General features: G+C 37.8%; 4 protein-coding genes, 2 long non-coding RNA genes and 2 other non-coding genes across 10 annotated transcripts; 5 read left to right on the top strand and 3 right to left on the bottom strand.

Annotated features, from left to right (window-relative positions):
- Positions 1-76598: 76598 nt before the first annotated feature.
- LOC133041100 (calcium-activated chloride channel regulator 1-like) lies at positions 76599-105379 on the top strand. 3 transcript variants are annotated; one of them, XM_061121476.1, is made up of 16 exons: positions 76599-76731; positions 77428-77513; positions 78441-78621; positions 79644-79784; positions 79978-80125; positions 81071-81179; positions 84370-84550; positions 87248-87475; positions 88264-88488; positions 92064-92241; positions 93903-94003; positions 94361-94585; positions 94718-94988; positions 95584-95754; positions 96292-96534; positions 101241-105379. In XM_061121476.1, the coding sequence occupies exons 2-16, from the start codon at positions 77470-77472 to the stop codon at positions 101579-101581; spliced, it is 2787 nt and encodes a 928-aa protein (XP_060977459.1). In that variant the 5' UTR covers positions 76599-76731; positions 77428-77469; the 3' UTR covers positions 101582-105379. The 3 variants fall into 3 exon arrangements, with proteins under 3 accessions (XP_060977459.1, XP_060977461.1, XP_060977460.1); XM_061121477.1 differs by having other exon boundaries at positions 76614-76727; XM_061121478.1 differs by lacking the exon at positions 77428-77513 and having other exon boundaries at positions 76611-76731.
- Positions 105380-123114: 17735 nt separating this feature from the next.
- LOC133041820 (small nucleolar RNA SNORD116) lies at positions 123115-123206 on the top strand. The gene has a single exon (XR_009689384.1). It is a non-coding gene; the product is annotated as a small nucleolar RNA SNORD116 (small nucleolar RNA).
- Positions 123207-149181: 25975 nt separating this feature from the next.
- Positions 149182-153511, bottom strand: LOC133041098 (uncharacterized). The gene is made up of 3 exons (XR_009689137.1): positions 153343-153511; positions 150584-150649; positions 149182-150058 (listed from the first exon to the last, which is right to left on the bottom strand). It is a non-coding gene; the product is annotated as an uncharacterized LOC133041098 (long non-coding RNA).
- A 544-nt stretch (positions 153512-154055) lies between these two features.
- On the top strand, positions 154056-179523 carry LOC133041095 (calcium-activated chloride channel regulator 1-like). Its single transcript, XM_061121473.1, is given in 14 exon segments — positions 154056-154245; positions 155640-155780; positions 155977-156124; positions 156896-157004; positions 160242-160422; positions 165134-165361; positions 167233-167457; positions 169642-169819; positions 171823-171923; positions 172266-172490; positions 172620-172890; positions 173456-173626; positions 174368-174607; positions 178955-179523. Coding segments are annotated over 14 exon segments (2718 nt in total). The 5' UTR covers positions 154056-154086; the 3' UTR covers positions 179296-179523.
- A 14359-nt stretch (positions 179524-193882) lies between these two features.
- Positions 193883-193991, bottom strand: LOC133041787 (U6 spliceosomal RNA). The gene has a single exon (XR_009689359.1). It is a non-coding gene; the product is annotated as a U6 spliceosomal RNA (small nuclear RNA).
- Positions 193992-207503: 13512 nt separating this feature from the next.
- Positions 207504-211081, bottom strand: LOC133041099 (uncharacterized). The gene is made up of 2 exons (XR_009689138.1): positions 210519-211081; positions 207504-209099 (listed from the first exon to the last, which is right to left on the bottom strand). It is a non-coding gene; the product is annotated as an uncharacterized LOC133041099 (long non-coding RNA).
- Positions 211082-211357: 276 nt separating this feature from the next.
- On the top strand, positions 211358-254378 carry SH3GLB1 (SH3 domain containing GRB2 like, endophilin B1). Its single transcript, XM_061121474.1, has 9 exons — positions 211358-211644; positions 220630-220771; positions 223879-224007; positions 226397-226530; positions 228081-228173; positions 242344-242433; positions 242810-242910; positions 253274-253502; positions 253921-254378. The coding sequence occupies exons 1-9, from the start codon at positions 211573-211575 to the stop codon at positions 254026-254028; spliced, it is 1098 nt and encodes a 365-aa protein (XP_060977457.1). The 5' UTR covers positions 211358-211572; the 3' UTR covers positions 254029-254378.
- LOC133041097 (large ribosomal subunit protein eL42-like) lies at positions 242917-253265 on the top strand. The gene has a single exon (XM_061121475.1). It carries the CDS (start codon positions 245073-245075, stop codon positions 245391-245393), a length of 321 nt encoding a protein of 106 aa, XP_060977458.1. The 5' UTR covers positions 242917-245072; the 3' UTR covers positions 245394-253265.
- Positions 254379-259543: the final 5165 nt, after the last annotated feature.

The following is a 259543-nucleotide window of genomic DNA, read 5'->3' as shown; positions in this document are numbered from 1 at the left end:
GTAGAAGTTTGCTGTTTGCTGTAGAAGTCTATTGCCTCTGCTCCTCTACCACCTCTGTAAGACAGTTGCCAAGTATCTGATTGTGGGTCTGGGATCATGATAGGTCAGCAAAGCCAGCATTAAAGCAGAGGAGTTGCACATGGAGTAGGGAAAGAGTAAGGACACTAGCCAATTTCCATCTTTCTTATTGCCTCCTATCGCCCCAGCTTCATATAGTTATGGCAGCTCTTTTAGACCTTTGAACTTTCAAGCAAATGTCTCTTGTCACCAACTCTAACCCAAACCATACAGTTTCTGTGAAATGTACTTCTATTTTCTCCAAGTTGCCTCAGCAAAGCAAATTCAAACAGGGAAGTATGTAATGATGATCTGTAGCACAGCAAGGAATTTCCTTATGTGGTAGTAAGTGGACCCTGTCCTTAATGTAATAAGAAAACTGAAAGAAACAGGAAGCTCTGAGCTCCTGTGACCTGGTAGATTACTCCCTCCAAAACGGCTTCATGGACTGCAGAACTTCTGGCCCACTCCCATGAGGAACTGTGGAGGCATGTTGTACTGAGCCCACTTATCTATTTACGTCCATATTCTGTAAACCTTTTGTATTGCTTCTTTGCAAATTCAGTAATAAACCTTGTTATTCAGTAATAAACAATTAAGAAATATTATCAATTTCCAAATGACACGAATAGTTTTGATATTGAATAGAAAAGCATAAACTGCTGGGGGCGGGGGGCAGGCAGCGGGGAGAAAGAGCTTATGAATACAGTTGAGAAACTCAAGTGTGTGAGATCAAGAAAAGATAAGAATGATTCAAGAAGGAAGAAGCATTCAAGCACTTCTGATTAATGCTAAAATGTGGCCAATGAATATAACAACACAGTTATTAATGACCTTAATAAGAGAAATCTTGCTTAAGAAAAACAGGAAGTGAATAAATCCAGAAACTGTATGCACACAATCCTTTCAAGATTTTAACTTGGAAGTAGAGCAGAGAAAAGGTGTAGAAATTGGGAAAAGTAATATGTGGTCCAAAGATATTTAATCTACACTACAATTGTAAGTTTTTTTTTTTAATGTTTCAGAGCTATTTTATATTTTAAACTCTCTCGACATAATGAACTGATAAAAAATAAAACTTTAAAACAGTTCTTTGTAATTAGAGATTGATATAAAAGCAACAGAAACTATGCTTTAATTTTCTTGTCTGTAAAAATCTGTGAAAATACTAATATCCATCCTCAGAAAAGTGAAAGGGAAAGTCGCTGAGTCATGCCCAACTCTTTGCAACCCCATGGACTATAACCTGCCAGGCTCCTCTGTCCATGGAATTCTCCAGGCCAGAATACTGGAATGGGTGGCCGTTCCCTTCTCCAAGGGATCTTCCCAACCCACTGATCAAACCCAGGTCTCCCTGAAGTGTTGTATAAATCTCAAAATAATGGCAGTCCTCGGCCTCACTTCTACACATACTTAGGTTTCAATTCATAGCAGCTCTCATGCTAAGCAGGTTTGTACTGCCATACCCTAAATTCAGGTATCTCAGCACTGAGGGCAAATTGCTCGTCAGTCAGTCAGCCAGGATATTAAATTCCTATTTATCAACACTTTGCAGGTAATGTGGTGAGTAGAACGGTGAATGAAAATACTAACCTAAGTCTTCATGGAGGTTAGAGCCTCACAGAAAGACAGATATTAAACAAATCACAAGACACAAATAATTATAAGTTTTCAAAGTGGTCTGAGGCTTCATCAGTAATTGTATCTCCTATGATACTTATCAAGGCTCCAAGCAAGTAAAATCCTCACTATTGACACCACTGAGTTTCCATTCATATTCAGATTTCTAGGCGCAAAAGGTTTTGCCCACAATATGACCTTTACTATAAGAACAAGTGAGTATTTACTACACATCAGGATATCATTTCCAAAAATCAACTATGCAGACCCAAAACAGAGAACAAAATTTATCAATGTACACCAGATTACAAACTTAGAATACTGCAAGCCACATCTCCTTACAGAAAGTGAGAGGTGCTAAGTCAGCCAAACATGACAATCACCCACTAATTCTACTACTCTAAACACTGCCCAATACAAGAAGATAAGGAAAGAGAGAAAGCGGTTGTCCTTCTGGAGAATGCAGTGTTCTGAAAAGACACGCCTGAATGAAGTGTAAATCTCAGGAAGCCACATAAGTCAGGAGTGTAATCCACTAACATCAACATTGCTGAGCCTCTGGAAGGGCAGAGTTCCTGACGCTGCTGACATGGAAGAAATGAACAGGAGAGAGAAAGTGGAAGGCATCAAGTATTTTGTGCATGTTTGATACATCAAGGAGTATAGAGTTTCTTAGAGTAGAACTGTAGATTGTGACTGGGCTTAATCTACTTGGGATCTCCCATGTCAAGAGACTGTATGAAGAGAAGAGCTTTATAGGACCCCTCAAAGAAACTGCTAGGGACCGTTTGGAACACCTCCCACTGAGTGACACCTGAAACTACACAATAGTGGGACAGGCTCATGAGGAGGCCTCTCTTATTCATCCTCACCAAGATCCAAGCAGAATACCTCTAGGAAAAGGGAGAAGATATAGAGACTGAGGTATTACACTCCATCCTCCCCTACTTTAAGTCATAGCCATAAGTCTGGCTTGAATTAGAGGAAGAGAAAGAGGAAAGCTGCAATTCAAGTACAAAGTGCTAGTCACTCAGTCATGTCCGACTGTTTGTGACCCCATGGACTGTAGCCCGCCAGGCTCCTCTGTCCATGGAATTCTCCAGGCAAGAATAATGGATTGGGTTACCATTCCCTTCTCCAGGGAACCTTATTGACCCAGGGATCGAACCCGGGTATCCTGCATTGCAGGCAGATTCTTTACAGTCTGAGCTACCTGGGAAATCCAACTCAAGTGTAGGCATATCTGAATAGGATTGGGATTTAACCATCAAATGAAACATGAGAGCCAAACTTGATAATACTGGTGGAATTTGGTCTTCCCTGATATCTCAGACAGTATAGAATCTGCCTGGAATGAGGGAGACCAGGGTTCAATCAGTGGGTCAGGAAGATCCCATGGAGAAAGGAATGGCTACCTACTCCAGTATTTTTGCCTGGAGAATTTCATGGACAGAGAAGCCTGGCAGGCTATAGTCCATGAGATTGCAAAGAGTTGGATACAACAGAGCGACTAACACACACACACACACACACACACACTTGCACACACACACATGTACACATGCATACAAAGGAACTGGAGTGTCTTGTAAGTAAGTAAGAGACATTGGTACCCAATCAAATAGGAGAGCTCTGGAGCACAGTTCATTAGAGACATGGAAGAACAATATTCTTCCAGGCTTATACACCAAAGAGATATGGCTCAGATGGTAAAGAGATAATGCCACTCAATAAGTTGATTTCATAGTGATCACAGTCAACAATATTGTTGCACAAAATTATGGTGACAAAGCAATTGATATACAGACAATTTCCTGGACACCAAACTCCTACTGTCTTCCACTTCCATCCCCCCCTGTAGATAAGATTTGTGTTCTCCTCATCATCATCCATTCTTCCTTCTGCAGGCATAGGGCCAGTCATTTTCCATGCTGGATTTCCTGACAAGTCCTTGTCTTCACTTCCGGTGAGCCCTCCTAGCATTGCCCACTACTTCTGGTGCTGAGCATGGCTTCATCCCTTGGATTGGCTCCATTTCCCTCTGTTTCTGTCTTCTGTTTCCTTATAATCTCAATTCTTATCTAGGACCATCACATATATGACTCCAAAGGGATCCACTTAAATCATATACTAAGGGCATTACTGGAGTTTAGCAAAGCACAATCTCAGGGTTGTCATGTGGTGGCCTTGTTCACCACATACGACTGACACATGAAAAATATGTAGTCTTTGGGAAAGGTTGTAAATGCACCATTAAGCGGTCCTATAGCTTTAGTACTACAATAGCCCATTATACCTCAATTCAAGTAACACTTTTTGCAAAACAACTATATGAATTATGATCCCAGTGCTCTATGTTCTTTTAAAAGCTGTGTGATGACCCACACATTAATTTGTGGTATGTCTGACCTCAAGGGGAATATAAGCAAAGTGCTAAACACTATGTTTCCTGCTATCTGTCCTCACACAGTATAAGAAATAAAGGAGGGCATTTACACAAAATTGTGACAGAGGCATATGAGAAACTGAAAAGTAACAATGTTGTGATATGGAAGTAGCGCCATCACTCATCCCATAATTTGAATATTAGATTGGACTTAGAAGTAGCAATGATCAAAGTCTGGTGCTTTTCTCCAAATAAAAATTCATACACAGCAGTTTCCCACATATATTTTGACCTTTAATCAAACTTTTTTTCCTAGGAAGGAAAACAGGGCTCTCCAGATTCCAGAGAATCTAAAGTCAAGGGATAAGGCCATCAGAGGAAATCCTGCTATTGAATGCCAGTTCCATCTCCAGCTTTTGCTCCCACACCATGAACGTCACACATACACACATACTCACAAACACACATTTTAAGACAACATTTAAAATGTGGGTAGTTTAGAGAGCTTTTTGGATAAAGGTTTGTCAATTTTGATAAGGAAATGGAACAATTCCATAAAACTTAAATATTATCTTCACCCACACCTCCATCTGAACATCTTCTTCTCAGAGAAAGAAATGTCTTACCACCCAGCCATTCAAATTGGAGACCAGGAAGCCAAACCTTGACCTGCCAATTTCCTCACGTTTTGCCTCCCATCAGTTGACAAGTCCTGTCACAGACATCTCCCCATCTCATCTTTGTCTCTCCCCATCTCACCGTCGGTGATGCTGCCTCAGTTCAGCATCCATCATCATCTCCCGGGTGCAGATGCTCCCTACCTTGTCTCTGTCTTTTTCAATTTAATTTTGCACTGGACTGTCAGAGAGTGTTTACCAGGAGGATTCCTGTGTGCTGTTTCCTCTCTCTCTTGAGCCCTCTGTTCCTTAGTAGTCCCTGTCAGGGGCGAGAGGAGCAGGCAAGCTGCCCCCAGGATGCAGATCAAAGAGATGCGATGATTGCATAGGATTTCCTTCATTAGCTTTTCCATTTGGTGAAAGGGATTCTTTACGACCCTCTTTTTATATGGATCGCCTTTTGGCCTTATGGCCTCTATTGCTCCTTGCTTCCTTGGTAACTTGTAAAGTCTGGTCTCTTGATCTTTATCTGAAGAAGCTACCTTGCTTTACAGTATATATACTCTTACAGAATTCAATAAGGCACCCTTGCTCCACCAGAGACTTGGGTCCCCGTGTCCCTCTCTCTCTCTCTCTCTCCGGCTGATACCCTGGAACGTGAAGGCTGGCTGTGTAACCCAGGGAATATTAGCCTCCTTCCTTCTTTCATTTTCTCATCGTGAACTCCAGACCACCAGGTTCCAGTCCATTAAAGGACCCCAACGCTGGACCATAACTGATTTATAATATTGTGTTATTTCCAGGCATACAGAAAAATGATTCAGTTACACATTTTACATGCATCTATTCTTTTTCAATCTTTTTCCATTTAGGATATTACAGAATATTGTGCAGAATTTCCTGTGCTATAGAGTGTCCTTGTTGGTTTTCTATTTTAAATACAGTAGTGTATACATGTCAATCCCAAACTCCCAATCTATCTCTCTCCTCAACTCATCCTTACCCCCGGCAATCATAAATTCCTTTTTTGAACTCTGTGAGTCTGTTTCTGTTTTGTAAGTAATTTCATTTGTATCAGATTTTCAGATTTCACATATAAGCTATATCATATATTTATCTTTCTCTTACTTACCACATTTAGGATGATACTCTCTAGGTCCACCCATGTTGCTGTAAATGGCATTATTTCACTCTTTTTAATGCTTGAGAAATATTTCATTGTATATATGTACCACATCTTCTTTATCCATACATCTCTCAGGGGACATGTAGGTAAGGTACTTCCATGTCCTAACTATTGTAAACAGCACTACAATGAAACCTGGAGTACATGGAATCTTTTGAACCATCTTTTTCTCTGGATATATTCTAAGGAGTAGATTGCTAGATGATATGATAGTTCTATTTTTAGATTTTTAAGGAATCTCCATACTTTGGAGATTCCCCATGGTGGCTATACCAATTCACATTTCGCCAAAAGGGAACACCCTCTCCAGAATTTATTGTTTGTAGATGTTTTGATGATGGCCACTCTGATTGGTGTGAGGTAATATCTTATTGATATTTGACAATGTGTTTGATATTACATTTGACTTGCATTTCTCTAGTAATTAGCAATGTTAAGAATCTTTAGATGTGCCTCTTGGCTATCTTTATGTCTTCTTTGGAGAAATGTCTATAGGTCTTCTGTCTATTTTTAGTTGGGTTGTTTGTGTTTTTTTATATTGAGCCATGATCCATTTGTAAAGTTTACAGATTAAACCCTTGTCAGTCTCATCATTTGCAAATATTTTCTCCCCTTCTGTGGGATTTCTTTTCAATCTGTTTATGGGTCCTTCACTGGGCAAAAGTTTTTGAGTTTAATTAGGTCTCATTTCTCTATTTTTATTCCCATTACAGGAGGAGACTGCTCCTAAAATCAATTATTGCGATTTATGCCAAAGAGTGGTCTATGTTGCCTCTAAGAGATTTATAGCATCCAGTTCTACATGCAGCCCTTTAATTCATTTTGAGTTTATTTTTGTATATGGTGTTAACCAAAAACAGAAATACAGATCAATGGGACAGGAAAGAAAGCCCAGAGATAAACTCACCTACCTATGCTCAATTACCCTACAACAAAGACGGCATCTTAAAACTATCCAATTGCACACACGTAGAGAACAGAATTATGGACATGGCTGGTTGAGGGAGAAGGAGAGGTTGGGAGGCATGGAAAAGTAACATGAAAACATACTTTCCCATATATAAAATAGATAACCAACAGGAATTTGCTTTATGACTCAGGGAACTCAAACTGGGGCTTGATAACAACCTAGAGGAGTGTGGTGGGACGGATGTTCAAGTGGAAGGGGATATGGGTAAACCTATGGCTGATTAGTGTTTGGTAGTTCAGTTGAGTTTAGTTCAGTTGCTCAGCCACGTCTGACTCTTTGTGACTCCATTGACCACAGCACACCAGGCTTCCCTGTTCATCATCAAACCCTGGAGCTTGTTCAAATTCATGTCCATCGAGTCAGTGATGCCATCCAACCATCTCATCGACTGTCATCCCCTTCTCCTGCCTTCAACCTTTCCCAGCATCAGAGTCATTTCTATAACACTGATCATGAGGAAGGCTTTCGTATCTCTCCTTGCTATTCTTTGGAACTTTGTATTCAGATGGGTATATCTTTCCTTTTCTCCTTTGCCTTTTGCTTCTTTTCTTTTCACAGAGATTTGTAACACCTCCTCAGACAGCCATTTTGGTTTTTTGCATTTCTTTTTCTTGGGGATGGTCTTGATCACTGTCTCCTGCAAATTGTCACAAACCTCTGTTCATAGTTTTTCAGGCACTCTGTCTATGAGATCTGGTCCCTTGAATCTATTTGTCATTTCCACTGTATAATCATAAGGGATTTTATTTAGATCATACCTGAATGGTCTAGTGTTTTTCCCTACTTTCTTCAATTTAAGTCTGAATTTTTCAATAAGGAGTTCATGATCTGAGCCACAGTCAGCTCCCAGTCTTGTTTTTTCTGACTGTATGGAGCTTCTCCATCTTCAGCTGCAAAGAATATAATCATTCTCATTTCGGTATTGATCATCTAGTGATGTCCACGTGTAGAGTCGTCTCTTGTGTTGTAGGAAGAGGGTGTTAGCTATGACCAGTGCGTTCTCTTGGCAAAACTCTGTTAGCCTTTGCCTCCTTCATCTTGTACTCCAAGGCCAAACTTGCCTGTTACTCCAGGTGTTTCCTGAATTCCTACTTTTGCATTCCAGTCCCCTATAACGAAAAGGACATCTTTTTTGGGTGTTAGTTCTAGAAGCTCCCTTGGGTCTTCATAGAGCCGTTCAGCTTCACCTTTTTCACATTACTGGTTGGGGCATAGCCTTGGATTACTGTGATATTGAATGGTTTGCCTTGGAAACGAACAGAGATCATTCTGTCGTTTTTGAGATTGCACCCAAGTACTGCATTTTGGACTCTTGTGTTGACGATGAGGGCTACTCCATTTCTTCTAAGGGATTCTTGCCCACAGTAGTCGATATAATGGTCATCTGAATTAAATTCGCCCATTCCAGTCCATTGCAGCTCACAGTTTCCTAAAATGTTGACATTCACTCTTGCCATCTCCTGTTTGACCACTTCCAGTTTGCCTTGATTCACGGACCTAACATTTCAAGTACTTACGCAACATTGTTCTTTGCAGCATTGGATTTCACTTCCATCACCAGTCACATCCACAAGTGCGTGCAAGTAAAATCCTCACTATGGACACCACTGACCTTCCATTCATATTCAGATTTCTAGGAGCACAAGGTTTTGCCCACAATGTGACCTTTACTATAAGAACAAGGGAGTATTTACTACCCATCAGGATATCATTTCCAAAAATCAACTATGCAGGCCCCAAACAGAGAACAAAATTTACCAATGTACACAATGTACACCAGATTACAAACTTAGAATACTGCAAGCCACATCTCCTTACAGAAAGTGAGAGGTGCTAAGTCAGCCAAACATGACAATCACCCACTAATTCTACTACTCTAAACACCGCCCAATACAAGAAGATAAGGAAAGAGAGAAAGCGGTTGTCCTTCTGGAGAATGCAGTGTTCTGAAAAGACAGGCCTGAATGAAGTGTAAATCTCAGGAAGCCACATAAGTCAGGAGCGTAATCCACTAACGTCAACATTGCTGAGCCTCTGGAAGGGCAGAGTTCCTGACGCTGCTGACATGGAAGAAATGAACAGGAGAGAGAAAGTGGAAGGCATCAAGTATTTTGTGCATGTTTGATACATCAAGGAGTATAGAGTTTCTTAGAGTAGAACTGTAGATTGTGACTGGGCTTAATCTACTTGAGATCTCCCATGTCAAGAGACTGTATGAAGAGAAGAGCTTTATAGGACCCCTCAAAGAAACTGCTAGGGACCGTTTGGAACACCTGCCACTGAGTGACATCTGAAACTACACAAGAGTGGGACAGGCTCATGAGGAGGCCTCTCCTATTCATCCTCACCAAGATCCAAGCAGAATACCTCTAGGAAAAGGGAGAAGATATAGAGACTGAGGTATTACACTCCATCCTGCCCTACTTTAAGTCATAGTCATAAGTCTGGCTTGAATTAGAGGAAGAGAAAGAGGAAAGCTGCAATTCAAGTACAAAGTGCTAGTCACTCAGTCATGTCTGACTGTTGGTGACCCCATGGACTGTAGCCCGCCAGGCTCCTCTGTCCATGGAATTCTCCAGGCAAGAATAATGGATTGGGTTACCATTCCCTTCTCCAGGGAATCTTATTGACCCAGGGATCGAACCCAGGTATACTGCATTGCAGGCAGATTCTTTACAGTCTGAGCTACCTGGGAAATCCAACTCAAGTGTAGGCATATCTGAATAGGATTGGGATTTAACCATCAAATGAAACATGAGAGCCAAACTTGATAATACTAATGGAATTTGGTCTTCCCTGATATCTCAGACAGTATAGAATCTGCCTGGAATGAGGGAGACCAGGGTTCAATCAGTGGGTCAGGAAGATCCCATGGAGAAAGGAATGGCTACCTACTCCAGTATTTTTGCCTGGAGAATTTCATGGACAGAGAAGCCTGGCAGGCTATAGTCCATGAGATTGCAAAGAGTTGGATACAACAGAGCGACTAACACACACACACACACACACACACACTTGCACACACACACATGTACACATGCATACAAAGGAACTGGAGTGTCTTGTAAGTAAGTAAGAGACATTGGTACCCAATCAAATAGGAGAGCTCTGGAGCACAGTTCATTAGAGACATGGAAGAACAATATTCTTCCAGGCTTATACACCAAAGAGATATGGCTCAGATGGTAAAGAGATAATGCCACTCAATAAGTTGATTTCATAGTGATCACAGTCAACAATATTGTTGCACAAAATTATGGTGACAAAGCAATTGATATACAGACAATTTCCTGGACACCAAACTCCTACTGTCTTCCACTTCCATCCCCCCCTGTAGATAAGATTTGTGTTCTCCTCATCATCATCCATTCTTCCTTCTGCAGGCATAGGGCCAGTCATTTTCCATGCTGGATTTCCTGACAAGTCCTTGTCTTCACTTCCGGTGAGCCCTCCTAGCATTGCCCACTACTTCTGGTGCTGAGCATGGCTTCATCCCTTGGATTGGCTCCATTTCCCTCTGTTTCTGTCTTCTGTTTCCTTATAATCTCAATTCTTATCTAGGACCATCACATATATGACTCCAAAGGGATCCACTTAAATCATATACTAAGGGCATTACTGGAGTTTAGCAAAGCACAATCTCAGGGTTGTCATGTGGTGGCCTTGTTCACCACATACGACTGACACATGAAAAATATGTAGTCTTTGGGAAAGGTTGTAAATGCACCATTAAGCGGTCCTATAGCTTTAGTACTACAATAGCCCATTATACCTCAATTCAAGTAACACTTTTTGCAAAACAACTATATGAATTATGATCCCAGTGCTCTATGTTCTTTTAAAAGCTGTGTGATGACCCACACATTAATTTGTGGTATGTCTGACCTCAAGGGGAATATAAGCAAAGTGCTAAACACTATGTTTCCTGCTATCTGTCCTCACACAGTATAAGAAATAAAGGAGGGCATTTACACAAAATTGTGACAGAGGCATATGAGAAACTGAAAAGTAACAATGTTGTGATATGGAAGTAGCGCCATCACTCATCCCATAATTTGAATATTAGATTGGACTTAGAAGTAGCAATGATCAAAGTCTGGTGCTTTTCTCCAAATAAAAATTCATACACAGCAGTTTCCCACATATATTTTGACCTTTAATCAAACTTTTTTTCCTAGGAAGGAAAACAGGGCTCTCCAGATTCCAGAGAATCTAAAGTCAAGGGATAAGGCCATCAGAGGAAATCCTGCTATTGAATGCCAGTTCCATCTCCAGCTTTTGCTCCCACACCATGAACGTCACACATACACACATACTCACAAACACACATTTTAAGATAACATTTAAAATGTGGGTAGTTTAGAGAGCTTTTGGATAAAGGTTTGTCAATTTTGATAAGGAAATGGAACAATTCCATAAAACTTAAATATTATCTTCACCCACACCTCCATCTGAACTTCTTCTTCTCAGAGAAAGAAATATCTTACCACCCAGCCATTCAAATTGGAGACCAGGAAGCCAAACCTTGACCTGCCAATTTCCTCACGTTTTGCCTCCCATCAGTTGACAAGTCCTGTCACAGACATCTCCCCATCTCATCTTTGTCTCTCCCCATCTCACCGTCGGTGATGCTGCCTCAGTTCAGCATCCATCATCATCTCCCGGGTGCAGATGCTCCCTACCTTGTCTCTGTCTTTTTCAATTTAATTTTGCACTGGACTGTCAGAGAGTGTTTACCAGGAGGATTCCTGTGTGCTGTTTCCTCTCTCTCTTGAGCCCTCTGTTCCTTAGTAGTCCCTGTCAGGGGCGAGAGGAGCAGGCAAGCTGCCCCCAGGATGCAGATCAAAGAGATGCGATGATTGCATAGGATTTCCTTCATTAGCTTTTCCATTTGGTGAAAGGGATTCTTTACGACCCTCTTTTTATATGGATCGCCTTTTGGCCTTATGGCCTCTATTGCTCCTTGCTTCCTTGGTAACTTGTAAAGTCTGGTCTCTTGATCTTTATCTGAAGAAGCTACCTTGCTTTACAGTATATATACTCTTACAGAATTCAATAAGGCACCCTTGCTCCACCAGAGACTTGGGTCCCCGTGTCCCTCTCTCTGTCTCTCTCTCTGGCTGATACCCTGGAACGTGAAGGCTGGCTGTGTAACCCAGGGAATATTAGCCTCCTTCCTTCTTTCATTTTCTCATCGTGAACTCCAGACCACCAGGTTCCAGTCCATTAAAGGACCCCAACGCTGGACCATAACTGATTTATAATATTGTGTTATTTCCAAGCATACAGAAAAATGATTCAGTTACACATTTTACATGCATCTATTCTTTTTCAATCTTTTTCCATTTAGGATATTACAGAATATTGTGCAGAATTTCCTGTACTATAGAGTGTCCTTGTTGGTTTTCTATTTTAAATACAGTAGTGTATACATGTCAATCCCAAACTCCCAATCTATCTCTCTCCTCAACTCATCCTTACCCCCGACAATCATAAATTCCTTTTTTGAACTCTGTGAGTCTGTTTCTGTTTTGTAAGTAATTTCATTTGTATCAGATTTTCAGATTTCACATATAAGCTATATCACATATTTATCTTTCTCTTACTTACCACATTTAGGATGATACTCTCTAGGTCCACCCATGTTGCTGTAAATGGCATTATTTCACTCTTTTTAATGCTTGAGAAATATTTCATTGTATATATGTACCACATCTTCTTTATCCATACATCTCTCAGGGGACATGTAGGTAAGGTACTTCCATGTCCTGACTATTGTAAACAGCACTACAATGAAACCTGGAGTACATGGAATCTTTTGAACCATCTTTTTCTCTGGTTATATTCTAAGGAGTAGATTGCTAGATTATATGATAGCTCTATTTTTAGTTTTTGAAGGAATCTCCATACTTTGGAGATTCCCCATGGTGGCTATACCAATTCACATTTCGCCAAAAGGGAACACCCTCTCCAGAATTTATTGTTTGTAGATGTTTTGATGATGGCCACTCTGATTGGTGTGAGGTAATATCTTATTGATATTTGACAATGTGTTTGATATTACATTTGACTTGCATTTCTCTAGTAATTAGCAATGTTAAGAATCTTTAGATGTGCCTCTTGGCTATCTTTATGTCTTCTTTGGAGAAATGTCTATAGGTCTTCTGTCTATTTTTAGTTGGGTTGTTTGTGTTTTTTTATATTGAGCCATGATCCATTTGTAAAGTTTACAGATTAAACCCTTGTCAGTCTCATCATTTGCAAATATTTTCTCCCCTTCTGTGGGATTTCTTTTCAATCTGTTTATGGGTCCTTCACTGGGCAAAAGTTTTTGAGTTTAATTAGGTCTCATTTCTCTATTTTTATTCCCATTACAGGAGGAGACTGCTCCTAAAATCAATTATTGCGATTTATGCCAAAGAGTGGTCTATGTTGCCTCTAAGAGATTTATAGCATCCAGTTCTACATGCAGCCCTTTAATTCATTTTGAGTTTATTTTTGTATATGGTGTTAACCAAAAACAGAAATACAGATCAATGGGACAGGAAAGAAAGCCCAGAGATAAACTCACCTACCTATGCTCAATTACCCTACAACAAAGACGGCATCTTAAAACTATCCAATTGCACACACGTAGAGAACAGAATTATGGACATGGCTGGTTGAGGGAGAAGGAGAGGTTGGGAGGCATGGAAAAGTAACATGAAAACATACTTTCCCATATATAAAATAGATAACCAACAGGAATTTGCTTTATGACTCAGGGAACTCAAACTGGGGCTTGATAACAACCTAGAGGAGTGTGGTGGGACGGATGTTCAAGTGGAAGGGGATATGGGTAAACCTATGGCTGATTAGTGTTTGGTAGTTCAGTTGAGTTTAGTTCAGTTGCTCAGCCACGTCTGACTCTTTGTGACTCCATTGACCACAGCACACCAGGCTTCCCTGTTCATCATCAAACCCTGGAGCTTGTTCAAATTCATGTCCATCGAGTCAGTGATGCCATCCAACCATCTCATCGACTGTCATCCCCTTCTCCTGCCTTCAACCTTTCCCAGCATCAGAGTCATTTCTATAACACTGATCATGAGGAAGGCTTTCGTATCTCTCCTTGCTATTCTTTGGAACTTTGTATTCAGATGGGTATATCTTTCCTTTTCTCCTTTGCCTTTTGCTTCTTTTCTTTTCACAGAGATTTGTAACACCTCCTCAGACAGCCATTTTGGTTTTTTGCATTTCTTTTTCTTGGGGATGGTCTTGATCACTGTCTCCTGCAAATTGTCACAAACCTCTGTTCATAGTTTTTCAGGCACTCTGTCTATGAGATCTGGTCCCTTGAATCTATTTGTCATTTCCACTGTATAATCATAAGGGATTTTATTTAGATCATACCTGAATGGTCTAGTGTTTTTCCCTACTTTCTTCAATTTAAGTCTGAATTTTTCAATAAGGAGTTCATGATCTGAGCCACAGTCAGCTCCCAGTCTTGTTTTTTCTGACTGTATGGAGCTTCTCCATCTTCAGCTGCAAAGAATATAATCATTCTCATTTCGGTATTGATCATCTAGTGATGTCCACGTGTAGAGTCGTCTCTTGTGTTGTAGGAAGAGGGTGTTAGCTATGACCAGTGCGTTCTCTTGGCAAAACTCTGTTAGCCTTTGCCTCCTTCATCTTGTACTCCAAGGCCAAACTTGCCTGTTACTCCAGGTGTTTCCTGAATTCCTACTTTTGCATTCCAGTCCCCTATGACGAAAAGGACATCTTTTTTGGGTGTTAGTTCTAGAAGCTCCCTTGGGTCTTCATAGAGCCGTTCAGCTTCACCTTTTTCACATTACTGGTTGGGGCATAGCCTTGGATTACTGTGATATTGAATGGTTTGCCTTGGAAACGAACAGAGATCATTCTGTCGTTTTTGAGATTGCACCCAAGTACTGCATTTTGGACTCTTGTGTTGACGATGAGGGCTACTCCATTTCTTCTAAGGGATTCTTGCCCACAGTAGTCGATATAATGGTCATCTGAATTAAATTCGCCCATTCCAGTCCATTGCAGCTCACAGTTTCCTAAAATGTTGACATTCACTCTTGCCATCTCCTGTTTGACCACTTCCAGTTTGCCTTGATTCACGGACCTAACATTTCAAGTACTTACGCAACATTGTTCTTTGCAGCATTGGATTTCACTTCCATCACCAGTCACATCCACAAGTGCGTGCAAGTAAAATCCTCACTATGGACACCACTGACCTTCCATTCATATTCAGATTTCTAGGAGCACAAGGTTTTGCCCACAATGTGACCTTTACTATAAGAACAAGGGAGTATTTACTACCCATCAGGATATCATTTCCAAAAATCAACTATGCAGGCCCCAAACAGAGAACAAAATTTACCAATGTACACAATGTACACCAGATTACAAACTTAGAATACTGCAAGCCACATCTCCTTACAGAAAGTGAGAGGTGCTAAGTCAGCCAAACATGACAATCACCCACTAATTCTACTACTCTAAACACTGCCCAATACAAGAAGATAACGAAAGAGAGAAAGCGGTTGTCCTTCTGGAGAATGCAGTGTTCTGAAAAGACAGGCCTGAATGAAGTGTAAATCTCAGGAAGCCACATAAGTCAGGAGCGTAATCCACTAACGTCAACATTGCTGAGCCTCTGGAAGGGCAGAGTTCCTGACGCTGCTGACATGGAAGAAATGAACAGGAGAGAGAAAGTGGAAGGCATCAAGTATTTTGTGCATGTTTGATACATCAAGGAGTATAGAGTTTCTTAGAGTAGAACTGTAGATTGTGACTGGGCTTAATCTACTTGAGATCTCCCATGTCAAGAGACTGTATGAAGAGAAGAGCTTTATAGGACCCCTCAAAGAAACTGCTAGGGACCGTTTGGAACACCTGCCACTGAGTGACATCTGAAACTACACAAGAGTGGGACAGGCTCATGAGGAGGCCTCTCCTGTTCATCCTCACCAAGATCCAAGCAGAATACCTCTAGGAAAAGGGAGAAGATATAGAGACTGAGGTATTACACTCCATCCTGCCCTACTTTAAGTCATAGTCATAAGTCTGGCTTGAATTAGAGGAAGAGAAAGAGGAAAGCTGCAATTCAAGTACAAAGTGCTAGTCACTCAGTCATGTCTGACTGTTGGTGACCCCATGGACTGTAGCCCGCCAGGCTCCTCTGTCCATGGAATTCTCCAGGCAAGAATAATGGATTGGGTTACCATTCCCTTCTCCAGGGAATCTTATTGACCCAGGGATCGAACCCAGGTATACTGCATTGCAGGCAGATTCTTTACAGTCTGAGCTACCTGGGAAATCCAACTCAAGTGTAGGCATATCTGAGTAGGATTGGGATTTAACCATCAAATGAAACATGAGAGCCAAACTTGATAATACTAATGGAATTTGGTCTTCCCTGATATCTCAGACAGTATAGAATCTGCCTGGAATGAGGGAGACCAGGGTTCAATCAGTGGGTCAGGAAGATCCCCTGGAGAAGAGAATGGCTACCTACTCCAGTATTTTTGCCTGGAGAATTTCATGGACAGAGAAGCCTGGCAGGCTATAGTCCATGGGGATGCAAAGAGTTGGATACAACTGAGTGACTAACACACACACACACACACACACACACACACTTGAACACATGCATACAATGGAACTGGAGTGTCTTGTAAGTAAGTAAGAGACATTGGTACCCAATCAAATAGGAGAGCTCTGGAGCACAGTTCATTAGAGACATGGAAGAACAATATTCTTCCAGGCTTATACACCAAAGAGATATGGCTCAGATGGTAAAGAGATAATGCCACTCAATAAGTTGATTTCATAGTGATCACAGTCAACAATATTGTTGCACAAAATTATGGTGACAAAGTAATTGATATACAGACAATTTCCTGGACACCAAACTCCTACTGTCTTCCACTTCCATTGCCCCCTGTAGATAAGATTTGTGTTCTCCTCATCATCATCCATTCTTCCTTCTGCAGGCATAGGGCCAGTCATTTTCCATGCTGGATTTCCTGACAAGTCCTTGTCTTCACTTCCGGTGAGCCCTCCTAGCATTGCCCACTACTTCTGGTGCTGAGCATGGCTTCATCCCTTGGATTGGCTCCATTTCCCTCTGTTTCTGTCTTCTGTTTCCTTATAATCTCAATTCTTATCTAGGACCATCACATATATGACTCCAAAGGGATCCACTTAAATCATATACTAAGGGCATTACTGGAGTTTAGCAAAGCACAATCTCAGGGTTGTCATGTGGTGGCCTTGTTCACCACATACGACTGACACATGAAAAATATGTAGTCTTTGGGAAAGGTTGTAAATGCACCATTAAGCGGTCCTATAGCTTTAGTACTACAATAGCCCATTATACCTCAATTCAAGTAACACTTTTTGCAAAACAACTATATGAATTATGATCCCAGTGCTCTATGTTCTTTTAACAACTATGTGATGACCCACACATTAATTTGTGGTATGTCTGACCTCAAGGGGAATATAAGCAAAGTGCTAAACACTATGTTTCCTGCTATCTGTCCTCACACAGTATAAGAAATAAAGGAGGGCATTTACACAAAATTGTGACAGAGGCATATGAGAAACTGAAAAGTAACAATGTTGTGATATGGAAGTAGCGCCATCACTCATCCCATAATTTGAATATTAGATTGGACTTAGAAGTAGCAATGATCAAAGTCTGGTGCTTTTCTCCAAATAAAAATTCATACACAGCAGTTTCCCACATATATTTTGACCTTTAATCAAACTTTTTTTCCTAGGAAGGAAAACAGGGCTCTCCAGATTCCAGAGAATCTAAAGTCAAGGGATAAGGCCATCAGAGGAAATCCTGCTATTGAATGCCAGTTCCATCTCCAGCTTTTGCTCCCACACCATGAATGTCACACATACACACATACTCACAAACACACATTTTAAGACAACATTTAAAATGTGGGTAGTTTAGAGAGCTTTTTGGATAAAGGTTTGTCAATTTTGATAAGGAAATGAGACAATTCCATAAAACTTAAATATTATCTTCACCCACACCTCCATCTGAACTTCTTCTTCTCAGAGAAAGAAATATCTTACCACCCAGCCATTCAAATTGGAGACCAGGAAGCCAAACCTTGACCTGCCAATTTCCTCACATTTTGCCTCCCATCAGTTGACAAGTCCTGTCACAGACATCTCCCCATCTCATCTTTGTCTCTCCCCATCTCACCGTCGGTGATGCTGCCTCAGTTCAGCATCCATCATCATCTCCCGGGTGCAGATGCTCCCTACCTTGTCTCTGTCTTTTTCAATTTAATTTTGCACTGGACTGTCAGAGAGTGTTTACCAGGAGGATTCCTGTGTGCTGTTTCCTCTCTCTCTTGAGCCCTCTGTTCCTTAGTAGTCCCTGTCAGGGGCGAGAGGAGCAGGCAAGCTGCCCCCAGGATGCAGATCAAAGAGATGCGATGATTGCATAGGATTTCCTTCATTAGCTTTTCCATTTGGTGAAAGGGATTCTTTACGACCCTCTTTTTATATGGATCGCCTTTTGGCCTTATGGCCTCTATTGCTCCTTGCTTCCTTGGTAACTTGTAAAGTCTGGTCTCTTGATCTTTATCTGAAGAAGCTACCTTGCTTTACAGTATATATACTCTTACAGAATTCAATAAGGCACCCTTGCTCCACCAGAGACTTGGGTCCCCGTGTCCCTCTCTCTGTCTCTCTCTCTGGCTGATACCCTGGAACGTGAAGGCTGGCTGTGTAACCCAGGGAATATTAGCCTCCTTCCTTCTTTCATTTTCTCATCGTGAACTCCAGACCACCAGGTTCCAGTCCATTAAAGGACCCCAACGCTGGACCATAACTGATTTATAATATTGTGTTATTTCCAAGCATACAGAAAAATGATTCAGTTACACATTTTACATGCATCTATTCTTTTTCAATCTTTTTCCATTTAGGATATTACAGAATATTGTGCAGAATTTCCTGTACTATAGAGTGTCCTTGTTGGTTTTCTATTTTAAATACAGTAGTGTATACATGTCAATCCCAAACTCCCAATCTATCTCTCTCCTCAACTCATCCTTGCCCCCGGCAATCATAAATTCCTTTTTTGAACTCTGTGAGTCTGTTTCTGTTTTGTAAGTAATTTCATTTGTATCAGATTTTCGGATTTCACATATAAGCTATATCATATATTTATCTTTCTCTTACTTACCACATTTAGGATGATACTCTCTAGGTCCACCCATGTTGCTGTAAATGGCATTATTTCACTCTTTTTAATGCTTGAGAAATATTTCATTGTATATATGTACCACATCTTCTTTATCCATACATCTCTCAGGGGACATGTAGGTAAGTTACTTCCATGTCCTGACTATTGTAAACAGCACTACAATGAAACCTGGAGTACATGGAATCTTTTGAACCATCTTTTTCTCTGGATATATTCTAAGGAGTAGATTGCTAGATGATATGATAGTTCTATTTTTAGATTTTTAAGGAATCTCCATACTTTGGAGATTCCCCATGGTGGCTATACCAATTCACATTTCGCCAAAAGGGAACACCCTCTCCAGAATTTATTGTTTGTAGATGTTTTGATGATGGCCACTCTGATTGGTGTGAGGTAATATCTTATTGATATTTGACAATGTGTTTGATATTACATTTGACTTGCATTTCTCTAGTAATTAGCAATGTTAAGAATCTTTAGATGTGCCTCTTGGCTATCTTTATGTCTTCTTTGGAGAAATGTCTATAGGTCTTCTGTCTATTTTTAGTTGGGTTGTTTGTGTTTTTTTATATTGAGCCATGATCCATTTGTAAAGTTTACAGATTAAACCCTTGTCAGTCTCATCATTTGCAAATATTTTCTCCCCTTCTGTGGGATTTCTTTTCAATCTGTTTATGGGTCCTTCACTGGGCAAAAGTTTTTGAGTTTAATTAGGTCTCATTTCTCTATTTTTATTCCCATTACAGGAGGAGACTGCTCCTAAAATCAATTATTGCGATTTATGCCAAAGAGTGGTCTATGTTGCCTCTAAGAGATTTATAGCATCCAGTTCTACATGCAGCCCTTTAATTCATTTTGAGTTTATTTTTGTATATGGTGTTAACCAAAAACAGAAATACAGATCAATGGGACAGGAAAGAAAGCCCAGAGATAAACTCACCTACCTATGCTCAATTACCCTACAACAAAGACGGCATCTTAAAACTATCCAATTGCACACACGTAGAGAACAGAATTATGGACATGGCTGGTTGAGGGAGAAGGAGAGGTTGGGAGGCATGGAAAAGTAACATGAAAACATACTTTCCCATATATAAAATAGATAACCAACAGGAATTTGCTTTATGACTCAGGGAACTCAAACTGGGGCTTGATAACAACCTAGAGGAGTGTGGTGGGACGGATGTTCAAGTGGAAGGGGATATGGGTAAACCTATGGCTGATTAGTGTTTGGTAGTTCAGTTGAGTTTAGTTCAGTTGCTCAGCCACGTCTGACTCTTTGTGACTCCATTGACCACAGCACACCAGGCTTCCCTGTTCATCATCAAACCCTGGAGCTTGTTCAAATTCATGTCCATTGAGTCAGTGATGCCATCCAACCATCTCATCGACTGTCATCCCCTTCTCCTGCCTTCAACCTTTCCCAGCATCAGAGTCATTTCTATAACACTGATCATGAGGAAGGCTTTCGTATCTCTCCTTGCTATTCTTTGGAACTTTGTATTCAGATGGGTATATCTTTCCTTTTCTCCTTTGCCTTTTGCTTCTTTTCTTTTCACAGAGATTTGTAACACCTCCTCAGACAGCCATTTTGGTTTTTTGCACTTCTTTTTCTTGGGGATGGTCTTGATCACTGTCTCCTGCAAATTGTCACAAACCTCTGTTTGTAGTTTTTCAGGCACTCTGTCTATCAGATCTAGTCCCTTGAATCTGTTTGTCATTTCCACTGTATAATCATAAGGGATTTTATTTAGATCATACCTGAATGGTCTAGTGTTTTTCCCTACTTTCTTCAATTTAAGTCTGAATTTTTCAATAAGGAGTTCATGATCTGAGCCACAGTCAGCTCCCAGTCTTGTTTTTTCTGACTGTATGGAGCTTCTCCATCTTCAGCTGCAAAGAATATAATCATTCTCATTTCGGTATTGATGATCTAGTGGTGTCCACGTGTAGAGTCGTCTCTTGTGTTGTAGGAAGAGGGTGTTAGCTATGACCGGTGCGTTCTCTTGGCAAAACTCTGTTAGCCTTTGCCTCCTTCATCTTGTACTCCAAGGCCAAACTTGCCTGTTACTCCAGGTGTTTCCTGAATTCCTACTTTTGCATTCCAGTCCCCTATGACGAAAAGGACATCTTTTTTGGGTGTTAGTTCTAGAAGCTCCCTTGGGTCTTCATAGAGCCGTTCAGCTTCACCTTTTTCACATTACTGGTTGGGGCATAGCCTTGGATTACTGTGATATTGAATGGTTTGCCTTGGAAACGAACAGAGATCATTCTGTCGTTTTTGAGATTGCACCCAAGTACTGCATTTTGGACTCTTGTGTTGACTATAAGGGCTACTCCATTTCTTCTAAGGGATTCTTGCCCACAGTAGTCGATATAATGGTCATCTGAATTAAATTCGCCCATTCCAGTCCATTGCAGCTCACAGTTTCCTAAAATGTTGACATTCACTCTTGCCATCTCCTGTTTGACCACTTCCAGTTTGCCTTGATTCAAGGACCTAACATTTCAAGTACTTACGCAACATTGTTCTTTGCAGCATTGGATTTCACTTCCATCACCAGTCACATCCACAAGTGCGTGCAAGTAAAATCCTCACTATGGACACCACTGACCTTCCACTCATATTCAGATTTCTAGGAGCACAAGGTTTTGCCCACAATGTGACCTTTACTATAAGAACAAGGGAGTATTTACTGCCCATCAGGATATCATTTCCAAAAATCAACTATGCAGGCCCCAAACAGAGAACAAAATTTACCAATGTACACAATGTACACCAGATTACAAACTTAGAATACTGCAAGCCACATCTCCTTACAGAAAGTGAGAGGTGCTAAGTCAGCCAAACATGACAATCACCCACTAATTCTACTACTCTAAACACTGCCCAATACAAGAAGATAAGGAAAGAGAGAAAGCGGTTGTCCTTCTGGAGAATGCAGTGTTCTGAAAAGACACGCCTGAATGAAGTGTAAATCTCAGGAAGCCACATAAGTCAGGAGCGTAATCCACTAACGTCAACATTGCTGAGCCTCTGGAAGGGCAGAGTTCCTGACGCTGCTGACATGGAAGAAATGAACAGGAGAGAGAAAGTGGAAGGCATCAAGTATTTTGTGCATGTTTGATACATCAAGGAGTATAGAGTTTCTTAGAGTAGAACTGTAGATTGTGACTGGGCTTAATCTACTTGGGATCTCCCATGTCAAGAGACTGTATGAAGAGAAGAGCTTTATAGGACCCCTCAAAGAAACTGCTAGGGACCGTTTGGAACACCTGCCACTGAGTGACATCTGAAACTACACAAGAGTGGGACAGGCTCATGAGGAGGCCTCTCCTATTCATCCTCACCAAGATCCAAGCAGAATACCTCTAGGAAAAGGGAGAAGATATAGAGTTGTTCAGCCTCACCTTCTTCACATCACTGGTTGGGGCATAAACTTGGATTACTGTGATATTGAATGGTTTGCCTTGAAAGCGAACAGAGATCATTTTGTTGTTTTTGAGATTGCACCCAAGTACTGCATTTTGGACTCTTGCGTTGACTATGAGGGCTACTCCATTTCTTCTAAGGGAATCTTTTCCACAGTAGTGGATATAATGGTCATCTGAACTAAATTCGCCCATTCCAGTCCATTTCAGCTCACAGTTTCCTAAAATGTTGATGTTCATCTTCCCATCTCCTGTTTGACCACTTCCAATTTTCCTTGATTCAAGGACCTAACATTCCAGGTACCTATGCAATATTTTTCTTTACAGCACTGGATTTTACTTCCATCACCAGTCACATCCACAAGTGGGTGTTGTTTTTGCTTTGCCTCTGTCTTCATTCTTTCTGGAGTTTTTTTCCTCCACTCTTTTCCAGTAGCATATTGGGCACCTACCGACCTAAGGAGTTCATCTCCCAGTGTCATATCTTTTTGCCTCTTCATACCGAACATGGGGTTCTCAAGGCAAGAATATGAAGTGATTTGCCATTCCCTTCTCCAGTGAGCCACACTTTGTCAGAACTCTCCATCATGACCTGTCTGTCTTGAGTAGCCCTACACAGCATGGCTCATAGTTTCATTGAGTTAGATGGGACTTTGGTCTGTGTGATCATTTTAATTAGTTTTATGTGATTATGATTTTCATTCTGTCTGCCCTCTGACCGATAAGAATAAGAGGCTTATGGAAGCTTCCTGATGGGAGAGACTGACTATAGGGGAAACCGTGTCTTGTTCTCATGGGCGGGGCCATGTTCAGTAAAAATTTAAACCAATTTTCTGTTGAAAGGGTAGTCTACCCCTTCTCCAGGGGATCTTCCCAACCAAGGGATCAAACCCACGTCTCCGGCATTTCAGGTGGATTCTTTACTAGCTGAGCCGCAAGGGAAGCCCAATGTTTGAGAGACACCAATTCAAAACTATAAGCAATTTTCCTTCAAGTAAAAATAAGTAAACCAAAAAATAAAATAAAATGGCCAAAAGCTCTGGAAAAAAAAACAAAACAAAGCTATCCAATAGAAAAAAATACCATCTGTTCAATAAATGGTGCTGAGAAAACTAGACAGCTGCATGTAAAAAATTAAATTAGAATATTCTTTAACACCATACACAAAAATAAACTCTGTATCTGCATTCTACCCTCCCTAATATGTCTACCACATTGTGCCCAAAGTAATGCACAAAACCAAAATAGCTCTCAAGCTAATTTTAAAATAGTCTCATGCCACAAAGGCAGCGACTATATATCACTTTTGCCAGGAAGACATCTAGCACAAAAGCACCAAAATATTTATCAAATGGGTTGGTGCCAGGCCTGCCAATGGGGCTCTTGCCTCCACTTCCTTATCTCTTATTGTATCATCCCAGTGATCTCACATTTTTAATCTGTCAGACTTTCAGTCTTCCCAAAATTCCACATGATTTTATATCTCTGGGTGTTTATCAGGAACACCATAGTCCCTCATCCTTCTGCATTTCTAACCCTACCATCCTCAGGCTCCTTTTTCTGCCTTCTGATCATGTCTTTCTTTTAAAATCCCACCCTACAAACTCTCTTGGCTGCCTCACCCTCTTGCAGGAGTAGAGCACTCCTTATTTTGTGTCCAACTGGGAGAGGTCAGTTTTTATCCCAATCCCTAAGAAAGGCAAAGCCAAAGAATGTTCAAACTACCACACAATTGCACTCATCTCACACGCCAGCAAAGTAATGTTCAAAATTCTCCAAACCAGGCTTCAACAATACATGAACCATATTGTTCCAGATACTCAAGCTGGTTTTAGAAAAGGCAGAGGAACCAGGGATCAAATTGCCAACATCTTTTGGATCATCAAAAATGCAAGAGAGTTCTAGAAAAACATCTATTTCTGCTTTATTGACTATGCCAAAGCCTTTGATTGTGTAGATCACAATAAACTGTGGAAAATTCTGAAAGAGATGGGCATACCAGACCACCTGACCTGCCTCTTGAGAAACCTGTATGCAGGTCAGGAAGCAACAGTTAGAACTGGGCATGAAACAACAGACTGGTTCCAAATAGGAAAAGGACTATGTCAAGGCTATATATTGTCACCCTGCTTATTAACCTATATGCAGAGTACATCATGAGAAACGTTGGGCTGGAGGAAGCACAAGCTGGAATCAAGATTGCTGGGAGAAATATCAACCTCAGATATGCAGATGACACCACCCTTATGGCAGAAAGTGAAGAAGAACTAAAGAGCCTCTTGATGAAAGTGAAAGAGGAGTGAAAAAGTCGGCTTAAAGCTCAACGTTCAGGAAACTAAGATCATGGCATCCGCTCCCATCACTTCATGGGAAATAGATGGGGAAACAGTGGAAACAGTGACTGACTTTATTTTGGGGGGCTCCAAAATCACTGCAGATGGTGACTGAAGCCATGAAATAAAAAGACACTTCCTCCTTGGAAGAAAAGTTATGACCAACCTAGACAGTGTATTAAAAAGTAGAGACATTACAGTGCCAACAACGGTCCATCTAGTCAAGGCTGTGGTTTTTCCAGTGGTCATGTATGGATGTGAGAGTTGGATTATAAAGATAGCTGAGCACTGAAGAAATGATGCTTTTGAACTATGATGTTGGAGAAGACTCTTGCGAGTCCCTTGGGCTGCAAGGAGATCCAACCAGTCCATCCTAAAGGAAATCAGTCCTGGGGGTTCATTGGAAGGACTGATGTTGAAGCTGAAACTCCAATACTTTGGCCACCTCATGCGAAGAGTTGACTCATTTGAAAAAACCCTGATGCTGGGAAAGATTGAAGGCAGGAGAAGAAGGGGATGACAAAGGATGAGATGGTTGGATGGTATCACCAATTCAGTGGACATGAGTTTGAGTAAACTCCAGGAGTTGGTGATGGACAGGAAAGCCTGGCATTCTGCAGTCCATGGGGTCACAAATAGTTGGACATGACTGAGTGACAACTGAACTGAACTGGAAGGTTGTTGCTGAGCTATGAAACACACCAGCATTCTTGGCCTCCTGAGGAGAGGAATTCAATCTGGGGCCAGTGACAAGACTTGATTGCTCAGAGCTTCTGTGTAATAAAGTTTTATTAAAGTATAAAAGAGATAGAGAAAACTGACATAGACATCAGAAGGGGGCAGAAAGAGTGCCCCCCTGCTAGTCTTTAGCAGGGAGTTATATACCTACCAGCAGGCTGCTAATTAGAGAAAAGAAATGTCTCAGAACTCGGAGAGTGGCACCAGGCCCCACACCCACAACATGCATTTTGAGATAACAATGGCACAATAAATTGATATCAATCTTGAAGAAAGGCAGTTTTCCAAGCAGAGATACAGTCTCATAAACACAGCTTAAGAGAACATTTATATGAGTAAAACATACTGGTTTGTCAAGTTGGTTCTGAGTCTTAGGTTAAACTGACTTGAAGAAAGAGAGAATCTAGGGTAAATACATAGTTCATTAACACAGCTTAAGAAAAACATTTCCATAAGAAAAACACATTGGTTACCTCAAGGTTTGAGAAAAGTTAAGTTCAGGTGGAACCAGGTGTCATCATGGCAACACAGAATTTTAAAAGAAGTCTTCTTTTAATTTTGTATAAAGAAGGGGAAAAAATCTGACACTTGTAGTTTGTTTCCTCCTGCTGCTTAGTGGTTTAGTCTCTAAGAGAGAGAGAAAAATTGTCTGACACTTGCAGCCTGTTTCTACTGTTTGGAGACCACTAGCCTTCCTGCCTGTTACCCTCTCAGAACAACTCCTAGCAACGTCTAGGTGACAGCAGAGGACCCCAGGCCTCCGGGCTGGGGCAGGCTAAGCTCCCTGGAATGAGGTAGGAGAGAAGATGGAGACATACAAAGGGAAAAGATGGAGAACTTCTAAACGGGAGTTTGGGCCCCAAGGGAAGGAGTCGTGAAGGAGGAAGAGATTCCCGAGTACTGGGAAGCTCCCTCACAAGGGGGCCCAAGGGGGAGTTGTGGAATCTCGGGCAAGACAAAGGACCTGGAGTGCAGAAAACAGAAAGCTGTACTTCTCAGCCCATAAACAGCTCATGGATTGTGGCCCCAACCAGACGGCAGGCTCAGGGAACCAAGGGAAGTCCACAGAAGCCCCAGGTGCAGAGGGCCAGCCAGGGTGCCAAGAGACACACAGAATTCAAACGTGGAATTCAGAGCACACAAAACAGCAGGTCCAGAGAATAGAAACATGTGAACACAAGCCCAGTGACACAGAGGGCGGGCCTGGGGAGCTGAGACAAGTGCAACAAGTCCCATGATACAGAGGGCAGGCCCAGTGAGCCCAAGCAAGTGCACACACGCCCCGCGACACAGAAGGCAAGCTGAGGGGCTGAGGGAAGCTCACACAGGCCTCCATCACGCAGAGGGCAGGGCCAGGGAGCTGAGAAAAGATCCACACAAGCCCCTACCTAACAGCCTTCAGCTTGCATTGCAGGGCAGGACCAGGGGACAGGAGCCCTGGCAGAGATTCCAGGGACAAGCAGGGGAATGGTGGCAGTGAAGATATGCTTATACGGCCACTTTGACATGACGGCAGAAATAGATATGTCTAACACTGCCAATGCCAGGAGGACTGCTCAAAGACATACTGAACCCACAGACACCCCAAAACCTACTATTGGACACTGTGGTGCCCTTCAGAGAGATGAGATCCAGCTTCATCAACTGGAACATAGCCACAAGCTCCCCAACCAGGAGAACATCACAGGACCCTAATCCAACCCCATCCACAGAGGCAGACTTCACAACCAAGAAGCTCTACCGACCTTGAGAATCTTTTTTTCTTTTTTCTCTTTTAAATCACACTATTCATTCCCCCTACATATTTCTACCTTCACATTAGCCTTTAGCAGTACTGTGGAGTGTTCCTCTTTGTTTTTCTTGTTAAAAACAACGACAAAAAAGTTTTTAAGTTTTTTTTTTTTTTTTTACCCTTTTACTTGTGAATTTTCTGATTTTGTTTTTGATATATTTGACTGCTTTTCTTAAAGTTCTTTACCAGCTGGAGCTATTCTTCAATATATAAAAATCTTTTTCACATGTCTATTTATCTTTGCTTTTCTATTTTTTCATTTCTCTCTCTTTTTTTAAACTCTCTATTCCACTGCTTCCTTACCCCTTTCCTCTTACTTCTCCTCTTTTTCTTTTCTCTTTTTTTTCTCCCTTTTTTCCTTCTCTCTTTTTTCACCATGTAAGTTAAACTGTTGTGCTCTCTTTGCTATATTCCCCAGCTGGCAAAAAGCTCAGCCTCAGTTTTCCAGATTGAGCCTTAGTTAGCTTTGCTTTTCATCAATATCATTCACTGTTGGTTTCCCTTGCTCACCAAGCAAGGTGAGCAAGTATTTTTCTTTAGAATACTTTGGTTATAACTGTATGTGTGGAAGTGTGTGTATATATCCCATTATTTCTGTAATTACCTGCTTGATCTGCTTGATCTCCTCCCACTGGAACACAGATACAAGTCACCCCTAACAAGAAGTCAACACAAACCACTCCTCCAACCTTTCCTTCCAAGGACAAAAACCAAAATGAAGAAGGAATACAAACGTAAAGCCTGGGAAAAGGAGACTTCACACAGAGCAAAATAGGGGGAAAAAACAAAAAGAGAGAAATACAGCACAAATGAAAGAACCAGGTACAAACTCAGAAGACCAAAGAAACAAAGAGGAAATAAGCAATCTACCTGAAAGAGAATTCAGAATAAGATAGTAAAATGCTCCAAAGACTTGAAAACAGACGGAGAAAATGCAAGAAACAATTAACACTGTTAATACAATCACCTAGGACATAGAAGAAATAAAGAATAAGCAAACAGAGAAAACACAATTACTGAAATTAAAAATACTCTAGAAGGAACCAATAACAGAATAACTGAGTTAGAAGAACAGATAAGTGAGCTGGAAGATAGAATGGCAGAAATAACTGCTTTAGAGCAGAATAAAGGAAAAAGAATGAAAAGAATTGAGGATAGTCTCAGAGACCTTTGAGACATTATTACACGCACAAACATTTCAGTTATAGGGGTCCCAGAGGAAGGAGAAAAAAAGAAAGGCACCGAGAAAATTTCTGAAGAAATTATAGTTGAATCCGCAAATCAATCAATGTAATACACCACATTAACAAATTGAAAGATAAAAACCATATGATTATCTCAATAGATGCAGAGAAAGCCTTTGACAAAATTCAACACTCATTTATGATTAAAACTCTCCAAAAAGCAGGAATAGAAGGAACATACCTCAACATAATAAAAGCTATATATGACAAACCCACAGCAAGCATCACCCTCAATGGTGAAAAATTGAAGGCATTTCCCCTGAAATCAGGAACAAGACAAGGGTGCCCACTCTCACCACTACTATTCAACATAGTGTTGGAAGTTCTGGCCACAGCAATCAGAGCAGAAAAAGAAGTAAAAGGAATCCAGATAGGAAAAGAAGAAGTAAAACTCTCACTGTTCGCAGATGACATGATCCTCTACATAGAAAACCCTAAAGACTCTACCAGAAAATTACTAGAGCTAATCAATGAATATAGTAAAGTTGCAGGATATAAAATTAACACACAGAAATCCCTTGCATTCCTATATACTAATAATGAAAAAACAGACAGAGAAATTAAGGAAACAATACCATTCACCATTGCAACAAAAAGGATAAAATACTTAGGAGTATATCTACCTAAAGAAACAAAGGACCTATACATAGAAAACTATAAAACACTGATGAAAGAAATCAAAGAGGACACAAACAGATGGAGAAACATACCGTGTTCGTGGATTGGAAGAATTAATATTGTCAAAATGGCTATTCTACCCAAAGCAGTCTATAGATTCAATGCAATCCCTATCAAGCTACCAACGGTATTTTTCACAGAACTAGACCAAAGAATTTCACAATTTGTATGGAAATACAAAAAACCTCGAATAGCCAAAGTAATCTTGAGAAAGAAGAATGGAACTGGAGGAATCAACCTGCCTGACTTCAGACTCTACTACAAAGCCACAGTCATCAAGACAGTATGGTACTGGCACAAAGACAGAAATATAGATCAATGGAACAGAATAGAAAGCCCAGAGATAAATCCACGAACCTATGGACACCTTATCTTTGACAAAGGAGGCAAGGATATACAATGGAAAAAAGACAACCTCTTTAACAAGTGGTGCTGGGAAAACTGGTCAACCACTTGTAAAAGAATGAAACTAGAACACTTTCTAACACCATACACAAAAATAAACTCAAAATGGATTAAAGATCTAAATGTCAGACCAGAAACTATAAAACTCCTAGAGGAGAACATAGGCAAAACACTCTCCGACATAAATCACAGCAAGATCCTCTATGACCCACCTCCCAGAATATTGGAAATAAAAGCAAAACTAAACAAATGGGACCTAATGAAACTTAAAAGCTTTTGCACTACAAAGGAAACTATAAGTAAGGTGAAAAGACAGCCCTCAGATTGGGAGAAAATAATAGCAAATGAAGCAACAGACAAAGGATTAATCTCAAAAATATACAAGCAACTCCTGCAGCTCAATTCCAGAAAAATAAATGACCCAATCAAAAAATGGGCCAAAGAACTAAACAGACATTTCTCCAAAGAAGACATACAGATGGCTAACAAACACATGAAAAGATGCTCAACATCACTCATTATTAGAGAAATGCAAATCAAAACCACAATGAGGTACCATTACACGCCAGTCAGGATGGCTGCTATCCAAAAGTCTACAAGCAATAAATGCTGGAGAGGGTGTGGAGAAAAGGGAACCCTCTTACACTGTTGGTGGGAATGCAAACTAGTACAGCCGCTATGGAAAACAGTGTGGAGATTTCTTTAAAAACTGGAAATAGAACTGCCATATGACCCAGCAATCCCACTTCTGGGCATACACACTGAGGAAACCAGATCTGAAAGAGACACGTGCACCCCAATGTTCATCGCAGCACTGTTTATAATAGCCAGGACATGGAAGCAACCTAGATGCCCATCAGCAGATGAATGGATAAGGAAGCTGTGGTACATATACACCATGGAATATTACTCAGCCATGAAAAAGAATTCATTTGAACCAGTCCTAATGAGATGGATGAAGCTGGAGCCCATTATACAGAGTGAAGTAAGCCAGAAAGATAAAGAACATTACAGCATACTGACACATGTATATGGAATTTAGAAAGGTGAAAACGATAACCCTATATGCAGAACAGAAAAAGAGACACAGAAATACAGAACAGACTTTTGAACTTTGTGGGAGAATGTGAGGGTGGGATATTTCAAAAGAACAGCATGTATACTATCTATGGTGAAACAGATCACCAGCCCAGGAGGGATGCACGAGACAAGTGCTCCGGCCTGGTGCACTGGGAAGACCCAGAGGAATCGGGTGGAGCGGGAGGTGGGAGGGGGAATTGGGATTGGGAATACATGTAAATCCATGGCTGATTCATATCAATGTATGACAAAACCCACTGGAAAAAAAAAAGAAAAAAAAAAAGACTCAAGGAACATTAAAAAAATCACAATAAATAGACCATATTTGTGATCCAAAAAAAAAAAAAAAAAGAAATTATAGTTGAAAATTTCCTCAACATGGGAAAGGAAATAATCAATCCAAGAAGCACAGAGAGTCCCTTACAGGATAAACCCAAGGAGAAACACATCAAGACACATATTAAGCAAGGTAACAGAGGTTAAACACAAAGAAAGACTATTAAAAGCAGCAAGGAAAAAGCAATAAGTAACATACAAGGGAAATCCCATACAATTAACAGTGGATCTTTTACCAGAAATTCTTCAGATCAGAAAGGAGAGGCAGGATATATTTAAAGCACTGAAAGAGAAAAATCTACAACCAAGATTACTATATCTGGCAAAGATCTCATTCAAAATTGATGGGGAACTCAAAAGCCTTATAGACAAGCAAAAGTCAAGAGAATTTAGCACCAGCAAACGAGCCTTACAACAAATACTAAAGGGACATATGTAGCCAGTAAACGCAAGGGAAAAGAAAGACCTACAAAAACAAACCTAAAACAAAGTAAGAAAACACCAATAAGAACACATATCTCAATAATTACTTTAAATGTAAGCAAATTAAGTGCACTAACCAAAAGATATAGAATGACTGAATGGATACAAAACAAGACCCACATAATATGCTGCCTACAAGAGACCCACTTCAGACCTAGAGACATATACAGACTGAAAGTAAAAAGATGGAAAAAGATATTCCATGCCAATGGAAACCAAAAGAAAGCCAGAATGTCAATCCTTATTTCAGACAAAATAAACCTTAAAATAAGAATATTATAACAAAGAAGGACACTACATAATGATCAAGGGATCAATCCAAGAAGAAGACATAACAATTGTAAATATTTATGCACCCAACATAGAAGCACCTCAACACATAAGGCAAACACTAAATAGGCATAAGAGGGAAAATTGACAGTAATGCAATAATAGTAGGGGACTTTAACACCTCACTTACACCAAAGGACAGGTCATCAAAACAGAGAAACACAAACCTTAAATGAATCATTAGACCAAATGGACCTAATAGATATCTTCAGGGCTTTCTATCCAAATGCAGAAGAATACACTTTTTTCTCAAGTGCACATGGAACATTCTCCAGGATAGACCACATCTTGGACCACAAATTTCTCAGTAAATTTAAGAAAATTGAAATCATATCAAGTATCTTCTCTGACAACAGTGCTATGAGACTATAATCATCAAACTTGCTAAGAAGCTAGAATTTAATTATTTCAACCACTAAATAGAAAGAATAATTATATAACATGGTAGAGGTGCTAATTACTGCTACAATGGCAGTCAGATTACAATATATAGATTATATATAGATTAACACATATATATATTAAGCATATGCAATTTAAACTTATATATCATATATATTTATATTTTTAATGAACAAATGAATATCTTACAATTCTATTTGCCAATGATATCTCAATAAAACTAGAGGGGAGAAAAGAAACTGATCCATAGTTAAGCAATCAATCAATAAAACTACAGTAATTGAAGGAGTGTGGTATTGGCAAAAGGGCAAACACAAAGATCAGTGTAACAGAATAGAGCCCAGAAATAGACCTACACAAATATAGACAGTTGATTTTTGACCAAAAAAAAAAAAAAAGCAAAGGCAATTTAAATGAGAAAATAGCAATTCAACAAATAATGCTGAAAAGGTTGGACATTCATAGGCAAAAAAAGAAATAATATTTGTATACACATCTAAGGACTTACACAAAAATTCTCAAAACTTAATGATAGATCTAAATATAAAAAATAAAACTATAAAATTTCTAGAAGAGAAGCAATTAGAAAATCTATATGCTTTGTAGATGAGTTGTTAGATAGAAATCAAAAGTATGATGATCTAAAAAAAAGTGATAATTGACTTTATAAAAAATGGAAAACTTTTACTCTGCAAAAGACACTGCTAAAAAATGAAAAGACACCTGGGGGAAATGGTTTAAACCACATGTCCAATAAAGAATGTGTAACTCAGCATGAAAAATATAAACAACTCAAAAAAGTGAGCAAGAGGATCTGAACAGATATTAACCAAAGAAGTTATACAGGTGGTAAATAAGCATATGAAAAGATAGGCTTTGCCTGCAATAATATTTCCATGACGTTCTAATGATGATTTCTATTTCTTCATTCCTTCCATATTTATTAACAGCAATGCTTTAAGATTTTTTGTCTATTTTTAAAAATTATTTTTATTGGACTACAATTGCTTTACAATTTTGTGTTAATTTCTACTGTATAGTAAAATGAATCAGCCATACATATACATGCATCCTCTCTTTTTTAGTTTTTCTTTCCATTTAGGTCCCCACAGAGCATCTATTAGAGTTCCCAGTGATAGCATTAGGTTCTCTTTAGCTATCTATTTTATACATAGTATCAAAATTCATACATGTCAATCCCAATCTCCCAATTTCTCCCACCCTATCATTCCCCTTTGGTATCCATGCATTTGTTCTCTACACCTGTGTCTCTATTTCTGCTTTGCAAATAAGATCATCTATACAATTTTCCTAGAGTAATGCTTTAAGATTTATCATTTCTTCTTTCTCCCTATTTTTATTCATGTCATATGGACTCAAGAACACTTATTTTATTTAATTTATAATTGAACACTATAAATATATGGTATAAATTTACCAGTTTAAACATATTAAAGTGTAAACCCTTAACTATACACTGAGTTGGCAGCCATGTGGTAATACTGAGATTAGAAAAACTTTGTTGCCAGAGTTAACACCAAGTGCCCGTCTTAAAAAAGAATCTACATCTGAAGACATAGTCATTACAATTACTTTTTATAATAATGTAGAAATGTAACTAATCCAATTTAGTGTCGTTTAATATATTCATAGTGTTGTGCAATCATCATCATTATCTAACACTAGAGCATTTCATCACCCCAGAAAGAAATCCCATTCCCATTAAGCAGTCACTTCCTATTTCTTCTCATCTCCCCCAAGCTCCTGGCAATAACTAGGCTACTTTCTGTCACCATGAGTTCAGTTCAGGTCAGTTCAGTTGCTCAGTCATGTTCGGCTCTTTGCGACCCCATGAATCGCAGCACGCCAGGCCTCCCTGTCCATCACCAACTCCTGGAGTCTACCCAAACCCATGCCCATTGAGTCGGTGATGCCATCCAGCCATCTCATCCTCTGTTGTCCCCTTCTCCTCCTGCCCCCAACGCCTCCAAGCATCAGGGTCTTTTCCAATGAGTCAACTCTTCGCATGAGGTGGCCAAAGTACTGGAGTTTCAGCCTCAGCATCAGTCCTTCCAATGAACACCCAGGACTGATCTCCTTCAGGATGGACTGGTTGGATCTCCTTGCAGTCCAAGGGACTCTCAAGAGTCTTCTACAACACCATAGTTCAAAAGCATCAATTTTTCGGTGCTCAGCTTTCTTCACAGTCCAACTCTCACATCCATACATGACCACTGGAAAAACCATAGCCTTGACCAGATGGACCTTTACTGGCAAAGTAATGTCTCTGCTTTTTAATATGCTGTCTAGGTTGGTCATAACTTTCCTTCCAAGGAGTAAGCGTCTTTTAATTTCATGACTGCAGTCACCATCTGCAGTGATTTTGGAGCCCAAAAAAATAAAGTCTGACACTGTTTCCACTGTCTCCCCATCTATTTCCCATGAGGTGATGGTCCCAGATGCCATGATCTTAGTTTTCTGAATGTTAAGCTTTAAGCCAACTTTTTCACTCTCCTCTTTCACTTTTATCAAGAGGCTTTTTAGTTCCTCTTCACTTTCTGCCATAAGGGTGGTGTCATCTGCATATCTGAGGTTATTGATATTTCTCCTGGCAGTCTTGATTCCAGCTTGTGCTTCTTCCAGCCCAGCATTTCTCATGATGTACTCTGCGTATAAGTTAAATAAGCAGGGTGACAATATACAGCCTTGATGTACTCCTTTTCCTATTTGGAACCAGTCTGTTAACTTATGCTAAACATTTAATATCAATGGAATCATAAAATATATGGCCTTTGTGTCTAGTTTGGCATCGTGGTTTCAACGTTCATTTATGTTACAACATGTAACAGTAATTCATTCCTTTTTATGGCTGAATAATATTCCATTCCTGAATATATCATATTTCATTTATCTATTCACAACTTGATGGGCATTTGGGTTGTTTCCACTTCCTCGGGATAGTTTTTCCCTATATAGAATTCTTAAATTGGCAGGTTTTCTTCTTTCAGCATTTTCATTAAATCATCCTACTGCCTTCTGGCCTACATGGTTTTTGATAAGGAATCAGCTATTAATCTTACTGGAAAATCTCTTGTAAGGATCTCACCATAGATCTCTGAATTTATTTTGTTAAGATTTACTGATCTTCCTGGATATACAGATTCATGTCTTTATCAAATTTGGAAGACAAACTTCAGAAAACCCTTGAGCATTATCTAGTCTAGCTGAATATATATAAACCCAGTGACTGAGAAATTCCACTTCTAATTATATATCCCAAAATAATATGTGCACATGTGCACTAAAAGACTGGTATAAAATGTTTATTAATAATAGTCAAAAATTTTAAACAATTTTTATTACCCACTCAGAGTTTACACAAATGTTTACTGCACTTTTATTCATGATAACCAAAAAGTAGGAGGGAAAAAACAAATGCTCTTCAACTGGTAAATGGATAAGCAAATTGCAGTGTCTTTATACAGTGAAATTCAATAATCAACAGTAATGAACAACATGCCACAATATGGATGAATTTCAAAAACACACTTACAGAAAGGAACCAGACACCAAAAAACTCAAGAAACAAAAAACAAAACATGCAATTACATTATATGAAGTTTTAGTAACTATAAACTAATACACTGACAGAAATTATATTAGTGGTTGCTGGGGGCTGGATGGGAGAGAAGGGCTGCCTAAAACGGGAAACTAGGGAACTATCTGACAGAATGGAAATGTTCTATACCTTGACTGTGATTATGTTACATGGGTGTAAAAGTTTTCAAAATTTAAAGAAATGTGTGCGAAAAATGGAAACATTTTTGCATGTAAATTATACTTTAATAAAGTTGATTTTATAAATAGATCATTCTCATTACCATTTGGAAACTGGATTTGGGTCAGACAAGGGTGGAAGCAGGTATGCTGATTATGAGTTTATTGCAGAGATAAGAGTAGCTTGGATGAGTGTGGTAATCACAATGATAAAAGTTAATTTGTATGTGACATTTATTATGTGCCAGGCACTGTTCTCTGTACTTTGTGTGCACTGATTTAGTTCATCCTCCCACTCCTTATATGAAGCACTAATAAGTACTGTTATTATGTTAAAGCACAAAAAGCTTAAGTGACTTGTGTAGTAAGTATTAATAGAAAAGCTGCTAGTGTGGCTTCAATTCACACAGTTAGCCATTATGCTCTACAGGATAGATTCAGAACAAATTTTGAAGGTACAGTTGTCAAAAGTTACTGATACATAGGATGTGCTACATGTGGAAGATGATGATGCCATAATGGTATGAAGAAAATTGGGGAAGCATCATTATTGAAGGGAATAAAATGAAGAGGCCTCCATTGAGTAATTGAAAGCAAAATTAGACTCTTTTCTGTATTAAACAAAAAGGAACTTTGTTTCCAGGTGAAGCCTCTGAAGAAAACAAACCACTATTATTCAGGGTTTCCAGGAGGAAGTTCAGGAAATAGTGGAATATCACAAATGGGAACAGTTAGGGATCAATTGACCTAGAACCCAGAGTATGGTCCTTGAAGTTAGGCTGTTGCTGCTTGGCTGGCTTTTAGAGGTGTAAGCCCTAGTAGGAAGCTGTCGTTTATTCATCGGGAGGGGGATAATATTTGTTTTGCTGTTACTTTATACAGCAAAAGTAACTTACAGTGATGAAAGATCATTCTACTTCTTTATAAGAGAATAAGAATTTGTTATTGTCAAGAAATAAAAATTACTTAAACCCTATTTAGGATATGTCAGGTTTGAGATACTTATTAGCCATCCCAATAAAGATGTCTGGAATTTCCAGTACAGACACATCAAGTCTGAGAGTCATCAGCTGATAAGACTGAATGAGATCACCCTAGAGAAATAAAGAGCTAGACAGAACCCTAGATGGGAAGAAGTCTCCAAACTTCTAGAACAAGCAGAGTAGGAGGAAATAGCAGATGTGTTTGAGGATGACTGACCAGGACATCTGAAAATTTTTCTAAATATCCAATAAAGTATTTACAGAAAATATTCAAGTACTTAAAAGGATAAAACTGGAACAACTTTACCTGAAAAAATCTGAGTATTCCATTGCAAATAAGTCATAAATAAAGAAAACATGTTTATGAAAATGAAATATAATGATATCACTGAGTGCCCACTCCATGTATGGCATTATAGAGGCACAGAAAGAGTGAGGTGAGTGAGAAGGTTTCTCTTAAAATGAAGGTTTGAATTTATCTTTCCATTCATTCTACAAAAAAAACTACTTAGCAAATAAATGTCTTTTAGGTACCTGACATATGCTTGATTAACAGAAATATAGATGTGAACAAGGCAAACATACTCAAGAAGTATAAAGGAAAAGATAGTATCAGATACACTATTTTAGTGCATAGAGTGCTTTGGGTACTTAAATCAGGGAGAACTAACCTAATCTAAGGGTCATGGAAAGTCGAAGAGAGTAAAATTTCAGCTAAAACTTAAGCTGTGAGTAGAGATTCACCAAAAGGGTAAAAGCTAATGTTCAAGGCAAAGAGAACAACATGTGCAAAGAGTAAGGCAAGAGAGCCTCAGGTCGACTAGTGTGATCAGAATAGGAAATGCGGCTGAGGAATTGAGTATGTGGGTTTTAATGAGGTGGGGGCCTTGCAAGTCACACTAAGGATTTTAGACTTTATCATAAGGTAACTAGGATAAATACCATCAGAACTTGTTTTCGAAAGTTCACTACTGTAGGTGATATAATCTATATAATTAAAAGTATCTGTAGGATCACAGAAGAGGGAAAGGTCACCTGATCATGTTAGCCCCCCAGAAAAGAAACATTTGAATTGAGATTTGAAGCATGTGAGAGATTCTACCAAACAGTGAAAGAGAAAAGGCATTCCAGGAAGAGGAAACAACAAGCGCAAAGATGCCTGTATACAAAAAGAGCTGGGCAAGCTAGGGAAAAGAGGCCGCCATAAAGGACTATGGCAGAATGTGGAGAAAACACAGAGGAAAACAAAGCCAAGGGGTACATCCCTTATGTCTATGTACAAATGATACAATAGTCAGACTATTTTTTCGGGCTCCAAAATCACTGTGGATGGTGACTGCAGCCATGAAATTAAAAGATGCTTACTCCTTGGAAGGAAAGTTATGACCAACCTAGACAGCATATTAAAAAGCAGAGACATTACTTTGCCAACAAGGGTCCCTCTGGTCAAGGCTATGGTTTTTCCAGTAGTCATGTACGGATGTGAGAGCTGGGCTGTGAAGAAAGCTGAGAGCTGAAAAATTGATGCTTTTGAACTGTGGTGTTGTAGAAGACTCTTGAGAGTCCCTTGGACTGCAAGGAGATCCAACCTGTCCATCCTGAAGGAGATCAGTCCTGGGTGTTCGTTGGAAGGACTGATGCTGAAGCCAAAACTCCAGTACTTTGGCCACCTCATGCGAAGAGTTGACTCATTGGGAAAGACCCTGTTGCTGGGACGGATTGGGGCAGGAGGAGAAGGGGGCGACAGAGGATGAGATGGCTGGATGGCATTACCAACTCGATGGGCATGAGTTTGAGCAAACTTCGGGAGTTGGTGATGGGCAGGGAGGCCTGGCGTGCTGCGACTCATGGGGTCACAAAGAGTCAGACACGACTGAGCGACTGAACTGAACTGAACTGAACTGAACCACATATTTAAATGTTTAAAAGTTATAAATCCTGCCAACAAACTATGATATAAAATTTATTCTCCTCTCTATATATCTACTGGAGAAGGGAATGGCAAACCACTTCAATACTCTTTCCTTCAATACTCTTGAACCCCATGAACAGTATGAAGAGGCAAAAAGACATAATTCTGAAAGATGAACTCCCCATGTCAGTAGGTGCCCAATATGCTACGGAGACCAGTGGAGAAATAACTCCTGAGAGAATGAAGAGACAGAGCTAAAGCAAAAACAACACCCAGTTGTGGATGTGACTGGTTATAGAAGCAAGATCCGATGTTGTAAGAGCAATATTGCATAGGAACCTGGAATGTTAGGTCCCTAAATCAAATTGGAATTGGAAATTGGAATTGGAAATTCCAATCAAATTGGAAGTGGTCAAAGAGGAGATGGCAAGAGTGAACGTTGACATTTTAGGAATCAGCAAACTAAAATGGAATGGAATGGGTGAATTTAACTCAGATGACCATTATATCTACTACTGTGGGCAAGGATCCCTTAGAAGAAATAGAGTAGCCATCATAGTCAACAAAAGAGTCAGAAATGCAGTACTTGGATGCAGTCTCAAAAATGACAGAATGTTCTCTGTTCATTTCCAAGGCAACCATTTGATATCATGGTAATCCAAGCCTATGCCCCAACCAGTAATGCTGAAGAAGCTGAAGTTGAATGGTTCTATGAAGACCTACAAGACCTTTTAGAACTAACACCCAAAAAAGATGTTCTTTTCATTATCGGGGAGTGGAATGCAAAAGTCAGAAGTCAAGAAACACCTAGAGTAACAGGTAAATTTGGCCTTGGAGTACAGAATGAAGCAGAGCAAAGGCTAACAGAGTTTTGCCAAGAGATCAAACTGGTCATAGCAAACACCCTCTTCCAGCAGCACCAAAGAAGACTCTACACAAGGACATCACCAGACAGCCAACACTGAAATCAGATTGGTTATATTTTTTGCAGCTAAAAATGGAGAAGCTCTATACAGTCAGAAAAAACAAGACCAGGAGCTGACTGTGGCTCAGATCATGAACACCTTATTGCCAAATTCAGAATTAAATTGAAGAAAGTAGGGAAAACCACTAGACCGTTCAGGTATGACCTAAATCAAATCCCTTATGATTATACAGTGGAAGTGAGAAATAGATTTAAGGGACTAGATCTGATAGACAGAGTGCCTGATGAACTATGGACAGATGTTCATGACATTGTAGAGGAGACAGGGATCAAGACCATCCCCAAGAAAAAGAAATGCAAAAAAGCAAAATGGCTATCTGAGGAGGCCTTACAAATAGCTGTGAAAAGAAGGGAAGTGAAAAGCAAAAGAGAAAAGGAAAGATATACCCATCTGAATGCAAAGTTCCAAAGAATAGCAAGGAGAAATAAGAGAGCCTTCCTCAGTGATCAGTGGAAAGAAATAGAGGAAAACAACAGAATGGAAAAAACTAGAGATCTCTTCAAGAAAATTAGAGACACCAAGGGAACATTTCATGCAAAGATGGGCTCAATAAAGGACAGAAGTGGTATGGACCTAAAAGAAGCAGAAGATATTAAGAAGAGGTGGCAAGAATACAGAGAAGAACTGTACAAAAAAAGATCTTCATGACCCAGATAATCATGATGGTGTGACCACTCATCTAGAGACAGACATCCTGGAATGTGAAGTCAAGTGGGCCTTAGGAAGCATCACTATAAACTAAGCTATTGGAGGTGATGGAATTCCAGTTGAGCTATTTCAAATCCTGAAAGATGATGCTGTGAAAGTGCTGCACTCAATACGCCAGCAAATTTGGAAAACTCAGCAGTGGCCACAGGACTGGAAAACGTCAGTTTTCATTCCAATCCCTAAGAAAGGCAATCCCAAAGAATGCTCAAACTACCACACAATTGCACTCATCTCACACACTAGTAAAGTAATGTTCAAAATTCTTCAAGCCAGGCTTCAGCAATACGTGAACCATGAACTTCCAAATGTTCAAGCTGGTTTTAGAAAAGGCAGAGGAACCAGAGATCAAATTGCCAACATCTGCTGGATCATTGAAAAAGCAAGAGAGTTACAGAAAAACATCTATTTCTGCTTTATTGACTATGCCAACGCCTTTGACTGTGTGGATCACAATAAACTGTGGAAAATTCTTCAACAGATGGGAATACCTGACCACCTGGCCTACTTCTTGAGAAATCTGTATGCAGATCAGGAAGCAACAATTAAAACTGGACATGGAACAACAGACTGGTTCCAAAAAGGAAAAGGAGTACGTCAAGGCTGTATATTGTCACTCTGCTTATTTAACTTATATGCAGAGTACATCATGAGAAATGCTAGGCTGGATGAAGCACAAGCTGGAATCAAGATTGCTGGGAGAAATATCAGTAACCTCAGATATGCAGATGACACCACGCTTATGGCAGAAAGTAAAGAACTAAAGAGCCTCTTGATGAAAGTGAAAGAGGAGAGTGAAAAAGTCGACTTAAACCTCAACATTCAGAAAACTAAGATCATGGCATCTGGGACCATCACTTCATGGTAAATAGATGGGGAACTGTGGAAACAGTGGCTGACTTTATTTTTGGGGGCTCCAAAATCATGCAGATGGTGATTGCAGCCATGAAATTAAAAGACGTTTGCTCCTTGTAAGGAAAATTATGAACAATCTAGACAGCATATTAAAAAGCAGAGACATTACTTTGCCAACACAGGTCCATCTAGTCAAGGCTGTGGTTTTTTCCAGTAGTCATGTATGTATGAGACAGTTGGACTGTTAAGAAAGCTGAGCACCAAAGAACTGATGCTTTTGAACTGTGGTGTTGGAGAAGACTCTTGAGAGTCCCTTGGACTGCAAGGAGATCCAATCAGTCCATCCTAAAGGATTTCAGTCCTGGGTGTTCATTGGAAGGATTGATGTTGAAGCTGAAGCTCCAATACTTCGGCAACCTGATGTGAAGTGTCAACTCATCTGAAAAGGCCCTGATGCTGGGAAAGATGAAGGCAAGAGGAGAAGGGGATGACAGAGGATGAGATGGTTGGATGGCATCACCGACTCAATGGAAATGTGTTTGGGTAAACTCCAGGAGTTGGTGATGGACAGGGAGGCCTGATGTTCTGCAGTCCATGGGGTCGCAAAGAGTCGGACATGACTGAGCGACTGAACTACATAGCTTCATATTTAAAAATATGGTTGAGGGAGGCGGTCCTAAGATGGTGGAGAAATAAAACCGGGAGACCACTTTCTCCCCCACAAATTCATCGAAAGAACATTTGAACACCGAGCAAATTCCACAGAACAACTTCTGAATGCTGGCAGAGGACATCGGGCAGCCAGAAAGGCGGCCCATTGTCTTCGAAAGGAGGTAGGACAAAATATAAAATTAAAAAGAGCGACAAAAGAGGTAGGGACGGAGATCTGTCCCAGGAAGGGAGTCTTAAAGAGAGAGAGAGAGAGAAGTTTCCAAACACCAGGAAACGCTCTCTCCGCTGGGTCTGTGGCTAGCCTTGGAATCTCAGAGGGCAAAATAACCGGGAGGAAAAATAAATAAATAATTAAACCCCACAGATTATGTGCCTAATGGCAACTCCCAGCGGAGCAGCAGCCCAGATCTCGCATCCCCCACTAGCAATAGGGGGAGGGACAGGGAGGAGCGGACTGCATTGCTAAGGGTAAGGACCGGGGCCTGAATGCCCTGAGGGCAATATGAGGGAAATTGCTTGAGATAGCAACCCAGACTGTGGGATAGCTATCCACGAAAAGCCCTAACCTAAGACACTGCCAGGCAGGCTCACAGAACAAAGGACTGAGCAGAGCTAGCTGGCTGCGGACCGGCCCATGCCCCGCCAGAGACAGGCAGGCAGGGCAGCCAGAGCCGGAAGGGGTCAATCACGGCCCCAGAGAGGCATCCGATACCAAACTGCAAGCAGACTTCCTTGCTAACCAAGACTTCTTGAGATTCTGGATGGTCGACATCTGCCGGGAGGGTCGCAGCCAGAGGTCAGCTTCCCAGAAGAAACACACTGATTGTTGTACACCCAGAAAACCTAGTGTCTGGGACGGGGGAGGGGATAAGTCACAGCCTTCAATTGGGGGCGACTCCGTGAGCCAAGCACCTAGTCACCTGAGCTGCTTGGACCTGGGACGCACGCAAAACGCGGGCCCAACCAAGTCTGTGCCTTTGTGAATTACCCGAGAACCTGAAGCTGAGTGGCTTAGACCTGGAAAGTGCATGCAAACCAGGGCCTGCATCAGACAGTTCCCAGCAGAGCAACCTAGAATCTGAGCAGTGTAGACTGGGAAAGCATACACGCTGTGAGCGGCAGCAAACCCAGTGTGGTTCAATCACTGTGAGCACACGCCAGTGATATTTGTTCGCAGGGTTCCTCCCTCCCCAAAGCACGACTGAAAAAATGAGCCTACCCAACTCGGTCAATCTCTTTGTGTGTTCTGGGCTGTGGAGAACACTTAGGGAATGGATTACTGGCTGGATCTGTCTCTCTCCTTTTGATTTCCCCCATCCTCTTGGCCACCTCTGTCTCCTTCCTCCCTCTTCTCTTCTCTGTGCAACTCCGTGAACATCTCTGAGGGATCCAGACTGTGGAGAGAACACAGGGAAGTGATTATTGGCTAGCTTGCTCTCTCCCCTTTTGATTCCCCCTCTTCTCCTCCTGGTCACCTTTATCTCCCTCCTCCCTCTTCTCTTCTCCATGTAACTCTGTGTACCTCTCCAGGTGTCCCTCACTGTGGAGAAACTTCATCATTAACCTAGATGTTTTATCATCAGTGCTGAATAGATGGAGAAGTCTTGAGGCTACTGTGAGAATAAGACTGAAAACCAGAGGCAGGAGGCTTAAGTCCAAATCTTGAGAACACCAGAGAACTCCTGACCCCAGGGAACATTAATCAATAGGAGCTCATCAAACGCCTCCATACCTACACTGAAACCAAGGACTACCCAAGGGCCAACAAGCTCCAGAGCAAGACATACCACGCGAATTCTCCAACAACACAGGAACATAGCCCTGAGCTTCAATATACAGGCTGCCCAAAGGCAAACCAAACCCAGTGACATCTCAAAACTCATTACTGGACACTTCACTGCACTCCAGAGGGAAGAAATCCAGCTCCACCCACCAGAACACTGACACAAGCTTTCCTACCAGAAAACGTTGACAAGCCACCCTTCTAACCCCACCCACAGTGAGGAACCTCCACAATAAACAGGAACCACCAACTGCCAGAATACAGAAAAGCCACCGCAAACACAGCAACCTAAACAAGATGAAAAGGTAGAGAAATACTCAGCAGGCAAAGGAACAAGATAAATGCCCACCAAACCAAACAAAAGAGGAGGAGATAGGGAGTCTACCTGATAAAGAATTCCCAATAATGATAGTGAAAATGATCCAAAATCTTGAAAATAAACTGGAGTTACAGAAAAATAGCCTGGAGACAAGGATCGAGAAGATGCAAGAAATGTTTAACAAGGACCTAGAGGAAACAAAAGAGAGTCTATATATAACGAATAATGCAATAAATGAGATCAAAAACACTCTGGCGGGAACCAACAGTAGAATAATGGAGGCAGAAGATAGGATAAGTGAGGTAGAAGATAGAATGGTAGAAATAAATGAAACAGAGAGGAAAAAAGAAAAAAGAACTAAAAGAAATGAGGACAACCTTAGAGACCTCTGGGACAATGTTAAACACCACAACATTCGAATCATAGGAGTCCCAGAAGAAGAAGACAAAGAGAAAGGCCATGAGAAAATACTTGAGGAGATAATAGCTGAAAACTTCCCTAAAATGGGGAAGGAAATAATGAGGCAAGTCCAAGAAACCCAGAGAGTCCCAAAGAGGCTAAACCCAAGGCAAAACACCCCAAGACACATATTAATCAAATTAACAAAGATCAAACACAAAGAACAAATATTAAAAGCAGCAAGGGAAAAACAACAAATAACACACAAGGGGATTCCCATAAGGATAACAGCTGATCTTTCAATAGAAACTCTTCAGGCCAGAAGGGAATGGCAGGACATACTTAAAGTGATGAAAGAAAATAACCAACAGTTCAGATTACTGTACCCAGCAAGGATCTCATTCAAATATGAAGGAGAAATCAAAAGCTTTACAGACAATCAAAAGCTGAGAGAATTCAGCACCACCAAACCAGTTCTCCAACAAATGCTAAAGGATCTTCTCTAGACAGGAAACACAGAAAGGGTGTATAAATGTGAACCTAAAACAAAAAAGTAAATGGCAACGGGATCATACTTATCAATAATTACCTTAAATGTAAATGGGTTGAATGCCCCAACCAAAAGACAAAGACTTGCTGAAAGGATACAAAAACAAAACCCCTATATATGTTGTCTACAAGAGACCCACCTCGAAACAACGGACACATACAGACTGAATGTGAAAGGCTGGAAAAAGATATTCCATGCAAATAGAGACCAAAAGAAAGCAAGAGTATCATATACTCATATATACTCACATATACTCATACTCATATATGATAATACTCATATCAGATAAAATAGACTTTAAAACAAAGGCTGTGAAAAGAGACAAAGATGGACACTACATAATGATCAAAGTATTAATCCAAGAGGAAGATATAACAATTATAAATATGTATGCACCCAACATAGGAGCACCACAATATATAAGACAATTGCTAACAAGTATGAAAGGGGAAATTAACAATAGCACAATAATAGTGGGAGACTTTAATACCCCACTCACACCTATGGATAGATCAACTAAACAGAAAATTAACAAGGAAACACAAACTTTAAATGATAGAATAGATCAATTAGACCTAATTGGTATCTAGAGGACATTTCACCCCAAAACAATGAATTTCAACTTTTTCTCAAGCACACACGGAACCTTCTCCAGAATAGATCACATCCTGGGCCATAAATCTAGCCTTGATAAATTCAAAAAAATTGAAATCATTCCAAACATCTTTTCTGACCACAATGCAGTAAGATTACAATTAAGTCAGACCACAATTACAGTAAGATGTCAATTACAGGAGGAAAACCATTAAAAATTCCAACATATGGAGGCTGAACAACATGCTACTGAATAACCAACAAATCACAGATGAAATCAAAATATGCATAGAAATGAATGAAAATAAAAACACAACAACCCAAAACCTATGGGACACTGTAAAAGCAGTGCTAAGGGGAAGGTTCATAGAAATACAGGCTTACCTCAAGAAACAAAAAAAAGCCAAATAAATAGCCTAACTTTACAACTAAAGCAGCTTGAAAAGGAAGAAATTATGGACCCCAGGGTTAGTAGAAGGAAAGAAATCTTAAAAATTAGGGGAGAAACAAATGGAAAAGAAACAAAAGAGACCATAGCAAAAATCAACAAAACCAAAAGCTGGTTCTTTGAGAAAATATATAAAATTGACAAACCATTAGCCAGATTCATCAAGAAACAAAGGAAGAAAATTCAAATCAACAAAATTAGAAATGAAAATGGAGAGAACACAACAGACAACAAAGAAATACAAAGGATCATAAGATAAACATAAATAAACAAATGGGGCCTAATTAAAATTAAAAGCTTCTGCACACAACAAAGGAAAGTATAAGCAAGGTGAAAAGACAGCCTTCAGAATGGGAGAAAATAATAGCAAATGAAGCAATGGACAAAGAATTAATCTCAAAAATATACAAGCAACTCCTGTAGCTCAATTCCAGAAAAATAAATGACCCCATCAAAAAGTGGGCCAAAGAACTAAACAGACATTTCTCCAAAGACATACAGATGGCTAACAAACGTGAAAAGATGCTCAACATCACTCATTATCAGAGAAATGAAAATCAAAACCACAATGAGGTACTACATCATGCCAGTCAGAATAGCTGCTATCCAAAAGTCTACAAGCAATAAATGCTGGAGAGGGTATGGAGAAAAGGGAACCCTCTTACACTGTTAGCAGGAATGCAAACTAGTACAGCCACTGTGGAGAACAGTGTGGAGATTCCTTAAAAAACTGGAAATAGAACTGCCATATGACCCAGCAATCCCACTTCTGGGCATACACACTGAGGAAACTAGAATTGAAAGAGACACGTGTACCCCAGTGTTCATCGTGGCACTGTTTATAATAGCCAGGACATGGAAGCAACCTAGATGTCCATCAGCAGATGAGTGGATAAGAAAACTGTGGTACATATACACAATGGAATATTACTCAGCCATTAAAAAGAATTCATTTGAATCCGTTCTAATGAGTTGGATGAAACTGGAGCCTATTATACAGAGTGAAGCAAGCCAGAAAGGAAAACACCAGTACAGTATACTAATGCATATATACGGAATTTAGAAAGATGGTAACATTAACTCTGTATGCAAGAGAGCAAAAGAGACTTAGATGTAAAGAACAGTCTTTTGGACTCTGTGCGCGATGGCGAGAGTGGGATGATATCGGAGAATGGCATTGAAACATGTAAATTATCTTATGTGAAATGAAAATCCAGTCCAGGTTCGATGCATGAGGCAGGATGCTCAGGGCTGGTACACTGGGATAACCCAGAGGGATGGGATGGGGAGTGAGGTGGAAGGGGGGTTCAGGATGGGGAACACATGTACACCCATGGAGGATTCAAGTCAATGTATGGCAAAACCAATACAATATTGTAAAGTAAAATAATAAATAAATTTAAAAACTATATATGGTTGAGTGAGAGGTTGTTTACTGAAAGTAAATATAGTAAATTTACTCTCATTCAGACCTTTATTTACACTTAACAGTCCAAATATTGTCATATCTTTATAGGAAGTTTGCCAAGTCGTCCAGTTCTAAATCAAAGTTCAGTAACCTTAAAACTAAGAAAGTTACATAAATCTTGCCAGTTAACAGTAATTAACAGGCAACTGCTGGGTTCTAGGCCTAGATACTTCTTTTTAAAATGTTTTCAGTATTCACTGCATATCTGACAAAAGTAATCCAGTATGTATATAAAAATGAACAGTTTGTTAAACTCTTTACTAAATGTAAAAATTGTGAAGTGCTTTTGAGTGAGGTTAGCCCCACTGGAGTCTTATAGGGGCTTTCATGTCACAGAAACAAGCTCTTTACTATGTAAACACAGTTATATAATATTTTTTATACCAAAGTCTAACAATATCATAGCTTCTTTCATCATTTCTGTTGATTCTTGCAGCCCATATCTCTTTTTTGCTTTCTTTTTTCATACCTGAATGGACTTGAATGGTTTTGCTGTATTTTTTTAGTTTCTGCTTGTTTGAGAAATTCTTAGTTTCTTCTTTTATTTCTTCTTCTCTATTCTAAATAACAATCTTGATGGATATAGATTCCTAGGTTGCAGGTTTTTCCCTTTCAGGACATTGAGCATAACACTCCCTTCTGGCCTGCAAATTTTCCGCAGAGAAATCAGCTAATATCCCTACAGCAGTTCACTTATAACTGACTCTTCTCTTTTTGCTTTTAGAATCCTCTTGCTATCTTTAAGTTCTGCCATTTTAATTACAATATGTAGTGATGTGTCTGGGTTCATCTTATTTGGGATCCTCTGTGCTTCCTATGCCTGGATATGTTTCTTTCTTTAGGTTTGAGAAATTTTCAGCCATAGTTTCTTCAAATACCTTTTTGATTCCCTTTCCTTTTTCTTCCCCTTCTGAAACCCCTATTATTTACGGGTTGGCAAGCTTCATAGTGTCACAGCGGCCACCAGTGCTGGTCTCTCTCTACCCTGTTTGTCAGCAAGCCAGCACCCGTACAGTCTCTCAAGCAAAGTTCAGGCCACTCCAGCTCCCTATCTGCCCCAGTGGACCTTCCAGGCAGTGAAAGGGGTTCCCAGAAAGAGAACCTCTCCTCTTTCACAGTTTCTTCCCAGGGGAGCAGGTCCATCCTGATTCTTTTTTTTTTTTTTTTTTTCTTTTCATACTACCTGGTTACAGGGGGATCTTCCTTGAAGCTTTTTGTTGCACCAGCTTTCATCTGGTATTTTGTGATAATTGTTAATGTAGATTTATTTTTGATGTGTTTGTGTGTGGGGGGGGGGACATGAGATACACAATCATTCTACTCTGCAATCTTAATCTTTGTTCCCTTCAGTCATATCTTCCTAACTCTTTCCTGAATCCAAATTCACCTCTCTTCCTTCTTTGAACACAAATAATATATTTAGATATGCAACAAAGAGAGAGACAGACAGGCAGACCAATATACATACATTAGAATTCAGAGTTATAGATCCAAAAACATCTAAAGGAATTAAATTTCAGAGGAAAAGTTATCCATAGGAGCATTGGCACAGGATAAGGTCTATGTCAGGCAGAGGGATTCTGCTGAAGTAAGAAGCTAGTAGTGCCTTTATGAACTACACATGCTGGTGTGATAGACTGTAATCTGTATGAGTCCCAAATACAGAGGTAATTCTTCCATTCCTCTACCAGTTCTGTTCCATGGGACTTCTGTGGAGCCTGAACAGAACAAGAGGCTGGTGGCTGTGCTTAACAGCAGAAAGTCTCATGATGCTTAGACTCCCAAAATCCTTTTTAGAAGGAAACTGCTGTAATACACACAGAATAGATCTGATTCTCAAGATATTTCAAAGTACACATGAATTCTAATTACCCCAAACTACAACCCATTCCTGACTCAGGTAGACTCCTTAAAAAACAAAGGGCATGCCTTTTCTTGGAGAAAGCAATACTTAACCCTATCTCTAGGGTGCTTTCAAGCACAATGTCAAGGATATAATAAGAAAAAATGGTGAGCTGTGCAAAGAATCAGAAAAATATGAACTATGGACTTCCCTGGTGGTATGGACAGAATCTTCTTGCAAATGCAGGGAACATGGGTTCAATCTCTGATCTGGGAAGATCCCACATCCTGCAGAGCAACTGTCCATGTGCCACAACTGCTGAAGTCTGTGTGCTCTAGAGCTTATGCTCCACAACAAGAGAAGCCACAGCTATAAGAAGTCCATGCACTGCAACTAAAAGTAGTCCCCACTCAATGCAAGTAGAGAAAGCCCATATAGAGCAATGAAGATCCAGCACAACCAAACAATAAATAAATACAAATTTAAAAAAAAAAACACAAGTGTTTATATAAAAAAAGAAAAATATGAACAATAAATTTAGAGAAAAAATTAAATATGTTAAAGAAATGAATGAAAGAGTAGAATTTCAACAAATAAGTGGAATCCCTAAAACATCTCTCAAAACACAGCCTACTTTTCATAAATGGGGTTAAAAAAAGAGAGAGAAGAGGTTAAAGCTTGGTTTCAAACTATATACTCTCTGCTTACTCCAAGACTTGACAGTGTCAGGAAACAATCCTTCAGAAAGAATGCTTGCTACAGTGGTCATGATGAAGCTTGCCTCTAGTGACACTGAGAAATATCAATAACCTCAGATATACAGAAGACACAACCCTTATGGCAGAAAGCAAAGATGAACTAAAGAGGCTCTTGATGAAGGTGAAAGAGGAGAGTGAAAAGGCTACCTTAAAACACAACATTCAAAACACTAAGATCATGGCATCTGGACCCATCACTTCATGGCAAATAGATGGGGGAACAATGGAAACAGTGAAAGACTTTGTTTTCTTGGGCTCCAAAATCACTGCAGACAGTGACTGCAGCCATGAAATTAAAAGACTCTTGATCCTTGGAAAAATAGCTATGACAAACCCAGACACTGTATTAAAAAACAGATACATCACATTGTCAACATAGATCCATATAGGCAAAGCTATAGTTTTTCCAGCAGTCATGTGTGGATGTGAGAGTTGGACCATAAAGAAAGTTGAGTGCTAAAGAATTGATGCTTTTGAACTGTGGTATTGGAAACCAAAACAAAATAAGACTTTAAAATAAAGAATATTATAAGAGACAAAGAAAGACACTACATAATGATCAAGGGATCAATCCAAGAAGAAGACATAACAATTGTAAATATTTATGCACCCAACATAGGAACACATCAATACGTAAGGCAAACACTAACAGGCATAAGAGGGGGAATCAACAGTAATGCAATAATAGTAGGGGACTTTAACATCCCATTTACACCAATGGACAGATCATCAAAATAGACAATCAATAAGAAAACATAAACCTTAAATGAAACTTTAGGCCAAATGGACCTAGTAGATATCTTCCAGACTTTCCATCCAAATGTAATAGAATACATTTTCTTCTCAAGTGCACATGTAACATTCTCCAGGATAGACCACATCTTGGGCCACAAATCAAGCCTCAGTAAACTTTAAAAAGTTGAAATTATATCAAGTATCTTCTCTGACCACAACATTATGAGACTAGATATCAATTACAGGGGGAAAAAACCTGTAACAAACAAAAACTCATGGAGATTAAATAACACATTACTAAATAAGGAAGAGGTTACTGAAGAAATAAAAAGGGAAATCAAAAGATTCCTAGAAACAAATGACAACAAAAACATGGTGACCCAAAACCTATGGGATTCAGCAAAAGCAGTTCTAAGAAGGAAGTTAATAGCAATACAATGCTACCTCAAGAAGCAAGAAAAGCGTCAAATAGAAAACTGAACTCTACATCTAAAGCAGCTGAGAAAAGAACAAAAAAAAAAAACCCAAAGTCAGCAGAAGGAAATAAATCATAAAGATCAGAGAAGAAATAAATGAAAAAGAAATGAAGGAAACAATAGCAAAGATTAATAAAACTAAAAGATGGTTCTTTGAGAAGATAAACAAAATTGACAAGCCACTAGCCAGACTCAACAAGAAAAAAAGGGAGAAAAATCAAATCAACAAAATTAGAAATGAAAAAGTAGAGGTTACAATAGACAGCACAGAAATACAAAGGATCATAAGATAATATTATGAGCAACTATATGCTAATAAAATGGACAACATAGAAGAAATGGACAGATTCTTAGAAAACTTCAACCTCATGAGAGGGTAACAGGCAGAAAGGCCAGGGGTCTCCAAACGGAGGAAAGAGGCTGCAAGTGCCAGACATTTTTATCTCTCTTAAGCGGCAGGAGGAAACAAACCAGCGATATTTTTTTCTTCTCTATACAAATTTAAAAGGAGGTTTCTCTTAAAATGCTGTGTTGCCATGACACCTGGTTTCACCTGAAGCTAACTACTCTCAAACCTTGAGTTAACCAATTCGTTTCTTTTTCTTATGGAAATGTTGTCTTAAACTATGACTCTATCTTCAAGTTGGTTCCCAAATGGCCTAACCTACTTACTCTGATATTGTTCCCTAATCTATGTAAATGAAACTATTTGTTGGTAATCTGCCCTTCTACAAGATTCAAGTCAATTTTATGGCCAGGGATGAATTATCTGGTGCCATTCTAAGTTTTATGACATTCCTTTCTTTTCACTAACAGATTGTGAGTGACTATATAACAATAATGTATCTTGCCTGAGGACAATCTTTGGATTAAACTCTCTGGCTAATTCTGTTATCTTAAAACATAAATTATGGGAGTAGGTCTGGTCTTTACAAGGATGTATCTTGCCTGAGGACAATCTTTGGATTAAACCTTCTGACCAACTCTGTTATCTTAAAATGTAAATTATGGGAGTAGGTCTGGGGAGGTCTTTACAACCCCCAGACATTCTTTGGATTTATTGGAGAGTATATAACTCCATTGCTAATACTAGCAATGGGGGTACTCTTTTGCCCCCTTCTGATGCCTATGTCAGAAGCTTTCTCTATCTCCTTTATACTTTAATAAAACTTTATTACACAAAAGCTCTGAGTGATCCAGCCTCGTCTCTGGCCCCGGATTGAATTCATCCCCAGAGGCCAAGAATCCTGGTGTCTTATCGTTCAGCAGCAACCTTTCACTCACAAGATTGAACCAAGAAAAAAACCGAAATTATGAACAAGTCAATTACAAACACTGAAATCGAAACTGTGATCAAAAATCCCCCAGAAAACAAAAGCCCAGGGCCAGATGGCTTCACAGGGGAATTCTATCAAACACTTAGAGAAGAGCTAATGTCTATTTATCTGAAACTCTTCCAGAAAATTGCAGAAGATGGAACACTTCCAAACTCATTCTACGAGACCACAATCACCCTGATACCATAACCAGGCAAAGACAACACACAAAAAATAAAATTACAGGCCAATATCACTGGTGAACATCAATGCAAAAATCCTCAACAAAATTTTAGCAAACAGAACTCAACAACACATTAAAAAACTCATATACCATGATCAATTTGGGTTTATTCCAGAGATGCAAGGATTCTTCAATATACACAAATCAATGTGATACACCATATTAACAAATTGAAAGATGAAAACCATGTAATCATCTCAATAGATGAAGAAAAAGCCTTTGACCAAATTCAACATCTATTTATGATACAAATGCATTAAAAAATGGACATAGAAGGAACCTACTTCAATATAGTAAAGGCAATATATAATAAGCCCACAGCAAAATTATTCTCAATGGTGAAAAACTGAAAGCAATCCCTCTAAGATCAGGAACAAGACAAGGGTATCCATTCTCACCACTATTATTCAACATAGTTTTGGAAGTCCTAGCTATGGCAATTAGAGAAGAAAAAGAAATAAAAGGAACCCTGATGGAAAGAAGAAGTAAAACTCTATTTGTAGATGATGTGATACTATACATAGAAAACCCAAAAGAATTATCAGAAAATCACTAGACCTGATCAGTGAATTTAGCAAATTCTCAGGACAAGGTTAATACACAGAAATCACTTGTATTCCTCTATATTAAAAATGAAAAATCAGAGAGAAAAATTAAGGAATCAATCCCATTCAGAATTGCAACAACAACAACAAAAATCTAGGAATAAACCTACCTAAGGAAACAAAAGAACTGTATACAGAAAATTATAAGACACTGATGAAAGGCATCAGACTCTTGGAGGGCAAAAACCAAATCTTGTGTGCACCAGGAACCAGGAGAAAGGAGCAGTCTCCCCACAAGAGACTGAGCCAGACTTTCCTGTGCATGCCCAGGAATCTCCAGCAGAGGCGTGGGTTGACAGTGGCCTGCTGAGGGGCCAGGGGAACTGAATACAACAGTGTGTGCACAAGTCCTTTTAAAGGAGGTCACCATTACCATCATTACCCCTACAGTAATTTGGCCTCAGGTCAAACAAAAAGGAGGTAAACACAGCCCTCCTCATCAATAGAAAAATTGGATTAAGGATTTACTGAGCATGGACCCACTCATCAGAATAAGATCCAGTTTCCCTCACAGTAAGTCTCTCCCATCAGGAAGCTTCCATAAGCGTCTTATCCTTATCCATCAGAGGGCAGACAGAATAAAACCACAATCACAGAAAAGTAACCAAACTGATCACATGGACCACAGCCTTCTCTAACTCAAAGAAACGATGAGCCATGCCATGTAGGGCTACCCAAGACAGACAGGTCATAGTGGAGAGTTCTAACAAATGTGGTTCCCTGGAGAAGGGAATGGCAAACCATTTCAGTATTCTTGCCTTGAAGATCCCATTAACAGTATGAAAAGGCAAAAAGATATGACACTGAAAGATGAACTCCCCAGGTTGGTAGGTGCCTAATATGCTACTGGAGAAGAGTGGAGCAATAACTCCAGAAAGAATGAAGAGAAAGAGCCAAAGTGGAAACGACTCCCAGTTGTAGATCTGATTGTAGGTGGGAGTAAGTTCAATGTTGTAAAAAACAACATCGCATAGGAACCTGGAATGTTACATCCATGAATCAAGGTAAACTGGAAGTGGTCAAACAGGAGATGGCAAGAGTGAACATTGGCATTTTAGGAATCAGTGAACTAAAATGGACTGGAATGGGTGAATTTAATTCAGATGACCATTATATCTACTACTGTGGCAAGAATCCCTTATAAGAAATGGAGTAGCCCTCATAGTCAACACAAGAGTCCAAAATGCAGTACTTGGGTGCAATCCCAAAAATGAAAGAATGATCTCGTTCATTTCCAAGGCAAACCATTCAATATCACAGCAATCCAAGTCTATGCCCCAACCATTAATGCTGAAGAAGCTAAAGTTGAACAATTCTATGATGACCTACAGGACCGTCTAGAGTGAACACCAGAAAAAGACGCCCTCTTCATTATAGGGGACTGGAATGCAAAAATAGGAAGGCAAGAGATACCTGGAGTAACAGGCAAGTTTGGCTTTGGAATACAAAATGAAGCAGGGCAAAGACTAACAGAGTTTCACCAAGAGAACACACCAGTCATAGTAAACACCCTCTTCCAACAACAGAAGAGATGACTACACATGGACATTACCAGATGGTCAATACAAAAATCAGATTGACTATATTCTTTGCAGCCTAAATGGAAAAGCTCTATACAGTCAGCAGAAACAAGGCTGGGAGCTGACTGTGGCTCAGCTCATGAATTCCTTATTGCAAAATTCAGACTTAAATTTAATAAAGTCGGGAAAATCACTAGACCATTCAGGTATGACCTACATTGAATCCCATATGATTATACAGTGGAAGACATATAGATGGCTAAAAACTGAAAAAATGCTCAACATCGCTCATTATTAAAGAAATGCAAATCAAAACTACAATGAGATACCACCTCACCAGTCAGAATGGTCATCATCAAAAAATCTGCAAACAATAAATGCAGGAGAGGGTGCAGAGAAAAAGGAACCTTCTTGCATTTCTGGTGGGAATGTAAACTGATACAGCCACTATGGAAGACGGTATGGAGATTCCTTTAAAAACTAGGGGTAAAACTACCATATGACCCACCAATCCCACTATTAGGCATATACCCTGAGGAAGCCATAAATGAAAAAGACACATGTACTTCAGTCTTCACTGAAGCACTCTTTACAATAGCTAGAACATGGAAGCAACCCAGATGTCCATCAACAGATGAATTGATAAAGAAGCTGTGGTACATCTATACAATGGAGTATTACTCAGCCATAAAAAGGAATGCATTTGAGTTAGTTCTAATGAGGTGGACAAACCTAGAGCCTGTTATACAGAGTGAAGTAATCCAGAAAGAGAAATATAAATTGGATACTTACACATACATATGGAATCCAGAAAGATGGTACTGATGAATTTATTTGCAAGGCAGCAATGGAAAACAGACATACAGAACAGACTTATGGACACAGGGGGAGGGGAGGAGGGAGAGGGTGAGATGTATGGAAAGAGTAACATGGAAACGTACAATACCATATGTAAAATAGATAGCCATGGGCTTTTGCTGTATGACTCAGGAAACCCAAACACAGGCTCTGAAACAATCTAGAAGGGAGGGATGCAGAGGGAGATGGAGGGAGTTTCGGGAGGGAGGGGACATGGGTGCATCTATGGCTGATTCTTGTTGATGTGACAGAAAACAACAAAATTATGTAAAGCAATTATCCTTCCATTAAAAATAAATAATTTTTTTAAATATTCCAAACAAGATAGATAAAATGAAGTATACTCCAAATTACATCACAGTGAAAGGACATAATATTAAATAGAGACAAAAAACAGAATGCTTCCTAAAATAACAATTAGACTAACTGGTAACTTCTTAACCACAAAAATGGGAGGCAGAAGATAGTTAATTTTTTCATTATGCTAAGAGAAAATAATTATCAAACTAGAATACTATACACAGGGAAAATAGTTTTAGGAATGAGGGAGAAGTAAGGATATTTCAGGAAAACAAGAACTGAGGGGGAAAAAATGATAAAGGATATACTGAAGAGTAAGGAAAGTGACCCTAGATTTCTATCTAGGGTCTGAGAAATAAAAAGGAATTAAGAACAGAATTAGCCAAAATACAGGTAAATACACACAAAGGTTACTTACACAATAAAAATTAACTCTTATTTAGACATGTGGGGACTTCCCTGATGGTGGTCCATTGGTTAAGAATCTGCCTGCCAATGCAGGGGACATGGATTCAATCACTGAACCAAAGGTTCCACATGCCCTACGTGCAACGACTACTGAACCCACACACCCTAGAGCTCTGCTCTGCAACGATTGAGTCCACCACAGTGAACACCACAGTAAACAAATAGAAATAGAGCATATAACTTTCAAACTATTGGAAGAGAATAAATGGCAAGAGAATTGCCTGATGGCCATGAGCCCAGTCTGTTAGCTTAGCAAGTTAAAGCCGACCACAAGAAAAACTGCTCCTGCAGATTTTATTTGTATATAGAACAATTAGTATCACACAGAGAATATTTTGTTTTATGGTTGGAGACTATGGACCTTAAACTCAGATAAAATATCTCTTTAGCATCTGTACTACTAGAGTTGATATCAGAAAATAATGTGTTACTTTCAACATGAATGTACCAGTAATATTTTAAAACCTACTCAAATCGTATGACTTCCAAACAGGGAGTTCTCTTCATAGACCAAGGTCCAAACTTGAGTTCTTAGCTTTATTGTATGGAATACACCTGTGGTAATATTTATTATTATAATAAATGGGCACCCCATTTATTAGCCTATATAAAAATGCTTTCTATTTGAATAGAATTTTGTATATACAAACAGTACTTACATTTGCATTCAGTTTCCATGAAAAGTCTTAGAGGTAGATCTAAATTTATGTTACAAATGAGGAACTAGAGGCTTATACAAATTGACATAGTGTGTAGAAAGTAAATTAGTAGCATACATAAACCTCAAACACTGGTCTCCCAGATGCCTATTTGTTGTTGTTGTTCAGTAGCCAAGTCATGTCCAACTCTGCGACCCTATGGACTGCAGCTTGCCAGGCTTCCCTTTCCTTCACTGTCTCCTGGAGTTTGTTCAAACTCATGTCCATTGAGTCAGTGATGCCATCCAACCATCTCATCCTCTGTTGCCCCTTTCTCCTCCTGCCCTCAGTCTTTTCCAGCACCAGGGGCTTTTCCAATGAGTTGGCTCTTTGCATCAGGTAGCCAAAGTATTGAAGCTTCAGCTTCTGCATCAGTCCATACAATGCATAGTCGGGATTGATTTCCTTTAGGATTCACTGGTTTGATCTCCTTGCAGTCTAAGGGACTCTCCAGAGTCTTCTCCAGCACCACAGTTCAAAAGCATCAATTCTTCAGTGGTCAGCCTTCTTTATGGCCCAACCCTCACATCCTACATGACTATTGGGAAAACTACAGCTTTCATTGTATGGACCTTTGTCGGCAAAGTGATGTCTCTGCTTTTTAATATGCTCTCTAGCTTTGTCATAGCTTTTCTTCCAAGGAGGAAGCACCTTTTAATTTCATTTCTGCAGTCTCCATTCACAGTGATTTCAGAGCCCAAGAAAATGAAATCTCCCAGTCTTTCCACTTTCCCCCCATCTATTTGCCACAAAGTGATGGAACTGCATGCCATGATCTTTGTTTTTTAAATGCCGAATTTTAAGCCAGCTTTTTCATTCTCCTCTTTTATCCTCATCAAGAGGTTCTTTAGTTCCTCTTCATTTTCTGCCATTAGCATGGTATCATCTTCATATCTGAGGTTGTTGATATTTTTTATGGAAATCTTGATTCCAGCTTGTGATTCATCCAGCCTGGCATTTCTCATGATGCACTCTGCATAGAAGTTAAATAAGCAGAGGGCAATATACAGCCTTGACATACTCTTTTCTCAATTTTGAACTAGTCTGTTGTTCATGTCTGGTTCTAACGGTTGCTTATTGACCTACATACATTACAGATTTCTCAGGAGACATGTAAGCTGGTCTGGTATTCCCATCTCTTTAACGAATTTCCACAGTTTGTTGTGATCCAAATGGTCAAAGGCTGTAGTGTAGCCAATGATTTAGATGTTTTTATGGAATTCCTTTGTTTTTTCTATGATCCAGTGGATGTTGGCAATTTGATCTCTGGTTTCTCTGCCTTTTCTAAACCCAGGTTGTACCTCTGGAAGTTCTTGGTTCACATTATGCTGAAGCTTAACTTGAAGGATTTTAACCATTACCTTGCTAGTATGTGAAATGAGTGCAATTATCTGGTAGTTTGAACATTCTTTGGTATTGCCCTTCTTTGGGATTAGAATGAAAACTGACCTTTTCCAGTCCTGTGGCCACTGCTGAGTTTTCCAAATTTGCTGATATATTGATTGAAGCACTTTAACAGCATCATCTTTTTGGATTGAAGGATTTGAAAAGGCTCAGCTGGAATTCCATCACCTCCACTAGCTTTGTTCATAGTAACGCTTCCTAAGGCCCACTTGACATCACACTCCAGGATGTCTAGTAACCAGGATGGTGAGTAACTGCACCATCATGGTTAAACCAGTCATTAAGATCTTTTTTGTATAGTTCTGTGTGTTCTTGCCACCTCTTAATCTCTTCTGCCTCTGTTAGGTCCTTGCCATTTCTGTCTTTTTTGTTGCCTATCTTTGCATGAAATGTTCCCTTGGTACCGCTAATTTTCTTGAAGAGATCTCTAGTCTTTCCCATTCTGTTGTTTTTCTCTATTTCTTTGCATTGTTCATATTGCAATAAGAAAGAAATAGGTCTTCTTATTTCTCCTTGGTACTCTCTAGAACTCTGCATTCAGTTGGGTAATCTCAAAAATGACAGAATGATCTCAGTTCATTTCCAAGGCTAACCATTCAACATCACAGTAATTGAAGTCTATGCCCCTACTACTATGCCAAAGAAGCTTGTAGGTCTATCCACACCTACAAAACCTCCTAGAACTAACACCAAAACAAGATGTCCTCTTCATCATAGGGGATTGGAATGCAAAAGTAGGAAATCAAGAGATACCTGGAGTAACAGACAAGTTTGGCCTTGGAGTACAAAATTAAGCTGGGGAAAGGCTAAGAGTTTTGCCAAGAGAACACACTGGTCATAGCAAATACCCTTGAGGCCTATAGAATACTTTAAAAATATTTCCAAGTGCCACTTTACTAAATTTCTTTCTTCAAAAGAAGTTTAATCATAATGTATTACAAAATATTTAATTTTCAAAGTGATTTTTTTTGCTATACTATAAATTTTCTTCTCAACCCATTGTGCCAATATTTTAGTGTATATATCTGTGTGTATGTATATATGTATCAAACTACTTAAATGAATTAATTTCAGGGAAGTAGCAAATATTGATTCCTGATAGACAACTATGATTAAGTGATCTAATATGGTATCCCTCCCTTGGTTCTCCTCTTCTTTCAAGTTTTTTAAACTATTCCTCACATATTATCTGTAAGTTTAACAAATATAACATCAATTAAAAAATCTTTCTTGGTTGTTAAGGCAAGAATGGCTAAAATGCAAGCCAATTATGTCTTTTTAGAAACACTTTACTGTTTATTAATAGGGTTTCTTGAGTACTTAAATGAAAAGACACTATTAAAATCACATATTTATTAGTTGGCATTTAAATTTTACATGATACTGATTTACTGAAATAAGTGTTTTCAAACATCCACTGATTTAGAAAATATCACAAATCAAGTAAATTGATACTCTTATTATCACTTTGTATATATTATATTTTGAATGGATCTTTTACATTTGCATGATTTTTTAATATCATGCTCTGATGACTTGGAAAATACTGATGCAGTGAGTTAGGCAAGTCTTATAAATGTTGACATATTTCATTATATAATATCAAAAGCTCACATCAATTAATACCACCCACTACCAACATTATGAGAAAAGTCTTTAAGCTGGTTGCAATAACAGATAAAAGTTTTCCAAATTCTAACTTTTAAAAGCTCAAATTTTATCACTGTTAACAAATACTGTTGGTTGTATTCTTCTGCATGACATTTTGAGAAAGTATTTGCCAAATATCTGTATCTGTATAATCCCAGTTTGCCAAGTAAGAAGTAGTGTTTATGAAAACCTTGCACATTTTGTCCAAGTAGTTTTCCTAGAGTACAAACATCATACTTTGCTACACAGCAAAAGTGCTATATCATCACAAAGAATATAAAAAAGTGTATTCAAGGTTAGAAATTTAATAAAATTAACTTTTACTGCTTCATCAATTCCACTCTTAAGTGAAAGAGGCATTATTTTATACTGCATTTATTCGGTAGTGAATAATTCAATGATTATAAGTACAGTTTGGTGTCTCTACTTATATTTCTGTTAAGCTTCCAGAAGTTTTATCATCTACATCCTTTGAATTATCAAATGTTAACAAGTTTATAAAATACAAATACTATAAATTCTTAGTATCATCATCAAATAGTTTTGACCTTTTAGATCCTCTTGAAAGGGTCTTGGAGACCTTTAGGGGTCTGCAAACCACACTTGAAGACTATGGGCTTAGATCAACCTGGATTTACCCCTGAGCTTGAGATAGGCGTGACCTTTATTCCAGTCATGTGAAAATTGAAAACATCTGAACAAAACTAAAATTCTGTTAACTATGACATCTAAGAATGGTTGGACTGTAGTATAAGTGGGTGTGTGAGGTTGTGATGGTTCATAAATCTCTGAACCAGTGTACTGTACCCACGGGTGATGAAAGGTTGTTGCTGAACCACGAAAAGACACCATGATTCTTGGCCTCTGGAGGAGAAGAATTCAATCCGGGGCCAGAGATGAGGCTTGATCGCTCAGAGCTTTTGTGTAATGAAGTTTTATTAAAGTATAAAGGAGATAGAGAAATCTTCTGACATAGGCATCAGAAGGGGGCAGAAAGAGTACCCCCCCTGCTAGTCTTCAGCTGGATGATATATAGTCACTAGCAGTCTGTTAATGAAAGAAAGGAATGTCTTAAAACTCATGATGGCACCAGGCCCCTCATCCATAAGATGTATTTTGGGATAATCTTTGCACCAGACGAGTGGGCCATAAAACGACTGACTTGAATCTTGTAGAAGGGCAGATTACTATACAAATAGTTTCATTTACATAGATTAGGGGAACAATGTCTGAGTATAACATAATGGTTTGTCAAGTAGGTTCTGAGCCATTAGAGTCTAGGGTAAATGCACAGTACATTAACATAGCTTAAAGACAAACATTTCCATAAGAAGATTGCATTGGTTAACTCAAGGTTTGAGAATAGTTAACTTCAGGTGGAACCAGGTGTCATTATGGCAACACAGTATTTCAAGAGAAACCTCCTTTTTAATTTGTATAGTTTGTTTCCTTCTGCTGCTTAAGAGAGATAAAAAATGTCTGACACTTGCAGCCTATTTCCTCCATTTGGAGACCCCTGGCCTTCCTGCCTGTTACCCTCTCAGTGAATTCTGTTAACATTTCCTTCTTTATATCTCACATTACAAAGAATGACATTTGCTTTTAACTCATTTTATGTAACTCTTTGAAAGGTAGTATATATAAAAAATAATTTTCTATTACTGCAACACTTCTGTGAGGCATCCAGAAAAATATCTTTCAGGAGAAGAGACAATAGGAAAAGAATAAAGAAATAACTTTTAATAAAGATCTTTAAAAGAAACTTTATTAGAGATTAAGTTTTTGTAATTTGGTGACAATATGATTTTTTTTACCTCTTTTAACCATTACAATTTCAACTTAAGAATTGTTATTGGAAAGGTTTTCTGTCCTCAAAATAATAAAAAAAAATGAATAATTAAATTCTGAAAGACTTGTGCTTAACTTGAAGTATTCATGACAAAACAATCTTTTAAAAATTCCATCATTCAATCTAAAATTCAAACAAGATAAAAATTCTATTTATTTATAACAACTGGTCATAACAATCCACATTCACGTGGATCTTGTACTAGTTTGTAATGTAAACAAAAAGAAACTGCTTTCAATCTAATTTTCTAGGCAACACTCTCTGATTCACCTTTTTGAAAAGTAGTATATGTTACATTTACTTTAAAAACATACATTCTGAAACTGGATACATGCCTGTTCAGTCACTCAAGTCATATCCAGCTCTTTGCAAACCCACCAAATGTAGCCCACAGGGCTCCTCCGTCCATAGGATTTTCCTGGCAAGAATACTGAAGTGGGTTGTCATTTCCTCCCCCAGAGGATCTTACCAACCTAGGGATTGAACCTGTGTCTCTTGCTCCTCCTGCACTGGCAGGCAGATTCTTTACCACTGATCTGTTGCAGGAAGGGGGACCCCTTCCAGGGCCCGAAACTGGGCTCTTGTCTAACACTCGGAAATGAATTGTCCGAGGAATCACATGTGCTGACAAAGCAAGAGATTTTAGGGAAAGGGCACCCGGGTGGACAGCAGTTGGATAAGGGAACCCAGGAGAACCTCTCTGCCACGTGGCTCGCAGTCTCAGGTTTTATGGTGATGGGATTAGTTTCCAGGTGGTCTTTGGCCAATCATTCTAATTCAGAGTCTTTCCTGGTGGTGCACGCATCGCTCAGCCAAGACGGATGCTAGTGAGGGATTCCGGGAAGTGGACGGACATGCGGTGTCTCCTTTCAACCTTTCCCGAACTCTTCCGGTTGGTGGTGGCTTATTAGTTCCATATTCCTTACCTGGATCTCCTGTCATAAAACAACTCATGCGAATGGTTACTAAAGGGCCTGACCAGGGTGGGCGGTTTCAGTCAGTGTGCTTCCCGTAACAGATCCACTTGCGACTCCCATAACTGGTTGACCTGAGTTCAGATCCCAAATCTTCAAGTTCTTTAAAGGCAGTGCCTATGTTTTACTCATTTCTGTACTCTTAAAGAACAGAACACTGAGTAGCCGTTATGGAAAACAGGATGAACATTCATCAAAAATTAAAATAACAGAACTACCACATGATCGAGCAATTCCACTCCTGGGTGTTTATCCAAAGAAAAGAAAAACATGAAATAGAATAGATATATGGGGGGAGGAGATAAGATGGTGGAGGAATAGGACAGGGAGACCACTTTCTCCCCAACAAATTCATCAAAAGATCATTTGAATGCTGAGCAAACTCCACAAAACAACTTCTGATCGCTAGCAGAGGACATCAGGCACCCAGAAAAGAAGCCCATTGTCTTCGAAAGGAGGTAGGACAAAATAAAAAAGATAAAAAGAGAGACAAAAGAGTTAGGGATGGAGATCCGTCCCGGGAAGGGAGTCTTAATAGAGGAAGTTTCCAAACACCAGGAAACCCTCTCACCCACCGGTCTGGGGAAAGTTTTTGAATCTCAGAGGGAAACCTAACTGGGAGGAAAAATAAATAAAACCCCCAGATTACATGCCTAAAAGCAACTACCAGTAGAAAAGTACCCCAGACGCTCGCATGCACCAGCAGCAAGTGGGGGCTGAACGGAGAGGAGCGGGCGGCATTGCTTAGGGTAAGGACGGGGCCTGAAAGCCCTGAGGGAAATCTGAGGGAGCTAAGGAGAGATAGCAACTTAAACTGTGGGATAGCGAGAGAGAGAGAGAGAGAGAGAGAGAGAGAGAGAGAGAGAGAGAGAGAGAGTTAACCTGGGGAAAGCCCTAAACTAAGGCACTACCTGCCCATTCCCAGAACAAAGGACTGAGTGAATACCAGAGAAGAGCTAGCCAGCTGTGCACCAGCCCATCCCCCACCGGAGGCAGGAAGCAGGGGGGAGGGGAAAGGGGCAAACTCGGCCCCAGAGATGGCATCCCCTACCAAACTGCAAACAGGCTTCCAGTTTCTAACCAAAGACTTCCTGGGATTCTGGATGGTCAACATCCGCCGGGAGGGTCGCAGCCAGAGATCAGCTCCCCAGAAGAGACACAAGGCGCACCAGACCAGCCAAAATCCAAGGCTGGGACCGCGGAGGGGATAAGGCACCCTGCACCTGGGGTGAGTGCGCTCGTCAAGCTCCTGGCTGCCTGAGCTGCTCGACCAGGGAAGGCACAAAACGCAGGCGCAACCGAGTCTGTGCCTTTGTGGAGTACCCGAAAACCTGAACCTGGCTTAGGCCTGGGAAGTGCATGCAACTCAGGGCCCGCTCCCTGTAGAGCAGCCTGGAGCCTGAGCAGTGTAGACGGGGAAAGCACACACGCTGTGAGCCGGGGGGAAAACCCAGTGTGGCCAGAACACTGCAGGTGCTCCCCACACAGGCCAGTGACATTTGTCTGCAGTGCCCCTCCCTCCCCACAGCACAACTGAACAAGCGAACCTAAACAAGACACCACCTCCGCCCACTTGTGTCAGGGCAGAAATTAGACACTGTGGAGACCTGCAAACAGTAGCCAAATAAACAAAGGGAAAGCCGCTTTAGAAGTGACAGGTGCAACAGATTAAAATCCCTGTAGTTAACACTGACTACACTGGAAGAGGCCTATAGATATTGAGAAGTGTAAGCTGGAACAAGGAGCTATCTGAAACTGAACCGAACCCACACTGCCCACAACAGCTCCAGAGAAATTCCTAGATATATTTTTACTCTTATTATTTTTTTAATTAAAAATTTTTTTTCTCTTTTCTTTTTTTAAAGTCTTCTATTACTCCTCTATTGCTCCTTCATTTTTATAACCCACTATAACCTTGCAAAAAAAAAAAAAAAAAAAACCCTATTTTTAAAGCGAACTTCATATGTATTTCTTAAATTTTTTTGTTTTTGTTTTTTTTAATATTGTATTTTTAAGAGTCTAACCTCTACTCTAGATTTTTAATCTTTGTTTTTCAGCATTAGATATCAATTTTGGACATTTGAGAATCAAACCTTCAGTACCCATTTTCACTCAGGACTGTGATTACTGGTTTGCTTACTCACTCCTCCTATTGACTCTCCTTTTTCTCCCCCAGATCACCTCTATTTCCTCCCTCCCCCTTCTCATCTCAATCCAATCTCTTTGGGTGTTCTGGGCTGCGGAGAACACTTAGGGAACAGAGTACTGCCTAGATCTGTCTCTCTTCTCTTGAATCCCCCTTTTTCTCCTTCTGCTCATCTCTATCTCCTTCCTCCCTCTCCTCTTCTTCATGTAACTCTGTGAACCTCTCTGGGTGTCCCTCACTGTGGAGGATATTTTCACCATTAAACTAGAAGTTTATTATCAGTGCTGTATAGTTGGAGAAGACTTGAGAACACTGGATGAATAAAACTGAAATCCAGAGGCAGGAGATTTAAGCCCAAAACCTGAGAACACCAGAAAACTCCTGACTACAGGGAACATTAATTAATAAGAGATCACCCAAAAGCATCTATACCTACACTGAAATCAACCACCACCCAAGAGCCAATAAGTTCCAGAGCAAGACATACCACGCAAATTCTCCAGCAATGCAGGAACATAGCCCTGAGCATCAATATACAGACTGCCCGAAGTCACACGAAACCCGTAGACCCATCTCAAAACTCACTACTGGACACTCCATTACATTCCAGAGAGAAGAAATCCAGCTCCACCCACCAGAACAGTGACACAAGCTTCCCTAACCAGGAAACCTCAACAAGTCAATCATCCAACCCCACCCACTGGGAGAAACCTCCACAATAAAAAGGAACCACAGACTACCAGAATACAGAAAGGCCACCTCAAACACAGCAATCTCAATAAGATGAAAAGGCAGAGAAATACCCAGCAGGTAAAGGAACATGAAACATGCCCACCAAGCCAAAGAAAAGAGGAGGAGATAGGGAATCTACCTGAACAAGAATTTAGAATAATGATAATAAAATTGATCCAAAATCTTGAAAACAAAATAGAGTGACAGATAAATAGCCTGGAGACAAGGATTAAGAAGATGCAAGAAATGTTTAACAAGGACCTAGAAGAAATAAAAAAGAGTCAATTAAAAATGAATAATGCAATAAATGAGATCAGAAAAACTCTGGAGGGAACCAACAGTAGAATAACAGAGGCAGAAGATAGGATAAGTGAGGTAGAAGATAAAATGGTGGAAATAAATGAAGCAGAGAGAAAGAAAGAAAAAAGAATCAAAAGAAATGAGGACAACCTCAGGGACCTCTGGGACAATGTGAAACGCCCCAACATTTGAATCATAAGAGTCCCAGAAGAAGAAGACAAAAAGAAAGGCCATGAGAAAATACTCGAGGAGATAATAGCTGAAAACTTCCCAAAAATGGGGAAGGAAATAGTCACACAAGGCCAAGAAACCCAGAGGGTCCCAAACAGGATAAACCCAAGGCGAAACACCTCAAGACACATATTAATCAAATTAACAAAGATAAAAACACAAAAAAAACAAATATTAAAAGCAGCAAGGGAGAAACAACAAATAACACACAAGGGGATTCCCATAAGGATAACAGCTGATCTTTCAATAGAAATTCTTCAGTCCAGAAGGGAATGGCAGGACATACTTAAAGTAATGAAAGAGAATAAGCTACAGTCCAGATTACTGTACCCAGCAAGGATCTCATTCAGATATGAAGGAGAATTCAAAAGCTTTACAGACAATCAAAAGCTGAGAGAATTCAGCACCACCAAACCAGCTCTTCAACAAATGCTAAAGGGTCTTCTCTAGACAGGAAACACAGAAAGGTTGTACAAACGCAAACCCAAAACAACAAAGCAAATGGCAACGGGACAATTCTTATCAATAATTACCTTAAATGTAAATGGGATGAATGCCCCAACCAAAAGACAAAGACTGGCTGAATGGATACAAAAGCAAGGCCCCTATATATGCTGTCTACAAGAGACCCACCTCAAAACAAGGGACACATACAGACTGAAAGTGAAAGGCTGGAAAAAGATATTTCACGCAAATGGAGACCAAAAGAAAGCAGGAGTTGCAATACTCATATCAGATAAAATAAACTTTAAAACAAAGGCTGTGAAAAGAGACAAAGAAGGACACTACATAATGATCAAAGGATCAATCCAAGAAGAAGATATAACAATTATAAATATATATGCAACCAACATAGGAGCACTGCAATATGTAAGGCAAATGCTAACAAGAATGAAAGGGGAAATTAACAAGAGCACAATAATAGTTGGAGACTTTAATACTTCACTCACACCTATGGATAGATCAACCAAACAGAATATCAACAAGGAAACACAAACTTTAAATGGCACAATGGTCCAGCCAGATCTAATTGACATCTATAGGACAACTCACCCCAAAACAACCAATTTCACCTTTTTCTCAAGTGCACACAGAACGTTCTCCAGAATAGATCACATCCTGGGCCATAAATCTAGCCTTGGCAAATTCAAAAAAATTGAAATCATTCCAGTCATCTTTTCTGACCACAATGAAGTAACATTAGATCTCAATTACAGGGAAAAAAAACTATTAAAAATTCCAATGTATGGAGGCTAAATGACATGCTTCTGAATAATCAACAAATCATAGAAGAAATCAAAAAAGAAATCAAGCTATGCATAGAAACGAATGAAAATGAAAACACAACCCAAACCTATGGGACACTGTAAAGGCAGTGCTAAGGGGATGGTTCATAGCAATACAGGCTTACCTCAAGAAACAAGAAAAAAGTCAAATAAATAACCTAACTCTACACCTAGAGCAACTAGAGAAGGATGAAATGAAGGACCCCAGGGTGACTAAAAGGAAAGAAATCTTAAAAATTAGGGCAGAAATAAATGAAAAAGAAACTAAAGAGACCATAGCAAAAATCAACAAAGCTAAAAGCTGGTTTTTTAAAAAGGTAAATAAAATTGACAAAACGTTAGCCAGGCTCATCAAGAAACAAAGGAAGAAGAATCAAATCAACAAAATTTAAAATGAAAAAGAAGAGATCACAACAGACAACACTGAAATACAAAGGATCATAAGAGACTTCTACCAACAGCTCTATGCCAATAAAATGGACAACTTGGAAGAAATGGGCAAATTCTTAGAAAAGTATAACTTTCCAAAACTGAACCAGGAAGAAATAGAAGATCTTAACAGACCCATCACAACCACGGGTATCAAAACTGTAATCAGAAATCCTCTAGCAAACAAAAGCCCAGGACCAGATGGCTTCACAGCTGAATTCTACCAAAAATTTAGAGAAGAGCTAACACCTATCTTACTCAAACTCTTCCAGAAAATTGCAGAAGGCAAACTTCCAAACTCATTCTATGAGGCCACCATCACCCTAATTCCAAAACCAGACAAAGATGCCACAAAAAAAAGAAAACTACAGGCCAATATCAATGATGCAGATAGATGCAAAAATCCTTAACAAAATTCTAGCAAACAGAATCCAACAACATATTAAAAAGATCATACATCATGACCAAGTGGGCTTTATCCTAGGAATGCAAGAATTCTTTAATATCTGCAAATCAATCAATGTAATACACCACATTAACAAATTGAAAGATAAAAACCATATGATTATCTCAATAGATGCAGAAAAAGCCTTTGACAAAATTCAACATCCATTTATGATAAAAACTCTCCAGAAAGCAGGAATAGAAGGAACATACCTCAACATATTAAAAGCTATATATGACAAACCCACAGCAAACATTATCCTCAATGGTGAAAACCTGAAAGCATTTCCCCTAAAGTCAGGAACAAGACAAGGGTGCCCACTCTCACCACTACCATTCAAGATAGTTTTGGAAGTGCTGGCCACAGCAATCAGAGCAGAAAAAGAAATAAAAGGAATCCAGCTAGGAAAAGAAGAAGTAAAACTCTCACTGTTTGCAGACGGCATGATCCTCTACATAGAAAACCCTAAAGATTCTACCAGAAAATTATTAGAGCTAATCAATGAATATAGTAAAGTTGCAGGATATAAAATTAACACCCAGAAATCCCTTGCATTCCTACACACTAACAATGAGAAAACAGAGAAGTTAAGGAAACAATACCATTCACCATTGCAACAAAAAGGATAAAATACTTAGGAGTATATCTACCTAAAAACACAAAAGACCTATATGTAGAAAAATATAAAACACTGATGAAAGAAATCAAAGAGGACACAAATAGATAGAGAAATACACCATGTTCATGGATTGGAAGAATCAATATTGTGAAAATGAGTATACTAACCAAAGCAATCTATAGATTCAATGCAATCCCTATCAAACTACCAACGGTATTTTTCACAGAATTAGAACAAATAATTTCACAATTTGAATGGAAATACAAAAAACCTCGAATAGCCAAAGCAATCTTGAGAAAGAAGAATGAAGCTGGAGGAATCAACCTGCCTGACTTCAGACTCTACTACAAAGCCACAGTCATCAAGACAGTATGGTACTGGCACAGAGACAGAAATATAGATCAATGGAACAAAATAGAAAGCCCAGAGATAAATCCACGAACCTATGGACACCTTATCTTTGACAAAGGAGGCAAGGATATACAATGGAAAAAAGACAACCTCTTTAACAAGTGGTGCTGGGAAAACTGGTCAACCACTTGTAAAAGAATGAAACTGGAACACTTCCTAACACCATACACAAAAATAAACTCAAAATGGATTAAAGATCTAAATGTTAAGACCAGAAACTATAAAACTCCTAGAGGAGAACATAGGCAAAACACTATCTGACATAAATCACAGCAGGATCCCCTATGACCCACCTCCCAGAATATTGGAAATAAAAGCAAAAATAAACAAAAGGGACCTAATGAAACTTAAAAGCTTTTGCACAACAAAGGAAACTATAAGCAAGGTGAAAAGACAGCCTTCAGAATGGGAGAAAATAATAGCAAATGGAACAACAAAGAATTAGTCTCAAAAATATACAAGCAACTCCTGCAACTCAATTCCAGAAAAATAAATGACCCAATCAAAAAATGGGCCAAAGAACTAAACAGACATTTCTCCTAAGAAGACATACAGATGGCTAACAAACACATGAAAAGATGCTCAACATAACTCATTATTAGAGAAATGAAAATCAAAACCACAATGAGGTACCATTACATGCAAGTCAGAATGGCTGCTATCCAAAGTCTACAAGCAACAAATGCTGGAGAGGGTGTGGAGAAAAGGGAACCCTCTTACACTGTTGGTGGGAATGCAAACTAGTACAACCACTGTGGAGAACAGTGTGGAGATTCCTTTAAAAACTGGAAATAGAACTGCCATATGACCCAGCAATCCCACTCCTGGGCATACACACTGAGGAAACCAGATCTGAAAGAGATATGTGTACCCCAATGTTCATCGCAGCACTGTTTATAATAGCCAGGACATGGAAGCAACCTAGATGCCCATCAGCAGACAAATGGATAAGAAAGCTGGGTACATATACACAATGGAATATTACTCAGCCATTCAAAAGAATACATTTGAATCAGTTCCAATGAGATGGAAGAAACTGGAGCCCATCATACAGAGTGAAGTAAGCCAGAAAGATAAAGACCAATACAGTATACTAACACACATATATGGAATTTAAAAAGATGGTAATGATAACCCTATATGCAAAACAGAAAAAGAGACACAGATGTATAGAACAGACTTTTGGACTCTGTGGGAGAAGGCGAGGGTGGGATGTTCTAAGAGAATAGCACTGAAACAAGTATACTATCAAGTGTGAAACAGATCGCCAACCCAGATTGGTTGCATGAGACAAGTGCTCAGGGTTGGTGCACTGGGAAGACCCAGAGGGATGGGATTGAGAGGGAGGTGGGAGGAGGGGTTGGGATGGGGAATACATGTAAATCCATGGCTGATTCATGTCAATGTATTGCAAAAAACCACTACAATATTGTAAAGTAATTAGCCTCCAACTAATAAAAATAAATGGAAAAAAAGAAAAGAAAAGATATATGTATCCCTATGTTCACCCCTATGTTCAGCATTATTTACAAAAGCCAAGATATGGAAGCAACCTAAGTGCCCATTAATAAATGAATGGGTAAAGAAGTTGTGGTATAAATATGTAATGGACTATTACTCAGTCATAAAAGAGAATGAAATTGTGCCATTTGTGACAACATGGATAGACCTAGAGTGTATTGCGCTAAGTGAAATAAGTCAGAGAAAGACAAATGCTGCATGATTTCATTTACATATGAAATAGAAAGAATACAACAAACTAGTGAATATAACAAAGAAGAAACAGAGTCACAGATACAGAGAACTAATAATTACCAGCAGGAACAGGGAAGAAGGGTCAGACAAGATAGGGATGTGGGATTAAGAGACTATTGGGGAAATTATCACAAGTACCCTTGTTCAGGCTTCAAAGGCAAAAATAGGCCTTTGGCTGAACAGAGATCCTGAAAGGAGTTACATATTAAGCTGCTAACCAGCAGACATGGTGAAAGTAGGTCTTGGGAACCAACAGATAAGAAAAGCAATAAGTCATGAAGCTTCTTCAGCCTTGGGAATCTGGCCAGTTCCCAGGAATGAGTGAACATGCTGAGACTTTCAACTAGAGATGGCAGCATTTAACATAACAGCCAAAGTTGCATATTTGCACTTAAGCTGATGATTATCAGCTTGTGGCTTGGAGATAAAATGTGTCAATATTTAGAAGATTTGTGTAACTCAATGCTAATGCTCCAAGGAATGGAAAAATCACCTTTTACTAAAAGATTAATATTCAGTTGGTTCTGGATGAATGTTGTTCAATGAATTGTAGATTTGGTATAGTCATTCTCATTAGCAGAGTTTCAGGTTCCCCTATAGGTCTGTTATTCAAGATGTTGAAGACAGTATTCAAGTTAGTTCTCTAGTTTTTATAAAAGCCCTCATCAAGTTTAATTAATTGTTTTTTGAGCCACTCCTGAGGTCACAGGGCTTGATTTGTACTCTATAACTGAACAAAGACTTACAAAAAGAATAATTTGTGCTATATAGACTGGTATTGGCATAAAGATACCTCCTGAACACTTTGGACTAATTAAAGAATGATCTAGTTTAGCCCTTAAAGGTATTTGTGTTTAAGGGGGAGTAAGTGACCCTGATTATCAGGGAGATATTAAAATAGTTTTATGGCATGAAAGTAATGATTTATTTATTAATAAACATGTAGAGTCAATTTTTATTCTCCCCTACTTTATTGAAAAATTAAAAAAAAAAAAAGGAGAACCTCTCACTTTGTTAACTGTTCAAGGAGGTGGAGGAGTTGGATCCACAAATGAATGTAACTCAAATTTAGCTACAGTTTGTGTGAAGTAACCTAACGGTCCTCCCATACCTGCTGGTGTAATTGCTCAGGGGAAGGATAGCACCATGTAAGAAATGATCCCTGGACAAGAAAGATGTAAACATATTCCATTAAACCATTGTTATTCTTGAGTATAGATTGTTTTTGAAAGTCTAACTGTAATGTGGATCACAAACCAAGCCTCAAACCCAGTATCTATGCTATGATCAGAGGGACACAAAAATGGAAACTTTAGATGGAGAAATTCAACTTGTTATATCAGGATAACTTCGCCTGCTCTGCAAACAAAGACTGTCCCATTCTACCTGACTTTTTTTGGACAAAACCTGTTTGGTCAGGGGTGGACACTAGTTACCTGTAGGCTCAAGTTTCTGTATGCTCTACGACTTCTTTTTCTCTTATAATTTTATTAAGCCCTCAAGGCTCTGAACTGAGAACTTCCAGATATACAGTCAGTTCAGTTCAGTTGCTCAGTCAGGTCCAACTCTTCGCAATCGCATGGACTGCAGCACGCCAGGCCTCCCTGTCCATCATCAACGCCCAGAGTTTACTCAAACTCACGTCCATTGAGTTAGTGATGCCATCCAACCATCTCATCCTCTGTCGTCCCCTTCTCCTCCTGCCTTCAATCTTTCCTAGCATCAGGGACTTTTCCAATGAGTCAGTTCTTCACATCAGGTGGCCAAAATATTAGAGCTTTGTGGATTTAGAAAAGGCAAAACTGCCAACCAATTGCCAAATTGCCAATTTAGAGACCAAATTGCCAACAGCCGTTGGGTCACAGAGAAGGCAAGGGAATTCCAGGAAAACATCTACTTCTGCTTCATTGACTACACTCAAGCCTTTGACTCTGTGAATCACAGCAAACTGTAGAAATTCTTAAAGAGATGGGAATACCAGACCAACTTACCTGCCTCCTGAGAAAACTGTATGCAGGTCAAGAAGCCACAGTTAGAACCAGACATGTAACAAAGGACTGGTTCAAAAGTGGGAAAGGAGTTCGTCAAGGCTGTATGTCATCAACCTGCTTATTTAATTTACATGCAGAGTTCATCATGTGAAATGCCGGGCTGGATGAAGCAAAATTTTGGGGAGAAATATCAACAACCTCAGATATGCAGATGGTACCACCCTAATGGAATAAAATGAAGAGGAATTAAATAGCCTCTTGATAAAGGTGAAATAGGAGAATGAAAAAGCTCACTTAAAACTCAATATTCCAAAAACTAAGATCATGGCATACAGTCCCATAACTTCATGGGAAATAGATGGGGAAAAAGTGAAAACAGTGGCAGATTTTATTTTCTTGGGCTCCAAAATCATTGTGGACAATGTCAGAAGCCACGAAATTAAAAGACGCTTTCCACTTAGAAGGAAAACCTGTGTGTGTGTCAAGTCACTTCAATCGTGTCTGATTCTGCAACCATATGGACTGTAGCCCACCAGGCTCCTCTGTCCATGGGACTCTCCAGGCAAGAATACTGGAGTGGGTCACCATGCCCTCCTTCAGGAGATCTTCCTGAACCAGGGATCAAACCTGCATCTTTTACGTCTCCTGAATTGGCAGGGGGTTCTTTACCACTAGTGCCACCTGGAAGCCCATAGTATGCTGTAGTATATCAGAAATTCCTTCCAACAATACTGTTGAACAATGAGTACAAAGTATTATGTGCTGTGCTTAGTTGCTCAGTTGTGTCCAACTCTTTGCAACCCCATAGACGGTAGCCTGCCTGGCTCCTCTGTCCATGGGGATTCTCCAGGCAAGAATACTGGAGTGGGTTGCCATGCTCTCCTCCAGCGAATCTTCCCAATAAAGTATTGTAAATTACTGTAAAAACACTACTACTCTACATCTATACAATTGAAATATTACACAAAAGGTACCTTTAACACAAGTTTTCTTGTTGATATGGTTTAATAACTCACAGAGTAATGGAAGAGGCACCTCGATGGATCTTGTTACTGTCTTAGATTCTCATCCAATATTTTATTTCATTTATTTGTTAAGATTCCTCAGTCATGTACACAAGTAGGTCTTGGTACATGGTAATTAACCCAATTAATTACCAGAAATTAATGCTACATTTTAATATAACCTTTCCCATTCCACCTAAATGCAAATAAAATGAGCATGGTATGATATTCTATTAGGGACTACTGGCACTGTGATAGGCTTAGTGAATTCTATGAATGTAGAGACTTTAGCATCTAGATTATAACACACTGATAAAGATATAGCCCAAGCTTTAACTATTAATGCTAAATGGATACCTACTACTTTCAAACCATATTAGCTTAGTTAAGATTATGATAAAAGTTTCTTACAATTGTTCAATGCTTCTTTAATAGATTAGCTCAAACTGTACATATAATTTAAAAGTTTAATTGGACTATGTGTTCTAAGCAAACACTGTATTACCTTGTTCAAAAGGATAAAGCCCAAGAAATATTAATGTCTACCAATGTATATGCTTAGAGAAAAATATTTAAAGAACGAATACCTAAAGATCATTATATATTAATCCCTGAAGGAAAAGCTAGATGTGAGAATGCTTGGTGCATTGGGACTATATTGCATTATAATGTACCATTGCCTTTGGAAAAGAATATTGGTTACCCCATTTCAAAGAAAACTCTTTGGATTTCAATAACCACACCCACTTATTAACGGACTGTGAGAGAGCTGCCAAGGGACTACTTTGTGGCCAGACTTCTTGTATCTGGGAATTCTGCTTATTAGAAAACTTGATCAAATGGACTATTTTTCCTCAATCTTATTTTATAAGATTTTATACTTCTTGAAGTCGCTTTCCAATTTATTTATGTTATAATCAATGATTTAAACACAATCTCTAATTATCAGCTAGAAGTTCCATTTTCAGGATGTTTAGCACACATTTATATAAGAAAAGAACCACATACTATTGCTCTTCTGTAAAAGAACAACTGTTGTGGACTCAAATGTTAATTCCTACTTTACCTGTCCCCAATATTAGCTTACCATTAGAACCCCTACATAAAATCCTAGAAGCAGCAAAGAATTACAAATTTATAAAATGAATTTATAAATAAGCATCACTGTACTTTATTAGAACATTTTATTGTTACTATTACTGCAGCTAACAAATTAATGGATGTAGGTATTAATGTCCAAAAGCATACTTCTCATTCTTGGTGGGACATTTTCTTTTCTCAGTCTCCCACTGAGCCAAACTGTTTTCTGCATTGTTTAACCCACTGTTGATAATCTTGATTGTATTGTTCTTATCAACCATATGGAAATGTTATCTATCTTAATGCATTAGAAAAACTGCTAGAGAGATCTTTCCTTATTCTTATGCTCTTCGGTCTAAACAATGCTGGGGAAAGTAATAGAAGTAGTCTTGTTCAGACTTCAGAGGCAATGGCCTTTGAACAGAGACCCCGAAAGGAGTTACACAACAAGCTGCTAATTAGCAGAAATGGTGAAAGCAGTTCTTGGGAACAAACAGATAAGGAAGGGAATAAGTCATAAGGAATGGAATGAGTCACGAAGTTTCCTGAGCCTTGAGAATCTGGCCAGCTCCCAGGGATCAGTGAACTTTCTGAGACTTATGACTAGAGATGTCAGCATTTAGCTTATTAGTCAGAATTGTATATTTACATGATGATTATCAGCCTGTGATTTGACAATAAAAGCAGGACTCCTTTGGACGGCACCTTGAAGTCTCACATGTGGGTGTACACACTGCCTGGACCTCTCAATTGAGGACTCCAGAGTGCTATTCCAGGGTCTTCCAGCATTGCCTGAATCTGGATGTAGGTATGTCCCCAGTTTGGTGATATATATATTTGTTTTTTGCTATACTACTTGTGGATCTTCCAACTGGCACTCCAAACTGGATAACTAGATGTAGAAGCTTTTCTAATTTGGTGATGTATGTGTGTATACACACACAGACACACACACACATATTTCTTGTGGCGATGTATATGTGTGTGTTAGTCGCTTGGTCATGTCTGACTCTGCAATCCCATGGACTGGAGCCTGCCAGGCTCCATGAAATTCTCTAGGCAAGAATACTGGAGTGAGTTGCCATTCCCTTCTCCAGACCAGGAATTGAACCCAGGTCTCGTGCATTGCAGGCATTTTCTTTACCATCTGAGCCACCAGGGAAGCCCCCTGGTGATGTACATATGTATCTATAATTATCTCTATATTACTTGTCCTCATACTGTAACTTATTACTAACATAATAACCTTCCTTATTTCTTGCTTATTTAAGAGTAGAATGGTTATTTTACTGGTCAGTCCTCTGAACCTGAAACTGAAAGTGTTTCAGCAGATCATAAATCTTTTGGCAGAACAGAGATACAAACGGCTATGTATAAAATAAATAAGCTACAAGGATATATTGTACAACAAAGGGAATATATATGCATATATAACTATTTCTATGTTACTTGTCCTCATACTGTTACTACTAACATAATAACCTACCTTATTTCTTGCTTAAAGTGTAGAGTGGTTATTTGACTGGTCAGTCCTCCGGGCCTGAAAATGAAAATGTTTCAGCAGACCATAAATCTTTCAGCAGAACAGAGGTACAAACTACTATGTATAAAATAAATAAGTTACAAGGATATATTGTACAACAAAGGGAATGTAGAAAATATTTTATAACCATAAAAGTAATATAATCTTTAAAAATTATGAATCACTATGCTGTATACCTGAAGCTTACATAATATTGTACATCAACTATAACTCACATGACTGCTAAATGACCAAAGCAAGAGTCAGGTTTAGATTCATCTGACTCTGAAGCCAGCTCACAGTGTTATGTGTGCAGCTATTTCCAGATAAGGAATATTGACAGATTTGTGTTCAATCCAAAAAAGAAATCTAATTGAAGCATATTAAGTTTTTAAGTTATATGAAGACTTATAAAGTATTCAGTGCTATTTGAAAACTGAACTACACAAATAGTCATCACAGAAAGTAACTAAAAAAACCCATTTCCCCCTTGACCCACAGCTATTCCCAACCACTGCGCTTATATGAATCCCATCTAAAGGAAAAATAGAAATCCTAATTCACTGCCATTCATACTCTAGTTCATTTATTCATTTTTGTTTTGTTTTTTAAATATGTCTTTTTCATGTTATTTTCATTTCAAAATGGTGCTTTTCATTTCAGTTCCTTATCCTTCCACAGAGCACTTTTCTGTAAACAGATCCCAGGACTGGAAAATGTCTAATACTATTTGATGGTGATGACAATAAAGATAATGAATGACCACTATGATAAGGATGATGACTACACAAACAATAATCCATAGATGTTCAGCATAGTTCCCATTAGGGGCTTAGCAATTAAGTTAATTGCTCCTTAACAATTAAAGAACTCTTTACAATAAGATAAGGGAGTTCATGGAGGTATTTTAATAATATATTTATGCAAACATTTGGGCCTAGAGTCATATCCCTGAGTTAACAGATACATAAATACTCTCCTTACATTTCCAATAGGTTTATTGTAACATGTGCAAAAATGGTGCTCAGTCTGAACGTTATTCTGTTCCTAACTTTGCATCTTTTGCCTGGAATGAAAAGTTCAATGGTAAATTTGATTAACAATGGGTATGATGGCATTGTCATTGCAATTAACCCCAGTGTGCCAGAAGATGAAAAACTCATTGAAAACATAAAGGTAAGATAAAAATGTATTCATTTATTTTTATTTCATTAAGTATTTTCAACTCCTGTTGCTTAGTCATAAACATTCACACAGAGTTATAACTTTCCAAAACTGCTTTGACAATACTCATCATTTATATGGCATGTATCTAAACTGTCAAGATTAATATCTGCTTAGTGTAAATATTATGTATCATATATTAGTAGCATTAGTCAGTCCCTAATGAATTATAAAAGTCAAAGTACTAATGTTTTTTCAACACATTAAGCTAAAATAAAGACCTTCAAGCTACTGCAGAATGATTTTCAAGTTTTATGTTTATGAAGTTGACTTTTATAAGGTTTAAATAACTAACCTACATTTAAACCCTCTCTAGAGCTCATTATCTTATACATTTTTTCAATTTTTTTCATTCTTCATATTTGTTCAACTCTGAAAATTTTGAAATTCTTAGATTACTAATTACTTTTGTATAAATTGAGAGAAGTTAAGTGATTTGTATAGTCATATAATAAGTAGCAAAACCAGAACTTGAAGCCAATAACCTATGTATTTTTAGAAAATTACTGCTTGGTAAAACTTTGCATTTTATGAGCATATTCCATATGAGAAGATAACTCAAAATGAATCTAGCAAAATAGTTTTTTCAATTAACAGCAATCTAAAATCTACCAAACTTCAAACTTCCAGCCCAATTTTAAGCATCTCTGTTCAGTTCAATAAGCAACTTGCTAACAGACTCCGAGTCTAAATCACCTTTATATCTCACCTAACACCCTCACTCTCAGCTCCAACCCATCATGCTGATGCAGATATGGATAGGTAAACACTAAAGAATTAATTTCTTAGTATATAAAAATGAGAGTCTACAGACTAGAGAGATACAGTAAAATATAATCTATTTTTCAGTTAGTCTTTGACAAAATATTTGGGGAAGGGTGCTTACTGTTTGTATGTATACTCTCAAGTTCATTGTGAAATTGTTACTACAAGGTAATTACAAATAAATTGTTACTACAATTTAATTTTGTCAGGAAATGGTAACTGAAGCTTCTACTTACCTGTTTCATGCCACCAAACGAAGAGTTTATTTCAGGAATGTGAGAATTTTAATTCCAATGACCTGGAAATCAAAATCTGAGTACTTCATACCAAAACAAGAATCATATGATCAGGTAGGGAATTTTATTTAGTTCCTAAACTATTTCTTTCTCCCTGTGATTTTAAAAAATTAATACTCACAATTTTTGAGTAATTACTAATGACTACTATTTAAATTAGCAATTTTGCTAGTCTTATTTTAGATGAAAAATTCCTTGTTTCTACTGCTCTTGGAGTCTGTTTTGGTTTGTTTGTTCTGCTTTTTAGGCAGATGTCATAGTTGCTAACCCTTATCTAATATATGGAGATGATCCCTATACACTTCAATATGGAAGGTGTGGAGAAAAAGGAAAATATATACATTTTACTCCAAACTTCATGTTGACTAATAATTTCCGCATCTATGGGTCCCGAGGTAGGGTTGTCTAATTTTTTTTTATATATAATAGTATATTTTTGTTATATAATTTTTTTTCATTTGTTTTTATTAGTTGGAGGCTAATCACTTTACAACATTGTAGTGGGTTTTGTCATACATTGACATGAATCAGCTATGGAGTTACATGTATTCCCCATCCCGATCCCCCCTCCCTAGGGTTGTCTATTTTATACTTCTATTTTTATTTCCACTGGAAACAAATGTAACATTGTGATTAATGGTATTTTTTAAATTTTTAAAGGAAAAAATACCTTTGTTTGGAAATTTATTGGTTATGTTCAACTAATTATATTTCTTTTTTTATGTGTGTTTAATAATAAATTTAATTTTAAAAAGCCATTTATTGATACCAACCCATTTAAACTTCTTTGGGCTAATGAAATGTGTCAATTTCTAGATTTCCTTGACTGAATTAGACTGATGATGTGAGGAAAGGAGACTTAAAATATAAGGAGATTGGATTTAAATACAGGATTCCCCACTATCCAAAAGAAGTGTTCCTATGCAACCTTTCATAAGTCAAAATGGTACACAGCAAGAAGCAATTACCTGAGGACACATCTTGCTAACAGATGTACAAAATATGTCAAGATATAGCACAGATGCTCACAGACAGAGTTCAGATCTACAGGGTTTGATACTGAGATGCTAAGCACAGAGAAGAAGCTTGATGATACTGCTCTTGCTGCTCTGTTTGTGTGCTGTTGTAAAACTGCTGGCTGCAAAACAAATGCTGAATACTATTTTAGCTTTTGGCCTTTTTTCATAAAAGCAAAAATCCTCTTTGAATTTCTTTCCATTAGGGAAAACCGGTACTAAGATGGGTTCTTCATAAAAGTGAAGTGGTTTAAATGAACTTTCAAAAAGCAGGGATACCTATAATGTAAATGCAAATTTATAAGTGGCAATATTCTCTCATAGGCAGAGTATTTGTCCATGAGTGGGCCCATCTCCGCTGGGGAATATTTGATGAGTATAATATGGACCGGCCATTCTATATTGCCAGAAAGAACACTATTGAAGCAACAAGGTATCATCCTATTGAACAAATCTGTTTTCAAATATTTTCATTTATGACTTTTTAATTTTCTATACTAGGCCAACAAAGGTTATCTCAGTGACTGAGTGTTTGCCCAATTAATTGTAAAATCCAATCTGCTGCACTATAAATATGTCGAACAACTTCTGTGTATTACACTTTGGAATAAAGATCAACCAAAATTTGGGAATAATTTCATTATTCATGGGGTTGTATTAAATAGCTGAGGAAAGAAGAGAAGTGAAAAGCAAGGGAGAAAGGGAAAGATATACCCAACTGAATGCAGAGTTCCAGGAAATAGCAAGGAGAGCTAAGAAGGCCTCCTTCAATGAACAATGCAAAGAAGTAGAGGAAAACAATAGAGTGGGAAAGACTAGAGATCTCTGCAAGAAAGCTAGAGATATCAAGGGACTATTTCATGCAAGGATGGGCATGATAAACAACAGAAATGGTAATTGACCTAACAGAGGCAGCTGAGATTAAGAAGTGGCAAGAATACAGAGAACAACTATACAAAAAAAAATATCTTAATGACTGGGATAACCACAATGGTGTGGCCACTCACCATGAAACAGACATTCTGGAGTGGGAAGTCAAGTGGGCCTTAGAAAGTATCACTATGAACAAAGCCACAGGAGGTGATGGAATTCCAGCTGAGTTATTTCAAATCCTTAAGGATGATGCAGTCAAAGTGTTGCACTCAATATGTCAGCAAATTTGGAAAACTCAGCAGTGGCCACAGGACTGGGAAAAGTCAGTTTTTATTCCAGTTCCAAAGAAGGGCAGTGCCAAAGAATGTTCAAACTACTATACAATTGCACTCATTTCACATACTAGTAAGGTTATGCTCAAAATCCTTCAAGTTAGGCTTCGGCAGGATGTGAACCAAGAACTTCCAGATGTACAAGCTGAATTTAGAAAAGGCAGAGGAAACAGAGATCAAATTGCCAACATTCGGTGGATCTTAGAGAAAGTATGGGAATTCCAGAAAAACATCACCTTCTGTTTCATTGACTATGCTAAAGGCTTTGACTGTGTGGATCACAACAAACTGTGTCATATTCTTAAAGAGATGAGATCACCAGAGCACCTTACCTGGTTCCTGAGCAACCTACATGTTGATTAAGAAGCAACAGTTAGAATCTCACATGGAACAACTGACTGGTTCAAAGGTGGGAAAGGAGTATGTCAAGGCTGTATATTGTCACCTTGCTGATTTAACTTCTATGCAGAGTACATCATGCAAAATGTCAGGCTGGATGTATCACAAGCTGAAAGCAAGATTTTCAGAAGAAATATCAGCAACCTCAGATACACAGATGATACAACTCTAATGGCAGGAAACAAAGAGGAACTAAAGAATCTCTTGATAAGAGTGAAAGAGGAAAGTGAAAAAGCTAGCTTAAAACTCAATATTCAAAAAAATAAGATCATGGTATGTGGTTTCATCACTTCATAGCAAATAGATGGGGAAAAAGTGAAAACAGAGGCAATATTTACTTTCTCGGGCTCCAAAATCATTGTGGACAGTGACTGCGGCCATGAAATTAAAAGATGTTTGTTCCTTGGAAGAAAATCTACGATAAACCTAGGTAGCATATTAAAAAGCAGAGACATCACTTTGCCAACAAAGGTTTGTATAGTCAAAGCTATTGTTTTTCCAATAGTCATGAATGGATGTGAAAGTTGGACCATAATAAAGATGCCGAAGAATTGATGCTTTCGAATTGTGCTGCTGGAGAAAACTTTTAAGAGTCCTTTGGACAGCAAGAAGATCAAACCAGTCAATCCTAAAGGAAATCAGTCCTGAATATTCATGGGAAGAACTGATGCTGAAGCTCCAATACTTTGGCCATCTGATGTGAAGAGTCAACTCACTGAAAAAGACCCAGATGCTGGGAAAGATTGAGGGCAGGAGGAGAAGGGGGTGACAGAGGATGAGATAGTTGGGTGGCATCACCAACTCAATGGACATGAACTTGAGCAATCTCTGGGATATGGTGAAGGACAAGTAAGTCTAGCGTGCTGCAGTCCATGGGGTCACAAAGAGTTGAACCTGACTTAGCAACTGAACAACAACAAATTATCAGAAGAAAAAGAAAGAAAAAAGTTGTAACCTAAACCTTAAGATCTGAGAATTAGAGTTCAACTTCCTACCCAATCTTTCATTCCATTTGATTCATAGCTTTTCAATGTGAATCTGTCTCATTGAAATTAACTAAACTGTTACAACTTCCTGTTAAATATATTTCATTTTTTATTTAATCTTGAGCCTAAAGAAAAGAAGTACTTTTCGTAAGAATAAGTGAGAAGACTTATTTTTTAAGGAAAAAATTGGGCAGATTCAGATAGGTCCTATTTTGAATAGATAAGATATTTAAATTAAAACTATCAGGCACATGGAGTAGTGAATGAGTATGAAAGAACAATTGAAATCAATGTAATAGGAAATAAGTCTTTAGGTAAAAATTAGAAAAAAGAGTTGTGGTAGAAAAATGCCTTTGTGTTGTTTGCTTTATGTGTACCAAGCCACCTAGAATCTTTCACAGACTAGGCTTTCAACCCAGGACACTTAATAATCTCACCTCATCTATGCAACTCCTCCCAGCACCACCTCCCATGACAATGCTTGTTCATCCTTTAAGGCTCAGTTTAAATGCTTCTTCCATAAGTGTCTTTCCTCTCCATCCACTTGGGATTATATATCCTTGAGACTGTTCCCAAAGCAATGTGCATGGGCTTCTCTCACATACAAATATACATAATATTTGTATTTATATACTTGTATATGTAAACACTTACATAGCAATATACATGTGTGTCTAAAAGTATAATTGTAGCATACATAAAAATTTTAAGAGAGTAAGAATAATGTTGAATCTTCCTTACCCATTAGGGAACAACTCCTCTGTGTCTCTTAACTCCATTTCCACATGCCTGTAAGGAATTACCATCTTTAGCTCAAGGTCACAAGCAACAACTATTAATAAATACAAACTAACATCATTGTTCTTGTTGAAACTGATGGTAAATGGGTAGGATGCTGTGCCTACTTTTGTCAAAATGTAATGTTGGTACATGGTCTATAGGGAATGATGAGGGAATGATTTTAGGATATTAATATTTATTCATAGTTTCTCTGGCCTTCATGTATAAATGTAATCTAATTCTTTCACCATAGATGTTCGACTCATATTACTGGTACTAATGTGATTTTCAAGAAATGCCAGGGAGGCAGCTGTGTAACAAGGCCGTGCAGACGTGACTCACAGACAGGGCTGTATGAAGCAAAATGTACATTCATCCCAGAAAAATCCCAGACTGCAAAGGAGTCCATCATGTTTATGCAAAGTCTCCATTCTGTAAGTACCTTCTTTTTCTGGTCTCACAAAGGAAGCCTTTGGGAAAAATTAATTAGGGAAGCTGAATTTTCTATATCAATAGAAATAAGGAAAGTTACTAAGACAGTTAATTAACAGCTATTTTATTCAGTCCTGTGTATCCAGCCTTGTCAGTGTGTATCTGGAAATTATTCCACCCTTTCTCACTATTCTGTTTTGTTTTGTTTTGTTTTTCCTTCAGAGTTAGAACGGTATTCTTCTCATTCAGTTCAGTTCAGTTCAGTTCAGTCGCTCAGTCGTGTCCGACTCTTTGCGACCTCATGGACTGCAGAACACCAGGCCTCCCTGTCCATCACCAACTCCCAGAGTTTACTCAAACCCATGTCCATCGAGTTGGTGATGCCATCCAACCATCTCAACCTCTGTCGTCCCCTTCTCCTCCTGCCCCCAATCCCTCCCAGCATCAGGGCTTTTTCCAATGAGTCAACTCTTCTCATGAGGTGGCCAAAGTACTGGAGTTTCAGCTTCAGCATCAGTCCTTCCAATGAACACCCAGGACTGATCTCCTTTAGGATGGACTGGTTGGATCTCCTTGCAGTCCAAGGGACTCTCAAGAGTTGTCTCCAACACCATAGTTCAAAAGCATCAATTTTTCAGTGCTCAGTTTTCTTTATAGTCTAACTCTTTTAAATCCTTCTCATTACCATCACAGAATTTCTTATAACATTGCTTTCCTCAATTGACTTCCATAGATTTGTGTCTAGAACTGAAACTTTACTTTTAATTTTTTCTTCTAAGTGTTATTCATACTACTTTTCCAAAGTAATTCATTCAGTAGCTTTGGAAAGTACTGACAGTCTCTGCTTTCCATTAGTGCCACACTAAAGTACACTAAGTTTTGCAAAGTGATATTGTGAAAACATAAATGGCTCTGTCTCTACAGAACAACAAAAGCAGAATGGTTCACAATCACCAATCGGACAAATTAAAAAATAACAACACAATAATTCAAGTTCCAAAGCTAATGTTTGACTTGAAATATCTGGTTAAATGTATGAAGCTCAGAAGAGAAGAACAGGTGCCTTGGAGTTAGACAGAGCTGATATAAAAATCCAGTCTGTCATTTTAAAGCTGTATCACTAAAAGCAAACTGCTAAATCCAAGATTTAATTTTCTAGCTTTTTAAATGGAAATTATAATATTCACTTTACAGTGTTACTGTGACTAGTTTTATAAGAACTAATATAAATAAAGTATGATCACAGTACTTAGCATAAGGTGAGTACAAAATAAACTTAAAATTTTTCATTTTCTAAATTTATAAAATACTTGGATAATAGGGAATTGTCTCTTTCTCTGGGTAAATTCAACTTAATTAATGTAAGCATACTATAGTTACTTAATGAAAGTTTCCAAACACATAAAAATGACTTTTAAATATGAAACCTATGAAGTTACCAGAAAAAACAAATCAAAATAAAGCATACTACCTCTAGGTTTAAAAGGAGCAAGTTTTCATAAATAAAATTACTAGTAACATAGACTTCTAAGGGTAGGGGTTTGTAAAGGCCTATTATTTCCAATAAGATTTAAAATTGTGAAATCTAGGGCATTAATACTGAAAGACTTGAGTAAAATCTATGGTGAAACAGATCACCAGCCCAGGTGGGATGCACGAGACAAGTGCTCGGGCCTGGTGCACTGGGAAGACCCAGAGGAATCGGGTGGAGAGGGAGGTGGGAGGGGGGATCGGGATTGGGAATACATGTAAATCCATGGCTGATTCATATCAATGTATGACAAAACCCACTGGGAAAAAAAAAATAATAATAATAAAAATTAAAAAAGAAAAAAAAAAAAAGACTTGAGTAAAAATGTAGACTTTATATTTTTTTTCTAAAACTCCTAAAGAAATCCAATGAAATATTTAAGTATAAATTGTTTTCCAGCCTAACAAAGCTCCCTCCTGGGAGTATTTGAAGTGTGATTCTAGATCTTTCATTGTAATCTATTGCCTCTGGATCCACAAAGGTAGCCAAAGAATTGAGCGTCCAAATAGATATCAGATCACATAACACAAGAGGATAATTCTAAAATATACTGTCTGCACCAAACTATAAATTCCAAAGCATTTGCCTATGAGGAGATAACTCATGCTGCCTGCCTGGAAAATAGATAACAATAAAGAAAGAAAACCATGTAACTGAAATATGTAGCACAACTAACTATATAAGATATGGCTCAGAGATAAATACTGTACTTTAACTATATATCTTGTGTGTAATAATATTCCCTTCTAATTATTGTAATATAAACTAAATATACTGCATAGCATCTATACCCAGGGCATAAGCTCAGACCCAGGAGAAATATGCTCTGAAATAATGAATATTCAAGTCCATTATATTCTTCCTTGAAATTTCATTACTCCCACAACTTAAGCAGTTGTGTCAACCATCATCATCCCCCAGTGTTATGATCTACCTATACCTAAAAGAATCACCAAATGACTTTCCAGTGCATACTGACAGTTTTACTTTGCTTTTTCTCCACTCAAGTATACAAAATGGATGTGAGAATGTTAGATTATGAAGTAATTTTTACTTGTCAGGAAATAAAATCTGTGGAGGACATATAAGACAGTCAACTATATATTTGGAAAGGAAGGTAATGCTTCATCAGTTACCTATTATTGTCTTTCAATTGATTTTTTTCCAGGTGACTGAATTTTGTACAGAAGAAACACACAATACAGAAGCTCCAAACCTACAAAACAAAATGTGCAATGGCAAAAGTACATGGGATGTAATCATGAACTCTGTTGACTTTCAGAATACATCTCCCATGACAGAAATGAATCCACCAACTCATCCTACATTTTCATTGCTCATGTCCAAACAGCGGGTAGTCTGTTTGGTACTTGATAAATCTGGAAGTATGGCCTCAGTAAGACATTTATTTGTTAGCTCTCCTAATTAAGATATTTAAGCTAATAGAAATACAATTTAATCTTAGATTCAGTTGTACTAAGCTAACGAAAAATATTTTTATTATTCTAACAAATTTTAGTACTATGATTTTATGTGGACAAGCACTAGATGATAATATACTAAAATAAAATAAATGTTAAAGTTATTGTATCATGGATGATGTCCATTCTTTAACTTTTAGTTCTAACAAACAGGAAATAACACAACTGAACAAAGAGAAAAGACAAAAATCACCCATAATTCCACCACTGAGCATGTCATTCCTATTTTTTTTTTCTGTTCATGTATTTGTCTTTCCTCCTCAAAAATGTGATATCTTACACAATTTTTTATAATGATTTTTCTACTTACTGTACCTTAAATATTCCCCAAGGAACAAAATGATTCCATGACACAATTTTTAATGACTGTATCATATGCACATAATATAATTTACTCAACTTCCCATTACTGGATATTTTTGTGATTTTCAACTTCTTATCAAAAATTATATTGCAAAAAACATTTTTGTATGCATCTTAAAATTATTTCCTTATTGTTAAAAAAGAAGGTATAAATTTTTAAAGACTTTTCCAAGTAAGGCATGATGAATTTTGTTTTTCATTAATATTCTTTTTAATATAATGAAGCCAAACTCTAAAGTACAGTAATCAATTGTTATCATGATCTCTGACCCATAAACTTTGTTTTTCACCAAAGATTGGAGGAAACCCAGGAATTGTTCAGACATCTTTTTTCTTACAGGAAGACCGTCTCTTTCGAATGAATCAAGCAGCAGAACTATACTTGATTCAAGTTATTGAAAAGGGATCTTTGGTTGGGATGGTTACATTTGACAATGTTGCTGAAATCCAAAATCATCTAACAAGAATAACTGATGACAATGCTTACCAAAAGATCACTGCAAATCTGCCTCAAGAAGCTAGTGGTGGAACTTCAATTTGTAAGGGGCTCAAAGCAGGATTCCAGGTAAGATAAAAATGCTTTTCTAAATATCATTCACATTTATCGTTCCTTTTAATTTTGTCCAGCTCTCTTGGAACAAGTGTCATGAGCTTAGAGGTCTCTCATTTAAATGATTTTGGAAGAATTTCTATTGTCCATACTCCTGAAAAACTGAGTTGCACTGAGGAGTGATTAAAGGGAAGAAAAATTCTGTGAGCACATAATCATCATGATTTTACTGAAAAGCTCCTCTTTTCTTTAGCATTACATAGTCTGAATCACTATGAGGGAAAAATAATGCTGTTAAGGAGATTGTAGAAGAGAGAGATTACTAATGTTTTTATATTATGGATAAAGAAAATCTCAGTTCATCAAATTAAATTGACATTAAAAATCACAAAAATATAGGTAGTTCCTCAAACATAATACCAAACTCAAGATACGTGGGTAGAAGTTTATTGAAATAAAAATTGTGAAATCAAAAGTTGCAAGCAACTTTTGAGCACTATATTCAACTGCATCCAGTACTCATCTGAATTTCTTCCAACATAAGACAGCCCTGTTTTAGTTTATTTATATTCTTTCAGTCACAAAAACAGAAAACTCTGTCCTTCCCTTCATTGATTCTCTCATTGCCTCAGCTAAAAAGTGGGGACTGTTACTCTTATCTGGGCCACTAGTTAATGTCATCTCCTGGCTTTCCTCATGATGTATATTTGCTGTAAAGAATATCGGTTTAAGAAAACACGCAAGTTCCAGACCCAGACAAACCTGAGATTGTGGTTCTATTATTCACCAGTAAAAGGACCTTGGATGAGTTATTCAACTCAGAAAATCTGTTTCTTCAATTAATGGAATAGTTGTTGTTCAGTTGCTAAGTCGTGTCCAACTCTTTGCAATCCCATGGACTACAGAACACCAGGCTCCTCTGTCCTATCTCCAAGAGTTTGCTCAAACTCATGTCCATTGAGTCATGATGTTATCTAATCATCTCATCCTCTGCCACCCTTTTCTCCTCCTGCCCTCAATTTTTCCTAGCATCAGGGTCTTCTCCAATGAGTTGGCTCTTTGCATCAGTCCTTCCAATGAATATCCAGGGTTGATTTCCTTTAGGATTGACTGGTTTGATCTCCCTGCTGTGCAAGAGACTCTCAAGAGTCTTCTCCAGCACCACAATTCGAAAGCATCAGTTCTTTGGCATTCAGCCTTCTTCATGGTCTAAGTCTCACATTCGTACGTGACTACTGGAAAAACCATAGCTCTGTCAGCAAAGTGATGTTTCTGCTTTTTAATACATTGTCTAGGCTTGTCATAGCTTTCCTTCCAAGGAGCAACCATCTTTTAATTTCATGACTGCAGTCAACGTCTGCAGTGATTTTGGAGCCCAAGAAAGAAAATTTGTCACTGTTTCCACTTTTTCCCCTTCTATTTTTCATGAAGTGATGACACCTGAGGTCATGATCCTCAGACAACCACTCTGCCTTCTTGCATTTCTTTTTCTTTGGGGGAGAAAGAAATAATAGTACTTATATCATTTAATTTGTGAGAACTATGTCAGACAAATAGTTGCTCCCCTAATGTTCATAGCAGCATCATTTAAAATAGCCAAGATATAGAAGCAAATCAAGTGTTCATCAAGAGATGAATGAATAAAGAAGATGTAGTGCACGTAGGGCTTCCCTGGTGGCTCAGACAGTAAAGAATCCACCTGCAAAGCAGGAGACCTGGGTTGGGAAGATCCCCTGGAGGAGGGCGTTGCAACCCACTCCAGTACTCTTGCCTGGAGAATCCCCATGGACAGAGGAGCCTGGCGGGCTACAGTCCATGCGGTTGCAAAGAGCTGGACACGACTGCGTGACTAACCACAGCACAGCACAGTGTGTAGGTATGTATATATACATATAAACAATGGAATATTACTCAGCAAAAAAAAGGAGATTCTGTCGTTTTCAACAGTGTGGATAGACCTACAGGGTATTACTCTTAGTAAATAAGTCAGACAGAGAAAGACAAAAACTGTGTTATAGGCTGAATCTAAAAAATAACACAAACAACTGTATATAACAAAACAGACTCACAGATATAGAGAACAATCTAGTGGTAATCAGCGGGGAGAAGAGAGAGGAGGCTGCAATATAAGAATACTGTATTAAGAAATATAAACTACTACGTATAAAATAAACAAGCAACAAGGATCCATTGTACAGCACAGGGAAACATAGTCATTATTTTGTAATAACTTTAGAATATAATTGACAAAATAGAAAATTTGTATGTTGTACACCTGAACCTAATATAACATTGTAAATCAACTATATTTCAATAAAAATATTAAACAAGTACTCAAGAAAGGATTGCTATTAAAAAATCATAATTATTACATATGTTTATTCAATTCTAAAATATGAAAGTGCTATATTTTGGGATTGTGTTATACTGTTAGCACACATTGATTCATATATGTTTTTCTTAATATGCTTTGATATATTTCTTACAACATTTTGACAAGACTCTATTGCTGAAGAGATTATATCATATCATCAATACATTCAAACAAGTAAAAACCTCTTAATTACTTATATAATGAAACCATGTTTTTACTTACAGAATCATAACAAAATGTCTGAATTTATTAAGCACATATTACATTAGTGCCTACGTTAAATGCTTTACATTCATAATTTTACTTTATTGTTACCATTAATATTTAGTCAGGCACTATTACCATGCCCATTTTGCACACAAAAACTGATTTTCAGAGTAATTAAATATCTTTCTCAAGATCATATAGTCAGTAATTGCCAAATCCATGATTCAAAACCTGATCTTTCTTACTCCGAAGTTCAAAAATGTAATCATTACACTGAGTTATTTATTGGGCTTCCCTGATAGTTCAGTTGGTAAAGAATCCAAGCTATTTATAGAACCCTACTATAAATACAAATTATATTCTTATACATAAATGACAGACTAAACACTAGCTATTCCACTTGACAAATGGCAGAGCTAGAATTTATTTTCAATTTGTCTGAGTAAATTGTCTTAGTCACTACTCTTAGTAAAAAATCGGGAAAATACCCCTCCAAATTATAATACTTGATAAATTCATGAACTCTTCATGACACATCCATTTTTTTTCCAGGAAATTTTGAGATTCTTCAATTATCAACTAGCTTTTATGAATTAAAAAGCACAAGTCACATCATTTAACTTTGCACACTGGCCTTCAGTCAAAGCTTTACAAATGTCTAGTCTGCAAACTTCCAAAACTGCCTCCATCCCAAGTACCTCCTGAGATAATAATAACAGCTAACATTCACTGAGTATTTACTGTGAGTTAGACAGGGTTCTAAGTATTTTATTTTTTCTCTCTTGGGTAGTTTGTGTATATGTGAAAGCACTGTTAACATTCTGCCTTTGGAAACCTACATGACCATTGTACATTACACTCATTTTCAAACCAACTCAACCCGGAATGACAATACAAAGTTTCCCTTTGCCTACTCTGACGCATAGTGACTTCTCCAAGACCAAAGAAAAAGTTTATTCTTAGTTTATTTAGATATAATCTAATTAATAATCTGGGTTTTCACTATCAGGCAATTATCCACAGTAACCAAAGTACTTCTGGTTCTGAAATCATACTATTAACTGATGGGGAAGATAATGAAATAAATTTATGCTTTGAGGATGTAAAACAAAGTGGTGCGATCATCCACACCATTGCTCTGGGACCTTCTGCTGCCAAAGAACTGGAGACACTGTCAAATATGACAGGTAAACCTTTGAAATAGAATTTGAATACATACATTTTCAGTTTCTCTCATTCCAGGGGCTCTTTCCCCTGAAACTACAAACTGCTCAAAATTTTTCTGTCCTAAAAAATTCATCTTTGTCCTTTCCTTGTCCTCATCCTTCAAATTAATGTCTTTCCTCTCCCCACTCCCACTTCTCTCTATTTCTACCTATACTAGCTTCTTTTAATATTAGTCAACATTTTTTGTCTTTATTCATTTCTCATCACTTTTACCAGTACATCAGGATGAACCTTCTTTCTCCATGGTTACTAAGGACTTATTCCAGTGCAGTTACAAAATCCTTGCTCAGTATCTTACTTGCTTAATCTTATAGTAGAGATTCAGATAGCACTATTTCATTGAGGAAGAAATGTAAGACCTAGAGAGTACAAATTATTTGCCCAAGGCTATAGTCAGAGACCTGAATACCAAATCTTGCTCTCTGTAATCCATTCTTTTCCAGCTTCTGACACCTAAATTATCTCCCTCTTCATTAACTCCTGTATCATTTATTATCTGCATTTAATCAATTTTAATTTATTCTAAACTGTCATTCTCTAATTGTTTTGGTGTATCTTAGATATAACCAGAAAATAAGCAGCTAGTTTAAAAAATATCTTTAACTTTCATAACATTATTTAGAGATTACATCAGCTTTACTAATGTGGCAAGCACTTAAATCTAATGATTAAAAATATTTTTTTGGCCAGTTTTTCCTTTGTTCTAATATATTTTGAGCAAGGTTTACTTATTGTAGCATTACATCTAGGATACAGATATACTAAAAGTTCCTAAGGTCTGGGAAATTAATCTTTTGTAAGTTTAAAAAGAAATTTTAAAATGTATTTTATAGTATATTGATAAGAGCATAATAGCAAACGATTTTCCCACTTAAAATTAGTATCATATGGAATATTCAGTCAGTTCAGTCACTCAGTCGTGTCCGACTCTTTGCTACCCCATGGACTGCAGCACACCAGGCTTCTCTGTCCATCACCAACTCCTGGAGCTTACTCAAACTCATGTCCATTGAGTTAGTGATGTCATCCAACTATCTCATCCTCTGTCGTCCCCTTCTCCTCCCGCCTTCAATATGGAATATTCAATATGGAATATTATGCAGTCATACAAAAGAACAAAATATTATTTGCAGCAACATGGATGGACCCAGAGATTGTCAAACTGAGTGAAGTAAGTTAGATTAAAGACAAATATCATATGATATCACTTATAGGTGGTATCTAAAAAACTAGTACAAATGAACTTATTTACAAAACAAAAATCGAGTAACATATGTAGAAAACAAACTTGCCTGGTTATGGTTACCAGGGGCAAAAAGAGTAGGGGAGGGATAAACTGGGAGATTGGGATTGATATATAAACTCTACTATGTGTGTGTGTGTGTGTGTGTGTGTGTGTGTGTGTGTAGACCTACTGTATAGCACAGGGAACTCTCTACTCAATATTCTGTAATGATCTATATGGAAAAAGAAACTAAAAAAGAATGCATATACGTACTTGTATAACTGATTTACTTTGCTGTATACCTGAAGTAACACATTGTGAATTAACTATACTCCAATAAAAATTTTTAAAATAAAATAAAATTAGATTATAAAAGTAAACAAAATTCCATTTTAGGAGGATATCGTTTCTTTGCCAATAAAGACATAAATGGCCTTACTAATGCTTTCAGTAGAATTTCATCTAGAAGTGGAAGCATCACTCAGCAGGCTATTCAGGTCGGTATTTTTTAAAAATTCTTTGCCTTTTCACACTTGTAACAGATTTTTATTATCCTAAATAGTAATTTCTTTCTCTAATAAATAACTTATCTGCCTGAAAACATTTTGGGTGTCCAGAAAACATCCTTATTGAATTTGCTTTATGTAATATTTACAGACACTTTTTCTTTTGATTCTTCTATTTTTGTCAATATAAATGCTTTTTATTTGCAAAATTCTTCAAAATAATTTAGCTATTTTAATTGAAATCTTAAAAGTACATTTAGAATTACTCTGAACTGACTAAACTTTGAAATGTTATAACTGGAATAACAAATCAGTTTCATGTGATTGTTGTTTATATTTGTGTAACAGTTGGAAAGCAAAGCCTTGAAAATTACAGGAAGGAAAAGAGTAAATGGCACAGTGCCCATAGACAGTACAATTGGAAATGACACTTTCTTTGTTGTCACATGGACAATACAAAAGCCAGAAATTGTTCTCCAAGATCCAAAAGGAAAGAAATATAAAACCTCGGATTTCAAAGAAGATAAGTTAAATATTCGGTCTGCTCGTCTGCGAATACCCGGTATTGCAGAGGTAAAAATATTTTTTATTTTCTCCATGCTTTATCAACCAATTTTAAGGAAGAAAATGAAAATAACATCTCACATGGGAGTAGGAAAATATTACAAAAACTCTCAAGTAGTTTTTTTTTTTTTTAATTTTTAGACAGGTACTTGGACTTACAGCCTTCTAAATAATCATGCCAGCTCTCAAACGCTAACAGTGACAGTGACCACTCGAGCAAGAAGTCCTACTACACCCCCAGTAATTGCAACAGCTCACATGAGTCAAAATACAGCACATTACCCTAGCCCAGTGATTGTTTATGCACAAGTCAGTCAAGGGTTTTTGCCTGTACTGGGAATCAGAGTAATAGCCATCATAGAAACTGAAGATGGACATCAAGTAACATTGGAGCTCTGGGACAATGGTGCAGGTAATAACAATCTGCATCAACTGCCACTGAACTTAAAATCCTACTACAGTCACATGCCTCAGAAGTCATTATTTCCTATATATGCTAATGAAACATATTTTAAGTGAATTAAATTTAATTTTAATGTTTTTAAAGCTTTTTAACTTTTTACTTAGTTACCTTGTCTAGGTATTGACACGAGTACATTTATCTTCTTTGAATTTATAAGTAATTTTATTTTTTCCATGTAAAATTTAAAAAAATAATTTTTATTTTTTCCTAGAGCACAATAATTTTTTATTTTTGTTAGTGTCAGTGTTTTGCATATCTTTTTCCAGTATAGTTATATTTTCCTTTTTTGTTAGGATTCTCTTATGAAATAATAATAGCTAATATTAACTGAATGCTTACTATGAATTAGACTTTTTCAAAGTCAAAGTTTGGCAAGCTGTCAACCCAGGCTTCGAATTCAAGTAGTCTGATTCGAGGGTTCATATATTTTAAAAAATTGTCCTATACTATCTCACAAAAGAACTTCCATCACTAGGGCTCATGAATAGCTGATATTGTCATATTTTACTTTGTTGTGTGTCTAATATAACATTTCAATATTAAGGTGCTGATACTGTCAAGAATGATGGCATCTACTCAAGATATTTTACAGATTACTATGGAAATGGTAGATACAGTTTAAAAGTACATGCGTGGGCAAGAAACAACATGGCTAGGCTAAACTTAAGACAACAACAGAACAAAGCTCTGTATGTTGCAGGCTATGTTGAAAATGGTAAGTGGCATTAAAATAGAAATGTGTCATTTATTTAGGTAAATTAATGTGGCGAGCATTCAAAATAAAAGGTACCGTGGAAAACCTAACTATATAGTTATATAATCATCTCTTTGTTTCAAAACCATATTTATGATAATGGAACTAGCATAGAACTATACTTACAACATGCTTTGTTTACATCTCCCTGAGTTCATTTCATTTATAGTGAAAAAAATTTACTTGTGGCAAGCACTTTGCTAGATGTGGAGCTACAAAAATAAGTAAGGCACCATCTTTGTCCTTGGAGAATTTAGAACCAAGAAGTAAGACAGATAAGTTAAATGATAGGACTAACACTTCATAATGTCTCCCCATCAATTTTAAAATGACACCAATAAAACAAGCTTTTTTTTTTTTTTTTTTTTTTCACTAAAAGCTGCTACTTTTTCAATGGCTGCTATCAATCAACATTAACTATCTACAGCTGCAAATGAGATTACAAGATAAGAAAAGATATCACAATGTGAAATGTTACAAAATTGCTTTTTTTGGTAGGTAAAATTATACTGAATCCACCGAGACCTGAAGTCAAAGATGACCTGGCAAAAGTTAAAATAGAAGACTTTAGCAGACTAACCTCTGGAGGGTCATTTACTGTATCAGGAGCTCCTCCTCCTCCTGGCAATCACCCTTCTGTGCTCCCACCCAGTAAAATTACAGATCTTGAGGCTAAGTTCAAAGAAGATTATATTCAACTTTCATGGACAGCCCCTGGCAATGTCCTAGATAAAGGAAAAGGTAAGTTTGATACTACATTTTAAAATATTACATACATTGGCTTTCATTTGCTAAAAATTTTCTAATACCCTACTTATAAATAACATGCATAGATGGTCTACTATGGGTCATCTATTTATGTATGTGAAAACTTAAGCCTGAAGAGATAATGAACTGCCCCAAATTACTTCTATATTTAATAAATTAGTAGTTAAACTCACTCTCATCAGATCGTGTTGTGCCAAACTGCCTCTCAAAATATGAACCATCTTAGAAATTACTTTAAGAAGACTGATTTAACAGCTTTCTGTTGCATTCCTTTCTCCCTAACAGGGGAAATTTTTTCTACGTATAACTTCACTTGAACAATTTCATTCATTCATTGACCTTTTTTTAAATTTTCAAATGTTGTTAGGTTCGTAAGAAATAATCCCTATTGTCAACAGTTAGTTAGGTGGAAAAGACACTTTCTGCAAATAGATAATTTTACAGAATATGATGAGATACGCCATTGGATAGCCACTTCTAGTTGAGAGTTAATATCACAAGGTATAACTTAAAGGGCTTTTCAGGAAAGACTATTACTGACCTAAGTCTTGAAGAATGAGAGAAGTTAGCAAAGTTAAGTGAAGATGTCCCAGAGAGAGAGAGGATAATAGGCAGAGATTTAGCTATGAAGTTTGAATTAAAGTTCAAGGCCAAATTATCTTATTCATTCAAGTTCAGTTCAGTCCCTCAGTCGTGTCTGACTCTTTGTGACCCCATAAACTGCACACCAGGCCTCCCTGTCCATCACCAACTCCCAGAGCTTATTCAAACTCATGTCCATAGAGTTGGTGATGCCATCCAACCATCTCCCCTTCTCCTCCCACCTTCAATCTTTCCCAGCATCAGGATCTTTTCCAATGAGTCAGTTCTTCACATCAGGTGGCCAAAGTATTGGAGTTTCAGCTTCAGCATCAGTCCTTCCAATGAATGCTCAGGACTGATTTCCTTTAGGATTGACTGGTTTGATCTCCTTGCAGTCAAAGGCACTCTCAAGAGTCTTCTCCAACACCACAGTTCAAAAGCATCAATTTTCCAGTGCTCAGCTTTCTTTATAATCCAACTCTCACACCCATACATGACTACTGTAACTTTCTCATAATAAATTGCCCACATTCTTAAAAACTTAAATCACTTTTAGCTTTGCTTTAAATTTAACTGAATTAAATAAGTGTTTATTGAATGCCTATCATATTCCAGTGTTGTGCTAGACTAGCAGATTCTCATAGGGTAAAGCCAATCTTGTTATTTTCCCTTTAAGGTGGTAAAATGAAAGCAAAATGCATATCAACAGACAATATCTCAGAGGTTGTTAGTGTTGAAAAGTCACTTTAAATGCTCTTTCCCTTGTGTTATAATACATCCCTTACTATAGGCTCTCTCAAAAGAAACAATGCTTCTTAATCTTTCATTTCCTATGTAGCTATATATCTCTTTATCATTATTATACAACAAAAAAAAATCATTGTAAGGTCAAAAGAAACATAAAATACCTATGAAGAGCTCTTTGTACTTCAATACTAAGACTCTTATCATGACAGCTTCTGAAATACACTTGACTATTAAAAATATAGTGAAAATAAAAAATACTGCCACTTAGAAATCCATAAATGAAATTATCTGACTAAATGTTTAATTCTAAAATTGAACTCAATTAAGACCATGTCTTTAGATCAAGACTGGATTCATAATAAATGTCCCTTATGCTGATTATAGAAACTAAAAGATGGAAGAAATTATTTCATACATACATTGAGGAAGAAAGAATTGCACTGTGTTTAACCTCAAATACCTAAAACAGGTGGGATCTGATCTCCCTCTCTCCTGGTAACAAATAGGAAGATGTAGTTCTATCAGATTTTACCCCTAGGCATTACAAAAGGAGGTAGTAACAGTATCAAAAAATAAATAATTATCTATATAATTTTAAATGAAAAACTTAAGTTTGAAAGTGAAAGTGAAGTCACTTAGTTGTGTCCGACTCTTTGTGACCCCATGGACTGTAGCCTACCAGCCTCCTCCATCCGTGGGATTTTCCAGGCAAGAGTATTGGAGTGGGTTTCCATTTTCTTCTCCAGAGGATCTTCCTGACCAGGGATCAAAACCGGGTCTCCCACACTGTAGGGAGAAGCTTTACCATCTGAGCCACCAGGGATCTTTGATAAACTTAAGTTTACTGAGACCCCATTTCCATCCCAGTCATATATGCAAATCAAACTAGATGACCTAGAAATACTAAAACATGTAGATGTAATTTTAATATTTTATGATCCACTAATTTAGTCATTTTGGGCATCAACTGAGTAACTGTTTTTGGCCAAAAAGTAGTATTTTTATTAAAGTACAATTGACCTACAATACTATGTTAGTTCTTGGTATATAATATAGTGATTTGATATATCTATGCAATACAAAATGATCACCACTTTAAGTTTAGTAACCATCTGTTACCATACAAAGTTACTATAGTATTATTGACTATACTCTCCATTCCATACATTTCATCCCCATGATTCATTTATTTTGTAACTGGAAGTTTGTACCTTTTAATCTACCTCGACTATTTCACTCATTTCCCCTACTCACCTCCCATTTAGCAAATGCTTATTTGTTCTCTGTATCTATGAGTCTATTTCTATTTTGTTACATTTGTTCATTTGTTTTGTTTTTTAGATTCCACATATAAGTGAAATCATATGGTATTCATCTTAGCTATCTGACTTAATTCACTTAGCAATACACTCTAGGTCCATTCACGTCACAAAACACAAGATTTCATTCTTTTTATGACTGAGTAATATTCCGTTACAGGTTTGTTTGTACACACACCACATCTTCTTTATCCATTCACCTATCAGTGGATACTTAGGTTGTTCTATATCTTGGCTATTGTAAATAATACCGCAATGAACATAGTAGTGCATATATCTTTTTGAATTAGTGTTTTTGTTTTCTTCAGAAAAATATTCAGAAGCAGAATTGCTGAATTATATGGTTGCTCTATTTTTTATTTTAATAACATCCATACTATTTTCCATAGTGGCTGCACCAATTTACATTCCCACCAACAGGATGAGAGGGTTCCCTTTTTCTCCACATTCTCGCCACACTTGTTATTTGTTGTCTTTTTAATAATGTATATTCTGACAGGTGTGAGGTAGTTTTAATCTGCATCTCCCTAATGATTGCTAAGACTGAACACCTTTTCATGTCTGTTGGGGCCTAGAAGTAATTAAGGATGTCAAATACATGCCAAACACAGTACCAGGTACTCTAGTTCATACAAAAGGAGTATAAAACATATTTTTGTCCTAAAGAATAATACATTCAAATTGGAAAGATAAACTGAGCCTCTATAAGATTGGAAAACTAAATTCCATGCAATAAAAGTTCAGGGAAGAGAGTTACCAAGAGATAAAATACATGACCAAGACTTCATTAAGAAACTGGACCTCCTGTTGGGTGGGCCTTGAAGAATAAGTACAATTTGCATAGATAGGGAGAGGGAGGCACATTCCAGGGGTTCATGTCGGGGAGAAAAGGAATCAAATAATATGATCAAAGTCAAGAAAGCAAAATATCACAATGAAATATTTAAATTAAAATAAGGGATGGATGGATAGTTAGATGGATAGATCTGCAGAAATTAAATGCAGAGAGGATGTGAAGAGTAATGGAGTAGATAAGTTTCATAGGACTTATTTATTAAAAGACCTGAATGTTAAGGCATAGGGCCTGAATTTAAAAGAAAACAATAAATTTAAGCTACTCACCACATACTTAAAACACATTCAAAATTTCATGAAAAAATAGTCTTCACTGAAAAAAAAAGATATTTTATGTTTTATTGTTCATGGCATTTCATAATGTTAAAATGTATTTATCTATTGCTCCTGTAGATTTCTAAAAGCATTTTGAATGAAGCATTTGTCAGCATCTTTCTTTCCTTTCTTGATAAAATAACAATAATAATAGCTAATATTTCAAACATTTATTAAGTTCCAGACATTGTGCTAAACACTTTTCATATATTATTATACATTATATTATATAATGTTCATATATAAAATTCCATAAATATTTGTTGAATTGAATGACTGATTCTCTTTTTTACAGATAAGAAAACTAAGGTAAGAAAGACTAATTAATTTTTTCTTTGTTACAGCTAGAAAGTAGAACTAAGGTGCAAATCAAAGTCTGCCTAGCTCCTAAACATGTTTAATTTTTAGTACAGATTCTAAATTCTCTGCCCTCCTTTGCTCTTTGTCTTTATCCCTGGCTCCCACCCTACTTATCTGCTTTCTTACTCATACATCCTAGTACTCCCTTTCTCAGCTTAATGAAAAATAATACAGACAGAGGGTATTGAATGTTACTGAATGTCATTACTATACTCAAACATTATTGTGTTCCTTGTTCTAAATCAAAAGTAGACTCAGTTCTTCATATTTCTATTTTTAAATCTAGATTCCATTTTTAGTAATATACAATTCTGAATTAAATTCTTTGTGATTAGATAACTAGATAAGAACTGTTTATATGTGTATTCTTAAAGAAGATGGAATAACCAGACAAAAAAAAACAGTGTGCATTCCTGATGGACCCCTAAATATAAACTGATGTGATAGCAATAAGGCATGTTAGTGATCCTAACATACATGAAATATCTATTTATTTTCTAGCTAACAGCTACATTATAAGAATAAGTAAGAGTTTCATGGATCTCCAAGAAGATTTTGACAATGCGACTTTAGTGAATACTTCTAATCTAATACCTAAGGAGGCCGGCTCAAAAGAAAATTTTGAATTTAAGCCAGAACATTTTAGAATAGAAAATGGCACCAAATTCTATATTGCAGTCCAAGCCATCAATGAAGCCAATCTCATCTCAGAGGTTTCTTACATTGTACAAGCAATCAAATTTATTCCTCTACCAGAAGACAGTGTCCATGCTCTGGGTACCAAGATTTCTGAAATCACTCTGGCAATTTTTGGATTACCAATGATTTTCTCTATATTTTAAACTAGGAATTGTGTCAGTGCTGATAACCAATGTTATACATAGTTGGTACACATTTATTTAGGATTTAATTTGCTATTTTCTTGTTGTTCAGTTGCTAAATTGCGTCCAACTCTTTGCGACCCCAGGACTACAGCATGCCAGGTTTCCCTGTCCATCACCAACTCCCAGAGCTTGCTCAAATTCATGTTCATTTGAGTCAGTGATGCATCTAACTGTTTCATCCTCTGCTGTCCTCTTCTCCTCTTACCTTCAATCTTTCCCAGCATTAGGATCTTTTCCAGTGAGTCGGCTCTTGGCATCAGGTGGCCAAAATATTAGAGTTTTCAGCAACAGTTCTTCAAATGAATATCCAGGGTTGATTTTCTTTAGGATTGACTGGTTTGATCTTGCAGTCCAAGGGACACTCTAGAGTCTTCTCCAGCACCACAGTTCAAAAGAATCTGTTCTTTGGTACTCAGCCTTCTTTATAGTCCAATGTTCGCATCTATGCATGACTACTGGAAAAACCGTAGCTTTGACTAGATGGATCTTTGTTGCCAAAGTGATGTCTCTGCTTTTTAACACACTGTCTAGGTTTGTCATAGCTTTCTTTCCAAGGAGAAAAGGTCTGTTAATTTCATGACTGCAGTCACAATAGGCAATGATTTTGGAATCCAAGAAAGAAAATCTGCCACTGTTTCCACTTTGCCCCCATCTATTTGTCACAAAGTGATGGAACCAGATGCCATGATCTTAATTTTTTGAATGTTGAGTTTCAAGCCAGTTTCAAGCTCCCTTGCCTTCTTCACCTGCATCAAGAGGATCTTGAGTTCCTCTTCATTTTCTGCCACCAGAGTGGTATCATCTACATATCTGAGGTTGTTGATATTTCTCCCCAAATCTTGATTCCAGCTTATGTCATACAGCCTGGCATTTCACATGATGTAGTCTGCAAAGAAGTTAAATAAGCAGAGTGTCAGTATACAGCCTTGTCTTACTACTTTTCCAATTTTGAAACAGTCAGTTGTTCCATGTTCAGTTCCAACTGTTGCTTCTTGACCAACATACAGGTTTCTCAGCACACAGGTAACGTGCTCTGGAATTCCCATCTCTTTAAGAATATGCCATAGTTTGTTGTGATCCACACAGTCAAAGCCTTTAGGATAGTCAATGAAGCAAAAATAGATACTTTTCTGGAATTCCCTTGCTTTCTCTATGATCCAGCAATGTTGGCAATCTGATCTCTTGTTCCTCTGCCTTTTCTAAATCTAGCTTGAACATCTGGAAGTTCACAGTTCACACCCTGCTGAAGCCTAGCTTGAAGGATTTTGAGCATAATCTTCTAGCATATAAAATGAGTGCAATTGTACAGTAGTTTGAACATTCTTTGGCATTGCCCTTCTTTGGGGTTGGAATGAAAACTGATCTTGTTCAGTTCTGTGACCACTGCTGATTTTCCAAATTTGCTGGCATACTGAGTGCAGCACTTTAACAGCATCATCTGTTAGGATTTTAAATAGCTCAGCTGGAATTGCGTCACCTCCACTATCTGAGTTTGTAGTAATACTTGCTAAGAACCACTTGACTTCACACTCCAAAATGTCTGGCTCTAGGTGAGTGACCATACTCTCATGGTCATCCAGGTCATTCAGATCTTTTTTGAATGGTTCTTCTGTGTATTCTTGTCACCTCTTCTTAATCTCTTCTGCCTCTGTTAGGTCCTTACTGTTTGTGTCCATTATTGTGCCCATCCTTACATGAAATGTTACCTTGGTATTCTCCAAATTTCTTGAAGAGATCTCTAGTCTTTCCCATTCTTTAGTTTTTCTCTATTTCTTTGCATTGTTCATTGAAGAAGGACTTCTTAAATCTCCTCGCTGTTCTCTTGAACTCTGCATTCAGCTGGGTATATCTTTCCCTTTCTCCTTTGTCTTTTGCTTCTGTTCTTTCCTCAGCTATTTTTAAGGCCTCCTCAGACAACCACTTTGCCTTCCTCCATATCTTTTTCTTGGGGATGATTTTGGTCACTGCCTCCTGTACAATGTTACAATGAACCTCCCTCCTTAATTTTTCAGGTACTCTGTCTATCAGATGTAATCACTTGAATCTATTCATCACCTCCACTGTATAAGGGATTTGATTTAGGTCATACATGAATGGCATAGTGGTTTTCCCTTTCTTCAATTTAAGCCTGAATTTTACAATAAGGAGCTCATGATCTGAGCCACAGTCAGCTCCAGATCTTGCTTTTGCTGACTGTGTAGAGCTTCTCCATCTTCAGCTGCAAAGACTATAACCAATCTGATTTTGATATGGACCATCTAGTGATGTCCATGTATACAGTCATCTCTTGTGTTGTTGGAAGAGGGTGTGTGTGCTACATGTTGCTATGTGTTGCTATGCCCAGTGTGTTCTTTTGACAAAGCTCTATTAGCCTTTGCCCAGCTTCACTTTGTACTCAAGGACAAACTTGCCTACTCCTCCAGGTATTTCTTGACTTCCTACTTTTGCATTACAATTCCTAATGATGAAAAGGACATCTCTTTGGTGTTAGTTCTAGAAGGTGTTGTAGGTCTTCACAGAACTAATCAACTTCAGCTTCTTCTGCCTCAGTGGCTGGGGCACAGACTTGGATTATTATGACGTTGAATGGTCTGCCCTGGAACCGAATTGAAATCATTCTATTATTTTTGAGATTGCATCCAAGTACTGCATTTCAGACTCTTTTGTTGACTATGAGGTCTACTCCATTTCTTCTAAGGGATTCTTTCTCATAGTAGTAGATATAACAGTCATCTGAATTAAATTCTCCCATTTCCGTCCATTTTAGTTCACTGATTCCTAATATGTCAATGATCACTCTTACCATCTCCTGTTTGACTACATGCAACTTACCTTGATTCATGGATCTGATATTTCAGGTTCCTATGCAATACTGTTCTTCACAGCATCAGACTTTTTTTTCATTACCAGACACCTCCACAGCTGAATATTGTTTCTGCTTGACAGCTACTTCATTCTTTCTGCAGCCATTCATAATTGTACTGTGTTCTTCCCCAGTAGCATATGCTCTTCCAACCCTGATAGCTCAGTTGGCAAAGAATCCGCCTGCAATGCAGGAGACCCAGTTCAATTCCCGGTTGGGAAGATCCTCTGAAGAAGGAATTGGCTACTCACTCCAGTATCCTTGGGCTTACCTTGTGGCTCAGCAGGCTAAGAATCCGCCTGCAATGCAGGAGACCTGGGTTTGATCCCTGGGTTGGGAAGATCCCTTGGAGAAGGGAAAGGCTACCCACTCCAGTATTCTGGCCTGGAGAATTCCATGGACTCTATAGTCCACAGGGTTGCAAAGAGTCGGACATGACTGAGTGACTTTCCCTCACTCTCTCACTCACTCCAACCTAGGGGGCTCCTCTTCGGTGTTATATCCTTTTCATACTGCTCATGGGGTTCTCACAGCAAGAATACTCGAGTGGTTTGCCATCCCTTCCTTTAGAGCACCACATTTTGTCAGAATTCTTCACTATAACCCATCCATCTTGGGTGGCTCTGCACAGCATGGCTCATAGCTTCGTTGAGTTATACAAGCCCCTTCACCCCAACAAGGCAATGATCCATAAAGGGGCATTTGCTATATTCATGGTGTATTATATAACTCTTTAAAATGTACAAGTGAATGTACGAAAGTCATAAATTTCCTAAGTACTTCAGTTTATTAGTTCTAATTATACTCTGAATTTAAGGCAAAATGATTATACCATTCCTTATATTTTAAAAATCCATTTATTAACTCATCATAAAATAAAATGCTTATTTCTACTTGCTGGCTTGTTTTTTTTTTTGTTTGTTTTGTTTTGTTTTTGACCATGGCATATGGCTTGCAGGACCTTAGTTCCCCAACAGGAACTGAAGCCAGGCCATGCCAGTGAAAGTGTCAAATCCTAACAATTAGGCCACTAGGGAACTCCCTAGTTATTGGAGAAACTTTTTAAGAAACATTTTCAAAGTGTGCTACAAATTCATTCAGTATATTAACAAAATCAAAGTTTATTTAAGCCATTTGAAAAATAGTTATGAAACCACAACAGAAATAATTTTATGGTAGAATTATTTACATTTCATTCTTATTATAAATGAATACTTCATATTAATACAAACTGTAATCAAAAAAGACTATAAGATAATTTTTCAATGAAATATGGTCCAAGCAGTAAAGAGGTCAAATTTGTTTTTTATCATTGATTAAAAGTAATCAATCAAAGCCTTGACTCTAGGCATAAAATGACTATTAGATAACAAGAATAATTTTCTTTTGTATGAATTGTGGAATGTCACTAAAGACCCATTTATATTCTGAGATCATTCTTATATCCAAAGGTATCAACAAGATGCTCCATCAAGGCAGAGATTTGTTTTGACTGCTACATCCTCAGCATCTAGAATAGTAGTTGATAGATAACAGATATGTAATAAATATTTGTGAAAAAAATTAATAAACATTTTCATAACATCAAAGGTATTAAAATTTGACAAATTACATTAAAAAAATCCATAAGCTATCATGCACACATGATATTGTAAGAATTTGATACAATGAAAGCTAACCACTTAATAATAGTGATCTCAATCAACACACAGCATTTCAGGAAACTATTGTGTCAACAGAATCTATAAACTACTTAATAAAATGTAAATTAAGCTTTAATATAGCACTAGTGTGATTTTTTTTTTTTTCTGAAGGAGAAAGAGACAGAGAGAGTATCAGTTATATTAGAGGAAAGTCCTTTGTTTACAGACAGGAATATTTCAAAAACTCTTTGAATGTCTGAAAGGAAGAAGCTATATGATACATTTGGAAAAGTCAGGAAAAAATCATAATACAGTAATATAACAAAACCAGAGGAATATGTAAAAAATAATAACATACTCTGACCAAGTTGAATTTATCCCTGGAATCCAAAGATGGTTTAATATTAGAAAACCAATGTAATTTATCACATCAATAGCTTAAAAAGAAAAACTATATTATTTCAATACACATATAAAAATATAATTCAACCAGCATTCTTCAATTAAAAATGAAACACTTGAAAACCTTGTTAACCTGATACTATGAATCTTACTGTACAATCCAACCATTTAAAAAAAATTTTTAAAGAGTGCATTGAATCTTCAAGTTGGGATGAGAAATTAGACACAACAGGGGAGAATTCTAAATCCTGAGGAAAACAAATCACTTAAAAGTCTATAAATCATAAAAAAAAATCACTGCTGATTATGAAGGCCTTAAATGGTCTTAATTTGGTCTATCTATGTGGCTGCTGTGCTGAGAAATAATTTACAGAGCTTTAACAGTCACTGAGGAAAGTAAGATTCCTATGCAGCTTGAAAAAAAAAAGAAGATACAATAATTGGGAAGAAAGGTACAAAACTGTAATTACTTTTAGGTGACACAGAAAAGCCAACAGAATTAAGAAATAATTAAAACTAATAAGAGAATTCTGTAAAGTTACCAGACATAAGATCAGTTTATAAAAAATCAGGAGCACCAGTCTGACACATAAACAGCTAGAGGTCATCATTACCATCCTCCCAAGAAACAAGCCGAATAACTAAAAAGCAACAATTATTCTTAGATCCACCGAAGAATTAAGCCCATATTACTATATGCTGTTCCATTAACTGGAAAGACAGACAAATACAGAGAATCACAGTTAGAACAGAAGCCCAGGACTTGAACCTTGCCACAGAAGCCAGTATCAGTAGGAACACAAACTATAAACAGTGAACTGGCTGAGGTCCAGTGCAGCTAAAGTTAAGAGTTAAAAGCTCCAAGGGACCTTAGAAGAACCTACACACTTTCCTGAGCTTTTGCTCTAGGAGCCTCACCATGTTTTCAGACAGAACTGAAGAAAAATTCCTTCAGATTTTTAGCAGGGAGAGAAGGAAAAGTAATCATTTTGAAATATGCCCAGAGCATTCTGTTTTCCTTAGAAGTCTGTCCTTGAGGGAAACAATGTTACCTAACTATTCAGCTTAGGTTTTACAAGAGCATAATGAACTTTCAGGAAGAGAAATACCCAACTTCACAGCCATTTAGTTGTTCCTGTCTTATCAAAGGAAAAAAAAAATCTATAAAACAGGTGTAAACGTCACAGCTCAGAGGACAAGCACATTAAAAGAATGAGGCCTAACTATAGGACTATAAAATGCTTCCCTTTCCCCCACACCTTACTATCACATTAATAAGACTGCAGTATAATAACAGAATGGGCTTCCCTGGTGGCTCAGTTAGTAAAGAATCTGCTGCAATGTAGGAGAGATCCACGTTTGATCCCTAGGTCAGAGAAGATCCCCTGGAGAATGACTACCCACTGCAGTATTCTTGCCTGGAGGAGCCTGGCAGGTTACAATACATGGGATGCAAAGAGTCTGACACAACTGAGTATCAGACTGACACAACTAAACACTTTCACTTTTTCTTTCATAATAACAGAAGATTACAGATAAAAGAAACAGAAGCCTCAGAATCAATTAAGTGTCTCTGCTGCTGCTGCTGCTAAGTCGCTTCAGTCGTGTCCGACTCTGTGCGACCCCATAGATGGCAGCCCACCAGACTCCCCCATCCCTGGGATTCTCCAGGCAAGAACACTGCAGTGGGTTGCCATTACCTTCTCCAATGCATGAAAGTGAAACGTGAAAGTGAAGTCGCTCAGTTGGGCCCGACTCTTAGCGACCCCATGGACTGCAGCCTACCAGGCTCCTCCGTCCATGGGATGTTCCAGGCAAGAGTACTGGAGTGGCTTGCCATTGCCTTCTCATAAGAGTCTCTAGGGAAGTTCAAAACATCCAAGGAGACAAAAATAGACACTACAGTAAATTTTGTTTCAGACAACTAAAGTTACAGGTTTTGTAAGCATACCCTAACTACTAGCCACATAGCATAAAATCTCAGATGAAGGCCTGTTTACCTCAGTTTCTTTCACTGAACACACAATGTGTGGTTTTCAGCCAAATTTACAAAGCATGATAAAGGCAAAAAAACAGTCTGAAAGCACCAAAACAAAAATAAACAAAAAACATCAAGGCCAGACTTAAGATATAGCAGAAATTTTGGAATCATCAGATCAAGAATTTAAAATAACTATTATTAATGTCCTAGGACTCTAATATAGAAAGTAGACAACATGGAAGAACAAGTAATGAAAATAGAGGCATATAAACCCTAATAAAGCATCAAAATTAAATGCTAAAAAATCAAAAATACTGTAAGAGAAATGAATAATGCCTTTGATGGACTCACCAGTAGACTGGACATGGCCAATAAAAGAATCATAAGCTTGAAGATAGGGGCTATGTGGTTCAGTGGTAGACTTCTCACCTCCCATGCTGGAAATTCAGGTTTGATTCCTGTCCAATGCACCATGGTCATTTTGTTTTGGGCTTCCCTGGTGGTTCAGAAGGTAAAGAATCTGCCTGCAATACAGGAGACCTAGCTGGGATGATCCCCTAGAGAAGGAAATGGCAACCTACTCTAGTATTCTTGCCTAGAGAATCTCATGGACAGAGGAGCGTGGTGGGCTACAGTCCAAGGGGCTGCAAAGAGTTGGACACTACTGAACAGTTAACACACAAGCTTGAAGATATGTCACTAGGAAGTTCCCAAACTAAAAAGCAAAAAGGAAAAAGAAGAGAAAAAATGGAATAGAATTTCTAAGAACTATGACATTTATAAAAATGCAGCATACATTCAAGGGGAGTATCAGGAGAAGGAGAAAGAGAAAGAAAGAAAAGAAATGATGAATAATGGCTGGGAGTTTTCCAAAATTAATGACAAATATCAGCCACAGATTAAGGAAGCTCAGAGAGCACCAAGTACAATAAATTCCAAAAAATCTACACCTAGGAATAGCATATTCAAACTGTAAAAAATAAAGACAAAAATCTTGAAAGAAGCTGAAAATAAACACCTATAAAGGAACAAGACAAGAATTCTCTTCAGAAACCCTGCAAGCAAGAAGAGGGTAAGAGTGATATATTTAAAGTACTGAAAGAGAAACCACCAACCAAGAATTAACTATTCAGCAAAATTATCTTTAAAAGCAAAGGATATTATTTTTGTATATGTACGTTAGAGAATGTTCTAATTTTATTCTTTTATAAGTAGCTGTCCAAAACTAAACTCAAAATGAATTAAAGACCTAAACGTAAAACTGGATACTATAAAACTCCTATTCTGCCTATAAAATAAGGCAAAACACTCTTAGACATGAATGGAAGCAATATTTTTCGGATAAGTCTCCTAAAGCAAAAAAAAAAAAAAACCAAAAGCAAAAAGACAAATGGGACCTTATTAAACTCAAAAGCTTTCACACAGCAAAGGAAACCACGGATCCAAAAAAAGAACACTGAACAGATGAAAATATGTGCAGATGACATGACTGATAAGCAGTTGCTATCCAAAATATATAAAGAACTCATACAACTCAACATCAAAAAACAACTCAATTAAAAAATGGGCAGAAGAACTGAATAGACATTTTTTCAGAGGGAAAATGCAGATGGCAAATAAGCACATGGAGGCCAACTCCAAGTAAAGTTTTATATTCAAACCAGGACATTTTTTAGAAGAAAATGCAACTCACATATTCACTGCCATTCAAAGTGTGGATAAAAGTAATTTGAAATCAAAAGTATCCAACATTGTGCAAGTAGGTTTGTTTATTCCTCAAACATATCCCAGCCCTGGTGAAAGTCACTCAAATCCCGGAGTTAACATTTCTACTTTGATGTTATCAGTGGTTGGATCCATTGTAATTGTCAGTGTTTTTTTTAAGTGCCATTATTTGTATTTTAAAGAAGAAAAGGAATACAATTAGATCAAGGACTGGATTTTAATAAACAAATTGAACGATGATGTGAATCTTAAAATTCTATTGTGGATCATTACATGGCTCATGAAAATAATTTTAAGAATCTCAGTTCAGCTCAGTTGCTCAGTCATGTCCAACTTTTGTGACCCCATGGACTGCAGCACGCCAGGCCTCCCTGTCCATCACCAGCCCCCAGAGCCTACTCAAACTCATGTCCTTCATGTCGGTGATGCCATCCAACCATCTCATCCTCTGTCATCCCCTTCTCCTCCTGCCTTCAGTCTTTCCCAGCATCAGGGTCTTTGCCAATGAGTCAGTTCTTTGCATCACGTGGCCAAAGTATTGGAGTTTCAGTTTCAGCATCAGTCCTTCCAATGAATATTCAGAACTGATTTCCTTTAGGATGGACTGGTTGGATCTCCTTGTAGTCCAAGGGACTCTCAAGAGTCTTCTCCAACACCACAGTTCAAAAGCATCAACAATTAAACACTCAGAGGTATTTAAATACTATAAGTCAATATTAAAAGTAAAATTTTATTTACTCATTGTTTCATTTATCATATATAGTTGTCAGGGAATGTTTAACAGTAGAGTTCCTGTGTGCTCTTTTCTGTCTCTCATGAGCCCTCTGTTCCTTATCAGTTCCTGGTAACAGGAGTAGAGTGGCACGCTGCTCCCAGGACTGAAGTCATGAGATGGAATGCATGCATGGATTTCCTTCATTAGCTTTTCCATACAGTGAAAGTGATTATTTACGACCCTCTTTCTTTTCATATGGATTGTCTGCTTGCTTTATGACCTCTATTATTCCTTGTTTCCCTGGTAACTTGTAAGTCTGGTCTTTTGATCTTTATCTCTACTGAAGAAGCTACCTTGTAAAACAGTATATATACTCACACAGAGTTCAATAAAGCACCCTTGTTGCACTAGAGACTTGGATCCCCATGTCCTTCTCTCTCTCTCTCTCTCTCTCTCTCTCTCTCTCTCTCTCTCTCTCACTCTCTCTCTCTGACTAAGTTCTCTGGGGCATGGAAACCTGCTGAGCTCACTTTCCTGCCCAGGTTTTCAAGACCTCCTCGAGAGGAAGCCCTGTGCCTTCGTGAGCGGTACAAACCCTGTTCTAGTGCTTTATTGGTTTTCTGCATAACCCAGGGAATGTTAGTCTCTTTCCTTCTTTCACTTTCTTATTGTCAACTCCAGACCACCAGCTTCCAGTCCATTAAAGGACAGCAACACATAGTGATAAATAAAACTCTTTTTTCTTCTTGCTGTCTGGTTGAATGTTACTTCATACAAAAGTTTTCTGGAATAATAATTCAAACTTTATCAACATATTAAAGTTGTCTATGTGAATAGTAAAAATACAAGTGTCAGAATGAAAAGAGCAATATTTGTGGGAAAATTAATTTGATCTTGGTCCTATTAAGTACTGATGACATTGTATCCTCTAAATATCTACAAAATAATGTAATGTTTATTGCACTTTATGGAAATTGAATGTTCTAGCATACAATACAGTCACCACCTATCATATCATGACTTTTTCCTATTTCATCCCAATATAAACAAATATCTATGCCTTTTACCTTAAAAATACATATGTCCTTGTATGCTTTTCTTTTATTATAGAAAAGAATTAGTGAAGCTGCTATACACTGCCCTTGTTTTCAGATAAATAAAGAAAAATAAATGTTTATAAAATATTTTTCCATCATTTAGAGTCATAGATCCTGAGACGAAGATGGATTCCAAAACCTACATTTGATTAATCTCAAAAATGATGCTCAAGATACACTCTCCAATGGATTCTGAAGGGCCTGAGGCTTATGGAAGAAAGTCTGAGCTTCATTCTAAGTGTAGAAGAAGTTGTTGATGATCTATAAGTGTACTCTAATTTACATTTCAAAACCATTCTCTGGTTTCTGTGTATAAAGGGAATCTACAATACATGAGAGGAACTGTCCCATGAGAAAGCTATAGCAGTTCTCCTGGGTTTGAAATGATTTTGGCTTAAAGAAGAACAATAGGGGAAAATGAACATACTGAAAATAAAATTAAGTGGAATAGAGAAGATATGGTCATGGACTGTATGGGGGAGATAAAGTGGAGTGAATGTGAGGATGAATCCCAAGTTTCTAACTGAAACTATGGGCAAACAGAAGTGTCATTTACTGAGATGAGGAAGATTTTGGAAAAGAGAATTTTAATAAAAGGAATAAAGAGCTGAGTTTGGATATTTACATTTAGGTAGCCTGTGAATAAATGTTGTTAAATAGAGATACACATTTTATGGTTGTCAGCATATAGATGGATTAAAACCATAGTAATGATTAGATCAATTAAAGAGAGAGTGTCGCTTGAAGAAAGCAGATTTAAGTAGCAGGCCATGACCATGCCTACAGAGGTCCTAACAATGAAGAAAAAACTAATAAAACAACATAAAACTATGGTCTACCAAAATGCTAAAAGAATTTGGCTTCAAGAGAGTAGGCAGACTTATCAGTCCAAGTTTATAGGCTTATTGTTTCTTTCTTCTCATGTTGCAAAGGGAATTTTACCACCAAAATTCCGCTCCCTGAGGACTGGAGAGATATGAAGATGACCATCCATCATTTGCCTTCTTATCACTGATTTGGGCTTCCCAGGTGGCTCAGCAGTAAAAAATCGCCTGCCAATGCAGGAGATGAGGATTCAATTCCTGGACTGAGAAGATTCCCCTGAAGAAGGAAATCGCAACACACTCCAATATTCTTGCCTGGGAAACCTCATGAACAGAGGAACCTGGTGGGCTACAGTCCATGGTGTTACAAAAAAGAGTTGAACATGACAGTGACTAAACAACAACAATTCACTGATTTGGAAGCAAACCAAAATGCAAGCCAAATAAGGTGAGCTTGGGGGTCATCTTTAACAATCTTCAAACACAGACCAGACTTTGACCTGGCATAATTCCTTTGGTCTGAGTGGCAGGATTGACAAGAAGGGTGCTGTGGTTCAAATGAGAAGTGCAGAAATCTAAACTCAGAGGAAAGTGGGAAGTCCTCAATCAGTGAGATGTTCTGATTTATGCTCATGACACTCAGTGGAACATGAGCTCTGCATATAGGCATTCTGGGGCCTGCCCGAGCTGTTGAGGCAGAAAATCTGTTGGCACTCTGTTCCTCCAGTGAGCTCGCACCAACTCAACCAGTGCTAGTGGTTCTGAATAAACAGGTAAGTGTGGAGGAGGTTTGAGAGGGGTAAGTGTAGAACACTTGAACTATTGCTAAGATGATCAAAGCCTGAAGTTCTGTGTTGGCAACCAGTGGTGTAATTAAGATCACCGATGTAACTTGTAGGGCCCAGAGTAAAATGAGAATGAGAGGGCCTCAGTTGAAAAACAATTATGAAATTCAAGATAGCAACAGCAAAGCACTAAACAAAGGGCAGGGCCTTCTAAGCTTGGGGCTCTGTGCAAGTACAAAGGACTTATGTCCACTAAGCCAGAACCGGCTATAATCCAGGTTAAACTAGTAATAACACATGTAATATGGAATCTCTGTACAGACTTTCCATTATAGCCATACAGCAACATTCATGATCTAATACTTGATGTAGTTAATCACAAAAAAACATGAAGTTTGGAAAGAGAACCTTAAGACTATTGCCTCTGGGAAGGAACCTAGCTACAGAAAATAAATATAGGTTTTCCCAAGTACAGGAAAAGAGACAGCCCTATGTGAAACAGGGCAGCCTTAGAACCAACCTCAGCCTCTCAAATGACTTCAGAGTTTCTGAATTAAAAAAAAAAAACCACACAACTGACTACTGCCCCTGGAGGTGGGCAGTCAGAAGTGCCACAAAGTATACTCCATCTACCTTCAGGAATCTGTCCAAAGATATAATACTGAGGGGTGGTATATATTCACAATCCTTCCAAACCAGTCAGAAGGGACTCCCTTTCTGTGCTCCTAATTCATGTGATGACAGGAGTTGCAGGTCAGAGTCACCTAACAGAGCACATGCAGATGGTGGGACCCAAACCATAGTGTCTGATGAAGAGTCACCATAACAGAAACCTAAAATGAGATTCAGAAAAGCACAAAGCACGTCTTGAGTTAACATTAAAGTGAGGTCAAACAGAAAAGTATAGTAGCTAGTTTCCAAAACTAGCTTTGGAGTTTGGAAACTGTTTTCAAAGATTCATAAGGCCTCTTATTTATGGCTTTGTGTAGGCCCTTCACAAATTGGGTCTGGGCCGGTCCAGTGACTTGCTTTAATTAGTAGGATGTAGCTGGGTGTTCATTGGAAGGACTGATGCTGAGACTGAAACTCCAATATTTTGGTCACCTCATGCAAAGAGTTGACTCATTGGAAAAGACCCTGATGCTGAGAGGGGTTGGGGGCAGGAGGAGAAGAGGATGACAGAGGATGAGATGGCTGGATGGCACCACCGACTCAATGGACATGAGTTTGAGTGGACTGCGGGAGTTGGTGATGGACAGGGAGGCATGGAGTGCTGCGATTCATGGGGTCGCAAAGAGTTGGACACGACTGAGCGACTGAACTGAGCATGGATTATGAAAGCTTCCATTTTTGTGTTCTTGGGAGCCCATGTGTAAAATCCAGCTATGCTGATGGAGAAGTTCCAAGACTATAGGCAGAAAGAAACAACCTAACTATTTCAGATTCCAAGTCAACCCTCTAGATGATTCCATTCATAATTATCAGACTTCAAGTAAGACCAGAAGAGCCACCAAAGTTAGTCCAATCAACCCACAGAATCATGAAAATAATAAATTGGTTGTTTCAAACCACTAAATTTTGGGATAGTTTGGTACACATTAATAGCCAAAACAACCAATAACGATATCAGAGTTCCATCAAGAAAACAGAACTACTATGAATATTATACAGTAGGGAAGTTATTATAAGAGTTAATTGGGGAAGCAAAGAACTGAAGAAAGAGTTGGAGAGTTAAGAAAAGTTACTAACAGTGTTTCCTGAAGCACTGGAGCTAGCTTTTGGTGTTGAAAGTTAGAAGCTAAGCAAGGCCAGGAACAATTAATAAAGTGGGGCTGTGAGAGTCTGGTGTCAAAGTCTGTGGAAGGCTGTGGCCACTGTACAGCTACCACCTTTGTCTCGTTGTGGGTCAGGGATCATGATAGGTGAACAAAGCCAGAATTCATGAAGAAGAGTTGAAAATGGAGTAGGGAAGAGTAAGGGTGCCAGTCCATTTCCATCTGTTTTCTTTCTTACTGTGTCCTGTCATCTCTCTCTTCAGACAGTAATGGCTGTTGTTTTACTTCTGTCTTCCATTTTAACATGTATTTATTTTAAAAACTCGAACCAAAGTCTTGTGGTTTCTGGGAAATGTAGTTCAATCTTCTCCATGTTGCCTTCAAAGCCAATTGATACATGGAAATAGGCAATGCTGAAAATTGTGAAAAAGCAAAGAATGTCCTTATGTAGCAGTGTAAGGATCCTGTCTTAGATGAACAATAAATAAATAATAAAACAATAATTGATAAGTAATAAAATAGAAATAACTATATAATAATAAACAACAAATTAGTTTAGTTTAATTTTTTTGCTTTTTAAAAATTTGTTTATTTTAATCAGAGGCTAATTACTTTACAATATTGTAGTGGTTTTTGCCACACATTGACATGAATCAACCATGGGTGTACATGTGTTCCCCATCCTGAACCCCCCACCAACTTCCCTCCCCATCCCATCCCTCTGGGTCATCCCAGTGCACCAGCCCTGAGCACGCTGTATCATGCACTGAACCGGGACTTGCAATCTGTTTCACATATGATAATATACATGTTTCAATGCTATTTTCTCAGATCATCCCATCCTCACCTTCTCCCACAGAGTCCAAAAGACCATTCTATACATCTGTGTCTCTTTCACTGCCCCGCATATAGGGTTATCATTACCATCTTTCTAAATTCCATATATATGCATTAGTATACCGTATTGGTGTTTTTCTTTCTGACTTACTTCACTTTGTATAATAGGCTCCAGTTTCATCCACCTCATTAGAACTGATTCAAATGCATTCTTTTAAATGGCTGAGTAATATTCCATTGTGTATATGTACCACAGCTTTCTTATCCATTCATCTGCTGGTGGACATCTAGGTTGCTTCTGTGTCCTGGTTATTATAAACAGTGCTGTGATGAACATTGGGGTACATGTGTTTCTTTCAATTCTGGTTTCCTCCATGTGTATACCCAGGAGTGGGATTGCTGGGTCATATGGCAGCTCTATTTCCAGTTTTTTAAGGAATCTTCACACTGTTCTCCACAGTGGCTGTACTAGTTTGCATTCCCACCAACAGTGTAAGAGGGTTCCCTTTTCTCCACACTCTCTCCAGCATTTATTGTTTGTAGATTTTTGGATAGCAGCCATCCTGACCATTGTGAGATGGTACCTCATTGTGGTTTTGATTTATATTTCTCTGATAATGGGTGATGTTGAGCATCTTTTCATGTGTTTGTTAGCCATCTGTATGTCTTCTTTAGAGCAATGTCTGTTTAGTTCTTTGGCCCATTTTTTGATTGGGTCATTTAATTTTCTGGAATTGACCTGCAGGAGTTGCTTGTATATTTTTGAGATCCTTTGTCAGTTGCTTCATTTGCTAGTATTTTCTTCCATTCTGAAGGCTGTCTTTTCACCTTGCTTATAGTTTCATTTGTTGTGCAAGAGCTTTTAAGTTTCATTAGGTCCCATTTGTTTATTTTTGCTTTTATTTCCATTACTCTGGGAGGTGGGTCATAGAGAATCCTGCTGTGGTTTATGTCAGAGAGTGTTTTGCCTGTGTTCTCCTCTAGGAGTTTTACAGTTTCTGTTCTTAACATTTAGATCTTTAATCCCTTTTGAGTTTATTTTTGTGTATGGTGTTAGAAAGTGTTCTAGTTTCATTCTTTTACAAGTGGTTGACCAGTTTTCCCAGCAACACTTGTTAAAGGGGTTGTCTTTTCTCCATTGTGTATTCTTGCCTCCTTTGTCAAAGATAAGGTGTCCATAGGTGTGTGGATTTACCTCTGGGCTTTCTATTTTGTTCCATTAATCTATATGTCTGTCTTTGTGCCAGTACCATACTGTCTTGATGACAGTAGCTTTGTAGTATAGCCTGAAGTCAGGCAGACTGATTCCTCCAGTTCCATTCTTCTTTCTCAAAATTGCTTTGGCTATTTGAGGTTTTTTGTATTTCCATAAAAATTGTGAAATTATTTGTTCTAGTTCTGTGAAAAATACCATTGGTAGTTTGATAGGATTGCACTGAATCTATAGATTGCTTTGGGTAGTATACTCATTTTCACTACATTGATACTTCTGATCCATGAACATTATATATTTCTCCATCTATTTGTGTCCTCTTTGATTTTTTTATCAGTGTTTTATAGTTTTCTATATATAGGTTTGCTGTTTCTTTAGGTAGATATATTCCTAAGTATTTTATTCTTTTCATTGCAATAGTAAATGAAACTATTTCCTTAATTTCTCTTCCTGTTTTCTCATTGTTAGTGTACAGGAATGCAACGGACTTCTGTGTATTAATTTTATATCCTGCAACTTTACTATATTCATTGATTAGCTCTAGTAATTTTCCAGTGGAGTCTTTAGGGTTTTCTATGTAAAGGATCATGTCATCTGCAAACAGTGAGAGGTTTACTTCTTCTTTTCCAATCTGGATTACTTTAATTTCTTTTACTGCTCTGATTGCTGTGGCCAAAACTTCCAAAACTATTTGAATAGTAGTGGTGAGAGTGGGCACCCTTGTCTTGTTCCTGACTTTAGGGGAAGTGCTTTCAATTTTTCACCATTGAGGATAATGTTTGCTGTGGGTTTGTCATATACAGCTTTTATTATGTTGAGGTATGTTCCTTCTATTCCAGCTTTCTGGAGGGTTTTTGTCATTAGAGGGTTTTTAGCATTAATGCATGTTGAATTTTGTCAAAGGCTTTCTCTGCATCTATTGAGATAATAATATGGTTTTTGTTAATGTGGTGTATCACACTGATTGACTTGTGAATATTGAAGAATCCTTGCATCCCTGGGATAAAGCCCATTTTGTCATGATGTATGACCTTTTTAATATGTTGTTGGATTCTGTTTGCTAGAATTTTGCTAAGGATTTATGCATCTATGTTAATCAGTGATATTGGCCTGTAGTTTTCTTTTTTTGGTGGCATCTTTCTCTGGTTTTATTATTAGGGTGATGGTGGCCTCATAGAATGAGTTTGGAAGTTTACCTTCCTCTGCAATTTTCTGCAAGAGTTTGAGTAAGATAGGTCTTAGCTCTTCTCTAAATTTTTGGTAGAATTCAGCTGTGAAGTTGGCTGGTCCTCGGCTTTTGTTTGTTAGAAGATTTCTGATTACAGTTTCGATTTCTGTCCTTGTGATGAGTCTGTTAAGATTTTCTATTTCTTCCCGGTTCAGTTTTGGAAAGTTATACATTTCAAAGAATTTGTCCATTTCTACCAAGCTGTTCATTTCAATGGCATATAGTTGCTGACAGTAGTCTCTTATGATCCCTTGTATTTCTGTGTTGTCTGTAGTGATGTCCCCATTTTCATTTCTAATTTTGTTGATTTGATTCTTCTCCCTTTGTTTCTTAATGAGTCTGGCTAGTGGTTTGTCAATTTTATTTATCTTCTCAAAAAACCAGCTTTTAGCTTTGTCGAATTTTGCTACAGTCTCTTTTGTTACTTTTACATTTATTTCTGGCCTAATTTTTAAGATTTCTTTCCTTTTACTAACCCTGGGGTTCTTCATTTCTTCCTTTTCTAGTTGCTTTAGGTGTAGAGTTAGGATATTTACTTGACTTTTTTCTTGTTTCCTGAGGTAAGCCTGTATTGCTATGAACCTTCCCCTTAGCACTGCTTTTACAGTGTCCCATAAGTTTTGTGTTCTGATTTCATTTTCATTCATTTCTATGCATATTATAGTTTCTTCATTGATTTCCTTTGTGATTTGTTGGTTAGTCAGAAGCATGTTGTTTAGCCTCCATATGATGGAATTTTTAACAGTTTTTTTTCATGTTCAGGTCGTTCAGTTCGTTCACTCGGTCATGTCTGACTCCTTGCGACGCCATGAACTGCACCGTGCCAGGCCTCCCTGTCCATCAGCAACTCCCGGAGTCCACCCAAACCCATGTTCATTGAGTCTGTGATGACATCCAACCATCTCAACCTCTGTCTTCCCCATCTTCTCCTGCCTGCAATCTTTCCCAGTATCAGGGTCTTTTCAAATTAGTCAGTGCTTCGCATCAGGTGGCCAAAGTATTGGAGTTTCAGCTGCAGCATCAGTACTTCCAATGGAAATTCAGGACTGATCTCCTTTAAGATGGACTGATTGGATCTCCTTGCAGTCCAAGGGACTCTCAAGAGTCTTCTCCAACACCACAGTTCAAAAGCATCAATTCTTCTGAGCTCAGCTTTTTTTATAGTCCAAATCTCACATCTATACCAGACCACTGGAAAAACCATAGCCTTGACTAGACACAGAGAGTGAAGAGGAACTAAAAAGTCTCTTGATGAAACTGAAAAAGGAGAGTGAAAAAGTTGGCTTAAAGCTTAACATTCAGAAAACTAAGATCATGGCATCTGGTCCCATCACCTCATGGGAAATAGATGGGGAGACAGTGGAAACAGTGTCAGACTTTATTTTTTGGGCTCCAAAATCACTGCAGATGGTGACTGCAGCCACAAAATTAAAAGAAGCTTACTCCTTGCAAGGAAAGTTATGACCAACCTAGATAGCATATTAAAGACCAGAAACATTACTTTGCCATCAAAGGTCCGTCTGGTCAAGGCTATGGTTTTTCCAGTGGTCATATATGGATGTGAGAGTTGGACTGTGAAGAAAGCTGAGCACCGAAAAATTGATGCTTTTGAACTGTGGTGTTGGAGAAGACTCTTGAGAGTCCCTTGGACTGCAAGGAGATCCAACCAGTCCATCCTAAAGGAGATCAGTCCTGGGTGTTCACTGGAAGCACTGATGCTGAAGCTGAAACTCCAGTACTTTGGCCACCTCATGTGAAGAGTTGACTCATTGGAAAAGACCCTGATGCTGGGAGAGATTAGGGGCAGGAGGAGAAGGGGACAACAGAGGATGAGATGGTTGGATGGCATCACCGACATGATGGACATGAATTTGAGTAACTCCGGGAGTTTGTGATGGACAGGGAGGCCTGCGTGCTGCAATTCATGGGGTCATAAAGAGTCAGACAGGACTGAGCAACTGAACTGAACCGAACTGACTAGACGGACCTTTGTTGACAAAGTAATGTCTCTGCTTTTCAATATGCTCTCTAGGTTGGTCATAATCTTCCTTCCAAGGAGCAAGCGTCTTTTAATTTCATGGCTGCAATCACCATCTGCAGTGATTTTGGAGCCCAGAAAAATAAAGTCAGCCACCATTTCCACTGTTTCCCCATCTATTTGCCATGAATTGATGGGACTGGATGCTATGATGTTAGTTTTCTGAATGTTGAGTTTTAAGCCAACGTTTTCACTCTCCTCTCTTACTTTCATCAAGAGGCTCTTTAGTTCTTCTTCGCTTTCTGCCATAGGGTTGTGTCATCTGCATATCTGAGGTTATTGATATTTCTCCCAGCGATCTCTATTCCAGCCTGTGCTGGAATCAGGCACACGAATCGATGATCCGTCGGATGTTGGCAATTTGATCTCTATTTCCTCTGCTTTTTCTAAAAGCAGATTGAACATCTGGAAGTTCATGGTTCACGTATTGCTGAAGCCTGGCTTGGAGAATTTTAAGCATTACTTTACTAGCCTGTGAGATGAGTGGAATTGTGTGGTAGTTTGAGCATACTTTAGCATTGCCTTTTTTGGGGAATTAGAATGAAAATTGACCTTTTCCAGTCCTGTGGCCACTGCTGAGTTTTCCACATTTGCTGGCATATTGAATGCAGCACTTTCACAGCATTATCCTTCAGGATTTGAAATCACTCAACTGGAATTCCATCACCTCTAATAGCTTAGTTTGTAGTGATGCTTCCTAAGGCCCACTTGACTTCACTTTCCAGGATGTCTGGCTCTAGGAGAGTGATCGCACCGTCGTGATTATCTGGATTGTGAAGATCTTTTTTGTACAGTTCTTCAGTGTATTATTGCCACCTCTTCTTAATATCTTCTGCTTCTGTTAGGTCCCTACCATTTCTATCCTTTATTGAGCCCAACTTTGCATGAAATATTCCCTTGGTATTTTCTTGAAGAGATCTCTAGTCTTTCCCATTCTATTGTTTTCCTCTATTTCTTTGCATTATTCGCTAAGGAAAGCTTTCTTATCTCTCCTCGCTATTCTTTGGAACTCTGCATTCAGACGGGTATCTTTCCTTTTCTCCTTTGCTTTTTGCTTCTCTTCTTTTCACAGCTATCTGTAAGGCCTCCTCAGATAGCCATTTTGCCTTTTAAAATTTCTTCTTCTTGGGGACGTTCTTGATTCCTGTCTCCTGTATAATGTCATGAACCTCTGTCCATAGTTCATCAGGCACTCTGTCTATCAGATCTAATCCCTTAAATCTATTTCTTACTTCCACTGTATAGTCATAAGGGATTTTATTTAGGTCATATCTGAATGGTCTAGTGGTTTTCTCCACTTTCTTCAATTTCAGTCTGAATTTAGCAATAAGTAGTTTATGATCTGAGCAACAGTCAGCTCCTGGTCTTGTTTGTGCTGACTGTATAGAGCTTCTCCATCTTTGGCTGCAAAGGATATAATCAATCTGATTTTGGTGTTGACTATCTGGTGATGTCCATGTGTAAAGTCTTCTCTTATGTTGTTGGAAGAGGGTGTTTGCTAGGACCAGTGCATTCTCTTGGCAGAACTCTATCAGCCTTTGCCCTGCTTCATTCCATACTTCAAGGCCAAATTTGCCTGTTACTCCAGGTGTTTCTTGGCTTCCTACTTTTGCATTCCAGTCCCCTATAATGAAAAGGACATCTTTTCTGGGTATTAGTTTTAGAAGGTCTTGTAGGTCTTCATAGAACTCTTCAACTTCAGCTTCTTCAGCATTACTGGTTTGGGCATAGACTTGGATTACTGTGATATTGAATGGTTTGCCTTGGAAATAAACAGAGATCATGCTGTTGTTTTTGACATTGCATCCAAGTACTGCATTTCAGCCTCTTTTGTTGACTATGATGATCCATTTCTAAAACCAGCTTTTTTCCTGTAGTTGACATCTAATCTTACTGCATTGTGGTCAGAAAAGATGCTTGGAATGATTTCAATTTTTTTGAATCTACCAAGGCTAGACTTATGGCCCAGGAAGTGATCTATCCTGGGGAAGTTATGTGTGCACTTGAGAAAAAGCTGAAATTCATTGTTCGGGGGTGAAATGTCATATAGATATCAATTAAGTCTAACTGGTCCATTGGAACATTCAGCAATACGCAAACCATGAACTTCCAGATGTTCAAGCTGGTTTTAGAAAAGGCAGAGGAACCAGAGATCAAATTGCCAACATTTCCTGGATCATCAAAAAAGCAAGAGAGTTACAGAAAAGCATCTATTTCTGCTTTACTGACTATGCCAAAACCTTTGACAGTGTGGATCACAATAAACTGTGGAAAGTTCTGAAGGAGATGGGAATACCAGACCACCTGACCTGCCTCTTGAGAAATCTGTATGCAGGTCAGGAAACAACAGTTAGAACTGGACATGGGATTGATGACGACACCCTCTCATGCATTCCTTGGAAATCTGAACAAAATGAGTGAGAACTCACTACCGTCTCCTCATCGAAACTGAAGTCCAGCACGTTGAAAAAAAAAAAGAACTGGACATGGAACAACAGACTGGTTCCCAATAAGAAAAGGAGTACGTCAAGGCTGTATATTGTCACCCTGCTTATTTAACATTTATGCAGAGTACATCACAAGAAACGCTGGGCTGGATGAAGCACAAGCTGGCATCAACATCGCTAGGAGAAATATCAATAACCTCAGATATGCAGATGATACCACTCTTATGGCCCTTATGGCAGAAAGTGAAGAAGAACTAAAGAGCCTCTTGATGAAAGTGAAAGAGGAGAGTGAAAAAGTTGGCTTAAAGGTCAACATTCAGAAAACTAAGATCATGGCATCTGGTCCCATAGCTTCATGGCAAATAGATGGGGAAACAGTGGAAACAGTGGCTGACTTTATTTTTCTGGGCTCCAAAATCACTGCAGATGGTGATTGTAGCCATGAAATTAAAAGATGCTTATTCCTTTGAGGGAAAGTTATGACCAACCTAGACAGCATATTAAAAAGCAGAGGTATTACTTTGTCAACAAAAGTCCGTCTAGTCAAGGCCATGGTTTTTCCAGTAGTCATGTATGGATGTGAGAACTGCACTATAAAGAAAGCTATAGAGTGCAGAAGAATTGATGCTTTTGAACTGTGGTGTTGGAGAAGATTCTTGAAAGTCCTTTGGACTGCAAGGAGATTCAACCAGATCTCTTAAAGATCCAACCTTTAAGATCCTTCCATCTTAAAGGATATTAGTCCTGGGTGTTCATTGGAAGGACTGATGCTGAAGCTGAAACTCCAATATTTTGGCCACCTGTCCAAAGAGCTGACTCATTTGAAAAGACCCTGATGCTAGGAAAGATTGAAAGTAGGAGGAGAAGGGGACGACAGAGGATGATATGGTTAGATAGCATCACCGACTCAATGGACATGAGTTTGGATAAACTCCGGGAGTTGGTGATGGACAGGGAGGCTTGGTGTGCTCTGGTTAATGGGGTCGCAAAGAGTCAGACACGACTGAGTGACTGAAACTGACTGGTCCATTGTATCATTTAAAGTTTGTGTTTCCTTAACTTTCTGTTTAGTTGCTCTATCCATAGGTGTGAGTGGGGTATTAAAGTCTCCCACTATTATTGTGTTATTAATTTCCCCTTTCATACTTGCTAGCATTTGCCTTACATATTGTGGAGCTCCTATGTTGGGTGCATATATATTTATAATTGTTATATTTTCTTCTTGGATTGATCCTTTGATCATTATGTAGTGTCCTTCTTTGTGTCTTTTCACGGTCTTTATTTTAAAGTCTGTTTTATCTGATATGAGTGTTGCTACTCCTGCTTCCTTTTGGTCTCCATTTGCATGAAATATCTTTTTCCAGCCCTTCACTTTCAGTCTGTATGTGTCCCTTGTTTTGAGGTGGGTCTCTTGTAGACAGCATATATAGGAGTCTTGTTTTTGTATCCATTCAGCCAGTCCTTGTCTTTTCTGGGGGGCATTCAACCCATTTACATTTAAGGTAATTATTGATAAGAATGGTCCCGTTGCCATTTACTTTGTTGTTTTAGGTTCGCATTTATACACCTTTTCTATGTTTCCTGTCTAGAGAAGATCCTTTAGCATTTGTTGGAGAGCTGGTTTGGTGGTGCTGAATTCTCTCAGCTTTTGCTTGTCTGTAAAGCTTTTGATTTCTCCTTCATATTTGAATGAGATCCTTGCTGGGTACAGTAATCAGGGTTGTAGGTTTTTCTCTTTCATCACTTTAAGTATGTCCTGCCACTCCCTTCTGGCCTGAAGAGTTTCTATTGAAAGATCAGCTGTTATCCTTATGGGAATCCCCTTGTATGTTATTTGCTGTTTTTCTCTTGCTGCTTTTAATATTTGTTCTTTGTGTTTGATCTTTGTTAATTTGATTAATATGTGTCTTGGGGTGTTATGCCTTGGGTTTATCCTGTAGGGACTCTGAGTTTCTTGGACTTGTGTGACTATTTCCTTCCCCATTTTAGGGAAGTTTTCAACTATTATCTCCTCAAGTATTTTCTCATGGCCTTTCTTTTTGTCTTCTTCTGGGACTCCTATGATTCGAATGTTGTGGTGTTTAACATTGTCCCAGAGGTCCCTGAGGTTGTCCTCATTTCTTATAATTCTTTTTTCTTTTTTCCTCTATACTTCATTTATTTCTACCATTCTAGAAGATAGAATGTTCTTGCGTTGCTGGAGAATTTGCATGGTGTATCTTCTGCCTCTGTTATTCTACTGCTGGTTCCCTCCAAAGTGTTTTTGATCTCATTTATTGCATTATTCATTATTGACTGACTCTTTTTTATTTCTTTTAGGTCCTTATTAAACATTTCTTGTGTCTTCTCAATACTTGTCTCCAGCCTATTTCTCTGTAACTCCATTTTGTTTTCAAGATTTTGGGATCATTTTTACTATCATTATTCCAAATTCTTTTTCAGGTAGACTCCCTATCTCCACCCCTTTTGTTTGGTTTCATGGGCATTTATCATGTTCCTTTACCCACTGAGTATTTCTCTGCCTTTTCTACTTGTTTACTGTGTTTGGGGTGGTCTTTCTCCATTTTGGCAGTTTGCGATTCCTCTTTATTGTGGAGGTTCCTCACTGTGGGTGGGGTTGGACAGGTGGCTTGTCGAGGTTTCCTGGTTAGGGAAGCTTGTGTCAGTGTTCTGGTGGGTGGAGATGAATTTCTTCTCACTAGAGTGCAATGAAGTGTTCAGTAGTGAGTTTTGAAATGTCTATGGGTTTGGTGTGACTTTGGGCAGTCTGTATATTGAAGCTCAGTGCTATGTTCCTGCATTACTGGAGAATTTGCATGGTATATCTTGCTCTAGAACTTGTTGGCTCTTGGATGATGCTTGATTTCAGTGTAGGTATGGAGGCTTTTGGATGTTCTCTTATTGATTAATGTTCCCTGGAGTCAGGAGTTCTCTGGTGTTCTCAGGTTTTGGGCTTAAGCCTCCTGCCTCTGGTTTTCAGTCTTATTCTCACAGTAGCCTCAAGACTTCTCCATCCATAAAGCACCCATGATAAAACATCTAGGTTAATGGTGAAAAGATTCTCCACAGTGAGGGACACCCAGAGAGGTTCACAGAGTTACATGGAGAAGAGAAGAGGGAGAAGGGAGATAAAGGTGACCAGGAGGAGAAGAGGGGGAATCAAAAGGGGAGAGAGCAATCTAGCCAGTAATCAATTCCCTATGTGCTCTCCACAGTCTGGAGCCCTCAGAGAGGTTCACGGAGTTACATAGAGAAGAGAAGAGGGAGGAAGGAGACAGATGTGACCAGGAGGAGAAAAGGGGGAATCAAAAGGAGAAAGACAGATCTAGGCAGTAATCAGCTGCCTAAGTGTTCTCCACAGCCCGGAACACACACCGGGATTCACAGAGTTGGGTAGTGAAGGGGAGGGAGAAGATAGAGGTGACCTGGGGGAGAAAAAGGAGAGTCAAAATGGGGAGAGAGTAATCAAGCCAATAATCACACTCCTAAGTAAAAATGGGTACTGAAGATTGGATTCTTAAAGGTACAAAATTGATAACAAATACCAAAAAGCAAAGATTAAAAATCTAGAGTAGAGGTTAGACTCTCAAAAATACAATATTAAAAAAACAAATGAAATCACAAAAAGTATAAAAAATATATATGAAGTTTGCTCTAAAAATAAGGTCTTTTTTTTTTTCAAGGTAATAGTAGGTTATAAAAATGAAAATTAAAGGAGTAATTCAGTTCAGTTCAGTTGTTCAGTAGTGTCTGACTCTTTGCTACCCCATGAATCACAGCATGCCAAGCCTCCCTGTCCATCACCAACTCCCAGAGTCCACCCAAACCCATGTCCATTGAGTCGGTGATGCCATCCCACCATCTTATCCTTTGTCTTCCCTTTTTCCTCCTGCCCTCAATCTTTCCCAGCATCAGGGTCTGTTCCAATGAGTCGACTCTTTGCACCAGGTGGCCAAAGTATTGGTGTTTCAGCTTCAACATCAGTTCTTCTAATGAACACCCAGGACTGATCTCCTTTAGGATGGACTGTTTGGATCTCCTTGCAGCCCAAGGGACTTTCAAGAGTCTTCTCCAACACCACAGTTCAAAAGCATCAATTCTTCTGAGCTCAGCTTTTTTTATAGTCCAAATCTCACATCCATACTAGACCACTGGAAAAACCATAGCCCTGACTAGACAGACCTTTGTTGACAAAGTGATGTCTCTGCTTTTTAATATGCTGTCTAAGGGAGAAGTAGTCAATTGAGACTGAGGCTCTATACGCCTTTCTTCCCTATTTCAAGTCAGAGACGGAAATCTGACCTGAGTTAGAGGAAGGGAAAGAGGAAATCTGAAACTCAAGTAAAAGACACATGTTTTAAAATGAATAGGTTTGGGTGTTAACCATCAAACCAAAACCATATGAATACTCAATACTGACAATGCTAATAGAACTGGACTACGATGTAAGTAATAGAAATTGCTACCCAATTAGATAATGGAAACAATGGAGCACAGCTCATTATAGATACTGAAAAACATTACTTTTCCATACTTATGTATCAAAGAGATAACACTGCTCAATAAATTGATTTCACAGTGATCACAGCTGCATAAACTTATGGTGACAAACCAACTGATATCCAGACCCATTCCCTAGACATCAAACTCTTACTGTCTGACAGGGAAGTTACTGTCACACTTCCCTCTTGCAGATAACATCTGTGTTCATTTTCCTATCATATATTCTCCCATCTACAAGAGGTCCAATCATATTCCATGTTAGATTTCTTGGCAATTCCTCGACTTAATCTCCCATCAGCCCTCCTACCATCACCCTCTCCTTCTGGCTTCATTCCTTGTGCTGGCTGCGTTTCCTCCTATTTTTGTCTTCTGTTTCCACATAACCCTAAATTTTATCTGGGACCACCATATACACAACTCTAAAGGATACACAACTATAAGGATTCATTCAAATAATTTCTTAAATGGCACCCATGGAGTTTCACAAAGAGTAATCTGTATATGTTCTTGTAGTAGTCCTACTCTTACAGCTGACATATGAAAAAGTATTCATTACAAATCATTTTATATTATTCCATAAGCCAGAAAGTTGTGTTAAAGCTTCTGTATCTACAACAACATTTTAGTAAAACACTTAGTCAAATACTATTTGTTGCTAGTTAATTTTTTGTGCTTCATCCAATCCAGCGTTTCTCATGATGTACTCTGCATATATGTTAAATAAGCAGGGTGACAATATACAGCCTTGATGTACTGCTTTCCCTATTTGGAACCAGTCTGTTGTTCCATGTCCAGGTCTAGCTGTTGCTTCCTGACCTGCATATAGATTCCTCAAGAGGCAGATCAGGTGGTCTGGTATTCCCATCTCTCTTCACCTATACTTTCTTCTAAATGTCTTATCTCAGAGAAAGAAAAATATTTCATCACCGAGTCACCTAAATCAGAAACCAGGAGGCAATTGCTTGACCCTCCAATTCCCTCACACTTTGCATCCAATCAATCAACAGTCTTATCATAAACATCCCCCTTAACCTTTGTCTCTCCCCACCTCATTTTCAGTAACATAGCCTCAGTTCAGCATCCACAGTTATCTCCTGGATACAGATGCTCCCTCGCAGGCCTCTGTCTTCATCCTACCCTCCCCAATATGTCTACAACGCTGGCCCCAAAGTAACACACAAAACCAAAATAGCTCTTAAATTATTTTAAAAATAAAGTTTCATGCCACAAAAGCAGAGACTATGACATTACATAAATTTTTCTAAGAATCAAGGACAAAAGGAACAAAATATTTGTCAGATAAATGAGTGCCAGGCCTGCGACTATGCGGCCCTTGCCTCCGCTTCCCTATCTATACCATCCCAGTGATCTCACACTTTTAATCAAAGACTTTTAATCTTCCCAAAAGTCCACGTTGTTTTATATCTTTGTATCTTTATTAGAAATACCATACCCCTTTCGCCCTTCTCCATTTCTTTTTTTTTTTTTTTTTTTTAATTAGAGGATAATTGCTTTTCAAGGGCTTCCCAGGTGGGACTAGTGGTAAAGAACCTGTCTGCCAATGCAAGAGATGTAAGAGACACAGGTTGACCCCTGGGTCAGAAAGATCCCCTGTAGGAGGGAATGGCAACCCACTCCAGTATTCTTGCCTGGAGAATCCCATGGACAGAGGAGCCTGGTGGGCTACAGCCCGTAGGGTGGCACAGAGTCGGACATGACTGAAGCGACTTAGCATGTATGCCCACGCTTTACAATGTTGTGCTGGTTTCTGCCAAGCAATAATGTGAATCAGTCATAATTATCCCCTACCTTTTGGGCCTCCCTTCCCCCTTCCATCCTACACCTCTACGTGACTGGGTGTCTTAAACAAAAGAAATTTATTTCTCACTGTTCTGGAGACCAGGAAATGAAGATGAAGGCACCAGCAGATCTGGTGTCCGGTGAGAACTCTCTTCTTGGTTGTCAGATATTTGTCTTATCTTATCCTCAGATAGTGGTGTCCTCATTTCTAATTCTACCACCTTCAGGCTCCGTCTTCTGCCCCTGAACGTGTTTCTCTTTTAAAACCCCACCTCTACTGCCATCCCTGACAGTCTTTACCACTCTCAGGCAGAAGAGAGGATTCTTTTTTGCATACAACCCTCCACTCTTCATAATGAATCTAACTTCCAAATGAATTTACCTCTTACATCTGACATAAGCCTCCCTAACTCCCCTCAATGATACAGTGAGCTCTTTGGAGAACAGGACTGCATCCTGGGAAGAGAGAATAAAACAGGAGAGAGGGAAGGATGAAGTACTAAATATTTGAACACACATACACATACAGAAACTTTTACATTCCCACTCTTTACCCTGTTACAACCAGTCACCAAACCTTGTCAGTTCTGAGTACCTCAAAAAGTCCTCCACCTTTCTTTATCCTTAGTTCATGCCCCCAGCATCCCTCACCTGGACTCCTACATAACCTTTTGCAAACTGAGCCACTGTGAACCACTGTGCAGGTTATGCCCTGCCTGAATGCACCCAGTCTTGTCAGGGGCATGGAGACTAAGGGTAAGATACAGTCCAAACTCAGCTCCCAAGATTAAGGTTTGGGAGGGGCGGCAATATCTGATCGTTCCTCTGCCTAGTGGGAATACATTTTTCTAGTTCACCAGTTGTTTTTCTAACTCACACAACATATGTGCAAGTAATGTGGCCCTATTTCAATCATTATCCACCTTGCTGACAGAGTCTTTCTAAAGTACAAATCTGATCCTTTCACTCTCCTCTTTAAAACCTTCTAATGACTTTCCTTTCTACTCTGTGTGAAGTTCAAGCCCTATGATATGATTGATAATGTCTTTCATGTTCCACCTCTTGTTGACCACTCCCATCACAGTCCTTACACCTCACACTCTCCAATGTATATACTGAGCTCCATCTAACCTCTCTGTGTCCCCAAGCTGCATCTCCATCTTCCCTCAATCACCCGCCCATTTCCACATTCTGCAGTTATATGAATGACTCATGCTCACACTTCCTCTAGACCTTTGGCTCTAGGTGCACACCAGGACCCAGGAGAAAGGGGCAGTAACCCCACAAGAGACTGACCCTGACTTGCCCGGGAGTGTCCAGGAGTTGCCAGTGAAGGTGTTGGTCAGTGGTGGCCTGCTGCAGGGTGGTAAGCACCGAGTGTAGCAGTACATGCATGGGACCTTTGAAGGAGGTTGCCATTATCTTCATTAAATCCACCAGTTTGGCCTAGGTAAAGAGCATGAAGGGAACACAGCTCCACCCATCAGAAAATTGGATTAAAGATTTACTGAGCATGGCCCCGCCCATCAGAACAAGATCCAGTTTCCCCACAGTCAGTCTCTCACATCAGGAAGCTTACATAAGCCTCTTATTCTTCACCAGCAGAGGGCACACAGACTGAAAACCACAAGCAGAAAAGTAACCAATCTGATCACATGGAACACAGCCTTGTCTAACTCAATGAAACTATGAACCATGCCTTGTAGGGCCACCCAAAAATGGACGGGTCACGGTAGAGAGTTCTGACAGAATGTGGTCCACTGGAGAATGGAATGGCAAACCACGTCAGTATTCTTGCCTTGAGAACCCCATGAATAGTATGAAAAGGCAAAAAGATAGGAAACTGAAAGATGAACTCCCCAGGTCCGTAGGTTCCCAGTATGCTACTGGACATCAGTGGAGAAATAACTCCGGAAAGAATGAAGACTGAGTCAAAGCAAAGACAACACCCAGTTGTGGATGTGAATGATGATAGAAGCAAAGTCCGATGCTGTAAACAGCAATATTGCATAGGAATCTGGAATGTTAGGTCCATGAATCAAGGCAAATCGGAAGTGGTCAAACAGGAGATGGCAAGAGTGAACGTTGACATTTTAGGAATCAATGAACTAAAATGGACTGGAAAGGGTAAATTTAACTCAGATGACCATTATAGCTTTACTGTGGGCAAGAATCCCTTAGAAGAAATGGAGTACCCTCATAGTCAACAAAAGAGTCTGAAACGCAGTACTTGGATGCAGTCTCAAAAAGGACAGAATGATCTCTGTTCATTTCCAAAGCAAACCATTCAATATTACAGTAATCCAAGTCTATGCCCAGACCAGTAACGTTGAAGAAGCTGAAGTTGAGTGATTCTATGAAGACCAACAAGACCTTCTAGAACTAACACCCCAAAAAGATGTCCTTTTCATTATAGGGGACTGGAATGCAAAAGTAGGAAGTCAGGAAACACCTGGAGTAACAGGCAAATTTGGCCGTGAAGCACAAAATGAAGCAGGGCAAAGGCTAACAGAGTTTTGCCAAGAGATCACACTGGTCATAGCAAACACCCTCTTCCAACAACACAAGAGACAACTCTACACACGGACATAACCAGATGGCCAATACCGAAATCAGATTGATTATATTCTTTCCAGCCAAAGATGGAGAAGCTCTATACAGTCAGCAAAAACAAGACTGGGAGCTGACTGTGGCTCAGATCATGAACTCCTTATTGCCAAATTCAAAATTAAATTGAAGAAAGTAGGGAAAAACACTAGACCATTCATGTATGACCTAAATCAAATCCCTTATGGCTATACAGTGGAAGTGAGAAATAGATTTAAGGGACTAGATCTGATAGAGTGCCTGAAGAACTATGGATGGAGGTTCACGACATTCTACAGGAAACAAGGATCAAGACAATCCCCAAAAAAGAAATACTAAAAAGCAAAATGGCTGTCTCAGGATTCCTTACAAACAGCTGTGAAAAGAAGAAAAGTGAAAAGCAAAGGAGAAAAGGAAAGATATACCCATCTGAATGCAGAGTTCCAAAGAATAGCAAGGAGAGATAAGAAAGCCTTCCTTAGTGATCAGTGCAAAGAAATAGAGGAAAGCAATAGAATGGGAAAGACTAGAGATCTCTTTAAGACAATTAGAGATGCCAAGGGAATATTTCATACAAAGATGCGCACAATAAAAGACAGAAACCGTATGGGCCTAACAGAAGCAGAAGATATTAAGAAGAGGTGGCAAGAATACACAGAAGAAATACACAAAAAAGATCTTCACGATCCAGATAATCACAATGGTATGATCACTCACCTAGAGCCAGACATCCTGGAATGTGAAGTCAAGTCGACCTTAGTAAGCATCATTATGAACAAAGCTAGTGGAGGTGATGGAATTCCAGTTGACCTATTGCAGTCCTCAAGGATGATGCTGTGAAAGTGCTGCACACAATATGCCAGCAAATTTGGAAAACTCAACAGTGGCCAGAGGACTGGAAAAGGTGAGTTTTCATTCCAATCCCAAAGAAAGGCAATGCCAAAGAATGCTCAAACTATCGAACAATTGCACTCATCTCACACAGTAGTAAACGAATGCTCAAAATTCTCCAATCCAGACTTTAACAGTACGTGAACCATGAACTTCCAAATGTTTGATCTGGTTTTAGAAAAGGCAGAGGAACAAGAGATCAAGTTGCCAACATCAGCTGGATCATTGAAAAAGCAAGAGAGTTACAGAAAAACATCTATCTCTGCTTTATTGACTATGCCAAAGCCTTTGACCGTGTGGATCACAATAAACTGTGGAAAATTCTTCAACAGATGGGAATACCAGACCACCTGACCTGCCTCTTAAGAAATCTGTATACAGATCAAGAAGCATCAGGTAGAACTGGACATGGAACAACAGACTGGTTCCAAATAGGAAAAGGAGTATGTCAAGGCTGTATATTTTCACCCTGCTTATTTAACTACTATGCAGAGTACATCACGAGAAATGCTGGGCTGGATGAAGCATAAGCTGGAATCAAGATTGCTGGGAGAAATATCAATAACCTCAGATATGCAGATGACACCACCCTTATGGCAGAAAGCGAAGAACTAAACAGCCTCTTGATGAAAGTGAAAGAGGAGAGTGAAAAAATTAGCTTAAAACTCAACATTCAGAAAACTAAGATCATGGCATCTGATCCCATCACTTAATGGCAAATAGATAGGGAAACAGTGACAGACTTTATTTTTGGGGGGCTCCAAAATCACTGCAGATGCTGACTGCCACCATGAAATTAAAAGAGGCTTTCTCCTTGGAAAAGAAGTTATGACCAACCTAGACAGCATATTAAAAAGCACAGACATTACTTGGCCAACAATATCTGTCTAGTCAAAGCTATGCTTTTTCCAGTAGTCATGTATGGATGTGAGAGTTGGACTATAAAGAAAGCTGAGCACTGAAGAATTTATTTTTTTGAACTGTGGTGTTGGAGAAGACTCTTGAGAGTCCCTTGAACTGTAAGGAGATCCAACCAGTACATCCTAAAGGAAATCAGCCATGAATTTTCATTGGGAGGACTGATGCTGAAGCTGAAACTCCAATACTTTAGCCACCTAATGTGAAGGACTGACTCATCTGAAAAAACCCTGATGCTGGGAAAGACTGAAGGCAAGAGAAGAAGGGGATGACAGAGGATGAGACGGTTGGTTGGCATCACTGACTAGATGGACATGAGTCTTAGTAATTCCGAGAGTTGGTGATGGACAGGGAGGCCTGGCATGCTGCAGTCCATGGCGTCACAAAGAGTCAGACATAACTGAGTGACTGAACTGAACAGAACTGAACTTACTAATATTTTAAAATTCTGCTCTGAATCTGACATTGATTCTTGAGACTGGTGGCTCAAGGAGTAAAGAGTCTGCCTGCAATGTTATTAAAATTAGTCTTTAAAAGTCTAGCTTTATTTACAGAAAAACACTGAATTCAGAAGCAAGATTCAATTTAGAAAATAAGGGATAAGATTTTTAAAATCTATTATTCTTGTATTTTTCATTTAAAAAGGAAGTAAAATGAGTTTCAGCAAGATATATATAAAAATGAAACTTTTTAAATACTTGAGTGTATTATTTAAAGTTCTTATGAAGAATTTTCTTGGATTATTATTTAAAAATTATGTCAGAGATAACTTATATGTGATACAAGCTATAAATGGAAACTGAGGTCAATTTTAGAAGAGATTTTCAAATGCAAATTTTGATTTTTCAAAAAAAAAATGATCTCGAAGATATTTTTGTTTACTGTAAGTGCTACTGGCAAAGCTGCCTTTTGTAGGAGTTTTGTGGACTATTTAAACATCCGTGAATCAATAAATTAACAAGAACTAATGATCCATAATTCATTCAGTGAAGATTTAATTATGTGTATTCAATTTGTAATCAGAAGGTAGGTACCTAAACCTTAGCATCATTTTTACTAATCACATGCCAATTTTTTTTCTTTTTATGTAAATTTGTAAGATATGAAGAAAAACACTCCAGGGCATTTTGAAGATCTAAATACAGATAATATATGTAAATTCCCTAGCGTAGAACCTAGCAAATAATAGCTAATCAACCCTATAAGCTGTCCTTCCCAGTTTTCTTAACTGTAAAATTATATTAATTTATATCTGTCAGAGTAGTCATGGGAAATAAAAATGAAGTATGTATTGCAATGTACAAGCACCTATCAAAATGCCTGGCACATGGTAGAAGCTCAGTCATTCTTCCATTAGCTCCTGATTTCCTATCATTTCATTTTCACACCAACATATTTGCTCAGCATCTACTTATGTGCAGTGGATCCTGAGCAATGAAGGTAAACAAGACAAATGTGATCTGTGCCCTCACAGAATTTATAATCTTGTGCTGGAGCAAAGACAAATTAGTCATTTAATTATAATTAGGTGGTAAGAAAGCCTTCATAACCAAAAATATGTGTTAGTCTCTCAGTCATGTCTGACTCTGCAATCCCATGGGCTGTGGCCCACCAGGCTCCTCTGTCCATGAAATTCCCCAGGAAAGAATACTGGAGTGGGTAGCTATTCCCTTCTCCAGGGGATCTTCCCAATCCAGGGACAGAACCCAGGTCTCCCACACTGCAACAGTTTCTTTACTGAGCCACCAGGGAAACTCACAACCAGCTTTTAAGTCTGCCAAGTCAGCACTAGGCACTGGGAATACAAAGGTTATATGTACTTGCTTTCATTTGTTTTCAGAAATTATTTAGAGAAGCCTGTCTACAGCATGATCACAGGTATGTCAGTGAGGTCCTGACCATCCCTCAGTCTCATCTGTCATTTGGGTTCTATTGTTTCTCTGTAGTTTTTATTCTTCTTGACTCAGCAAGTGATTAATATCTGTCAATGACTGTTGTCACAACATTCACATTCCTAAAATGTGAGTGGTAAATGGTTGTTTACTATAGTTCAAGTAGAGGCTAGTATCAGCATTGCTGACAACAGAATGTGACCCAGTGAAGAGGAGATGCTAATAAACTCTTCACTTTGTTACTGTCATAGAAAATCTCCTGCAGGTTCATGCAGGTGTAAAGCAGCTATTTACTTGAAATGATTTTTAGATCACTGTGTTCAAGCTTACCGCCTGTGCAAAGTTCTCCTATGGCTTACCTTGGAGTGCATCTACCCTTCCTACATTATCTACTTGCCATCAGTAAATTCATTTCTTCAGGTTCAATTCAATATGACAAATATTTATTGAGTGCCTATTGTGTGCATATCCTCAGGAATCTAACATTTCAAATACTCCTTGTGTGGGAGCAAAGTTCTTAGCCCTCCAAGAAGTAAGGGAAACCTATTAAAGATGCTGAAGGAGAGACTATCAGCAGAGGTTCAGCAGTGTCAGTACACTAAACCAAGGAAGGTGCATTGAGCTGACAAGATAAACCTGGCATGGATGGACATGACTGACTGTTGAGCAGTACCCTTCTTTAGCACCTATTCTAGTTCATATCCTCAAAACAAGAAGTATTAAAACATCACAAAAGAACCTCTTGAGAACTGTATAAGACACCAACCAAGGAAATGCCTGACCTCCCAGTGATTTAACACTTGGCCATGTTGTTATCGCTCAGTTTTCCTTATGGAACACCATAGCTCCCCTCACCTCATTCACTACTCTAATACATAGCCTAAATATGTCACTTAGGACCATTCCTCCCTTGCCATGGTGTGTACCTATGGACTGGATATGCCAGTCGCAAAGACCTGACACCCTGACCACGCAGATTGGTTCAGAGGGTGAGCACATAGCCTGAACCAATATAACCAGAGTCCCTTGTCTTGCATGTTTAAGCTGTGAGGTACGTGACAATAAGCTCTTTTTCCTCAGGTGGTAATGTTGAAAAGATATGAGTCTGATCTGTCAGCAGCCAAAATTCCTAGCTTGTAGAGAAAGTCAGTCTGAAAGATGGATACTAACATGATAAGAGAAACAAAAGCAAGAAACAAAGCGTGCTTCTTGCTCATCCTAGGGTCCCCTACACCTAACCTTATTCCTATTTCTAATATAGTAATAAACTTGGCATGTTCAAGGAACTGAAATCAAGCAAATGAGGAGACAGTGAAAGCAGATGAGTTGAAGATCTCAACAACAATGAAATTTTGGTGTCTGTTAATATAACTCCATAGTTAAATATTAAAATCATCTAGAAGGTTTATACAAACACTATGGATTTACACTTATAGTAATGTCAATTTGGCAATTCAAGTCAACCTTCCCTCTTGTAATCAATATTCCTCTGGAGATTCTAGCAGTGTAATAACATGAGAAAACAAATAAAAGTCATCAAGATTAGAAAATAAGTAAAACTCTCCTTGTTTGCAAATGATATGATCATCTATGTGGAAAATCTAACCTCTTCTACAAAAGCTACAAAACTTATATGTGATTTTATCAAGGTTGCTTTATACAATAGCAATTTATTTTTTAAAAATCCATTACTTCTGTGTGTGTTCAGTCTCCAAGTCGTATTCAACTCTGAGACACCATGGACTGGCATGCCAGGCTTCCCTGTCCCTCCCAGAGTTTGCCCAAATTCCTGTGCATTAAATCAGTGATGCTATCTAACCATTTCATCCTCTGCCACCCGCTTCTCCTTTTGTCTTCAGTCTTTCCCAGTATCAGGGTCTTTTCCAACAAGTTGGCTCTTTGTATCAGGTGGTCAAAGTATTGGAGCTTCAGTTTCAGTATCAGTCCTTCCCATGAGTATTCAGGACTGCTTTCCTTTAGGGTTGACTGGTTTGATCTCCTTGCTATCCAGGAGACTCTCAAGAGTCTTCTCCAGCACCATAGTTTGAAAGCATCAATTCTTCAGCATTCTGCCTTCTTTATGGTCCAACTCTCACAATCATACATGACTACTGTAAAGACCATAGCCTTGACTATATGGACCTTTGTTGGCAAAGTGATGTCTTTGCTTTAATACATTGTCGAGGTTTGTCATAGTTTTTCTGCCAAAAGCAATCATCTTCTAATTCCATGGCTGCAATCACCTTCTGCAGTGATTTTAGAGCCTAAGAAGAAGAAATCTGTCACTACTTTCACCTTTCCCCCTTCTATTTGCCATGAAGTAATGGGACCAGATGTCATGATCTTAGTTTTGTTAATACTGAGTTTTAAGCCAGCTTTTTCACTCTCTTCTTTCAGCCTCATCAAGAAGCTCTTCAGTTCCCCTTGGCTTTCTGCCATTAGCGTGGTATCATCTGCATGTCTGAGGTTGTTGATGTTTCTCCCAGATCTTGATTCTAACTTGTAATTCATCCAGCCTGGCATTTCACATGATGTGCTCTGCATATAAGTTAAATAAACAGGGTGACAATAAACAGCCTTGTCATACCCCTTTCTCAATTTTGAACCATCAGTTGTTCCACATAAGGTTCTATTGCTGCTTGACCCACATACAGGTTTCTCAAGAGACAGGTAAGATGGTCTGGTGTTCCCATCTTTTTAAGAGTTTTCCACAGTTTGTTGTGATCCACACACTCAAAGGCTTTAGCATAGTCAGTGAAGCAGAAGTAGATGTTTTTCTGGAATGCCCTTGCTTTCTCTATGATCCAGCAAATGCTGGCAATTTGATCTCTGGTTCCTCTGCGTTTTCTAAAACTAACTTGAACATCTGGAAGCTCTTGGTTCATGTACTGCTAAAGCCTAGCTTGGAGAATTTTGAGTATAACCTTACTAGCATGGGAGATGAATGCAATTGTCTGGTAGTTTGAACATTTTTTAGTACTGCCCTTCTTGAGAACTGGGATGAAGATTCACCTTTTCCAGTCCTGTGGCCACTGCTGGGTTTTCCAAATTTGCTGACATATTGAATGCAGCATTTTAATAGCATCATCTTTTAGGATTTTAAATAGCTCGGCTGGAATTTCATCCTCTCCACTAGCTTTATTGGCAGCAGTGCTTCCTACGGCCCACTAGACTTCACACTCCAGAATGTCTGGCTCTAGGTGAGTGATCACACCATCATGGTAATCTGGGTCATTAAGATCTCTTTTGTACAGTTCTTCTGTGTATTTGTTCCATTTCTTCTCCATCTCTTCTGCTTCTATTAGGTCTTTACCATTTCTGTCCTTTACTGTGCACATTTTTGCCTGAAATATTCCTTTGATAACTCTAATTTTCTTGAAGAGATCTTGTGTTTCCCTTTCTGTTGGTTTCCTCTATTTTTTTGCATTATTCATTGAAGAAGGCGTTCTTGTCTCTCCTTGTTTACTTCTATACGCTAGCAAAACATCTGAAAAAATTTAAATGCCATTTATAACAATACCTTCGAGGAAGAAAATGGCAACCCACTCCAGTATTCTTGCTTGGAGAATCCCATGGACAGAGGAACCTCATCAGCTATAGTCCAAGGGTCACAAAGTATTGGACATGACTGAGTGACTAAGCAAATGCACTGTATAGAGATAATATGACAATAATTGTAAAAACAAAAACAAAAAAGCTTGTACACTGCAAACTACAAAATATACTGAGAGAAGTTAGATGACGTAAATAAAATTGAGCAATAAAATCATATTTATGTACCAGAAGACTTAATATTGTTAAGATGATAATTTTCTCAAAACTTATCTATAAGTTTAACAAGATCTCACTAGGTTTTTTGGTAGAAAGTGAGAAGAAAATTCTAAAACTTGGAAATTGAAAGGAACTAGAAAAAAAAAATTTCTGAAAAGGAAGAGCAAAGTTGGGGACTCACATTGTCTGATTTCAAGAATTACTATAAAACAACAGTAGACTGAAAACTATAAGTCATTGATGAAATTGAAGAAGACACAAACAAATGGAAAAAAATTCCATACTCATGGATTGGAAGAAATAATTTAAATTTTCATACTCAAAGCAATACAACTAAGCCCGTGTGCCACAGCTACTGAGCCTGAGCTCTAGAGCCCATGAGCAGCAACTACCAAAGCACGCATGCCCTAGATCCTGTCCACAACAAGAGAAGCCACCACAATGAGAAGTCTGAGGATGGCAACTAGAGAGTAGCCCGTGCTCCCTCAATTAGAGAAAGTCCCTGCACAGCAATGAAGAGCCTAAATAAATAAATAAAGTGGAATTAAGATATATGAGAAGGACAATATAAATGGGGAAGAAGGATTGGAATTCAAGTTTTCTAAGGTCCTTGTTTAATCTGAAAAAAAAAAAAAAGATAATTTGATTAACTTTGAACTTTGTTAAGACAAATATGGATACTAAAATTTTTAGGGGAAACAGTAAACAAATAGAAATACAGCATATAACTTCCAAACTATCAGAGGAGAAAAAATGGCAAGAGAACTACCTGATGATCATGAGCCCAGCCAGTTAGCTCAGCTAGTTAAAGCCCAACACAGGAAAGACTTCTCCTGCAGATTTTATCTCTATATACTAATATAGAACAATTAGTATTACACAGAGAACATTTTGTTTTATGGCTGGAGACTTTAGACTTTAACTTTAGGTAAAAGATCTATTTAGCATGTGTATTACTGGAGTAGATAACAGAAAATGTGTTACTTACAGCATGAATGTATCAGTAACATTTCAAAAACAACTCAAGTCATATGACTTCCCAGTGCTGAGTTCTCTTCATAGACCAAGGTCCACACCTGACTTCTTAGCTTTATTGTATGGGATAGACTTGTGGTACTGAATACCCTATTTAATATTCTAAATAATAAAGCTTTCTATTTGAATAGTATTTTGTATATACGGGCTTCCCTTGTGGCTCAGCTGGTAAAGAATCTGCCTGCAATGTGGGAGACCTGGGTTCAATCCTTGGGTTGGGAAGATCCCCTGGAGAAGGGAAAGGCTACCCACTCCAGTATTCGGGACTGGAGAATTCCATGGACTGTATAGCCCATGGGGTCGCAAAGAGTCGGACACCACCAAGCGATTTTCACTTTTACTTTTCTTTTCTTTTGTATATACAAACAGTACTTACATTCTCATTTAATTTCCATGGGAATTCTTAAAGATAGATATAAATTTATGTTATAAATGAGGAGCTAGAGGTTATACAAGTTGACACAGTTTGTACAAAGTAAATTCAGTTCAGTTCAGTTCAGTTCAGTTCACTCAGTCGTGTCCAACTCTTTGCGACCCCATGAACGCAGGGGACGCCAGGCCTCCCTGTCCATCACCAGTTCCCGGAGTTTACTCAAACTCATGCCCATCGAGTCGGTGATGCCATCCAGCCATCTCATCCTCTGTCGTCTCCTTCTCCTCCTGCCCCCAACGCCTCCAAGCATCAGGGTCTTTTCCAATGAGTCAACTCTTCGCATGAGGTGGCCAAAGTATTGGAGTTTCAGTCTCAGCAGTCCTTCCAATGAACACCCGGGACTGATCTCCTCTAGGATGGACTGGTTGGATCCCCTTGCAGTCCAAGGGACTCTCAAGAGTCTTCTCCAACACCACAGTTCAAAAGCATCAATTCTTCGGCACTCAGCTTTCTTTATAGTCCAACTCTCACATCCATACATGACCACTGGAAAAACCATAGCCTTGACCAGACAGACCTTTGTTGGCAAAGTAATGTCTTTGCTTTTTAATATGCTATCTAGGTTGGTCATAACTTTCCTTCCAAGCAGTAAGGATCTTTTAATTTCATGGCTGCAATCACCATCTGCAGTGATTTTGGAGCCCAAAAAAAATGAAGTCTGACACTGTTTCCACTGTCTCCCCATCTATTTCCCATGAGGTGATGGGACCAGATGCCATGATCCTAGTTTTCTGAATGTTAAGCTTTAAGCCAACTTTTTCACTCTCCTCTTTCACTTTCATCAAGAGGCTTTTTAGTTTCTCTTCACTCTCAGCCATGAGGGTAGTGTCATCTGCATATTTGAGGTTATTGATATTTCTCCTGGCAATCTTGATTCCAGCTTGTGCTTCTTCCAGCCCAGCATTTCTCATGATGTACTCTACATATAAGTTAAATAAGCAGGGTGACAATATACAGCCTTGACGTACTCCTTTTCCTATTTGGAACCAGTCTGTTGTTCCATGTCCAGTTCTAACTGTTGCTTCCTGACCTGCATACAGGTTTCTCAAGAGGCAGGTCAGGTGGTCTGGTATCCCCATCTCTTTCAGAATTTTCCACAGTTTATTGTGATCCACACAGTAGAAGGCTTTGGCATAGTCAATAAAGCAGAAATAGATGTTTTCCTGGAACTCTCTTTCTTTTTTGATGATCCAGCAGATATTGGCAATTTGATCTCTGGTTCCTCTGCCTTTTCTAAAACCAGCTTGAACATCTGGAAGTTCTCGGTTCACGTATTGCTGAAGCCTGGCTTGGAGAATTTTAAGCATTACTTTATTACCATGTGAGATGAGTGCAATTGTGCTGTAGTTAGAGCATTCTTTCGGATTGCCTTTCTTAGGGAGTAGAATGAAAACTGACCTTTTCCAGTCCTGTGGCCAATGCTGAGTTTTCCAAATTTGTTGGCATACTGAGTGCAGCACTTTCACAGCATCATTTTTCAGGATTTGAAATAGCTCAATTGGAATTCCATCACATCCACTAACTTTGTTCGTAGTGATGCTTTATAAGGCCCACTTGACTTCACATTCCAGGATGTCTGGCTCTAGGTGAGTGATCACACCATCATGATTATCTGGGTCGTGAAGATCTTTTTTGTACAGTTCTTCTGTGTATTCTTGCCACCTCTTCTTAATATCTTCTGCTTCTGTTAGGTCCATATCATTTCTGTCCTTTATCGAACCCATCTTTGCCTGAAATTTTCCCTTGATATCTCTAATTTTCTTGAAGAGATCTCTAGTCTTTCCCATTCTGTTGTTTTCCTCTATTTCTTTCCATTGATCGCTGAGGAAGGCTTTTTTATCTCTCCTTGCTATTCTTTGGAAGTCTGCATTCAAATGGGAATATCTTTCCTTTTCTCCTTTGCTTTTGCTTCTCTTCTTTTCACAGCTATTTGTAAGGCCTCCTCAGACAACCATTTTGCCTTTTTGCATTTCTTTTCCATGGGGGTGGTCTTGATCCCTGTCTCCTGTATAATGTCATGAACCTCCGTCCATAGTTCATCAGGCTATCTGTCTATCAGATCTAGTCCCTTAAATCTATTTCTCACTTCCACTGTATAGTCATAAGGGATTTGATTTAGATCATACCTGAATGGTCTAGTGGTTTTCCCTACTTCCTTCAGTTTTATTTTGAATTTGACAATAAGGAGTTCATGATCTGAGCCACAGTCAACTCCTGGTCGTGTTTTTGCTGACTGTATAGAGCTTCTCCATCTTTGGCTGCAAAGAATATAATCAATCTGATTTCAGTGTTGACCATCTGGTGATGTCCATGTGTAGAATCTACTCTTGTGTTGTTGGAAGAGGGTGTTTGCTATGACCAGTGCGTTCTCTTGGCAAAATTCTATTAGCTTTTACCCTGCTTCATTCCATACTCCAAGGCCAAATTTGCCTGTTACTCCAGGTGTTTCTTGACTTCCTACTTTTGCATTCCAGCCCCCTATAATGAAAAGGACATCTTTTTGGGGTGTTAGTTCTAAAAGGTCTTGTAGGTCTTCATAGAACCGTTCAACTTCAGCTTCTTCAGCATTACTGGTTGGGGCATAGGCTTGGATTACTGTGATATTGAATGGTTTGCCTTGGAAACAAAGAGAGATCATTCTGTCGTTTTTGAGATTGCATCCAAGTACTCGGACTCTTTTGTTGACCACGATGGCTACTCCATTTCTTCTAAGGGATTCCTGCCCACAGTAGTAGGTATAATGGTCATCTGAGTTAAATTCACCCTTTCCAGTCCATTTTAGTTCGCTGATTCCTAGAATGTCGACATTCACTCTTGCCATCTCCTGTTTGACCACTTTCGATTTGCCTTGATTCATGGACCTAACATTCCAGGTTCCTATGCAATATTGCTGTTTACAGCATCGGACTTTGCTTCTATCACCAGTCACATCCACAACTGGGTATGGTTTTTGCTTTGGCTCCATCCCTTCATTCTTTCCGGAGTTATTTCTCCACTGATCTCCAGTAGCATATTGGGCACCTACCGACCTGGGGAGTTCCTCTTTCAGTATCCTATCATTTTGCCTTTTTATACTGTTCATGGGGTTCTCAAGGCAAGAATACTGACGTGGTTTGCCATTTCCTTCTCCAACGGACCACATTCTGTCAGACCTCTCCACCATGACCCTACCGTCTTGGGTGGCCCCACATGGCATGGCTTAGTTTCATTGAGTTAAACAAGGCTGTGGTCCTGTGATGATTGTCTAGTTATCTATGATTATGGTATTAGTGTGTCTGCCCTCTGATGCCCTCTCGCAACACCTACCGCCTTCCTTGGGTTTCTTTTACCTCGGACGTGGGGTATCTCTTCACAGCTGCTCCAGTAAAGCGCAGCCGCTGCTCCTTACCATGGACGAGGGGTATCTTCTTACAGGCGCCCCTCCTGACCTTGAACGTGGAGTAGCTCCTAGCTGCCTATAGACTACTTCAAAAAATACTTCCAAGTTGCTACTTTACTAAATTTCTTTCTCCAAAAGAAGTTTAATCATAATAAATTACAAAATGTTTAATTTTCAAAATGTTTATTTTGCTATACTATAAATTGTCTTCCTAACCCATTATGTCAATAATGTTTTAGTGTATATATCTATGTGTGTATGTGAACATATATCAAACTACCAAAATGACTTATTTCAGAGAAGTAGCAAATATTGATTCCTGATACATAACTAGGAAGAGTTAATCTAATACTGTATCCCTCCCTTGGTTTACCTCTTCTTTCAAATTTTTTAAACTATTTCTCATGTTTCCCATAAGTTTGTTTAGCAAACATAACATCAACAAAAAATTCTTTCCTGGGTATTAAGGGATGAATGATTAAAATGCAAGTCAGAAGATGGCGGAGGAATAGGATGGGGAGACCACTTTCCCTCCTACAAATTCATCAAAAGAATAATTGAACGCAGAGCAAACTTCACAAAACAACTTCTGATCGCTACCTGAGGTCATCAGGTGCCCAGAAAAGCAACCCATTGTCTTCAAAAGGAGGTAGGACAAAATATAAAAGATAAAAAGAGAGACAAAAGAGCTAAGGACGGAGATCCGTCCCAGGAAGGGAGTCTTAATAGAGGAAGTTTCCAAACACCAGGAAACCCTCTCACTGGCGGGTCTGGGGGAAGTTTTTGAATCTCGGAGGGCAACCTGACTGGGAGGGGACGAATAAATAAAACCCACAGATTACGTGCCTGAAAGCAACTCCCAGCAGAAAAGTACCCCAGACGCCCGCATCCGCCACCAGCAAGTGGGGGCGGAACGGAGAGGAGCGGCGGCATTGCTTAGGGTAAGGACCGGGCCTGAGTGCCCTGAGGACAAGCGGAGGGAGCTTTTGTGAGTTACCAATTTAAACTGTGGGAGAACAAAAGACAGAGAGATAATTAACCGGCCGGAACACACTGCCGGCCGTTCGCAGAACAAAGGGACCGAGCAAGTCCAGAGAAGAGCTTGCAGGCTGTGGACCGGCCCAGCCCCGCCGGAGGCAGCGGGGAGGGGAAAGGGACAGGCTCGGCCCCAAGGACCGCATCCCCTACCGCACTGCAAACAGGCCTCCAGTTTCTAGTCAAAGACCTCCTGAGATTCTAGATGGTTGACATCCGCCGGGAGGGTCGCGGTGAGACACAGGGCGCAGGCACCAAACCGGCGCGGGCGGGGACTGGGGCTGGGGACGCGGAGGGCAGAAGGCGCACGCACCCGACTGGCGCCAGCGGAAACTGAGACTGGGACCGCGGAGGGGAGGGGGCGCACCGCACCCGGGGAGACTACCCCCGTCAAGCTCCTGGCTGCCTGAGCCGCTTGGACAGGGAAGGCATAAAAAGCAGGCACGGCTTTTGTTCCGCGCTTTTGTGGAATACCCGAGGGCTGGAACCGCGCAGAGCACAGGGCATGCTCCATATAGAACAGCCGGGAGCCTGAGCAGCGTAGACGGGGAAAGCAGCACCAGCCCCTCCCCGCAGCGCGTCGGAACTAGCAACCTGAATAAGAGACCACCTCCGCCTGCCTGTGTCAGGGCGGAAATTAGGCACTGAAGAGACCGGCAAACAGAAGCCAAATAAACAAAGGGAACCGCTTCAGAAGGGACCAGTGCAACAGATTAAAATCCCTGTAGATAACACCGACTGCACCAGAAGGGGCCTGTAGATATCGAGAAGTGTAAGCTGGAATGAGGAGCTATCTGAAACTGAACCGAACCCACACTGACCACAACAGCTCCAGAGAAATTCCTAGATATATTTTTACTTTTTTTTTTTAAGTAAAAAACAAAACAAAAAAATTTTTTTTCTTTTTTCTTTTTTCTCTTTTATTTTCTTTTAAAATTCCCTATTACTCCCCCATTACTCCTTAACTTTCATTTTGATAGATTTTTACAATTTTTTTAATTAGGAAAAGAATGTTTTTCTTGTTTTTTTTTTTCCTTTTTCTCTTCTATTTTCTATTTTTCTTTTTCTCTTATTTCCTTTTAAAGTCCTCTATTACTCCTCTACTACTCCTCAATTTTCATTTTCATTACACTATAACCTTACCAAAAAAAAAAAAAGAGAAGCCCTATTTTTAAACCGAACTTCATATATATTTCTAAAAATTTTTTTGTGTGTTTTGGTTTTTGTTTTTAATATTGTATTTTTAAGAGTCTAACCTCTACTCTAGATTTTTAATCTTTGTTTTTCAGTATATGATATAAATTGTGGACATTTAAGAATCCAATATTCAGTTCCCATTTTTATTCAGGAGTGTGTTGATTACTCTCTCCCAATCTTGACTCTCCATTTTCTACCTCAGAACACCTCTATTTCCTCCTTTCCCCTTCTCTTCCCAATCCAATTCTGTGAATCTTTGTGGGTGTCTGGGCTACGGAGAACACTCTGGGAACAGACAACTGCATAGATCTGTCTCTCTCCTCTTGAGTCCCCCTTTTTCTCCTCCTGCTCATCTCTATCTCCCTCCTCCCTCTCCTCTTCTTCATGTAACTCTGTGAACCTCTCTGGGTGTCCCTCACAAGGGAGAATCTTTTTGCCATTAACCTAGAAGTTTTATTATCAGTGCTGTATAGTTGGAGAAGTCTTGAGACTACTGGAAGAATAAAACTGAAATCCAGAGGCAGGAGACTTAAGCCCAAAACCTGAGAACACCAGAAAACTCCTGACTACATGGAACTTTAAGTAATAGACTGTCCAAAAGCCTCCATACCTACACTGAAACCAACCACCACCCAAGAGCCAATAAGTTTTAGAGCAAGACATAACACGCAAATTCTCCAGCAACGCAGGAACATAGCCCTGAACGTCAACATACAGGCTGCCCAAGGTCACACCTAACACATAGACCCATCTCAAAACTCATTACTGGGCACTCCATTGCACTCCAGAGAGAAGAAATCTAGTTCCACGCACCAGAATACCGACGCAAGCTTCCCTAACCAGGAAACCTTGACAAGCCAATCGTCCAACCCCACCCACTGGGTAAAACCTCCACAATAAAAACGAACCAGAGACCTCCAGAATACAGAAAGCCCACTCCAGACACAACAATCTAAACAAGATGAAAAGGCAGAGAAATACCCAACAGGTAAAGGAACATGAAAAATGCCCACCAAGTCAAACAAGAGGAGGAGATAGGGAATCTACCTGAAAAAGAATTTAGAATAATGATAATAAAAATGATGCAAAATCTTGAGAACAAAATGGAGTTACAGATAAATAACCTGGAGACAAAGATTGAGAAGATGCAAGAAATGCTTAATAAAGACCTAGAAGAAATAAAAAAGAGTCAATTAAAAATGAATAACGCAATAAATGAGATCAAAAACACTCTGGAGGGAACCAAGAGTAGAATAACAGAGACAGAAGATAGGATAAGTGAGGTAGAAGATAAAATGGTGGAAATAAATGAAGCAGAGAGGAAGAAAGAAAAAAGAATCAAAAGAAATGAGGACAACCTCAGGGACCTCTGGGACAATGTGAAATGCCCCAACATTCGAATCACAAGAGTCCCAGAAGAAGAAGACAAAAAGAAAGGCCATGAGAAAATACTCGAGGAGATAATAGCTGAAAACTTCCCTAAAATGGGGAAGGAAATAGCCACCCAAGTCCAAGAAACCCAGAGAGTCCCAAACAGGATAAACCCAAGGTGAAACACCCCAAGACACATATTAATCAAATTAACAAAGATCAAACACAAAGAACAAATATTAAAAGCAGCAAGGGAGAAACAACAAATAACACACAAAGGGATTCCCATAAGGATAACAGCTGATCTATCAATAGAAACCCTTCAGGCCAGAAGGGAATGGCAGGACATACTTAAAGTAATGAAAGAGAATAACCTACAACCTAGATTACTGTACCCAGCAAGGATCTCATTCAAATATGAAGGAGAATTCAAAAACTTTACAGACAAGCAAAAACTGAGAGAATTCAGCACCACCAAACCAGCTCTTCAACAAATGCTAAAAGATCTTCTCTAGACGGGAATGTTCATCTAGACCCCAATGTTCATTGCAGCACTGTTTATAATAGCCAGGACATGGAAGCAACCTAGATGCCCATCAGCAGATGAATGGATAAGGAAGCTGTGGTACATATACACCATGGAATATTACTCAGCCATTAAAAAGAATACATTTGAATCAGTTCTAATGAGATGGATGAAACTGGAGCCCATTATACAGAGTGAAGTAAGCCAGAAAGATAAAGAACATTACAGCATACTAACACATATATATGGAATTTAGAAAGATGGTAATGATAACCCTATATGCAAAACAGAAAAAGAGACACAGATGTACAGAACAGACTTTTGGACTCTGTGGGAGAAGGCGAGGGTGGGATGTTTCGAGAGAACAGCATGTATATTATCTAAAGTGAAACAAATCACCAGCCCAGGTGGGATGCATGAGACAAGTGCTCAGGCCTGGTGCACTGGGAAGACCCAGAGGAATCGGGTGGAGAGGGAGGTGGGAGGGGGGATCAGAATGGGGAATACATGTAACTCCATGGCTGATTCATGTCAATGTATGACAAGACCCACAAAAAAATAATAAAAATTAAAAAAAAATAAAAATAAAAATTATTAAAATTAAAAAATAAATAAATAAAATGCAAGTCAATTATAGCTTCTAAGAAACAGTTTACTCTTTATTAACAGGGTTTCTTGAGTATTTTAATGAAAAGACACTACCAAAATCAAATATTTATTAATTTGTATTTAAATTAAGTGATACTGATTTTATTGACATTTTAGAAATAGTTTTCAAACATCCACTGATTTAGAAAACATCACAAATCAAGTTAATTGATATTCTGTTAAATAGCTCTGTATGTATATCATATTTTGAATGGATATTTACACTTGTGTAATTTTTTAGTATCATGCATTGATGATTTGGAAAATACTGATTCACTGATTTACAAATCTTCTAAATGTTGACACATTTCACTCTACAATAGCAAAAACTCACATCAATTGATACCACCTACTACCAACCTTATGAGAAAAGTCTTTACCAAGTTTACAATATTTCCAAATTCTAATTTTTAAAAGCTTAAATTTTATCTTTGTCAAGAAATAGTCAGTTGTCTCCTCCTATATGACATTTTTGAGAAAACATTTGCCAAATATCTATGTCTGAATAACCATAGTTTTTCAATAATTCTTTCAAGTAAAACATGGCACTTATGACAAATGTGACTAGTTCAGCTTATACCTTTTGTCCAAGTGGTTTTCCTTATTTGTGCTAAGGTCTTAGCAGTATTATCCTCTGCAACTTTTGCATCATCATCAAATGTCAACAAATTTACATTAATAAAACACAAATACTGTAACTTCTTAGTACAATCATCAAAATAGTTTTTGGCCTTTTAGATCTTCTCAAAGAGTCTTGGAGACCTTTAGACGCCTGCAAACCACACTTTGAAGACCATGGGCTTAGATCAACCTAGAATTATTCTTGAGCTTGAGATAGGGATGACCTTCATTCAAGTCACATGAAAGTTGAAAACACCTGGACAAAATTGAAATTCTATCAGCAAGGGGGAAAGGGTAAGTGGACATTGTAGAAACATATAGAGTATGCTACAGCAATGTAGTAATTAACACTTGGCTGAGATAGTGTTAAGTTCAAAAATCACAGTAATAAATTGCATAATGATCAGAGTCTCTAGATTGAAATAATGCTCAACAATGTAGGAAGAACAAGAGAAAATCAATCAAGATAATTACTAGTATCCAGGATGCCAAGTAGATTGGAAGCATATTGAAGAAGATAATGATTATAGCTTAATACACTAGCAGAGTGCCTGATACATAGCAAATGTCCATTAAGTTTGTTGAATAAATGAATGAATGAACAGATATGTAAAATAAAATAATGAAGAGAATAGTCATGAACGCAGAGCATGTATGTTGGTAGCAAATAAAATAACATTCCAAAAGTGATGGTATAAAACAAGCAAAGAAAAAGGAGGGGCCAATAAAATTTTAAGGCAGCATCTACAAGGAGACTAAGCTAACAATTCACTGTACTCACCAGTTTAAAGCTTATGTAACAGTTGGCAAAATCCAGTATAATCTCTACAGGAATTAACTGTGACACCTAAAAATGATTGGACAGTAGCATGAGTGGGTGTGGTTCATAAACCTCTGAATCAGTGCAACATACCCAGAGGAGAACTCTTAACATTTCCTTCTTCATATCTCATGCTACAAAGAATAGCATTTGCTTTTAATTCATTTTATGTAACTCTTTGAAAGGTAGTATATATAAAAAATAATTTGCTATTATCTCAACACTTCTGTGAGGCATCCAGAGAAATATCTTTCAGGAGAAGAGGCAACAGGGAAAGAGTAAAGAAATAAGTTTTAATAAAAATCATCAAAAGAAACTTAGAGATTAAGTTTTTGGAATTTTTATGACAATATGATTTTTTACCTCTGTTGACCATTTCAATTTCAGATACAGTTTAAGAATTGCTTATTGAAAGGTTTTCTGCCCTTAAAATAATCAAAAAATGAATAAATTCTGAAAGACTTGTACTTAACTCTAAGTTTTCATGGCAAAAGTCTTTTGAAAATTCCATTATTCAACCTAAAATTGAAAAAACGATAAAAGTTCTATTGATTTATAGCAAATAATCATAGCAGTCCCCATTCTCTGGCAAGCACTAGTATGCAATAGAAACAAAAAGAAACTGCTTTCAAAATAATTTTCTAGGCTGATACTCACTGATTCATCCTTTGAGAAGTTATGTATGTTACATATACTTTAAAAACATAGATTCTGAAAGTGGATGACCTAAGTTCAAATCTCAAATTTGCAAGTTCTTTAAAGGCAGTACCTGTGTTTTACTCATTTCTGTACTCTTTAAAGAGCAGGAAGAACACTGATTAGCCACTATGGAAAACAGTACAGAGATTCCTCAGAAGTTAAAAAAAAAAAAAAAAAATAGAACTACTACATGACTGAATAATTCCAGTCCTGGGAATTTATTCAAAGAAAGGAAAATCATGAAATAGAAAAGATATATGCATCCCTATGTTCATTATTGCATTATTTACAATAGCCAAGATACAGGAGCAATTTAAGGCCCATGAATAGATGAATAAATAAAGATGTGGTATATATATAATGGACTATTCAGTTCAGCTCAGTTCAGTTGCTCAGTCGTGTCCAACTCTTTGCGACCCCATGAAGCACAGCACGCCAGGCCTCCCTGTCCATCACCAACTCTCGGAGTTTACTCAAACTCATGTCCATCAACTCAGTGATGCCATCCAGCCATCTCATCCTCTGTCGTCCCCTTCTCCTCCTGCCCCCAATCCCTCCCAACATCAGGGCCTTTTCCAATGAGTCAACTCTTCACATGAGGTGGCCAAAGTACTGGAGTTTCAGTCTCAGCATCAGTCCTTCCAATGAACACCCAGGACTGATCTCTTTTCGGATGGTCTGGTTGGATCCCCTTGCAGTCCAAGGGACCTCAAGAGTCTTCTCCAACACCACAGTTCAAAAGCATCAATTTTTCAGTGCTCAGCTTTCTTCACAGTCCAACTCTCACATCCATACATGACTACTGAAAAAACCACAGACTTGACTAGACAGACCTTTGTTGGCTAAGTAATGTCTCTGCTTTTTAATATGCTATCTAGGTTGTTCATAACTTTCCTTCCAAGGAGTAAGCATCTTTTAATTTCATGGCTGCAATCACCATCTCAGCCATTAAAAAAAAAACATGAAATCTTGCATTTGTGACAGCATGGACAGACCTACAGGGCATTATGCTAAGTGAAATAAGCCAGAGAGAGAAAGACAAATGCTGCATGGTTTCATTTGTAAGTAAAACATAAAGAATACAACAAACTAGCAAATACAACAAAAAAGAAACAGACTCACAGATATACAGAACTAGTGGTCACTGGTGGAAAAAAGGAAGAAGGGTCAGGCAAGATAACGGTAGGGGACTAAGAGTTACAAACTACAAAATGTATAAAATAAATAAGCTACAAGGGTATATTGTACAACACAGGGAATATAGCCAATATTTTATAAGTATAATATGATCTTTAAAAACTATGAATCATTTTGTTGTGCACCTGAAACTTACACCAGTAAGTAAGCAAGTAAGTGAAAGTCGCTTAGTCGTGCCCGACTCTTTGTGACCCCATGGCCTATACAGTCCATGGAATTCTCCAGGCCCAAATACTGGAGTGGGTAGCCTTTCCCTTCTCCAGGGGATCTTCCTAACCCAGGGATCGAACCCAGGTCTCCTGCATTGCAGGCAGATTCTTTAGTAGCTGAGCCACAAGGGAAGCCCAAATATTTGACACCCACTACACCTCAATTTTTTAAACTGTTTATTTAATTGACTGTATCAGGTCTCAGTTGTGGCATGCAGGATCTTTTGCTGCTGCACGCAGACTCCAGAGCACAGGAGCTTCAGTAGTTGCAGCATGCAGGCTTAGTGTTCTGGGGCATGTGGGATCCTAGTTACCGACAAGGGATCTAACTTGTGTCCCTGCACTGAAGGTGGATCTTAACCACTGGGCCACCAGGGAAGTTCCTTTACCTCAATTTTTAAAAAGAATCACATGACTGTGAAATGACCACGGCAAGGGTCAGGTTTAGATTCATCTGACTCTAAAGCCAGCTCACAATGCTATGCATGCAACTATTTCAAGCTAACAGAATATTGGCGGATTTGTGTTCAATTCAAAAAAGAAATATAATTGAAGCATATTAACTGTCCAAGTTATACAAGGATTTAAAGCATTCAGTGCTATTTGAAAACTTACCCAAGTAGTCATCACAGAAAGTAGGGGGAAAACCCCAATTCCCTCTTGACACATAGCTGTTTCCAACCACTGTGCTTATATGACTCCCATCATCATCAAATAGATATTTTACAGTCCTGGGTTCTGTTTACAGGAAAGTGCTCTGTGAAAGCATGAGGAACTGAAACGCAAAGCACCAGGAAATAACAGATGAAAAAGTCTTGTTTAGAAACCAAAACAAAAATGAATAAAGGAATTAGAGTAGGAGTGGCAGTGAATTAGGGTTTTGATAATTCACTGCCACTCCTGCTCTAGTTCCTTTATTCATCTTTGCTTTTTTTTTAAACATGGCTTTTTCATCTGTTATTTCCTGGTGCTTTGCATTTCGGTTCCTCAGCTTTTCACAGACCACTTTTCTATAAACAGATCCCAGGATTGTAAAATACCTAAAACTATTTGATGATGATAACAATTAAGACAATGAATGACCACCATGATGAGGATTATGACTAACTACATAATCTAAAAGAATTCCTCAATTCAATGAGTATTTAACACCTTAGCTGTCTTAGAAAGTACAATAAAGGTCCAGTATAATCCCCGTTACTACTTAACAATTAAAGAATTCTTTAGAATAAGGAAGTTCATCAAGATATTTTGCAATACTTTTATGCAAATTTGGGGCTACAGACAAATCTCTTTAGTTATACAGATACATAAATACTCTCCTTACATTCCAATAGGTTTATTGTAACATGCGCAAAAATGGTGCTCTGTCTGACTGTCATTCTGTTCCTAACTTTGCATCTCCTGCCTGGAATGAAAAGTTCAATGGTAAATTTGATTAACAATGGATATGATGGCATTGTCATTGCAATTAACCCTAGTGTGCCAGAAGATGAAAAACTCATTCAAAACATAAAGGTAAGAGAAAAGCTTATTATCAACTTATTTCTATTTTGTTAAGTATTTCAACTCATGTTGCCTAGGCAGATAAACACATTCACATAGTTATAACTTTCCAAAATTCCTTTGATAATATCCATCATTTATTTAGCATGTATCTAAACTGTCAAGGTTAATATCTGCTTAGTTTAAGTATTATGTATCATATATTAATAGCTTTAGTCAGTTCCTTAACGAATTATTAAAAGGCCAAACTACTAATATTTTCAACTTATTAAGCTAAAAAAAAGATCTTCAAACAACTAGAGACTAATTTTGAAACTTTATGAAGTTACTTTTATAATGTCTAAAAAACTAACCTTATTTAAAGCCCTTGAGGTTCATTATCTTATACATTTTTTTCAATTTTTTCAGTTTTCATATTTGTTTAGCTCTGAAAATTTTGAAATTCTTAGGTATCTGATCATAAAGAAAATATTATATGTTTGAAGTTGACTTATTTCCTAATTTGCTTTGGGTTACTCAGTACAACATTCTATATATAGTACTCTTAATATATACTATTTTCTTTGTATCTCAATATCCCTATAAGGTGGTCAACAATGCATGCATGCACGCATGCTCACTCATTTCAGTCGTGTCTGACTTTTTGTGACCCCATGGACTGTAGCCCACCAGGCTCTTCTGTCCACAGGATTCTCCAGGCAAGAACACTGGAGTGGGTTGCCATGACCTCCTCCAGGGGATCTTCCCAACCCAGGGATCAAACCCACGTCCCTTATGCCTCCTGCACTGGCACACAGCTTATCACCAGCACTACCTGCAAAGCCCACACAATATAGATTATTAATTACCATTGTTGTATAAATTGAGAGAAGTTAAGTGATTTGTACAGTCATACATTAATTAGCGAAACTAGAACTTGAAGCCAATGACTTAGGTATTCTTAGAAAATTACTGCTTGGTAAAACTTTGCTTTTTATGAACACATGCCATAACTAACTCAAAATAAATCTAGCAAATGGTTTTTACAATTAACAACAGCATAAAATCAACCAAACTTTAAACTCCCAACCCAGTTTTAAGCACCTCTGTCCAATTCAAGAAACAACTTGCTAACAGACTCCCAGTCTTAATTACCTTTATATCTCACCTAGCACCCTCACTCCCTGCTCCAACTCATGTTGAATGCAGACCTGGACAGGTAAAAATTAAAGAAATGATTTCTAGGTATATAAAAATGAGAATTTACAGACTAGATAGATATAGTAAAATGTAACCTACTTTTCAGTTAGTGTTTGCCAAAATATTTGGGGAGATGGGCTTAGATCAGCTTCTTCTTGCTTGCATGTACACATTCACATTCACTTCATTGTGAAACTGCTACTACAAGGTACTTTTAATTTTGTCAGGAAATGGTAACTGAAGCTTCTACTTACCTGTTTCATGCCACCAAACGAAGAGTTTATTTCAGGAATGTAAGCATTTTAATTCCAATGACGTGGAAGTCAAAATCTGAGTACTTAATGCCAAAACAAGAATCATATGACCAGGTAAGGTATTTTATCTAGCTTCTAAATTGTTTCTTCTTGCTGTGATTTTTAGAAATTAATGCTCATAATTTTGAGTAATTAGTAATGACTACTTTACTATTTAATTTAGTAATATAAATGTTCTAAATTTAGATGAAAAATTCCTTGTTTCTATTGCTCATGAGTTCTGTTTTGGTTTGTTTATTCTGCCTTTTAGGCAGAAGTCATAGTTGCTAATCCTTACCTAAAACATGGAGATGATCCCTATACACTTCAATATGGAAGATGTGGAGAAAAAGGACAATATATACATTTTACTCCAGACTTCTTGCTGAATAATAATTTGCCTATCTATGGGTCCCGAGGTAAGGATATCTATTTCATAATTCTGTTTTGATTTCCACTGGAAACAAATATAACACTGTGATTAATGATATTTTTTAAATTTTTAAAGGAAAAAATAAGTATTAATTAATATTTTTGTTTGGAAAGTTACTAGTTATGTTCAACCTAACTATATTTCTTTTTGTATGTGTGTTTAATAATAAAGTTAGCCATTTACTGATACTAACCGATTTAACTTCTTTGGTCTAATGAAAGTTGTCAATTTCTAGATTTCCTTGACTCAGTTAGATTGATGATGTGGGGAAGGGAGACTTAAAATATAAGGAAACTATATTTATATACAAGTTTCCCTCAATATCCAAAGGAAGTGTTTCTATGAAATTTTCATAAGTCAGAATGATATACAAGAAGCAATTACCTAAGGACACATCTTGTTAACAGATACACAAAATATGTTGAGATAAATCACAGATGCTCACAGACACATTTCAAATCTATGAGGCTTGATGCCAAGCACAGTTGCTAGGGAAAGAGCTTGGTGGTGCCACTTTTCCTGCTCTGGGTGTGTGCTGACTGTAAAACAGTTGACTGCAAAACAAATGCCTAACGCTAACTTTGCTTTTCGCCTTTTCTCATAAAAGCAAAAGTTCTCTTCAAATTTCTTTCTGTTAGTGAAAACAGGTACTAAGGTGGGTCTTTCATAAAAGTGAAGTGGTGTATAACGAATTTTCAAAAAGCAGGGATACCTCTGTTGTAAACATAAATTTAAAAGCGGCAATATTCTCTCATAGGCAGAGCATTTGTCCATGAGTGGGCCCATCTCCGATGGGGAGTATTTGATGAGTATAATGGGGACCAGCCATTCTACATCTCCAGAAGGAACACTATTGAAGCAACAAGGTATCATTCTATTGAATAAATCTGTTTTCAAAAGTTTTCACTTATGAATTTTTAATTTTCTATACTAGGCAAACAAAGACTATCTCTGTGATCGAGTGCTCACACAGTTAATTGCAATATTCAACCTTCCTCATTATATATCTAACAATTTCTGAGTATTACATTTTGGAAGCACGATCAATCAAAATTTGGGAATAATTTCAATATTCATGGGGTTGTATTAAAAATATGTTGTTGTCAGAGGAATGAGAAAGAAAAAAGCTGTAATCTAAACCTTAAGATATCTGAGAATTAGAGCTCAAGTTCCTACCCAATCTTTTATTCCATGTGGTTCAAAGCTTTTTAAGGTGAATCTGTTTCACTGAAATCAATTAAACTGTTAGAGCCTCATGTTAAGTATATTCTATTTTTCATTTACTCTTGAGCTTAAAGAAAAGTACTTTTCATAAAAATAAGTGAGAAATTTGATTTTTTTAAAGAATAGGTAGAATTAGACAGTTTTTATTTATGAATAGATGAGATATTTAAATTAAAACTATCAAACACATGGAATAGTTAATGAGTATTAAAGGACAACAGAAATCAGTGTAATTAAAAATGCTTTAGAATAATAAACATATTAGAGAAAAGAGGTGTGGTAGAAAAATGCCTTTGCTTTGTTCACCTTATGTCTACTAAGCTGCTAGGGTTTCACAGAGATTAGGGATTCAACCCAGGAAACATTACTCTCTCCTCTTCTCATGCAACAACCCCTCCCAGCGCCTCCTCCCCTATTCAGATAATGCTTGTCAATCCTTCAAGTCTCAGTTTAAATGCTTCCCCCCAAGTGTCTTTCCTCTCCCTCCGTTTGGGGTTAGATATCCTTGAGGCTGTTCCCAAAGCAACATGCATGGGCTTCTCTCACCTGCGTGTGTGTGTGTGTGTGTCTGTGTCTGTGTGTGTGCGTGCTCACTCATTCATGTCTCTTTGTGACCCCATGGACTGCAGTCCACCAGACTCCTCTGTCCATGGAATTTTCTAGGCAAGAATACTGGAGGGGGTTGCCATTTAATCCTTGAGGGTCCTTCTCTCACAGTGGGCAATAACTTTCTGTATCATTTTATTTTCTCCACTAGACTTCAAGATCCTTGAGGACTGATTTTAATCTCCTAGCGTTTTACATGGCATAAAGTAAAAACTAAACAAAGAATGTATCACATAACTACTTTTTAAAAGTTAATGAAAAATAAATCAGTTTCCTTATCAGTCGTAAAGATATATAGTAAAAACAAGTATCGAAAATAACAGTGAGTTCCTACTGTGAGCCAGGCACTTTGTCAGAGGCAGCGTAAGTTTAATTTTCAGGCTTACTCTAGAGCTAACCTTCTGGGAAGATATGACTAATCATTTCTTTTAATCCTTGAAATACAAATAAATGTATTTAAATGGATTAATGGAATGAAGTTTAATATTAACACAGAATGGGATAAATCCTACAGATAAACAAGAACTCTTTAGAATCTTTTACCCATACCCTACTCCACCTCATTCTCTGCAGGGATTTGACAATTCTCTTACTTACGAAGACCAAAAGGTTTGAACATACAAGCATTTCTATATAGGGTTTATTTTCATTTCTTCTTTCAGTCTAGCTCAATAAAATGTAAAATGTAAACACAAAAACCACACATGGTTTTTTAATGTATGATATATACATCTATGTATAAATGTATACATCTGTATAGCGATATGGGCTTCTCTGGTAGCTCAGCTGGTAAAGAATCTGCCTGCAATACATGAGACTCCGGTTCGATTCCTGCATCAGAAAGACCCCCTGGAGAATGGATAGGCTACCCACTCCAGTATTCCTGGGCTTACCTGGTGGCTCAAACGCGCCTGCAATGCGGGAGACCGGGTTCAATCCCTAGGTCGGGAAGACCCCTTGGAGGAAGGCATGGCAACCCACTCCAGTAGTCTTGCCTGGAGAATCTCATGGACAGAAGAGCCTGGCGGGTTACAGGCCACAGGGTCGCAAAGAGTCAGACACGACTGAACGACTAAGCACAGCACAGCACATACAGCACTATCAGTTCAGATCATCTGTGTCTGACTCTTCGCAGCCCCATGGACTGCAGCAAGCCAGGCTTCCCTGTCCTTCACCAACTCCCGGAGCTTACCCAAACTCCTGTCCATCAAGTCAGTGATGCCATCCAACCATCTCATCCTCTGTCGCCCCCTTCCCCACCTTCAATCTTGCCCAGCATCCGGGTCTTTTCAAATTAGTCAGTTCTTCGCATCAGGTAGCCAAAGTATAGGAGTTTCAGCTTCAGCATCAGTCCTTCCAATGAATATTCAGGATTGATTTCCTTTACGATTGACTGGTTCGATCTCCCTGAAGTCCAAGGGACTCTTAAAAGTCTTCTCCAACACCACAGTTTAAAAGCATCAACTCTTCAGCGCTCAGCTTTCTGTATAGTCCAACTCTCACATCCATACATGACTAATGGAAAAACCATAGCTTTGATTCAACGGACCTTTGTCAGCAAAGTAATATCTCTGCTTTTTAATATGCTCTTTAGGTTGGTCATAGCTTTTCTTCCAAGGAGTAAGCGTCTTTTAATTTCATGGCCGCAGTCGCCATCTGCAGTGATTTTGGAGCCCAAAGAAATAAAGTCTCTCACTGTTTCTATTGTTTCCCCTTCTACCTGCCATGAAGTGATGGGACCAGATGCCATGATCTTAGTTTTCTGAATGCTGAGTTTTAATTCAACTTTTTCACTCTCCTCTTTCACATTCATCAAGAGGCTCTTTATATATATACATATATATATATACACACACACATGTGCAAGTATATATGTATATGTGTACCATGAGTAGGAAATCTAAGAGGGTTTTAAGCATAATGTTGACTCTCCCCTCTCCACTGGGAAGCAACTCCTCTGTATCTTTTAACTCAATTAATTTTCACAACATCCCTGTGAGGAATTATCATCTTTAGCTCAAAGTCACAAGGAGCTAATAGATATGTTGATCACTTTAATGAACAGTGAATATTAATACATATGAATTAACATCATGGTTCTTGTTGAAGCTGATGGTGAATAGGGGTAGGACACTGTGCTTACTTTTGTCAAAATGGAATTTGGTACATGGTCCATAGCAATTATCACTGAGGGAATGATTTTAGGATGTTAATATCTATTCATAATCTCTCTGGCCTTCATATATAAATGTAATCTAATTCTTTCACCATAGATGTTCGACTCATATTACTGGTACTAATGTGATTTTCAAGAAATGCCAGGGAGGCAGCTGTGTAACAAGGCCGTGCAGACGTGACTCACAGACAGGGCTGTATGAAGCAAAATGTACATTCATCCCAGAAAAATCCCAGACTTCAAAGGAGTCCATCATGTTTATGCAAAGTCTCCATTCTGTAAGTACCTTCTTTTTCTGGTCCCACAAAGGAAGCCTTTGGGAAAAATTAATTAGGGAAGCTGAACTTTCTACTGTGAAATTATATATACCAATAGGAGTAAGGAAAATTAACTAAGACAGTTAACTAACAGTCATTTTATCCAGTCCTGTGTCACCAGTCCTGTCAGAATATATCTGGAAATTATCCCATATTTTATTACTAACCTGTCTTTTTTTCTTCAGAAAAAATTCTGCTATCACAGAATTTCTTATAGCATCCCTTCACTCATTTGGCTTCTGTAGTGTCTAGAACTACAACCTTACTTTAATTATTTCTTCTAAGTGTTATTCATACTACTTTTCCAAAGTAAATCATTCTGTAGCTTCGGAAAGTACTGCTTTCCATTACCTTCACACTAAAGCACACTAAGCTTGGCAAAATGACATTGAGAAAACATAAATGGCTCTGTCTCTACAGAACAACAAAAAGCTGCTTAATCTGAAATTTAATTCTCTAGTTTTTTAAATGGGAATTTAAAAATACTTTACAGCATTACTGTTGTTAGTTTTATAAGAGCTAATATAAATAAAGTATGACCACAGTGCTTAGCACAAGGTGAGTACAAAGTTAACTTAAAATTTTTAATTTTTTTAAATTATAAAATATTTGGATAATAGGAAATTGTCTCTTTCCCTGGATAAATTCAGCTTCATTAATGTAAGCATATTATAGTTTTTCAGTGAAAGTTTCCAAACATTAAAAATAGGCTTTTAAATATGAAACATATGAAAGTTATCAAAAACAGCAAATCAAAATAAAGAATACTATCTCTAGATAGTAAACTAACAATTATAAGAAGCAAATTTTCATATACCAAATTACTAGTAACACAGACTTTATGGATAGAGGTTTGTAAAAGTCTATTATTTCCAATAAGCTTTAAAATTGCTTTGAAGTCTAGGGCATTAATAATGAAAGACTTAAGTAAAAATATAGACTTGATAATTTCTTCTAAAACTCCTAAATTAATCTAGTGAGATTTTTAAGTAAAAATTGTTTTCCAGCCTAATAAAGCTCCCTCCTCGGAATATTTGAAGCATGAGTCTAGAAATCTCACTTTAACCTGCAGCAAGTAGATCCACAAAGGTAGCCAAGAATTCAGCATCCAAATAGATATTAGATCATGTGACACAGGAAGATAATTGGAATATATACTGTCTGTACCAAACTATAAATTCCAAGAGCATTTGCCTATTAAGAGATAACTGATGCTGCCTATCAGAAAATAAATAATAATGAAGAAGGAAAATCATGTAGCTGAAATATGGAGGGCAACATATAAAATATAGCTTAGAGATAAATACTGTACTTTATAATATCTTGTGCATAACACTAGCTTCTAATTATTATAACATAGACTAAATACATACCTTCTAATTATTGTCACATAGACTAAATACATTGTATGACTGTACCCAAGGCATAAGCTCAGACCCAGGAGGAATATGCTCTGAAATAATGAATATTCAAGTCCATGATTTTCTTCCTTTAATTTCATTACTTCCACTTCATGTCCAGCACTGTATTAGGAGCAGAAAAAATGTACAAATAATTAAAAATAATTGTTTTTGAGGAACTCAATTTAGTGAGGCTGGTAGATATAAGAAAAATAAATAAGAATACAAAGTAGGAAGAAATAGAAACCAAGTATTGTGGGAGTACAGAAAACGTCTCCAACTAGAGGTCAGAAAATGGTTTCTAAAAGAAATGAGCTTTGAGTTGGGATTTGAAAAAAAAAATTAGTATGAACTTGCTAAAGCGGGAAAAGGAAGTGTATTCTAGGCAAAGAAACAGGTTTACAAAAACAAAGATGGAAAAATACACAGATGCCACACATGACTGCATAAGCTGAGCACTGCCCAAATTATCGGCAGCATGGTCACTAAAATTTTAACATTTATTAGAACAATTTTCAAGTTATTGTTGTTGTTCAGTCACTAAGACTTGCCCACCTCTTTGCAACCCCGTGAACTGCAGCACGCCAGGGTTCCCTGTCCTTCACCACCTCCCAGATTTTGCTCAAACTCATGTTCATTGACTCAGTGATGCCATCCAACCATCTCATTTGTGGTTGCCCCCTTCTCCTGCTGCCTTCAATCTTTCCCTGCATCGGGGTCTTTTTCAATGAGTCAGTCCTTCGTATCAGGTGGCCAAAGTACTGGAGCTTCAGCATCAGCATCAGCATCAGTCCTTCCAATGAATATTCAGGGTTGGTTTCCTTTAGGATTGACCATTTTGATCTCCTTGCTGTCCAAGTGACTCTCAAGAGTGTTCTCCAACACCACAATTCAAAAGCATCAATTCTTTGGCACTCAGCCTTCTTTATGGTCCAAATCTCACATCCATATATGACTACTGGATAGAAATAAAAAGAACTTGAGAAAGGGGCACCTTTTTATAATTTGCACAAATTTCCTCTTCCCTTTTTCCATTTGGATTGGCGAGAACCTTATAAAAGTTTCTGGCATACTCTAAAGAACAGGAGAAAGTTCAGTGTTCTATAAGCAAAATATACACGGTAAGGAAGAAACATGGAATGAGACTGAAACACAAAATTGGAACCTACAAGCCTAATGTGTTTGGATTTTTATTTTATCAACATCAGCCTTGTAATGTAACCAGCTAATTCCTTCAGGAAAATTCTATTGGCTGTGAAAAACAAAAGGGAGTGAGATAGTGGAGGTAGGCAGACCAGTTGGAAGGACACGAAAACAGGCAGACAAGAGACCTGAAGGTCACGAATAAAGGCAGTGACAGTAATAAAAGGAGTCATGTTTCATATGTATTTCATAACATCAAGATGATTATAAATCACTGCTTTGACTGAAAACTATACTTTTCTTCCATACAAAATATCCCCTTCTGAGAAATATAAGTTAGAAACATAAGAGAAGGAAAAGAAACTCTTACAACTTGAATAAAAGTTATGCAGGTTTAATAATTTGGTTCTAAACCTGAACTTATAGCCAGAGATTTATATAAGGAAGGCATTTAAAAAAACAAAATGACACTTATAAAGCTGAGGCTTTACTGTAAGACGAATTCTCTCCTAATGTCACACTAGTTTATCCAGTGTTTTTCCAAGTTACTAAATTTTCAAAACTTGGAGAATTTTAATAGGTTCTATAGTAATGGAACATCATTTGGCAGAATTACTGGACACAACTCACCAGTTCAGTTCAGTTCAGTGGCTCAGTCGGGTCCAACTCTTTGCAACCCAATGCACTGCAGCACGCCAGGCTTCCCTGCCCATCACCAACTCCCGGAGGTTACTCAAACTCATGTCCATCAAGTCAGTGATGCCATCCAACCATCTCATCCTCTGTCATCTCCTTCTCCTCCCACCTTCAATCTTTCCCAGTAACAGGGTCTTTTCAAATGAGTCAGCTGTTTGCAACAGGCGGTCAAAGTATTGAAGTTTCTGCTTCAGCATCAGTCCTTCCAATGAATATTCAGGACTGATTTCCTTTAGGATGGATAGGTTGGATCTCCTTGCAGTCCAAGAGACTCTCAAGAGTCTTCTCCAACACCACAGTTCAAAAGCATCAATTCTTTCGTGCTCAGCTTTCTTAATAGTCCAACTGTCACATACATACATACTGGAAGAACCATAGCTTTGACTAGACAGATCTTTGTTGGTAAAGTAATGTCTCTGCTTTTTAATATGCTGTCTAGGTTGGTCACAACTTTTCTTCCAAGGAGTAAACATCTTTTAATTTCATGGCTGCAATCACCATCTGCAGTGATTTTGGAGCCCCCCAAAATAAAGTCAGTCACTGTTTCCATCTATTTCCCATGAGGTGATGGGACCAGATGCCATGATCTTAGTTTTCTGAATGTTAAGCTTTAAGCCAACTTTTTCACTCTCCTCTTTCACTTTCATCAAGAGGCTTTTTAGTTCCTCTTCACTTTCTGCCATAAAGGTGGTTTCATATGCATATCTGAGGTTATTGATATTTCTCCCGGCAATCTTGATTCCAGCTTGTGCAATTATGGTGACTGCAGTCATGAAATTGAAAGACGCTTACTCCTTGGAAGGAAAGTTACGACCAACCTAGACAGCATATTAAAAAGCAGAGACATTACTTTGCCAACAAATGTCCATCTGGTCAAGGCTATGGTTTTTCCAGTGGTCATGTATGGATGTGAGAGTTGGACTGTGAAGAAAGCTGAGCACCGAAAAATTGATGCTTTTGAACTATGGTGTTGGAGAAGACTCTTGAGAGTCCCTTGGACTGCAAGGAGATCCAACCAGTCCATCCTGAAGGAGATCAGTCCTGGGTGTTCATTGGAAGGACTGATGCTGAAACTGAAACTCCAATACTTTGGCCATCTCATGCGAAGGGTTGACTCATTGGAAAAGGCCCTGATGCTGGGAGGGATTGGGGGCAGGAGGAGAAGGGGATGACAGAGGATGAGATGGCTGGATGGCATCACCTACTCGATGGGCATGAGTCTGAGTAAATTCCGGGAGTTTGTGATGGACAGGGAGGCCTGGCATGCTGCGATTCATGGGGTCGCAAAGAATCGGTCACAGCTGAGCGACTGAACTGACTGACTGACTGACTGAAAATCTGTGAAGGATATATAACACAGCCAGCTGTATATTTGGAAAGGGAGATAATGCATCAGTTACTGTGTAATTGTCTTTTAATTGATTTTTTTCCAGGTGACTGAATTTTGTACAGAAAAAACACACAATACAGAAGCTCCAAACCTACAAAACAGAATGTGCAATGGCAAAAGCACATGGGATGTAATCATGAACTCTACTGACTTCCAAAATACATCTCCCATGACAGAAATGAATCCACCAACCCATCCTATATTTTCATTGCTCAAGTCCAAACAGCGAGTGGTTTGTTTGGTACTTGATAAATCTGGAAGCATGTCTTCAGTAAGATTTTTATTTTTTAGCTCTTTTAAATTAGATATTTAAGCTAATAGAAGTATAATTTAATCTTAGGTTTAGTTTTACTAAGCTAACTAAAATTTATTGTTCTAATAAATTTTAATTGATGATTTTGTATGGACAAGCACTAGAAGATAATATACCAAAATAAAAGTAATTATCATATTAAGGTTATTGGATTATGTATGACATTTATTCTTTTAACTTTTAGTTCTAACAAACAAGAAATAATATAAATGAACAAAAAGAAAAAATGAAAATCACTCATGATTCCACCACTGAGCATATTATAATTCTTTTTTTTCTGTTAATGCATTTGTATTTCCTCCTCAAAAATGTGATTATCTTACATAATATTTCATATTCACTTTGGGAGACATTAACTAGCTCCCCATGGTGGAAGACTATTTTAATTACAATAATTCTGATTGTTCTATTTTTGCTGTTTGCTCCCTGGATCTGTAACTGTGTAATTGGATTTGTTTCTAGTTGCATGAAGGCTTTCAAGTTACAAATGGTTGTCCAAGCTCCTATGAGTGCCACAGCCTCCTCCAACAACTATTACTTGGGGCCCCTGGATCAGCGACCCTCAATATAAGGGTTAGGAGAATGTGTTGCCTCAACAATTTAGGGACTATGCCCCTAAACAGCAGGAAGTAGTTATGGAATGAAAATGATGCCCCTTTCCCTTGGCAACATAATTCTCCTAAAAGAAAAGGGGGGAATGAGAGAGTCATTTCTTAGGCAGGTTGATAAGAAGTCTAGGGGTCCCCAAGGAGAGAGAGGTCTGGAATATACAAGGAGGAAGAAAGGACAAACTTTTTTATTTTTTTCCTCTACATTCGTTAGGATTATACAACAATAATGTATCCTGCCTGAGGACAGTCTTTGGATTAAAACTTCTGGCTAATTCTGTTATCTTAAAATGTAAATTATGGGAGTAGGTCTGGTGAGGTCTTTACAACCTCCAGACTTTCTTTGGATTCACTGGAGAGTATATAACTCCATTGCTAACACTAGCAATGTCTATGATGTCTATGTCAGAAGCTTTCTCTATCTCCTTTATACTTTAATAAAACTTTATTGCACAAAAAAACATAATATTTCATAATATGATTTTTTTACTATACCTTAAACACTCCCCAGGGGAAAAAATGATTCCATGAAACATATTTTAATGATTGTATCATATGCACAAACTATAATTTAGTCAAATAACCTCCCATTAATGGACATTTTGATGATTTTCAAATTATCAAAAACTACACTGCAACAAACATTTTTGTGTGCGCTTTAAATTATTTCCTTATTGTTAAAGAAGACAGTATACATTTTCAAGGCTTTCCCAAGTATGACATGACTGACTTTTAAAGCTTTTATTTAATATTTCTTTTCAATATAATGAAGTTAAATGTTAAAATACAGTAATCAATTATTACCATGCTCTCTGGCCATGAACTTTATTTTCACCAGTCTGTCAAGATTGGAGGAAATTAAAAAAAAAAAAAATGATTGGAGGAAATTGAGGGATTGTTCAGACATGCCACAATAATTGATTCAATGAATACTGGAATTATTTAATCCCTTTAGTTTAAATTATAAGAATTTGTTAGGGATATTAAAACAAACAGGGGCTTCCCTGGTGGCTCAGAGGTTAAAACATCTGCCCGCAATGTGGGAGACCCGAGTTCGATCCCTGGGTCAGGAAGATCCCCTGGAGAAGGAAATGGCAACCCATTCCACAATTCTTTCCTGGAGAATCCCATGGAGGGAGGAGCCTGGTAGGCTACAGTCCACAGAGTGGCAAAGGGTCAGACAGGACTGAGCGACTTCACTTTCACTTTCTTTTCTTACAGGAAGATCGCCTCTTTTGAATGAATCAAGCAGCAGAATTATACTTGATTCAAGTTATTGAAAAGGAATCCTTGGTTGGGATGGTCACATTTGACAGTGTTGCTGAAATCCGAAATAATTTAACAAAAATAACTGATGATAATGTTTACAAAAATATCACTGCAAATCTGCCTCAAAAAGCTAGTGGTGGAACTTCAATTTGTAGGGGGCTCAAAGCAGGATTTCAGGTAAAATAAAAATGCTTTTGTAAGTATCATTTGCATTTATTATTACTTTTAATATTGTCCAGCTCTCTTACAAGAGTTGGGAGCATAGAGGTCTCCCATTTAAATAATTTTTTTCAATAGTAAAAGATGTTTATCTGTTTTCACAATCAATAGCCAGACAAAAAATAAAAGATAATTACAATCACAGGCCATAATCAGGACATGATTAACCTAACAATATAAAATAATTACATACAGTTTGGGTGGTCAAGCAGAGTGATGTGGTAAGTGAAAGTACCTACCTGCACATGTTTTATCCGCCCAGCCAGTCTACGTCTTTTAGTTAGTGCATTTAATCCATTTACATTTAAGGTAATTATGGATATGTATGGTCCTATTACCATTTTCTTGATAGTTTTGGGTTTATTTTTTGTAGGTCTTTTTCTCGTCTTGTTTCCTGCCTACAGGTTCCTTTAGCATTTGTTGTAAAGCTGGTTTGGTGACACTGAATTCTCTCAACTTTTGCTTATCTGGAAAGCTTTTGATTTCTCCATCAAATCTGAATGAGAGTCTTGTTATGTAGAATATTCTTGGATATAGATTCTTCCCTTTCATCACTTTAAATATATCATGTCTTTCCCTTCTGGTTTGTAGAGTTACTGTTGAGAAATCAGCTGATAACCTGATGGGAGTTCTCTTGTATGTTATTTGTCATTTTTCCTTGTTGTTCTAAATATTTTATCTTTGTCTTTAATTTTTGTCAGTTTGATTACTACGTGTCTCAGTGTGTTGCTCCTTGGGTTTATCCTTCCTGGGACTCTCTATGCTTCCTGGACTTGGTTGACTATTTCCATTCCCATGTTAGGGAAGTTTCAGTTATTATCTCTTCAGATATTTCCTCAGGTCGTTCCTCTCTCTCTCCTACTTCTGGGACACCTAAAATGTGAGTGTTGGTGAGTTTAATGCTGTCCCAGGGGTCTCTTAAGCTATCTTCATTTTTTTTCATTCTTTTTTCTATATTCTGTTCTATGGGAGTGATTTCCACCTCACATATTAGTTCAAAAGTTTTTCTTAATGTTTTGATATGTGTCATACGACATTTTGACCAGACTATTGCTGAAGAGATTATATCAAATTACATTCAAACAAATAAAAACCTCTTAATTACTTATGTAATGAAATCATATAAGCTTTTACTTACAGAATCATAGCAATAATATCTGAAATTTCTAGAGCATTATTAGTGCCTATATAAAATGTTTTTCATTCATAATCTTACTTTATTGATACCATTAATTTTTAGTCAGGCACTATTATTATGCCTATTTTGCACATAAAGAAACTGAGGTACAGAGTAATTAAATATCTTTCTCAAGGTCATATAATCAGTAATTGGCAAAACCATGATCAAAACCTGGTCTTTCTTACTCCAAAGTTCAAAAAGGTAATCATTACACTGAACTCTTTATAGAACTTTATTATAAATATAAATTATATTCACATATACATATATTTTATATATACATATACTACAGAGAGACTAAACACTAGCTATTCAATTCAGCAAATGGAAGAGCTAGAATTTACTCTCAATTTCCTGAGTAAATTGTGTTACCCACTATTCTTGGTAAAAAATCAGGAAAATACCACCCACCCAAAATTACAGTATTTGATAAATTCATGAACTTCCTTCTTCATGACAGGTCAATGTTTTTTCCAGGAAATCCTAAGATTCTTTAATTATCAACTAAAATGTGTAAAAAGACACAAGTCACATCATTTAACTTTGCATACCTGCCTTCAGTCATGGTTTTACAAATGTTGTTTAGTCTGCAAATTACCAAAACTGCCTGGGTCATTGGACTCCACCCCAAGTATCTCCTGAGATAATAATAGTTAGCATTCACTGAATATTTACTGTATGTTAGTGTTCTAAGTGTTATATTCTTTCTGTCTTGGATAGCTTGAGTATATGTGAAAGCATTATTAACATTCTGCCTTTGGAAACCTACAAGACCATTGTACATTACACTCATTTCCAAGCTAGCTCAACCTGGAATGACAACATGAAGTTTTCTTTTGCCTACTCTGATGTATAGGCCTAAAGACTTTTCCAAGATTAAAGAAGAGGTTTATTCTTAGTTTGTATGTATTTAGATAAGATATTCTCTAATTATTCATAATAGTCTGGTTTTTCAACATTAGGCAATTATCCAGAGTCACCAGAGCACTTCTGGTTCTGAAATCATACTGCTAACTGATGGGGAAGATAAAGAAATACACTTATGCATTGAGGAGGTAAAACAAAGTGGTGTGATCATTCACACCATTGCTCTGGGACCTTCTGCTGCCAAAGAACTGGAGACACTGTCAGATATGACAGGTAAACCTTTGGAATAGAGTTTGAATAGAAAATACCGTTTCAGTTTCTCTCATTCCAGGGATTCTTTCCCCTTAAACTATAAACTGCTCAAAATTTTCCTGTCCTAAAAAATTCATCTTTGTCCTTTCCTTCTCTTCATCCTTCAAATTAATCTTTCCTCACCCCATTTCACTTCTCTCTGTTTCTACCTATAATAGCTTCTTCTAACATTAGTCAACATTGTGTTGTCTTCATTCATTTCTCATCACTTTTTACCATCAAATGAACCTTTGTTCTCATGGTTACTGGACTTACTCAACTGCACTTCCAAAATTCTTACTCAATATCTTACCTGCTCAATATTACAGTAGAGATTCAGCTAGCACTATTTTATTGAGGAAGAAATGTAAAATCTAGATTATACAAATTATTTGCCCAAAGCAATATAGTAAGACAGGGCTTCCCTGGTAGCTCAGCTGGTAAAAAATCTGCCTGCAATGCAGGAGACTTGGGTTCGATTCCTGGATCAGGAAGATCCCCTGGAAAAGGGATAGGCTACCCACTCCACTATTCTTGGGCTTCCCTGGTGGTTCAGATGGTTAAGAATCCACTTACAATGCGGCAGACCCAGATTCAATCCCTGGGTTGGGAAGATCCAGGGAGGAGGAGCTGGCAATCCACTCCAGTATTCTTGCCCAGAGAATCCCCAAGGACAGACAGCCTGGTGGGCTACAGTCCGCGGGTCTCAAAGAGTTGGACACAACTAGCAACTAAGCACAGCACAGCATAGTTAGAGAACGGAATACCAAATCTTGTTCTCTGCAATCCTGACACCTAAGTTATCTCCCTCTTCATTAACTCTGGCTTCATTTAGTATCTGCATTTAATCAATTTTAGGGCTTCCCTGGTGGCTCAGAGGTTAAAGTGTCTGCCTGCAATGCGGGAGACCTGGGTTCGATCCCTGGGTCAGGAAGATCCCCTGGAGAAGGAAATGGAAACCCACTCCAGTATTCTTGCCTGGAGAATTTCATGGACGGAGGGGCCTGGTGGGCTACAGTCCACAGGGTCGTAGAGTTGGACACGACTGAGCGACTTCACTTTCACTTTACTTTCACTTTCTTTAATCAATTTTACTTTATTATACACTGTCATTCTCTAATCGTTTTGGTATATCTTAATATAACTAGAAAATAAGCAGCTAGTTTAATATTGTCTTTAATTTTTATAACATTATTTGGTGATTAAATAAGCTTTACTAACGTGGCAAGCACTTAAATCTAATGATTGATTTTAAAATAATATTATTTGGCCAGTTTTCTTCTTTATTCTAAGATATTTTGAGCAAGGTTTACTTATTGTAGCATTACATCTAGGATACTGATATACTACAAGTTCCTAAGGTCTGGAAAATTCATCTTTTTAAGTTTAAAAAGAAATTTTTTAATGTATTTTATAGTATATTGATAAGAGTATAATATCAAATATGACTTTTCCACTTAAAATTAGAATCCTATGGAATATGACTCAGCCATAAAAGAGAACTAAATACTGCTGTTTGCAGCAACATGGATGGACCTAGATATTGTCAAACTGAGTGAAGTAAGTCAGACAGAGAAAGACAGATCTATGATATCACTTATATGTGGAATCTCTAAAAAATGGTACAAATGAACTTATTTACAAAACAGAAACAGAGTCACAGACGTAGAAAACAAATTTATGGTTACCAGGGGCAAAAGGAGCTGGGGAAAGATAAATTGGGAGATTAGGATTGACATATAAACACTACTGTATATAAAATAGATAACTAATAAAGACCTATTGTATAGCACAGAGAACTCTACTCAATATTCTGTAATGTCCTATACAGCAAAAGAATCTAAAAAAAGAATAGATAAATGTATAAATGATTCACTTTGCTACATACCTGAAACTAACATTTTGTTAATCAACCATGTTTCAGTAAAAATTTTTCAAATAAAATAAAAAATTAATATTATAAAAGAAATAAAATTCCATTTTAGGAGGGAATCGGTTTTATGCCAATAAAGACATAAATGGCCTTACTAATGCGTTCAGTAGAATTTCATCTAGAAGTGGCAGTATCACTCAGCAGACTATTCAGGTCAGTACCTTAAAAAAATTATTTGCCTTTTCACACTTGTAACAAATTTTTATTATCCTAAATAGTAACTTCTTTCTCTAATAAATAACTCATCTGTCTGAAAATATTTCAGGCTCCAGAAGAAAAACATCCTACTGAATTTGCTTTTTGTGATACTTATAGTCACTTTTTCTTTGGATTCTTCTATTTTTAATCAATATAAACATTCAGCCTAAGTCTTGGTTATTTTAACTGAAATCTTAAAAGTATATTTAGAATTTCTCTGAACTGACTAAACTTTGAAATCTTAACTGTAATAACAAATCAGTCTCATGTGTTTGTTGTTTATATTTACATTAACAGTTGGAAAGCAAAGCCTTGGCAATTACAGGAAAGAAATGGGTAAATTGTACGGTGCCCGTAGACAGTACAATTGGAAATGACACTTTCTTTGTTGTCACATGGACAATACAAAAGCCAGAAATTCTTCTCCAGGATCCAAAAGGAAAGAAATATAAAACCTCAGATTTCAAAGAAGATAAGCTAAATATTCATTCTGCTTGTCTTCGAATACCTGGTATTGCAGAGGTAAAAATATTTTTTTATTTTCTCCATGCTTTATCAACCAAATTTAAGGAAAAAATGAAGACAACATCTCATATAGGAGTAGGAATATATTACAAAAGCTCTAAAATAGATGTTTTTTTAAATTTTCAGACAGGTACTTGGACTTACAGCCTTCTAAATAATCATGCCAGCTCTCAAATGCTAACAGTGATAGTGACCACTCGAGCAAGAAGTCCTACTACACCCCCAGTAACTGCAACTGCTCACATGAGTCAAAATGCAGCACATTACCCTAGCCCAGTGATTGTTTATGCACAAGTCAGTCAAGGGTTTTTGCCTGTACTGGGAATCAATGTAACTGCCATTATAGAAACTGAAGATGGACAACAAGTAACATTGGAGCTCTGGGACAATGGTGCAGGTAATAACAATCTGCATCAACTTCCACTGAACTTAAAATTCTACTCCAGTCACATGTCTTAGAAGTCAGGATTTCCTATATATCCAAAGAAACATACTTTAAGTGAATTAAATTTAATTATAATGCTTTTAAAACTTTTTAACCTTTCACTTAGTTATCTTGTCTAGGCATGAACATAAGCATATTTATCTTCTTTAAATTTTATGAATAATTTTACTTTTCCCATATAACAGAGTACAATTTTTCTCTATTTTCATTAGTATCAGTGTTTTACATTTGCTTTCTCTAGTTTAGTTACATTTTCCTATTTCAATAGGGTTCTCTTATGAAATAATAATAACTAACATTAATTGAATGTTTACCATGAACTAGACTTTTCCAAAGTCAAGGGTTGGCAAGTGGCCAAACCAGACTTTGAACCCAAGTGGCCTGATTCTTGGATTCATGTACTTAAAAAATTGCGCTATACTATCCTCCAAAATAGCTTCCATCACTAGGGCTCATAAACAGTTGATGTGGTCATTTTTACTTTGTGGTATATCTAATATTACATTTCAATATCAAGGTGCTGATACTGTCAAGAATGATGGCATCTATTCAAGATATTTTACAGATTACCGTGGAAATGGTAGATACAGTTTAAAAGTACATGCCCAGGCAAGAAACAACATGGCTAGGCTAAGTTTAAGACAACCACAGAACAAGGCCCTGTATATACCAGGCTATATTGAAAATGGTAAGTGGCATTAAAATAGAAATATGTCATTTATCTAGGCAAATTATATGTGACAAGCATTCAAATTAAAAGGTACCATGGAAAAAAGAAAAAAAAAAAAAAAGGTACCATGCAGGCGGCACTAGTGGTAAAGAATCCATCTGCCAATGCAGGAGATGTAAGAGACATGAGTTCCATCCTAGGGTTGGGAAGATCTCCTGGAGGAGGAAATGGCAACCCACTCCAGTTTTCTTGCCTGAAGAATCGCCCTGGACAGAGACGCCTGGCTGGCTACAGTCCACAAGGTTGCAAAGAGTTGGACATGACTGAAGGAAGTTAGCATGGAAAACCTAAGTATAGAGTTATATAATCAACTTTATGTTTCAAAACCATATTTATGATGAGGGACCTAGTTTTGTTTACATCTCCCTCAGTTCACTTCAATTACACTGAAAAAAATTTACTGTGGCAAGCATTTTGCTATATACTGGAGCTACAGAGATAAAAAAGGGGCCATTCTTGTCCTCAAAGAATTTACAGTCAAGAATAAAGACAGATAGGGTAAACAATAGTACTAATATTTCATAATGTCTCCTCATCAATTTTAAAATAACACCAATAAAATAAGCTTTTTTTCACTAAAAGTTATTACTTTTTCAATAGCTGCTACTATCACTCAATATTAACCCCTCTACAGCTGCAAATGAGATAACAAGAATAGATACGGCAATATGAAAAGTTACAAAATTGCTTTTTTGGTAGGTAAAATTATACTGAACCCACCCAGACCTGAAGTCAAAGATGACCTGGCAAAAACGGAAATAGAAGACTTTAACAGACTAACCTCTGGAGGATCATTTACTGTATCAGGAGCTCCTCCTCCTGGCAATTACCCTTCTGTGCTCCCACCCAATAAAATTATAGACCTTGAAGCAAAATTTAAAGAATATCATATTCAACTCTCATGGACAGCCCCTGGCAATGTCCTAGATAAAGGAAAAGGTAAGTGTGATATTATATTTTTAAATATTATATACTACAAGAAATCCCACAGGCTTTCATTTGCTCAAAATTTTCTAATGTCCTATTTATAAATAACATATATAGATTGTCTACTATCAGTCACCTGTTTTCATATGTGAAAACTTAAGCCCCAAGAGATAGTGGATTGGCCCAAATTACTTCTATATTTAATAAAAATTAGAAGTCTAACTCACTCTCATCAGATTCTGTTGTACCAAACTGCCTCTCACAAAATGAACTCTTAGAAATTCTTTGAGAAGACTGATTTCCTAACAGAGAAAATTTTTTCTATGTATTTCTGTACTTGCACAATTTCATTCATTCATTGACCTTTTATTGATGTTTCAAAAACTATTAGGTTCTTTAGAAATAAATCCTACTCTCAACAGTTAAGTAGAGAAGATAGTTCCTGAAAATAAAAGATAATTTTATAGAATATAATGAGATACACCATTGGATGGTCACTTCTATTAACAGTTGAAGGTTAAGATCACAAGGTATATCTTAAAGAACTTTTCAGGGAAGACTATCCCTGACCTAAGTCTTGAAGAATAAAAGAAGTTAACAAATTTAAGTGAAGATGTCCCAAAGAGAGGATCACAAGCAGAGATTTGGCTATGGAGTTTGAATTAAATTTCAAGGCCAAAATATCTCATTCATTCAAAGTTCCTCATAATAAACTGCCCTCATTCCAAAAAGCTTATATCACTTTTAGCTTTGCTTTAAATTTAACTAAATTAAATTAGTATTTATTGAATGACTATCATATTCCAGAATTGTGCTAGACTAGAAGATTCTTATGGGGTAAAGCCAATCTTGTTATTTTCCCTTTAAAGTGGTAAAATGAAAGTAATATGCATATCAACAGACACAATAACTCAGAGGTTGTCAGTGCTTAAAAGTTATTTTCAACGCTCCTTCACTTGGATTATAATACACCCCTCACTATATGCTCTCAAAAGAAATGATGCTTCTTAATCTTTCATTTCCTATGTAGTTATATTTATTTTTGTTATTATTACACAATGAAAAAAATCATTCTGAAGCCAAAGGAAACATAAAATACCTACAAAGAGCTCTTTGTACTTCAGTACTGAGACTCTTATCATGACAGCTTCTGAATTACATTATGACCCTTAAAACTATGGTGAAAATATATATATATACTTTCACTGAAAAAGCCATAAATGAAATTATCTGACTATATGTTTAGTTCTAACTTGAATTCAGTTAAGATTAAGCCTTTAGATTAAGGCTGGATTCATAATAAATGTCCCTTATGCTGCTTACAGGAACTAAAAGAAGGAAGAAAGTATTTCAAAGAACGTTAGTGTGTTTAACCTCAAATTCCTACAATAGGTGGGATCTGATCTCCCTCTTTTCTTGTAACTAATAGGAAGATATTGTAGCTCTATCAAATTTTACCCTTAGACATTACAAAATGAGGTAGTAGCAGTATCTCAAAACATAAACAAATAGCCTATATAATTTTGAATGAAAAACTTAAATTTACTGGGACCCAATTTCCATATCTGTCATATATGCAAATCAGACTAGATGGCCTAGAATTACTAAAACAAGTAGATATAATTCTAATATTTTATGATCCTCTAATTTTGTCATTTTGGGCATCAACTGAATAAACATTTTTGGCCAAAAAGTAATATTTTTATTAAAGTACAATTGATCTACAACACTATTTTAGTTCTCAATACATAATATAGTGATTTGATGTATCTACACAGTACAAAATGATCACCACTTTAAATCTGGTTACCATCTGTCACCATACAAAGTTACCATAGTATTATTGACGACTTTCTCCATTTCATCACCATGACTCATTTATTTTGTAACTGGAAGTTTGTACCTCTTAATCTCCCTTACAGACTTCACTCACTCCCCCCACTCCCCTCCCATTTGGCAAATACTTCTTTGTCCTGCGTATTAATGAGTCTATTTCTATTTTGTTATATTTGTTCATTTGTTTTGTTTTTTAGATTCCACATATAAATGAAATCACATGGTATTTGTCTTTTCTATCTGTCTTAATTCACTTAGCATAATACCCTCTAGGTCCATCCATGTGGTCACGTAATACAAGATCTCATTCTTTTTATGGCTGATGAATATTCTGTTGTGTGTAAGTATGTATATATAGGACTTCTGTAGTAGTTCAGCTGGTAGAGAATTCACCTGTGATGCAGGAGACCCCAGTTCAATTTCTGGGTTGGGAAGATCCCCTGGAGAAAGGATAGGCCACCCACTCCAGTATTTTTTATATATAAATACATATATATATATATATATACATATATATACATTCACCTATCAATGGACACTTAGGTTGCTCCATATCTTGGCTATTGCAAATAATGCTGCAATGAACATAGAAGTGCATATATCTTTTTGAATTAGTGTTTTTGTTTTCTTGAGAAAAATACCCAGAATCAGAATTGCTGGATCATACAATCATTCTACTTTTAATGTTTTTAGTAACTTCTATACTGTTCTCCTGGAGAAGGCAATGGTACCCCACTCCAGTACTCTTGCCTGGAAAATCCCATGGACAGAGGAGCCTGGTGGGCTGCAGTCCATGTGGTCGCGAAGATCGCGAAGAGTCGGACACGACTGAGCGACTTCACTTTCACTTATCACTTTCATGCTCTGGAGAAGGAAATGGCAACCCACTCCAGTGTTCTTGCCTGGAGAATCCCAGGGACGGGGGAGCCTGGTGGGCTGCCGTCCATGGGGTCGCACAGAGTTGGACATGACTGAAGTGACTTAGCAGTAGCATACTGTTTTCCATAGTGGTGCAGCAATTTACATTCCCAGCAACAGTGCAAGAGGGTTCCCTTTTCTCTACATTTTGGCCAACACTTGTTTTTTGTTGTTTTTTTAATAATACATATTCTGACAGGTGCAAGGTAGTTTTGATTTGCATTTCCTGATGATTAGTGATGTTGGGCACTTTTCATGTGTCTTTGGGGGCCCAGAAGTAATTCACATTGAAAACATAAACTGAACCTTCATAAAATTGGAAAGCTCCTTCCCAAGCAGAAAGAGTTCATAGAAGAGAGTCATCAAGTGATGAAACACATAACCAAGACTTCAAGGAGAAATTGAACCACCTGTTGGGCCTTGAAGAATAAGTACAATTTGCATAGATAGGGAGAGGGAGGCACATTCCAGGGATTCACGTCAGGGAGAAAAGGAACCAAATAATAAGCTCAAAGTCAAGAAAGCAAAATTTCACAATGAAATATTTGAATTAAAGTAAGGGATGGATGGATAGTTAGATAGACCCACCAAAATTAAATGCAGAGAGGATGTGAAGAGTAGCGGAAAAGATCAGATCGATAAGATGCATTTATTAAAAGACTCAGATGTTAAGGCACAGGGCCTGAATTAAAAAGAAAACCTTAAATTTAAATTATTCACCACATACTTAAAACATCTTCAACACTTCATGAAATAAAGTCTTCACTTCAAAAAAAGACATTCGATGTTTTATTGTTCACGGCATTTCTTAATGTTAAAATATATTTCTTTATGGCTCTGATGGATTTCTAAAAGCATTTTGAAATGAAACGTTTGTATTATCTTTCTTTCCTTTCTTGATAAAGTAACAGTAATAATAACTAATATTTCAAACATTTATTAAGTCCCAGACATTGTGCTAAACACTTTTCATGCATTCTCACATATAATTTTCATCACTAGCATTCCATATATATTTGTTGGATGAAAGGAATAATTGATTCTTTTTATAGTTAAGAAAACTAAGAAATATTAAATAAATTTTTCTTTCTTATAGCTAGAAAGTAGTAGAACTAAGGTGCTAGTCAAAGTCTGCCTGGCTCTTAAACATGTTTAATTAGTACACATTCCAGACTCTTTGCCTCCCTTTGCTCTTTGTCCATATCCCTGTTCCTACTCTACTTATCTGCTCTCTTACTCATCCATCTTATAACTCCCTCTCTCAACTTAATGGAAAATAGCACAGACATAAGGTACTGAATGTCTTTACTATACTCAAACATTGTGTTCCTTGTTCTAAATCAAAAGTAGACTCGGTTCTTCATATTTCTATTTCTTAAAAAATTGAGATCCATTCTTAGTACTATACAATTTTAAATTAAATTCTTTGTGATTAGATAACTAGATAAAAAACTGTTCACATATTTGTTCTTAAAATAAAGAAGATGGAATAACCAGACAAAAAGCCAGTGTGCATTTCTGATGGACTCTTAAATGTAAAACAACGTGGTAGCAATAAGGCATGTAGTGATTCTAACATATGTGAAATATCTATTTGTTTTCCAGCCAACAGCTACATTATAAGAATAAGTAAGAGTTTCGTGGATCTCCAAGAAGATTTTGACAATGCTACTTTAGTGAGTACTTCTAGTCTAAAACCTAAGGAGGCCGGCTCAGTAGAAAATTTTGAATTTAAGCCAGAACCTTTTAGAATAGAAAATGGCACCAACTTCTATGTTGCAGTCCGAGCCATCAATGAAGCCAATCTCACCTCAGAGGTTTCTAACATTGCACAAGCAATCAAGTTTATTCCTATGCCAGAAGACAGTGTCCCTGCTCTGGGTACCAAGATTTCTGCAATCAGTTTGGCAATTTTTGGATTAGCTATGATTTTATCTATATTTTAAACTAGGGATTGCATCAGAACTGAGATTCAATGTTATACATAGTTGGCAAACATTTATTTAGGATTTTAATTTGCTATACACACTGTCTATTATAAAGCTATTTGAAATATATGTGAATGTATGAAAGTTGTAAATTTCCTAAATACTTGAGTTTATTAGTTATAATTAGTTTCACTTTAAAGCAAAATTAATATACCATTTCCTATCTCAGAAAAATCCATTTATTAACTAACCATAAAATAAAATGCATATTTTTACTTGCTGGCTGTTTTTTTTTTTTCTTTTTTCTTTTTTTGGCCATGCCATACAGCTTGCAGGATCTCACTTCCCCAAATAGGAACTGAACCCAGGTCACACCAGCGAGAGTGCCAAATCCTAACTTTTAGGCCACTAGGGAACACCTTACTTATTGGCTTTTTAAGAAACACTTTCAAAGTGTGCTTTAAATTCACTTGGTATACTAACAAAATCAAAGTTTTTCTAAGCCATTTGAAAAATATTTATGAGTCCACAATAGAAATAATTTTATGATAGAATTATTTAGGTTTCATTTTTATTATGAATGAATACTTCATATTAACAAAAACTATAATAAAAAAAGACTATAAGATAATTTTTCAATGAAATACGATCCAAAGCAGTAAGGAGGTCAAATTTGTTTTTTATCATTGATTAAAAGTGGTCTATCAAAGCTTTGACCCTAGGCATGAAATGACCATTAGACAAGAATAGTTTACTTTTGTATGTATTGTGGAACATCACTAAAGACCCATTCATATTCTGAGACCATTATTAAATCCTAAGGATATCATCAAGATGCTCTATCAAGGCAGGGATTTGTTTTGACTGCTATATCCTCAGAATCTAGAATAGTATTTGACACATAATATACATTTAATAAATATTTGTGAAATAATTTAATGAACATTTTCATTAATCGATGAAATTCAAATTTGATCAATTACATTTAAAAAATCCACAAAATACCATGTGCATATGGTATTGTAAGAATTTGATACAATGAAAACTAACCACTTAATAATGGTGATCTCAATCAACACAGCGAGTAAAAGTCACTCAGTCGTGTCCGACTCTTTGCAACCCCATGGACTGTAGCCCACCAGACTCCTCTGTCCATGGAATTCTCCAGACCAAGAGTACTGGAGTGGGTAGCCATCCCCTTATCCAGGGGACCTTCTCAATTCCAGGATGAAACCCCATCTCCTGCATTGCAGGCTGATTCTTTACCATCTGAGCCACCAGGGGAAGCCCAATCGACACATAGCATTTGTATTGTTGATCCTCTTCATGATGCCAATTGTCTCACTGTTCACACAATTCACTGAACCCAGGGTAGGCAAGGTGCAAGCTAAGAGGCTGGAAGAAGACACGAGGAGCTGTAGGAACTGCTGCTGCTGCGTCGCTTCAGTCGTGTCCGACTCTGTGCGACCCCATAGATGGAAGCCCACCAGGTTTCCCCGTCCCCGGGATTCTCCAGGCAAGAACACTGGAGTAGGTTGCCATTTCCTTATCCAGTGCATGAAAGTGAAAAGTGAAAGTGAAGTCGTTCAGTTGTGTCCGACTCTTCGCGACCCCATGGACTGCAGGCCACCGGGCTCCTCTGTCCATAGGATGTTCCAGGCAAGAGTACTGGAGTGGGTCGCCATTGCCTTCTCCAGTAGGAACTGCAGATGCGTTTATTCTATCCTGGCTGGCATGGCAGCAGTAACACAGCCTCTCTCTTGGCTGATGCAGCAGCTATATATGTTATATCGCCATAACATAACCTCATATAACATAATCATGAGGTTGCTCCAATGTAGGCCCAGTGCAGCAGCAGCCAGGGCTTTCATGCCTCATTAGACTCATCAGAAAAGACCCTGATGCTAGGAAAGACTGAAGGCAGGAGGAGAAGGCAGCGAGAGAGAACGAGATAGTTGGATGGCATCACCAACTGAACGGTCGTGAGTTTGAGCTCCAGGAGATGGTGAAGGACAGGGAAGCCTGGCATGCTGCGGTCCATGGGGTCACAAAGAGTCAGACATGACTGAGTGACTGAACAAGAACAGGCATATCATATTCAAACTGAAGAAAATAAAGACAAAAAAATCTTGAAACAAGCTGGAAATAAGCAACATCTTACCTATAAAGTAATAGGATAAGAATTCTTTTCAGAAGTCCTGCAAGCAATAAGTAGAGTGATACATTTAAAAGTGTTGGAAGAGAAACCACCAACCCAGAAATTCGTGTCCAGCAAAATTATTTTCAAAAACAAAGGATATTGTTTTGCATATGTATGTTAGAGATGTTCTAATTTTCTTCTTATACAAGTAGCTGTCCAAAAATAAACGCAAAATGGATTAAAGACCTAAATGTAAAATTGGAATAGTATAAAACTCCTAGATGAAAGCATAGGCAGAACACTCTTAGACATAAATTGAAACAATATTTTTTGGATCCATCTCCTAAAGCAAAAGAAAACAAAAGCAAAAATAGACAAATGTGACCTAATAAAATTCAAAAGCTTTTGCACAGCAAAGGAAACCATGGACAAAACAACAACAATAAAAACGTACTGAATGGAAGAAGATATTTGTAAATGATATGATTGATAAGGGGTTAATATTCAACAGATTTAAAGACCTCACACAAGTCAACACAAAAATACAAACAATTCAATTAAAAAATAGGCAGAACTGAATAGACATTTTTCCAAGGAGAAAATGCTGATGGCCAACAAACACATGGAAAGACGCTCAACATTGCTAATCATCACAAAAATGCAAATCAAAACCATAATAAGACATCACCCCAAACTCATCAGCATGGCTATGGTCAAAAAAAAAACACAAATAAATGCTGAAAAGGATGTGGAGAAAGGAGAACACTCACACACTATTGGTGGGAATGTAAATTGAAGCAGACACTGTGGGAAAAAACATGGAGGTTTCCCAAAAAACTAAAAATAGAGCCATCGTATGACACAACAATTCTACTCCTGGGAATATATCCAAAAAAAACAGAAACACTTATTTGAAAAGATATATGCACCCCAATGTTCACAGAAGTGTTATTTACATTTGCCAAAGTATGAAAGCAACCTAAGTGTTCATCAACAGGTGAATGAAGAAAGATGTGGTGTATATATACATACATTCCATGGAATACTACAAAGCCATAAAAGAGAATGAAATTTTGCCACTTGCAGCAGCATGGATGGGTCTGGAGGGCATTATGTTAATGTGAAGTAAGTCAGACAAACAAAAACAAATACTGTATGATATTCACATGAAATTCATATTCATATATGATATTCATAAGTGGAATCTTAAAAATATAACAAACTAGAGAATAAAACAAAAAAGAAGCAAACTCACAGACATAAAGAACAAGTTAGTAGTTATTAGCGTGAGAAGGAAAGGGGTAAGGCAATATAGGGGTAGAGGGCTGAAAAGGGCTTATTAAGACATTATATAAAATCATATATATAAAACTTTTGAAAATTGTAATGCATTATAGAATTTAAAGGCTCTTTCATTCCAAACAAAAAAATAAAAGTGAAGAAATACTTTCTCAAACAAAAACAGAAGGAATTAGTCTCCAACAGACCTGTCTTACAATAAATGTTAAGTGAAATTTTGTGATAGTCATCTTTAAGCTGGAGCAGGAAATGGCAACCCACTTTCACTTTTCACTTTCATGCACTGGCGAAGGAAATGGCAACCCACTCCACTGTTCTTGCCTGGAGAATCCCGGGGACAGGGGATCCTGGTGGGCTGCCGTCTATGGGGTCGCACAGAGTCGGACACGACTGAAGCGACGTAGCAGCAGCAGCAGCAGCAGCATCTTTTAAGACTGACCCTCAGTCATTCTTGTCTCCCTCTCTTAAGTCCACAAATCTCCAAATCAAAAGAAACTGTACTCAAAAAACTGTACTTAAGAAATATACCCAAGAAGCCTCATGACCTCTGGACCTAATTTAGATGAGATTCTGGACTTCAAGCTGATTCTGTAGTGGGATGAGGTTAGAAGAGTCTTGTGAGAAGGGTGAGTCTATTTTGCATGCTGTTGTTCAATCGCTAAACCATCTCTGACTCTTTGCGACCCCATGAACTGCAGCATGCCAGGCTCCTCTGTCCTCCGCTATCTCCCAGAGTTTGCTCAAATTCATGTCCATTGATTCAGTGATGCTGTCTAACCATCTCATCCTCTGCCGCCTCCTTCTCCTTTTGCCTTCCATCTTTCCCAGCATCTGGGTCTTTTCCAATGAGTCGGCTCCTCACATCAGGGGCCAAAGTATTGGAGCTTCAGTTTCAGCATCAGTCCTTCCAATGAATATTCAGGGTTGATTTCCTTTAGGATTGACTGGTTTGATCTCCTTGCTGTCCAAGGGACTCTCAAGCATCTTCTCCAGCATCATAACTCAAATGCATCAATTCAGTGCTCAGCCTTCTTTATGGTCCAACTCACAACTGTACATGACTACTAGAAAAACCATAGCTTTGACTAGACTGACCTTTGTCAGCAAAGTGATATCTCTGCTCTTTAATATGCTGTCTAGGTTTATCATAGCTTTCCTTCCTAGGAGTATGCATCTTTTAATTTCATGACTGTAGTCACTATCCACAGTGATTTTGGAGCCCAAGAAAATAAAGTCTGTCATTGTTTCCAATTTTTCCCCCTTCTATTTGCCATGAAGTGATGGGACCAGATGCCATGATCTTAGTTTTTTGGATGTTGAGTTTCAAGCTAGATTTTTTACTGTCCTCTTTTACCCTCATCAAGAGGCTCTTTAGTTCCTCTTCACTTTCTGACATTAGAGGGGTATCATTTGCATATCTGAGGTTGTTATTTCTCCTGGAAATCTTGTTCCAGCTTGTGCTTCATCCAGCCCAGTGTTTCTCATGATGTACTCTGCATGTAAGTTAAATAAGCAGGGTGACAACATACAGCCTTGTCATACTCATTTTCCAATTTGGAACCAGTCATTTGTTCCGTGTCCGGTTCTAACTGTCACTTCTTGACCCACATACAGGTTTCATAGGACACAAGTAAGGTGGTCTGGTATTTCCATCTCTTTAAGAATTTTCCACAGCTCATTGTCACCCACACACTCAAAGGCTTTGGGGTAATCAGTGAAGAAGAAGTAGATGTTTTCCTGGAATTCCCTTGCTTTCTCTATGAGCCAACAAATGCTGGCAATTCAACTTCTGGTCCTCTACCTCTTAGAAACTCAGCTTGTACATCTGGACTTTCTCAGTTCACATACTGCTGAGGCCAAGCTTGCAGGATTTTGAGCATAACCTTGTAAGCATGTGAAATGAGCGTAACTGTATGGTTGTTTGAACATTCCTTGGCATTGCCCTTCTTTGGGATTGGAATGAAAACTGATCTTTTCGGGTCCTGTAGACACTGCTGAGTTTTCGAAATTTGCTGACGTGTGTGGGGATATTAATAATTGGCAGTCAGAGGGTGGACTGAGTTACACAGCCTCCAGTATGACCTTCCTGATGTAGTCCCCTCCCACACTGAGGAGAGCTGTCCTGTGCAATCAATAGGATATTGTAGGAATGTTGGGATGTGACTTCTGAGACTAGGATATAAATAACATTGCAACTTCTACCTTGCTATCTCCTGCATTACTTGCTCTAGCATACATCAGCCTCCATGTTGTAACCATACTCAAGAAGCTCTATCACAAGACTGATGTGACAAGAAGCTGATGCTGCCAACTTGTAAGTATCAACTTGACAGCTATGTGAGTGAACCTACTTGGAGAGGAACCCCCCAGCCCCAAACCTTTAGATGACTGTGGCCCCTGTTGACATCTTGGTTGCAATCTTATGACAGACCTCAAGCCAGAATCATTCAACTAAGCTGCTTTTGCATTCCTGATCCACAGAGCTAAGAGATTTATTTATTTAAAACTATTTATTGTTGTTTTATCCACAAAGTTATGAAGTAATTCATTTTATGGCAATACTTCAATAAATCAACTTCAATAAAAATTCTAGATTTAACAAGCACATCATCTGAATTAGATTAAATAAAAGTTCATGAAAAACTAATCTAATTTTGAAAAAGTAAAATGGAAGAATTTCTGTCCTAGATATTAAAACAATTCACAAAATTCATGTCCCTTGGACAGCAAGGAGGTTAAACCAGTCAATCCTAAAGGAAATTAACCCTGAATATTCATTGGAAGGACTGGCACTAAAGCTGAAGCTCTAATACTTTGGCCACCTGATGCAAAGAGCCAACTCATTTGAAAAGACCCTGTTGCTGGGAAAGATTGAAGGCAGGAGGAGAAGGGGATGAAAGAGGATGTGATGGTTGGATGGCATCACTGATTCAATGGACTTGAGTTTGAGCATACTCTGGGAGATGGTGAAGGATAGGGAAGCCTGGCATGCTGCATTCCATGTAGTCACAAAGAGGCAGACATGACATTAGAAACTTAACAACAACAAATTAGTAATAATAATTAAAAAGCTGAATAAATGAAGAAATACATCACAATCATATATTAAAATACTCAATGCTAAGATTTCAGTTATTTGAATTTTAATTACAAAGAAATTAAGATAGTGAAAACAATAATTTAAAGACACTGAAGGTTTATGACAAATTAAGAGGTAGGCAGGTATTTTCAGATTCAATTAAAATGAAGGGGGATAAAAAGAAAGAAAAAATCAACACTTCAACAATTGCACCAGAACGGGCAAAGGATATGAATTGTCAATATATGGAGAAGAAAAATTAAAAGGCCAGTCACCTTAGGAAAAGAATCTCAATCTCAAAGTCAACCAAAGAAATGCAGATTTTAAAAATAAAAAGATACTATTTCCACCCAATAACATCCATCAAGTTTTCATGAAAAAAAAAAAGCAGACATTTATAGATAGATTTCTTAAAGAAGATCTATCTTATCTTCAAGAAGATAGATCTCTTAAAGATCTTTATATTTATGTTCTAGAATACAAAAAGACATACACAACAGCATAATTTTTTAACAGCATAATTTTTAAGAGTGAAAAGTGGAAGCAATCTAACTGTCCCCCTGTAGCAGGCTAGACAAACAAAATGTGATGTATTTGTGAGACAGGCCTATCTCATGACAGCAAAAAGAAAGTTCTTGGTTCACATACTGTTGAAGCCTAGATTGGAGGATTTTGAGCATTACCTTGCTGGCATCTGAAATGAGCACAATTGTATGGTAGTTTGAACATTCATTCATTTAGTTGTCATATAAACAAAATCCTGAATTCCAAGTGGCAACAAATGTTAAATGAAAGTGAACTCACTCAGTCGTGTCTGACTTTGCAACTCCATGGACTGTAGCCTACCAGGCTCCTCCATCCATGGAATTTTCCAGGCAAGAGTACTGGAGTGGGTTGCCATTTCCTTCTCCAGGGGATCTTCCGGACCCAGGGATTGAACCCGGGTCTCCCACATTGTGGGCAGACACTTTACCATCTAAGCCACCAGGGAAGCTTAAGTCCCCCATTGTTAAAATGTCTTTGTTTTTTATAAATATTTATTTTTATAAATAATTATGATATGTTATTCTATGTCTTTTGGAGTTCTTAAGAATAGTTACTCAACCTCTTTAAACTCCATTTTTTGAATGGGGTTAGTAATACTATTTATTCTGTAAGATTTTATAATAAATTAAGATACCTTTAGTTACTGTATTAATTTATTAGTTGAGATTAATGAGATAAAACATTTAAGCATTTAGCTAAGTGTCTGGCATGTGGAAAATTCTGAAACAAATGGGAATACCAGACCGCCTGACCTGCCTCTTGAGAAATCTGTATGCAGGTCAGGAAGCAACAGTTACAACTGGACATGGAACAATGGACCAGTTCCAAATAGGAAAAGGAGTACATCAAGGCTATATATTGTCACCCTGCTTATTTAACTTATATGCAGAGTACATCATGAGAAACGCTGGGCTGGAGGAAGCATAAGCTGGAATCAAGATTGCTGGGAGAAGTATCAATAACCTCAGATATGCAGATGACACCACTCTTCTGGCAGAAAGTGAAGAAGAACTAAAGAGCCTCTTGATGAAAGTAAAAGAGGAGAGTGAGAAAGCTGGCTTAAAGCTCAACATTCAGAAAACTAAGATCATGGCATCTGGTCCCATCACTTCATGGCAAATAGATGGGGAAACAGTGGAAACAGTGGCTGACTTTATTTTGGGGGGCTCCAAAATGACTGCAGATGGTGATTGCAGCCATGAAATTAAAAGACACTTACTCCTTGGAAGGATAGTTATGACCAACCTAGATAGCATATTAAAAAGCAGAGACAAAAAAAAAAAAAAAAAGCAGAGACATTACATTGCCAACAAAGGTCCGTCTAGTCAAGGCTACGGTTTTTCCAGTAGTCATGAATGGATGTGAGAGTTGGACTATAAAGAAAGCTAGCACCAAAGAATTGATGCTTTTGAACTGTGGTGTTGGAGAAGACTCTTGAGAGTCCCTTGGACTGCAAGGAGATCCAACCAGTCCCTCCTAAAGGAGATCAGTCCTGGGTGTTCATTGGAAGGACTGATGTTGAAGCTGAAACTCCAATACTTTGGCCACTTGATGCGAAGAGCTGACTCATTTGAGAAGACCCTGATGCTGGGAAAGATTGAGGGCAGGAGGAGAAGGAGATGACAGAGGATGAGATGGCTGGATGGCATCACCGACTCAATGGACATGAGTTTGGGTGGACTCCGGGAGTTGGTGATGGACAGGGAGGCCTGGCGTGCTGCAGTTCAGGAGGTAACAAAGAGTCGGACACGACTGAGTGACTGAACTGAACTGAACTGAGCTGGCATGTAAGTGGTGCTGAAAAATATCAGGAGTTATTATTACCTTATTATTATATTTCATAAGTATTTTATTATTGGTAGAGTTCTTTGATAATCCAAAATTTCTCTAACCCTCTACAACACAAGAGAATTATATCCTCAGTACTCAATATATAAGCATGGAGCATCAACAGTCTCAAATTCAAAAGTATCCACAAAATATTATCCTTCACTAAATTTAAAATATGGGAATCTAACAGCCCTGTTGAACACTGGAATCATGCTCAATACCTGATGCTCTTAGGAATTAATATTCTGGGTTAGGCTGACATCTAGTGGGCATCTGTGCATTCATGCATGCTAAGTCATGCATTAAATCCTATCTGACTCTGCAACCCTATGGACTGCAGCCTGCCAGGCTCCTCTATCCATGGGATTCTACAGGCAATATTGGAGTGAGCTGTCATGCACTCCTCCAAGGGATCTTCCCAACCCAAGGACTGAACTTGTGTCTCCTGTCTCCTGCACCACAGGTGAATTCTCCACCACTGAGCCACCGGGAAAGCCCTGTGGACATCTGTAGCCATCTAAAAGATTTAAAACACATAGTTTTTTAAAAACCTAACAGCATTCCATTAAGTAAAATACCAATATCTAACGTGAATGATAGTCACTCAGTTGCATCAACTCTTTGCGACCCCATGGATTATAGCCTGCCAGGCTGCTCTGTTCATGGAATTCTCAAGGCAAGAATACTGGAGTGGGTTGCCATTTCCTGACAATGTAGATCTTCCTGACAGGGGATCTTCCTGACAATGTAGATGTTTAAAATGAAAAAGGAAAATCAAATTAAGTACTGTCTGTCATGCACTGATCTAAATGCTTCCCCAAACATCTCACTCATTCATTTGTTCAAAATAAGTATTTATTATCTGCAATTAATATGTGCTATACCCTTATTATAAAGAATTTTTTACACCAAGAGCTTATTTTATTTTACTTTTTAAAAACATTTTATTTTGTATTGGCAGATAGCCAATTTACAATGTTGAGACAACAGTACCACATGAGATTAGAGGCGTGTGGGGGGGCCAGATAAAGCAGGGCCTTGTGCAACAGTAGGACATGTTAAGAATTTAGGATTTACCATTTTATCATAGGTATAATAGAACCCATCTGAAGTACTTAAACAGGGAACGGTATGTGATAAGACACATGGTTTTAAAAGAACATTCTGAATCCCTGGAGAAATGAAATGGAAGGAGATAAATGTATGGAAAGCAAATAGGACCAATTAGGACAATGTTTCAAAAGCCCAAACAATACATGGTTTTGGCTCAGACTATAGTGGTTTCTATCAAGATGTATTGTGAAAGCAGATTCAATCTTGGTGAAGAACTGGATATTGGAAGGAGCCAGGCATGAGGGACAAGAAAGCATTGAAAATATTCCCAGATATCCATCTTGAATAACTGAGCTGGTGGAAGTATTAAGGTGAGAAAGAGTGGAGGAAGAACAGATTTGAGAGCATGACTAAGCTTTTATTATCAAAGAACAACTCAGAGACACTTAGTTATTTACCTACAAACAAAATTTTTCATGTATAGGGAGACAGTCATTAGACTGCTCTCAAGGAACAAAGGCAAAAACTGCACTTATGAGAAAAGAACTGTAGACAGCCTCAGAAGACTAAGTCATGTCTGCACATCTTTAGAGGTAAACTAATTAGCTGATAGTAAAGATGTCTGTCTAGGCAGTCTGTCCTTGTAAAGGTTGTCCAGGGATAACAAAACAATTTAAATTGTATTGGATTTTCTCCAAACCCTGAGAGTTTGCTGTGTAGTGGACATGGCAGACTTGCCCAGGATAATGTTTGTTGAGGTCCTTCCATTAGAGTCTTTACCTTAGCTGAGCAGGTCTGCATCATTTCCCTCATCATTATTTCTGAACTTCCATGTTTTGGTCAAAACACGCTCCAAAAGACTAAAATTTCACCATGAGTGTCCAATTTCTTTTTTCTTTTTGACTTATTATTATTAATTAGATGTCAACTCAAGATAATAGATGTGAAGCAACATTTTAGCCTTCTAGCTTCAATTCTATGGTTTTTCCAGTAGTCATGTATGGATGTGAATTGGACTATAAAGAAAAGCTGAGCACCAAACAATTGATGCTTTTGAACTATGGTGTTGGAGAAGACTCTTGAGAGTCTCTTGGACTGCAAGGAGATCAAACCAGTCAATCATAAAGGAAAGCAGTCCTGAACATTCATTGGAAGGACTGATGATGAAGCTGAAGCTCCAATACTTTGGCCACCTGATGCAAAGAACTGACTCATTAGAAAAGACCCTGATGCTGGAAAGATTGAAGGCAGGAGGGGAAGGGGATGGCAGAGGATGAGATAGTTGGATGGCATCACCGTCTGAATTTGAGCACGCTCCAGGACTTGGTGATGGACAGGGAAGCCTGGCGTGCTGCAATTCATGGGGTGCCAAAGAGTGGGACACAACTGAGCCACTGAACTAAACTGAGCTTCAATTCTATTGATCTGACTGACTAGATAAACCAGGGAAAATCATGCAGTATCTGCAGGATGGGTTACAGATTTTGTTCTTTATTCTAAGAATACTGAGAAACCACTAAAGGCTTGCAATCAAGTGAGTAATTTTTTAAAAATTATTATTATTTTCTTTCTGGTTGTCCTGGGTCTTTGCTGCTGCACATTGGTTTTCTCCAGTTTCAGCAAGTGGGTGGCTCATTGCAGTGGCTTCTCTTGTTGCACAGTGCAGACTCTAGGCACATGAGCTTCAGTTGCTGCAGCATGCAGACTCAGTAGTTGCGGAATGTGGGCTCTAGGGCACGCAGTCTTCAGTAGTTGTGGCACATGGGCCCAGTTGCTCTGCAGCATGTGGAATCTTCCCAAACTAGGGGTTGAACCCGTGTCCCCTGCACTGGCAGGTGAATTCTTAACCACTGTACCACTGAGGAGGTCCAAGTGAGTAACATGATTAGAACCTGAATTTTATGATATTTATGAGACAACTGGGAAGTTGCCAACTGAGCAGGCATTTGCCAATATTAAGGAATTATTATTAATTTTGTTTTAGATATGATAATGGTATTGTGGCTACATTTAACCAAAAAAAAAAGAGTTCTTATCTTTTTGAAGAACTACATGCTTAAATACTACTGGAAGAGATGAAACTAAAATTGAAAGTCATCTGTGTATATATAGATGTATATCAGTGGAAGCAAGAACTATGGCATAAAGTGAGAAGACTAGAAGAATAAAGATGATGCCTTGAGGAACTTCATCTCTATTAAAGATAAAGAGATGAGGATGAGTAAGGAAACCAGAGTATCTACTTGAGAAGGAAAATCAGAGGAGTGTTATGTCATGGAAACTAAAGGAAGAGAAGTTTCAAGAAGGCAACAATGCACATAAAGTACTTTGTGTCCAACTCTTTGTGACCCTATGCACCATAGCCCAAGAGGCTCCTCTGTTCATAGGATTCTCCAGGCAAGAATACTGGAGTGGGTTGCCATTTCTTTCTCCAGGGCATCAAACCCACATCTCTTAAGTCTCCTACATTGGCAGGCAGCTTCTTTACCACTAGCGCCACCTGGGGAACCCTAAAACAATGCCTGGCATATGGTAAATGTTCAAGAAATACTACATTTATTATAATGATGAATAAAAAGGAAGTAGTGTGAAATAATAAGTAATTGTAAAAGGTCAAGACAGAAATCACTGGTGACCTTGAGAAAATTTTTTGTGGAATGGGAGGAGAGGAGCTACATTAGAGTGGTTTCAGAGGTAAATAGGAGTTACAGACTTTGAGACACTACTTGGAAATAATTCTTTGAAGATCTTTGACTGAAGAAGATAATTCAGTTCAGTTCAGTCACTCAATCGTGTCCGACTCTTTGGAACCCCTTGGACTGCAGCAGGCCAGGCTTCCCTGTCCGTCACCAACTCCCGGAGTGTGCTCAAATTCAGTCTGTGATGCCATCCAAGTATCTCATCCACTGTTGTCCACGTCCCCTCCTGCCTTGAATCTTTCCAGCATCAGGGTCTTTTCTAATGAGTCAGTTCTTTGCATCAGGTGGCCAACATATTGGAGATTTAGCTTCATCATCAGTCATTCGAATGAATATTTAGGACTGATTTCTTTTACAACTGACTAGCTTGATTTCCTTGCTGTCCAAGGGACTCTCAAGAGTCTTCTTCAACACCACAGTTCCAAAGCATCAAGAGAAATAGGATTGTGAAAGTGAAAAGAGGCAGTATTTGGTTTTGAAGCAATTAGGTGGAATAGGAGTTTAAAACAGGAAAGATTTAAGCATGTTTAAATATTGGAAAGGAACTTGCAGAAAAGGAGAAAATGAAAATACAGGAGAGACAGGGGTAAATATATGAGCTCCAAAAAGGTGGGAGAGGTAAGATCCAGACTATATAGGGAAAAGACTGAACTTCGATGGGCAGAGGAACATCTCTCACTGTAACAGGAGGGAAGAAATGACAGGAATAGATGTAAGCAGGCTGGAAAGGATGTTTTCATTCTCCTTTCTCTTAAACAATTCTCTGCAGCATATTCAAGGGGCTTTAAGTATTCAGATCTGTGGAATTTCCTGTTCTCATTTTCTCATGTAATGTTTTATATTGTAGATCATTCGTTTCTTAAAACTCCATCCTCCCTTTTAAAACTTATTTCAAGTAAGCCAAAAAATGTCCAAAAAATATAATGAATGCCCATATACACTAGCTTAACAAATACAAATGAAACTCCAACTCCATTCTCTTCTCTCACAGGAAAACACTAGTTTGAATTAGGTGTTTTCATTCCCATGCTTGTTTTTATAATTATACCACTTACATGTACTGCATATGATACATGTATAATATATGTGAATACATCTTTAAACAATGTACAGAGTTAATGTGGATATTTTAGTCTCTCACTGACAAATCATGAAAAGCAAATTTTCTCAATCTTTGTCTGAAAAGTTACATTATTTGGAACTATTGATAGTTTAATTACATATTAAATTCTAAGTTTATTGGTTTTTTCCTCAGCTCCTTGAAGATACTGTTTAATTAACTTCTGGCTTCCACACTGTTCTTGAGAAATCTTTTGTTGTCCTACTGCTGATCCATTAGTTATTTGCAAGTAATCTATCTTTTATATCTGATTCCTTTCTAGATTTTATCTTTGTTTTTGCAGTATTCCAATTTATCACAGTGTACCTAGAGTATGCTTCTTTTCATTTTGCTTAAGATTTGTGATTATCAGCTTTGAGACACTATTTCATCAATTCTTTGAAAGTTTTGAAATTATCAACCATTATCTCATCAAATTTGTCTCTCACTTTCTTGTCTTGCTTGTTGGGAATCTTACTGAATAACATATTAAACTCTCATCCTAACCTCATTTTCCTTTTATTATTTTATTTATTTAGTTATTTTTGACTGCACTGGGTCTTCATTGCTGCATCAGGCTTTCTCTAGTTGCAAAGAGTGGGGGCTGCTCTCTAGCTACGGTGTGCTGGCTTTTCATTGCAGTGGCTTCTCTTGTGGCAGAGGACGGACTCTAGGGCACACGGGTTTCAGTAGCTGCAATGCGCAGGCTCAGTTATGCTACACAAGCTTAGCTGCTCCCCAGCACATGGGATCCTCCCAGACCAGGGACTGAACCGCGTCTCCTGCATTGCAAGGCGGACTCTCAACCACTGGACCACAAAGGAAGTCCCTATCATTTTTCTTTTTTCTTTTTCTTTTTTTTTGATATGGAATGCTTCACGAATTTGCATGTCATACTTGCGCAGGGGCCATGCTAATCTTCTCTGTATCGTTCCAATTTTTGAGTATATGTGCTGCCGAAGCGAGCACCCTGTCATTTTTCTTAATTCATACTTTCCATTCCCTACTTCTTCATACTTCTGTATAATTTTCTCAGAGATATCTTCATTTACTAGATCTTCCCAGGTGGCTCAGGGGTTAAAAAAAAAATCTGCCTGCAATGCAGGAGGCACATTTGATCCGTGGGTTGGGAAGATGCTCTGGAGAAGAAAATGGCAACCTACCTCCAGTATTCTTACCTGAAAAATCCCATGGAACCTGATGAACCTGAAGGGCTACAGTCCATGCTGTCACAAAAGAGTCAGACATCACTTAGCACCTAAAAAACAACAATCGTCATTTACTAATCTCTTCATAAGCTGTTAATCAGTCCATAAGATTTTTATTTTAATGACTGCATTTTAAATTTCCAAATATTCTATTATTTTTAAAAATCTGTCTGTTCTTATTTTCACAGTGTCTTACTCTTTTCAAGTTTTAACTGTCCTTTCCTTCTCACTATATATTCCTTAGTGGAAATCTTCTCTATCACATTTATGCAAATACTCCAACAAATGTACCTTTAACTTAGTGTGCTTACCCAAGCTTCAGTTACATATTTCCAGCTGCCCTAAACATTATTAGATCTCTCCTGTCTCAAGCTGTGAGGTTTACCTGACTACTCCACGTGTAGTAGAGTAATAATGTGTCCTTTCTGTGACTTTCTATAACACTTACCTGTTCCATTCAATTAATAGTTGGCATCACACAGCCTCACAGTGTAGATTTCCTTTGCATGTGAACAAAACTAGACTATATGTCCTCAGAGAACAAGGATCACATTCCCTGCCTCTGAGCAAGACTTCTGGATATCCTTAACTCTAGCACAATCACTTAAATGCATTCAAAACTAGACTTTCTTAGATTTGACTTTCCATAGGGAGGCCTGGCGTGCTGCAGTCCATGGAGTCCCAAAGAGTCAGACGTGACTTAGTGACTGAACAACAATATCTTATGTGTGCCTGTCCTTTGATAGAAGGTGAAAGTGAAAGTGAAGTCACTCAGTTGTGTCTGACTCCATGGACTGTAGTCTGCCAGGCTCCTTCCTTCCGTGGGATTTTCCAGCCAAGAATACTGGAGTGGGTTGCTGTTTCCTTCTCTAGGGGATCTTCCTGACCCAGGGATCAAACCTGGGTCTCCTGAGCTTTAGGCAGACTCTACAGTCTGAGCCACTAGGGAAGCCCTGTCCTTTGATAGAAAGCACAGTCTTGTATTGGCTGGTGTCTTCTACTGAATTTACCAAGGCATTGCTTGTAATAGGTGTTCGTTAATTGATCTGATTAGTAAGCAACAGGTTAGTTGCAGTTCAGTCGCTAAGTCATGTCTGACTCTTGCGACCCCATCGACTATAGCCTGCCAGTTTCCTCTGTCCATGGAATTTTCCAGGCAAGAATACTAGAGTGGGTTGCCATTTCCTTCTCCAGGGGATCTTTCCAATCTGGGAATTGAACCCGGGTCTCCTGCATCGCAGGCAGATTCTTTGTTGACTGAGCTATGAGGGAAGTGTAGGAAAGGAAGCAAGAGATAAGTAGATCAGTTTGAAATTTTCCTTGAGAATTTAAGAGTTAAAACTCACACCTTTGTACTTGATGATATTGTCTCCTTATTCCCATCTCTCAACGCATCAGTGAATAATTGATACGTATCTTTCAGTATATGAAGCTTATTGCAAGAATGAGTCTTATTAACCTAAATTACAACAACGTGGGCCAACCTGTTATTTTACTCTTTTAGTCTTTATCCCAAGTCATGAAGTATTATCATTAACTAAAGTATAAAATAAAACTATAATCAAGCTTTTATTTTATAGTGGACTGCACAGTTTTTCCAGTGAAAATGTAGGCATAAAGACCAATATATTTCTAGAAACTCTTTGAAAGACAGTAACATTGCTATTAGCCTAGGACTTTCACTCAGGAAGAACAACTGTGGTGAATTAAATTATTCCAAGATCCTAAGCATGATAGAAAAGAAATGTTATTTTGAACTGAGGGAGTTTTGACTTTTTGGCTAACATCTATGGCAAGTTATGTGGATTGTGTCAGAAGCTAGTTTGCTTGTTTTTTCACTTAAAATATAATGCAGATTTACTCATCATATCAATCCTTAAATATGAAATACTAGACAAAATTAATTAGGTAGCTTACTCTCACATATTAAATATTTGAGAAGAAATGAGTCATTTTTTTTCTTTTCTTCCTCTCTCTCTTTTATACAATGTATACATTTATGTTGTAAAACACTAAAGCAGTTTAAGTAAGTACAATAATAGTTTAATGTTAAAGTTCCTCTTTATCGTCCCAGTCCCTTCCCCTGTCTCTGTCTCTGTGTACCAGTCTGTACCAATACAGGTGTATAAATTTTTATGTATATGTATATTATCTTATAATAAATAAATGGAATCATACAGTAAGTATAATATATGACTTGCTTTTTTCTCTTAATATAATTGAGACTTTTTTCCATTTTAGTACATATTTATCATCACTCTTTTAACAAGTGCATAATATTCCAAATTATGAATGTATTATAAGTCATAAAACTATTTTTCCTTCAGTTCAGTTCAGTCACTCAGTCGTGTCCGACTCTTTGTGAACCCATGAAGCGCAGCATGCCAGGCCTCCCTGTCCATCACCAACCAACTCTCAGGGTTCACCCAAACTCAAGTCCATTGAGTTGGTGATGCCATCCAACCATCTCATCTTCTGACATCGCCTTCTCCTCCTGCCCTCAATCTTTCCCAGCATCAGGGTCTTTTCAAATGAGTCACCTCTTTGCATCAAGTGGCCAAAGTATTGGAGTTTCAGCTTCAGCATAAGTCCTTCCAATGAACACCCAGGACTGATCTCCTTTAGGATGGACTGGTTGGATCTCCTTGCAGTCCAAGGGACTCTCAAGAGTCTTCTCCAACACCACAGTTCAAGAGCATCAGTTCTTTGATGCTCGGCTTTCTTCACAGTCCAACTCTCACATCCATACATGACTACTGGAAAAATCATAGCCTTGACTAGACAGACCTTTGTTGGCACTGTAATGTCTCTACTTTTTAATATGCTGTCTAGGTTGGTCATAACTTACCTTCCAAGGAGTAAGCGTCTTTTAATTTCATGGCTGCAATCACCATCTACAGTGATTTTGGAGCCCCCAAAATAAAGTCAGCCACTGTTTCCACGGTTTCCCCATCTATTTGCCATGAAGTGATAGGACTGGATGTCATGATCTTAGTTTTCTGAATGTTGAGCTTTAAGCCAACTTTCTCACTCTCCTCTTTCATCAAGAGGCTCTTTAGTTCTTCTTCACTTTCTGTCATAAGGGTGGTGCCATATGCATATTTTTCCTTACTGATTAATATTTAAATTGTTTCCAACTTTTTAGTATTAAAAACAGTATTACAAAAAAAATCTTTGTATACCTATCTCTGTACAAACATGTCTTTGGATAGATCCCTACAGGTGGAATTGCTGAGTCAAAGAGTTTACATATTTTAAATTTTGATAAATATGCAAATTATCATTCCAATGTCTTCATCAATGTATAATTCCTTCAGCAGTATGTAAGAGGGCTTGTCTTTCTACATACTACAGTGACACTGAACTGTCCATTAGTGCCTACTTGCCATTTAACCCTCTACTGAAAAGTAAAAATAATAAAAGCAGTATAAATTTGAGGGAGACAAAGGAAAAATAAAAAAAAAATATGAGTTCTCATTGTCTCATCATTTACGTAATTAAGGTAATAGACAATGTCTAAGATTGAAACAGGTAGTCAAAGGAGGGGGAAAAAAAACTCATACAAAATGACCCCAGTGACTCCAAGAGGGATCTTTTAGGATCTAATACCTGCTGTGGAAAAGAAATAATGAAGTTTAGCTATTCATTTTTCATTACAGTTTTTTGTTTCCATTAAATTCAAGTAAATTTAATTTATTACCTTTTATAACTCCTTCTCTTTTTTTATCTTTCCTTCGGGGTCTCTCTCAACTCATTCTTCATCTATATTTATATAAAAAAAGATTTTCTCCAAATGTTGACATTGGCTTTTCCTGGGTGGTTATTTTGGGTTGGTGATTGCTTTCTTCTGTCCATTTGAATATTTTAATGAATATGCATCACATTTATTAAATCAACAAAATCACTACTCTAAAATAAAAAAATTAAAATATAAACAAAATGTTATATATGTGTCTGCATAGACACATACACACACGCTGAAAATCCAAGCAGTAAAGAAAGACACAAAATGAAAAGTGAAAACCCTCAACCCTTCCCACTCCTTACTATACTGTACCTGTTCCCCAAAGATAACCACTGTGAAAAGTTTCTTAAAATTCTTATTATTTAAAAACTGTGCATATACAATGTACTTATATATACATAACAAACACATTCTTTTTTTTATACATATACAAAGACTCACACACTGCTCCACATCTTGTTTTTTTATTATTGTATCTTAGAAATCTTTTCATAACAGCACTTTCAGATATATGTGTTCACTGCTGGTCCTTGCAGCCACATTCACATAGTGTTGACAACACCATGAATAAAGAATTCTGGCAGACCAATGGAAGCTTCCAACCACTGACACTGAAAATGATGAGAGAAGGAAAGGGCAACCTACAGTTCCTCTTCCTTTCAGTCCTTCCTTATTCATCATTAAGCCATTGGTAGAATGTGCATAAATCAAGAAATGAATTTTAAAAATTGAGTTAGATTTGTGCAGCATTTCCATGATTTCAGTAAGAATTAAATAAAAATGGACACACTTAGAATTACAAATTGTGTAATTTCAATGATTATACACACGTTAAACGTTCTTATATTTGCATTTTAAAACTGCCATTGTACAATATGAAGATACAAGGTAAAATTCACGCTAACAATCTAAAATCTTATTTATTCTTTGCTTAGAATGACATTAAGTAGCAAATTAAAAACACTATGAAAGTTGAGAAATCACAGAAGGAAAAACTTAATTTTACTTTAGTACCTTGGGCACTTTTCTCCTATTTCTTGAACAAGGGTTATGTTGCTGGCCCTGTTTAATAACAGTCTAAAAACAGAGAAAGTTGCAGTGTAGCAGAAAGAAAACGGGAGACTTTTAGTTTTTGCCCCACAGAAGCATGGCAGATATTGACAGTTGCTTGTCCTATAAATATTCTCCTCTTCTTTCTTGGTAACAGTACCCCCATCTTGTTCAGCATTACAATGTGCCTTGTATTTTTAAAAATGGGTATTTTTCAACAGCGCAGACTGCATTTACCAAATTCTATTGCTTTTACAAGGAATCAAATGATCCATGTCTAGTCAAAGAGATATAAATAAAGTTTACCAGATGGGGCTTATGAAAAAGAAATTTTCTTGATTTAAAAAGACAGAGAGAAAAAAAAAAAAAAAAAAAAGAGAGAAAGTAGACTCCATTGGCAAGTACCTTTTGACTTCGCCTTTCTTCTTTTTTCAGCCATTAGTATGATGCCTAGATATACAGGAACTATCCTGAGACATGGGGCTGAAAGCCACATGCTAAAAATAGCAAAATAGAAACATAGAAAGTTGCCAACCTCTGAATTTCTTATTAGGAGAAAAAATAAATCCCTATTTTTTGTATCCAGGTTTCTGTAACTTGAGCTGAACAGTCAACCCTTAACTAATACAGGCAGACTAGATAACATGAAAGTTCTTCCATTACAAACACCTAGCAATGCTAGGTAAAGTGGAAAAAAATATTTTAATATGTATTTGAGTTTACAAAAAAGACAGAAATACTTAAGTATCAGAAATAAAGAAAGAACTGAGCAATGTAGCTGTGAGCACACAATATGACCCTGTCTTGAGTGGGAAGGGGGTTGAGAAAGGTCCTTGAATCTTTAATTTCATATGGTATCTGGAGAAAAGAATTTGGGCCCTTGGTACAAGCAGAAACTAGAAACTATGAGCCCCTCCTCATGCTCTCTCCCCATAAAAAGATCTGGGAAGTTCTGTACCCTCAGTGAAAAAGTCAATCCTCAGCACAGCAAGATGACAAGGAAGATTTTCTATCATGGAATGAGCTCTGAAAAGGGGGTTGGGGGAAGGTCTCCCAAGAGAATTTACAATCATGATTTGTGTTCCCACTGATAGGGTTTCAAACAGGATATCTGAATGATCTTGGAACTTCTAAGTCCAGAAAGAAATTCATATAAAAACTGGTCACTGCAACATTTTTTGTAAGTTCAAAATTGTTTCAATTTTTTAAAAATATTTTCAAAAAGAGGATGGGTTCAAGATGGCAATATAAGAACATCCTGAACTCATTTCCTCCCAAGACACATAAAGAACTACAGCTGCATACAGAATAATTCCCTTAAAAAAAAAAAAAAAAAAAGGAGGCTAGCTGAATGATAACTACGTATCAGGCAAATGAGAAGAAAAACACACTGAAATGGATAGGAGAGGCTGGGACACAATCTCACCATAAAGCCCACCCCTAGCACACAACCCAGAATCAGGAGGGAATTCAAACCCAGAGCTTCTTACTGAGGAGCAAAGGATTTAAACCCCCCATCCACCACCCCAGTTTTTAAGATCTGTACCTGACAGATGAGCTCCCAAACATCTAGCTTTGAAAACAAATTGGGCTTGCATCCACTGAAACCAAAAGACTCAGAAATAGCTTTTAAAAGGCTCGAGTGCTAGGACTCATCCTGCTCAGGGCCCAGATCATAGATAGTTGATAACAAAGTGAAAAAGCCTCACTCTACTTATGTTAAAACAACAGTCTGATGGATAGGCATCTAATTTAACTCTCACATATAGGAGACTGCTGAAATGTTCCCTGGGGACACAGACTGGTGGACATGATCTTTGTATTCTCCCTCTGCCTTGCTCCAGCCAATGGACACAATCTCTTTCTTTTTCCAGTGGGTACCATATTTATACTCCCCAACTCTGCCTCACTACAATCAGTGGGCACCACATTCATGTTTCTATAAAGAAAGCTGAGCGCCAAAGAATTGATGCTTTTGAACTGTGGTGTTGGAGAAGACTTTTCAGAGTCCCTTGGACTGCAAGGAGATCCAACCAGTCAATCCTAAAGGAAATCAGTCCTAAATATTATTGGAATTACTGATGCTGAAGCTGAAACTCTTAATATTCTGGCCACCTGATGCAAAGAACTGACTCATTAGAAAAGACCCTGATGCTGGAAAGATTGAAGGCAGGAGAAGAAGGGGACTAGGATGAACTGGTTGAATGACATCACCGACTTGATAGACATAAAACGAGCAAGCTCTGATAATTGGTGATGGACAGGGAAGCCTGGCATGCTGCAGTCCATGGGGTTGCAAAGAGTTGGACATAACTGAGTGACTGAACTGAACTGACATTCACGTTGTCCCTCTAGAGTGCTCCAGATTATCAGTATCTCCAGTGAAAGTGAAAGAAAGTGAAGTCACTTAGTCATGTCCAGCTCTTTGCAACCCCATGGACTATAGTCTACCAGGCTTCTCCATCCATGGAATTTTCCAGGCAAGAGTACCGGAGTGGGTTGCCATTTCCTTCTCCAGGGGATCTTCCTAACCCAGGGATCGAACCCAGGTCTCCCGCATTGCAGGCAGATGCTTTATCCTCGTGCCACCAGGGAATCCCAGAGGGGAGTGTTTATACAGTCTGTGACCCTAATACTGCCCAGGGGATGCCCCTTGATTGCTGGCTCTGGAGCCCAGGGGAGTTTGTGTTCCTGGGCCTGACAGGACTATAACAATTAGAGAGACAGTTGTAGGAAGGCTACCACCCCAGTGCACTGTTCAGACAGCAGACTGACAGATGTTCCCAGTCTGTGAAATGAGACTATTTGCTAGTCCAGAATCTTTATCCTGAGGAGCAGGCTTCTGGCTTAACACATATCTAGTGACCTAAGAAAGTACTCTCAAGGATTACAAACTGGTGGATAGAATCTTTGCATAATCCCTCTTGCCTTACTCCAAATAACCAGTATCTCCCAGAATGGAATGTCTACCTTTGTCAGGCACCCCAATTTTTGCAGCTTCTACACAGGACACCTCTACGTGGCCTGGCTCTGGTGGCCAGTGAGGCATATGCTTGCAAGTCCCACAAGTACCGTAATCAACAGAAAAAGAGTTCTGAAACAGATACCACTGCCCAGAACACAGGAAGAGACAACAGACACAGAAGCTTAGTCTCTCTGTGAAAAAGGCCTACTGGTGAATCATCACAAATGAAGCCTTAGAGGCAGGCTTCCTCTAAACACACATGACTGCAATCCCTTCCATAGACCTCAGAGGGCAAGTGCTATCTTTGCACTCTCCCTCTGCCATATGCCAGACTGCTAGTATCTCCTGAAGGGGAACTCTCACACATAACTGCTCCCCTGGTTTTTATGTCTAGTATCCTAGTTATTAAGGTTGCTGTCCAGGTGACATCCCTTGACTGCTTGCCTCTTACGGTCAGCAGACTTGTATTCCTAGGTTACATAGGACTGTGACAATCAGAGACACAGTCCCTGATAGGCTACCACCCTCAAGGTACTACACAGACAAGAGGCTGAAAGACATCCCCAGTCTTTGTGAAAGAGTTCTATTTTCTTATCATGGAGCTTTGGCCAGATGGGCAAGCTTCAGGTCTGGCACACACCTAAGGGCCTATGGAGCTACTCTCAGAGAACACAGGCCAGAGGATGCCATCTTTATGTTCTGCCTCTCACTCACTATGTCTCACCAGTATCTCTTAAAAAAGAGCTTATACACTTGTCTAGAGCTCTGATTTTTATGACTGCCATTCAGGGAAAACCTCCAGATTGCCTAGTTCTAGTGACCAGTGGGGCTTACGCTTGTGGTCCCACAGGACTGGATATATTTGCATACTTTAAAAGCTGCTATCTATGAGAATCTGGCTTCCAATCAGCCTGAATCTACATGCTGACCACAATCCCCCCCTTTGGGACATTGATAAGTGTTGGCATACCCTCTTCTACTGAGAACTATTAAAAATAGGCTCCTTGGATAATTACAAAGGTTTGAGAGAAAACCAAGACCTACAGCAGAGTTGAATGACCAAGTTCATCTCCTACACGAAGCCACTATTTCTAGAATGGGAGAGGTGGTTGTTTCAGCTAATGCATAGAAGCCAACAGAGACTTAATAAAGAAACAGAGGAACGTGTTTCATACCACACAACAAAATAAAACCTTAGAAGAAAATTTTAATGAAACAGAGATAAGTAACTTACCTGATAAAGCATTCAAACGATAGTCATAAAGATGCTCACCAAATTTTAGAGAAGAATGGATGAACACAGTGAGAACTTCAAAAAATATTGGAAAATTGATAGCAGAATTGACAGCATTGAAGAATATAATAACTGAACTGAAAAATAAACTGGAACAGTTAAGCAGCAGACTAGATGAAGCAGAAGGAAAGATAAACTTGTGTCAACGTGAACACAAGTCACTCAATCAGAAGAATTCACCCCATCAGAGCATGAAAAAGAAAAAAGAATGAACAAAGGTGAAGAAAACTTAAGAGACTTATGGGACAACATCAAGCAGATTAATACTCGCACTATAAGGGTCCCAAAAGAAGGAGAGAGAAAAAAGGGCAGAAAAATTATTTGAAGAAATAATGACTAAAAACTTCCGTCACCTGGAGAAGGAACCAGATATCCAGACCTAGGAAACTCAGAGAGTTCCAAATATGATAAACCTGAAGAGACCCACACCAAGGGACATTATTAATGAAATGTCAAAAGTTAAAGACTAAGGAGAGAATCTTAAAAGCAGAAAGAAAAAAATAAGTTGTTATACACAAGGTAACCCCCATAAGACTTTCAGCTGATTTTTCAGTACTAAATTTGCAGGCCAAAGGAAGTGGCACATTATATTCAAAGCACAGAAAGAAAAAACTAACAACCAAGAATACTCTACTCAGAAAATTTATTATTCAGAATTAAAGGAGAGATAAAGAATTTTTCAGACAAGTAAAAGCTAAAGAAGTTCTTCATCAATAAATCAAATTCACATGAAATGTTAAAGGGACATTTTTAAGCTAGAAAAAAAAGGGTAATAACTAGTAACATGAAAACATGAAAGAATAAATCTCAGTAGAAAAGTAAATACATAGTAAAGGTAGTGTATTAACAACATATAAAGCCAGTATAAAGGTTAAAAGACAAAAGTAGTAAAAGTAACTATAACTAAAATAATTAGTTATGTGAGACACAAGATAAAAAGATGGCAATTTGACATTAGAAACATAAAATGGAGAGAGAGACGGGTAAAAATGCAAAACTCTAGAATGCAATCAAGTTTAAATTACTGACTTAAAAAAGGTGGCTATTGATATATAAGTTGTTATATGTAAGCCTCCTGATAACTACAAAACAAGATCATATAATAGATACACAAAAGAGAGAAATAAATATCACTAAAGATACTCATCAAACCACAAAAGAAGAGAGCAAGAGAAGAAAGAATAAAGGCACAGAGAGGAAATACAAAATAGCTAGAAAACAATTAAGAAAATGCAATAAGGACCTATCAATAATTTCTTTAAATGTAAATTACTTAATTCGCCAGTCAAAAGACATAGAGTGGATAAATGGGTTAAAAAAAAAAATAAAGATCCATATTATGCTGCTTGCAAGAGACTCACTTCAGATGTTAGGACACACAGACTGAAAGTGAAAACATGAAAAAAGATATTCCATGAAAATGAAAACCAAATGAAACCTTCAGTAGTATACTCATAACAAACAAAACAGACTTTAAAACAAAGACTATATATAATAAGAGGCAAGGTAGGGAATTACATAATAATAAAGAAGTCAATCCAAAAAGAAGATATAACATTTATAAATATTTATGTATCCAACATAGGAGCACCTAAATGTAAATTAATAGCCCTAAAGGGCTTCCCTGATAGCTCAGTTGGTAAAGAATCTGCCTGCAATGCAGGAGACCTGGTTCAATTACTGGGTTGGGAAGATCCGCTAGAGAAGGGATAGGCTACCCACCCCAGTATTCTTAGGCTTCCCTTTTGGCTCAGGTGGTAAAGAATCTGCCTGCAATGCAGGAGACTTGGGTTTGATCCCTGGGTTGGGAAGATCCTCTGGAGAAGGGAAAGGCTACCCACTCCAGTATTCTGGCCTGGAGAATTCCATGGACTATATAGTCCATGGGGTCACAAAGAGCTGGACACGACTGAGTGACTTTCACTTGAAAAGGAGAAAAAGTCAGCAATACAATGGTAGAGAATTTTAATATAATACTCCATTTACATCAGTGGATAGATCATCCAGACAGAAAAAAAAAAAAAAAAAATCAGCCCTTGGGTAAACACACAAGAAAAAAAAAAAACATATACTTGCTGCCTATAAGACCACCTCAGATATAAGAACACTTACAGACTGAAAGTAAGGCGATGGGAGAAGGTATTCCATGCAAATGGAAATCAAAAGAAAGCTGGGGTAGCAATACCCATACCAGACAAAATAGACATTAAAACAAAGACTGTTACAAGAGACAAAGAAGGACACTCACTCCATTTCAGTTTAGTCGCTCAGTCGGGTCTGACTCTTTGCGACCCCATGGACTGTAACCCTCTAGGTTCCTCTGCCCATGGAATTTCCCAGGCAAGAATACTAGAGTGGGGTGCATTTCCTACTCCAGAGGATCTTCCCAACCCAGAGATCGAACACTAGTCCCATGAGTCTCCTGGATTAGCAGGTGAATTCTTTACCACTAGCACCACCTGGGAAGTCCAAAATAATGTTAAATGTTAATTATACCTCAATTTTAAAAGAGAGGATAAAGACAAGAAATAGTTCAGAGGGAAGATACTGCCAGCACTCAATCAATCAGATGTGGGAAATAAGAGGAAATAAAAAGGATCAGAATTCTAGCTTAGGTGACTCAGTGCATATAATTCAACTTAAAGTTATAGGAAACTGAAGAAGAAAAGTAACTTTAAAAAAAAGTAAACTAAAACAGGCTCAGTACTGGAAATACCAAATCTGTAGTTGGAAATTTAGATTGGGGGAAAGGAGTCACAAAAGAACTTAATACATCTTGATTTGATTACTTTGTTCATTTCAGAAAGTATCTGAGAATTCCACTATGCTTCCAGGAATGTAAGCCATAAAAATACAAAACTGATCAAAAAATCATTGCTGCTCAGAAGAAGAGAAATGAAATCTATCTGTAGGCAGAAGGTACAAGCTGGTGGACCAAGTTCTCAAAGGATGATATGTACATTCTCAACTTTGGCCACACATTTAGAATCACCTGGGGAACTTCTGATCATCCCAATGCCCAGTCCACACTCTTGGGTTGTGACCTGGGCATCAGTGGCTGCTTAAGCTCTCCAGGTGATACCAATATGCAGCCAAGAGTAAGAGAGCAGTAGCTCTACTCAGAAGGGAACACCCAGGATACTTCCTTTGAAATATCCAGCAGTATTTGTGGGAGAAGTGTGAAGAAGGATAAGAGGCAGAAATAAGAGAATTTTATTGAAGGAGCTCCTTCCATATAGCTTCATGATATATAGTTTCTTTGTCAAAGAGAAAAAGTATCAAAGGCTAAAAATAAGTATATGAGGATAAGGCAGGCATTTTAGGAGACTGACAAAGTTTTGCAGTAGGCTCTGCAGAGTATGTGAAAATGTTACTTAGAAAGTAGAAGCTTCTAGGCAGTTATAAAAGTTCGATGGAAGTAAGAAGTCATGCACTGATATTAGCATCCATCTACAAGGTTGTATAATTCTTCCTAACGATGCTTGGCACTGTGTGAGCATGTACTGAAAAAACATTCATCCAGGACTGTAGATTGATAGGTTAGAAGAATAAAGGGAACTGAGAAGGCTGGTGAAAGTTAAAAATAGGACAATTAAGAATAAAGCATGTGATTGTAGGACTTGATGATGATGATTACATACTTAAATGAGTAAAGAAGTCAGAGATCAAAGCAGGAAACGAGGGGGAGTTTTGGTCAAAACAAGATTTCCAAATGCAGAATTTCAAAATAACAGAGTACAGAGGAGTATGGCAATAGATACCTAATCAGTCTGCTACTGGTCTTAGCCTCCTCTCCAACCCATTCTCTACACTGCCTGAAACCTGGTATTTCTAAGTTGAAAGTCTGATCATCTCTCCCCACCCTCATGCCTCAATCCACCAGATGAACTCAATCAAAAGCCAGTTCAAGAAGTCTTATCACCTCTCCTATCCTGATAAGTTAATACGAACTTCCTCTATACTTTATCCCTTTGCTCAATCTTAAACAAGTTTTCATAGTTTTCCTTCACACACTGTTTTACTTTATAAGTCCGGTTCCCCCACTAGATTCTGAGTTCCATGAAAGCTCCAATCAAGTATTATCATCTTTTAAGCCATATTTCAACAATCTTACTGATAAATTCAACAAGTAGAAGTATAGATTCTGGCATTTCTTGTTCACTTATGCTTGTATCAACACTTTTAATGATGATATATTTGAGAAAACTCTTTAGGCTACTTGTCCATTACTGTGAAGTTTTATTTAAATAGATAATCTACAAAGACATGGAACCAGTCACATGTATTACGTGACCATATTAGTAAACAAAGTACTAATTTCAACTCTTTCAAGTTGTGGAATTCCCACTCTTCCCATATTTCATTTACAGTTTGTGACATGTGTCTATCAATAAATGCAAGGTGGGAACACCAGTGTCAACCCATATTTTTTAAAAAGTAATGAAACAAAATTGTTTATTAGATAAAAATATATGCAAACCAAACTTCTAATGTATATTTTTGCACAACAGTGGATCATCTTGCACACCCCCATGAAGTTTGGATATCATTGGTCTAAACGTAAGGTAATGAACTATCTGCCAGCCATTACAAAAAAAAAAATTAAAATACATATCATACTACCTAAAATGTCATTTTTATAAAGCATTTTTTCATTTTTAAGCTGAAAACTTTAGGGAGAATTTCAGATATTCAGCACTTTGTATTAACTTTAAAAGATTGCTTTCCTAATACCTTGAACTATTGGAGTAAGAAGTTACTATGGGGGACAGAAAAAGAAAGCATTAAAAGGTGATCTGAAATCCTTACAGAAAAGCCAAGCCTCCAAATGAAAATTCAGGTTACTAGGTACAGCTGGAAGTGAAAATTTAAAAGCACTCTGGATTCCCCTTGGTATTTCATCACACTTATAACTACTTATTCAATTTCTGTCTCATCAGTTCAGTTCAGTTGCTCAGTCACATCCAACTCTTTGTGACCCCATGAACCACAGCAAGCCAGGCCTCCCTGTCCATCACCAACTCCCGGAGTCCACCCAAACCCATGTCCATTGAGTCAGTGATGCCATCCAACCATCTCATCCTCTGTCATCCCCTTCTCCTCCTGCCCTCAATCTTTCCCAGCATCAGGGTCTTTTCAAATGAGTCAGCTCTTCACATCAGGTGGCCAAAGTATTGGAGTTTCAGCTTCAACATCAGTCCTTCCAACGAACACCCAGGACTGATCTCCTTTAGGATGGACTGGTTGGATCTCCTTGCAGTCCAAGGGACTCTCAAGAGTCTTCTCCAACACCACAGTTCAAAAGCATCAATTCTTTGGTGCTCAGCTCTCTATAAAGAGAGACTATAAAGTTGGACTATAAAGTCCAACTCTCACATCCAAATATGACCACTGGAAAAACAATAGCCTTGACTAGACGGACCTTTGTTGACAAAGTAATGTCTCTGCTTTTCAATATGCTGTCTAAGTTGGTCACAACTTTCATTCCAAGAAGTAAGCGTCTTTTAATTTCATGGTTGCAATCACCATCTGCAGTCATTTTGGAGCCTAGAAAAATAAAGTCAGCCACTGTCTCCCCATCTATTTGCCATGAAGTGATGGGACCCGATGCCATGATCTTAGTTTTCTGAATGTTGAGTTTTAAGCCAACTTTTTCACACTCCTCTTTCACTTTCATCAAGAGGCTCTTTAGTTCTTCACTTTCTGCCAGAAGAGTGGTGTCATCTACATATCTGAGGTTATTGATATTTCTCCCAGCAATCTTGATTCCAGCTTGTGCTTCCTCCAGCCCAGCATTTCTCATGATGTACTCTGCCTATAAGTTAAATAAGCAGGGTGACAATATACAGCCTTGATGTACTCCCTTTCCTATTTGGAACCAGTCCGTTGTTCCATGTCCAGTTCTGTCTCATGGGATTAGTTATAAGCTCCCATGAGAGCAAGGACTGTCTGCCTTGTTGCCTGCTATATTCCCATTCATACGAACAATGCCATGTGCACACAGGAGATGTTCAAAAAATAGTTACTAAATGAATGAATGAAATGGCACAACTGAAGTTTCAATTATGAAACTAATCCACGAGAACAACAAAAAATAAGTGCTAAACACTGAGCTTTCAGGTATTCTTACAGCACATCCATCAGAAGTGTCAGCAAAACAGAATGAGAAAGTCCAGGAGATAGCAGAGAAACCATGAAACAATAAGGCCCTGGAAAGGGGTGTGTTTGTTATTGGGAAGAGGCTGGGTACAGTCACTGTGGAAGTTTGAGAAAAGGCTGTTTGATTTATCAGGAAGATAACTGGCAACTTCAGGAATTGTTTAGGTATAGTTACAGAAGTGGAAACCAACTACATGGAATTAGGTAGGAAATTCTAAGATGGTAAGGAAATAAAAACAACACACTAGTCTTAATGAATTTACCAGTGAAACGAGAGAAACAGTATTATAGAGGGCTCAACAGGAACAAATGAAGGTTTTTTTCAAGTCAGCATATCTACAAGTTTGAGGAAGAGGATTCAGAGTTTTTTCCTCTCATGGTGAAGGCAGGCAGTGTTGAGATCACTTTGTAGAAATGGACAGAGAATATGACAAAACATACTTACTGGGAAGACAGACATCTGCAAAGAGATACAGTGTTTTCCACGTAAAAGTCTAAATTGGACAATAAATAAAAAATTCCTGATTATATATTTCCTTTCCCATATTTTTGGCAAGATTGGTTGAGAAGAAAGAGAGATGGCGTAGATTCATTCTTTTGTAGTTACCTTAGAAAGAAGTGGCTGTTTCTGTTATCACCACAAAGAATACAACTATTTGTATGTTATCTACTCTTCCTTGTAAAACTTTGGAACGAATCTTTGTGCCTTTAAAACAGCCACTACTGCCGTGACTGCTCTTTCAGTAAAACACTAAGCATGAATGTGAACTCATTTCATTGCCTGCTGGGCCTGCATTTTTCCAGCTCTACTGTAACACAAGGACACTGCGACACACACACAAAAATAGCCTTTTCTTTGAAATAATAACGTCTCTGCCTCCGTTCTTGCACCTGTTTCAATCAGTTCAAGCATAGGCTGTATCCTTAAAGTTTTTTTTAGAAGATACTTGGAATTGCAGGGTTTTGAACAGATTTCACATCATATTCCCATTAGTTATTAAAATTCACATCATATTCTCATTAGTTATTAACATTCGCCTCGCTAAATCGTTCAGCATTATTCTCTCTCACTCACCCTCTTTACACTTCTTTGCGTCCTCCATCCCGCACTTGGTGTCTTGGGGGCCGTATTCTGCACCAAGTAGGCACCTAGTGTTGATTGTGTAGCCCAGCGTGTCCACGGTCACTCAGTCACAAAGCCCTTGCGCAAGCACAGAGAAACAGAACTGGCCCCGGGGATGGGAGCTGTCCCTGAAAGTCGTCGAATAACCGAACTGAGAGCTTCCTGAGGGCAGGGACAATCTTGATTGTTCAGCACGGTGTCTGAAGCACAGGATTCAGTTCTGGTACAAGGTGGATAGTCGATAATGTCGAATAAATGAAAAACAGGTTCAGTGGGAACATTTAACTTCAACTCTATTCTGCAAACGTTCGCCGCGTGCCATCCAGGCGTCAGGGAACCAGTAGGGCGCGGGTGCTTCAAGATGACAGGGAACTGTTGGTTCTGATTTCACATACTGTAATTCTATGCCACAATTTCCATATTTTCACTTAAAACGGGGAGCTTGGGTTCTCTCTGCTCGCGGTTCCCAGGGGCTTAAGTAGAAACACCGAGCGCCACAGCCGCCCGGAGGCGCGCCCCTAGCAACGAGCGCAACCCTGCCCCCAGCGGAACTGGCGGAGCTCCGGGCGCGTTCAGCCGCTCAGCCGCGGCGCTCCTGAAGGGGTCGCTGTTCCCGCGATAACCTCTATAAAGGCCCCGCCCCGAGGCCCGCTCTCGCTTCCTCCGTTGGGGACCCGGCCCGGCAAGGCCCGGGCCCTGCTCTGTGTCTTGCAAGCCCACCGCGAAGCCCGCCGACGTTAGCGGCATCACTCCAGGCGGCACAGGCCCTGGGTCTCGGCCGCTGCCGCCTGGACGCGCGGCCGGCTTCGAGGCGGTTGTTCTCTCGCCTCGCCCCACCCTCTCTCTCCCCCTTCACGGAAACGACAGCTGCGGCGGCGGGGCTGGCGCCGCCTCCCTCCACCTACCACGTCTGCCCCCGCCACTCTCGCCCGGCGCCCCAGCCCGGCCGCGGCGCCTCCGTCTCCCCGCTAGGTCAGCCGGCTGCTCCGCCCGGCTGACGCCCAGGATGAACATCATGGACTTCAACGTGAAGAAGCTGGCGGCCGACGCGGGCACCTTCCTCAGTCGTGCAGTGCAGGTACCGCGGCGGGAAGAAGGGGTGGCGACGCCCGGAAGGGACAGGGAGGGGTCGCCCGAGACAGCCGCGCCCTCTGCACCCGGCTTCGCCGACCGCCCGACTGGCCTGCCGCGGCCGGAGGCCCGGGTGATGGGCGCGGCCTTGTGCCCCTCTGGGCCTGGCGGCGGTTTTCCTCCCCCTTCTTGCCCAACCGCCGCTCCCGGCGAAGAGAGGCGGAGTGGGGACAGGGCCCGGAGCTTCCTCCCTTCTCTGGAGGACACCTTGAGTTCGGCTTCGGGCCGAGGCACGGCACCGCCGGCCTTTCTGACCCCACGGCGCCGCCGCTCGTGTGCCCTCCCTCCCCGGGCGGGCGGAGGCTTTGCGAGTCCGCGGGGTAGTCGAGACCATTCTTGCACCACCCCCACCATTTCATTTCGTCTCCTTCTCTCCTCGCCGAGTTCAAGAAGGAAGTTTCCTTTTCCTGCCCCTCAACCCAGGGAGCTGCCAAAGCAGTTCCCTGCCGTCCTCTCACCCTCAGAGGAAGGTTCCCGGTCTTGGCTGTCCGTGGCAGAAATGGAGATCGCCAGTTGGCGTCCAGACTTTGCCAAAGCCCCAGACCTTGGGGGGTTTCCTCTCACTTTCGAAATGGGAAGCGCTGACTGTAGGACAGTGAGCGAGAAGATTCATGTTGTGCTTATAGTCACAGGGACATTTTTCAAGTAACACTTTAAGGGGAAAAGTTGACTGTCTCGTGGTATTCAGAAATAAAGGAAGTGTCGGTACTAGGGAACTTGGACAGTTTTCTACAGTCATCACCCACATTATGCCAACTAAGTTAAATCTACCAGCAGATGTAAATTTCACCACAACACGGGTTGTAAACAGTCTGGTGTTTTAAGTTAATGACAGTCACAGTAGCAACAAAATTCTCTTTTGTAAAGAAAAAACAAAAATAGTTTTCTTATGTAATATGCCAAGTTGAAATGTAAACCATGTGTATTGCATTATTACTTTCCTTGTCCCCTTTACTCCAGTTTTATTGGTACAGTTGATCTTACATTGCACCATTTTTGGCAAAGAATGGTAGAACTAGATCAGGGTAATGGCTGCCAATATTGTGAGCTTTTGGTGTTATTTTAATGCTGATTCCCTGTGATTCTAGGTGCTGAATGCAGATTTGGCACTAGGTAATGCCACTCTTTTCAATACAGCTAGAGGGACTTCCCTGGCAGTCCAGTGGCTAAGACTACATGCTTCCATTGCAGGGGGCACAGGTTAGATCCCTGGTCAGGGAACTAAGATCCCACAGGCCCCAGCAGCCATAAATACATACATACATACATATTTCTAGATGTTTTCAGGTACATAATCCGAACTTCTTAAATAGGACATATATGTTACAAATTGATTTAAATAATTGATAGACTTGATTTTAAAGATCTGGCAAAACTCTCAAGATGTACTTTGCAAATAAGTTTCAGTTACTTATTTTAAATTTTCTAGGAAGAAGTTTTAAAATTCTAATCTGTTAGTTATCAAATAATTTTCAGTCTTAAATACTTAAGTGCTTACTGCATGCCTGTGTGTCACTACTATTTTGGACACTAGTGTTTCATAATCAACATAATGTCTGCGCTCCTGGAGCTTACAGTCTAACAGGAAAAAAAACAAACTAGTAAATACATCAGGCGGTGACGTAGAAAAAGGCCAAAAGGTATAGGTTAAGGGCAGGAGTAGTGGTTGTTGCCGTGATGGTAAGGGCAAGCCTTTCTAATAGGTTCAAATGCAAAAAGTGACAGATCCCAATTTTTTTGGAGTAAAAACATTTCAGGCAGAAGTAGCAAGTGTAGAATCTGAGGTTGCAGGGATATTAGGGAGACTAGTTAAGGAGCTGTGGCCATAGGACAGGCAAAAGGTGATAGGACTTAAATAAGAATGATAGCAGGGGAGGTTCAAAACCTAACCAGTATTGCACAGTATATTGACTCTGGAGTATGAGAGAAAGATGAGTCAAGGATGACTCTGAGGTTTTGGCTTGAGCCATTTACTAAGGGAAAAATTTCAGGAGGAGCAAGGCTCCTTTGATACGTCTTTTTATTTTAAGTCTGTGTCTGTTAGAGGTACATTTTAAAATATTTGTAAACTATCATGTCTGAGAATTGCTTTAAAATGTTTCAGAAGAAGGAAGGGTGGGTAGTTGAAACAACATTGGCAAAGGGTTCATACTGGGTTAATGGGTTCATGAGATGTTATTATACTATTATACTTCCATGTTTGACGTTTTCTGAAATTTTTTAAAATATGTAAGGAAATAAAGATGGTTCCAAAATGTAATGTGCAATTTGGAGTGCTGTGTGTAGTTTTCAACAAAACACTGCTTTCTCATTTTGGTATTTAGTCAGTAACTGAGTTCCTACTCTAAATTGAGTTGACATCAGTGTAGTGTCAAAGTGCCAGGTTTAATGCTAAGAATAGTGTTAAGAGCTAGGCCAATTACTCAGTATAAGCAAAAAGAACAGTCAGGATGGAATTTAGCTTTGATATTTCTAAATAATTCTATTTAAATCAAATTACACCTTAAGGAATAGGCCATTCTCTGGTTAAACAACTGCCATATTCTTTCATTTTACTTACAAATTCTAACTTAAAAATTAAACATGTTCCCTATTTTAAAACATAAAATCAGACTACTTAAGTATATAAATGAGTCTCATCATTCAACTCTCACTCTTTTAAAATATGTTTTTATACATCAGTACTTTAAAAAGTAAGGTAAATGTATAAATGAATAGGGGTATATCATTCCCTAACAATCCATTTGGGTGTTTTTGTTGTTCGTAATTTCTTCAGTAGAATACAAAAGGATCAGGTAATTTATCCTTGATAAATTGGTAAAGTGTCTTGAAAGCCATTAAAATCCTATCTTTTCAGTCCAGATTCCTTAATTGAGAATTAAATACTTCCTTTCAGCCTTGTCTTTTCTCTCATGTAAAACACTGTATTTCCATCAAATTATTTTTTAAAATCAAAAATATCTTGTACTTTTCTAACTCTAGATTTTTGTTCACACAGTTAAATTCATCTTGAATGCCCTCCACTCCCTTTCTGTAACTTCTCCTTCCCTCAAAATACAACTTCAGTTCCATGTGAGACCGCAAGAACTTGACGTGAATTCTGTGGCAATTCCTGTGTCATTCTTAAATTTTGTGTGATCATGTGGCATTTTTCTTCTAATGAATTATTATGTAGGGTCTCTGAGAGGTCTAAAATTTTGTTACTCTATGGCTTTCATGTCATTAATAAGATCATATGACCTAAGGAATCAACTCTCCATCTTATTCCCCTCTCACAGTATCCAGCATGATTTTTGTTTGTTTTTGTTTTAATTTTTATGTCATTTTAGCCAAGCAAATAGTAGCTATATGCAGAGTTTACTCTTTGAATCATTTAACATGTTAAATAATTGTTTTCATTAGTTTTTTTTTAACATTATATATGCTGACCTTGGGGTTGATTTAATGCTAATCTAAAATATTAAACTCATTAATTGAACCTATATTTATTGAGTACCTCCTTAGTACTTGATATTGAAGAATACAAAGATGAATGACACCCCAGTTAGTGCCCTCAGGGACTTCATAATGTACTCTCAATTTGTCATAATTATTCTTTGTAGTAAATTTCCATTTTGTAAATTATTATTCTTCATTTGATAAATCTTTCAAGTGGGTACATTTTTAATTCAGAATTGATACTGAAGCGAAAAACTTTGCTCACCACCATTAAATGATATATATTGTCTATATCTGTATAATATTTTCATACTAAATTACTAAAGGAAGGGAGTTCATTTTCTAACTTTGTTAACTGCTAAAGTTGCACTATAAAATTCATGAACACCAGCTGTTTTCTGATGAGGAAAAAGTCTCTAAACTAGTTGTAACTCTAACCTTTATCTTCCATCTAATTTAGCAAGCACAATAGCGTATCTAGGCTGGAGAAGATAAATTCTGATGCTGGCCTTCACCAACTCCTGTCAAACCCTATCTGGAAGAAATTCCACTCTCTCTCATTCCATTTCTTTTTTTTAATGAATGAATTCTGAAATTCCATTTCTCTTTTTTTTAATTTATTTTAATTGGAAGCTAATTACCTTACAATACTGTAGTGGTTTTTGCCATACGTTCACATGAATCAGCCATGGGTGTACATGTGGTCCCCATCCTGAACCCCCCTCACACCTCCCGCCCCATCCCGTCCCTCTGGGTCATCCCAGTGCTCCAGCCCTGAGCACCCTGTCTCATGCATTGAACCTGGAGTGGCGATCTGTTTCACATACGGTAATATACATGTTTCAATGCTGTTCTCTCAAATCATCCCACCCTCGCCTTCTCCCACAGAGTCCAAAGTCTGTTCTTTACATCTGTGTCTCTTTTGCTGCCTCACATATAGGGTCATCGTTACCATCTTTCTGAATTCCATATATATGTGTTACATTTCTTTTACAGAATTTAATTGCAGTAACTTTACCATGTCTCTGAAATTCTAATAAACACAGTGCATTCAAAGGCCATATATTTTCTCATTCTGTAAAAACTCTGCGTGTTTAGTGTTACCCAAAACTGTGTTCACATGCTTTGGTGTTATTTTCACTAATTTAGTAAACAACTAGATAGAAAATGGTTTGTTAACCTGATATAAAATAGTTATGTCTGAGCTTAAAACAGTAGTTCTCGGTCTCAGCTACACTTAAAATTACCTGAGGAATCTTGACAGGCTGCTCCTCAGTCCAGTTAAATTAGAATCCTTGGGACTTGATTTGCATCAATATTCTTGAGAGCTCCCTTGATTCCAAGGAGCAGCCAAAATTAAGAACCAATTGAGAAGAATCTAGTTTAGAGTTCACTAATACATTCAGAGTTTGTGTTATACATTTGCCTCCAAGAAGTTTAGATGTCTTTTAAACTATTACTTTACCCAGAGAATTGATGGTTAGAGTTTATGTTAGTAGATGTCTTTGATCACACAGCATTTTTACTTGTCCTTTTTTCTGTCTAGTAAATCGAAGCATAGAATCCAGGCTCCTTATTTCATACTATAGGCTATGTGTCTGTGCTAGTAAAGGAAGGATTATAGTACCTGGCATAATGTGGCTGACTCAAAGACAATCCTTTTCTTAAAGCAATGTTTAGAGAAAATATATAAAAAGAGGGGGTTGAACTTTCCCGAGTCGTTTTACTGTTACTAGGGAAATATGAAAGAATACTACATTATATTACATTTTAGAGAACATGATGTTTGAATTCCTATGATTTTTTTGCTTTCTGACTTTCACTGTAGCTTGTTTTTCACAGAAGGTTTTGATTATTAAATGGTACTGCTATACAATCATTAAAATATTAATACGTGCTTAAAATCAAATGTGGTTTACAGTGAAAAACTATCATCACTAATTGACTACAAAGTCAGTAATGATTTTGGACTTAGGGATTTTGAAAACTGAAAATTTTAGGGTAAAATTTTAAATTTTTGACAATTAGGAAAGGGATCTTTCTTTAAAAAAAAAAAAAGTATTGTCCTTCTGATAAAGATACCATCATAATTTTAATGCTGGAGCTCCAGTAATTTGGCCACCTGATGAGAAGAGCCAACTCATTGGAAAAGACCCTGATGCTGGGAAAGACTGAAGGCAAAAGAGGGCAACAGAGGGTGAGATGGTTAAATAGCATCACTGATTCAATGGGCATGAATCTGACCAAACTCTGGGAGACAGTGAAGGATAGGGAAGCCCAGTGAGCTATAGTCCATGGGGTTGCAAAGAGTCTAGCACGACTTGGCAACTGAACAACAGCAACAACAAAATCAAAATCCTTCAGGGCAAGAGCCACGTTATATATACATCTAAATATATATATGCTAAATAATATCTCACGTACAGTAGGAAAAAAATATCTATCCTCCATAAATATCCTGGATTAATAATTCTCCTTAATTTAGTTGATGTAACTCATCATTTTCTGTAGTTTAATGTATTCTTTAAAATGTTTTAGAGGAAATTTTATGTACTAAATATTGTACTGTTTTGTTATTGTAATGTCATACCTTGTGATTAACAATGGAAAAAAAAACCTTTAAATTCCCACAGTGATAAAAATTAAGGGAAATATGTCTTTTACAGTTGTATGTTTAAATAATAAAATTTAAATTTTTGTAATTGCAACTTAAATATGTGATAGCATTAGCAATGCTCTTATGTCCCTTTTCCTCCCCTTTATTTTATTTATTTTAGCTAGAGTTAAACTAATCCTTAATTTGATGGTGATTGAATATTATGTAGGAAGGAGAGGTAAGCTTTAGGATGCAGCTCACCAGAGTGCTATGAACAAATAAGGAATCACAGGATGTGTTTAGGTAATGGTGATAGAAAATATCAATTGCTTGAAATCAAGTATTTTACTGAGAGGGTAGCTCATAGTATAATAAGACTATGATTCAAACAGATATGAGATTAAATTCCAGCTCTGACATTTTAGGGCAAAATTTTAAACCATTCTCAATTTCTTCACTTAATTTATGATTCTTACCTATGTAACAAGATTTTTTTTTTGGAGTACTTGATTCAAAATGCAGAGCGACTGTTTTTTGCTCTCAGAAAAAAGCAAGTAAACATCAGAATTTATTATTGGTACTTAAATACATGATCCTTCCCATAGAACTACTATTTTCTAAACAGGCTTCCTATAATCAAACTGTCTCACTCATACTTCAGGGTTCCATAAATTCACTGTCACTGGATCAAGAAACAATAGGAACACCTGTGTTGGTCCTCTGTCCACCATCTTTTTATCTTTGTATCCTTATTGTCAAATTATGTATGTACTTGTTAGTTGTCTTTCTTTGTCAATATTTAAGTTTCCTTAGAGACAAAGCTTGTCTGTTTTCTAGCTGTTGAAACCCATGTGCTTAGAATAATACCTAGCATATACCTGGGTGTGTAATAAATATTTGTTAAGAGAATGAAAGGAATGAACAAATACAATATTAGATATACCTGCTTACTAAGGAGCTAAGTGGAGAATTTTTTTCTACCGATCATCCTTTATAAATGATGTTCACTTGGCTGTATTCCTTTCTGTCCTATTGGTTGCTTCATCTGTGAAATAATGTAATTAACCATGGGAGGTAGATTTCTAATATGTAAAATTTTAATGTATACCTTTGGCAGGTCTGTTTCTTGGAATGTTCAGGGATCTATAAAAAACACCAGCATCTCTCTTAAGAATTGGATTGCGTCATTACCTAGCTGCCCTTGGGGTCAGGGTTTTGATTTTTTCCCAGTGCCTCTCCCATCCTCAGTTACAGTGCACTGCAACTGTATGAGCCTACGCAATTGCTGTGGAATTACTGTCTGCCCTGCTATTCTCAGTTCCACCCAGGGGTTGGCTACAGGCAAGTCTTTAAAAGACCTAAAGTTTTACAAAAACTATTGCAGCTGTTCCTAGGCCTTGAATAAGACCTTTAGTGGGAGTGTAACAGAAGTCTAAGAATAACATTCTAAAGGACCTTTGAGCTAAAAATGCTGACTGATAATCAGTTGAAATCAGTATTAGACCAAGAAGGATGCTGAAAGAAACAGATAATAAAATTCAGAAAAATGGAACTACAGAAGGTATTTTAAGAAATGATAGGGAAAAAAAGTGAACATTAAATTTTGTTATACAGAAATGTGTGCTGTGTGCTTCGTCGCTCAGTCATGTCCAACTCTGCAACCCCATGGGCTGCAGCCCACCAGGCTTCTCTGGCCATGGGGATTCTCCAGGCAAGAATATTGGAGTGGGTTGCCTCACCCTCCTCCATGGGATCTCCCCAACCCAGGGATCCAACCCAGACCTCCCGCATTGCAGGCACATTCTTTACTGTCTGAGCCACCAGAGACGAGTCATGACTAATGAGTACAGAGTTAGCGATAGTGATTTACTTATGTTTTAATGGGAAACCACATATTCTAGAGAAAAACTATTCATGATAAACAACCTGAGTCATTGCTTCTAGTATTTAATTAAAGTGTCCAGAAGTCTCCATAAAATCTACACAGAAATACTTTTTACCTCTTTGTTATTCTATGGGCAGTGCTGCCTTTCCTCAGAAACAAATATACTCAAGATAATAAAAATTGATACGTTGAGTCTTTTTAGCTACATTTTATGATCTTTAAAAAGATGCCTCTGTAATATGAATTGGGCTCCCATGATAGCTCAGTTGGTAAAAAATCCACCTGCAATGCAGGATGTTCCAAACGTTAGTCCATAAATCAATTGCTGGAACATATCTTGAAGAAACAACTTGAATGATAATTTCCCAGAACATCCCATAGAAACCTGTCTAACTAGATGTGGTTAAAATGCCGATGATACAAAGCCACATTAAACATAGTAGCTCTTTTTAAAGTCAGAATAATAATTACCAGGCACTGAACAAAGTGATGTACATACATACCCTTACTTAAATTCTTAAAGTACTTTAAGATATGTACTGTGTCTCTTTTACGATGAAAGATACCCGAGGAAAAAAATATTCAAAAGCTTGTTTAGGTCACATAGTTAGCAGTACAGCCAGGATTTGAATTCAGATCCAGCTGGCTCAAAAATGTTTACTCATTATGATTGGTATCCTACCTTTATATGTAAGAAATAGTTATATACTTTATATATAAAATAGTATGCCAAATTTTCTATCATTCACACCATACATTTTAGCAGAACTGAGGGTACGTATTAACTATGGGATACAATTATCCTAAGTGCCTTAGCATTATCATATCCTAAGAGGTATGGATATATTACCAGAGGGGCAAAAAGTAGCCTGCATATGCAACAGTTTAAGAACAATTATTTGTATGTCCAGGATTGTTTGGATTTGAGTTTTCTTTTTAATTACTGATACAGATTCCTAAAATGTATTTGGGGTATATTTAATTTTTTTTTTTTATTATACAATCAATAACAGTTCACAGAAGAAAAACTTGGCCAGGCAGAGAAGACAGAATTGGATGCTCACTTAGAGAACCTCCTTAGCAAAGCTGAATGTACCAAAATATGGACAGAAAAAATAATGAAACAAACTGAAGTGTTATTGCAGCCAAATCCAAGTAAGAAACTTTTTACCTTTTGTCTACATTATTGACTAATCTTATTAAAAGATACTTTTAATAGGTTTTTTTTTTTAATTTTTTTTTTTTAAGTTTTAATGGCTGTTGGAAAACATTTTCCGGTTATGGCTTTGAGGTCTATGTTATTTTGTATGTGTGTTTTTGGTAAAGAGGGTGATAAACACTTCATTGGGTATCCTCTAACAAATTGACAGATAACGTTTTTAAGGCCTTTGTAGAATCCTCTTGAAATTTCAGGCAGCAGCTTTGAATTTTAAGAGTTATGAAAACTTGTGAAGATAATATTCCTTCCTCATCCAGGGGAGAACTGCCCCTATGTGATTAAGAAAAAAATGCCCCTATACAATTAAAGGAAAATTACATAGAAACTTAGGCAGTTACCAACTATTTATGTTTAAGTTTTACATTTTTACACAAATTACCCCATTTGATTTTCAGACAACTCCATAAGGCTTTTCAGATCACCTAACTCAATAACCTGGCATATAAGATGCACAATGATTGTTTTAATTGAAACTCACAAGTTAGCATTTTGTTCAGTGTAGCATAACTAATTAAAAGTAGAACTTGAACTAGAACCAGGTGTATTGACGGGGAGCTTTACAGATAAAAACTAAAGGACAAAATCAACAATAACAGTTCCTGCTTTCCTTCCCCCTTTCCCCAGTGTTATTGTGATCATTTTGTGAAATGCCATAACCTTTCTTTCAGATACTACCTCCAAGCTCTAAACTTTGTTGCTGTTATATAAACCTCAAGCACCATATTGCCCAGACCCTTTGCACCCCCATGGACTGCCCACCAGGCTCCTCTATCCATGGAATTTCCCTGCAAGTATACTGGAGTGGGTTGCCATCTCCCTCTCCGGGACATCTTCCAGACCCAGGGAATGAACCCACATCTCCTGCATTGCAGGTGGATTCTATAATGCTGAGCCACTGGGGAAGCTCAAGCACTATACAAAATATTAATAATACTGTGCCATTTTAGTTAAATTATGGTGACTTTGACAAAACCCACTGGAAAAAAATAATAATAATAATAAAAAAAAAATAAAATAAAATAAAATAGTCCTTTTACTGTTTGAGGCCTATTGTCTTTAGACACTGTGTGTTATTTCTTCCTCATTTAAGGCTACTTAAATAATATGCCATGGCACCTAAAAAAATAAAAAAGCAGTGGACATTTTTCCTCTTGTTTTTTGCTCTAGCCATAGTTCCTCCAGTATGTAGTCTATCCTACAGCATGTTTTTGTGGTTGGCAAATAATGTCACCAACATTGTTGGACATTTCCAACAATGTTGGAAAGGATATCAGTAGAAAGAACTACCGTAGCTCACATAATTTTATTTCAGTGTTTAGTAACAGTTGTTTTTGTGTTTTATTTTGTGCTCTCATTTTAAAGTTACACAGATTTTAAGTGGTTAGACCGAATCTTTTTTCTGTAAGCCCTGTTATTTTTAGTGTATGATTTTTCAGAACCTAGAATTTTTCAGAAGTGTACATTGCATTATAGTGGAATTGCCTGCATTTCTTGTTAAGATTTTATTATGACTTTTTGATACCCTAAATGAAATATTTATTTAAAATACACCAGTTTTTTTTTTTTTAATTGAATGAAATCAACATGGGATTCAGCTTTAAACTTTTGACCAAGTGGGTAGACAGGTGGCAAAGATATGAATCACTCTCACAGTCAGAAAATGAAATTCTGAGATTTAGTTAACATTTTCCAAGGGGTTTTGTTTTCAACTGACTCTTTTTGGTTTTAACTAATTTAAAGGTTTTTAAATTCTTACTTAAAAACTCTTCTGATGCTGCACCAGAGTCTACCGCAAATCCAAGTATTGTTCCAACCGCATATTTTGTGTATTAAAATGAACACTTTTGCCAACTTCTGAAGTGTTTCTGTTATTGGTTCAACTTATTTTTGAAATTTTCAGTGCACTGTGTGAAGCTTGTGGAGGAATTATGTGAGGTGCTTAGAAGGAAACTATTTAACAACTTTTTGGATCATAATTTTAATTTATATTTAAGCATTTTTTTTTTCTGGAAACTTTTACTTTTTTCTTATTTATCTCTGAAATATCTCACTGTTGGAAGCAATGTAAATGTGAATTTCTTAAATATGATAACCAAGTGTTTACTCAGATTTTAATGATTTTTTTTTCCTTTTCATTTATGCTAACTCCTATTACTGCTCTTAACCTTTTGTGTTTTAAACTTCTTTTTAATGATAAAATCTTTTGAATGAATACATGCTCAGATATTTATATACTTTAAACATAATTAAATAAAATTAAGCCAAGAAATCGTATTGCTGATCTCTGTAGACTATTCCAAGTCTGGACTATTCCACTCCTTAAACTCCCAATATTTAACCTCTAAGAGGGAGATTGAGCATATAAGCAAACTAAAGCACAGTAACAGTGGCAGAAGTGTACAACTCTTCAATTTCTCTAGGTACCTTATATCCATATTTTTACAGCTGGAAATCCCTGATTTTAAAATTGTAAACACATATTCAAAAATTAAAAATTAGACACTATGAATGGGTCTAAGGCCGCTTCACTAGATATTAAGTGAATACCAACGCTTTCTGAAACTTAAAATCCCATAAAATATTTATAATAGTCTTGAAAAATCAAAGTGTTAGTCACTTAGTTGTGTTTGACTGTCTACAACCCCGTGGATTATAGCCCGCCAGGCTCCTCTGTCCATGGGATTGTCCAGGCAAGAATACTGGAGTAGGTTGCCATTTCCTTCTCCAGGGAGTCTTCCTGACCTAGGAATTGAATCCAGGTTTACTGCATTGTAAGCAGATTCTTTACTGTCTGAGCTACCAGGGAAACACACTTCATTTTTAAATGTTTTTGTGCCAAAATATTTTATCATATTTTTAAAATGTAAGTTTCTTAGAGTTATATAATACTCTAACATGCAAATGAAAAATTATATATTAAGATACATACTTGAAAGCATACTAATTTCTTATTTATTTTACAAAGTGATAAATGGCTAGTAGGGGAACAACAGTCTTTCAAATAGCTTTTTGAAATTGTTGGTAATTTAAACTTTTTTTCTAGATGCCAGGATAGAAGAATTTGTTTATGAAAAACTGGATAGAAAAGCTCCAAGTCGTATAAACAACCCAGAACTTTTGGGACAATATATGATTGATGCAGGGACTGAGTTTGGCCCTGGAACAGCATATGGTAAGTGAAAGGCAAATGTCTGCCAAGAGATATCTTTACTTTTAGATCTTTACTTACTTAGAGACATCATTAATATTTATCTAGTATTAGTAGAATCAGTTTTAACTTCAAATATTTTGTGTTAAAATTTTAGATGAAGTGATAAACATAACCACCAAATATATACAGTATGACTTAATATATTTAAGCGTATATTCTGAGAATTCACATTATCTTTTTAGGTCTAAATAGGTATTCCCATTGAATCTTGCAACTTCTTTGTTGTACTTCTTGTGATATATTGCAGTTTCTGTTTGTGTCTCCTCGAGTTGATTTTTCTTTTTAAAGCTTTCCTGAGGACTTATTTCTGTAATGTGCATGGCACAAACTAAGTGTTTAAACTAGTGCTTTTATTACACAAGTAATGTCAATACCACAAAAATGTTAACAGTGGTTATCCCTGAGTGCTTGTTAAGACTTCTGCGAGAAATTGGTCTTTATTTGGATTGTGAAATGATAGGTAAATTAAGTGATTTTCTACATATATAGTCCTGATTTATGTGTGCATGTGTGCTAAGTCGCTTCAGTCATATCTGACTCTGTGCGACCCTATGGACTGTAGCCCAGCAGACTCCTCTGTACATAGAATTCTCCAGACAAGAATACCAGAGTGGGCCACCAAGCTCTCCTCCAGGGGATCTTCCTGACTCATGAATCAAACTTGCGTCTCTTACGTCTCCGGCATTGGCAGGCTGGTTCTTTACCGCTAGCACCTCCTGGGAAAGCCACCTGATTTATAATAGCACATAAATTCCGAGACTAAGTGAACGTAGCTTTAGTAGTCCTTATGTCAGAAGGACCTGAGTACTGAGTACTGAATGATGGTAATCCGTTAACTAGCTTGCAGATGTACAACTTTGAAACTTTTTTACACTATGTTCTTCAAAATATAATTCTTTCAGAAGTCTGAAAATGCTTTAAATTTCTATAGTTTTACTTCTAAATTTTAACTGTAAATTTCAGGAAGACTTTATATATATATTGATCAGATTTGTTAATTGCCTTCTTATGCCAAACTCAGTTAGATGCAGGGGTCATAACGGTACATGAAGGACCCAGCTGTTTCCTTCACCAAGCTGAAGGTATAGTAGAGCAAAAAACATTCAAAAGCCTTCTAAATTTTTTTCCTTTTTAACCTGCTTTACCTGTTTATACCTCTAATAATTCCATTGAATGTACCCTGATTATTGGAATTGGGCTTTGTGAATCTATTTATTGGTAATTAATAATAGCTAACAATTGAATACTCCAGGAACTGGGCTAAGCACTGTATAAATATTATTTTAGTAAATCCTCACTTAAATCCTACTTGTAAATTCTGTTATCTCTGTGTAAGGACAAGGAAACTAAGTCTTAGAGAGGTTACATAATTCATCTATGATCACACAGAGCTAGTAATTAAAATGTAGATCTATATCCAGAATTTGAGCTCTTAACTACATGTTATATTATTACCTTCCTTACAAATTAGATCTAATGTCATCTGAACATAAAGGAATTAAGATCCACAGGGGGGCGGGGGGAAAAGATCCACAGAACTAAAGCTTATTAGAGGTATATTGGTCCTACTTGCAGTTAGAACCAACCTTGGAGTTCTTTTTCTCTATTTTCCACTGAATTTGTCCTATTTATATACTAGGTGGTGTGTGCTGCTGAACAGATTTTTTTTAAACTTAAGATACAAATTATACTATTATTTATAGACACTTGAAATAAGTACATAAATATAGAAACAAAAGAATTTTTACCTGGTCTACTTATTAATATATTTTAAGAATTATACTTTTATAAGCATATCTGTACTATTTGAGCTGTGACCATAAATATTTTTAAGTGTATCTGTCCTCTTTTGTCCCATTGGTAGAGTTAGTACAGTTAACTATGATATGATAAAGAATTTATCTTTGTCATTTTCACTTACATATTTATAATCTTAAATTTACTTTCAAAATAAAACGACCTTTTATGTGTGTGTGTGTTCAGTCACTCAGTCATGTCTCACTCTTTGTGACCCCCATGAACTGTAGCCCACCAGACTCCTCCTGTCCGTGGAATTTTCCAGGCAAGAATCGTGAGCAGGTTGCCGTTTCCTCCTCCAGAGGATCTTCCTGACCCAGAGTTTGAACACGCGCCTCTTACACCTCCTGTACTGGCAGGTGGCTGCTTTACCACTGCACCACTTGGGAAGCCCAAAACTATCTTACCTACAGTTAATTTTATTTGATTTTTACTTAAGTAAACAAGTAACAACTAACTTTAAGGCAGATCAGGTAGCTGATTTATCTTAACATGATTTTCTGACATTACCATACAGTGTTTTAAAAAAAAACAAACTTTTTCTCCATTGCAGGTAACGCCCTTATTAAATGTGGAGAAACACAAAAACGAATTGGAACAGCAGACAGAGAGCTGATTCACACATCAGCCTTAAATTTTCTCACTCCGTTAAGAAACTTTATAGAAGGCGATTACAAAACAATTGCTGTGAGTTGGAAAATGTTCATTTTTTTAGTAAAACAATTTAGGTGTATACTTACAGGTAAAAACTTGCAGTTTTTAATGAGCAGTTTCCCTCTTAATGACTTTGTAGATATAGCAGATTAGAAGAATTAAATAATCAGAAGAACTAAATAATCTAGCAAGATGTATATTCCAACAGAATACAAAACTAACCAAAATAGAGGATTATTAATGATACAAACTCCACTTCTATGTCACTGTAGTGTTATTGAGATGTCTTTACATCCATTCTTGTTCATTACCAGCACTGAAATCTATATAGAAGTTCCTGGAATGATTATTAAAATGTGGCACAAATTATGTTCGTAGTAGAGCCATACATTTAAACTGGGAGCCAGAATCATAATGACTGGAAGCTGTATTTCTGGCTATTAGACTTCCTGTCTTTTTGTATCCCTAGAAGTCTATTATCTTCTTTTAACACAGGTGTGTTTTATTGCTGAAATATAAGGGAAAAAAAATCACTTTCCAAACCTAATCCATTAGTCTATTATTTTTTTAGTTTAAGTTTTAGTGTTTTAAATGATGGAGAGTGGTGTCCTAGGTGGATATTTTTTTCCTAAAGTTTTTATTGTAAATACTACTTCAAACTTAATTTTCATTTATTTATTTTATTATTTATATTTATATAAATATATATATTATATATATAATAAATATATTTATTAATATATATAATTTATTATAGAAACTCAGTATGTTTACAGTGAATCTGTGTATAAAAAGTGTTTGGCCTGAGACAAAGGAAAAATCACAAAGATGAAATATGATTGAAAAGAGATTGTCAACAGGATGAAATTTGATATATGGAATCTAAGAATTAACAAAGCAAACAGTAAATTCTTATAAATTAGCATATTATGAAGCTTGACATTCCCCTGAGGAATTCTAAGATACCATACTAACATTTGTTCATGATTCGTTCTAATAAATGAAATTCTGTTTTCGGAATAGCAGATTTGCTTTTGGTACTACAGCACAGGGTTGCAAGGAGCTTTGCCCTAGGGCCTCTACCTTCTTCACTTTAGGCACTTCCTAGATTATCTGTAACAGGCTGAAACAGTGTCTCAAGCTGAGCACTACTAACATTTTAGGTCGAGTAATTCTTTGTTGTAAGAACTGTACTACATTGTAAGATACGTAGCCACGTCTCTGGCTTCTACCCAGTGGATGCCAGTAACATCGGTCCCCAGATTATGACAACCAAGAAGATATTGCCAAATATTCCTCAAATAAGAGCAAAATCACAGAATATTAAAACTAATATTCCTTTGTTTCTACCACCACCTGCCATCTTTCCCAGGTATCTAGAATATCTCTATCGTTTTTAGATTGCAGATAGTGAGAAAATGGAGTCAGACACCTGAAAGGTCACTTCATGGCCAATTTTGGAATCATAGATCTTTGTTCATCAGATGATTCGTTTGTTTAATGGGAGAATAGTACTTTAAATGTGTGTGCTGTTAGTGGATTTTTAATGTCATTAGGCTTTATTTTCTTTCCTATATTTATAGAAAGAAAGGAAACTGTTACAAAATAAGAGACTGGATTTGGATGCTGCAAAAACAAGACTGAAAAAAGCAAAAGCCGCGGAAACTAGAGCATCAGTAAGTACTGGTTTTTGTTTTGTTTTTAAATAAAAAAGCATCTTAGGTTAATAACTTAAGTTATTAAGCTATTATTAAGTCTTTTCAAAGATTTTACTTATAATGCAAGCTACAGTCTATCATTAAGACTAGAATAGGACTTTAGGAAATTATTTTTGTATTTTTTAAACTTTTCAGGACTTTTCAGGACTTAATACATTCAAATCAGTGACAATAATCATATATCAAGAGATGTCAGTATGCTTACTTTAGTGATCCACTTGTTGCTAAAAAAAATAAAAATTACAAGAGTTCCTAAAAAGCTGTGTCATATTTTGCAAATAACCTCAATGGTAATGGAAAATAAGTCTTTTGGAGATAGATTTATTATATTTGAAAGACAAAAATAGATAGTAATTAAGATGAGAATGAGTCAAGTTTGTGAATGCTTATGTGTACCTTAAAAATTAGATATGACTACCTTTCCACATGTGATTGAAACTGACTGAAGGAATTGTCACCAAGAATAGTTCCAAAAACATTCAGACAGTGGCAGCGTGAACTCCCAGGTGGCTGTTTTGAAGGAGAGGAAACCCATTTAGATAAATAAGTTCTGGTATATTTTTCATAAAAGCAACTTCATAGTGGTCTTTTAGGAGTGAAGGGATATGTGTTAAATGAAGTAGTTCATTGATTTTATATATATATGTGTGAAAACATACAAGTAGATATATATGTAAAACTTTCTTAAAAGATTTTATTTATAAAGCCTCTAATTTAATATAGTTTATGTCTCTTCCAAAGTTTGAAGAGATTAATCAGACTTGAATTAGGGCACCTTTAGGGTAGAACAATATAAACAAGTTTGAATTTATTAGATGAAGCTAACAAGTTCATTCTTAACGAGCAAAAGGATATGTTTTGTTAAGAGACGTGACATTCCCACTGCCTTCTGTTCCCAGCTCACTACCACTGCTGGCATCAAGACTCACTGCTTAGGAGCATATTACCACGGTGCTGGTAGAAGTCTGTTGTGGCTCTATTGTTTTGGAAAAGACTTGGCTTAGAGTGAAATTTAAAACTAGTGACTTGGTGTTGGAGAGTGATGTCTTACAAAATTTACCCCAACAGTTTGTATGAGCAGAATAAATTATTTTCTTCTAGACAGTTGCCCTTTAAAGATTCTTAATTAGCTACTGCTGGAGAACTATCTTTGACAAGACATTAATTTCAAAATCACTGCCTAGTTCACCTCAGAATTTACATGACCTCATCATAAAGAATAGACTAACTTCCCTGAACAGGCTTTTTGCAGAATCAGAACTTTAAAACTAAATGCCAGAGATGGCAAGAGACTCTAAAATAGGATATTCCTCTCTAAAGTTGCTAATAATAAACTTATATAGTAAAATATGAATTGTTTTTTAAGATACTAATTTCATAATCAGAAAAAAATGTTAAATAAGGTTTATTTGGAATGAAATGTTTGAACAGAATATCTTTATTTGAAATGCCTTTATGTGCCTAGTGATGATGGAGTAACTATTGTCAAATGTCAGCACTTTGTTTAACAAGCACCATTACAAGATAACAATGGTCTACTTTTTACTTGGAAAAGTTCCAGAAAGTTCATTGTTTCAACAGTACACAAGGTCCTATGATTATTCTAAATTATTTTACCACTGTTATTAAAATGTATATTTCCTTTTGATATATCCAGAAAAGATGCTGACAATATCTCTGTGCATTGTATTGTTGAGAACAAAATTTTTTCGGAGAATTTGCATTTAAAAATAAGATTGTACAAATGACTTTTTCAACAATTTAGTTTGTCCACAGCTTTTCTAGAATTTATATAATGCATGAAACAAAATCTAGCTGTAGCTCAATATTAAAATTATTAGTTTAGACAAAAATTCCCATTTCCTGATTTTACTTGTATTATTTCCCTCTAGGTAACTAACTTGCTTTTCTTCAAACTTTATTAGCAGTAAGTCTGAAATACTTCGGAAAGGAAAAGTCCTCTTAGTTTGTTATCACATAAAACCTTGAGGCACACCTGTATTTTGTGATCTTTTTTTTTCCTTTCCCTGTGTTTCTCTTCCCTTTCTTGAAGAATAGAGAAAAATTGAAACCACTAGGAGTTTGTTTTGCTTTTTTTATTTCTTTTCCTTCTTTGACACAGTTCGTGCTTCCTAGTTGGTGGCTAAGGAGGTTACTCTAACCTCAGACTTTCTTTGATTTTACTTCCTTGTATAAATTTCTTCAGATTGTTTTGTGATCAGTTTCTCTGTAAGTAAGGTTTGAGATTTGTGCATATCAGCACTTTTTAAAAAATTTGTTTCCTAGTTTCTTGTGACCTGTTTTTAAATTCTAAATTTACTGAATGCTAATTTTGTACAAGTTGCTTTGCTGAGAAGGAGTTAGTATATAAATAGTGCAAAATCTCTGCTGCCCTCAGTTTACAATCTAGCATAGTAGATTGAATTTTTTGGTGATTTAGCCTTACCAATTATTTAACGCCTGTATTCAATATTGTGACTGTACTAACCTGTTTTATTAGTTAATACGTTGAAGAATGGTAAAGCAATATCAAAGACATTTCTCAAAAATATACCAATGAGCAGAAAAGATAAAACCTCCCTGAATATTTTACAGTGAACCAAAGTATAGCTTTGAAAATAGTATAAACTTTATAACAGAGGAGCAAAAACAAATAACTTCTGCATCTAAGTTATAAGGCACTGACATTATTAACCTAATCTTAGTCTGCATAAGCTTTTTTTTTTTTTTTTCCCAGTGGGTTTTGTCATACATTGATATGAATCAGCCATGGATTTACATGTATTCCCAATCCTGATCCCCCCTCCCACCTCCCTCTCCACCCGATTCCTCTGGGTCTTCCCAGTGCGCCAGGCCGGAGCACTTGTCTCGTGCATCCCACCTGGGCTGGTGATCTGTTTCACCATAGATAGTATACATGCTGTTCTTTTGAAATATCCCACCCTCACATTCTCCCACAAAGTTCAAAAGTCTGTTCTGTATTTCTGTGTCTCTTTTTCTGTTCTGCATATAGGGTTATCGTTATCACCTTTCTAAATTCCATATACATGTGTCAGTATGCTGTAATGTTCTTTATCTTTCTGGCTTACTTCACTCTGTATAAGGGGCTCCAGCTTCATCCATCTCATTAGGACTGGTTCAAATGAATTCTTTTTAATGGCTGAGTAATATTCCATGGTGTATATGTACCACAGCTTCCTTATCCATTCATCTGCTGATGGGCATCTAGGTTGCTTCCATGTCCTGGCTATTATAAACAGTGCTGCGATGAACACTGGGGTGCACGTGTCTCTTTCAGATCTGGTTTCCTCAGTGTGTATGCCCAGAAGTGGGATTGCTGGGTCATATGGCAGTTCTATTTCCAGTTTTTTAAGAAATCTCCACACTGTTTTCCATAGCGGCTGTACTAGTTTGCATTCCCACCAACAGTGTAAGAGGGTTCCCTTTTCTCCACACCCTCTCCAGCATTTATTGCTTGTAGACTTTTGGATAGCAGCCATCCTGACTGGTGTGTAATGGTACCTCATTGTGGTTTTGATTTGCATTTCTCTAATAATGAGTGATGTTGAGCATCTTTTCATGTGTTTGTTAGCCATCTGTATGTCTTCTTTGGAGAAATGTCTGTTTAGTTCTTTGGCCCATTTTTTGATTGGGTCATTTATTTTTCTGGAATTGAGCTGCAGGAGTTGCTTGTATATTTTTGAGATTAATCCTTTGTCTGTTTCTTCATTCGCTATTATTTTCTCCCAATCTGAGGGCTGTCTTTTCACCTTACTTATAGTTTCCTTTGTAGTGCAAAAGCTTTTAAGTTTCATTAGGTCCCATTTGTTTAGTTTTGCTTTTATTTCCAATATTCTGGGAGGTGGGTCATAGAGGATCTTGCTGTGATTTATGTCGGAGAGTGTTTTGCCTATGTTCTCCTCTAGGAGTTTTATAGTTTCTGGTCTGACATTTAGATCTTTAATCCATTTTGAGTTTATTTTTGTGTATGGTGTTAGAAAGTGTTCTAGTTTCATTCTTTTACAAGTGGTTGACCAGTTTTCCCAGCACCACTTGTTAAAGAGGTTGTCTTTTTTCCATTGTATATCCTTGCCTCCTTTGTCAAAGATAAGGTGTCCATAGGTTCATGGATTTATCTCTGGGCTTTCTATTCTGTTCCATTGATCTATATTTCTGTCTTTGTGCCAGTACCATACTGTCTTGATGACTGTGGCTTTGTAGTAGTCTGAAGTCAGGCAGGTTGATTCCTCCAGCTCCATTCTTCTTTCTCAAGATTACTTTGACTATTCGAGGTTTTTTGTATTTCCATACAAATTGTGAAATTCTTTGGTCTAGTTCTGTGAAAAATACCGTTGGTAGCTTGATAGGGATTGCATTGAATCTATAGACTGCTTTGGGTAGAATAGCCATTTTGACAATATTAATTCTTCCAATCCATGAACACGGTATGTTTCTCCATCTGTTTGTGTCCTCTTTGATTTCTTTCATCAGTGTTTTATAGTTTTCTATGTATAGGTCCTTTGTTTCTTTAGGTAGATATACTCCTAAGTATTTTATTCTTTTTGTTGCAATGGTGAATGGTATTGTTTCCTTAATTTCTCTGTCTGTTTTTTCATTGTTAGTATATAGGAATGCAAGGGATTTCTGTGTGTTAATTTTATATCCTGCAACTTTACTATATTCATTGATTAGCTCTAGTAATTTTCTGGTAGAGTCTTTAGGGTTTTCTATGTAGAGGATCATGTCATCTGCAAACAGTGAGAGTTTTACTTCTTCTTTTCCTATCTGGATTCCTTTTACTTCTTTTTCTGCTCTGATTGCTGTGGCCAGAACTTCCAACACTATGTTGAATAGTAGTGGTGAGAGTGGGCACCCTTGTCTTGTTCCTGATTTCAGGGGAAATGCCTTCAATTTTTCACCATTGAGGGTGATGCTTGCTGTGGGTTTGTCATATATAGCTTTTATTATGTTGAGGTATGTTCCTTCTATTCCTGCTTTTTGGAGAGTTTTAATCATAAATGAGTGTTGAATTTTGTCAAAGGCTTTCTCTGCATCTATTGAGATAATCATATGGTTTTTATCTTTCAATTTGTTAATGTGGTGTATTACATTGATTGATTTGCAGATATTAAAGAATCCTTGCATTCCTGGGATAAAGCCCACTTGGTCATGGTGTATGATTTTTTTAATATGTTGTTGGATTCTGTTTGCTAGAATTTTGTTAAGGATTTTTGCATCTATGTTCATCAGTGATATTGGCCTGTAGTTTTCTTTTTTTGTGGCATCTTTGTCTGGTTTTGGAATTAGGGTGATGGTGGCCTCATAGAATGAGTTTGGAAGCTTACCTTCTTCTGCAATTTTCTGGAAGAGTTTGAGTAAGATAGGTGTTAGCTCTTCTCTAAATTTTTGGTAGAATTCAGCTGTGAAGCCATCTGGTCCTGGGCTTTTGTTTGCTGGAAGATTTTTGATGACAGTTTCGATTTCCTTGCTTGTGATGGCTCTGTTAAGATCTTCTATTTCTTCCTGGTTCAGTTTTGGAAAGTTATACTTTTCTAAGAATTTGTCCATTTCATCCAAGTTGTCCATTTTATTGGCATAGAGCTGCTGGTAGTAGTCTCTTATGATCCTTTGTATTTCAGTGTTGTCTGTTGTGATCTCTCCATTTTCATTTCTAATTTTGTTAATTTGGTTTTTCTCTCTTTGTTTCTTAATGAGTCTTGCTAATGGTTTGTCAATTTTGTTTATTTTTTCAAAAAACCAGCTTTTAGCTTTGTTGATTTTTGCTATGGTCTCTTTAGTTTCTTTTGCATTTATTTCTGCCCTGATTTTTAAGATTTCTTTCCTTCTGCTAACTCTGGGGTTCTTCATTTCTTCCTTCTCTAATTGCTTTAGGTGTAGAGTTAGGTTATTTAATTGGTTTTTTTCCTGTTTCTTGATGTAAGCCTGTAATGCTATGAACCTTCCCCTTAGCACTGCTTTTACAGTGTCCCATAGGTTTTGGGTTGTTGTGTTTTCATTTTCATTCATTTCTATACATATTTTGATTTCTTTTTTGATTTCTTCTATGATTTGTTGGTTATTCAGAAGCGTGTTATTTAGCCTCCATATGTTTGAAGTTTTAACAATTTTTTCCCTGTAATTGAGATCTAATCTTACTGCACTGTGGTCAGAAAAGATGACTGGAATGATTTCAATTTTTTTGAATTTTCCAAGACCAGATTTATGGCCCAGGATGTGATCTATTCTGGAGAATGTTCCGTGTGCACTTGAGAAAAAGGTGAAGTTGATTGTTTTGGGGTGAAATGTCCTATAGATATCAATTAGGTCTAGCTGGTCCATTGTGTCATTTAAGGTTTGTGTTTCCTTGTTAATTTTCTGTTTAGTTGATCTATCCATAGTTGTGAGTGGGGTATTAAAGTCTCCCACTATTATTGTGTTACTATTAATTTCCTCTTTCATACTCGTTAGCGTTTGCCGTACATATTGCGGTGCTCCTATGTTGGGTGCATATATATTTATAATTGTTATATCTTCTTTTTTGATTGATCCTTTGATCATTATGTAGTGTCCTTCTTTGTCTCTTTTCACTTCCTTTATTTGAAAGTCTATTTTATCTGATATGAGTATTGCGACTCCTGCTTTCTTTTGGTCTCCGTTTGCATGAAATATTTTTTTCCAGCCCTTCACTTTTAGTCTGTATGTGTCTCTTGTTTTGAGGTGGGTCTCTTGTAGACAGCATATATAGGGGTCTTGTTTTTGTATCCATTCAGCCAATCTTTGTCTTTTGGTTGGGGCATTCAACCCATTTACATTTAGGGTAATTATTGATAGGTGTGGTCCCGTTGCCATTTACTTTGTTGTTTTGGGTTCACGTTTATACAACCTTTCTGCATTTCCTGTCTAGAGAAGATCCTTTAGCATTTGTTGAAGAGCTGGTTTGGTGGTGCTGAATTCTCTCAGCTTTTGCTTATCTGTAAAGCTTTTGAATTCTCCTTCATATCTGAATGAGATCCTTGCTGGATACAGTAATCTATGCATAAGCTTTTTAAAAAATCATTTTAGAGTGTTGTTAATGGAAAGAAAAAAATCATCTGGTTTCAAAGCTCTCTGATACTGAGAGGTTTAGACATCTGCTGCTTTCAGGTATCCAAACATGATGGAAAATACATTATCACTAACATAATATAGTGAATGTGTCCCTCTGTCCATCTAATCATTTCCACAGCAGTCCAGTTCACTTCAGTTGCTCAGTTGTGTCCAACTCTTTGCGATCCCATGGACTGCAGCACACCAGGCTTCCCTGTCCATCACCAACTCCCAGAGCTTGCTCGAACTCATGACCATCAAGTCTGTGATGCCATCCAACCATCTCATCCTCTGTCATCCCCTTCTCCTCCCTCCTTCAGTCTTACCCAGCATCAGGGTCTTTTCCAATGAATCAGTTCTTCACATCAGGTGACCAAAGTAGTGAAGCTTCAGCTTCAGCATCAGTCCTTCCCATGAACATTCAGGGCTGATTTCCTTTAGGATTGACTGGTTTGATCTGCTTGAAGTCTAAGGGACTCTCAAGAGTCTTCTCCAACACCACAGTTGAAAGGCATCAATTCCACAATTTACAGCAGTATGAGCCTTTAATGTAAAAACCAAATGAATTTATAGAACTATCATATAATCCTAACTTTAATGTATACATATTAGAATTTAAAGTTTATTAAAAATACAAGGATTGACTTGCCTTTCATATTTCTTCAGGGTATGCCAAGACCTGGCTGAGGCTGATTGAAAGAGAACGTGGTTGAAGGCATCATACACTAATAAAATAGAAATGATCTTTGAATAGGGAAATTGTGGGTAGGCAGAAGGACTTGCATAGGTGAAAATTCGATAAAAATTTAGGTGATTGTGACAGTTTTTAAAGTAATGCATCTTCCCCAAATAATTCCAATTTAAAATCAAGCATCAACCATGTTTTTTTATCTTTGAAAACTTGAATCTTTTGAAAAAAATTGAATAGCTATCATAATATGAAAGTATGTGTTCTAATTGCCAAATCCAGCTATACCAAATTCAGATTTTAGAGTCTGAATTTATACATAAATATATAGTACCTTTTATTACACAATAAAAGATGTTAATTTTATGTTAATTGACATAGATACTAAAAGATATTAATTGACAAAACAAAGTTTACTTAGTTGGATTTTTTTTTAAGTAGAAGGCCATTTTATCAGCTCTTAATACTTGTTTGTGTGTTGTGCAGAAGTAACTTTGTTTCACTTTGTTCATTGGTATAATGTGTTCTTTGTCTCTTACCTATGCACTTAAGCAACTAAACTCAGCACGCCTTGAAGGAGATAACATTATGGTAAATTTCTCTTACATGCTCAACCTCCTGCATGTAAAATGGCTGAAGGTTTGTTGGCCTACTGTGTTTTCTACATCTTGAATAAAGTGCCTTCTCTTGCTATTATCTACATGTAAAAGCCCAAAATAGTTGAAGCTATGCATTCATTAGTCTAACAAAAAATAGAGAATGCTAGCTGAAGTAATACTGGAACTTGAAGAACAAAAATTATGTGTTCTAGTTGACAAATTCAGCTCCACCAAATTCAGATCTTAGAGTCTGAATTTATACATAAATATATATTGCCTTTTATACACAATAAAAGATGTTAATTTTTTATGTTGACTGACATAGTTATTCAAAGATATTAATTGACAAAGAAAATTAACAAAATTTACTTAACTTAGAGAAAAGTATAAGGTATACAAATTTACTTTGCTTCACAGTACCTTCAATGTTTACTTTAATTTTCACCCAAACTCAACATAGAATTAATTTCTTCTTTGTAATTCCAGGCCAAGACAAACCCTAGTAGTTTAGGTATTTCTGTAGTGTTGAGGACTGTGCAAGCAAGCTCAGTCACTTCAGTCGTGTCTAACTGTCTGTGACTCCATGGACTGTAGCCTGCTGTCCATGGGATTCTCCAGGCAAGAATACCGGAGTGGTGGGTTGCCATTTCCTCCTCCAGGGGATCTTTCTGACCCCGGGATCAAATGCATGTCTCCTGCAGCTCCTGCATTGCAGGAAGATTCTTTACCACTGAGCCATGTGTTAATTCACTTAGGAGAGTTGCTGAATAGTGATAGCTTTGAATTAGTAATGAGAATTATTCTGTAGTATCCTATATATTTTATTGAGCTTGATTTGAGGAAATTTTTGAGGTGTTAAGCATATTTAATTTTTTAGCAAGATAGAAATTAGTAAAATCTAAACATTGTCCCAAAACTCATAAATGTTAGCCAGAAAAGATTTATAGGTACAGTGTTTGTCATAATACTCCTGGGTGTATTACTGCATAGAAGTAGATGGAATCCACTGTTAAGTAGTAAATAATTGGCAGTTTTTATTTGTTGAATCAATTGACTATTTTTATTTCATTAGCACTGTACTAAAAGGAGGGGGAAAAACATGTAATAGAAAAGATTATTATACAGAATATGTAAAATGCATTTGTTTTTTAAACTACTGCAATTATTGAAGCCCTGGCTAAATTAGGGCTTTCCTTAGATAGCAAGAGAATGCATTCATTTATTTCCATTGTCCTATTTATATGTAGGTAAATGAGAAGTATGAGACTGTTTCACTCATTGGTAGTTTAGTATATATGTCATTTTAAATCATGCTAAACAGTTATCAAGACTTTGTTTCATTTATTAGGCATTTGTTTTACTACTTATGTCATCTACTTATAAGATATGTTTAACTCTGGTAACTTTAAGTTCATCATTTCTCAAGTTTATTTTGCCTCCCCTCATGGCTCTAGCAACATTTTGTGTCCATTTATCCTTGCTTTATTTTAACTTCCTAAAATTGCAGAATTTTGAACCTAAATGAGAAATTAGAAATCATATACTCTAAACGTCTCATTTTACTGATGAGAATACTAGAACTGAGAGGCGTTAAATATTCCCAGTTTTGGAAACCTGTTATTAATTTAGAATTAGTATAAGACTCAAACATCAGTACTATTAATACATATGAAGGCATACTTTCACAGTATATTAAGCTTTATTGATTTAACTATTACTGTTTAAGCTGTTAATGTGACTCTGGAAAAAGTATGCCATGTGAATTAAAATATTACATTTTTCTATACTAAGCTGTAGAAAATGTTAAATTCCAACTTTCTTTCATGCTCTATATTTTTCTCTAATTTTTAATGCTGGCTAGATTTGGGCAGAGGAAGTGACAAAAGTAAGTAAATTATTAAACTACAGAATTATGAAACAATTTAAATGTCATTCATTCAGTAAATCTATATTGGGCAACAGCTATGGGGCCAATCACAGTCTTTGTTAGTATGTCTTATAAAATCTGAAAATTATTATGAAAAGCTCAGGTCTGTTTGGCTAGTAGCAGTTCCACAGAGTAGTAGAACAGTGCTTCAGAGACGTTGTTTGTCCACACTCTGATGAATACCAGGTACCTGTTACATTAAGCGTAATCCTTACAGTGCCTTACCAGAAGACAGTTCTTAAATACTTGGTTTATTCCTATGACAATTATGTGAATTATAGTTAACACTATGTATCTTCAGAGAAGTGAATATATCATGTCACACAAACGAATTTTCAAGGTAACTGAAGCTTGTTTTCTCTAGCTCCTATGCTAATTTTTCTGTCATTCGAGTTGAAAATATTTATAAAAAATTAAATACAGGATAACGTATATTTAACTTTGCTTACAGTTAGGCTTATTATTATGAACATGCTTTATGTACTGTGCAACAGTTGGATTCTTTGTTTTTAAAGTATGTTGTCTCCTCCCTCATTGTCAGACGGTCACTTTTAGACACTGTCCATATCACCATTACTGCCCGTCTCTACTTCTGCTACCATTTCTAATCTTCTCTTGGTTAGGAAAGCAAATAAGCAAATTTAAGAAATAAAATTATGACTAGTGCAGATTTATTTCAAGTGCAATTTGAGGTCTTCAGAAGCATTTTTCATTTACTTCTCATGTTTAGAATCTGACCTTGAGATGAGGACAATCCTGGGGATAGAGCCCAGGTGTTAATTGGGCCCCTGGCTATTAGATAGTTTTATAAACTTAGACTTATTTTCTGACTTTATAGGACTGCTGACTATGCAGTCTTGTCTCAGGGATAGGTTATGGAGCATGACTTGGAAATCCGATGTGAAACTGTTGACTAACGCCCATGGCCTCACCCCCTTTCATGGAGCCCATTCATCAGCTTAGTTATGGTTACACCCTGGCCTCTGATCTCTTCCTGAACCTCTAGCATGAAAAGAGGACAGAATAACATGGAAGAGAAAGTAGTTTGGTCAAGAAAGGGTCTCTTCCACTTTGGTTAACATACAGGTACATCAAAAAATTTTTGCAGATTTGATCTTGCAATCTCTACAAATTTGGGAAATGGTTGATATGATATCAAGAAACTCATGAAACACATATTTACATTATTATGCTTGTATATGTTTAAAAAGTTTAAAATAACATCAAAATGGATTTTGAAAAATATTCTCACTTCTGTCATTTTTATAATTTAAAAATGTGTAATTTTAAAACTTCATATTCCTGGAATATATTAAGGTTTAAGCTCCTAGGAAAAGTAGATAACACTGACCAAGATTTCATAGCAAATCATAGCAAATCTTCATAGCCTTAGAAGCTTGACCAGAATTTCTGGCTTAAAATAAGTAACCCAGTCCTGATATAACAAACCAACACATTCTTGCCCTATTTCCAATTTACATCCTAAAAGAACTCTTCTTGCTTCTCTAACCCAAGCTATGCTTTAGATCAGTTAGTCCAGTAACAGTAATTCTAAGCAGTAGAAGATCTTTTCCCTAGAACTCTATCCTAATTATAAAATTAAGTTGGAGAATGAGATCCTCCGGAGGACAGAATAAAAACTCTCAACTCATTGTCTTTCTGTAAACCCTTTTTCTGTCTCTTTCTAATATGGATTATTTTCTTCCTAAGTAAATTATTTGTGCTGAACCTAATTTCAGTTACGTCAACCTCTCTAATTATTATAATCAATTACATGTGTCAGAAGTAGAGATGGTTTGAGACGTTAGACTGTTTGCAGCTACCCCAAACACACACTGCAACTTGTTCAAGAAACATGATTTGTTTCCTTCCTGTCATTTACCTTTTCTAAAATATAAAGTCTAGATTGTACAGAAGAATGACTTCCTAGGCTTTTTAATATGGTGCTTTATTCACAAATAATTAAATTTTGTTAAAACATAGGAGACTGATTCTTCATCCTTCCTAAGATCATTTTATATTTTTTATTCAGTGTTTGTAGCTTTAAAGCATTTCCATTTCAGACTTAAGCTTCCTAGTCACTTTTAACCTGCTACCTAGCTTACTTACTTACACGTTGTACAAAAGCATTACCATTTAGTAGACTTTCCTGCCATTTCTACTAAAGGCTGTCAGATTGTATTTTCACGGTCAAACCTATGTGGAATAAGCCTCATTTATTTCTGAAGTGCCTTGGTTCTATCTGTCAAAACCTCTCGACCAAGTAGAAAAGTATATGGTGCAAATGTAACACTGAAGTAATTGGTTTTCCTTAACACTTCTTTTAGGAAGAACATTGACTTTTTTATTCTCCTGTGACATTTTTCTGCTACATACTGGAAACTTACTACTTCAGCCCTGTTAGAGTACCATGTATTCTGGTTTTGGTCAAGTAAATTTAATTTTAACTCAACTTACTGAGTAATTCAAGCTTATTTCCATAAGTCTCCTCTAGTGGTCAAGTCTTAGTCCTCTCTGCCATGTCTTTTGGCAATGGGATAAGAATGATTACAGCAACTGCTATCTCTTTTGCAGCTGCTTCATTGTTGACTGCTTCACTGGGTTAAGTATTGCCACCACAGAGGGTAAAGGAGAGGGTGTGAAAGGGAAAGAGTTCGCACCTTGTTTTAATACTTACTACAGTCTTGGAAACACTGTAATTATTTGGTTGGGGGAGTAAGCAATTTATCCTGGAGAGGTAGTAGAAAATATTATAATGATATTATCACCAATGCTAATTCCCCATGGGGAATAAGCTATTTTGAGTGATCTATAAGATTTATTTTTTTCCTCTTCATTCTCATTACCAACCAACTCTGACTAAAGATTTGTGAGAATATTTTTTTACCAGTACTTACTATTTTTAGATTTTATTTTTTTAAGTGACTTGTTTTGTCCCAGCACTAAACCTGTATCAGATAGTTAAAGCTGGTAATGGTATGCTGTTGTATACATCTCTCTCTAGCTCTGAGGTCATTTACTTCATCTTGGTAGCTTGACATTAGCTGTGGTGGAAGTATATATACCATTGAAACTCAGCACATTAGAGAATCTCCCCTCCCTCCCCCCGCTTCACCCACCCCCCCCCCCCCCCACCCAGTAAAGAGCCAGTTACTAGCACACTATTGATTAAAGGTCACTCATAACTTGCAAAAAAAATCCTAGCATATCTTATAGATAATATTTCTGCTTAAAACATATTTTATGCAAAGTTTGGAAAGACAACCGTAGAAGACATTTATGTAGGACAAAGAATCCTTTGAAGGAACCTTAGAACTGTGTCCCTAGAATCAAGTATATGCTTGATAACTAAACAAAAGAAGTTAAAATCCTCACTTCATCCTGAAGTTTTTTCATTTGAGAATGAAACCTATATTTAACTTCAAAGTCAAGTAACTATAGTAGTAACAGAATTTTTTGAAATATTTTATACATGTTAACTGGTAATCTTAAGGTTTCATAAAACATTAAAATTTACCAAAGTTTATACTAGAAAATGTTTGAAAATATATTGACTGTCCCATAGTTTTCCTAGGCTTTTATGTTTATGTCGTTAACCTTTGACATTGATTCTTTTGAGTTAAGTACCAGTAAGGAATCAGTTCTATCTAGATTAAGTAATATAGAAGAAATAAGGTCTAGAAACCAGGGACCAGTTTAGCTACAAAGTAGAATCAGGGAATTGCCAGACTTTGGGGTTTGTTTGGGGGATTTTTAACTGTCTAAATGAGTGTGCATAGCATGGACTAAGCCTTCTAATGAGATTCTAAAACTGTGTTACAATTTAAGTCTGAACAGGAATTAAGAATAACTCAAAGTGAATTTGATCGTCAGGCAGAGATTACCAGACTTCTGCTGGAGGGAATCAGCAGTACACACGTGAGTGTTCATTCCTTAGAAATTGATTTGGAACAAAAGGCTTTGATAGTCTTAGGGAAATTCTTGGAGTAGAAACTGAACTTCCTTTTCAGTCATTTATCAAGATACATAAATTGTAGCATTTTTCAAGATATATGAAGAAATATTTAAAAAATTTTTTATACCTTATCACCTAGTTTTCTCACCATCATCAAATCCATTTGTTTTTTGTTTGTTTTATTTTTTTTGGCTAAACAGTTTGTTATTACATATTGTAGTAAAATGCTAGATACTGATGATTCACCCTGAGTACAGTGTTGTACTCTGTCTCCCCTTAGCATTTGCCACTTTTAAGTAGATTTTAGAGCTAAGAAGTGACTGTAACTTTCCTTTACAGGCCCATCACCTTCGCTGTCTGAATGACTTTGTAGAAGCCCAGATGACTTACTACGCACAGTGTTACCAATACATGTTAGACCTTCAAAAACAACTGGGAAGGTGGTAATTTCCTTTTCATACATGAACCTCCTGATAAGAGAGGAAATTTGGATTTTTTTCATTTAAACTAATAATAGAGGTGAAAATAGAATTAAAGGCTTTTATTAGCTTACTTAAAATCAGATTTTTTTTTTTTAAGGGAAATGTTTATCATACTTCTGAAATAAAAACATTTTGAACTCTTTTGGCACAGAAGAATGTTAACAGGAATGAGAAGATAATTTAAGAGGAATACCTTTTTATTGCTATGTAAAGAGAGCTTAAAAGCATTTGAAGTTCACTTTTCTCTTGTATACCTTTGGAGGTAGTTGAGGAAAATAAAATTATTGATTTTTAGTTGGCCTTAGAGATAAACTAATTTCTATTTCATTACTTGTTCACCATTGAAAAAGAAAAAATTTTAGAGTGTTCTATAAGACTTCACACCCATTGATATCATTAAGTGTGGTATTATTCTTTATAGCACATATGTAAAGCACATAGCCCAATCATTTATTAAACATTTATGGAACACCTGTCATATCCAAGCACTGTTCTGTACTCTAGGATTATATCAGCAAACAAAACAGGTGAAATTGCTTATGTTTATGGAACTCACATTATAAGGTGACACTGAAAATAAAATGGTATTCAGGACAGACATCGTCTCTGCTCTCAAAACAAACGAAGTCTAGGTAGAAGTATATAGGCCATAGGTGGACAGGCCATGTGATAAGTGGAAAGATAGAGAAGTTCAGATTACTGTAAGGGACATCTAACTGTAACTCAAGTGAGTCTAGCAAAGATTCACAGATAAAAGTATTTTAGTAGGAATAATCTAGATGAAGAAAAGGGCAGGGAAGAATATCCTAGGCAAAGGGGGAATATGTATGTGAAAGAGCCAGAGGAAAGAAAGTGTGGCAGGCTTGGGGAACTGACAGTAGTTCATTCTGGTTGGATCACAGTGTTCAAGTTAACAATGGGATAGGCACTCTTCCAGGGGCAGTATCGAGAGGCACTGAGAATGAGCTAGCATTTGACATAACCATTGTAGGCTGTCCTATAGTACCACCTCTAACAAAACCAGGCTGTCCCAAATCCCTGGTAATAGAATTGTTTATACTAAGAACGTTGGGAAAGCAGCAGAATCTACATGTGGAATATGCCCGGGCCAACTTCGAGGAATTCGCTGTGACCTAAAGTTCTTATCAGGTTGTCTAAAAATGAAGGAATTTATCAGCTGGGCTTATGGTGGTTCCGTGTATGTTATATGTGTCCATGACAGAATCAAGCACACTGTTCTTATTGAGCAGAAAATCGTTGTGAAAGTGTTGAAAGCACAATCAGGAAGTTAAATTTTAAAATGAAGCTTTTTTTTTAGTAATAAAAAAAATCAAGAAGCCTTAAAAAAAAGGGTTAGTAGATGAGGCTGACAAAACATGGTCCACTGGAGAAGGAAATGGCAAACCACTTCAGTATTCTTGCCTTGAGAACCCCATGAACAGTGTGAAGAGGCAAAAAGATAGGACATGAAAGATGAACTCCCCAGGTCAGTAGGTGCCCACTGTGCTCCTGGAGATCAGTAGAGAAATAACTCCAGAAAGAGTGAGGAGAAGGAGCCAAACCAAAAACACCACCCAGTTGTGGATATGACTGGTGATGAAAGTAAAGACTAATGCTGTAAAGAACAGTATCACACAGGAACCTGGAATGTTAGGTCTATGAATTAAGGTAAATTAGACAAAGGTCAGACAGAAGCTGGCAAGAGTGAACAGCAACATTTTAAGAATCTGTGATCTAAAGTGGACTGGAATGGGTGATTGAACTGAGTTGACCATTATATCCACTACTGTTAAGTAAAAAAATCCTTAGAAGAAATGGCGTAGCCCTCATAGTCAACAAAAGAGTCCGAAATGCAGTACTTGGATGCAATCTGAAAAATAACAGAATGATCTCTGTTCGTTTCCAAGGCAAACCATTCAGTATCACAGTAATCCAAGTCTATGCCCCAACCAGTAATGCTGAAGAAGCTAAAGTTGGATGGTTCTATGAAGACCACAAAACCTTCTAGAACTAACACCCAAAAAAGGTGTCCTTTTCATTATAGGGGACTGAAATAAATGCAAAAGTAGGAAGTTAAGAGATTCCAGGAGGCTTTTTGTGCTGGTATCACTCTTGCAAACATGTTGAATGTGCCAAAAACCCGCCGGACTTTCTGTAAGAAGTGTGGGAAGCACCAGCCCCACAAAGTGACACAGTACAAGAAGGGCAAGGATTCTTTATATGCCCAGGGAAAGCGGCATTATGACAGGAAGCAGAGTGGCTGTGGTGGGCAGACTAAGCTGATTTTCCAGAAAAAGGCTAAAACTACAAAGAAGATTGTACTGAGGCTTGAATGTGTTGAGCCCAACTGTAGATCGAATAGAATGCTGGCTATTAAGAGATGCAAACATTTTGAGTTGGGAGGCAATAAGAAGAGAAAGGGTCAAGTGATCCAATTTTGAGCTTCATATTTTGTTTTATTATGAAGACAACAAAAGTTTGAGATCGTTTACTTAAAAAAAAAAGAAAAAGATTCCAGGAGTAACAGACAAATTTGGCCTTGGTGTACAAAATGAAGCAGGGCAAAGGCTGACAAGACTTTTGCCAAGAGAATGCACTGGTCATAGCAAGTACCCTCTTCCAACAACACAAAGATGACTCTACACACGGACAACACCAGATGGTCAATATTGAAATCAGATTGATTATATTCTTTGCCGCCGAAGATGGAGAAGCTCTATACAGTCAGCAAAAACAAGACTGGGAGCTGACTATGGCTCAGATCGTGAACTCCTTATTGCCAAATTCAGACTTAAAATGAAAAAAGTAGGAAAACCACTAGATCATTCAGGTATGACCTAAATCAAATCCCTTATGATTATACAGTGGAAGTGAGAAATACACTCAAGGGATTAGATCTGATAGACAGCCTGATGAACTATGGATGGAGGTTCGTGACATTGTACAGGAGACAGGGATCAAGACCATCCCCAAGAAAAAAATGTAAAAAAGCCAAATGGCTGCCTGAAGAGGCCTTACAAATAGCTGTGAAAAGAAGAGAAGCAAAAAGCAAAGAAGAAAAGGAAAGATATACCCATTTGAATGCAGAGTTCCAGAGAAAAGCAAGGAGAGACAAGAAAGCCTTCTTCCGTAATCAGTGCAAAGAAATAGAGGAAAACAATAGAATTGGAAAGACTAGAGATCTCTTCAAGAAAATTAGAGATACCAAGGGAACATTTCATGCAAAGGTGGTCTCGATAAAGGACAGAAATGGTATGGATCTAACAGAAGCAGAAGATATTAAGAAGAGGTGGCAAGAATACACAGAAGAGCTACAGAAAAAAGATCTTAATGACCCAGATAACCATGATGGTGTGATCACTCACCTAGAGCCAGGCATCCTGGAATGTGAAGTCAAGTGGGCTTTAGGAAGCATCACTACAAACTAAGCTATTGGAGGTGATGGAATTCCAGTTGAGCTATTTCAAATCCTAAAAGATGATACTGGTGACTGAGCCATGAAATTAAAAGACACTTCCTCCTTGGAAGAAAAGCTATAACCAACCTAGACAGCATATTAAAAAGCAGAGACATTACTTTGCCAACAAAAGTCTGTCTAGTCAAAGCAATGGTTTTTCCAGTAGTCATGTATGGATGTGAGAGTTGGACTATAAAGAAAGCTGAACAGCTAAGAATTGATGCTTTTGAACTGTGGTATTGGAGAAGTCTCTTGAGAGTCCCTTGGACTGCAAGGAGATCCAATCAGTCCATCCTAAAGGAAATCAGCCCTGAATATTCATTAGAAGGACTGACGCTGAAGCTGAAACTCCCATACTTTGGCCACCTGATACGAAGAACTGACTCATTTGAAAAGACCCTGATGCTGAGAAAAATTGAAGGCAGGAGGGGAAGGGGACGACAGTGAATGAGATGGTTGGATGGCATCACCAACTTAATGGACATGAGCTTGAGTAAACTCCTGGAGTTGGTAATGGACAGGGAAGCCTGGCACGCTGCAGTCCATGGGGTCACAGTTGGACACGACTGAGCAACTAAACTGAACTGAACTGAGATGAGGCTAGAATAATGAAGCAGTGTCATTTCATGAATGCCCTTTAAGTAATGAGGAGTTTGAGATTTATATAATGAGGAACCATGAAAGCAGGGGAGTCATATGTAACATTTGAAAGAGGAATACCAAGAGAATTTATTTCAAGGAATAAGGAGAAAAAATTAAAAACCCTCATCACTTTGGTTTTCCTTTCTGCATAGTAATCCTTCAAAACTAGGCATAGAACAAAATTAGTCACTTCCACAAAACCAATTTTAAGGCCAAGGAGCCTAGTACTTCCTGTTCATATTGTCGTGATGTTCTAGCAGTGCAGCATAGGGGTTGCTGTTAAAATCGTTCATCCTTGCATTCTCCTTAAAGCCATTCAAATGCTTGGAACTCAGCCATTCAGACAAAATCTAGTCATTGATGCTCTGAGGTAGGTACTATTATTATCCACATACAGATGAGAAATCAGAACTGGTTATAAGATTAGTAGATATATTTTATTTTTAATAGTGGGAAAGTTTACATATTGTGCTACAGTGGCAGGAGGTTTAGAGTTTTGTTTTAATTTAGCAGTAAAAGTTCTTAGCAGGGGAAGATGGTCTTTCGGGGTTTTTCTGTTTGGTGTTTTGTTGTTTTTCTTTTTACATTAATTCCCCAAAATTAACATCAGTAGAACTCAGTGGCTAAGCAAAAGTTAATTATACTGGTAAGTTTAAAAGTAAAATTCCATGGTTAAACATTTAAAAAATCCTGTCTGGATATACAAACACATCTGTGTTGAGAGAGCTTATCTTTTTTTTTTTTTCCCCCTCCAGAAATGTATATACAGGCTGCATTCACTGAGGAAGGGATGCTCGGAAATGTATTCTTAACTTCAGAGTGAAACTTGAATTAGAAATTAGTTCTTTTTATCATTAGAACTCTTTTACCCATCAGAGAAACATTTGCTTTTAATTTTTAAAAGCAGTATTCTAGACATCAAGGATAGCGTATAAACAAAATAGATCATACTCCTGCCTTCATGGAACCTACATTCTATTTAGGGGTAGAGGGGAGTAGAAAATCAATATGTTTTATCAATTACATAGTATATTAGATGGTGATAAATGCACTGGAGAAAAATAGAGCAGGAAAGTAGAGATTTACATAGTCAGGGAAGACAGATTTGAAAGATGTGAGAAAATAAAGCACACGAGCTTTATTATTATTAGAGATGCTCCAGGAGAGGAGGTACAAAAACTCAGAAGCAGGAACATGGTTGTATGTTCAGATAACAAAAGAGAGAGCTTAGCTGAAGATTAATCAAGGAAACAGGGAGCTAGGATATATAGGCTTTGGAAAACACTCTGTGGACTTTGACCTTTACTTGGAGATAAAGTCTGGAGGATTTTGAGCTGAAGAGGGACATGATTTGATTTTAGCTTTTAACAAGATCATTCTTGCTGCCCTGTTGAGGATGTTAGAGGGTAAGAGTGGGAGCTGACAGGCCTATTGGGAGCCTATTGCAGTAACTTGGTCAATAATCCAATCAGGAGATGATGGAAGCTTGGATGGGGGGATTGAGATAGATATGGTAGAAGTGCTCAAACCCTGGGTGTGTTTTTAAAGGTAAAAACAGCAAGGGTTTGCTGATAAGTGTTCTATATATGAGACCTAGAGGTGTCAAGAATTACTGCCGGTGTTGGCCTGAGCACCTGAAAGAATTAGAGTTTTGGTTCATTAAAGTGGGGAATACCCCAGGAGGAGCAGGTTGGGTGTGGGGAAGGCACATCAGGTATATCAGGAGCCCAATTTTAGACGTGTTAAGTTTGAGAAATGAAACACTCAAGTGGAGATAATCAGTTTCAGGATATGCAAGTCTGGATATTGGTGGGGAGTGAATTAGATAAATTAGACATTTGTCAGTATATCAAGGATATTTAAATCTGTGAGACTAGATGAACTTACCAAGGGAGTACATAGAGAGAGGGGCTTCCTTGGTAGCGTGCTGGTGAAGAATACACCTGCAATGCAGGTGACCCCAGTTTGATTCCTGGGTCAGAAAGATCCCCTATAGAAGGGATAGGTTACTTACTTCATTACTCATGGGCTTCCCTGGTGGCTCAGATAGTAAAGAATCTGCCTGCAATGTGGGAGATCTGGGTTCAATCCCTGGGTTGGGAAGATCCTCTGGAGGAGGGCATGGCAATCCACTCCAGTATTCTTGCCTGGAGAATCTCCATGGACAGAAGTGCATGTGCAGAAACCACATGTGTGGCCTTGGATTAAGCTGTAAAAGGCATGAGGAGTGTTTCACTGTGACCTGTAGATAGTTCAAGTGAAAAGAGGGCTGTTAGTAGACCTTTGTATTTAAAATATTGAAGTCATTGCTGACCTTGATGAGTAGCTTTAATGGAACAGTGTGGGCAAAAGCTTGTTTGCCAGCGGAAGGAGAGAAACTGTTGACAGTAAGTTTAGATAAGTCTTTCAAGTAGTTTTACTGTAAAGAGGAATAGAGAAGTGAAGCACTAGCCAGAGGAGGAAGTAGCGTCTAGCCCATTTTTGTCTTGTTTTTTTAAGATAGGAGAAATAAAAGCATGATTATAATCTGATAAGAATGATACACTAAATGGAGAAAATACTATATTGAAAAGAAAGGGAAGAATTGGTAGTGTGATATCCTTGAGAGGCCATATTATACCCAGGTAGAAAAATTTACCTTAAAATAATCTTAGGGGCATAGATATAGCTCATCTGTAGTACGAGGAAAGATGACCAAAAGCGTGGAAGTTTCCTGATTGTTTTTTTCTCCTCTTAAGATAAAAAGGAAGCAATTCACCAGCTGATTATAAAGGTTAAGCGAGAATTGCTGAAATTTTACAGATGGATAAAGGGGCATGAAAAATCATCAGGAGAATGTTAAGTGGATAGATTTTAGAGAAATGTAGTGTAGTTGCCAGGCAGCATTGTGGACCCACTTGTTCCTACTGAACTCGCTGAGTGTGAGACTAGACTATGATTTTGTATTTTTTCATGTCATAGATACATGGATACTGAATAGATAATTAGGGAGATCTTTACCAAATGAGTAGTATGAAGTAAAGGACATAGGATTTGAAGGTATATGCAAGGGGGGTGATTCTGATAATTTACCTTCACACAAATGGCATGCTGGTAGGATAATAGATGGTAGGTCTATGGTAGGACTATAGATCCGAGATCAGTTCAGTTCAGTCACTCAGTCGTGTCCGACTCTTTGCAACCCCATGGACTGCAGCACACCAGGCCTCCCTATCCATCACCAACTCCAGGAGTTTACCAAACTCATGTCCATCAAGTCAGTGATGCCATCCAACCATTTCATCCTCTGTCATTCCCTTCTCCTCCTGCCTTCAATCTTTCCCAGCATCAGTGTCTTTTCAGATGAGTCAGCTCATCGCATCAGGTGGCGAAAGTATTGGAGTTTCAGTTTCAACATCAGTCCTTCCAGTGAACACCCAGGACTGATCTCCTCTAGGATGGACTGGTTGGATCTCCTTGCAGTCCAAGGGACTCTCAAGAATCTTCTCCAACACCACAGTTCAAAAGCATCAATTCTTTGGCCCTCAGCTCTCTTTATAGTCCAACTCTCACATCCATACGTGACTACTAGAAAAACCATAGCCTTGACTAGACGGACCTTTGTTGACAAAGTAATGTCTCTGCTTTTTAATATGCTATCTAGGTTGGTCATAACTTTCCTTCCAAGGAGTAAGCATCTTTTAATTTCATGGCTGCAGTCACCATCTGCAGTGATTTTGGAGCCCCCAAAAATAAAGTCAGCCACTGTTTGTTTCCACTGTTTCCCCATCTATTTGCCATGAAGTGATGGGACCAGATGCCATGATCTTAGTTTTCTGAATGTTGAGATTTAAGCCAACTTTTTCACTCTCCACTTTCACTTTCATCAAGAGGCTCTTTAGTTCTTCTTTACTTTCTGCCATAAGGGTGGTGTCATTTAAATATCTGAGGTTATTGATACTTCTCCCAGCAATCTTGATTCCAGCTTGGAATCTGAGATAGGCTTGTTGAAATGAGAGTACTAGGGAAAAAGATGATGGTCAGAGAATGGAATGTTGGAAAATACGATTATTATAAGGGTTATAGTTTTTGGAATTAATAAAGTCTAGATGAGGCATTGGTAATGGATGGCTGAATTGGGGTCAGGCACAGAATCACTAGAAGAGAAGAGCCCATGGATCTGATAGGCCAAAGTGTTCAAATAATTAGATTAACAATTATTTGAACAATCTAAGAATTGTTCAAATAATTCTTAGAATCACCAAGAATTAAGATACACTGGCAGAAACAAAAATTTAGAGATAAAGATGAAAAAAAAATAAGACAACTGTAGATGATTGCAACAAGAGATAGTTGATAGTTGAATAACATGAAATTCAAAAATTTGGTAGGAGTAATCTTGGTGACGGAGAAGAATATAGGAATGGAAATGAGCATACAACTCCTATAGCTTCCACCTCTAGGCTCAATGATACATGGAGTGTGGGAGATAAGCACAGCATCAGGAGGTAAAAGGAAGGTTTAGAGAAGAGGTTAAGGAGAAAGGATTTTGCTGACTGATTTCTAGATGGCACAGGAGTCATAAAGAAGGAAACTCTATTTTATGAAGAGATTAATTTCACCTACCTTTACCGATGAAGCATTTTATATTTTAACTAGTGATACCACTTTAATGGCAGAAAGTAAAGAGAAACTAAAGAGCCTCTTGATTAAAGTAAAAGAGGAGAGTGAAAAAGCTGGCTTACAACTCAACTTTCAAAAAGTGAAGATCATGGCACCTGATCTTATCACTTCATGGCAAATAGATGAGGAAAAAGTAGAAACTGTGTCAGATTTCATATTCTTGGGCTCCAGAATCAATGTGGATGGTGATTGCAGCCACGAAATTAAAAGATGCTTCTCCTTGGAAGAAAAGCTATAACAAACCTAGACAGTGTATTAAAAAGCAGAGACATCACTTTGCTGACAGTGGTCCTTATAGGCAAAGCTATGCTGTTTCTAATAGTCATGTATGGATGTGAGAGCTGGACCATAAAGAAGGCTGAGCACTGAAGAGTTGATGCTTTTGAACTGTGGTGTTGGAAAAGACGCTTTAGAGTCCCTTGGACAGCAAGGAGATCAAACCAGACTAATCCTAAAGAGAAGGAAATGGCAACCCACTCTAGTATTCTTGCCTGGAAAATCTCATGGAACAAGGAGTCTGGTAGGCTACAGTCCATGGGGTTGCAAAGAGTTGGACACAACTGAGCGACTTCACTCTCACTTTCAGGGAGATAGTGAAGGACAGGGAAGCGCATGCTGCATGCAGTTCATGGGGGTCCCAAAGAGTCGGACACAACTTAGCAACTGAACAAAAACAATGAATTTTAATAGGATTGTTTTCAACCTTAGAAGTGGTTGGATTAGAATGATTATTGGCCAGTCATGTTACGTTTTTTTCTATTTAGTATTATGGAGAAACAGTAAGCGTAAAATAAACTGAAAATTAGAATTATCTTTAAAGTATTTGTAAGCACATTGATAAAAAGATTTCACTAATTTCTAATAAAACTTTTATTTTTCCCCTTAAACAAGAATTTGTGATATCCGCCCTATTCTTCTGTTGAGTATTCATTATGTTATCAGTCATAACATATTATTTGAATGTCTATCCCTTCACCTGTCTACAATCCATAAAAGAATGGTATTGTTTCATCTTTATATCTCAGCTTGTTCTAGTGATGCTGGACAAGGAGATACTCAGTAAATATTTGAATAAACAGGAAAATGTGAAAATCTATTTTATGAAAAGAGTTGTTGGTCAAATATTTCTCAAAGAATTAGCTTGAAAACTTTAATCTGTGGTAGTATCTGACATTTAGGTAAGGTTTTCATTGGTTTTTGAATTTAAAAATTCATAAAGGAAGGAAAAGGTTAATAAAACATACAGTAGAAAATTGAAGTATTATGAATCATTTTTCTGGAGAAAAATAGATATTTTTTTTAAAACCTTTTAAAGTTTATACTTGTAAAGATGACTTTGAAACAGACTTTCAAGGATTTTATATTTAAAAATAACCTGCCTTTTCTCTAATGTAATTGACCCAAGAGGGGTAATCTAAATAGCACCCTTCATCATTAAAATATTAACATCTTTTAAATCTTTAGCCTGTGGAGGTTGGTAGAAGGTAAATACTGCCACCAAGTGGTGATATGCAGAAACTTTGGCCCTGTATACATAATTGGAGATTTTCTTTTCAACAGTTTTCCGTCCAATTATCATTCTAACAACAACCAGACTTCTGTGGCACCTATACCATCTGCTTCATCAAATGTGATTGGTTCCTCTGCCTTGACTTCAACAAGTAGCCTAGTAATCACCTCTCCTTCCAACCTCACTGACCTGAAGGAGTGCAGTGGCAGCCGGAAGGCCAGGGTTCTCTATGATTATGATGCTGCAAACAGTACTGAATTATCACTTCTGGCAGATGAGGTGAGTAATATGGATATAAAAAGAAAACTGTGTCATAGTTTGACTTAACCTTCCAGTATAACTAAATGCAAATTCATCATTACTTATTTAGAAATAGTTTATTATGAATGTTTTTATAGATTGCAGATGATTATATTAACATTTTATAAATTTTTAAATACTATTTTTTAACAAAATAGAACATCACAGAAATATTTAAAGCTTTTAACTGCTAAATAATTAGATTTCTAAAACTGCCTCTAATAAAACCCTTTATCTTTCACATTGATGATAATGTTTATAATGTGATGTGTTTGTTTATGATAATATTTAAATGTTTATAGTGAATAATTTACAACTTAAACAAATTAAATCTGATTAGTTTTCTGTGTATTTATTTATTAATATAGTTAATAACTGGAAATGTTTTATTTTGTAGGTAATCACTGTTTTCAGTGTCGTTGGAATGGATTCAGACTGGCTAATGGGTGAAAGGGGAAACCAGAAGGGCAGGGTGCCAATTACCTACTTAGAACTGCTCAATTAAATAGGTGGACTATTGAAAGATACCATATTTATATACAGTTAACTCTTAATAAAGCAGGTTTAAGTATCTTTCATGTTAATGTCTTAAAAAACTGAAAAGAAAATACCAGCCATCAGAAACTGGCCTTTCTGCCAATAAAATCGCATGGTGAATATTTCATTACAAAAGTTATGTTAGAGCTTTCATGCCAAGAATGTTTTGTTACAAAATTCTCTTTCTACTGAGGTTTCACTAATACGTAGCTTCTACTTTTGAGCCCCAAGTTAAAGCAGAAGAACTGTTTTCTACTGGATTTTTCATTAATGGCAAGCTTTTTCTTTTATGTAAAATAAATTTATTGTGAATTGGTATCAGTGACTCATTTATTAGGTATAATTAATAACCAAAGAATAAAGTTAAAATTTGTTTTTAACTTGGTTTAAAAAGAGCTCTAGGATATAAACCTCTTTTGTGAAAAATGTTTCTGAATGTTTTCATAAACAAAATTTAGTTACACCATGTTTACCTTACTTTCCAGCAGTCATTGAATGATGACAGTATTCTATTTCAGTGAGCTATTTTGAGGGCTTTTTATTAAACACTACTGAATGATTTCTTCTAAGAATAACTAGTCCTCAAGAAGTATTACCATATTTCTCTAATACATTTGCAGTTAAGATTCTAAATCATCTGGGACAAACTCAGTTCACTGAACCAATGTTTCTAAGATTGTTCAGTTGGCACCATTTAATCCATAATCAGAATTGGATGTGTTAAGATGTTATAGTACAGTAAAGAGAATTTGTTCTTATTCAACAAGAAATCCTTATAAAAATATGGATTTGCACAGCTGTGTTTGTTATAGAGTAAATTGTATGCAAACAGTGTACTTTTGGTTACTTTAAGCCTACAAATAAAATTTTAAAAATTTACTAATGAACTTAGGTTATCCTGATCAGGCTCTCTAGTTCACACACTAATGAAACAATTAGTAATATACTTGGAATCAGAAAATTGCTGTGTGGGCTATTGCTAGGAATCAGCAGATTGTTACCATGTCAGGACTTCTGCTCTCATTTTCATTCATTCATCAAACATTTGTTGGGTGCTAGGCACTATGCTGATCAGCTTGGAATACGATCCTGACCAAGATGCACTAAGTTCTTCCCCTTACAGATCTTAAAGACTGGTAGAGGATACAGAAAAATAAGTAAGCAATGGTCATATAACAGAGTCAATGTCATGATAGAAGGAAAATGTGATACTTTGGAGCTTTGGGAGTCACCTCGTTCAAATTTGGGTAGTGGGAGATGGTTTGGAGAGGAAGTGTTCCAGACAGAGGAAAAAGTTAAGCCAGGCCTGGAGCTGAGAGAACGTAGAACATTGTGTCAGCTCAGAGTGGTTCAATCTGGCTTACACGTGAAGTATAAAGGTGTAGTTATTTTCTTTAGGAAATGGTAATGTGTCAAAATTACATGTTTTGGTACTTTGAAAAATGAATATTAAGCACAAAAGATGTTTTAAAATGGTGTTTAAGAGTTCTTAATGAGAGCTTGGTGAACATGTTGATAATTCAGTTTACAGTTCAAATTTTAACAGTAGTTGTTACGTTTCTATTCTGAGACAAATTTCTCTGCAGTTTTATAGTTGTGAAAGATGATTTGATTCACCCTGTGAATTTCCGTACTGTTAATCCCCAGAGCTGCTCACACTGGTCAGTTAGCCATAAAACCACTTGGGTGAAGCTTTTCCCCCCCAGAAAGGAAGCTCGACGGCCAACCCAGAGCACCATCTATTATGTAAACCCAGATTTAGGCTTTTAGAAGATCATACAAAAAGATCAGGTCAGCTTTAATAGCAACTGTAAATTAGGCTTATGGGAAGTAGAGTAGTAAAAGGGAAAGAATATGAGTAGTGGAGTGAAATTGTCCTGGGTTCACATCCAGTCTTCTTCACATACTGTGCTCTTTGAGCTTCAGCTCAGATGTCATGTAAACTGCCATTTCCTTGGTAGTAAAATGGGGATAATAATTATGCCACCTTAAGGTTATTGTGAGGATTTTATAGAAAAAAAAAAAAAAAAGTTTTAAAAATAGTAATAAAATATCTATAAAACCTATACCTGTAGATTTTATAACTATCTTATATGTTAGATAACTTGGGGGGGAAAGCTTGGCACACTGTAGAAATGTGCTGTAAAAATTTTTCCCCTTGTTAGCTTCTGTAGCTTCCTGACTGTTGGCCTTGTTTACAACTGTGAATCAGAGATTCATCTTCTTTGTCCATGCTCTGTTCTATTCCTTATTGATTCTATCTTGCATCCTCTTTAAATCAGATCAAGATCTAGGTTTAACCTCGCCACAGTCAGTGTACATTTTTATCAGAACCTTCTGCTTTCCATCAAATGAATGTTGCTTATTGTAACCCAATAATGTACAGTAGCCTTCAATAATGTTAAGAGTTCAAAGGTTTTTTTTTGTGCCTTTGTCCACCACAAATCCAGCACAATATGTAAATTTGTTTTTATGTTTATTGTTTTTTAATTTAGTGGAGTTTTGTTTGGTTCTTTGGAGTCTTTTGGATTTAATTTTGGTTTGGGCTTATTTTATAAGGTCATAGGTTTAATTTTTACTCAGGTAAAGGTCTGTAGGTTCTTAGGCATGGAACAAAACCTTGGGAAGCCTATTAATTCATGGTGCAATTTAGAATTACTTAAATAATCTCTGTGGCCCTGAGCTTAATCTAAAGATACAGTAATGTGAAGGATGCATATATGAATGAAATAGTAAACTTGGAAATAATTGTAGGCTCTTTTTACAAACAGAAGTAACTGATTATCTCTTTTATTTGTCCTGAAGGTAATTAACCTAAAAGGTCATTGCATTAAATTGTTTTTGTGGTGCTGATCAGAAGAATTCATATTGCAGGAGACTAGGTCTCAGAAATGGGAATGTGCCTCACTCTGAATAATGTGAGAAATAGGAAGCCTGAGGCCAGGGTCATTAGTGGGTTGGAGTTCATCCTCATAGTCTGCTGTTCTCCATCAGAACAAAGGAGCAGGATGTAAATGGAGGAGCTGGTCTTGGGAGGACATGTAGAAGATGAAGGAGCACAGGTCTAAAAGCAGCAGCTTTGTTTACCCAGGAAGGTCCAGCTTGCCTCCATGCTTTTTTTAAATGATTCCTTAAAAATATCTTCCCTAGCTCCCAAACACCTGAAAGTTTGAAATATGTTTCCGTATTATGTAGCACTTCAGGTCTGAGTGAGAAGCCTTAATAATAGGAGGCTCTGCAATGTGACCTACAGCCAGCTCTACCTCAGGGGCTTCCCAGGTGGCGCTAGTGGTAAAGAACCTGCCTGCCAGTGCAGGAGACATCAGAGGCAAGGCTTCGATCCCTTAGAGGAGGGCATGGTAACCCACTCCAGTACTCTTGCCTGGAGAATCGCATGGACGGAAGAGCCTGGCAAGCTACATTCCATACGGTTGCAACGAGTCGGACACAACTGTAGCGACTAAGCACCACACAGCTTTGCCTCAACCCCTTCTCCAGATGGCTAAGTGACCCTTACCTCGTGGTGAGACTGAAGTGGGGGTGTGGTATTTGTCCACAGCACACCTGCCCTTTCTCCCACATCCTAATGGGAAACTGCTCAGTAGGGAAGTGGTTCCCAGTGTGAGACTCCCCAGGACAGGCAATATCAGCATCACCGAGGAACTTGCTAAAAATGTTAATTTGTATGTCCAAGTACCTTTTTTGGTACATGTTGTCTTCAAGGGGCTATAAAACTAGTCTTAGTTCTCCCATGTAACATTTTTAAATACATTTCAAGACAAAAACTGAATTCTGATCTTTACTGTGTTCTAGTACTAATTGTAATTAGTTACTTTAAATTATTTGTTTAGTATGTATGTATCTGTCACTCTGGAATGTAGGCTCCTGAGATTGAGACTGTTAATTCTTTGGATCACAGTTAAATTCCCAACTCTCAGCATGAGACCTGGCACAGAGTATATACTCAATATTTGTCAAAGAAAGAAAAAAATGCAACTCTTAAGCCTTATCCAAGTTCCACTGAAACCAACTCTGGGAGTAGGACCCAGCATTCTGTCTTTACAGGCCGTTTAGGTGATTACCCTCCTAAGTTTGAGACTGGCTTGACTAGAATAAAGATAATGTGCCTTTTACCTTCAGGCCTGCTATCTGACATCACTTGAAAATTCTCCCTGCCTTTTGTATACCAACAACGTTTATCTCAAGTGTGGAGGAGCCTTGCTCTGGGCTGCATTACAAGTGGGTGTGAAGGTATAAGGTATCCTTCCTATAAGAAAGGACAGTACTACTTAGAATGCCTGTACTTGATTGATGTGAAGGGTTTCTAGGGATGGATGTGTTTGTCTGAAGAAGGGTAAGCATTACCACCACCCACATTTCCACTCTGCACAGTCACAGCTTGACGTCATTAAAGTCATATCAGACTAACATGACCATCCTGGTGCTCGGGCTGCTAAGCTCTGCTCTCCATATTTTGAAGGAGACCTTCTAAGAATTGCAAGTGCTTTTTTAAAAAATACAAGTCATAAGTGCATTGATAAAAAAGGAGGAAAAAAGGATATAAAGATAAAAAATCACTTACAATTCCACCATCCAGGGAGTGCTACTGTTACCTAGGTGTATAGACTTAGAGATTCTTCTGTGCTTTTGTAGGTTTTTAAAAATGGGATCAAGTTGTACATACTGTTTTGTAACTTTTTTTTCACTTGAGGGTGCCATGACTATCTTGCCGTGTCAGAATGTGTTTCTATATCTTTCTTAATGGCTGCATGGTGTTTCATCCCCTGTGCCACATTTTATTAAACTGCTGTTCTTAGGGTGTTTCCAATTTTTCACTAATAAACTGCTTTAAAGGACATTGTGTTGTTAAATCTTTTATGTGTTCTTAATATTTCCTTAAGGTGAATTCTTGAAGGTGGAAATGCTCTTGTAGAGTATGCCAGTTTATAAAAGCTTTTGTCACTGCCACTTTGGCCCTTAGAAAACTTACCAGGTTATACTTTAATCAGCAGTATAAGAAAGAATACTGTTTCTTTTTGGAGGGCTTCCAACTGAATGTTTTTAGAAGCTTCAGTTTAAAAGTAAAGGGTGAGAGGAAGATAAAAATACCCTGCAAAATTAAAACCAAGATCACTCTTAAATTATTCTGACAGGACATCATTTACTCTTCTACCTTCTTTTATGTGTTTTGGGATACTTAGGGAATGTTTGACAGAGAAGGCAATGGCACCCCACTCCAGTACTCTTGCCTGGAAAATCCCATGGATGGAGGAGCCTGGTGGGCTGCAGTCCATGGGGTCGCTAAGTGTCGGACATGACTGAGTGACTTCACTTTCACTTTTCACTTTCATGTATTGGAGAAGGAAATGGCAACCCACTCCTGTGTTCTTGCCTGGAGAATCCCAGGGACGGAGGAGCCTGGTGGCTGCCATCTATGGGGTCGCACAGAGTCAGACACGACTGAAGCGACTTAGCAGCAGCAG

This window comes from Dama dama, chromosome 20 (assembly GCF_033118175.1).
Source record: "Dama dama isolate Ldn47 chromosome 20, ASM3311817v1, whole genome shotgun sequence".
NCBI classification, from domain to species: Eukaryota; Metazoa; Chordata; class Mammalia; order Artiodactyla; family Cervidae; genus Dama; species Dama dama.
The sequence above is the reverse complement of the archived record's forward strand: the minus strand, read 5'-3'. Positions and strand labels throughout refer to the sequence as shown.

Coding starts and splice junctions, on each gene's coding strand:
- LOC133041097 (XM_061121475.1), top strand. CDS start 245,073: ATGTTGAATGTGCCAAAAACCCGCCGGACTTTCTGTAAGAAGTGTGGG.
- SH3GLB1 (XM_061121474.1), top strand. CDS start 211,573: ATGAACATCATGGACTTCAACGTGAAGAAGCTGGCGGCCGACGCGGGC. Junction 242,434..242,809: donor AGGGAATCAGCAGTACACAC/GTGAGTGTTCAT, acceptor TTTCCTTTACAG/GCCCATCACCTTCGCTGTCT. Junction 242,911..253,273: donor CTTCAAAAACAACTGGGAAG/GTGGTAATTTCC, acceptor TCTTTTCAACAG/TTTTCCGTCCAATTATCATT.
- LOC133041100 (XM_061121476.1), top strand. CDS start 77,470: ATGAAAATGTTTCAGCAGACCATAAATCTTTCAGCAGAACAGAG. Junction 84,551..87,247: donor TTATGCAAAGTCTCCATTCT/GTAAGTACCTTC, acceptor ATTTTTTTCCAG/GTGACTGAATTTTGTACAGA. Junction 95,755..96,291: donor TGCAGGCTATGTTGAAAATG/GTAAGTGGCATT, acceptor TTTTTTTGGTAG/GTAAAATTATACTGAATCCA.